Genomic DNA, 288358 nt, shown 5'->3' with positions numbered 1-288358 from the left:
ACTGGGGAGGTAGCCATGTAGTCTCTCTGCCTCTCACCCATTATGTGGCTTTAGCAACTCACTTAACTGCTTAGTCAGTTTCAAAATTTAAAGCCAGTCATCTGGTAAAGGTACTTTGTACATAGAAGGTTTTAAATACCTTTTTATGCAATTCTTAGGAACAATTTCATCAAGAACTCTATCATTTGCAATGTCCTTTCAGCATCACCTAAAGCTGTTGGTATTTAAGTTTACCAGTATCTTCTGGAACATTCTATAATAAGCTGACCTCTGATTCTTGCTGACAAGAAGTTCCCTTCTCTTCCCTGGTAATTTAGCCTCTGCTAATTAAAGATCTCTGTATTTGATCTTTGATTCTTTATCCTTATTTTTGGTCTAATGTCTTCATTTTTTTTTAATGTCTGGGAGATAGAAATGTGTGAGGCAGACAGAGCTAAGGGTCCCACCTCCTTGCCCCAGGAATTCACAAATGAAATAGAGAGTGACCAGTGACTCCATCCAAGCCTGAAAGTATACACAGGAAACTCGAGCCAAGTCCCTGAGGCAAAGGCATGTGATCCACATCCTGATTGGACAGGATGGACACCAGGTGCCCTGGTGTGACTGGCCCCACAGACCCACTTCTTTAAATTCTCTATCCTATGGTCTTTAAGGTCACCTAACTCCCCTCTACTCTTACGTCAATCCCTACAGAACAGCCACCCATCACCAACCCTCCTTGGAATCCCTCTGCTTTCTTTATATTACTTTAATAAATCTTGCTTTTTTGCTCTCACCCTTCGTGTCCATGAATCTCATTCTTTGAATTCACAAGACAAAGAACCAACAGACCCTAGTGTCTCACTTGTCTTTTTTAAGAGCTTTCTTTGTTTAAAAAAAAAAAAAACTATCTGAACACTTTTTGGCATCTTGAAAACAGAATAGAGCTTTTCTCCTTCCTTGATCCTCACTTTTATTATAGTTTTAATAGCCTTCCATTCTGGGGGGAGTCTGTCTCCTCCTCCCTACCACCACCCGATCCATACCCTTTTCCCATACATGGGCCCCATTCTATGAAGATCAGATGATCAGAAAGGACAGATGTTTTGCTTTTACATGTTACACATGCTCTTTTCTTCCCCACAAATCCTATGATTTATACTAGACCATTTCCCTTCTTTAAGTACTTTCCAAGCTGTTATTACTTACAGTGAAATAAGTTTCTACAACTTGAGCCCTCTAAATGGATTCTAAATATTTGGATTCACAGTCATTGTTTATTTCCTCAAACTGTAATATTTTCTTATTAGATGCATGTGAAAATTCTTTCCTCAAGGTGTACTTTACACATATAGGATCCATAAATTTACAAGTACCTATTTGTTTAATTAATAAAAGGCAGTGGGGCATGGGGAGGGGCTGTCCACATTAAAAGGCCAAACCCAGCCTTTACCTGTGGTACATCTTCCATATCCATCTCAGATGAAGATGGCACTAGGGTCTTCTTTCTGCAAAGAGAAGGCCACTTCTGCCTTTACTGTCAAGTGGGGAGGTCAGAAGCTACTCACAAACCCACTTCACAGACAGCCAAAGCAGGCTGCTTTCTAGAGCTCAAAGTAGAGACCCTTCCAGCAAAAGCATGGAGACTCCACAAATGCTGATCTGTTAGCATATTCATGGAGCTCAAATAGGGGTTCCTCTAGAGGAGGCCTTTCCTGATTCCTCCAGAGCATTAGTCCCCTAACTTCTGTGTACCCATAGTATTCACTCATAGTGTGCATAATTAGCTCCTGACCTCCTTGCCAGTGGGAAATTTGTTGAAACCATCTTGGTGTCCTCAGTCAGGAAGGAAGGTGCTTCCAGGAGTCCCCAGTATACACCAATCCAATGAAGGATATTTGGTGTGTGGTTGAGCAGGTAAAAGAATGAGTGAAATGCAAAATCCTGACAACATTTTAAGATCTTTGTTGTTGCTGTTTCTCTCAATCCATTCTGCAAAACAGAATCTACGTTCTCTTTTTTTTTTTTTTTTTTTTTTTTTGTGGGGGTGGGGACGGGGTAGTTACCAGGGATTGAACTCAGGGGCACTTGACCACTGAGCCACATCCCTAGCCTTATTTTGTACTTTATTTAGAGACAGGATCTCACTGAGTTGCTTAGTGCCTCGCTTTTGCTGAGGCTGGCTTTGAACTTGGGATCCTCCTGCCTCAGCCTCCTGAGCAGCTGGGATTACAGGCCCACTTTCTCTTTTGAAGCACATAGGAGACCTCTCATTTCCAGGGTTTTGCTGCCTTCTGCTCGGTACCTGGACCCATCTTGGAATCTAAAAGTTCCCCATGCACATTGCTTGCTCTCAGCAGCCATTGCTTGCTCCCCTCCGAGAGGCAGTGTATGACCTCTCTTCTTTCCTCATTCAGGCCTTGGCCTCCTCCTCCTCTTCCCTCCAGAAGGGTAGGTTGCAGCCCTCTCTCTTCCCCTGACCCTTTTTGGCTTCTTTAACTCTAATTCTTCATCATGTTTTGTTTGTTCCTCATCCATGAAGCTCTCTCTCCATACTTCTGAAGCTCCATCACACGCTATCTTTGGCCAAAGTGCAGAAAGAAAGCTCAGAGCTCAGCGCACCCCGGTTCCCTCTCTTCCCTGAGTGCTGCTGTCCTTGCACTTGACTGTTCTCCTGAGCCACCCACCCCCACACTCCCTGCCCCTTCCACTCCTCAGCAAGCGCCACGTTCCAAGGGCATCCCTTCCCTGAATCATCAAGTCTGGCCTCTTGTCAGCACGCCTGGCTCAGCCTTGGGTGGGGCCCCTTTGATCACCTCTATCTTCTTTCAGACAGGAAGTCAGAGCAGTCTGCTCTCTTCATTTTACAATTGCAGAAAAGATGCACAGAAATGCCAAAAGGTTTTCTGTGGGAGTTACAGACTGAATTGTGTCCCCTACAAAATTCACATGCCAGAGCCCTAACCCTCAATGTGATGGCAGTTGGAGTGAGTCCTCTGGGAAGCCAAGAGGATGAGATCTCGAGAGTAAGGCCCTATGGAAGTCATTTTTTACATAAAAATATATCCCTGGTATTTATAAAGTAATAGTTAATATTCCTTGAGTTCAAAAAAATTTTTAAAAAAATATTCCTTGAGTTCTTACTATGCTAGAGGCTCAGCTGCTCTTCTGAGACTTTTTAATGGCTCAATCCATTTTCCCCTCTGACCTGGGTACTATTATTTTGCCCTGATGAGGACTCTGAGCCCCAAGAGTTGCAACTTGCCTCATATGTACGTAGTTAGAACAGAGCTGATTGGTTGCAGATGGTGAGAAGGAGTGTTCCCTGCCCCTGACCTTCCTTGCCCCTGAGTACCTCTTGAAGGACTTCTGCAGAATCCCAGGATTCCAAATTATATGGTTGAAAACCACTGGAATAAAAGGGCCAGAGTTGGTGCTGGTAAAATGGGGGACACACCTTGCCAAACAATTGGGCCTCTTTCAAATCCCCCATCCAGGGCTTGAATTCATGCCCTAATGCCCCTGCTCTCTACACACACCACAGGCTTACCAGCAGGCAACACATTCTCACAAGCTTAATCCACACGTGTGCACAGCTCTCATACCCACGTGCACACACGCGAACACACCTCTCCTATTAAATGCGAAGACTTTCATCACAATCGTAAACTTCAAAGGCTTGGAACTTGGAACAAAAGGTCTTCCTGCCTTTTAGTGCACTTCATACGCCTCAGGGATCAACATGTTCTCTTGGAGACAATTATTATCTCACCTTTGGTTGTGGGGGCTTAAAGTACAGATGACCCTGTTGAGCCAATTATCAAAGGTAGATGTGGCCCTAGTCCCTCGGTAACATCACCCCATTTAATATTTCAATTTTTTTTTTCAGAATACCAGACATCAAGTTTGATAGGCTGGTGGGGTCAGATCCATGAAACCCCCAGGACCAGCCACTTCTCCCTCTTCTGACCTCGCTTTCTCTGTCCTCACTCCCTTCCCTGATGCTGCTTACCCCACCCCAGCACTGGAGTGGGCACTGAGGGAGCTCCGGGTGAACTCCCTGGGAAAACTCCAACCCCAGCATACGTCATAAGAAACAGCCCTCTCCCAGGAAATTAAGAAAAAAAGAATAGATTGGTACTTACTTGGTGGTTTTTCTATGAGAGTGCTAGTAATTTGCTTTTGTTTGGTGGTGACCAACTGCTCCTGATTTAATGGAACTTTTTGCTCTCAGGAGTTAAGCACAAACTACTCTCATGCCCCTCATGCTGTGCCAGGCACTGACTGAGGAGCTCGGAGCAGCTCAGCAGCTGACCTCAGCAGACAGCAGCTACAAAATGGGACCCTGTGGCACAGGGTGGGGCAGCTGCTTTATTTATTTATTTATTCATTTATCTATTTATTTGGTAATGGAGATTAACCAGGGGCCCTTAACCACTGAGCCACATCCCCAGCCCTTTTTTGTATTTTATTTAGAGACACAGTCTTTCCGAGTTGCTTAGGGCCTCAGAAAAGTTACTGCAGCTGGCTTTGAACTCACGATCTTCCTGTCCCAAACTCCGAGCTGCTACGATTACAGGCATGCGCTACCACACCGGGCTACCCCTAAGGTTTCTTGCACTGTCTCACACATGAGCTTCTGGGGACACCTCACATCAAATACTCACCATTATGTCTTCCATCTTGTTGTCTGTACCATCGTTCTTGCAGCTTAGAATGTGCATTGCAAAGATCCCATATCAACAATATAAGCCATCTACCCCTAAAAATTCAGCTATGCCTTGTCTCTTCTAGATTTATAGAGTGGTCATGATGGAAAGTCACTGGTAAAAATTTTTGATGCTGAACTTAGCAAGACCCTTAGCAACTTAGCATGACCCTGCCTCCAAACAAAAAATAAAAAGGACTGGAGATGTAGCTCAGTGGTAAAGTGCCCCAGTACCCAAGTTTTGACAGGCCACAGATAAGAAGTGAGAAGTCAGCCCAAGACAAGAAAAAGCTAAGGAACTTACTTTAGGATGTGTGGTCAAGAGCCAGAGAGGCTGAGAGATTGTTTCTTAATTCTTCCACTTGCATGGTTTCCAGCTAACCCCTCAGCCACCAGAGAACCCACCCAAACGTAGAGAAAGCTTGAGGTCCTGACAAAGTGCCATCAGCCGTGCCCAGAAGGTGCAACCATCTTCCTGGGACCCTCTTCCCACTTTCCATTCTGAATCCCCCACATTGTCTCTCTGCCTTGTCCCTCCACCGGTTGGACAATCCTCCTAACTTTCAAACTCAACTTTGTGTCTGCATCTCTTTCCTTACTAAGGAGAGAAGCCTCACCTCACCCTAAGTCCTGCCAGCACTTATCACTTCAACTGGGCCTGGCCTCTCCTTAGGGAATCCCTGCCAGAGTCCCTGGGCGAGGACCATAATAACCAGATAGGCAGGCGAAAGTGTCATGTGACTACAGGGTCAGCAGGCAGCAGAGTCCACTCCTCAGAGCAGCACAAATGGAGTGCTGGGGGTGGGGACTTTCTCGCATCCTTGCAGAGAAGTGAAATAGGAGAAGCTGTGAAGACATGTCTACAGATGTGGAGCAACTGTGGCAGCTGCGCCCAGGAACCAACAGAGAGGTCATTTGTCACCATGGAGCCACATGGCAAACTTGAGAACCATAGGGGAAGAAATGACAGACAACACAAAGCAAATAAAATGGCATTTGGGCAAAAGAACATTTGAGGCACTCCAGGGAGTTTTTTGAACAATAACTTCAAGGAAAGATAAGATTCTGATAATCCTTGTCACACAGCTGGAAGCAAAGTTGCACTTTCATGACAAAGTGACCCACATATGCTTTATTCATTCAGCAAATAATAATTGGCATCTGCTGGGCAGAGAGCCTCTTGTACCTCCAGAGGGCTTGAGAAGAAGTCAGAATCAGCCTTGCCTTGTGAGAAACTTAGATGGGAAGAAAAAGATAAAAAAAAAAAAGCAGACAAATGAGCAAGTTAAAGTTAGGAGTGATGAGCTATGAAGGAAATAAAAGAACAAATAAAACAAATGATAGGTAGAGAAGGAGGTTAGGCTCACATGGAGGGAGACATTTAATTTTTGGCTGATGTGACAAGAAGGACCAGCCACTTGAACGTTGGGAGCCAAATGTCCAGGTAGCTGGAGCAGCTCCTACAAAGATGCTAAAGTTGGAATCAGAACGGGAGTGTTCAAGGAGCAGAAAGCAGGCTGGTATCTGGAACATAGTGATGGAGGTTAATGATATTTGACAGCAAAGAAGGAAGGAAAGGATCATGAGAGGTTAAGATGGTCACCCTAGGGAGTTTGGATTTCATTTGAGGTCCAAAGAGATGCCAATATAGGGCTGTGAGCAGGAAATGACATGATGCATTGAATTACAACACAAAAAGGAAACCAGTTGTGAGGCTGTTAACGAGTCCTGCCTCGAGATGATGGTTTGGTACGGTGGGTGCATTGGGACACACTTTCACTGGATATGAAATAGGAATATATATAAAGTACAAAAGGAAGGGAAGAAGTAAGTATGAATCTAGCTAGGATTTAGCTATGAACAGTTGAGTGAATTGTTATTTAAAGGGATAGGAAGATTGGAGGGGAAGCAGATTTGGTGCAGCATGAGGACCAAGAGGTGCTGATGAAATGTGCAGATGGAGATGTTAGCTTGGCAAATGGACGTGAAATGCTTTGGTGAAAGGTGGGCAAAGATAAGCTCTTTCAACAAGTGCATCTTCATACTTTCCTGTGCTGAAAGACTTCTAGGCTGGTCAGTCCCTTTTTCAGACCAAGAGATCAAAGACCAAGTCGGTGATGACCGCAAGAGAACAGGATGGGATGCCCCCTGGGAGTACAGGAAATGGACAATCTAGATTCCAGTCCAAGATGCCAACTTGCTCATTGTCTAGCCATCTATGGAGACAACAGAAATAAGAGTGATTGTTCCAAGTACTCAGTGAATCCATAGCTATTGCATTAGGTGTGAATATGTAAGTTGGAGGGAAAAGATGGACATGTGCATAGGCTGGTAGGTGGCTTTGTCAAGATTACCATGGCAGCTCTCGGTCACTCCTGTTCCACCAGGGTCACAGGAAATAGTATGACATGTGCTCTGTGGATCTTTGGAGGTACAGGTTGTCTCAAGACCCTTTCCGAGAAATTAGGAGTCCAAACTATTTCATAATAACAGCAGTGGTTTGGCTTTTTCCTCTGTGTTGATTTGCACTGAAATCAAAAGCAATGGAGTGTTAACAGCCAGTGCCTTAGCATCAATCAAGGCTCCTTTGCAATGAGTCATTATATTCTGCATGGCCACATTGTCTCATTTAAAAACAAAAAAGCCAGCTTTACTTGAGAATGTAGTAGGAGAAGCAGTAAGACTTCATTTACTACATTTCAACTCTCACATGCACATCTTTAATATTTTGCTGAATACTGAAATACAATATTGCCATGAGAAAAATACTACTGTGATTAATTCCAGGGGTGGCCAGGTAAGCTCTTTTCGTAGAAGTTCACTTTGATTGGAAAGAATAGCTGACAGATGAGCCAGAGTTACTCAGGTGTATTTGAAAGACATTTTCTCAAAAATGGATAAAGTAGGTTTCTCGTTTCAAGGAAAGTAACAGTATTTGTTGTCAATAAAATTGAGCTTACAAATGAAAATTGGGAAAGTTTTTTAATTGCCATTGTGAACTTGAGACCCTTCAACAGTTGAAAAATTTTTAATGGGATTGGTGGTGATATTAATGAATCTGATTCTTTTATATTATGTGTGTAATGATTCAACATCTGGATGATTGGAAGAACCAGTGAACTAATATTTTCCAAGGGACCAGTGCATCATTGCATTAGAAAACCACACACAGGTAAAATATCCTTTCAAAGTGCAGGAGAACACAATGGAGTTTAATGTAGCGGTATGAAAATTTCATTGATATGGTCTCAGATTCCATGTTGCAAGTAACCTTCAAGAAGCCCTCACTTGGTTGTGAGGGGGAAAGGGAAAAAAAAACAAGGGAGAGAATTAAATTACAGCAGATGGGATAGAGAGAGAAGATGGGAGAGGAGGGGAGGGGAGTGGGGATAGTAGAGGATAGGAAAGGTAGCAGAATACAACAGTTACTAATATGGCATTATGTAAAAATGTGGATGTGTAACCGAAGTGATTCTGCAATCTGTATACAGGGTAAAAATGGGAGTTCATAACCCACTTGAATCTAAAGTATGAAATATGATATGTCAAGAGCTATGTAAAGTTTTGAACAACCAATAAAAAAAAAGAAGCCCTCACTTGTCAAATTTTGATGTGGCATCAACGAAGAATGTCTACTTTTTTGAAAAAAGGACCTTTAAACTCCCTTTTCTCTCAACTGCACGTCTGTGTGATGTATATAATCATATACTTCAAAACAAAAATTTGACAAGATTAGGTACAGACATTCATAAGTCTCTATAAAGCCAGACGTCAAAGAGATTTGCAAAACTACTTTTTAGAATGCCACTCCCCTATTCTTCATCTTGGAAATTACAATTTATTTTTTTCCACAAAAATGCTATTCATGTGAACAACTCATAGATTTTAATCTCCATCTTTAGAGTTATAAATATATAATGCATTTAAGTATTTAAACATTTCTCAGTTTTAATTTCAAATGTAGTAAATATTGATACATAGACCCCACACAGACACAAATTCTTTGGAGCCCTCAATAACTTTTAAATATTTAAATGGGTCCTCAGGCCTAAAATATATATATATATATATATATATATATATATATATATATATATATATATATATATATACACACACACATATATTCTGCAGGGAAGGAAATGAGTGTATTGGGTGAGAGGCTGCAGAGAGGGAACTAAGCTGTGACATAGGATACGTTCCCTTTGCCACAGTTTCCCAACTTGGGAGTTGCAACCATTTGGACGGTCCCAAGGTAGCCCTTTGTGAGTCATGTGCACTAAGGGGCTCTGTTTGACATTCTTTATTCAGTTCTTTTTCAGTGTGCCTTTTTGAAAAACACATTTAAGAAAGTCTTGATGTTTTTGGCAACAAAACCATGACCCAGAAACCGATGGCATTTGTTGGCCTCTCAGCTTAGTGGCAGGGGAAGCAAGAAGGAGAGATGAGCATCACCCTGTCCTCGTCCATCACGGGACTCTCTCAGCCATGGGTTTTCCAGTGATGCCAACCCTTGCTTCTCCAGGAGACTGCTGGCCACATGCCAAGTGGTGCCACCTTGCCACCTCCTGCTGCCTTTTTATTATTTTATAGGTTAGTCTCCCCTATTATTGGATAGTTGAGTGATTTAGATTGGAGATATTTAAATATTTTTAAAGAGCATTCAGAATCTAAATTCTAATGCCTGGGCTTCAGGAGGGTTGTATGGTCCTGGCTAAACGTTTGACTGGGTGATGGCAGGCAAGACATGAGCACAGCCTTTGCCTGAGACTCCCACCACAAAAGAAAGGTAGAGCTCCCAGAGTGTTTGATGGGTGATGGCACTACCAGAAACAAAGCCCTGTCAAGAGCCACATCTGTGTAGAGAGTATGGCTTTCAGCTAACAAACAAAAATGGCACATAATTATTATCTCCAAGTCAACTGTTTGTGTTTTTGGTTTTGGTGTTTGTTTGTTTGTTTTTAACTTTCAGCCCCTTTCTTATCAATATGGCAGAGAAATGAAACCTCAGGAATTCCTGGCCAGCACCCCATCCCCATCCCACCAAACATTTTATAGTGGGGAAGGAGAGGACTATTCACTCTGGTCAGCCATCCACAGGAGTGGCTTCTGAGATACCCTTCATTTTCTCATTTCTTCCCATGATGGCCGCATCCTGGGTCATGCTGCCCTGAGGTCCTGCATGCCTCTCTTCTCAAAGAAAAGCTTCTATGGGGTGAGGAAATTCTTTAACCTCCCTGTTTCTCCCAGGACAGATCCTCCTTCCTCCTCCTGCCCCAACCCTTAGGGCCTGGGCTTTGTGGGAAGCTTCAGGTAGGCAGGAAAAGACCTTGGAGGTAACTTCTACGTCCTCCCCACCACAAACTGCTCCAGTCAAGGAAGAACAGAGTTGAATAAAGGAAGAATTGAATAAAGGAAGAATTAGTATCATAAATACTTGAATGCAGAAGGGGTGTCAATTCAGAGAGGAAAAAATTAAAATCCAAGCTATCATCCTGCCATATTCCTTCCTCAGTAGATCTAGGTTCTCATAAATACGATTTCTTTCCCACACAGACCCCAGTCCCCATGTCTACACATCTAGCCCTGGAATAAAGAAAGGGCCAGCTCTATGCTTCCCTCCCTGTTGGGATTTCCTGGATTCCCTTCTCCAGAGGCCCCAGAGATGGCAGCCAAGTCCGTGTGCCTGGTGAACACCCTTCTTGGTCTGTCTGCTCTTAGAGATGCCTGTCTGTCTCTGGCTCCACCAGGACTCAGACAAGCTCTTACTGAAAGCCTCCTCAGGTGTCCATAAATTGAGAATATAGTCCTGAAAGGTCTCCCTGCTCTATCCTCCTGCCCCACCTCATTAGACTGTAACCACACTGTCCATCTTTCTATCTTTTGTCCACACCATGCCCTCCCCTGCTCCAGGGTCACCCTCATGTGCCTTTCTGCAGAGGGGCTATCCTTAACCACAAGGAGGGAGGGGACTCCTGGTGTCTTCTCCGTTATCACCTTTCATTGCCTTCATAGCATTAATCAAAACTCTCTACTGACCTAGCTTGGGTTCCTCTGTCCCTTTGCTTGCTAACTCTCTGTCTCTCAGAACATGGACATCATGAGGGCCAGGCGTGGCTTGCCCTGTTCACACCGTATTTTCAGTTTCCAGAATAGCATGTACGCATAGTAGAAACTCAATATATACCTGTGAATGAATGAGTGAATGGGTTGGAGGAAATCCTTCTCCAATCCTGTCTATTCCAAAGACAAGAAAATACTGCTTTTACACAAAGAAAAAGGCTTTATCCTCTGACAACCCTTCGAGATCTCCAAGGCTCTGGAAACCAAAGACAAGGAAAGGAAGTCCTTATCAGTAATGACGAAGTCTGCTTTTCATCCTGTAAAAACCTTCAGCTGAAGGGGAAAGGGGTGATGGATGTTAATTTTATTGCGTGAAATGCAGAAGATGGGGTGACAGGTGGACGGCTGGGAAAACAAAGGGAAAGAGGAAAATGTACAAAGGCGAAAGCCAGACTAACTTCTCTGCAGGTTGTCCCCCACACCTGGATGGGAGGCATTCTGACTGGTGACTCCTGTGGGCCCTGCTGATGTCAGGGTGGAAAACTGCCTGCCTTTCACACAGGGCTTGGCGTCAGCTCAATTAGCAGGCCAGCCTGATTGCTGCTCCTGGCCTCCTGTCTAAACAGGACTGGGCCTTCAGGCAACCGCAGGGGCGGGGGTGTCTGTGAATGGCAGCCTAATCCCGCCAGGCCAAGGATGGGGGAGGACCATACTGCTTCTTAAGCTCCAGCAATTCAAGCTGAGGCTAGAAAGCCAGACAGGCAGCCGCCCCTCGGGATCTCCACCTGTCCTTCCAGGCTGGGAAGAAGAGCCCAGCCTGCCGCCCGAGCTCAGGAGCCCAGCCACCCCTGCCCTGCCAGCATGGCCAACCAGCTGACCGAGGAGCAAATTGCCGAGTTCAAGGAAGCCTTCTCTCTGTTTGACAAGGACGGGGATGGCTGCATTACCACCCAGGAGCTGGGCACCGTCATGCGGTCCCTGGGCCAGAACCCCACAGAGGCTGAGCTCCAAGGCATGGTGAATGAGATCGACCGGGATGGAAATGGCACGGTGGACTTCCCCGAGTTCCTGGGCATGATGGCCAGGAAGATGAAAGACACGGACAGCGAGGAGGAGATCCGGGAGGCCTTCCGCGTGTTCGACAAGGACGGCAACGGCTATGTCAGCGCAGCCGAGCTGAGGCACGTGATGACCAGACTGGGGGAGAAGCTGAGCGATGAGGAGGTGGAGGAGATGATTCGGGCAGCAGACACGGACGGAGATGGGCAAGTGAACTATGAGGAGTTTGTGCGCATGCTGGTGTCCAAGTGAGGGGCTCCTGGGCTGCCCACCTGGCTGGGCAGAGGCCACCTCTTACTGCAGCAAGAACCTCACTCAGGCCTTAAGCTTGAGTCCCCAGCTTAAGCTCCGTCCCCAGCTTCCTCTGGGCAATGCTGCTTTGGGGAAAAGTGGATTCCATCAACCTTTCTGCACCTCCTTTTCTGCCAACTGCTCACCTGCTCGCACAGCAGGATGCAGAACACCCTCAAGCCAAGCAAAGCATAAAATGCTGCCGCCACTCAGGAGCAGAAGCAGAAAAACCTGCCTCTGCACCAAAGTGAACCAAAGGACCAGTAAATGTTTCCTGACTCTGCCATCTGCCAGGATGGGCCTGGTGACATCTTAGAGCTACCTGTTAGGGCAGGATCCCTAACAGGTGTCCAACACGGGGACCGGGGGGATTATAGCCCTCAGTCCATGCCAGAATTCCTGGAACATCTTGGACAGAAGACTTCATCTGCTGTTGGACTGGGGAGACGTCTTGGCCATGGATTGAAGAGTGGTGACGGGGACTTGGATGACTGAGGCCCAGCCTTCTGAAAAACATCACTGCCCTTCCACAAAAACGGCACTTGCTTGTTCCATTCTGTCTTCGCCAAACTTCTGTGATTCGTCTTTTGAAGCTGGGAGTAAAACTGGGGTCAGTTGTCACATGCTTACAATTCACCTGGAAAGAGGGAAATTTGACTGAAAGGGAGAGGGAAGCTGCAGGCAAATAAATACGATGTCATGTTCCTATTTGGTTTCCTTTTTTCTTCCAGTTGAAATGATCCTTGGTAAGTCCAGGACATAAGCCATAAAATTTGTGCTTTTTTGGAAATGCAATGAATTCCTGTACTGACAGGTGTAGTAAAAAGAGAGAAGCCTAGATATGGTGTATCTTGAATATTTACTCCCCCCACCCACTGCCAAAATGGGGATTGAATCCAGGGGCACTCCACCACTGAGCTATATCCTCAGTTCTTTTAATTTTGGGACAGGGTCTCACTAAGTTGCCCAGGCTGGCCTTGAACTTGTGATCCTCCTGCCCTGGCCTCCAGAGTCATTGGGGTTGCAGGTATGTGATCTTTTGAAAAATACTCACTTTCAATAGAGTGGATAAGTTGGTAGAAATGAGCAGTTAGAAACTCAGGTAGAGCTCCTAGAAGCCTGATGGATCACAGCAGGAAGGAGCTTCTCCTGCCGTCACTGTGGCTGTGGGAAAGCACCCATGGTTAGAAGGCGGCAAGGGGTAGGGTAGGGGTGCTAACTGACACAGGTCTCCAACACACATGGTGGGAAAGCTCTCAAAGAGGTCCATCCTGTCCACACCAGCCCCGCCCAGAAATAGGATCAGATCATCCAGAGATGTCACTTTAGTTCCAAAGGGAGTGGACATCATAAGAGTGGGATCATAAGAAATGATCAATTTTGGATAAGTCCTTTCTCTCCCAAACCTCCCACCTCTCCCCAACTTCACCCCTTCTTCCTTTGTTCAAAATCAAAGAACCTGAATTCTGGCACTGAACAGCTTGAAATTCCAATGCTGGCCTTGCTATCAAAATGTGTGGCTGTGTCCCTCCCCCCCCGCCCCATGATGACAGGCCCCTCATGCAGTCCTTCCTGAACGTGAGGATTTGGTCTGCGTAGTAACCCACAACCAGAGAGCAGCTGCTTCTCTTACAAATGAGGAAGCTGAGACATAAGGAACTAAAAATCAGTGCCATGTCCCACAGCTGGTGAGTAAATGTCAGAGGGAGCTGGGATTTGAATGCAAACCTGTGCCCTGACCACTGTGCTACCCAGCCACTCATGCCTTGGCCTGGGCCTCCACTGTGATGATTGCAAGAATACTTCTCTCTAGCATTTGTGAAGATGAGGATTGGTATTCTTGACATGCAGTAGGTGGTTAATAAATGACAATTACTACCACCATTAATGCTAAGGCCCCTTCCCATATTGGCACTCTCTGAGGCTTATAGTGTTCTTCCAGAGAAATGCAGGATCAGACTCTCTCATGACACTTTGGGGCTTGGTTTCTGAGGATTCACTGGATAGTAGGTTCTCCGGTGAAAACCAGCCCTGGTACAGGTGATTGTAAATCCTCCTGCCAGGGGAACAGAACTTTTAGGCGTGGCCAGCACACTAACCTTCCTGACACCTTCAAGAGTCAGGGCTGGTTGTAGATCTTCTGTAAGAGAGGTAGTAGAGAGCCCAGAGGTCACTGGATAGTGGCTCCCTTGGGGGTGGGACAGCAGAAGAGCCAAGGGAAGGTTTGAATGTGAACTACAGAGCCATCTGCTAAAAGGAACAGGACATCCCCTCTAGGAGCAAGCACAACTCACATCTCAGCATCTTCATCTCCTAAATTCCTACAGTAACTACAGAAACAGAGGTCTCCCATGGTCTCTCTAGCCCCTGTAGAGGACCTGGCTGGAGGTGTGGCTTGAATCCCCTTCTTTCAAGGTATAGCTTAAAGAAGCCCTTCTAAGCATCAGGACCCACTCACTGCCAAAGCTTTGGCTAGAAGGGGATGAGGATATAAAATATAAAGGTGTTTTGTTGTTGTTTCTTTTTCTTTTTTTTTTGGTCTCCCTCCCAACCTCCCTGCAATTTAACTGACATCTGTCTTCTTTTCATGTTTTCATGATCTCATGCACCACCTAAGACCATGCATGCACACGTTTTGCAGGACTCATGATCCTTCCACATGGCTGGGCAGGAGCTAGCAGATGAAATGGAGGGGCCCCGGGGCCTCCACTTGCCCTCAGCTGAGCTAACAGCCCCTGATCCTCCCTGCAGTGGGTCCCTTGGAAGCAGAGTGGTAATAAACGGGCTCACTTCTTTCTTCCATGGAAACTCTGGAGAAGAAAGGCCAAAGCTGGGCCCACTGCAAAGTTGAATGTGGCCCTCCTTCCCTTGGTGTTCATTCTTACATGATTTTAAAACATGGAAGCAGGGCCATCTAGTCATGGTGAGTTCCTCCTGTTCAGGCACATGGCTGGACCCCTCTCTGTACCTGCTGGGATCAGGACAGGAATGCCAGGCCAAGAGGGAGACACAATTGGACTGCTATTTTTTTTTTCCTGGTGCTGGGGATGGAAGCCAGGGCCTGCCAGGCAAGCCTTCTACCACCGAGCGGTACCCCCAATGCCTGGGCTGCTGCTTTTTAATTCTTTCCCCTACCCACCATGAGAAAGGTGATGTCCTAAGGGTCCCTTGCACAGGCCAGTGGGTCCAAAATCCACAGTGTATGTGTGATCTTTTCATGGGGCTGGCAGTGCCAACTCCCTAGCTGGGTGTCAGTCATTCTGACTGAGTTTCCCCCCAGGGCAATGTGTCCCATCACACAACAGCCTCAAGATCCAGGGCCACCTGGGGCACATGTGCCTATCCTCAGCACCTCATGCCCTGACACACGCACACACACACTTTATCTTCTTTTTCTTTCTTCCTCACCCTGGCCTGACCTCCAAAAAATCTGACCTGTCCTCAGATGCCAAGACAGATGTTTTTATTTGTAAAATGGGATCACCATGACTGGGGGTGTTTTCTTGCCTGTTGAGTAAGGGCAGGGGAGTTGCCGGGGGCTGGAGCAGTGGGAAGACAATAAATAGTCACCGATATGCAGGATGCAAGAGAGGAATGCAGCCCTGTGTTTTTCTGGGACTCCAACTTAGTTCCCTAACATTTCCCTTTGCTTTCAGTCATTGAATAATTGAATTTAAACAACCTCCCTCCTTCCCCCAAAAAAGTGCCATCTAACTGCAGCTCTGAAGGGCATTCCATGCATCCTTGGAGGAAGGAATTTATAAATATTACCTCCAGTTTCATGGGGCTCCCTCATAAATCAGGATTCAGGGCTCCTGCCCTCCCAAACTATATAAAGCATGCTTCTGACTCCCACGTTTCCACTTTTAAATCAACCTCAGCCCATCCCCGGAGGCTCCTGTTTTTCCTTACAGATTCCAGGGGCCTGTTCAAAGGCTCCCAGAGCCAGTCAGCTAAAAAATGATCCAAGGTTCCCACTGGAGAAATGTAACATCAAAACTCACATGTGGGCTAAGACTGCAAATGAAGTAGTAGGGAATTTGTGCTGTTTCTCCAAAAGGAAGGAAAGAAGGAAGGAAGGAAGGAAGGAAGGAAGGAAGGAAGGAAGGAAGGAAGGAAGGAAGGAAGTCTCTGAAAAAGGTCTGGGCCCAACCCACATACCAACCTCCCTATCACCTTCATTCTGGTGGCTGTTTCTATAGCAACAGGTCCTTAGATTAGGAGTCTGGCCTGAGCAAGGGAAGACAAGGGAGCTGGGCCTGGAGTCACCATGAAGAAGTCCCCTGAGATCCTCTCACCATTTACAAGGCTGAGTGCTGGGTGCTAGGTGCTAGGTGAGATGGAGCACCTTCCTCAAAGTTCAGGGAAGGTTGAGATAGACCTGGGAATGAGGGTCTCCATAGCCAGAGGATAACAATCAGTGTTTCCTAAACATCCTCTCCAAGTTCTTCCCCTCTTTTGTGCACTCACAACTACCCAGGAAGGGAAATAATCAGGGTACTTGCTACACAGGGAGGAATTCCTGAAGGCTAGCCATAGGTGGGTCCAGATCATTCTGCATGGTGCCCAAGACTGCCCTGCACACCTGGAGGGAGCTTGACTCCAAGGACCAGTCCCAGGAGACCAACCACAGGCAGCCCCACAGCCCATGGGTGAAGCTCACCTCCCATAGTCACCAGCTGGTCTCATCTACAGCCCACTGTGACCTTAAGACTCTGGTCTAAAGGTCTCCCACAAGAGAAGCTGAACCCTCACTGGGGTACACTAACATGGAGTGCTTACTACAAGTTGCATTTGCTCATTTAATACTCAAAACAAGTTCACCTGGCAGCTACCTTTATTAACTCACATTAGAGACAAGTACACCTGGCAGCTACTTTTATTAACTCACATTAGAGAAGAGAAGATTAAGAATTCAGGATTTAAAATAAACCTCCCAAACTCATACATCTAATAGAGTTCCACCCTGCATCTGACCGGCTCCAAAACTCACATCCCTCCCACTGTACCAAAGCAAAGCTCTCAGAGCAAGTAGCCCGAGACTGAGAGTGGCCCATCTAACAGAGGTGGTGAGGGCTGGAAGCCAGGCCTCAACTGAGCCCTGCACAGGGAAGGCCTGGAAGTGGGGAGCAGCTGCCAGAAAGAATGTCTGGGCACACAGGACCTAGAGTAAAGAAGAAACCCAGGAGCCATGAGGACCACTGTTTCAGGGTTCAGGGTGATGGCAGAGCTGGTATTGTCAAGCTGCCCCTCCCTGCAGAGGACAGCTCGTCTCACCAGCCCCCTTGCCCTGGCACAGGAGGTTGGTGCAGATCCCGCAGAACTGGAGAGAACCCTGCAGTGGCCCACATCTTTGTGACAGTAGATCCCAATGTACTCACAGTCCCATGCTGTGGGTCTGTCTGGACAAAGCAGGGTGAAGCCCTTGTCAGTTATTGTTGCCGAGCAGCTGGGATCTGTCTGGGCTTCTCAGTCTCTATAGCAGGACTCTGCCTCTCACCCAAACTTAGACCAGGGGGCCCACATCATGGGCCATTAGAAAGAAATACATCCCCTATCATGGATGAATAATGTCTCCTCAAAGTTCACACTTTGGAATCCTAATTACCAATAGCACAGAATATGATAATAATTGGAGATGATGGTCTTTACAGACATAGTCAAGTTTAAATTAGGTAATTAGAATTCTCCCTAATCCAAAATGACTAGTGTCCTTACAAGATGAGGAAATTTTGGACAAACACACATACAGGAAGACAATGCGAAAATTTGAGAAGATAGCCACCTATAAACCAAGGAGAAGGGCCCGGGACAGAGTCTCCCTCTCAGCCCTCAGAAGGAAACAACCTCCTCCAACACCTTGATCTTGGACTTCCAGACTCTAATCCTATAAAACAACACACTTCTGTGTTTTTAAGACTCCACGTCTGTGGCACTTTGTTAGGACAACTATGCTTCCACTCCAAGGGGAGTTTCAAGGTAGTCATAGCCTGTCTCCTTACTCTGAGGCCCAGGAGGGTAGCTAGGAACTTGTTCCAGAACTGTCCCTTCTCCTAGTCCAGTTCTGATTACAGGAAATCATGCCCTCTAGAGCCAAGTGCAAACAGAAGGAGGAGGGAATGAATCCCTGCTACACAGGGAAGACCTTGTGGCAGTTCTGATGCGACTTCCCAGACTCTGGACTTGCAGTTGGTATTCAAAGCCTGGTCCTGCAGAGGACCAGCTTAGTGCCCATGAGAACACTTGCCCTCTCCCACGCTCAGCACTTCTGAGGAAGCGAAGAGTCATTTGAGTCTGCATAGCAGGGCACAGTGGCACCACGCTTGGCAGCTTGGGCTGTCTTCTTTCTTCCTTATGCAGAATGACAACTCGACATTATTAATACAGAGCCTGAGGGTGGATGAAAATCAGGTCAGGATAAAAATTTAGGCTTGTAGAATCTTGGATTTGAGCAACATTGTAAAAATATGTAGACTTGTAGAATCTTGCATTTGAACAGCTTTGGAAAATGTCACTGACCCAATTTCCCCCAGGATGCAAGGCCTAACAGCAGCAATATCCTTGAGAGATGGCTAATCTACATTTCTTTCAATGTGACCATTGTAAGGAGTTCAAAACTAATTGTAAAAAGGTTGGATACTTCTCATCCTTGGAAAATGTTTCCTTGGATGGATCTGAAGGGTGCCTCCATAGGACATCACACATTGGCCTTTTTCTTCTTCTTTCTACATTCTAGATGGAATCTAGAATGCTGGAAAAGAAAAGCAGCCCCTCTCCCCGTGTTAGTGCCTCAGGAGTTTGCCAATTCCACTGAGGCTCACACTGCTTTCTCTCCTCTCCAGGCTAAGCAGTGTTCATGCCCTCAAGAGTTTCTCAGATGACACGTGCTCGGTCCCTCACTACCCTAGCAGCTCAGCTCTTGACATGTGTCAGCTTTACAAAATCTATTTTGCTGATGGGTCCCAGACCCCAAGCACCGTGTGGCCAACCTTGAAGGCAAAGGGACCTCACCTCTCTGTTGTGAATACAGCACTTGTGAGAATAAAGCTGATGGACAAATATTATTGAATACTGTGTGTGCACACGTGTGCTAGACTTTAGGGGACACGAAGGTGAATAAGACTCACAAGTGTAAGAGGAAGATCGTAGACAATAATTATAAGGCACTGCAAGAAGAATGGAAAATGCCCTGAAGCAGAGGAGGACACTCTGTCATCAGTTTAGCGGGTGAAGGGGGGCAGAGTGGGTACCTAGAAAGACTTTCCATAGAGGTACCCCTCCAGTCATGTCTTGAAAGCACCCAGGCAGATGATGGGGAGGGGAGACACAGGCAAAAACAAGAGTATGTGAAAATTCCCAGAGGCACGAAGAGGCAAAATGTCCTTTGGTTCCTGTTTGGGTGGCCACCTCCCACACATCCCTAGGGATCCAATTCCAAGACTGAATGTTTTAGAAAACCTCTCAGGCTTTCCAATCCCCCCCTGCCCTCACCCCCAGGTTGGAGACCTTCTCCCTGTCCCCATAACCCTCTGAGGCTGCATTTCTGTAACCCCAAGCACTCACCTCATTACCTTACCAGGATATCTCCTCTGCCATCTTCCTCCCCGCAAGCCATGAACTCCCGGAGCTAGTCACCTTCATGACAGAACGCACAGCATAGACCTGGCTTTGAGTCCCTGTTTCAAAACGGGCCTGATGGGATGAGTGGAGCAGCCTAGCGCGTTCTGGCTAGAGGTGTTAGAGATGACAACGGAAAGGTGGGCACGCATGAGGTGATGAAGAGCTTCACAGACATTCTGAGGGCTCTGGGCTCCATACTGGCAATGGAGAGTCATGGGCGACTGTCACATCAGGGGGTTGATTTGGGGGGAAAGAGAAAACATGCTGGCAGCCATTGGAAGAGAAGGTTAGAGACAGAGACTAGTTAGGAGACCTGGATGACAGATAATACAAGAAGAGGCACAGGGCTTAGGATGACGGGGGGTGAACAATGGCAGAAAGAGGGAAATGGATTAAAAATACCAAGAGCTAGAATTTGGCAGGGAATCTGGGGAGGGAGAAAGCCAGAAGGATTTGGGCAGATGGCAAAATGGCCTCTTCCATCTCTGAAAGCAAGATTGAGAAAGAGAAGTTTACAATTTAGTTTGATGGTTAGAGGGCATAGGACCAGATGAGAAATCTGATTTTTAGTCTCATTGGTTTTTAGGTAATAGGACTTGTAAACAGTCAGAAGTCTGAAGTTGAAGCTGGGCTGGGTTGAAGATCTGGGGAGCCATGGGAATGGACGACCCCCGGAGAGCACAGAGCGAGTTCCTCTACTGCTCACCCAGCTTCACAAGCCTCATCTCTGAAGACCTCAAGCTGCCTTTAGGCTCTGCTGTCACTCTCTTGGAATTCTTGATTTTTGAATCAGGGGCCTTGTATTTTCTTTTCAGACACAACCATCCCGCTGACCGTCATAGTCACAGGGCAGGACCTGTCCCAGGGGACACTCAGTTCCACAGACTGACTGTCTCCTTTAGAGCCTTCATCCTCACGCCAGATCTTTGCAGATGGGTGGGCTGGAGTTTGTTTCCACCCAGCCTGTTGATACAACTTTGGCCTTTTCCTTTGTTCGATTTGTTTAATTTTTTTGCCCCCCAGAATTCACCACTGATATCGTCGGATTGCACCCTGAATGAGTGGATGACCACTCTGAGAGAACCCAGAGACCAAATGACACTTCACATCCCACCACCTGCAGCACTGGTCTGCCAGGCTGGGCTCAGCGGTACCTGGTTCCCCCTCACTCTGCCGGTTCTCCATGTTCACAGCAGGCTCAATGTCCCAGAATATTCCCTGAACTCTTCCAGCTGTGACGAGAGACCTAGCTGGGAAACAGGTCCTAACAACCCAGGCTGTACACTCAGCCTGGTGGAGACCCTGAATTCTACCCCCTGCAGCCCCAACTTCCATTCCTATCACCTTCACCAAAGGGTGGATCAGGCAGAAGCTCCTTGAAGGATAGTGACTCTGTTGCTTGGAAAAGAAAATACCTCAAGGTGATTAGATCACTGTCTTTCATTTCAGAAGGGAAGATTAGGGGGAAAAAATGATAGAGTTGTTCTTCTCCAGTAAAATCTAAATGGTCTTAAACAGCAACAACAACAACAAAAACATCTTCAGTTAAAGTTGAGACTAGATATGAGAAAGGATTTCACAATAGCACAGATTTGGAGATGTCTACAGGAAAAAAACAAACTGGAGAACATTTAACCTGCACAAGAGTTATGCCAGGATAAACAAAAAGTACCTTTGCATTTCCTAAAGTCCTCACACAGCCCTCTGCATAGGAAGTTCTCCATATGGAGGCTAATGCTGAGCAAGCAAATGCTTGAACTTATGCATAGAGGCTCCTTTAGAATATTCCAAAAGACACCAGCTGCATTTCCAAGAACTAGGCTATCCAAATAAGAACCCTGGTTCAAACTCCCCTATCTAATTTTAAAAGGAAATTTTCAGTCCATGTATCTGGAATCTTAGTGGCTTTATGCAAAACCCAGTTCTGCACAGTCACAACTTTAAAAATAAGATGGTGTTCCCAGAGGAGACCCAGGGGATAGAGTAAGAGTCTATTTGTAATCCAAAACCTGTGAGGAAACTTTAGTTCTGTGGCCAAATAGAGGTCTCCACTGGAAAGAGAACAAAAACACACAAAGAGGTTTTGCAACAATGAAGCCCTCTGTTTAAGAGGCTGAAGGGACATCAGGAAAGTCCAAAGAACAGTTAAGAAAATTTCTTTAACCTAGAACATAGAAACTTCAACATGGCATATGGGACATGAGGAGCCTGGAATCTGGTCCCTTTCACATTCTCATTTTGCAGGGAAAAAGAGAGTTCCCTCATATGGGATGATGTTTGTGTTTAGAGCCTTTCTTGCTGTAGTGAAGACAAAATTATATTAGTGGTGTTTGGAAAGTGGACAATCACATATTTATGTCAATATGCATTTCATTCATTCACTTCAGTTGTGATTAGGCTTCGATGGGAACTAAATCCTGTTTCAACACCTGGTAATTGTAAGAATTTCCCAGTGTCTGGCTCTATGTATTTCAGAACTCTTTTCTATTCTGCTTCCCTTCTCCCCTGGGGCCTAGTACCCTGGGATGCGTTCACATGACGATAAAACCAGCGTGTCTGGACTCTTGTGCCAGAACACAGAGGGTGGTAGAAATACCCCTGAAGTCATGTCTGTATGAGGACAGCTGGAGATAGTTTGCCCACTAAGTGACTGAGAACAAACAGAGGAAGAGGGAAAGAGCAGCCATCTTACTGATTGCAATTAAAATATATCATTTTGCAAATTTTTAAAAAAAGTATATAACCATATGAACATACCATGGGCTCCTTTAGGGACTTGGAAGGGGTCCCCCAAAAGATACCCTGATGCAGAAGCTCAAGGTAAATTTTCAGCATGGTCAATACATGTCTGGGTGAATGGCTGGATGATGTGAATGTCTACTTCAGGCCTTTTGCAAAGCCTTGATTCGCAATTTTCCCTGCAGAGAAAAAACAGAAGTCTGTCAACTAGATTCCAAGCCCTCGAGGTTGCCTAAGGTATATATCCAAGACTCATAAACATGGGCTTCAATCAGGCTTCTTCATAAACGCCAATAAAAGATGTTGTGATGCCAAATGGTTCTATTTTTAAGTCTGACCTCCTCTCTTTCCCCCAAGGGCCTCCCCCATTTCCCTGACTGTTTGGATTTTTCATGCTGTCTGTTTTCTATTTCTAGTCCTGTCTCCAGTTCTCTTGGAATTCTTATTGATTTCCTTATGTGCTTGACTTTTTAGAGCTGCCCTTTGCCAGGTGTCTTCTTGGCTCTTTCCTTCCTCTCCTTTCTCCTCCTCCCCACCCCCCAGCACCCTTCACCACCATCTCTCCACATCTGGATCTCCCTCCCTTTCTGTGTCTTTCTCCCCTCCTGTCTTCATGTCTTTCTGTTCTTGTCCTCTGATTCTTTCCCTCTTTCCCCAGGGCCTTCCACTTCTTTCCAAATACAACCCAGCCTCCACTCCAGCCTAACATGTTTGCCCCAATTTGCTCATTAATTGTTTAAGAATTTGATCTCGGGGTAGAGCCTCATGCAAGTTGTTTTTCCTTCCAGTGGCACAAAAGCTTTCAAGGACCCTTTTCCCTTTGGGCTTCAGAACAGGGAGCGAGGCCAAAAGAGCAGGAGTTGACCAAGGGCCTCCAGCATCTGTGTTCTCAGGCAGTACCCTCGAGGGGACGGTCCTTGGTACACCCTGGATCTCAGACACAAGAGAAGCCTGAGTCAGTTGTTTGGGGATTCCTCTTAACTCTTGTGTTTTTCTTTAATTCTGTCTGTTTTTGTCTGACTTTCTACAGAAACTCACACCTTGTATGCTTATCACTCAGTTAACAAGTACTACAGACATCTTTGATGAGCTATGAAGGACAAAGAAAAGTCCTTGTCATCAAGAAACAAATTCTCCAGGGTCTATGGAGCCAAAGTCATCACTGCAAACAAGCACAGGACATGTAAATAATAAAATGCAGGATGCTGAATACAAATGTACCAGACGAGTGAAGGAAGAGCACAGGGCAATCAAACACAGCTTTGCAAAAGAGGAGAGAGAGTGAACTTAAAAAGCACAAAGAGGGGAGAGGGCATCTCAAGAAGGATGGCAAGAGCAGAGCCAGACCTCAGGGACTAGCCAGGGCCTCCAAGGAGAGCGAGGAGACATCCTGGCCTGGATGGAGATGGAATTCATGGTATATGCACAGTATAGACAGAGTGGCTGTGAGAGGCACAAAGCCTATCTCACTCTACCTGGGCTGCCATACTCAATACCATGGACATGAATTTTCTCATGGTTCTGTAGGCTGGAGGCTCCAAGATCAAGGTGCCAGTAGGATTTGGTTCCTGGTGAAGCTTCTCTTCCTGGCTTGCTGATGGTCATCTTCCCACCTTGTTCTTATGTGGCAGAGAGACCAGGAAGCTCTCTGGTGTCTCTTCCTGTAAGGACATTAGTCATGTTGGGTTAGAGCTTGTTCCTTATGACTTCTTGTAACCTAACTTACCTCCCTCCCTAAAGCTCTAACTCCAAATAGCAACATAGAGGGGTTGTGGAAAAAATATATGAATTTGGGTAGACATAAACATTCAGTCTATAGCAGAGACTCATCATCTCAAAAAGTTAAGGGGCCACCAGACTCATCCCAGCCTGTACCCAAGAGTAAAGGAAGCTGAGAGAATCTCTTAGGATTACACACGGTTTGCTTAGTCTCTTTGAGTTAGAAGTCCTGGCACCCCAGGTGCTGTGAAGCTTGTCTTCCTGGTAAGAATGCAGAGACCTTCCTGCATCAAGGTCTCCAGAAGCCATACTGTCAGGGATGAGGACTCAGCTGAGTACTGTTTTCTTTTCCATGGAGACCTGGATCAAGTTCATCCTGAACTTACAGACTCCCTGGTATGGTCCAGTTGAAATTATAAATAAAATTCACCTTGTCCAAATGATTCCTTCCTCCCATTTCAGTTTTGATTCTGAACAGTTTTAGAGGAAATGCTTTATTTCCCTGGGGAAATTCAGGGCCTACCATGTGCTTGGCACTGATCAGCTGCAATAATAACTATAATAGCAAAGGACACTGACAAAAATATCATGGAGCTTAGATATGAGTGAGACAATTAGCATAGCAAGTAAATTAGCAAGTACAGCATAAGGTAGATTGATGATAAGATAAAGGAGAAATTAAACCAGGAAAATACTGGAAGCCAAGAATCTCAGTCCACTTTCTGCTGCTATGACAGAATGCCTGAGATTGGGTAATTTATAAACAATAGAAATTTATTTGACTCATGATTGGAGGATAGGAAATACAAGAATGTGGTGCTGGATACTAGTGCTGTATCATAATGCAGAAAAAGAGCAAGCAAGCATGGGCAAGACAAAGAGAGGAAACCAAGCCAAACACATCATTTTTATAAGGATTGTCATGGGATTGTATCCATAACTAACCCTCCATAACTGACCCCTCCATCAATAACAAATCCACATAAGGATTAACAAACTTGCCTGGCCCAGTGGCCCATATCTATAACCCCAGTGGCTCCAGAGGCTGAAGCATGAAGATCACAAGTTCAAAGCCAGCCTCAGCAATGGTGAGGCGCTAAGCAACTCAGTGAGATCCTGTCTCTAAATACAACACAAAATAGGGCTGGGGGTGTGGCTCAGTGGTTGAGTGCCCGAGTTCAATCCTCAATACAAAAAAAAAAAAAAAAAAAAGATTTAACAACCTTAATCCATTCAGGAGGATGAAACCTCCAGGACCTATCACCTTTTAGGGGATAGAGTAAGAGTCTATTTGCCATCACCATGGCAATTCAATTTCAATGTGAGTTTTGGAGGGGACATTCCAACCTAGTAACAAGGAAAGAGAGTGTTTCTTCACAGAAGAGGAAATACAATCGGTCAACAAATATATGAAAAAATGTTCAACATCACCAGCCATTAGAGAAATGCAAATTAAAACTACACTGAGGGCTGGGGTTGTGGCTCAGTGATAGAGCGCTCACCTAGCATGTGTGAGGCCCTGGGTTCGATTCAGCACAACATAAAAATAAGTTAGTAAAAAATAGGTCTTGTGTCCAACTACAACAAAAAAATAAAATATCTTTAAAAAACTACACTGAGAATTCCATCTCACTCCAGTCAGAATGCCAATCAACAGGAATACAAATAACAATAAATGTTGGCCAGGATGTGGGGAAAAGGCACACTCATACATTGCTGGTGGGACTGCAAATTGGTGCAACCACTCTGGAAAGCAGTATGGAGATTCCTCAGAACACTCAGAATGGAACCATCATTTGACCCAGTTATCCCACTCTTCGGTTTATATCCAAAAGACTTAAAATCAGCATACTACTGAGATGCAGCCACATCAATGTTTATGGCAGCTCAACTCACAATAGCTAAGCTATGGAACCAACCTAGGTTCCCTTCAACAGATGAATGGATAAAGAAAATGTAATACATATACACCATATTATTCAACCATAAAGAAGAATGAAATTATGGCATTTGCAGATAAATGATCAAACTAGAGACAATCATGCTAAGTGAAATAAGCCAATCCCAAAAAAACAAAGGCCGAATGTTCTTTCTGATATGCAGATGCTGACTCACAATAGGCACAGGGGTGGGGGGGTGAGTGGGGGTTGTTCACCAGATTGGGAATGGAGGCAATGGAGGGGAGATGGGAATGGGAAAGACAGTAGAATGAATCGGACATGGCTTTCCTATGTTCATAGAATACACAACCAGTGTAATGCCACAGTGTAATACCACAGCCACAAGAATGGGAAGTTATACTCCACGTATGTATGACACGTCAAAGTACATTCTAATGTCATAAATAATTAAAAAGAAAAAATAAATTTTAAAAAAGAAAGAAAAGAGAGTGTTTTCAGAAGGGACCATGATGGGTCTTATAAAAAGAAGACTGAGAATGAGCCACTGGATTTAGTGATATGAAGGTTATTGATGAACTTGACAAGGATAGACAGAGTAGGAGGGGCTAAAGTCTACGGCAGGGAGCCTCCCAGATGGTCCCCATGCCCCCTGCCTCCTGGAATTCACATCCTTTTGTTGTCCCTTCCCACAAGGACCAGAGTTGATCAGTGAAAAACAGAAGGCCACAGAAATGCTAGCGTATAACTTCTGAGATTTGATTGTAAAAGACCATGGCTTCTGTCTTGGGCTCTCAGATCACTTGCTCTAGGAAACATCACCAACCCACAAGTAGCTGACATCTGTCAACAATGGTGTGAGTGAGCCTAGAGGTGGATCCCGGCCCTCAGGTGACACCGGCTCCAGGTAACAGCTTGATGGAAACCTCATGAGAGACCATGAGCTACATTCTCCCAGATAAGTCTCTCTGGTTCCTAAGTCACAGAACAATCACTGCCAGGGGGGGACTGGAGGCAGGTAGTTCCTCCATTGTCTGTTTGATATTCAAGGAGCTGCTCTTTCTGTCCTAACATGGGGATCATGTACCCTACATCGAGTTCTCTCTCTCCCCAGTTTTCTAGTAGGAAAGCTTTTTATGATCTGCCTTTGAGAAAACTCAAGCAGACATGTTCTCCGATTGTATCACCATAATTAAAATCATGATTTCCAAGTCGAGAGCCCATAGATCTGATAAGTGGAACGAAGACCCTTTCTATCACCCCAACATCAGGCTCTGAGCACCTTCAGGAGTGGGTTCCATTGCTTCAGCTTTTATTTCATTCACATGGCTATCAAAATTAGATGAGTGAAACTGATTTGAAAAAAAAATTGATAACAGAATCTGGAGGTTCATGAAGAGAGACCTCTCTGCAGTAAAAACCAAGGTCATTCTCTTTTCTTAAATTTTTAAAGTTTAAACATAATATTTGTACATCCTTGTGGGCTATATCATGGTAATTCAATACATATACACAATCATAATTATCAAATCAGGGTATTAATCATTTCCCTCTCTTCAAACATTGATCATTTTTATGTGTCAGGAATTTCAAACTTTTCTTCTCTAGTCATTTTGAAATACATCATAGGACATTTTAATCAATAGTTGCCCCACTATGCTATAGAAAAACAGAATGAATCCTTCCCCTCTAACTGCATTTCTGTGCCCCTTATTGAACTTCTTTGGTTCCCACCCCTGCCCCTTGTCCTTCCCAGTCTCTAGTGGCCACTAGTCCATTCTATTCTTGTAGAGATCAACTTATTAATTTCACAAATGAATGTGTGCTATCTGTCTTTTTGTGCCTGGCTTGTTTTGCTTAAATTAATGACCTTCAGTTTCTGCAAGTGATAGGATTTCATTTGTGAGAAGAGTTTAAACGAAGGGCCAAGAATTGTAAAGGATACCTATAATACCCAGCTCTCAGGTTAGCTCAATTTTTAAGAGCATTTAAGTTCCCACAAGGTGTCAAGAAGGTGGCAGGAACTTAGCCAATGCCTTGCCAGCTCCAAGGGCACATTCACATCGTGTCCTATCTGGACTAACGCAAGTCCTCCAACACAAGAGGGAAGATAAAAAAATAAATGGGGATATTGTTTAATGGATAGAGTGTTCCTGTTCGGCATAATGAAAAAGTTCTGGAAATGGATAGTGGTGATGGATGTACAACATTGAGAGTGTACTTAATGCCACTTAATTGTACATTTTTTAAATGTACATTTTAATATGGTCATTTTTATGTTATGTGTTTACCATGCTACAATTAAACTAAAACACAATAGAGAAAGTCCTTGAGCCCAAAAGAACTCCCAGTCTTGGTTGGCAAAGAGCAGGTAATAAAAAGATATCATAATTGTATCTTCTAAAATAGCAGAATGCCATTTGTGCATGAATGCTATGTTTTGAATGAATAGTGAACTTTGAGAAAGCTGATATTACACTGAGTCTTGAAGCGTGGATGAGTTCATTAACTGAATAGATTCTGGGATCCTCTGCAATATCCTTAGAAAAGCTTAGGCCATGCTTCTCCTGATCCAGAAGACACCATCCAGAGGAGAGGGTGGATTTGGAAGAGAGTATCATATAAGAGGAAAGAAAGGTCACCTTCTAATCCAAGTGACTGGTTGCTGGTGAAGGAAGGACAGAAGACCCAGAAGGAAGGCTGAAGGTTACCACTAAGAGGGTGGGAGATACTGCAGAAGTTCCCACAGGGCCAGCTTTGCAATGAATGGAGAGTCGCAGACAGGCAAGGAGGAGGACTTTAAAGTTAAGTAACACAGGAGGGAACCCAGTCACCTCGAAACCCTCTGTCCCTCCCTGACACACCAAGCAGGCCCCACTCCCTTCCTGCCATGAGGAAATGGTGGTTGTAAAACCGATAGACTGTTCTTGGGATTCTGATTGCAATCACCCGCTTTGGGGAACAATTACAACTTCATAGGAAGAAGAAGAGTTTCTAGTAAAGTGAAAAACAAACTTCAGAAAATTTTTCTTCCCTTTCAGGAGAAAAGTTTTAACCCTATATCTTTTTTTTTATGGACTCTTTTTAGTTATATATGACAGCAGAATCCATTTTGGTATAATTATACAAGCATGGAATGTATCTTAACCCAATATCTTTATTTTCCTAACCAGAAATTAAATTCCATGTTGCAGTAAGTACTCTTGTGCTAAGGGAACAATAGCACAGACATTTGAAGGAAACTTTGCTGAAAAAATACAAATTTGTTGGGTCCTATTTAAACTCACAGGCTTCCAGAAATACCTGAGGCACAGCAATTGTGGAGAATTCTGTCTACAGGCACAAGATATTTCAGAGTCCTTTTAATTCTATTATCCTTTTGTTTGCTCCTCAGTGAAAGAATCACAGAAGCTTAAAAGTAAATAGTTATAAAGGACCCAAGAGAATTTTTTTAATCCTCCCTCTAATTAAAACACCACCATAATTTGTGCAATCTACTTGAGCATTTGCAAAATGCTTTAATAAATCTTGGCCTTGACTTATTATTTAATATGATAACTGTATAAGATGCACATTATGATTTCCATTTTACAGATTCTAAAAATGAGGCTCAATGAGATTAACTGAGGTAACTGGGTCACTTGATTAGTAAATGATAGCCCAGTTTTTAAGCTCCAATATTATAACACATTATGCACTGTTCTTTTTATTTTGAAAAAAAGTTTCTCATCATGAAAGTTAGAATTTTTAATTTTAGAGAATTCAGAAGTGACAAAATAAAATAAAAGGCTGAAAAAAATAAAGGATAGTTACATCTTGATGTATAGACTTTCAGGATTTTTCTCATGAATATGTATATGCACACATTTTTAAAATAAAATGGAATTACACTATACATAAGTTTTATAATTTATATTTTTAAATGATGACATATTGCATTTTCCCATACTTCAAGATAGATAGATAAGCTATATTCTTGATCACAAACAAACCTCAGCATATTCCAAAGAATTAAAATTTTAGGAAGAATGTCTCCAGTCCCATGGAATCAAACTAGAAATCAATACCAGAAAGATAATAGGAAAATCTCAAGACATTTGTAAATTAAACAGAACACTTCTAAATAATTCATAGTCCAAAGAAGAAATATCAAGATACATTTTTAAAAAATATTGAATCAAATGAAAATAAAACATATTGAAATCTCTGGGATACAGGTAAAGCAGTGCTGAGTGGAAATTTGATAACACCTAATGAATATGCTAGAAAAGCAGAAAAACCTCAAGTCAATAATCTCAGTCCCTACCTCAAGAACCTTTAAAAAAGAGAAGAAATAAAGAGATAATAAAGTGATAAAATCCATGAAGTTGAAAGCAGAAAAATAGAAAAAAAAATACAGAAGAGAATGGTGAGCAAATGCCTTGTTACTTTGTCACAGTAAGCCTACAAGAAGTTGGAGGAGTTGAAACTAAAAACTGGACTGTCCCAAGAAGGCTCAGTGAGTTTCAGAATTTACACCGGAAACTCAGTGAGTGTGTCCCTTCTATTAAAAAAGTCCAGTTGCCTTCTCTTAGCAAGCTGCCTTTCAAATCTATAGATCACAAGTTTATGGAAAAGTCAAAGAATCAATTAAATAAGTTTTTACAGAAGCTACTTTCAGATGAAAGACTGTGTCAGAGCGAAGCACTTTATGCCTTTTTGAGCCCTTCTCCTGACTACCTCAAGGTCATTGATGTGCAGGGGAAAAAAAACTCTTTTTCATTATCCTCATTTTTGGAAAAACTTCCCCGTACGGGCCACCAAATGCCGCAGTCTGGCTGGGCACAATCAGGAGCCACTTGTCAAAAGAAACTAACTTTATTTTAGAACCACACACGACAAACAAAATAGTCTCTCAGGAAAAACCCTCAGAGCCTCAACTGCCACCACCGGCTTTCCCCAAGCCTCTCTCTCCCACACAAGCTTCTCTCCACCTCCCACAATCCTCCTGCTCTTGAGGCCGATTGGCTGGGTCATGTGGGCGGAGCCAAAAAAGTCCCCCAATGAGCAGCTCCGTGGTCTGAAAGGGCAGGGAAACAGTCCAATGAGCATCACCGCAGAGGAGGCAATCAGCTAGATGTTGCTGGGGCCGAGGAGCCAATCAGCTAGATGTTGCTGGGGCCGCTGTGAGCCAATCATCAGCCAGCAGCTGGAAGTTTGCTGGCAGCTGGAAGTTTGCTGGGGCCCCTTTGGCTGTGGCTCTCAACAACAAAAAGCTTCCTTTTTTGTTATATCAATAAAATTGGCAAACTTCTAGCAAGACTGACAAAAGAAAAAAAATAGGGAAAACATAAATTACAAATATCAGGAATAAAATAGGAGCTACTACCACAGACCCAACAGATATCCAAAGAGTAGTAATGGAATGCCACCAGCAATGCTACCCACGTAAATATGACAAGTTAGATGAAATGGATCAATTCCCTGAAAATACAAACTACAACAATTCACCCAATATGAATTAGATCATTTGAGTAGCCCTGTAACTATCAAGAAATTGAATTTGCCATTTTAAAACTCTCCAAAAAAAAAAAAAAGAAAGAAAGAAAGAAATCTCCAGGACTTTGTGATTTCACTGGAGAATCTATCAAACACTTTAAGAGAAGCCAATAGCAATTTTATATAATCTCTTCCAGAAAATAGAACAACAGTAAATACTTACCAAACCAAAAAACATGTATAAAAAAAGAAATAAGACTATTAATCAATATAGTTCATGCATATAGATACAAAATCCCTTTTAAAAATGATAGCAAATAGAATTTAACAATATATGAAAATAATTATACACTATTACTATAGTGGCACCCCATTTCTCTACAGAAATCTTCACCCTGGCTGATTTTAGGACTGTCAGCAAAAGAGACCTACAAAAGAGTTCAATGTAGATATACTTCTTATTTTCGTGTTACTCTGACTTACTTGGCCACTGGCTGGGAAGAAATCAGCACTCCAGGTGCTGGACACCCCCTTACTAGTTTTTCACCAATATGTATGCAGTATAGTACTTTGTAGATATATGTAAACAAGGCCTCTGGCCTTGAGCTGGGGCTTCACAAAGATGTCTACATTTCTAAGATAAGTTACCAACTGGGCTCCATGGTAACAGCTGGCAGGGGGAGGAAAGAAAGGGGAGAAGAAGTTCCCCCTTCTCAAGTGTTGTCCTTGAAGGTTAACTTGCCCAGAATAGTGAAAGAAAAAAACTGCTTTTATGTGAACTTCTACAGACTGTGAACTTCTGAGCCCCTCCCCTCAAGTGCTGGGTATAAAATTCTGAAACCACAGGGTTCAGGAGATTGATTGATTACAGAAAAAGCTGTCCCCTCTGAACTTGGCTGCAGCCAAATAAAACAGTTTCCTGCTATCTTCAGTACCTTGTCTCATCTGTCCCTACAACATTACCAATTGGTATTTGCTCTAGCAATACAAGACTGGTTTAATGGTTAAAAAAAAAAAAAACATGGACATATCCACCATGTTAATAGTTCAAGGAAGAAAATTCATATGAATATATTGATACATACAAAAAGGTCTGACAATATTCAATATCCATTTATGGTTCTCAAAAAATATATATCCAAAAAAAAAACTATCAGGAATAAAAAGGGAATTTCCTCAACTTGAAAAAGAACATTATAGAAAGACCACACCTAAGATTAGAGTTAATGATGAAAAATCAAACCACTGTTATTCAATATAGTAATAAAAGTTCTAATCAGTGTAATAAGCCAAGAAAAGGGAATAAAATACACAAGATCAAAAAGAAATAATAAAACCATCCTTATTTGTAGATGTATGATTGCCTATATACAAAAATCCCATGGAAATGTTATAATGCTCTTAGAACTGATCAGTGAGTTTATACAGGCTACAAGATACAAGCTAAATGTACAAAAGTTCATGTGTGAGCGCACACACACAGTAAACAAATGAACACTGAAATTAAAATACCATTTATAATCACCTAAAAAATGCTTACATTAAAACTAACCCGATACATACAGGACTTGTATGGTGAAAACCACAAAATTACTGATAAAAGATATACCATGTCGATGAACTGGAAGACAACATATTAAAGATGTCAGTTCTTTCCAAATTGACAAACAAGGTTAAAGCAGTTCTTATTAAATCCCCAGTGAGATTTCTATAGATAGAGGATAGGCAAGATTACCTCAAAATTCATATGGGAAAACAGAAGAACTATAATAGCTAACACATTTGAAAAAGAAAAATAATATGGGAGGAAATCAGTGCAGCCAATTTGAAGACTTATTATCTGGAGACACTAGATAATTGTCAATAGAGACAATGTGGTGTTGGTGAACGGAGAGACATATAGATCGATGGAACACAGTAGAGAATAAACCTGCACAAATACATCCATCTGATATTTGACAAAGATACAAAAGCAATTCAATGCAATGAAGACAGCCTTTTCAATAAATGGAACTGTCAGCAATTGAGCATCCATAGAGGGGGAAAAAAAAAACTCAACTTACACATCATATCTTTTAGGATTTTAACTCAAAATGGATCAAAGACTTAAAAATAAAATTTAGGACTATTAAAAATTAAGGAAAAAACATAGGGAAAGTCTTTGGATTTAAGAGGTGGCCCAAAAGATCTTAGACAAGGTACCAAACTTATGAACAATAAAAGGAAAAACTGATAACTTGAACTTCATCCCATGAAAGATCTTATTAAGGAATATAAAGACAACCTCCAAACTGGGAGAAAATATTTGCAAACCATATATTCAACAAAGAATTACTATATTGAATACAGAATATATAAAGAACTCTTAAAATTCAACAGTAAAAAACTTAAAAATCTAATAAGAAAATAGAAAAATCAAAATCAAAAATCCCAAAGGAGACATTTCATGAAAGAGGAAATACAAAAGCACATGAAAATGTATCTAACATCACTATTCATTAGAGAAATGAAAATTAAAACCCCAATGAGATAGCACTATCTATCTCCAGAATAAAAAAAAATGGCAATACCACCAAATGTTGGTGAGCATGCAGAGAAATTGGATCATTCTTACTTGCTATAAAATGATACAGCTACTATGGAAAGAGTTTGTCCATTTCTTTTATTTTAAAAAATACACATGTAACTGTTCTATGGCAAAGCAATTGTACTCCTAGGCATTTACTGCAGAGAAGTAAAAAATTCTATTCCCATAAAAATGGAAAAAATTTAAATCTTTTCATGAATGTTCAGTAACTTCATCTGCAATAGCCCCAAACTGGAAGCAGTCTATATATCCTTCGGTAAACAAATGTGATACATCCATACCACAGAATATTACTCAGCAATAAAAAAGAAATGAACTATAGAAACACCCAACAACTTGATAAATATCCAGAGAATTAGGCTGAGTGAACAAAGCCAATCCCAATAGATTTCATACTACATGACCCCATTTATAATAATTTCTGACAATCCTGAAATGACAAAATTATCGAGACAGAGAACAGATCAGTGATTGTCAGGGGTTGTATAATTCAATGTTTTGCTTTGCTTTGCTTTGTTTTTGGTATATTCACAGTAGTGAGCAGCCTTCACCACAATCTATTTTTAAATATTTCAATTCCCCTTAAATAAGCATCAAGCTCATTAGCACTCAATCTCCATTTTCCACACGCACACCAATTTCCAACCCCCAATCTAAACTAAGGCAAACCAGTTAGACCATGTTTCCTCAAAAGGTGAGTCCCAGGGACAAGACTCACTTCTGCCTGGGTGTGTCCACATTATAAAAGTCTCCCAGTGACATTGCCACATTGATCCTGAAGGGCGAGGTGAGTTTTGTCATGACCCTAATCTAAATTTTCTTTTTATAAATTTACCTTTCCTGGACATTTCCTATAATTGCAATCACAGTATGTGGCCTTTTGTGACTGGCTTCTTTCAAATAGCAGAGTTTTTCAAGGATCCCTTATGTTGTAACATCTATCAATATTTATTCCTTTTTATTGCCAAATAGTATTCCATATACAGATATACCATATCTTATTTATCTATTCAGCAATTAATGAACAGTAGACTGTTTTCACTTTTTGGCGATTATAAGCAGTGCCACTATTAACATTCACGTATGACGTTTTTAGTGCGGATACATGTTTCACTTCTTTGGGCATCCACCCTAGGAGTGGACTGCTGGGTCATGTGCTAACTCGATGTTTAACCTTTCAACCTGATGCCCATTTTGAAGACTCTCCTGGAAGTAAAAAGCACTTCTTCATTCATGGAGGCATCTTTGAGGGTCTTGATCCATATTGCCAAATCACACTCCTGAATATTATTCCAGGTTTTGCTCCCCCCAGCAGTCCAAGAGCATGCCTTCATGGAATAAATCTGGGCTCCAGATGGTCCTAAGTGATCTGACTTCTTTTTGGCCCTGCGAGCTCACGAGGCAGCCCACTCATTTTCCACACAAGGCTTTATACAGGAGCCAGAAGACCTGTCTCTCTTGCCAGACCTGCAACTTGCTGGCCGGGCCACCTTGGGCAGGTTATCATTCTCTGCAAAAGGAAGACAAAACTCACCCTGCCTGCTTCCCTCAGTCCTCCTCCAAGATCAATGTGGCAATGTCACTGGGAGACTTTTGCAATGTGGACACACCCAGGCGGAGATGGGTCTCATCCCAGAGAATCACCTTTTGAGAAACACGGTCTGCCTGGGTTGCCTTAGCATCACCGTCTTTGACAGAACTTGGCCGTCAGGGTCATGGCTCTTTGGTTCAGGTGTATCTACTTTAACAGAGCTTGAGATCAAACAGTCTTTCTAAAGACTGTTTCTTAGGCTAAACACACACACTACCACCAGTGAACACGTTAAGGATGGACAAAGGGGGATGAAGGTTTCTGAGAATCCATACTGCACCAGGAAAGTTTTTGTTATCATTGATGAAAAGTTCTTCTTTCCATTGAAATGGAATCCAACCAGTGGTCTCTACCCTGCCGTCGGGGAGCTAAGCCCGAGCTGAGATTTGTAAGACTCTTTTCACAAGCCCAGCACCATCCCCAGAGGCTCAGGAGGCAGTGGGGCCTGCTTGTGCGCATGCTGAGCCCAAGGGACCAGCGCCTTCTCAGTGTCTGCACCCTGGCCAACATGCCCGTGCCTGGACCTGTGGACATTTGCCAGAGGTTGAAGGGAGATCCTTTTGCTTGTGAGAAGGCAGTAAAGGTCATCAATCATGACCAGAAATAAACCAGTGGCCTGGGATCAGGGCACCGCCTTTCTGCATGTCCATGAGCATCCTTCCTGTGGCAGGGGAACACAATTCCATTAGTCCAAAGCCCCAAGTCACAGCAGCTGCTGTACAGACCAAGCTACCTGCTCCCTCCCTCCCTACGTCGCTGCAGGTGTCCACTGGAGGAGGAGGAATTCTGTTTAACTTCCTCTTACTAATCCCAGGAGGCTTATTGGAGAGATAAATATATTCAATCAAATAAGATCAGCCATTAGGCAATCCTCGCTCCCTGTTTCGGCACTGTGCGTGTATCCTCTTTAATTCCCACAGCAATCTCCCAGACAGGCATCGCACCCATTTTACAGATCAGCAAACCAAGGTCCCTTGAGGTGAAGGGACCTGCTGAGGCTGTAAAGCCAGAAGGAAGCCAGGCCATCTTGGGCAGGCCAGGCCTTGTTGACTTCAAAGCCCGCGTTCTTCTCATTTCACAATGACTCTGGGTATGATCTGGAACCCAGGGCTAACTAGCAAAAAAAAAAAAAAAAGAAGTGTGGCTAGATGGACCCAGTGAGGTCCCTGCCAAGGGATGGGGGCAAAGCACCACCTTCAAGTTCCGATGTAGGGAAGAAGCCAAGTGTTTCTGTTCCCTCCCTCAGAGGCGGGCAGGAGCCCACCCACCTGAGTGTGTGCCTCCTCCGGCCTGGTTGTTTGGATCATCTGTTTTTATTCTGGCTTCTCCCCTTCCCTCTTCCCCTGCAAAGCCCTTTGTGTCATGGATTTTCTCTTCCAGTTCAATTTCAAGAATTGTTTAGGCAAGGAGGGCCTCTCCCTGGGTGTTTGTTTTTGTTGACAGGAAACATTAGTTATGAGTCATTCCAAAGCAGTGTATCAAAGAGCAGGGCAGACGCAGCAGTGGGGGTGCGCTGCAGACCGGGAGGCCCCTGGGGTTGCCTGGGCCTCCCTAGAAGTTTCGAGGTCACTGGCCCCAGGCATCGCTGGGTGGTTTGCGAGGAATAGCATCTAGTCATTGTTAGGCTTTTGGTGTGGGTCAGCAAGGAAAATCCCCAGAGAAGCAGCTCCAGGTCAGACCACAAGCTGAATAAAATTAAGGAACACAAGCTGATGACAAGCCATCGAAATCCTGTCCTAGGAGCTCAGCACACCAGCACCAAAGACACCCCATGATGGACAGTGCCGACCAATGAATGGATTGGCCAGAGCCCTGGGCAGGATGATGTTTCCAATGGGCTAATCCTCTATGGCCTTTTTAACGGCCACAGAATCAGGGCCACCTGCTGCTTTGGACATCCCTAGAGGACATGCAACTCTAAGGACATGCAATTCTAGGGACACCAGCAGCGTCCACCACATACCAACACAAATACTTTCCCACTGTCACTAAAACACTCTATGTGTGTGTGATGACCTTAAGGACTGGCCTTGGTTCTCTCTAGAGTCACCTGTTGTGTGACCTCCTATCTTCTGTTCAACACCATCCTGAAGATGCAACCCAAGCACAAAGAAGCATAAGACATAATTTCTGCCTTCGAAGAGCACAATGAGAACCCAAATACTGACATGCAAAACAGGAAACAGTGCCAGGCTCTGCGCTCTCAGTCGTAAGGTAGTGTGGTGACAACAAAAACAGTTGTGGGGGCTTAGAAGGAGGAGAAAACCTCAGCACTCAAAGTTCCAGGTCAGAGTAATCAGGGAAGGCTCCCTGGAGGTGGTGGGACCTGAGCCAGTCCTTCCACAATGGGTTCAGAGTGGGGCGTGGAATTCTAGGTGGGAGGAGCAGCATGGCCAGGACCAAGTACAGAGCTCAATCCAGGCACGGCAGATGACTCACTGCTGGCTCTTTACCAGCACATTCTAACCAGGAGAGAAAGCAGGATGTCTCCGAGCCCAGAGGAGGTGGGGAAGTTGGCTTCACTAATAGCTCTGGATTTCAAACCCATACAGGTGGAATAGAGAATGCTTCTTAAGTGCTATCCATGTGCCAGCCTCGTGACACAAACTTACTTAGTTCTTGAAACAAATCTGTGGGAATACTGTCATTAAGCCCCATTTTCCTTATGGATAAACTGAGGCTTACCAAGGTTAGGGGACATGCCTTAAATCACACAGCAGAGTGACAGAGACAGGCCTCTGACCTGGGCCTGCTCACCACAGAGCGAGTACCCATTTCACCAGGCTCACTACCTCCCCCAAGCAATTGATGGCTAGCTGACCCCTTGGACCAAGGCCAAATCTAAGCAAAGCAGCACCCCAACCACCACTCACTGAGACTCTACATCTGCCACAAAGCCTTTCCTGATTCTTCCTCACCAGATGGGCTCGTTCTTCCTTGTTCATGGAGCAAATCTACCAATCCTCTCCTGCACCAGGCCCCATGCTAGGCCCTGGAGTCCTGTGAGAAACAGGGCAGAACCTGTCCCCACGGAGCTTATGTCCTGTGCCTGATTCCCAGTTTACTGCTTCTGGCAGGGGCTGCTTCTGGGAGGCTCCAGTTCCCCTGACTTCCCTCCCCGGAGCCCTCTCTCTAGGCCACACCGCCAGCGGTCAGCACGGACCTGGAAAACATTCCCAAGGGCTCTGGCCGCTGAGACTGCTCCCTCTCCTATAGAGGCCTGGGCCAACCCCCGCCACCTATTAGGCAAGTGCCCAACTTCACTGTACCTGGTTAGCAAACACCATTTGATGTGGTCACAGGAGCCAGGGCCACAGAAGCCAAAAGGCTTGAACTTGAATCCCAGATCTGCGGTCCACGGCAGCTTATTTGAGCAATATCTTCATCCCACCCAGCCACAGGCTCCCAGGCCTTAAAGGTTATAGACGTTTCCTCAGATTAGTGCTCAAAGCGCACCATCCCATGGATTCTAAGATACAACATTTTATTTTATTTTATTTCATATTTTTAAATGCCTGAGGTCAAAATGCAGCCAGCAGTTGAAGGGCTCTTCAACATTGGCAATGGTCGCCCAGGTGTTGGGGGTTGGGGGAGATGGAAGGACTGCAAGGGGCACTAGGAACTTTCGGGGACAACAGCCCTGCTCACTGTTTTATTCAGGGATGGTTTCACCTCACTGTGGTTTCACATGTGGACACACTTATGAATATTTAAATTGGGGCAGTTTAATATATGTCAATCATACTCCTAATCAAGCTCTTACAAAATAGAACTCTATCTTCCTAACTCCGATTAACCAATTAGAGTTCCTCACTTGCTTATTAGAATTCTAACTAACTCTAACTTGCTAATTACTCCTTCTTACTAACTTGGCTCTCTCAATCCAAAGGAAAAGTTATCTTTTCAAAATCCTGGTGTGCACCGAGAACCCAGCATGGTGACGAGCACTTGATCATCAAGAGCTGGACGAGCCTGTACCTGTGTCTTTGCCCCCAGAAGGGCCTGGGCAACACGCCACACCTGCATCCTGCCACCAAACAATGCCACAGAGATATTTCACAATCATCCAGCTCTTTTTTGTTCTGTCTGTCCTTACGAGCAGATATGGGCTCGGCCATTTGGCCTGTTTTGAACAGAGGGAGAAAAGCTCATTCCCTGCCGCAGTTTCACCTGAGGCACCCCACGTTCTGACTTTCTGGCTACCTGAGGTGAGCCATGATCCTGGCTGGTGACACCCACTCCATCAGAGCCCCTAGAGATGCCTGACTGAGGACCAGTTCCCCTAACATGTGCCCACAGCCACCCCGCCCAGCCACCCAGCCCAGCCACCAAGAGTGCACAGGTCTCCTGCAGCCAGTGTTCCTGGGAGCAACAGGCTCTTCCTTTTGGGCTCATGTGCTGGTTTATTTCAGCATGGCTGTGCTCAGTTCTGCATACCACGGGCATCAGAACTACAAGTATTAAACGCTGAGGCAAATATCCCCCGCAAAGTCCTCACACCATCATTATTCTGAGGAATGACTGAATACTACTGGATTAACACTAGAAGCAAACTAGGGCTGACGTGTTCTAGCTCACAGGTTACACACTGTACAATTGCGCAGTCACATAGTAAGGGGCCTAGAAAGTCATTATGACCTTAATGGTTAATGGGACAAATAAATCTTGCTACAAATCTCTCTGTACTAGAGACGTAGTATCAGAACAAGCAGAATTGTTCACAGCCAGTGCCAGAGATTATAGATATCACATGACAACAGATAAAGCCAAGCCTGATAGCAAGTGACCTGGTTTTAGGCCCAGCTCAGCCAGTAACCAGGAGTCTGACCTTTGGCAAGAGCCTTAGTAACACCACTCCCAACAATACAAACCACGGGGGAAGTGCTATGGAAACTTAGTACCTATAATTTTATGTTATGCATCACAGTTTTAAAAAATCAGAAACTGGCTAGACTCAAAAGACCACAGAAGCCTCTGGCCAGGCCGTCTTACAGTTCCAACATGAAGGCCAGGATCATGACAGGAGGGTGCCAGAGAAGGAGTGGGTAGAAGAGCACCCAGGGAGGAGGGCAGGGCCTGCCTCACCCCAACACCCCAAGAACAGGGAAGGAAATGCCCGCCCTTCTAACACTTCTGTTATTTTTTCATTCCATCCCAGGTTGGAACAAAGAGCCTTTTGTGAGTTTAATGGGGCCTGACCTGGCAAACTTTCCTGTCTCCTTCTTCTGTGTGCGAGGGGAAGGGAAAAAAAGAGGCAAAAACAAAGACACAGCTTTCTGTCAGGGGTCTGTTACCTTCCTTTGAAAGGCTGGTGGCTCTGGTTTAGACCGTGGCAGGTGAGGACTGAGGAGGGGTCAGGAGGCAGAAGGAAGCGTGGGATGGGAAGGGAAGGAGGCCACACGTGACCCTTCCGTCCAGGAAGACGGGGCACAGTACTGAGCCCTCTACTCCATGAGCTTTCTGAAACCCACCTAAACTCCCTCATCTGTCCTCACTATCCATGGGATAAGGACTGCATCTCATTTTCTGGATCAGGAAATGGAGACAGGCTGAAACCAAAGACTGTGCCCAAACGAGGTCACTCAGGTGACAGGAGCCCCAAAGCTTTTGTCCTTCTATATGCTGTGTCTGCTCTCCCAAGAGCTCCCAGCCACCATCATCCCCTCCCAGTGCCCAGAACCCAGGATCCACCAAGTGGGCAGTGTAAGAGCCATGCCTGGAGTCGTGACCGAGTCCCAGGAGGCAGGGTGTCCTTCCTCAGCACTGAGGACTGGCACAGGTATAGACTCCAAGGTGAGTGCAGAGAAACTCCAAGTGGGCTCAGGGCTCCCATGGTGAGCTCCAGGACCCACTCTGGGGAGCTGAAGAGTGGGTGCCACACCCTCCTCTGCCCCTACCCCACGCAGGCGGGTGTGCACGTGAGCACACCCACGTACGCGTGCACACCTCCCTGCATGCCACAGGAGGTGGGCAGAGAGCTCTATCTCAGGGTGACGCCTCGCCCTGGACAGACTCCCAGTTCACCCAGTGACTAACGAATGACAGGCATAAACTCTGAGGGTGGAGGGGGTGTCAGGGCAAAGGGATGAAGTCATTTAATGCAATTTCCTATCAATGGGTTATCCAGAAATAAGGGAGAGAGAAGAAAGTTCGACCCCATTCGAGGAAGTGGCTTGTGGCTTTCTTCTGTAGGAAAGAATCTTTGGCAGCAGGTGGGTGTCTACTGTCCCATCCTTTCCTGGGCCCTCCAGTCCCATGACCTCCCTACACACCCTCACACATCCACACTCTGGCCCCCCACCACACCTACGCGTGCAAGCACACACACACACACACACACACACACACCAGCACCGTCTCGCTGGCTCCCACACACTGGAGGGATGAACAGCCAGGCTATGGAGACACTTTCATCCTAACCAGCATTTGCTGAGTACCTAGAATGTGCCAGGAGTTACACCCAGCTTTATCCAAGCACACAAGGAATTTCCAGCTAATATCCATAATAACCCTACAAGGTAGGAACTATCAAAAGAAAAACTTTGAGAAGAGTTAAATTCAAGAAAGTTCAATGAAGCACAGAACTGCTGGCAAATCAGGCAGCCCTCAGAACCAGAAGAGGCTCAGAGAGCTCTGGTGGGCAGGAAGTATAGATAGACACAAGATAGACAGAGACACAGAAACCTCTCGACTGGTTACAGCTCGCGGATGCCTTATTTGAACACAGGCAGATCAGTTGCCTCCTGTGTTTGGCTGAAGCTGCAGTGATTGGCTGAGACTCAAGGATTTGTTTCAAAAGTCAGCTCCTGGTGAAACTTGCAATTAATTCAGTACTAAGTTAAGCTGCAGTTCATCACGTAGGTACTCAAAGTATGGACAATTCCTCAGGCCCCACTTCATTTCCCTTAACAGTGCCATTATTCCCATTTTCCACCAAGGAAATCGAGGCTCAGAGCTTGGACAAACCCTCTGAGTTCCAAGAGCCAGACTCCAAACCAGCTCTCTCTAGCTCCAAAGCCCAAGTTCTTCACTACCTGGTACCTTTCAGCGCCCTCTGTGCTCAGGCACCCCTGTTCCCTTCCCTCCACCCAGACTTCTGCTGTGGTCCCTCAGCTTCCCTGAGTCCAGCCAGGGCTGGAGGCCTGAAGACCTGTCTCTCTTGGTTCCCGGTGGCTTCTGATTTTCTGTAGATCTGCAAGGTGATATGGGTTGGAGAGTGGAGAGGGCGTGTGTTTGGCTACATAGCACCACCCCCAAACCTGGGGATGGGTGACCTCACATGGCAAAGGGGACTCTGCAGATGGAATTCAGTGGAAGGATCTTGAGGTGTGGAGATGATACTGGATTATGGGGTGAGCCCAGAGTAATCACAGGATCCTTATAAGAGGGAGGCAGGGGTCAGGATCAGAAGCAGGAATCGGTGAAGGAAGGAGAAATATGAGGAAGGGGCCACAAGCCAACAAATGCAGGTGGCCTCCAGAGCCAAGAAAGGCAAGGAGACAGGTTTTGCTCTGAAGCCCCAGAAGGCACAAGCCCTGCTAACACCTTCTGAACTCCAGACCATAAGAGGATACCTTTGTGTTATTTTAAGCACTAAATTTGGGGTAGTGTTACAGCAGACACAGGAAATGAATCCAGGGGCAACCCAGAACAGCAGGGTTCAATCAGCTGGAGGAGATATTAGGGACTGTGTCAGTCTGCTCAGGCCGTGCCACCTCCGCAGCCCATTGTGCCAGGACAGTGGGATACATTGTTAAGACACCAAAGAAAATACCCAGAGATGGGCAAAAGCTTTGTTGAGAAATGCTGCTGGGGGAGGTCCTGTGGCAACAGGCTGAACGGACCCACCTCCACCCTCACTGTGCTGTACCAAGCAGCACCTCCTCCCCATCATGGTGCCTTGCCTAGTGACAGCCCACTGGATGAGTGACACGTGTCCTTTTCACAGGGCCCTCAGTTCTGTGCCAGGCCCCACTGAGAGGGGGCTTTTTTGTGTTAGGTGGCAGAACAGTGACACCATCGGCAGGTTTGCTTAGTTTGCCTGGTTGCACCAGGCATCCTGAGAAGCCCGTGTCCTCGCTTTTATGCAAAAATCCACTTTCTGCAGCAGCACTGGCTTGCCATGGTTCCCAGGGTGCAAGCAAAAAAACCAGTGTCCTTCAAAATAACATGTATTTGGACATTGCAACCTGAGGTTGCACTCATTGTTCCTTTAACTTGGCTAGTGTTTGGGAACAGAAAGGGGGAATTCAGGGACAGGGTGTTTTGCTATCTCCCTTTCCTTTAAGAACACTACAGACTGCCATAACAAAATGCCCCAGACAGGGTGCTTAAGCAACAGAGATGGATTTTCTCACAGTTCTGGAAGCTGGAAGTCCAAGATCACAGAGCCTCCATGGTGACCCTTGCTTTTCCAGCAGCTTCTAGATCTCCTAGGGCACCAAGTTGGAACCTAAACAACACATCCAAGCTTAGAGAACCAGGGGGACAGGACTTGCAGGGGAAACCGAGGATCCCCTCAGCGAGGACCCTGAAGGTCAAGGGACACAGGCCCCAAGTGAATCTGTCAGGCCTAGGGTAACTCACTTCAATTTTTCTTCCAGGCAGAAGGAAAATTCATCAGACTGGGCCCAGCCCAGGCAGTTAAATAGGGATTCTGATCACAGATCATTTCTGCTAATTAAACAAATATTTTTTCCAGCGCCGTCTTGGTTTCCGCTGTTGCTGTTGGCCCAGGTTGCTGGCTCACTCAGGGTCAGAGCTGTGCCCTGAAAGACCACGTGGATCAGAGGGTGACATGGCAGGGGTGGGGGAGCATTTGAAGTGGCCACAAAGGCAGGTCTTCAAAGAGAGTCACTCTGCGTCCAAACAGAAAGACGGAAGAGGGAAGAAAGCACCAGCACCTCTGGCCCGACAGTCACAACTCTGCACCTAGAGATTGTTGCTCACGCCCACATGTGTGCAACTGCACACTCACACCCAGGGAATGCACAGTCTTTCCCCCTCCTGCCTCCTAAGTCCTCCCCTGTGGACAAGTAAGCACTCTAGCTGCAGAATCAGGATTCCAAATTTGGAGATTTAAGTGCGGTTCTTGTACCCAGGAGGAAGCACGGGGTAAGCCAGAGAATTTACTTGGAGGACAGAGCCAGGCAGTCTGGGCACAAGGTCTCCTTGTGGAACCGATTCTCAATGGTTCTCAATCCCTTTAAGAATGCAGTGATTGCTGGGGCTGCAACTATAGCTCAGTGGTAGAGCACTTGCCTTGCATGTGTGAGGCACTGGGTTTGAGCCTCAGCCCCACATAAAAGTAAATAAATAAAGATGCTGTGTCATCTACAACTAAAGGAAATTAAAAAAAAAAAAAAGAGAATCCAGTGATTGCAAACTCCCCCCTCCCACCCCTCACCCCACAGCAATAACCCAACATCATATTTTGTTAAAAGTCCAGGAAGTCTGTGGGCTCCCTGAAGCCTGCCAGGAGCAGACCCTGGATTCTAGGTTTAGAGCACCATTCTGGAGAAGTCGGGGCATTTGTAATCTCTGAACCACATACAGAATTGTCAAGTTCATGAAGTTTTTCTTCCATCAACACCCCTGCAGACCTCTTTATAGCAAGCATTGGCACCCAGAGCCTCACTGCCATTCTTTCTTCCCTGAGTTGTCCTTTTAAACTTGAGACCCCCTAGCCTTTTTCAGAAAATGCTCTGCATCTGTCTGTCCCTCTTTTTTACATAAGCGGAGCAGCTACCCCAGTATGGACCAGGCTTGGCTGCACAAAGTCCTCCCCTAGGCTCCAGGTCCAGGCCTGCACCAACAATCCTGTGGCCATGAACACCCCTGCTGTCTTGAACCCTAGTCAGCATGAGACATATGGACTGCATCAGTGATTTCCTTCTCTCCTTGGCCAAGTGCCATCCAGCTAGAAACCTCACGTGCCAGGCTAGTCTGTAAAGCAAAGCAGAGCAAAGCAGAGGTGCTCTTATTGAAAAGGGGATGTGTGGTGAGCCGTGTTTGTAGACCACTGCTGCCATTAGAAGATGGCGCTGGTCTCCATTGTGGATCTTGGTAAACAACTCCTTATTAGGAAGAGTTGGCGCGCTGTCCCTCAGCACCCTATGAAAAAACCCCGCGTAGCAGCTTTGGATTGGACTTGAGTAAGCTTTATTAGGCTATGCTTGGGCGCTCGGCGGGGGGTCGCTAGAAGATGATACATGAATCAAGGCCTGAATAAACTGCTGAAAAAAGAATCCTGTGTCGTGTTTTCCCTTGCCGGCGAGGGGTCGCGACAATTGGTGGCCCGGACAGGGAATTATATTCATCGAACCCAGGATCCAGAACTTTCAGCAGTCAGGGTGGTGCACCGGTAAGTTCCCAGGTAAAGTGGGAATCCGCAAGCTAATAGCGGGACGCTCCTCGGTAAAGAAAGAGAGAGCGGGGAAAAAGGACGCTCCCCTGTAAATAAGGAGAGAGCGGGGCTTTTGTACTTTCACTTTCTTTATAGCTCTAAAAACATTATGGGCGCTACCTCTTCAAGCCCAATTTTGTTGGCCCTAGATGGGTTGCTACGTTCAAAAGGACTTAAGGTAAAGCAGAGCACTTTGCAGATGTTTTTGAGAGAAGCTGCCGGGGCCGCGGCCGCGGTCTGGGCATGAGGATGGCGGTGGGCTCAGTCAAGATGCAGCCGCCGTGCGAGAACCCGGCCCTGGCCGCGGCGGTGGCGGCGGCGGACAGCGCTCTGCGCCGCAGTCCTAGCGCCCGCGAGCCGGAGCGCGAGCAGCCGCCGGCGTCGCTGCGGCCACGGCTGAAGGACCTGCCTGCACTGCTGCGGAGCGGGCTCACGCTGCGGAGAAAGCGGAGCGCCGCCGGGGGCCGGGACCGGACGGAGCTGGTGTGGGTTCCAGAACGCCTGACAAGAAGAGTCCCGACAAATACATCTGAGTTAAATATAACCACTTTGGCCATTACTTCCCAGGTGTTAATTCCGTTGTCTCCTTCTAATGAGACCTCTAATGCCACTCATTTTAAGGCTTCTCCTTATTGCACCCCTGAGTATGGCTTCCCTGCTATATTTACACCTTGTCAAGATCACTCTTGGGAGAAACATCAGGTCGCCAAAGGTTTTTCCCTTTCCCCCTCTTTCAAAAGGTACTTGTATAATTCTTCCAACAATAATTCCTCTATAGGAGCGGGTTGGTCCTGGTTTCAATGGTTGATTTCCAATGAAAAGGGGGCCACAGCCGACATCTCCGCTTTGGCTCAATTACGAGGAGTCCAAAGTTGGCTGTTTAATGTTTCTGGCAGTAGTACCCAAGATTCGGTGTGGGGTAGGAGACTCAAAAATATTTCACACAATGCACAATTAAGTAATGCAACGTTACCCTCTGCAGCAGTCTGTCTCCAATCTCCGTTCCTGTTTCTTTTGGCTAATGTTACATCACAGGGGATGCTTAATTGTTCTAATACTACCTGTTACTTGTCTGAGTGTTGGAATGGATCCTGGCCTATGGCAGTGGTTATGAAAATTCCAACTTTTGTCCCGATCCCAGTTACTGCGGATCCAGAGTCATTTCCTATTGTTAAACTGATTAGAGCCCATAGAGATTTTGGAATTATGGCAGCTATAGTGACAGCTGTGGCAGTGTCTGCTGCTGCAACAGTTACAGCTGGAGTAGCCATGGCCAGCCAGGTTCAAACTGCTGCCACTATTAATCAGGTTATTCAACAAACATCCACCATACTTAAATCTCAAAGTAGAATTAATCAACACATTCTATCTGGGATTTTGGCTGCTAATCAAAGGATAGATCTGCTTCAAGCTCAAGTTGAGGAATTGTCAGACCTAGTACATTTGGGTTGTGTTGATCATCGTGCACATCTATGTATAACATCTCTCAGATTTAATGATTCCAGAAATACCTCTCAAATCATCGGACAGTACCTGGCTGGAAACTGGTCCATGGAAGCAGAGAAGTTGATCCAGACCCAACTGACACAAATTGCCATGTTGAACAACACTCGTGTGGACCCTGTGACATTGGGCCAATTTACGAATTGGTTGTCTTCTGCTTTTTCTTTCTTTAAGGAATGGGTGGGAGTAGGCATTTTTGGAGCGATGTGTTGTTTTGGGGTTGTCCTTTGTCTGTGGCTTTTCTGTCGCCTAAGAGCTCGACATAGCCAAGAAAAGGCTATGATCGTCCAGGCTTTTGCAGCCCTAGAGAATGGTATCTCTCCACAAGTTTGGCTTGCGCAACTTAAGCAATAATTTCCTGGGTTTTGGCCATTGCACCCCAAGTTATTTTTGACATTGCACTGGGATTGGCATGCCCTCCTCTTCCTGCTTTCCCAGTTATGGAAGGCCCATGCACTCTGCAGGCCTTGTTGCCATTGCACGCAGGTGGGCTTCCATGCTGGCGCTGCACTTTATGCTTTGGACCCTTCGTTTTCTCAGGGGCTGAGAGATGGTGTTGCCACTTCCAACCTCATAGTCACTGACCGGCTACTTGTAAAATCCCCTTTCTTTTTCACCGTCAGCACGATGCAGGATGCGAGGCAAGGCACTGCACTTGAGTGATCCGATCTCCGGACCTCAAGGGAAGCATGTCCTATTGCATACGGGTTTGGCGTCCACACCCCGTCCCACGAAAAAAGGCGTCGGCTGATATGGTGTCAGATCTAGGGAAGGCGCCTCCTTAGGACTGAGCCATACATTGCAGCCATGTTTGCACAGTGGGATAGGACCTCTACTTTCGCCTGCATTGTTTTTTAAGAGATAAGGGGAAACTGTGGTGAGCCGTGTTTGTAGACCGCTGCCGCCATTAGAAGATGGCGCCGGTCTCCATTGTGGATCTTGGTAAACAACTCCTTATTAGGAAGAGTTGGCGCGCTGTCCCTCAGCACCCTATGAAAAAACCCCGCGTGGCAGCTTTGGATTGGACTTGAGTAAGCTTTATTAGGCTATGCTTGGGCGCTCGGCGGGGGGTCGCTAGAAGATGATACATGAATCAAGGCCTGAATAAACTGCTGAAAAAAGAATCCTGTGTCGTGTTTTCCCTTGCCGGCGAGGGGTCGCGACAGGGATGGGAGAGATCCCACCTGCCCCGAGGTCTCCAGAAGCACAATTTGAAGATGCCAGAGTAAACGATTCCCGCATGCCACATGTACTATGAACCTGGGATTTCTCTGGATCCCTGAATCCAAACAGCCCTCCTCACCAACCTTCACTCATCATACATGAAACCAACACTCATTGATGAGTTATGTATTCCTTCCTTCTGGATCATTTTGTTCTAGGTAATCTAAGAGATTAGACTTGTTTAAAAGTTCAGAGGGTGTTGTGGGGTTAATAAATTAGTTCTACTTTAGAGGGACTTGAATTTGTAAGGGGATCACCTTTATCCAATGGAGAAATGTTCAAATATATTTTGGGGTATTTTTAATTTCAAAAGGACCATGTAATTTCTACAAGCAATTGCTATAATATAGAAAACTATAGAAACACAGGAGGTGAAAAGCGCCCCTTGATTCCCCCTCCAAATGCAAGACTTGAATGACAAGCAGGGGTGGGGGGGGGCGTTGAATGCAGAGGGAGTGCTGGGCGCCTTCAAGCCCTGGACAGGTGGTTGCCTCCTCTCCCGTGCAGACACTGCCATGAATCTTTCCCAGGGCAGCCGAGAAGGAAGAGTTATGTGGACTAACCCCAGCTCCCTGAACAAGTCCAACATTGCACACATCAGGCCTCTCTAGGTCCTGCTGCCCTCTCAAGGTACAGGGAGGTCACAACTGACCTTACAAGGTAGGAGCAAAACAGAAAAAATAAAAGGAAGTAAAAGAAAGGCAGGCAGGCAGGCAGGAAGGAAGGAAGGAAGGAAGGAAGGACTCCTGATTCTAAAATGATGGAACTGAGGCCAGGTTACCCAGGCTGGATAGTAATCATAACTTTCAAATCCCCAGCTCTGAGGTCTCTTGGCCATGGGCAGCAGATTGTCATCCCTTCCCCATGGTTCCAGGGTGGACCAAAGCTTCCAGGATCTTTCCATTTAGTAAGGCTGGCATGGAGCACAGGCCCTGTGGCTGTACACCCTCTGCTGGGACATATATGTTGGTGGGCACCCCCTAGCCTGTGTTGTGAGGTCTCATAATTGGGATGTCCTTTGGCAGAGGGGTCATAACTCTCCCTGCTGCACATGCCCCTGGGCTCCTGCTGGTGCCCAGGCACGGACGCATCCGTTGAAACCCAGGGATTCCTTGCACCCAGTCCTGTACCCTGACATGGCTCCCAATAAAAAAGTCACATCAAAGCAGCCTCCCATGTTATGAGGAACTCAGCGTCTTTCCGGAGGGACATTTTCTCTCTAATGACCAGGACTTCCCTTGGAGTTCAGCTCAGCCAAGCGTTTCATCTTCTCAGTGTGTCCTGTTTTCAGGACCAAGGGAAGCTTTGGGCACATCAGATCTTAGAACTGGGGAACCATCACCAAACAACAGATCAAAGGCAACTTCTTCTGAATGATGAGGGCTGTCCTGCTGCAATTCAGGAGCAAAGTCGGCCTAGCGTCTAGAGGGAAGTCCCAGATTGGAGTGATCTCTCTCTATCCCCCCCCACCCCGAGCTCTTCGGTCCCTTAACTTACTACCCATTCCATCTTTGGCTCTTCGTGAGAAGCTATTGTGCAGTATTTTTTCTCTTAGGAGAGATTCTGAGAATGGACCCTCCAAGGGGAATTCCTTCCCCACCCCCACATTCTGACCACCAGCTAAGCAAGGGCATCCCAAGACACCTATGGAGCTGTCCAGCTGGGGGAGCCTGGCTGGCCTCACTGCTGCATTGGAGGTGACTAGACACGTGAGCCTGGAAGCTGGGTCCTTCAGGGAAGAAGAATAAGAGCAGTGCCTGCCCAGGGTCTTCCAGCCAAATCAGCAGACCCAGCCAGCACAGGTTCCTGTGACATTTCTGCCTTTTGGCTTATCAGGTGGCACAATATCCCATGAGCTGGGGAGCTAGGGGGGTTGCTGTAGAAGGAACCAGGCCCATCTGGAAAGAAAGCAGCTAAAGCAGCAGCCACCAGGAAGCCCATGGCAGAGGGCATCTGCCTATCAGGGATCGATGCAGTGCTGAGGGGTCCATGCATGTGGAGGGGGGTCCGCTAGAGGGGTCCACTCTTGTTTTAGTGTGGTACTGCTGGCTTTCCCTAGGGTGCACACCCTAGGGAAAGCCAGCAGTACCACACCAAAAACAAGAGCACCACTGTCCCCAGGAGCCCTCCCTTTTGTACTGACCCCAGATGTGCCTGGGCTGAAACAGGGGTGTTCCGGCCCAGAAGCTAAGAGGGCAGATGAATGGCTAAACAGAACTGGATGCTGGCCACTCCCATGCTACCTTCTGGAATGCTGGCCCTCCACACAGGCTCCTGCCCACGACTGGGGCCCCAAGCTTCTTCCATTGTGGGAAAATTCCCCCCTTCAGCTACCTGCTTGGATGTGAATAGGACAGAAGTGAAAAGCAAGGCTACTGCCCCACCAGGACCCAAGGATGCTGCCTTTACAGTCTCAGGCTTCCAGGGGACACAGGAAGAACACCCTACATCCTGCAGGCTCCCCTCAAAACCCTTTCTGTGAAGAGTCCCCCACACCCTCGTCAGGGGGACCATGTTGTTTCTGGAGCTCTTCTAGTGACTCAGCTGTTCCCAAGGGATTCGGGCCCAGGCATCTTGAGCCCAAGCACCCTGGGTAGAGTGAATGTCCAGCACGAAGAAAATGCTCCAATTAGTTACCGAATTGAGTTTTAAACAAGGAGCCCTCTTTCCTGGAATAACTCTAAATATTTTTGGCATCATAGAATCATCAGCTATCTATGTATTTTGCAGTTTATAAATGATGAGTCTTCCTGCCTGAAATCCCTGTCTCAGAGATGGGAGAGACTTTGGGGATGCAGCGGTGGGTCCAACTCAAGATTATTGCTTGTTTCTGTGTGTTTGGGTCCCACAGAAATCACAGGTGACACCATCTGTAATGCTTCATTATAGGGGACACTTGTCCGTGCAGCCGTAAATCAGCTTTATGTAGATACCTATTTTTTAAGTGCACAGACTTGCATAGGTCTCCCTCTACACAGAGCATGCCTCAGTGTACTGCTTCAGAAGTTGAGGATAATATGTTATGAAATGTCTTAGTGTTGACCCTCCGTGCCAGGATGCTCCCATCATTGCTGTCTCTGAACTTTTACCTTTCATCAAGAGGCTTGGATATTTTCTTACCCTTCCTCGAAATGCATAGCTCCTCAGGGAGCATGAACTATCTGGGTCGCTGAGGGTTACCTGGATCATGTAAATATTTAATCAAACTGCGCCTCACGGGAATTTCAAGCATGAATGAGGAAACCTCCCTCATAATAAAAATCTCTTATTCCCCTGCTGCCAGCACGCCCTCCCCTAGGCCTCCACATTCTGCCTGTCCTCCCACCACACACAGGCTGTCTGGAGAAGCAGCCAGGAGCCCTCCCAGGGAGGGAGCTGTGAACAAACTGAATGTCTAAATAAAGTCAAGTCTTCTCTGAGCACCTTGCAGTCATCATTCAGAGAACATTTCACACATACCCTCTTGCCCCATATAAAGCTCACCTTCCCTGGTGGCTCAAAAAAGCCACAGGCAGCCAGGAATAATCAGCAGGCACATGTACATAAATAACGTGTCCTTTACTCTGGCTTTTAATTTAACTGTAGTCTTTGATGGAGGCGTGGGGGACAAAGGATATTTATTTAACCAGTGACACATCACCAAAGCAAGCAAGCAGAGCTTCAAGGAGTTAGTCCTTTTTTTTTTTTTTTCCCTAACTAAAATTGCATTCAGTGTTTTTATGAAACTGGTTCAGTTGCTTCAGGCTCTTATCTGAAATAGATTGTTGCCCTCACAGCACTCTTGGCTTTATCTTAGTGTGTGTGACAGGAGAGCTCAGTACAGGGGCTAGAGGAGGGGAGATGGAATCATGGATTGGTACTGTTCAGAGATTCTTTGGAAGCAAGTTGGAAATGATCTTCTAAGAGAGTTGGGCTCCTGGAAAGAACCATATTCTAGTAGACACAGTGGCAAATGCCTGTAATCCCAGCTATTTGAGAGACTAAAGCAGGAGGATTGCAAGTTCAAGGTCAGCTTCAGCAACTTAGTAAGACTCTGTCTCAAAATAAAAACTAAAAAAGGTTAGGGATGGTGCTCAGTGGTAGAGCCCTGGCCTAACATGCATGAGACTCTGGGAAAAGAAAGAAGAGATGGAAGTGGGAGGAAAGGAGTTAAGGGGGGAAGAGAAGAGGAAAAAGAGAAAGACAGTAGAGATTTAATAGGCAGAGAGAAGAATCCTGAAGAGACTCTTTATTCTCTTTAAAAAGAGAATCAGCCCCTATCAGCAACATGCCTGCAATATCTTTGTCTTCTTGCTCCTGAATCTTGAAGAGACTAACCACTAGAAGGGCACAATATCTTTGGCAAACAAGAGTCAAGCATTGCTTGAGCAAGTCAGGTGAACTGAACTGCTTGGAAGGCAGCTGAGTAGGTGGTGGAGGCTGGTACAGGTGCCTACAATGCTGGACTTCACCCAGAGGACAATGTCCCCCCTGCTCCTTGTCATCATCTTGGTGCTACCAGGGATAAATAGAAAACAAAGATAACACAGCATTTACCAAGGGCCCAGCATGGGATAGGCATTGTTTGAAGCACTTTACATGAATTGGTCATTTAATCCTCACAAACACTTTATGAGGAGAGTTTCCTGTTTTACAGATAAGGAAACCAAGGCACAGAAAGGCAAAATGAGCTTTCTAAATTCAAGGAGCTCGAAACAACAGAGGAAAGATCCACACCAAGGCCAGTTGCTCCAGGTCCCCAGTTCTGCCTCTCTGGATGTTTGTCTCACAGGTCTATTTGTGGCTCCAGATGCAGGCTCCGGGCTCCTGACCACAGCCACCACACCTTTGCTCTTGCCTGAACCCTCTTCCTGGTTGGTCTCTACTCCAGGCCCATGTTTACCACAGCCAGCTCTTAGCAAGCTCATCACTTCATCCCTAGTAAGGAAGGTACACCTCAGGAGGACCTAATGTCATTCAGAGACGTCTTATCGGTACTCTGTAATCAGTGAGTCAGCTCCTACCAGCAACATAAAACACAAAGCCTGTACTATCTTTGACCTCTTGCTCCTGAACCCCATGTTGTCCTCCCACCATAGCCACTGCCACTGATGCCCACCCGGAGGGTTACCAAACACCACAGGCTGCCATCTCCCAAGGTTCCCAAAGCCCCTACTTCTGGGGGCCACTTTGTTGTGCAGAGTCTCTCCCTTCCTCACTCTTGGGGTTTCCCAACCCACCCCACCCCCCACAAAACAGTTGCTTAAGCTTCTACCTATAACTCTTTCACCTGGGGCTGAAAACCCACTTTGGGGACCAGTGTAAAATCACCTAACCACCTACTACCCTCCATCTCCACCCTAGGAACCAAGCTACAAAACCTCCTCCCATTGTTCACACCCCCCCCCCCCCGCAAATGCAATTTCCTCATATCAGCAGCCAGAAAGGAGCAGGCAACGGTGTTTGAAATCACAATCTCAAGTTATCCTCAAATTAGGAACCATCGGCCTACAGTTCTTCAACATGAATTGTCAGCTTCTGTATCTCCTCTTCCTCCTTCTTCTCCAACTTTAGTAGACAGAATAAGAGAAACAACTTGCTTAATCTCCTTCCTATCTAGAAATTCTAATAAAATTGAAAGTCACTCCCCAGATCTCTGACCTCCAGAAAGTTATATGGTCCAAATCAGTCCTTGTCCTTCCTCCCAACCAGAAATTCTCTCTAAAGGAATAAGAATGCCCTGAGGAAACAATGTCCCAAACTGTGGGCTGGGGTTGTGGCTCAGTGGTAGAGCACTTGCCTCACATGTACGGGGTTTGATCCTCAGCACCATATAAAAATAAATAAATTAAATAAAGGTATTGTGCCCATCTACAGCTAAAAATATATTTAAAAAAGTGTTGTCTCAATTTGCTTTAAAATAGAATAGAGGGATAAAATAATATCGATAAAATAAAGTTGGTTAAGAATTGATAGTTGTTTATGATGCTGATATACAGTGATGGTACCTCATGGTCTGTGATCATATTCTGTTTCCCTCTTTTTGCTTACTTATTTGTTGTTTTAGTTGTAGATGGACACAATGTCTTTATTTTATTTATTTATGTGCTACTGAGAATCGAACCCAGTACCTCACCCACACGACACCAGCGCTGTACCACTGAGCCACAACCCCAGCTCTCTGTTTCCTTTTATAAGTAGGTAAAACTTTCCAATTAAAAAAAAAAACAGTAGACAAATGAAAAAACTGAAATGTTGGTGGGGGAAAGAAGCCCAATTTCACGGCAATGACACCATGTTGGGTTTCTCTTTTTATTTCATTTTTCCACATAACCTCTGGCACCTTTGTTAACCAAGGATAAGTGAGACTTGGCTCGCAGCATGTTCCTAGTTCAACAAAACCAGACAGAGTTAGAGCTGGAGTCTGTGGGGTTGATTGCAACCCACCAAGCCAGCCGGGGCTGCCACACGGACCTGGCTTTGGCAACACAGCAGCACTTTTGGAAAGTGCTGGACAGACACAGATCGGAGTCTGGGTCTAGACACAGGTCGGAGTGTCTTGGCTCCAGCTGCTTCCAAGTAGGTGAAAAGCTGCCGTTAAGGCCTGCAGTGCATCCCAGAGGAGTGACGTCTTGGAGGTGCCTGCCAAGCAGAGGTGCCAGAAACAATGGATGGCTGGAAGGTGTTAAGATGCAATGTTGAATTCTGGGTTCGAGACGGGGGAAGGAAGCGGTCCATCTCGGTTCTCCACACCGGTCAGACCACAGAGGAGGCCAGCAGCCACCATGTTGGTAAACTGACGTCACCATACCTGTTTTCGACTGACCGCAGCTCATTCAGCCATAGAACAGGTAATTTCAGGCTGCAATTCGCCTGCGGCTTGCAGACAGATTGCTAGGGTTCAGCGCCTGGGTGCTTCTTAGAATCTGATCTTATCGGAGTGAACACCGAGCGCGGGGCAGCCGAGTTCCGGCTCCCGGAACCATCCCGGAACCGCCCTGGCTCAGGGCTGCGGAGCCTGCGGAGGCTGCTTCTTGGACCCTGCTACTATCAGAGCAAACACCAAGCACTAAGCAGCCGAATTCCGGCTCCCGGAACTGAGCCTGCGGGGACTGCTTCTTGGAGCTTACACTTATAGGAGCTTACACCGAGCACAGAGCGGCCGAGTTCCGGCTCCCGGAACTTCCCTGGACAGGGGCTAGGAGCCCGCGGAAACTGCGTCTCGGTCCGGGTCCTGCTGAGGGCCGGTCAGGACTCACCCGTTGCTTGGGTTGCCTGGCAAGGGGAACGAAATGCTGCCATTCGCATAGGATACCAACATGGCAGAGATCTGATGTCAGCAGAAAGCGGTGGAGGAGAGATCTTCATCAATACCAGCGGTGACATAAGCAGTTGGTCTCCTGGTAAGGGGGGTGAGGCTCAGTCACCCGAGTCTCCTCAATTTGTCCTCGAGCCAGAGGGGAGGAGCCGGGCCGCCGCCAGCCCCCGGAGCAGGCCCAGCGGCTCGCCAGCGTGGTGACCGCGTGACCCCAATTGGAGAGGGGGCGGAGCGGAGCCGCCACCCACACCCGCCAGGTGGGCAGACCCACGACCCAGTAGTACATGGGCGTGGTAGGAGGGGCAGGGCAGAGCCGCCGTTCGCGCTTGCAAGGTAAACAGACCTGTGACAGCCTGGCGGGTCAGGCCCAGTGGCCTGCCAGTGTGGTACACACGTCACCCCAACTGGAGTAGGGGCACAGCAGATCCTTCTCCCACGCCCGGATCAGGCCCTGCCGGTGTGGTGGTCACGTGACCCCAATTGGAGTGGGGGCGGAGCGGAACCGCCACCCGTGCCCGCAGGGTGAGCAGACCAGTGATCAACCTGCAGATCAGGCCCAGGGGTCCGCAGGCGTGGTAGGAGGGGCAGGGCAGATCTGCCGCCCGCTCCTTCAAGGTAGGCAGACCTACAACACACCGGCGGATCAGGCCCAGGAGCCTGCCAGCGTGGTACAAACACCACCCTAATTGGAGTAGTGACAGAGCAGAGTCGCCTCCCTTGCCAGGAACAGGCCCAGCGTCCTGCAGGCGGGGTAGTCACGACACCCCAATTGGAGTAGGGGCAGAGCAGAGCCTCCACCCGTGCCCGAAAGGTGGGCAGATCTGCGACCGACCAGCGGGACAGGCCCAGTGGCCTGCCGGTACGACAGACACGTCACCCCATTTGGAGTAGGGGCAGAGTAGAGCTGCCGCCCGCGCCTGCAGGGTAGGCAAACCTGCAACCGACCGGCGGATCAGGCCCGGTGGCCTGCCGGCGTGGTACACTCGTCACCCCAATTGGAGTAGGGGCAGAACAGAGCCGCCGCCAGCTCCCAGAACAGGCCCAGTGACCTGCTGGCATGGTAGCCACAACACCCCAATTGGAATAAGGAGAGAGCAGAGCCGCCGCCCGCACCTGCAGGAAAGATACGCAAGCAGTATGAAAAGACAAGGAAAGAAAGGACCACAAGCAATGCAGGTCAACGCAACTTTAGAAGAGGTAACAGCTGCAGCAGATGGAATGTCAGATAAAGAATTCAGGGTATACATGCTTCAGATGATCTGGAGTATCAAGGAAGACATTAAACAGCAAAATCAGACAATGAAAGATCACTTCGACAACGAATTACGCAAACAAATCCAGGAAGCAAAGGATCAACTATACAGGCAGATAGAGGTTATAAAAAACAAGCAATCAGAAATCCTAGAAATGCAGGAAGCAATAAACCAACTTAAAAACTCAATGGAGAATACTACCAGCAGAGTAGAACACTTAGAAGATAGAACATCAGACAATGAAGACAAAGTATTTCAACTGGAAAAGAACATAGACAGCTCAGCAAGACTGTTAAGAAACCATGAGCAGAACATCCAAGAAATATGGGATAACATTAAGAGACCAAACTTAAGAGTCATTGGGATACAGGAAGGTACAGAGCTCCAAACCAAAGGAATGAGCAGTCTATTCAATGAAATAATACAAGAAAACTTCCCAGACTTGAAGAATGAGGCAGAATCCCAAATCCTAGAAGCCTACAGGACGCCGAATGTGCAAAATCATAAGAGATCCACACCTAGACACATTATAATGAAGATGCCCAACATACAGAATAAGGAGAGAATTTTAAAAGCTACAAGAGAAAGGAAGCAGATTACATTTAGGGGTAAGCCAATCAGGATAACAGCTGATCTTTCAACACAGACTCTGAAAGCTAGAAGATCCTGGAATAACATATTTCAAACACTGAAAGAAAATGGGTTCCAACCAAGAATTGTGTATCCAGCGAAATTAAGCTTCAGGATGGAGGATGAAATTAAAACCTTCCACGATAAACAAAAGTTTAAAGAATTCGCAGCTAGAAAACCATCTCTTCAAAACATCCTCGCCAAAGCATTACAGGAAGAGGAAATGGAAAATAACAATGAAAACCAACAGTGGGAGGTAGGACAGTAAAGGGGGGGGGGAAATAATCAAAGAGGAAAACAAACAATGTTTAGTAACAGAAATAAACAAATATGGCTGGAAGAACAACCCATATCTCAATAATAACCCTAAATGTTAATGGCTTAAACTCACCAATTAAGAGACACAGGCTAGTAGAATGGATCACAAAACAAGACCCAACAATATGCTGCCTACAGGAGACGCATTTGATAGGAAAAGACATACATAGGCTGAAGGTGAAAGGTTGGGAAAAATCATATCACTCATATGGACTTCAGAAACAAGCAGGCGTGTCCATACTCATATCAAATAAAATAGATTTCAAGCCAAAGTTAATCAAAAGAGATAAAGAGGGACACTACATACTGCTTAAGGGAACCATACACCAACAAGACATAACAATCATAAATATTTATGCCCCAAACAATGGTGCAGCTATGTTCGTCAAACAAACTCTTCTCAAGTTCAAGAGTCTAATAGACCACCATACCATTATCATGGGAGACTTCAACACACCTCTCTCGCCACTGGACAGATCTTCCAAACAAAAGTTGAATAAGGAAACTATAGAACTCAATAACACTATTAATAACCTAGACCTAATTGACATATATAGAGTATACCACCCAACATCAAGCAGTTACACTTTTGTCTCAGCAGCACATGGATCCTTCTCAAAAATAGATCATATATTATGTCACAGGGCAACTCTTAGACAATATAAAGGAGTAGAGATAATACCATGCATCTTATCTGATCATAATGGAATGAAACTGAAAATCAACGATAAAAGAAGGAAGGAAAAAGCATACATCAATTGGAGAATGAACAATAGGTTACTGAATGATCAATGGGTTATAGAAGACATCAAGGAGGAAATTAAAAAATTCTTAGAGATAAATGAAAACACAGACACAACATATCGAAATCTATGGGACACATTGAAAGCAGTTCTAAGAGGAAAATTCATTGCTTGGAGTTCATTCCTTAAAAAAAGAAAAAAACCAACAAATAAATGATCTCATACTTCATCTCAAAATCCTAGAAAAAGAAGAGCAAAACAACAGCAAAAGAAGTAGAAGGCAAGAAATAATTAAAATCAGAGCTGAAATTAATGAAATCGAAACAAAAGAAACAATTGAAAAAATTGACAAAACTAAAAGTTGGTTCTTTGAAAAAATAAACAAAATCGACAGACCCTTAGCCATGCTAGCGAAGAGAAGAAGAGAGAGAACTCAAATTACTAGCATACGGGATGAAAAAGGCAATATCACAACAGACACTTCAGAAATACAGAAGATAATCAAAAACTATTTTGAATCCTTATACTCCAATAAATTAGAAGATAGTGAAGGCATAGATAAATTTCTTAAGTCATATGATCTGCCCAGATTGAGTCAGGAGGATATAGAAAACCTAAACAGACCAATATCAATTGAGGAGATAGAAGAAACCATCAAAAGACTACCAACTAAGAAAAGCCCAGGTCCGGATGGGTATACAGCAGAATTTTACAAAACCTTTAAGGAAGAACTAATACCAATACTTTTCAAGCTACTTCAGGAAATAGAAAAGGAGGGAGAACTTCCAAATTCATTCTATGAGGCCAACATCACCCTGATACCTAAACCAGACAAAGACACTTCAAAGAAAGAAAACTACAGACCAATATCTCTAATGAACCTAGATGCAAAAATCCTCAATAAAATTCTGGCCACTCGGATACAAAAACATATCAAAAAAATTGTACACCATGATCAAGTAGGATTCATCCCTGGGATGCAAGGCTGGTTCAATATACGGAAATCAATAAATGTTATTCACCACATCAATAGACTTAAAAATAAGAACCATATGATCATCTCGATAGATGCGGTTTTCCGCATTCGACAAAGTACAGCATCCCTTTATGTTCAAAACTCTAGAAAAACTAGGGATAACAGGAACATACCTCAATATTGTAAAAGCAATCTATGCTAAGCCTCAGGCTTGCATCATTCTGAATGGAGAAAAACTGAAGGCATTCCCTCTAAAATCTGGAACAAGACAGGGATGCCCTCTCTCTCCACTTCTCTTCAACATAGTTCTCGAAACACTGGCCAGAGCAATTAGACAGACGAAAGAAATTAAAGGCATAAAAATAGGAAAAGAAGAACTTAAATTATCACTATTTGCAGATGATATGATTCTATACCTAGCAGACCCAAAAGGCTCTACAAAGAAACTATTAGAGCTAATAAATGAATTCAGCAAAGTGGCAGGATTTAAAATCAACACGCATAAATCAAAGGCATTCCTGTATATCAGCGACAAATCCTCTGAAATGGAAATGAGGACAACCACTCCATTCAAAATATCTTCAAAAAAAATAAAATACTTGGGAATCAACCTAACAAAAGAGGTGAAAGACTTATACAATGAAAACTACAGAACCCTAAAGAGAGAAATAGAAGAAGATCTTAGAAGATGGAAAAATATACCCTGTTCATGGATAGGCAGAACTAACATCATCAAAATGGCGATATTACCAAAAGTTCTCTATAGGTTTAATGCAATGCCAATCAAAATCCCAACGGCATTTCTTGTAGAAATAGAGAAAGCAATCATGAAATTCATATGGAAAAATAAAAGACCCAGAATAGCAAAAACAATGCTAAGCAAGAAGTGTGAATCAGGCGGTATAGCGATACCAGACTTCAAACTATACTACAGAGCAATAGTAACAAAAACAGCATGGTACTGGTACCAAAACAGGCGGGTGGACCAATGGTACAGAATAGAGGACACAGAAACCAATCCACAAAACTACAACTATCTTATATTTGATAAAGGGGCTAAAAGCATGCAATGGAGGAAGGATAGCATCTTCAACAAATGGTGCTGGGAAAACTGGAAATCCATATGCAACAAAATGAAACTAAATCCCTTTCTCTCGCCATGCACAAAAGTGAATTCAAAATGGATCAAGGAGCTTGATATCAAATCAGAGACGCGCCGTCTGATAGAAGAAAAAGTTGGCTACGATCTACAGTCGGTGGGGTCGGGCTCCAAATTCCTCAATAGGACACCCATAGCACAAAAGTTAATAACTAGAATCAACAAATGGGACTTACTCAAACTAAAAAGTTTTTTCTCAGCAAAAGAAACAATAAGAGAGGTAAATAGGGAGCCTACACCCTGGGAACAAATCTTTACTCCTCACACTTCAGATAGAGCCCTAATATCCAGAGTATACAAAGAACTCAAAAAATTAGACAATAAGAGAACAAACAACCCAATCAACAAATGGGCCAAGGACCTGAACAGACACTTCTCAGAGGAGGACATACAGTCAATCAACAAGTACATGAAAAAATGCTCAACATCTCTAGCTGTCAGAGAAATGCAAATCAAAACCACCCTAAGATACCATCTCACTCCAGTAAGATTGGCAGCCATTAGGAAGTCAAACAACAACAAGTGCTGGCGAGGATGTGGGGAAAAGGGTACACTTGTACATTGCTGGTGGGACTGCAGATTGGTGCAGCCAATTTGGAAAGCAGTATGGAGATTTCTTGGAAAGCTGGGAATGGAGCCACCATTTGACCCAGCTATTCCCCTTCTTGGTCTATTCCCTAAAGACCTAAAAAGAGCATGCTACAGGGACACTGCTACATCGATGTTCATAGCAGCACAGTTCACAATAGCAAGACTGTGGAACCAACCTAGATGCCCTTCAATAGATGAATGGATAAAAAAAATGTGGCATTTATACACAAGGGAGTATTACTCTGCATTAAAAAATGACAAAATCATAGAATTTACAGGGAAATGGATGGCATTAGAGCAGATTATGCTAAGTGAAGCTAGCCAATCCCTAAAAAACAAATGCCAAATGTCTTCTTTGATATAAGGAAAGTAACTAAGAACAGAGTAGGGACGAAGAGCAGGAGAAGAAGATTAACATTTAACAGGGATGAGAGGTGGGAGGGAAAGGGAGAGAGAAGGGAAATTGCACGGTAATGGAAGGAGACCCTCAGGGTTATACAGTGGAGGGGGTAGAGAGAGAGGAGGGGAGGGGAGGGGAGAGGTGGGGAGGGGGGAGGGTGGAGGATGGGAAAGGCAGCGGAGCACAACAGACACTAGTATGGCAATTTGTAAATCAATGGATGTGTAACTGATGTGATTCTGCAATCTGTGTATGGGGTGAAGGTGGGAGTTCATAACCCACTTGAATCAAAGTGTGGAATATGATATGTCAAGAAATTTGTAATGTTTTGAACAACCCACAATAAAAAATTAAAAAAAAAAAAGATGCAATGTTGAGAAAACAGTGTCACAGGAATTTTCTCCTGGGCCTTGAACATGTCTGCCCTCAGACAGGAATCCAGAGGGATGTCTGGAGCCATCGTTCTGAAGGCATGTCAGGCGCCCAGGAAAACCAAGGCACCACAATTCTATAGCATTCTGTGGCCCAGGCCTGGTCCCTTGGGACACCCTCAGGAGTCGATAAAGATTGTTTAACTCTGAAGTGCTCGCAGCCAGGTTCCATGTGAGCCAGCTGTTTGGAAGTCTCCTCCCTCTTCCCCTCGGCTGATTCCTTGCACCATCTTTGAGAGGTCCAGCTGTCTGTGGTACAAAGTCTCCCCACCAGGGCCAGAGACAGCCTCCCTCCTGTTGTCACTGGGTAGAGCCCAGCAGGCACCTTTCTTTGGGTTTCTCAGGAGCTCCAGGGACATGGCCTCACTCTGCATTGATACCCATCTGAAGGGCAGGGTCCAGACTGTCCCCTTCCTTCTCTGAAACAAACAGGGTTGGGGAGGGCAGCCAGAAGCTGGCCCATGCCCAGGCTGGGCCCTGCAGGTGCTTTCTCAGCACAGGTGTGGGTATAGCAATTCCATCCACTTCCTCCTTAATCCAGTCCATGGTGGTCTATGCCAGAATCACTGTAATTGCCTCTTTCTAGTCTACAAACCTCCAGCCTTGACACCTCCATTCCCTTCCCACGTGGCAGCCATGTGATCTCTCTAAAATACAGACTCAATTATATTCATCCCCTTTGGCACCTGCCTATGGTCTCCAAAACCCCAGCAGTCAGCAGACTGCCATCCTCACTGCCCACACTCGCCTCTCACCAGGCTGAACAGCCCATAGTTCCTGGAATGACTCTGACCCAGGAGGGCTTCCCAAACCCCAAGGTCCAACTTGGTCCCATTCCTGAGTGGGCGCTTCAATAGCAACTCTCACTGCATGGTCATTACTGGCTTACTTCCCTGTGCACCCCAGCTAAACCTGGAGGTCCTGAACTGTGTTCCGTAGCACTGTGCCTGATACACAGTAGGTACCCGAATGTAGAGAATCATACTCAGTGCAGGTCTTTAAACAATGTTTTGGTGCAGACAATACACTCGGTTGGAAGGGCTGCCCCAAAATGACTTCTTGAGATCCTTCTGTTTTATTTCCTTAAAACACTTGAGTAACCACCACATATTCTCCACTCTCCCAGATCTCTGTCCTTCAGAGACTACCAAGGGCCAAACCCATAAACAAACACTGGATCCTGGACCCTGGAAGGGGGGAGTCCTAGACAAAGTTCACTACGTGCTGGTAATTTCCCATTGAATCTTTTTTTTTTTTTCGTGGTTGTGCTGGGAATCGAACCCAGGGCCTTGTACATGTGAGGCAAGCACTCTACCAACTGAGGTATATCCCCAGCCTGCCGTTGAATCTTTTTTTTTTTTAAAGAGAGAGAGAGAGAGAGAATTTTTTTTTAATATTTATTTTCTAGTTTTTGGCGGACACAACATCTTTGTTTGTATGTGGTGCTAAGGATCGAACCCCGGGCCACACACATGCCAGGCGAGTGCTCTACCGCTTGAGCCACATCCCCAGCCCCTGCCATTGAATCTTAATGAAAGAATATCACACATAGAAGCCTAGAGTTCCCAAAAAAAAGTATGCACTTTGAAGTGGGGCAGATTTGAGTTTAAGCACCATTTTTCTCACTTATTCTTTCTGGTACCACTTTGGTCATCAGTAGAATTCATGTAACAATGTGTTAGAGTAGTTCCTCGCTGCTATAACAAACAATCCCAAACCTCAATGCAAAAAACACATTTCTCTCTTGCACAAAGCTGAATATGATCATTTCCAGTTATGCAGATGGATCTCTTGTGTGGGCTTCTCCAAGCTCAGAGTACATCCTTTTCCAGAGTACCCACACTCTTCCAGCCATGGCTCTGCAGAGCTCCACACCTTGTTGGCCTCTGCCCCTGGATTATATCACTAAACCAGCAGCCATCGAGTGAAGAGAGAGAGAGAGAGGTGTAGATGGTTGTTCAGGGAGATAATAGGGGTAGCCCTGACGTGGTGTGCATCACTCCAGCCCAACCTAATGACCCCCAGCTGGAAATAAGTGGATGCAGGGCAGGAAATGGAGAAAATGTAATGTTCTTAAAAACATGTGGCACCGCTTATGCCACACCTACCTGACAGAGCTGTTAGATGAGACAACACACAAAGGCACCTAACAGCTTCCTGGCCCAAAGCAGATGCTAAATAATGAGGCTTCCTTCTTGTCTTTGCCTTTGGTGATGATTACAGCTGGACAGTTTCTAGAATGATCTCTCTCTCTCTCTCTGTAAATGAGCCTCAGGTCTCTCTCCTCACAAGCACCAGCTAATGAGAATTTTCAGGCATATGAAAATGGTCAGAATCAAAATGGAGTCTCTGTGTCAAATCCTAACAAAACATAAAGAAATCGGGAGAATATGAAGGAGGAGAGCTCAGGTACCATGCATGCCTGATAAGAGGAACTTTCACAAAGATCCTGCCAGAGCCCCAGCCTTGCACAAAGGCCACTGCAGCTTTACACAAAGAATACTTCTGCAAGGACATCTGTCCAGCCACTGCCCATCCGGCCTTGGATTGAAGCCACCCTTGTTATTGATCTATACGGCCAAGGATAGTTGTTCCAAGACAACTGAAGCAATCCTCCTCTTCTTGCCTTTAAAAACAACCCTTTGCCTCAACCTTCTTGGATATCCTCATAGTTTACATATAATGCTTATTACCATTGTGTCGTTACTCCTGACTAAACCCATTCTCTCTGAAGAATCTCTCCCCACTTTTTTAATTATTTAAAGAATCCAGGAATCCACATATTTAAAGAATTCAGGAAGAGGGAGAACAAGTCTTCCATGGATTGACAGGCACTAGCTGGTTGTCAGAGACCCAGGGGAGTTGGAGAGATCACCCTGATTTGCCAGAGCATTGGGAAAGTTCTGCACTTAGCATGACAGACATGTCCCGCTGACTGCCACCATCATGCCTGTGTATCCACAAACATGTTCTGTCCTCTCCAGAAGAAGACTGGCTCAGGATGACTGGACTCCTGGATTTCCTCTTTGCAGATTAAAGAGGCTTCAGGAGGCTTCCTCGGCAGCAAAGCTTCTGTGAGGAGGCATGACTCAGGGCCCAGCAGCCATTCAGACAGGCTTTGTGAGGCAGGTGGGTTGAAACACCTGGGAGGGGACCTGCAGGAACCCAGACACACTTCCGAGTGCTAGACGGGATTGCGAAAATGAGAATGGTGGAGGATTCATGCTCAGCCTCCAGATTATACATCGACCTCAACATCTGCACACACGTGAGCCCCACAAAAGGGAAAGAGTGGGGCTGTTCAGGATGGTCTTGAGGGAACCCCATCCTTGCCTCGGCCTGAAGTTTAGTCTTGTCTGACATATTTTCCTTAAAGCTGATGGGTCTTTTCGTAAGACCCAGGAGTTCCTGGTTTGGCTATGCTTTGAACCCCCCAACCCCTCTCTCTTCTTTATTTGGGAGATCTTTTTGTCAACACTGGTTCTTCTTCTTCTTTTTTTTTATTTGTTCTCATTAGTTAGACATAATGGTAGAATGTACTTTGACACATCATAAATAAATGGAGTACAATTTCTCATTCTTCTGGTTGTACATGATATAGAATCACACCAGTTGTGTAATCATATTGTACACAGGGTAATAATGCTTGATTCATCCTACTATCTTTCCTTTCCCAACACCCCCTCCTCTTCCTTCACTCCCCTCTACCTAATCTAAAGCAATCCATTCTTCCCTAGCCCCCACCCCATGTGAATTAGCATCCACATATCAGAGAAAACATTCAGCCTTTGGTTTTTTGAGTTTGGCTTATTTTGCTTAGCATGATATTCTCCAGCTCCATCCATTTACCAGCAAATGCCATCATTTCACTCTTCTTTAAGGCTGAGTAATATTCCATTGTGTATATATTCCACATTTTCTTTATCCATTCATCTGCTGAAGGACACCTAGTTTTGTTCCACAGTTTAGCAGTTGTGAGTTGAGCTGCTATAACCATTGATGTGGCTGCATCACTGTAGAATGCTGATTTTAAGTCAAGTAGCACCAGAGACTAAGTGCTGAATGCCTACTGATCCCTCGAGCAGTCAGAGGACAAGGACACCATTCTCCCAGCCAAAGATCTTTAGACCTCCCAGTGGCCTCCATTTGCCTCCAGACCCTGCAGTCCCTCTGAGGAGAAGTCAAAGAGGAAGGAAAGCAGGTCATGAGAATCTATCCTTGTTTGGAATTACAGTCTTCTCTTTATTCCTTAAAATTTGGAGAGTGAAGAGGCCCAGACATTCCTAAGCCTAAGAAAGGAGGCAGAACATGAAATGTCTGATCACAAGAATCCAGGAAGAGGGAGAACTAGTCTCCCATGGATGATCTAAGCTTTAGCACATACCCAGGAAAGCCACAAGATGGAAGAGAGCACACACACACATGTGCAGTCACACACACACACACACACACACACACACTTTCAAATCCAACCCAGACAAAATTGTCAAGGCCCCTAATACAAACGTGGTGAATGTTGGGAACATGCCAAACAATTTCTTATCCAGCTTCAAGGCACCATCTCACTTTGACTCACTCTGATGGACACAGTGACCAGCTATGGTTTCTGGCTCATGGCCAATCATTTTAAAGTCATTTTAAATTTCCATCACCTCATCTCCAGCCTCCAAACATTCATATTGGTTTATATGCCCATATCAGCTCTCTCTCCTTTGAAGATTCATATTTCATTTCACACCAAATTTCTCTTTTCTCCTTCTTTATGTTGACTGGCCAATGCCATGGCAACCCTCCCAATCCCAAACTCCCTCTTAGCAATGGGCCCACATGCCACGACTTGTACCCTGCATCCTCTATTAGTCAAATGGCAATGAGCTCAGCTTCCCCTCATGATCAAGGATGAGTATTCCTTCGATTTGTTTCTTTGTAGCTAGGGCAACTCTGTGACTACTGAGCTTTGGGTAGGGCAAAAAGTCCTTCCCTGGGGGAGGAGATAGGTTACTTGTCTTTAGAGACTGGGGGCTTAAGATCCTTGCATAGCAAAAAATCCATAATGCAAGAGCATAAACTCTTTTTTTTTTAACACTATATACTACTTATAACAAAAACTACTTTGAAGATCTTTCTCAGACTCGTGATCACAAGCTACTTCAATAGGTGATTTTTCTCAAAAATAAAGTTAACCATAAATCCATAGAAAACAAGTGTGAATAAAAATCATCTGGCAAACCTTGCACCATCTTACAGGAAGCCTGCACACATACTGGGCATGTTGGACATTTTGAGATATTACTGAAATATTATTACCCCAAAAATTATTCAGAAGACATTGACTTAAATAAATTTGTTATAGTGAGCATCCAGAAATATTTGCCCAGTGCTAAGGGGGAATACTACCCTGTGCACACCTTGAATTCCTTAAGTAACAGCTTTAAAATAATCTGCTAGTTAAGGAATACAATATTATTTTGCACCATGGTGTGCAAGAATAACCCTCCTTTTCCTATTCATGTATGTCTTGTTTTACAATATAGACATTATACATATTTTATTAAAACATGACTATGTTAATGAGCCTAAATAGAAAAGTCATGGCCCCAGAGGGTGGCTCATTAGAGCCCTTGCCCAGCATGACTGAGGCCCTGCATTCAATCCCAGCATCACAAAAATAATTTAAAAAGCACAGAAAAACCATGCCCTTGCTGTGGGTGTAGGAGTTGACATCTCTAAAGGATGAGATCACTCCTGATGTCACTCACCAGGTATAATGAGGTGTCTCTCAGACCCAAAATGATCAGAGGTCCAGGTGATGGCCTCACAGTTGTACACATACGTAAAAATCCATCAAACTGTATAGATTAGTGTGTATTGATGTATTATGTATGGCACGATCCTATAAAATAAATAGGACAGAATAAATAGAATAAAATTTCAGAGTGACAGCTGAAAGTGAACTTTAGAAAGAAGCTGTTTCTCTTAGTTTTGGCCATTGAAACATTAAAATACCTCCCAAATTGTAGAGAGAGGGAAATACTAGGGGCTCTGACAACACACACCTGTGAACTTTGGCCAGCTGTTTAAGGGTTAAGTGTTATATATCTAAGTAAATCGTAAATTCTAATTTATCTTAGACTTTGTAAACAAATTTGTTTTAAGCTTTTTGAATTTTTTGTATTTATTCCCCTTAATTCTCACTTGGTGTTGGACTAAGTACAGCTAATTCTTGTTATTCGTAGTAGTTATGTTATCTAAAGTTGCCAAGAACCCTGGAGGAGCAAATGCTGAACCACTGCTCCTAGGGGAAATACAGAGTGAGGTTCTTGTGAGCCTCTGGTCACATCTCATCAACCACTCCATACAAAACTCATTCCTGGACTAAGTTTATATAATACACACATTTTTTCCATAAGGCACAGGAGACTTATGGCGGAACACTAGACAGCACCTCCGTACTGTGTCCAGGAGCAATGTAAACAGCAAAAGCAATAAAAATTACAAAAAAAATGCAAAAGATGTGGCACAAAATTGACCTTGAAAGGAACACTTCCTTCAGTAAGGGAGGTGAACAAGGGGGCAGGGCATTGTCTTGTTCAACCACAGCTGGGAGGTGAGTATCAAGTGACTCTAACTTTTTGCCACTCTGCACATGTCCATAAATGAGTTTGGAATCACTGCACATATTGATTTTGAGGCCACAAGTAAATTTTAGCAGGTAGGTGAATTGGCAAACACAAAATCTGTGAATACTCAGGATTCACAGATTTCAAAAGTTTCAGTTTAGTTTAGCAGTAGAGAAGAGAGCTAAGGGAAGGAGCTATTGTCTATACCAATGGTTATCAAATTGTACTACCTGTTAGCATCTGGTGGAGAGCTTTATAAACCCTCGTGGGGCAGGATGCCCTACAGACCAGTTAACTCACTTCTGGAGCTGGAAAGCACGCTGTATTTTCTCTTTGAGTTCCAGGAGTGATACAGGGATTAGGCAAGTTTGAAAGTCAATAATCTTTGCTTTGACCAACTGAATAGGCAGAGCCCATTTTGAGTGCTAGGATGTTGTTGACAACAACAATTAGAAGGAGAAAACCCCAAGGGTTTGTTAGATCACCAGGTATGTCTGGTGAGGCTCTGTCTCGACATTGACCATCAGAGTTTCTGTGGGTTAGGAATACAGGAGTGGCCTATCCGGCTCCTCTGGCTAAGTCAAGGTTCCGGATGGAGCTACAGTCCCATCTGAAGACACAGCTGATGCAGGGTCCAATTCCAGGCTCAGCTCCATGGTCCGTGGCAGGATGCAGCTCTTGTAGGCTATGGGGCCCAGCACCCCAGTTCCTCCCTGGCTGTTGGCTAGAAGCTGCCTTCTGTTCTTTGGCATATGGGACCCTGTGTAGTGTAGCCTGCAATGTAGCAGCTGGCTTCTGCCAATGTCAACAAGTGAGAAAATAAGAGAGAATGTCCATGAGGAAAGCCACCATCTCTTTGTCCTCCAAGGTCAGAAGCAACACTCCATCACATCTGCCATGTGCTACGCATTAGAATCAAGTCTTGGGTACAGCCCACACCCTGGGAAAAGGGTTACATGGGCTGTGAACACCAAGAGGTGGGATCACTGGGACATCCCAGGAGCTCTACTACCACCATTTCCTGCCTAGATATTTTCTTTCCAAAGCCAAACCTTGGAATTGCCAGTTTGGTCTTAAAAACATAATTTTCTTTTACCTACACGTCCAAATAAAATACCTATTTGTGAATTATCCACTTCCCAGATTAGAGGTGGATAAATCAATATACCCAAGACTTCTCCTGTTCTTAATTCTTGCCTATTTAGGGATGAAGGCTGCCATACAACTGGGGAGGTATATTGTCCATCAAAAAATTCATATAGCAATCTCAGGACTAAGTATAAATTCTTTGTATTAATTAAAAATTCATAAATTCTCAAGCAGAAGGAATATAAGTGTAAGGACTCTGAGACAGGTTGTTCTTGGCACATTCAGCAAGAGGGCACACATGATGTAATATGTATATTCAAGTAGAATATGTATGGTAGGGAGGGGAGAGAAGGAGACAGTGAAAGGAAAGAACATTCCAGAAGTAAAGAAGGTGTAAGGGCAGACCATACAGGGTCTTGTAGGGTGTGAGTACTAGTAATCTATTTGATGCATAACCAATGGCCCCAAAATTTAGAGCTCAAGACAGAAATATACTGTTTTACTCACACAGTTTCTGTGGCTATGACTGCAGGACTGGTTTTGCTGGGTGATTCTGACTTGGAATCACCTGTGCAGTTGTGGTCAAGCTGTTGACCAGAGCACATTCATTTGTAAGTTTGATTTGGGAGCAGAAATCCACATCTAACATGGCTCACTCAGGCTGCTGGCAAGTCAGCTGCTGCTTAGCAGAAGTTCCGGGTTCCTTGCCATGGAACTCTACAGAACTGCTTGAGGTTCCCAGTGACATGATGGCTCACATCTTCCAGAGAGCAACCATTGGCCTTAGAAGGCATCAAATATAGGTGATCCGTATCAGTGTGGGAGAAGAGCACACAAGAGTGTGAGGGCAGGAAGGGGGATGGATCCCTGGGCACCATCTAGAAGGCTGCTACCCTGCCTTGGATTTTATTCTGAGTGGGATGGATGGAAAGCCATCAGGGGACTCTGAGCAGAAGAGTGATAGGCACATTTTGAAAGACTCACTCTGGCCGCTGGGCAGAGAAGGGACAAAGGTAGAAGCACAGGGGCCCACTGGGAGCTCATCATGGTGGCTCAGACCAGGAGAGTGATGGTGAAGATGAACATAGGTGATCAAATTCAGGATTTATTTTGAATACAGAGGTGACAGAATTTGCTGAAGGACTGGATGTGAGTGGAGATAGAGGGGTCCAGTAATCTAAGATTTCTGGCCAGAGCATCAGGAAGATAGAGTTGCCCATTCCTGAGATGGAGGAAGAGCCAGTCTTCGGGGGTAACATGGAGTTGGACTTGGGGCATGATAACTTTGCCTTGTTTCATCTTCGGGTTCAAGTGGGATCACAGAAAGAGCCCCTGTCTATTTATTCGGCCCTCACATGCTTGAGAAGACCCTCAGCCCCTACAATTGCCACCTGGCTCACTACTACCACAAATACTGGGGGATTCACAGGGAGGTGCTGAGATGAACTCCAAGCAAGTTGGGCATTGCCACCGAAGTATCAAAGTCCTCCGTGGCAAAAGGTAAGCCATTTTTCTATGTAAATAAGTGAGAATCCTTTGATACCTTTCCTCCAGAGTGAGACACCATGGAGAAAATTCCTCTCTTCCCTTTCTTCCTTGGTTTTCTCTGTACAAGAACCTTATGGCTATGGTTTAGGTCTGGAAGGTTCCCCAAAGACCACATGTCAGTGGCCTGTTCACCAGCCTTGGGCACTCATTGCTGGGAGGTGTAGAACCTTCATCAGGTGGGACCTGGGGAGGGAGTTAGGGCACTGTGGGCATACTCTTGAAGGGGATACTGGGAACCCAACACTTTGCTCTCCCATTTTAGCTTCCAGGCCAGCATGGGTGCCTAGACTTCCTCTGCCATGTAACAGAGCCGAGCAACCATGGACTAAATGCTCTGAAATTGTGAGCCAAAAAAAACTTTTCCTCCCTTCAAGTTTACTTTCTCAGGTATTTTGTCACAGCAGCAGAAAGAAAACTAACACACTCACCCTATCAGTCAGGGGCAGCATCCCCTATGCCTCAGAGAGTGCTCAGATTCTATGCAAAAACTCAGAATGAGAACCACCAAAGCTCCTGCTCCTAACCTCCCAATAAGTCTCTTGCTCCCCAACTCAGAAACAGCAATTTTGAAAGCCAACACTTTTTTATATTTCAAGAATTGAATTAGAGTATCCTAGAAGGGCTGGGGTATAGCTCAGTGGCAGAGCGCTTGCCTGGCATGCACAAACCCTGGGTTCCATCCCCCGCACTGCAAAAGAAAAAAAGAGCAAAAAGAGAAGCCATGGGGTGACCCACGATCCAGCTGGCACCTGCTGCAGGTAGAGAACTCACGTCAGCTGAGACCTTGTAAGAGTTTGTGAAGGATCCTCCTTAGAAATGTCTGCCCTAGGTTTGAAAGGGACCTCATTCCCTTGGTCACAAGTGGCCTATAGGCTGCACCTGAATGCTCACTGAGCAGGTGTCCCTGGTCCCAAAGGCAGAGGAGCCCCAGGATGGAGAGGGAAATGTCCATCTTGCAGGAGACAATGGGGTGGAGGGCCAAGTGGATGGAGTCGGTGAGAACAGCTCAGTAGTGGGCAAGAGGAGAGAACTTAAGATTGAGTATCCCTGAGGTGTCTGACCTGATCACCTCTATAGTGGGAAAGAAAGCAAGAAGAAGGAGAGAAGAGAATGGAAAGTGGGAAAGCAAATGGGAAGAAAGAAAGGGATCAAGGAAAGGAGGAGGAAAAGCAAGTGGTCCTCGAGGCGGCTGCTTGTCCCCCAGTTCTCTTCACCTCTGCTTGGAAGAGTCCCAGTCAACATCTGCCACTGGCATCCTGCTCTGAGCACCCCCGCCTGCTCTCCCAGCCCCTCCCCAGCCCAAGCAAGTCTCTCCTGCCTCCTCTGGGTGCCCTCAAGGCAGGAGGAGGACCATTCCCAGGGCTCCTCAGCACTTTCACTTCACGACTTTCTTTACTCTTGCAGCCAAATGTGAAGTAAACAAGAAAGGACTTTTAATCTCTGCTTCACAGAGGAGGAAGTGGAAGCTCTGAGAGGTTAAGTGATTTGCTCAAGGTCACCCAGCTAGTAAGAGGCTGCTGCCAGAGCCTGGCTGCAATCCCAGCTTGTGACCTCAGAAGCAAAAGTGTTTTTCCTCATAGAGTCCTGTCCTCCCAGCCCACCAGCCTCCAGCCACCCTAGGGACGGCCCCAGGTCCTCACGACTTCTACGCTCACCAAGAGTAGCATTTACTGAACCTTGAATATATATATCCAGGGCTTTTTTATTTAATCCATGTAAGAGTGTCATCACAGGTAAGGAAACTGAGACCTGTGAAGGTGAATAACCTTCCTGTGTGTGGAAACGTGAACTCCACATTAGAATGTCACGGTTCAGCTCCAGAGGCCACAACAATTGCATCATTAGGTGCCTCTTTCTAAAAGAGGCCCATCCGAGATGACTTAGAATGGAATCTTCAGAGGGACACCTTGACCCCTCTAACCAGCCTTTAAGAAACACCAGAGTGCTGATTGCTCCCTTTTCTTTGTTCAGAATTTTATACCTTAATGATGGCCCCAAAGGAATGATTTTGAGCTAGTGGCTTGAAGAATTCTGTACACTTAGTAGATACTTGATAACTGTTGGGTGGATAGTTGGAAATTGGTTGTTGGTGATTGAGAGTTAGTGGTTGGGTGGTTGGTGGTTGGTGGTTAGCTGATTGGTTGAATAAATTAAAGAATGATGTACTCTCAGAAGTCCACCTTCCCCCAAATCCATTATCCACCTGACACAGATCGGACATTTGTAACATTGAGGTCTCCAGTTAGAAAACCTGGAGGAAATGTAAATATTTTAACTGGATCACAGAATTATTTACCTGGAAGGTGGGAACTCATACATGAGATAATGAATTATGCAACATTCTTTTCTCCGGTCGTTTTCCCCTTATGACTCCATGGCACCCTTGCAAAGATCAGGCACAAGGTGGATGTTTTGCTGGAGAAGAGGGAAAAAGCTAAGAAAAGGTCTAGAATCAAACTTCTCCAGAAAGAGCCTGTTGGGGTGACAGGATACATCCCCTTCTCCAAGGAGCCGGCTTATTCATCTCTGGACAGTGGCAATCTGCTATGTGGGCTCCTCAGGTCCATTGACATGTCATCAAAGGAGGATTTCTTTTTTTATATATATATTTATTTTTTAGTTCTCGGCGGACACAACATCTTTGCTTGTATGTGGTGCTGAGGATCGAACCCGGGCCGCACGCATGCCAGGTGAGCGCGCTACCGCTTGAGCCACATCCCCAGCCCCCAAAGGAGGATTTCATGGGCAAAGTTTCTCAAAACATTTCACCAGAAGCTACAGCCCAGAAAAATGGATGCTCCTTCCCCAGCTTGGGGTATGCCTCTACAGCAGTCAGTCCAAACCTGGGTTATTCAGGGATTACCTGAGAAGCTCTTACAGAAAGGCTTCTGTGGTGGTGCACACCTATACTACCAGCTACTCGGGAGGCTGAGGCAGGAGGATCGCAAATTTCAGGTCAGCCTAGAAACTTAATGAGACCCTGACTCAACAGAAAATAAAAAGAACTCTGAATGTATCTTGGTGGTAGAGAGCATATGTGAGGCCCTGAGTTCAATCCCCAGTGCCACATAAAAACTTACAGGGACCTCCTGAAAGTTTTGTTAGGGTGGAACTGGGAACAGCTCTTTCTAAAAAACCCACCAGGTAACTCTGAAGATGAACCAGGTTTAGGAATCTCAGTTGAGGGCCTGGGACATTGTTTGAAGGGTTTGGGAGAAAAGTACCCCTGTAGGGCACCAAGAGCTGTTTGGGAAGCCGGGAGAGGAGGGGCCCAACCCAGCACTAAATTCAGAGCGATGAGGGCAGAAAGAGGCCTCATTGCTTTCATATCAAGTTCAGACTTGTCCCCCACCCCCACCGTAGGCCACAGGCAGCACAACACAGCAGGCTGGCCTTGGAGGAAAGGGTGGGTCACCAGCTTTGAAGCCAGCCAGGCGTATTTCCCCCAGTCACCACTGAGTGCCCTGGGCAGGACACAGGGGCACGAGACAGAGCCTGGCGTGCCAGGCTGTTTCCATCACACACGGAGGGGCAGGAAGCACAGGCTTGGAAGGGGCCCAGACCTGTAGGAGGTTTTCAGAGCCTGCTCCCAGCTGGGCTGCAGAACCCACTGGGCACAAGAAGGCCTAAGGGAACTTGGCAGAAGGAAGGCAAAATGTCCCAGGTCTTTAAGCACTAATTCTTCATCCTTGACTTTGTCAATGTCTCTCGCTAGTCATTGACCATTCCAGGGTAGGGTCTCTGCCTTACCTTTTGGAAGGCCCAGTGCCTTGTGTCAAGCCTGTCCACAGTAAGTATGTGATGCGTGTTTGTTAAATTCAACTGACTACTCCTTTTCCAATGACCTCAGCGTCCATCTCCCTTGTTACAGGTTCACTCGTGTTGAGGGGATCCAGCTCATAACCTGCACACAGTACATTCAGAGTTTTCTTGATTTGTTGATCTGCTATGAACGGCTAGAAAACTCTCTTCTTCTGGTTGTTGGTTTGCATCCCATGTGTCCCAATGGACTTTATCACCATCATTGATGCTAGACCCTCTACCATGACCCCTGCCCTCAACCTCCTTCTTCAACTTTTACTGTAATGCAAACTGTAAATACAAACAAGTTAGATTTGAGGTTGTTCTTGCCTCTGTCTGACCTGGAGAAAAGCAATGAGGCATCCCAGTCCTACGCTGTGTGATCTTAGACAAATTGTTCAACCTCTGAGTACTTTATCTCATCTGTGAAAAGGATCTACAAAGTCCACCTTACAGAGCAAGTAGATGGATTAAGGTACTTAAAGTACATGGAACAAAAGCTGTGATTTGTATACATAAGTAACTATTAGGGCTGAGGATATAGCTCTGTGGTAGAGTGCTTGCCTAGTGTTCACGGGGGTCCTTGTTTCAATTCCCAGAACCACTAAAAAAGTAAAATCTTGCAGAACCAACTGTTACTATATTCTCAATTTGGGGATAGCCCAGCCTCAGGCTTTGTGTCTCAAGGCCATGGTCTCTCAAAATTGCAGAGCTTTGACTTTCTCACAGCTGTGGACAGAAGGAGGGGCTGAACTCCAGGGTCCAGGCTCAGAGACTCTCCAGGTCTAGGAACTATGTGTAGAACTCAGCACTGTATAAGTAAAGCTCTACTTATTAATAATGACAGGGTTTAAGCTTTGCTGCATGTTTGTTCACACACTTACCCAAGTGTGTTTACTATCCTTGTTTATTAAGTATGAGTGGTATGGTTTTGGGTGGGGATATATACACTCCAGGCTTGGACACTTGAACAAAGAGCTACTTAGGCCAGGTGCCAGGTCCCCATTACAAAAGCACAGGTCCTTGTCCTTGAGGACCCTGTGTTCCTGAATCACAGCCTTTGTTCTCAGGAACTGGGAGAGGCAGGTCACTGGCCAGCACCATTCCTGAGGTGGCTGAGTTGGAGGGAAGGATCCTTGGAGCCAGATGTATCTGTCCCATAAGTATCTATGGGATCTGCTGTGTGCCGTGTGCTGGTCTAATCTTCTCAGGTGAATGAGAGACAATTTAATTGATACTTTTTTTATCATTTGAAACAAGTCTGTTGACATTTATTAACACAATGTACTGAATATCAACCCTGTTTGGGATTGGCAAGGAGAGGAAGAGGGACTTGCACTGGCTGTGACAAGAACCCCAGTTCTCAAAGCCCCAAGGCGTGCAGATATGGAGAGGACAGCTTCTTCTCCTGACAGCCACTAGGCTGACACACCTCACCACACCTGTTCACACCTTGGGCTCAGACCAGGGATAATGACGGGCAGCTCATACTCTAAAAAAAAAAAAAATTGCAGCCTAATAAGTGCAGTCAGGACAGGGGGTTCAGGGAGGAGCAGGAGGGCACCTATGGATCTTAACAGTGACTCCAATTTAGGTCTTTTTCCCCCTTCATGCTGTAGACTTAGCAAGGGAAGCCAGGAACAGAGCCATTTGATAAATACCATACTTGTATACAGCTAAGGGTTTGAACAATTTTGTTCCTGACTATGGCCAGGAATTCCCAACTTTCTCCTCCCTACTCTCCTCCATCCTGAAATTTGACGTTAGCAGTACAAGGGGTTCCTCAGCTTACAGCCCTCAGCAGCCTCAGCAGCTGAATGTCCATAGGCAGTTGGGGGGAGCAAGGTACCAGGGACCTTCTTAGGAGGCCATAGCCAGGGTTTCCAGTGACCAGTGTCTGTCCAGGCAGTTATGGATGCTCCTGCCCCATCCTGCAGTGGAGCTCTGAGGGTGTCTGGTACCCTCAGGGCATTCCTGGGTTTGGAGGATGACTGGGCATTGGGTTCACCCTCTCTGTCACTGTCATTTCTCACACACAAGTACAAGCACATGTGCAAGCCTGGGAGCAAACAGCCCTCAACTCTGTGTGTTGGGCATCTCTCAAACCCATCAGGATCTCAAAGCCACAAGCTCTGCCCAGCCCTGGCATCAGGAAGGGCCATGCTTTGCTTCTCCCTTAATTGGCTCCCGTGGACCCGAGTTCATTCTCCCAAATTCCAGTCCTCCCTTCTCAGGACAAGCACTGAAACACTTCCTCGTGTCTCTTCTTGGAACCGGCTCACATAGCACTTGCGTGGCTTTTGATACAGAGTCTGATAAGTGGTGTCGTGCCTGCCTGTGTTCAGCATAGAGAATCTAAAGTTCAGAGGGATTAAATACAACGCCAAGGATACACACAGTGACTGGCCACTGAGTCATCCAGTCTCCCTCGTGAAAGTTATTTAAAGCGGCACAGTCCAGGCTCCCAACAGAAATGAGGTGGAGGAGAGAGAAACAGGGGCAGGTGGAAGGTGAGCCAAGAATAAACGGTGCTCTCAGCATAGACCAGCCCCCTAGGTGGAACAGTCACTCCATTTGAGGAGATTCCATTGCATGGCTGGTAATTTCTGGAGCAGGTGTGACAATTCAGCAAGGAGAGGGCTTGTAGGCCAGTGGACTATCTAGGTTTATAAGTCAGCATCATCAAGTATGCCTGGTTGGAAAGATGGGGAAATTAATATGCATATTCAATAGCTCAGACCAAGAAGGAACTGATGCCTAAGAACATAATTTATTGGGAACTTGCCACATGTCGAGATTGATGCTACGAGTTTTCTCTATGTTGTCTTCTAAAATCTTCACAATAGCCCTGAGGCATGTGTTCAGTGATTGGAGGACTACCTCTGGCAGTCAGGCTGGGTTCGTCTGTCAGGGCCTTCAGCCTGGTCATAACAGCAGATCTAGCCTCTGACATACCTCAGGGACTCCCATCACTGGTATATGGCGCTAACTCTGTGCCTGACACATCCAAGAACAGGGACTTCCTGAGGCTGTGCATCCACCAATCATCACCCACACCCAGCCCTGAGGTCTGCCAGAGACAGGCTCTGACTACAGGTAGGTGCCTCCATCCCAGCTGGAGCAGCACAGTGTGATCTAAAGGGAAGAAGATCCAGGCTGACCCCATCTGCTGCACAGCCAGGTGAGCAGGGAGATGCAGGTAGGAGGCTTCCTGAGTCCAGAGACGGGACACCAGGCCTGCCCACCAACTTGACCTCACTCCAAAGACCAGTGATTGTGGGTTTCTCTGAACCAGTCAGGCTTAGCACAAAGGGGAAGGAGGACTCAGGGAAGAGGAAAGTGCAGAGAGGTTTTTGGAGATCACGCCCAGCTAGATAAGAGTCAGAACCCAGAACTTCTGACCACCGGTAATGGCGGCACCTCTCAGCACTTGCACAGAACGCTCTGTGGGGCATGTGTTGTATGACCATTGACTAAACTGAGTGTTATGGGTTAGACCTTAAATGTCCCTTAGAGACCTTGTATAGAAGGCTTGGTCACTAGCCTCTACTGTCACTGGGAGGTGGCAGACCCTTCAGGAGGTGGGACTGTGGGAGGAAGTGAGGTCATTGTGGACATACTCTTGGGACTGCATCCCCTTCCTCTGTCTCTCTTTCTCTGCTTTCCAGACCCCATGAGGTAAACAGCTTTACTCTATCAAATGCTCTCTGCCATGATGTTCTGCCCTGCCACAGGCCCAAAAGGCAACCATGAATTGAAACCATAGAGCCAAATAAGTTTTCCCTTCTTATAAACTGATTATCTCATGTATTTTGTCACAGCGACAGAGAGCTGACTAGCACACATACGTACAAAGAAGGTGACCTTCCCAGGGTCACACCAGCTAGTTGAATCTTCTCATCCCAGTGCCATTGTTTTTACCCACTCCTGCAAAACTTCTACATCCTTGGCACCTGGTTATGATTGATCACATTCTCCGGAATCCAAAGGGCATAGGGCTGTGTGCCCAGCTGCTGGCTCACCAGTCACCTGCTGTTTTATGACCAGTCATAAATGCCCTGTGATTGCAAAGGACACAGGATCCTGGAACCTCAAAGGCAAGTCCACAGATGCACAGTCAACCTGTACTGATGCTCAGACACACCGTTCTGCTATCCACACTTCTCTCATGATGCAGGAGCCCCAGAACCACCTCCTACCTCTGCCCACCCATGCAGCCCTGATGGCCTTCTCCGCCACGTCCTCCTCCAAAAAGCTCCTACACCAGGTGTTGAGACTGGGGAAAACGGACAGGTATATAATTATCAAGAAAAGGAAATGGGTAGATAGCACTCTCCATCACCTGGTTGGTAACAACCTCCCCGGGGAAGGGGAAGGATCACATTTCCAACACAAGCAATCACCCCCCCGGAGGGCTCTCTTCCTGCCCTTTTGGTCACATAGGCAAAATAAGAGGAGGAGGGGCATAAGAATAAAGGAAACCTAAAATCTATAAAAGGAGCAAGACACCCCCACTCCCTCAGGCACCAGCTGTGGACCCCCTCCTCTCCAGAGGAGTCTCTCCCTCTCGTATTCATTCTCTCTCTCACTCTCTCTCTCTCTCTCTCTATCTCTATCTCTCTCTATTTTTCTCTATCTCTCTCTCCCCCCTAGCCTTTAAGCCTTTAAATAAAACTTTTTGCTCTTGCCTTGGTGCTTCTCAATTGTTCATTCTTCAACTCAGAAGAAATGAGGCCCTGATCCTGATTTTGAAGACTGGTGGCATCTCCTCCTGAAGAGTCTTCTCTGACCTCCCTCCCACAAGGCCATCTGGGTTGTGATGGGAGTGTGGCTTGGCTCCAATCTAGTTCACTATGAAATGTAGGTGAGATGCTTCAGTTCTCTGTGCCTCAGTTTCCCTATTTGTGAAGAGGGAGACAAGAGTGTGCGAGAAGCAGGCCACAGCCCAACTGGACTCCCTCTGCTCCTGCGCTGGGTGGCACCTGCTCTCACCTGGCACAGTGGTGTGGTCTGTTCTGCTGTGGGGACCCAGGAGGGCAGGAGCAGGACAGGTCCTCTGTGAGTGAAGCCTCTTTGGTAGACAGATCATTCTTGATTATTTGAACCAAGTGAGGGAGGAAAATATAAATAACCCAAAATAGAAGATATCGTTTCTAATTACACGATCACTCAAGTTAATCACACTGAGAAAAACAGAAAGGGTGCTGACTGCATTCCACAGCTAGAGAGAAGCAATCTTTTTTTCAGTCTTTCCTGGAAGGGTTTATCCTTAGGAGGTTGTTTTTACTCAACTCCCTTGTAAACGTGTGGGGCAGATGATTCACACCCTGATTCCACACAGGATCCCTTAAAGGGAAAGACACCACAGCTTCTCATTGTTCTCTGATTATATTCTGGATTTAACAGAAACCAGCTCCCTGCCCTGGGGAGTGCACTATGGTGACCCCAGAGCAGGAACTGGGCAGAGACTCTGAATCCATAGCAGGCCCTTAACAGATGTTGTGATAGATTCACACTGGGTCACCGGGTCAGCATTTCTCCATCTGCACCTGGTTCCTGAACCAGTCAGCAGATCTGTGAGTCTCACCTGGGGAACAAAGGGGTTCCTGGCCTGCTTGTGGCAGCTGTGGCCCAGTTAGAGGGTACAGCTATCCCTGTCTGCCACTTGCCCGTAGGCCAAGACCTGTTCTACCCAGTGGTTCCTCTGTGCCAGTTCAGGGGTCAGTGTAGACAGGTGGACTCTGCAGCCTGCTCTGGCCCCTCCCCCCCTTGCCTCCCCAGCCCTCAGACCCTCTCTCTCCCACTCCTCTCGGGTTTGTCTCTTTCTCGCTGTCTTCCTCTCAGTCTTTCTGCCCCACTCAGTCTCTCTCCACTCGTCTCTGTCTTGTCCCTCTCCCTTCTTTCTTGTCTGAGGAGGCCACATAGAGCATACTCTGCTCTTGGCCTCCCTCCAGACATGTGGTCTCATTCCCTTCAGTGGGAACGAGGAGGTGCAGTGACGGAGCAGGGGAGAGCAGAGCCCTCGGTTTTCAATGTGCCCATTCGAGTTGTGCACACTTCTGTTGGAGGTTCCTGGGCCTTTTCCAGGGGTTTATTACCCATTTCCTCAGACCCCAGGCCCTGAGCACGCCCACCAGGACCTTGAACTCAGGGGAACAGAACCCACCCATGTCTGTGCCTTAAGGCTTCCCTGTGAGTGTGCACATGCCCAAACTCACATCTAAGTATGCACACACTTGCACACACAGTCACAGGTACACACTGACACACTCATAAAGACATACTCAGACATTCACACACATACACTCAGATATGCACTGACACACTCAGACATGCACATACTCATTGGCACACACATTCACACACTCCGGCATGGCTCACATTCAGACACACTCACATACAAGTGCACATGCAGGCACATACTTACAAACTCACACACTCAGACACACTTACAGACATATGCTGACACACTCAGTCTCTCTCATATCCCTAGGCATGCACTGACATGCTCATGCACTCACAGGTATGCCATGACACGCTCATCCACATACACATGCATATATGCAAACACATACACACTTTGTTCTTCAGCATGTCCATGGAGGTAAAGGGGATATATGTGAACCAAGAAAACCACCCTAAGTGCTAACTATTTAACAAAATGCCCAATTCAATACACATTACAGAAAGTCAGAAATTATAGATGTCTAAACAGTTAAGATCCAAAGCATTTAGTGACCTCGGTGACTCTTTGTCACCCCTCCACTGCCTCAGTCCCCTTGCTTACAATTTGGCACATGCTGGATTTTAAAGCCTCTAATGCTCTGGTTGGGATTTACTCATGAACACACATGAGGACCACCACCCCCACTCCCTCCCCAGGGCTTGCAGAAATACCTGCATGAGACTCTCTGGGGGCCTGGCATGTTGCCTCTGCAGGTAGGACTTGAGGGCCAGACCTGAGGGCCATTGTTTGTTAGGGACCAGTGAAAGTCAGACATGCAGCCATCTCCCCAGCTCACAGGCCTCCCCTTCACCAGATCCTCAAATATTACACCAGCCCGCCTCCATCTAGGGCTTCCTGACTCCAAGAAAGGGTGCAGGCTGGTGGGCAGGTAATAGAAAAAAGCTGCCCCTCCAGGTTAATAGATAAAAGTCTCTGACTCAAAAAAGATCCCGAATTCCCACCACGGTGGGAAAAAGAGAGTTAGAAGATTAGAGTTAGAAGATTAAAGTACAGTCTCCTCCCAAAGCCCATCCGTGTGGGCCAGAGAGACAGGGAGGGACTGCGACTCTCCAGAGACCTGACAGCGTTGCAAAAAAAAAGAGAAGAGGGAGAAACAAGAGACCCTGGTTTCCTTGATCCCTGGAATGGAAATAACATCCAAGTGAGGGAGACATAGCTAAAGGTGACCTTGATGTGTCCATGACAATCCTTGGTTACAAGAAACGAGATCAAGGGAAGTAGTAGAAGAACATGCGGGTCATGACCGTCTGAGGACAACCAGAATCCAGGCTGTGGCTGGGGTAAGTCCCAAAGATATGATGAAAGGTCTCTCTGGAGCATGAAGGTAAGGCGAGTGCTGGGTTCCCATCCCAGAACAGAAACGGGGGGCATGGCCTGGCTCTGGTCACCCTTGACTTATGGTCAGAATTGTACCAGTCTGGGAGAGGCAGGTGCAAAGCTGAGGATCAGCTAGCAGACAAAGGGACACAGAAACCAAGGGTGTCAACTGGATTAGACGTCACATTTTACAGTGTCCCCACAAGGGCAGTAGCTGGCCCATGAGCCCAGGGAGGAAGTACACATGCTGTGACCAGAGCACCCCCACCCCCAACTAAAGCAGCGAGAAGGAGAGAGAGGGCATCTGCCCCAGGGAAGGTGCATTCAAGGACCACAGGTCATCTTCAACACATTTAAGAGAACTTTCCAGAAAGTTTCTGTTTTGGTGACTTTTTTTTTTTTTGGTAACTTTTCATTTTAAGATAATTTCAAAATTACAGAAAAGTTACATGAAGTTAGAAGAATTCCATATACTTTCACCTAAACTCACTAATTGGTTACATTTGCCCATTAGCCTTGTCATTCTCTATATAGGTACCTTCTTCCTTGTGCGTGGAGGAGGGTATGTTTCTCTCTCACAACCACAACACAATTATCAAAATTACAAATTGCATTTTCAAAAATTATGAATTTCAGTATTGATACCATACTATTATCTAACCTATGACCTATATTTAAATTTCTCCCACTATCCCAATAATGTCTCTTAGAGCTACTTTGTTTCTTAGTCCAGGTCCCAACCCAGCTCCATGTATTCCATTTAGCTGTCACGGCTCTTTCTTCCTGTGGCAGATGTAAAACATGGCCTTGAATTCTTCTGCTCTCCTCCAGTTGAGATCTGGGCCTACATCCCTCAATCCGAGTGGATTTGCAGCTGTTTTAAACAATGGAGAAAGTGACACTGCGGCATTGAGGCAAAGAGGTAAAAGGCCATGTGGCTTCCACTTGGCCACTAGAATGCTCACTCAGGAGTCCTAAAGCACCTGGGGACTGTCATGATTTGGGGGAGTCCAAGCAACATGGAGGGGCCACATGTGGGCGTTTGAATTCACCATTCCAGCTGAGCCCAACCTGGGAGTCTTCCCAGCTAAGGCTTCTGGTGCACCCACAAAGGACAGGCTGGGATTTGCCTGCAGCCATTCTAGTCACCCCAAACCATTTAAGTGTCCCTGGCTGAGGTCCCAAAGTTCAGAGCAGACACAAACCATTTCTGAATTCCTAACAAAAGCCATGAGCACAATGAGATACTTTTGCGCCATAGGATTTGGAGGTTGGTGACACAACAGTGTCCAGCTCTTGCAACCAGGAGGTGTGAGGCACCTGGTAGGCTGCACAGGCTGGAGTTCTCCCACCGACTCCTCCTGGAGCTCAGGTTTCTGTGAGCTGATCAGCACAGACAGAGTATCCATAGCATGGCAGGCCAAGGGCACCAGGGGATGACCCCAGGTCTGACAACATTGGAGAGGAGGCAAAGCAGGGTCAACGGGGCCAGCATGAGACACTTGTGACTTCACCAGGGCCCCCCTGACCCAGCCAATTTGTGGGCAGGCTGGCAAAGCTTTGTGAGGATCAGTGCCACACTGCAGTTGAAAGGGTGACCTGAGGTCAGTGAGAACAATAAGGAGATAAACCTGAGAAGGGAAAGGCATCCCCTGGGCTACATTCCCCAAACTTGCCCAAACAAGAGCATCGCTTGGGGTGATTTTTCCAAAACACCAGCGTTTTATTTGCTCTATCTGAGGTGGGAAAAAAATCTGTATTCTAAACACAAGTTTCTGAGTGATTCTCCTGATCAGGATATTTTGAGAAATATAAAGTTAACAAAAAGTATTTTAACTTCAAGGAATCAGGAAAAAAGCCTGCAAATGGGGTGGGAATGAGAAGAAGAGTACCTATAAAAAGCTAGGTCATGGGATGGGGTTGTGGCTCAGTGGTAGAGCACTTGCCTAGCATATATGAGGCACTGGGTTCGATTCTCAGCACCACATATAAATAAATAAAATCAAGGTCCATCAACAACTAAAAAATATATTTTAAAAAAAAGCAAGGTCATGTTTTAAGCCTGTGCTTGGGCAAGTGAGTTATGAGAGTCTAAACCCCACAGAGGATTCCCTATGAGGTTAGACAGCTAGGGTCAGGCACCGCGGGATGGTTGGCACCCTGAGACAGGGCTTCCCTGGACAGGGACAGGGACGGTAAGGGGCACATGGAGAAAAGAAAAGGCTCGGCCCTAAGTCTCAGTCTTTGAAGCAAAAACACCCCCCTCTGGTTCTCCAGAATGTAACAGCAACAGTTATACAATGAGCAACTGGAAAGGAATCCACCACAGGACTCCTCACAAAATCATCACCCAGAGACATGGTCTGAACAGGCCAAAGATACTGCCTTTGCCATTTAGAGGTTGAGGCAGAGGCTGTGGGATAGATCTGCCAATAGCCCATCTTCAGACCATCAGACCCCTCCTCTGGCCTTATTTTCAATTTTACTTATTTTTTTTTTAATTTTTTCAGTCTTTTGATGCTGATACTCTGACATGTGGGAAAGGAGAGGAAAAGGAATCCCCAGCGCAGGATGAGAGAAAGGGAGGGAGAGATTGAAGACAGTCAAGTGTGAGGCGGGAACACACACAAAAAAAGAAAAGGCTCTAAAGGGCCAAGTGGACCCCTGACGAAGCAGACACATAGAAGGCACATACTGGTAGTGCACAGTGGGGTGCTGGATGGGGGCTAGCCAGGCCCCAGAGGGTGGCAAAAGGGATTCACAATTGACATTTGGAACAATCACCCCTGAATAACAACCTTCTCTCACAGCCGACCTCCAGCCCTCCCCTCAACTCCTTGACTCCTGAAGGATCGGTCAAGAGCCTCTAGGCTCTTTTTTGTTATCCTTTTCTGCACCACTGGTTGCCCTGGTGACCACTGCAGCTGGCCCCTGGACTCCCAAAGCAGGCGTTGTAATGGGAATCTCAGGCAGGTTTGTTCTGCTTGGCCGGTTTTGAGGACAATAGGAGGAATGCAGGCCAAACAGCTCTGGTTGCAGAACCTGTCCCCAAGGACACCCACACACATACCAAATAAGGGGAGAGAACAGAATTTGGGAGGAAAGGTGAGGATGGGGACGGGTCAGCTCAGAGCAACGCTGAGGAGGAACCTGGACTATGGAAGTTCCCTATGACAAGCTTGGGGGCCCGGCAGTGGGATGAGCCTGCAGCTGATTAAATCACAGCCCCGGGAGCACTGGATTGCTTCATGCAGTGACCTGAGTGGAAACCTGCTGATCAGATCTGCAGATGCCCCAGAGCTTCAAGGGACAGCGAATGTACTTCAGATGACAAAACCACTGTTCATAAAAAAGACCTCATTAGCGTGGAACTGTGGGCTGACAGCAACCACTGTAAAAAGTGTATTACAGGGAAACTTGGTGGGTGTGACCCCACCGGAACCTAAAGTCCAGAAAGCAGATGCAATTGGAATAATGCATTTGTTGCTTGGTTATCATCTGTACCCCGCTACTTTGTCTAGTGACTAGGAACCCCTTAAGTAAATTGTATAGGTCTCAGAAGCAAAGCTGAGCAGTGCCATTTTTAACTGTTTCCCATATTGTGTTTAAAGCATATGTACTTACATAACTCAGGGCCTGTATACTGTAGTCAAGAGCAAGATTTTCTAGAGCCAAACTATCTGGGTTTGAATCTTAGCTCTATTATTTTATAAGCTCTGTGTCCTTGAGAAAGTTACTTAACCCCTCTGGGTGTGGGTTGCCTGTCTATGCAATGGAGACACTAAGATTACCTCCTTCCTCCGGTTTTGATGAGAAATGAGTTAGTAAAGCACTCACAAGAGGAAGTAAATCCTTGTAGTGGTTGCTACTGGTGTTACTGACTCAGCTGTGTGCTTTCAAAATGTTGCTGAGCAAAATTGAAATCGTCTGGAGTCCTCTAGACTCTGCCTGACAAGTCTCAAAGTCAAATACTCAAAGTCCTCAGTGTCATTAGGCTGTCTGGCCACTTCCCGTGGGGCTATGAGTAAGAAGGACCAGTAGCCCTCTTCCCAGGACAGCCTGAAGCTACAGGCACCATGTTGCTCCTGTGGCCCTTGGAGAGACTTCCTGTGGAGAGGTCGGATCCTCTGCTGGCTGGTCCTCAGGATCTGGTTTTCTGAGGACCTGTGGCTCTGGGGAAGCACGTCTTCCTCCAGCAAATCCTCACCAGCAAAGCTGGAGCCACGGAAACCCGGCACTCTGACTTCCTGCTTAGCTACAGACCCCTTCTTCTTCTCACCAGGGCATATCCCAGGGACGATGGAACATTCTATAAACATCTACTTGTCCAGAGGAGAAAAAGCCTGCTTTAGTTCAAACCCTGGAAGATGTGTTGGTAGAATGTCCAACACATGACCTGGGACTTCTTCCGGCTCTGGGACCTTGGCCAAGTCTTATTTCTAACTTCTCCTTGTCAACACAGTAGCACTGATTTCAGGAGAGACTGGGAGCTTCCCATTCACATGAACTTGTCTGGGAATGGATTGGCACCATGCTTTGCAAGAATGCAGCCATCATCTCTAGGACAGTGGCTCTCAGTCAGGCAAGGTGGGGTCTTTCCAAGCTTTGTACGTTTCAGAATCACATTCTTTCCCATTTGCCTTCCCCGCAAACCTAAAACAGATTGGAAGTAACAGAAACCGTGCATAAAAGACAACACCCACGATGGAAAACTGCCAAACCTCCTCTTAAAACCTAAATGTGGTCTCTTCCTGTTTGTCTTGACCCACATTTTCAATTTTACTTGCGTGTTATTTATTCTGCAAACACTCAAGCATCTGATGCCAGATGCCATTCTACTGCAAACTATGCGTCATTTAATCCTCATAACAGCTCCATACAGTAGGTACTGGTGTTCATCTCCATTTTCAGAGGTGGAAACTGAGGTTCAGTGCATAGTCAGCAAGTAGCCAATCAGCATACAGACCAGGCAGTGAGCACCAGCGTCCATGGTCTCAGCCCACCGCCCACCTGTCACTCTGTTGTCACCCACCTGTCACTCTGTTGTGTACACGGGTATTTTCCAAACAGACTAGAATCCTCTAGAAGGCAGACACCATGTGTCTTCCCGAAAATCCTGAAGGAACCAAGATGCATTGTGATGATGTCAATGGCCTTTAGCTGTCGCAGCAATGCCCAAAACTCACCTCCAAGTTACTGTGTGAAAACCACACTGGGAAGAAGAAGCCAGCTCCTCTCTGCTGGAGCTCCACTTCCTACAACCTGCCCGATGCTCTCAGAGCCATGATCCCCACTCCAGGCCTCAAAGAGGAGCCTGGGCCTGGGCAAGGCACAGTCTCAGGACGCCTGCTCCCCAGGGGGAGGCAGCCTCCCCGCGGTGGTCTGCCTGACCTTCCCGAGACTTGCTCCACCACACCCCTTCCAGCTTCCTGGACTGCAAAACAGCATCTTCGCTTTCATTGTTCTTTGAGGAAATTTGGCAGCAGGCACAGAACAAATTTCTTGCAGGTCCCCAGCTCCGCACATGAAAGACAGGCTGCAGTCTGCAGCTGTCTCCACCCATGCCCCTGTGCCCCGGAGCTCCCCGCCTAAGCCTGCAGATTAGGGAGTAGCCCTGCCTCTTTTGTTAGTGTCCCCACCTGGAGATGCTGAGTTGGAAGGGAGACAACAGCTGGCAGTAGGCTGGCTGGCTCCAGGATGCCATCTCAGCAATCTGCCTGGCCTGAGCACCCCGTGCTGGGGACAGAGGGAAGGGAAGCCAGGAGCACCTCCAAGGGGCTGCAGCCACTGATCTCAGGAACGTCACATGCTTGATGCCACAGAGGCCTCACACAGACCATGTACAATGGGAGGGTGCTCTGGCCTTAATTCCTCTCCTCACTTCTGTCAGGGGATCAGCTTTTAGCACCCCCACTGAGATGGGTTTTGTTTGTTTGTTGTGTGAACTAGGGCAAGTTCTGCTCTGAAGGCAATGGCAGCTAGAACCCTTACTAGGAATTCCTACCTTGCTGGGGCTCCTCCCACCTGCCCTCCAAGGCTGGCAGGTGAGACCCCGAGGCATGATCACACCAGAAAAATGAAGAAGTGACATGCACCATCAGCTAGCGGGCTGCTATGATACCAGCAACTCTGAGTTCCATTTCCCCAGATGTGAAGATTGAACCTCGAGAAATGCCCAGGCAGGCATAGAAATCAAGTTTTACTTAAAGAATAAAAAGAGATTTCTCCTGGGAGGAAGAAAGGGACCGACCCAGAGTTGGTATCCAAAGAAGTGAGGGTGGCCTGCCCCTTTTGTACATGTTAGATTTTCTTGGTTCTCCTGCCCTCCTTCCCCTTATCTTGCCTCTTTCCTCTCCCCATCCTGAGTACATAAAGCTGCCAGGGGATGAACCAAAAGGTCAGAGAAAATGGGCAGAAGAAGGGTCACCCTGGAGGTGCTTCATTAATAGCCTTTTTGCAGGAACTGTTCCCTGTAAACAGGTAACCTTGGTAATGTCAGAGGGTGGGCAGAAGGGCTCTGGAGGTATTAGCATTGCAATCCCTCAAGGCCATCTCTGTCTTCCCAGACCCAAAGCAGCTTTCATCCCCTGAGTGCAGCCCCATCACCGAGCTACACAAACTGCCTGTCCTTTGTTCTTGCTTCTGCTTTCTGGTGTTGGACAGTCTCTGGACCCCCTTCCAGAAACCAGAGGGCATTTTGGAAGTGGAGCAGCCCCTCTCGTTCTCCATGCATCATCCATAGGTATGAGGGTGGATTTTCACAGCGTCCCTGCAACATAGATGGGGTGGGTTTTTATTATGCCCATTACGCTGATGTGGAAACTGTAGTACCTGAGAAGTGACCTCCAGAATGCCATCCTCTCTGTCATCACCAGTACTTTTCACTTCAACACACTGCAATCAAGTAAGATCACCACGCAAAAGGTGAGCAAAATAAGGAGAGTTGCAAGGATTGCAACTCTGGGGGTTGGATTGTCACCCAGTCTCAGTTCTGTCGAGTCTCTCTGGAGTCAGGATAAAAGCAGGAGCTTTGGACAGAACCCTATGGGTACCAGTCCAGTCATCCCCCAACTCCACTCCTAGGAGAACCCACCCTAAACTTAGCACATGTAACTTCCCTCTAGAATATTCTATTACTCCCTGCTGCCTGTTCTGCTACAGACAGAAGTCTATTCCAAGACACTCCAGTCAAAAGCATCTTTCCTTAAGAAAACCAAGGGAGACAGGCTGGGGATGTCACTTAGGGGTAGGGAAGGGCCCTTGCCTAATAAGTGTGAAGTCCTGGGTTTGATTCTTACCATCAGAAAAAGGGGAAGAAAGATGAAAGAAGAGACAGAGAGAAGAAGGAAGGAAGGAAGGAAGGAAGGAAGGAAGGAAAGAAAAGAGAGAGAGGGAGGGAGAGAGAGAGAGAGAGAAAGGTGGGTGAAGAAAACCGAGGTACAGGCAGTATCTATTAGCCCAAGAAGGTGAAGAGGGTAGACTGGGGACCCTCAGGGAGGTGGCTGCTCTGGACAACAAGTGCCTAAAAATAACCATGCACTCCTGACCACTGAGTGACAGCCTCTCCCTGGGCACAGCTGGAACTATGTGGCACAGCACTGGGGGAGCAAGAGCCACGGAGACTAAGTGTCCCCAGAGAGCTTAAGCAAGCTATTTGAAGCCAGTTTATTGGGCAGCCACGATGGCTCATACATGCTTTCTTGGTGACCCTCAGAGGCACTTGGTCCGGGGAGATGACAGAGAAGACAAAGTTGGTTTGGCCAGAGGTAGAAACAAAAGGAGCAGGATGCAGTACAGACATGCAGAAGGCAGAACAGGCAACAGGCAGCATGTCACCAGAGGCCTGCAGCCAGACTGCAGGGCCCATAGCTGGGAGCTACCCTGGCTCTAAGGAGCCTCAGGAAACCTCCTGCCACTTGAGGGCTTGGCTAGAAAGAGGTAGCCTAAGACTGATTGCTGCAGCAGGTGGGCCCAGTCCCCAGGTGGGCAGGTTTTGCCATGCATGCTGGACCGAGATGTGCCTGAGGGAGACTCAGGAGCCAGGGCACTAGCTGTCTTGGAGTACCTGTCCACCCACATCTCTGGCACTGGTGGGTAATTCCCTCCCACTGGCTGAAACCTGTGGCAGTGCCAACTGCCCAGCCCTGCTGTGGGTGTATGCATAGAGGTCCCTTGCCATAGTATTCCATAGAAAACCACCACAATGCCAAGGTCTGGCCGGCTACAGCCTACTATCTCAGCCAGTTCCTGCTGCCCAAGCCCACACCCTGGGATTCTGATCTGCAGCTATCAATGAGTCACTGCCTATGACTCCTGTCTATCCCCAATTCGTTGGTAGAGTTCCAGGCCCCCAGATGTGAGGCTGCCTCTTTTGAGTCCTCTTTCAGCCCCAATTCTATTGCTTTCCTATTGTCCCTAAGCCCCCAGGACCTGCCATATCTGAATAAGAAATGCCTATCAGTGTTCTGTGTTCTGTGTCCCCATGCCTTGAGTTAGCTGTGACAATGATCAGATTCTAACATCTGTTGAGAAACTATTCATGTGCATGCCCCAATGTTTCAAATGTGCAAGACACGGATCTTAACCAGAATGCATTTCCAGTTGGATAGAATACAGACGGTCAGCAACCTACAGTGTTCGGGTTACAATATCTCAGGTTTATGATGGTGTGAAAGTGACCCATTCAGTAAAAATCACACCTCAAATTTTGAATTTGGATCTTTTCCCAGGCTAGTACTCTGCCGTATGATACTCTCCAGTATCATAAAGCTCAGATAAGGCATTGAATCTAAATCCATGGGCAGTGGGTACTATCAGAGCATAAAGTGGGGCTGGGAATAGGGAGAAGGCAGGAATGCCAAGCGGGGTTTTCCAGAGGTCAGTCTGGATGTGGTTCGAGGTAGACCCATAAGACCATGGAGGGAAAGAGTAAAGGCAGGAATCACTTCCTGATCAGGCTATGAGCAAAGAGGCTGCAGAGGAAGAGGGGGTGGACCATGGCTTCCCTGGACTCAGACCAGAAACTCTGGTCAAGCAAAGCATGCTAGTGACCCACATGGCATCTTCCCCCTGCCCCCATGGTACGGAGTTTGAACTCAGGAACCCTCTACCATGGAGCTACATCTCCTTTTTGTTTTTTTTATTTTGAGGCAGTATCTTCCTAAGTTGCCCAGATTGGTCTTGATTTTGTGATCCTCCTGCCTCAGCCTCTCCAAATAGCTAGGATTACAGATGTGCACATCATGCTTGGAGTAAGCCAAACTCTTCATGGAACCCCTTAAAAAGATATCCCACTGACTCAGGAGGCTGAGGCAGGAGGATCTCAAGATTGTGAACAGCCTGGGCAACTTAGCAAGATAACTGTCTCAAAATAAAAAATAAAAATAAAAAGGGCTGGGAATGTAGCTTAATGGTAGAGTGCTTGCCTAGCAAGCGCGAGGTCCTGGGTTTGATTCTAAGCACCACCAAAAAAAAAAAAAAAAAGCAGCAGGGACCAAGGCTCAAACTCCAGCCAAGGAGAGGCTTGTGGGGAGTACTGTCCCATCTCACTACCCAGTTCCTATGCACAGGACAGGGCAGGGCTGGGATACTGCCTCAGACCCTGAGGGGCACTGAAGCCCCCTCAGGAGGTAGGAAAAGAAACCCTTCACCTCCACCAGTGGCAGGCCCCAGTCCCCAGCCTTCCACATCTATGGAAACAGGAAGCTCCCCTTCCTGCCTTTGTAGAGCTCCGTCTGCTTTCCTGTGTGGAAGGGGGTCGCTATCCCTCTGTTGCAACCTATCCAGGCCTTTTTGATGGGAGTCACATCTTTTATTTAAATTTTAATTTAATGCTATACTGAGCTCAATGAGGCTTCCCCCTGCTTTCTGGGATTTTTCTACCATTCTCACCATCTGGGTGCCCTAAGCTCTCCACAGCTGCCCCCCCCCCCCGTCTCCAAAATGCGCTTCCTGTCTCAGCCTTCCCTGGGCTACTTATCAACTATTTTGTGACTTTCCTTAAACTCTTATCCACAACTTCTTTCTTCCCAAAAATGTAATGCAGCTACAGAGAGGTAGAGCATATGGGCACCACAGAGAAGGCAGAATATCAGCTGTCCCTCTCCTGGAGGGACACCGGGTGGGGGGCTGCCAAGGCCACAGAAGGGCTAGGAAACCCTCCAAACTGGTAGAGCAGGTCCCATCCACAGGATTAGGACTGATATTTCTTGTCACAGCTTTCGGGGTCTCTCCAGTGTACCCCTCCCCCACCTTTATTTTTCCCTGCATGTCAGCCTGCCCTGATGGTGACAAGTCTCTCTCACCCTCATATGTGGCAAACTTCTAATGTGAAGCTTGAGGCCCTTGACCCACAGATTCTCTGAATTTAGTCATGATGCTCTCCATGCAGTTCAAACACAACTGAACTAGGCAAATATTTCTGTTTACTGTTCACGAAGCACCAAGCTAGGCAACTAGAACTAACTCCAAAGGAAGAGGACATGGTTATCCATCTCATGGGATCTGCTTGAAGATTCGGAGGGCATGGTTGACAAACAGGCCAGAAACCTCAATGCTCTGGGTTGTCCTGATGGGTGACAGAGAGGCTTGAAGCCTGAATATGGAATGTGCTCTTCTGACCCCACAGCCATCAGGGTCACAGGCTGAGCTCCCAGAGGGGCTGCCACACCTGTCCCTGTATTTCAAGGGGCCTAAAGGCAGCTTCCCAGGCCCAGACTCAGGGGACTTTCAAGGGGAAGATGGCTTTCCCTGTCCATGTGGCTCTGAGAGCCGGCCTCCCACCATGAAATGCTCTAAGCCGGAGGTCTGCTCGGCCAGCATGGGGGTAGCAGGCGTAGCTAAAGGCTTCCTGGGAACAATGGACTGGGCCAGCTTTCACCTGTTGTTCTCTTCCTGACAGCTGTGGGAGATGAATGAGCCCGAGTGGGGCCAGCAGCTAAAGGAAGGCTGGCTCCAGCCCCCCAAGCTCGGTCCAAGTGGCCTCAGTGCACGCACCAGGGCAAACCTGTCTTGAAGATGCGGTGGAGACTCAGATTGGCCTGAATGTAAGGATTCAAGGCCTCCAAACCTCAGGACTCATCACCCCTGGCATTCACGTGGACTGAACGGTTTTGCCTTCTACCCTGTGTCTCCACAGACAGAGGGAAACCCTACACTGTATAGATGTGGTCGTGTGGCTGGGATCAGGATCTGTTCTGGGAGCCCCCTCCAAGCCACACCTGCAACAACTGCTCCTCCACCAACCAGGAGCAAATGGGAACAGGTGACCCATGACCAGGTGACCCCTGGCAGCCATGGTTTCATGCCCTTTCCCTGCATGTTTGCCTGCTCACGGGGATATTATCCCTGATGCTCAGAAATCTTTTCCCCCATCACATTTGGCAAACTTCACCCCAGATGATTTGAAACCCTGGCCTTATAGATTCTTAGAATTTCCAATCCCAGTGGAGTCGCTGGGGTTTTTAAAACCAAATAGCATGGAGCTATTTGTCTGGTTGCATTTATTTCTCAAACTTACTATATGCGAAGCACCAAGTGAGGCCATTAGAAATAAAGGGACGATGTTATATCATCATCCCCTCACATGGCTTGCTTGAAGATTTGGAAGAGTGTGGCTGACAACTGGACCATTAACAAGAAGAGGACAGCACAAGGAAAAGCATAGCTCAGCACCTACCATGTGCAGGGAGGAGTCATGGGAGCCACAGACCAGGAAAGTCTGCATGTTCTAAAGGATGACAGTGGAATTCTATACAAGGTATTGATATCAATACCAGAATTCAAAAATCATCTTGCTTTTGGAAAGGGAGCATATAGAACTGTCCAAATCACAACAAAAAGGAAGGAAAAGGGGAGTCACTAACCATCATCCAAGAGCATTTTCTGAGTCTGTTGGTATTTCACCTGGGGCAGGAGAAAACTGAGAAACTCTCCCAGCTCTGTCATTCCTAATTTACCAGTTAGATGTGATCATGAATTTTTTTCAAATTATCTGAATGGTAAATGCTCATGGTAGGAAACTTAGCAAGTACAAATACACAAGAAAAAGAAAACATAAATCATGTGTATTTTCATCCACGATGACATGCATTCTTTCATTTTTTTATACATATATTTTTGTTAAATTGTAACATGTTGAATGAGAGCATTGGTTTGGGGTATATTTATATTACTTCATGCAATTGCCACACGTGTACAATGACTGCTTAGACTGGAAAGAGCACATTATTTGTACACTTTTGAATTATTCCTAACCTGGATCTTTGTATGAAGAAAGCTAAGCCCCCCATCTATGGTCTCTTCATTCCTCAACACAATTGTCCACCTTACTAACCCGATTTCACCTTCATTTTCCAACACCGCACGCCTCTGACACATGCTCGTTAGTGGCACACAGGTGCGCATGTATAATATTCCTTAAAACTTCACTACCTCTTATTTAGCCTCTTTGGTTCACTGACTGTCTAAAGAGTCTATTCCTCATGATCAGAGAAGGGTACAAAAATTTCCTGTTCTCGCAGAACTGGCTGTGACCTCAGGGAATGGTTGCTCTTGGAAGAAGCAGTCCATAGATTAAAAACAACCATAGAACACATAAAATTAATATGTTCCCGGTTGTGCACAGAACTGGAGAGAGACAGAGATAAGCTAGTCCCTTCACCACCACCACCACCTTTACCTAACAGATGAGGAAAGTGGTTCTAGAATCAGACTTATCTAAAAGCCTCATCCTGTTTGGATTGGAGTTCTCCTGTGCTCTTAGTAGTTTGTGTGCCTTCTGATTTGGGTACACACTGTTCAGACACAGTGTCAGTTCACAGTAAATCACTGGCTCATGCTTTCTTTCTTCAAAAGGCAAAAACCACCCAGAGAAAGTGACAGGAACTTTCCTAACCCCAAAGGGTTAAGAGGGGGCTGGTGATGTCAGTCTAAGCACACCGCTGCTTGGACAGGAAAAGAACTCAGGACTGTTTTTCTTTTCTGAAAGCCAATCCCAGTGGAGTCGCTGGGGTTTTTAAAACTAAATGTCTTTACAGCTTGAAATGAATAACTGCATGACCTCAGCCGTCACGCACGCAGCCCCTGCTGTTATACCTTGAGCCTGACTGCACTCAGGGCGTCCCGTAAATAACCCACGTCTGTGCCGCACATGTGGGGACGGGCTGCCCTCAGAAATGGTTTCAGTTGGGAGGCCCAGAAACTCTGTCTCTGTGAACGCGGCAGTCATCTGGTAGCGATTTCCCTGTCCCCATTAAAGCCAGACACTGAATCCATTTGCATCATTGCAGACCACCAGAAGGAATTCATTTTTATTGCTTGGATGTGGGTCTCTGAGCCCCATCTCTTAGAGGAGCCCTTTATGTTGCCAATGGATGAGTGTGAAATGAAATGATGACAATCTTGTTGCTGCAAAAGTTCGCAGACTGAAATCCTGCATTCGATGTAAGAATGGGGGGGGAGGAACAACACAGATTCTAGGCTATAGAGACAAACTGACCCCCTCAGAATAGGAATACCCAAATTCCTATTTGGGTAAATCATTGCATTAAAGTGCAAGACTTGGTTTTAAAAACACAGCAAATCTTTGATTTGGAATATTCAGGCTACATTCAAACTTAACTCTGCAATTGAGACCTGGAATTCAATCCTGAGTTGTTGTTGTTGTTGCTGTTGTTGTTATTGTTGTTTTGCCAAAGTTACAAAAACAAATATGATGTTGTTGTTATTATTAGTAATAGCACATAAAAAATTTAGAGGTTATTAACTAACTTCGTGGAGACATTTATAAAACCAGCCATTGTCCCAGCCAGACAGGAGGACTGGATTCTGACCTAGTCCCTCCCTGAATTTGCTCCAGGACTTTTGCTGTATCATGTAGATAGAGCCTCAGTTTCCCCTTCTGTCAGATGAAGAGTTTAGATTATGTGCATTTCCATGAATCTCTAGGTACCTCTAGGAAGGGCAGAAATAGAATCATCAGAATATAACGTCATGTGTGACTCACTGGATTAGAGTGGTGAAGGGTGCAGAATGGACACTCTGAGAGCATTCTAGGAGTATTTTGGTAAGAAAGGCCTGGGCCTTCCCCCAGTATGCAGATGAATACAACCATAAATGTAATATCAAGAATCTCTGAGCATAGGAATGAATTTGGGCTCTGAACTACAAATGGCTGTGTTATGGAGACTGCTAAGGAGCTATATTGTGATGCTGTGGGTGCAACAAGAACTTCTAACTTTTCAAGATAGAAAAGCCAGAAAAGCAGCAGCAGAAAAGCCAGGACTGTTTATACTGCAGAAGCAGGGAGCCCTGGACAGACAAGGAAAACAGCCTTTTCCTGCAGGGGACTCACAGAATGGGCTCTTCTTGGCCAGAACACACCCCATTTCCCACCCCTTGAGGAGGCTACGGTCCATGACAGTTCCGTCAAGCCTGGACAAAAAAAAAAAAAAAACGAAAGTTTGCAACCAGAACTCTGCAAATTGCTTTCTTGCTCTTTTTTGCTTTCCGTGATTGATGGATGTACTTGTAAGGAAGTTCAGCCTGATAAGTCATTTCCTACTCCAAAAGAATTTGACTCACCTCTAATTCACCTCCTATGAGTCTACTCAGGACCAGACAACCCTGGTTTTTTTCTGAGTTCTAATATATCATGGTTTGTTTTTTTTTAACTCAAGCCCCCACAAGTAGTGTGGCCTGTGCAGGAAGCCCAGGCTGGGACTGTACCCTAATCCTATTTCTCTGCAACAAATCCAGCTCATCTCCCATTTCCGCTCCAGGGAACAGTAGGATAAAGCTGCCCAGACCCTCAGGACCCTGGGGCCCACATGTCTTCTAGACTATCCCCCAAATCTTCAAAGCCTTGGAGAAAAGCAAAAATAAGCTCCTGTAATGTTTTCTTCTTTTTTTCTGCTGGGTGCCTGTGTGTATAGAGGAACACGCACACTCACACACACAAATTCACAGGCACACTCACAGGCAAGCACATATGGAGCATGTGCTGTGAGTAGTATCCAAGCATTAGCAGATCCATCAGGGTGGGCAGAGGGAGTGATGGATAGAATGAGCCTGCAGCTTTGGGAAAGACAGCTCTGCCCCACAAGCCCAGCTACATTAGGAGAGAAAGTGGCAATTGTACCTGTGTCCTATAGAAAATGCTCTCAGACTGCACAGGGAGGAACTAGCTCTGCTTGGCAGGCTGCTCAACTTCTTACCCACTATTCTGTGAGCCATTACTGACTATCCACAAGGTGTGCCCACCATGGTCTATGTGCCCCACAGAGATGGCCCAGAGCAGGCCCAGATGACATCATCCGCCTACCAGGTAAGTGCTTCCCAAAGAGTATCAAGTCCTAGACAAGCAAGGACAGGTGATGGCTAATGTCATGGAAAACTCCTGAGGCAGCAGGTGAGTCACTGAAGGAGAATCAGAGGAGCTGGGGAAGAGGGGCTACTTGCCATCCTTGGGGGAAGGGGGTTCTGGGCAGAGGCTGAACAGCTTCATCAGGTCCATGTCGGTGGCAGCTCAGAGCCGTGCCAAAGCTTGGCCTAGGGACTCCTTCCAAAACCCTGCTAATGCTGAGGTCGGTGAGGATGCATCCCACCAACTGAGCCTGCTGAGGAACAGCCTAGGAGTGGACTGTCTGAATAAAATGCATGATGGGTTCTAAGAAAGAAGAGTGGCTAAGGAAGAGAGAGGACCTGGAGGATGCTCTCACCACTGCACTTCAGCTTGAGAGAGAGACCTGGGCAGCCATTGAAGCAGCTGCCCTTGTCCTGGGGCACATGGAAATGTGAACTCTAGAGATGTTTCTCTTCCTGAAGTCTCCCCTTTCCTTTCCCTTCCAATTTTGTGCCTCAATATTCCCAAGTAAAAAAAGCAACAACAAAAAATACCAACATTTATTGGGTTCTTATATACATACCAGACATATTTATTATGTATCTATTTAATCTCAAAGAAGACCTGAGGCAGGGTAGGAAGTAGTAAGAGCCTGCTCATTTTTCTGACTTTTGTTACCTAGAACTCTAAGCCCCTGGGAGAATTGGGGAGGTAGAACGGGCAGACACAGCATCTCAAAGACACTAGTTGGGGAGAAGGCTCCACTCCTGAGAAACACATATGTTATTTGTGTTTAAATTTCCAGCGTAACATCTGGTAGTTATTCAATGAATGTTTGGAGAATGAAAGTTTGAACCAGAACAAAAAGGTGTTGTAAGTGAGGCAGACAGAGATATTCAATAGATCAACACTTCTCAAAGTGGGGTACAGGGGCCACTGAAGCGTCGCAGATCCTTTTATAATAATCCTCTGACTATAAGTTGCTTCTTTCATTCTCATTCTCTCATAGTGACGTTTCCAGATGCCATGTGATTTTGTAACTGACTGAATATGGAAGGAGTAGGACAACCTCATTGTCTTCTCTTAAAAAGATTTGTAAAATGTAAAATAATGACATTTTTCATTGTTCTGTTTGTGTATGTTTGTGTGTATGTGTGTGTTTGAAAATATAGTTAACACACAGTGGTTTATGTATTTTTAAATGTATTAATATATGCATTTTAATTTTTTCTCAGCTTTAAAATGTTTAATACAGTGTATTTTGACAGATATGATCCATGTAAACAAGAGCTGTTGGGGATTATCAATAAATTTTCAAAGTACAAATCGGTCATGAGACCACCAGGTTTGAGAGTCACTGAAACAGACAAAGACCAACAAGAAAGGGTAGGAAAGAAGGGAGAACAAATTTGCAAGTGGCTCTTTGACCTTGAGCAAGCCATTCGACAACTCCTTGGTGTCATCTCCGAATGAAGATGCTGGCCAGATGTGCTCCAAGGTCCCTCATCTTTAAGTCTCTCACTCCTGGTTCTTTCCCCAGCAGAGGCAGACACTAAGTAAGTCAGAGACCCTCACTGAAACCCTGGCTCCCTGAGTACACCAGGGGAATGCCACAGGAAGGGTCCCGTCTAAAAATAACTGCCCTAAGACCCGGGGTCAGAGGGCTCCTCCCTGAGTTAGGAGGAGAGAGATGATGTCAGTGCCAGGAACGGGCAGCATTCCTGGGCTGCTCAGGTCTGTGGCTGACTGCTCAGGAATTCAAGATCCTTTTAGTCCTCCAGAAATGTCACCACTAATCTCCGCCTGAGCCCAGAGCCTGTGCATGTGTGTGTGTGTGTGTGTGTGTGCACACGCTTGCGCACACGCTCCATCGCATTCAAGAAAGTAATCCGATCTAGGTGCTGACGTCTTTTCGGGGAAAACTTGCATTGAAACAAAGTTCAGAGCCTTATTTTTCAGAAAGCCACAGGCCCTGTTTTTTCCTCAGTAAGCAAAAGTGCTAGGGAGAGGGTGGGGTTGGACGTCCTGGAGGTGATGGTAACCTGCCCTCCTCCAGCCCCCCTTGCCCTGTCCTCAGCTATTGCTGAAGCCACGCTCCCTTGTGGGGTTCTTGGAGGACTACTCTGAAACACTGTTATAAATACCCAATAATAAACAAACATGAGTTATTTCTGAAACGTGCCCAGGAATAGCCAACTGCCCAAATAGTCAAGGTTGTTCTTCAGATCCTGGGAAAGATAGAAATGTGGGTATGGTTTATTTTTCCATTGCCCAAAAAAAGAATCATTGGTCATATATGTCTAATTTTAGTGTTCTGTTACCACTTTTTTAATCTTATCATTTTGGGGAATGAGAGAAGAGGGAGGAGGGAGAGAGATTGGGAAAGAGATAGGGTCAGGGGACAGAAAATGAAGAAAAGAGCAAATAGGGAAGGAAGAGTCCATAATTCCACTCCAGCACTTGGGATGACATTCAGAAGAACAAGATAGTCTGGGCCATAATGTTCCCTGTTAGTCTGAATTATAAAGACCCAAGATGGCGGGTAAGCCATAGAGGAATGCTATAAACTTTCAAATCCCAAAAGAATCAGACTACAAATGGAAATACAAATAGCTGAGATTAAAAAAAAGAAGAGCCATAGTAAATACTGGAGCTGACTTTGTGCATCAGAAAGTGTTCTCATCTACAGGAAAAGAGCAATGCCCACACAATCCCCATTTTTTCCCTTGACTGTTAAGACTCAACATGTTCAGCAGATTTACTGGGGCATTGCCAAGAAAATATTTTCAGTACTGGGTGAGCAAGTTGATACTGGCAAAGTAGGCCTTGTTCTTGGGAAAGGCTGGGGTGAAACACAACTGTGCCCTCCATATCTCAGGGGACACAATCCTACGCAGCTGAAATTCCTCCTGGCCAGGTTCTCCCTTATAAGAAGAGGACCCAAGAGTCCTAACACTGGCCAGACATTCCACCATCTTCCTAAGAAGTTGGAGCTGGAATCCTTAAAGCAGTCTCAGGATCAATCGAATCCCCTTCTTTGCTTGTAATTTACTCTCTAGACTCCACCTTCATCCAACCTGGACCATATCTGGCTATCTCCCTAGCTGCAGTTGGCTTCTGGCACTTTGTGGGTTTGACTTTGCTTTTGGCCCTCCTGGTCTCAGCTCTCCCCAAAGGATCTCATTGGACATAAGCTTCTTCCTTTCTCTATACACTCTGCTAAACCAACCCTAGGCAAACAAGCTCTTAACAGAACTCCTTGCTCCTGAAGGATTGGGGTCACATATCAGTATTCTGCTTTAAGCCCCAAACATGTTATTCCTGTTCTATCCTCCACACAGATCTAACATCTAGGGGTTGACCCTCCTGATGAAGTGTTCACAGGGAGCTCATTCACCTTCCTGGGTGTTCTTTGCATTCTGAAAAAGAAAAAAAATAGTCTCAATGAAGCAAGAAAACATTTCAAGTCTTACCTAAGGCCTTCCTCTGGAGCTGCTCCCATAAATGACACAACCCTGAGCAGCAGCTACCCCAAAACCTAACTCCCTGAGACTGCAGGTCACAAAGCCTCCATGAGAGCTTGAAATGTATGTCCTGACAGGTTGGAATTTATAATAGATTGTGAGACAATGATGAGCTTGACTTCCAAAATGAAGTAACTGGCACTTGGTAGAAAAGAAAGAAAGAGACCAGATGCTCTCATATGATTATTCTTGGACCAAGGATACACTTGCAAGAGGTCTCAGAGAACTGAGGAAAGAGTCTGTGGTTATAGAGCAAAGTGAAAACAACTGGTCCAGAAAAATCTCAGACTATGACCTCTGTTTATGAGCCTCTTCGCCACGATACTGCAGCCATCTGAATCCCCAGCAAGCCATGCAGAGAAAATGTTTTTGTAACACACTCACCTTCTCTTCAACCTAAGCTTAGGGAATGAGTTTGGGATAAAAGAAACAGCCTCTTCCTAGGACTTGTTAATATGATTTGTGCCATTTGTGTTTAAAAACCACTCCACTTAATATTATCTACACACACTGTGTGTACTGTTTCCCTACTGGCAATTATATGGCTATATCTAGGAGTGGAATAAATCAAGTTTAACACAGACAGTACTTCAGAATATAAGGCAAAGAGTTCACATTGTTTAGGTCTCATGGAAGGATGAGTTTGGGATGTAGACCAGATTTTAAAAAGTCCTTAAATACTGAAATTTGAAAATACTTTCTATGATAAAGTGAGATGATTTGTCTCCCTTAATTTTGTAGAGAGAATTTTTTTTTCAAAAACTAAGCCTGTTGTGCTTCAGGGGTTTGCTTCTATTATGCCTAGAATTCAAAAGAAAAGACAGAGGTGAATGGGCAGGAAAACACACCTGTGATTGTTACCTGTGCCACTCTGCCAGATGTGCATGACAGCCTCCTGAAGGCAAGGTGCAAAGAGAGGCTTTGAGTTGGATCATAATTGTAGCTTCAAATTGGGCGACTAAATTTAATTACCAAGAGTGACCAGAAAGCTGTGGAATCTGCTCAAGTTCTTGTTGGAGGGGAAGAGGGTAGGAGAGCTACCACTGGGAGCACTTGCTGAAATGTTTCAATGCACAGGTCCCATCATTTGTGAAACGGTTGAAGACTGAGGTGTTCATTAGCGTGTCCATGTTTCTGGGTAAGACCTGGAATGTGGGGCTAACACTGAGGCCCAAGGAGAGAATCAGTATGGGATTCGAGAAATGCTCCTCACGCAGCTTGATTCCCAGACCTCAGTTGAAAATACCCCATTCGTTTCCAGAACAGGCATCTGCCACACTGAGTACCATTCCTCATAAAACCTAATAAGCAATACATATCTCCATCTAAAAATAAAATCCAGCTTCAAAACAAGCCTACAAGGTTATATACAGCACAGGGGGCAAGGGAAATGGAAAGATTGAGCTCCTGCTCTCTAAAACAAAAACAAAAACTCTTGCCAACCAGCGAGCATGGACCTTGTGGAGCAGCCCTATAAAGATCTTCATTGTGCTCTTACTGTCTCTTCTGTGGATCACAATTTTCCCCCAACATAGACCCTGATGATTCCCAGATGCCTCCAGAAAACCTTACTGGCTGTGTTAATATTGTCTTTTAGCTTCTTCTCTCAAATCCCAGCCCACTTGCTTACAGCACTGAGACTTGGGGAGATCCACACCTGTGCAAACCAGCTCCTGTATACAACATTTGTACTCAGAACTGCTTTAGCAGAAGTTGATGAGGTTGCTCTAAGAATCTTAATGAGGCCTAATGGCCTCTCTGGCTTCAGACTGCTTCAACAAATGAGAATCTGTCACATCATAGCAAAGAAAGCCAAGAGTTAGGGAGGGATGGTGTTGTCTGAGTTGCTTTCAGGACTTTAAAGTAAATAATGCATATGATTGGAGCCATAAATTCTTTTTTTTAATATTTATTTTTTAGTTTTCGGGGGACACAACATCTTTGTTTGTATGTGGTGCTGAGGATCGAACCCGAGCTGCACGCATGCCAGGCGAGCGCGCTACCGCTTGAGCCACATCCCCAGCCCCCACAAAATACCTTTATTTATTTTTATGTGGTGTTGAGGATTGAACCCAGGGCCTCACATGTGCTAGGCAAGCACTTTACCACTGAGCCACAAACCCAGCCCGCCATAAATTCTTTAAAGCATCAAGTGTATCCACTTACATGATGTATTTGAAATGACAAGCCTAGGACTTGAGATCAGAAGACAAAAGTCTCCTTCAAATTCCATCACTTTCCAGAGTTCATTTTGGGGGTCAGTCTTGTCCCCTCCCTGAGCCTCCATCTCCCTCCATATAAACTCAAAGGAGGGAATGGGGACCTCTAAGTTCCCTTCTGGTTCTGCCAATGTCCAGTTGGTCTTCCTGGGTAAATCCCACTCCAGTCTAACTTTTAGCAATGGTGTCTTCTAGTGCCCAGTGACAGAGCCCTGTGGGTCCTCACTTCACCACTGCTTCAGTGGCTCCCACTGCCATGGCCCAGGTGTGTGCATGAGTTCCTCTGCTTATGCAGCCTGCCTCCTAATAAATGTCCCCCCACACCTGTAGGCCAGGGTGCAGCACTAACAAGGGGCCTAGTTACAGGCTGTAGCATCTTTTCTTCACTAGATGTTGGGAGTTTTGCAACACAGGAAAGGGGGTTGGGCTGAACGTAGACTGCAGTGAGGTGCTGTTTGTCATTTCCAACCCAGGCATGCAAAGAATGAAGAGTCCACACATCATCACAAACTGGGCAGGTAGAGGTTTTCTGAGACTGGGCTCTGAGGAAAATCACCTGTCAGTTTGGTCCTCAGGGGTAAGGCTGGTATAAAGAAGCTTTTCTCATGTTTTCCATGGGGAAACTGAGGCAGGAAGGTACTTTTTGACCCTTCTATGGTCACGTGAGCTAGATTTAATATGTATGCAGAAGGAAAATATCCAGCCCTGCAGGAGGAGGGGCAGAGGTATGCACAAGCAATGGTGAGCCATTCCATCCTGCAGGTAGGCACTGGACACCACAGGGGCCCCAGGATAGGCGAGAAACTGGGCCTGCACCTGCTCTCTTTCCCATATACCTGTTGTACATTTGGACCCAAATCTAACTATGAAAGAGGGAGTCTTTCTAGAACTGCTGTCTCTTCATTTTCAAAGAAAAAGTAACTTTCAGGGAAGCCCTCCCTCTCAACCCAACTATTTCTCAAACCCACTTCTTCCCTTGTTGAGCCAGAACTTTCATCCTCAGAAGATCAGCTTTTGGGGGTTAGGCAGGAGGTAGGGTATTAGCCCCCCATGGTGAGATCTTTCACAAAAACAGAGTGCTATGGGAAGGCTATGTGTGCTGGCACCACAAATGTAGCCATTGTGGTAAATGAACCATAAATCCGGCAAGGTCGAAAGGGAGAAAGATCTCTCTGGGTCTTAGATCATTTTCAGTTTTCTTAAGCGTGTCTTTTGTTTGGTTTAGTTTGGCTGAATGCGGTGGGACATCAGAGTAGCAAGTGGGGAGAGCTACAGGAAAGGGAATGTGAGAAATCGCCCCTCCTCCAAGAGCAGCAGGAATACAGACGCAGAGGAACACAGTCCTGTATTTCCCTATGAACACCCAATGGGCCATGCAGGCGAATATCACCAGCATTCACATATTGGCAATACTGCTTGGGTCCTTCAATGGCAAGTTTAACTAAGAAGGTCTTGTCCTCTAGAAGGTATTCTGAAATCTGTGAAATGAACTCTCCCCAACATGAGACATGCTACTTACTGTAAACCCACTGAAATGTATTGGGTAACTGAAAGCAAGAAGCATCACACTAAAATTGCTGAGAGCCACAGCCGAGTCGGAATGGCCCCTGGCATTTTGCCAATAGTATTGATTGACAGGAGAGGCATTACTATCTGCCTTGGCCGCTACTTTGCAGTTCTCACGCTACTTTGGAGTTCTCGTGGGGATTCCCAGGGATTCCCGGAGAGTTCCCATTGGTTGGGGAAGTGCAGGAGGAGGGATTTCCGGAGGATATTTCCGGCTGCTGCATTTCGCCTAGCCGTCTCCATGCAAAATTCCTCATTGGCAACCTTCCATAACAAATATTGTCCTCCATTTAGCACAGATTTACACATGCTAGCCCAATCTGCTGGCATCATGTCCAAGTTGGTAATGGATTCGACCATGCTTACAGTGAAGGGTGCTTGAGGACCATAGGTTGTTACAGCCTCCTTTAACTGCTTCACTGTTTTGAAATCTAAAGCACGGTGAATTCGCTGCCCTCCTGCCTGCTCAAGTCAGGGCATGCTAATCTTTGAGGTCCTGTCTCAGGATCCTATCTATCAACTACGGGGGTTGAGGGCCACTCAGCTGTCTCCATAGGTGGAGCTGTTGGTTGAATTATGCCCTCTGGTGATAGAACAGTGTTAGTAGCAGCCTCCTGTTGTAGCTTTTTCCCTAATAGCTGTTTCTCCTCTTAGCTTTCTTCCTTTAAATTTTCTTCCTCTGTCTGACTAGCTTGAGAGACCTTCTCTTTTGCTTGATCTAAAATGTCTTTCTCCATGGTCTGAACCTCTAACAATTTACTTAACACTCTTTCAGTTTGTTTTTTACTAATTTCTAATCTACTATAAAGATAACGCAACCCAATAAGATAACACAAAACAAAACCGAAACAGAATGAAACAAAAACAGAACAAAAAATCATTGTATCAATTTTCCTATTTTCTTGACATGTGCATTTGTGGTCTATTTCTATCTCTTCCTCAGGGGCGAACAACTTCAAACCTTGAGCCAACCATTTTTCCCAGTTTGCCTGAGAAAGTTCTAGGGATAGGCAGCTTGAAACAAAAACAAAACAAGAACACATTGTTTTTTGAAATGGTCACCCATTCTCTCGCCTTCCCTTAGGGGTGAGCAATTTCACTTACCTCCGAGCTTCAGGCATTCCCCGTACGGGTCGCCAAATGCCGCAGTCTGGCTGGGCACAAACCATGAGCCTCTGAAGCAGGAACAAACTTTATTTTTGAACTCCACCAATACACTTCACACACGCTCCCGGGGGATTCTCCCGAATCCCACGCAGCTCGTCCAGGAACCAGCAGCCGGAAATATCCTCCGGAAATCCCTCCTCCTGCACTTCCCCAACCAATGGGAACTCTCCTGTCAATCAATACTATTGGCAAAATGCCAGGGGCCATTCCAACTCGGCTGTGGCTCTCAGCATAAAATAATGTTTGACAGATGAGGAAATTGAGACCCAGAAAGAGGACCCCTAACACAAATCTCCTCCACTACAACTCAGGTGACCCGCCCTTCCCAGTCTCCTTGCATCATTCCTGCCCTCTGAAAAGGGCCTAGTTGGGGCAATACATGACCTGATCACTCAAACATTAGCCCAGGATTTAAGAGACTAGACAAATGAAAAATACCAATCACCAGGTCACCAGGTTTGATTAGTCTGCTCTAAGATCCATGGAAGTGAACTGAGATTAGAGTGAAAAATGTCTCAGAGCTCAATGGGGGAGCTGGGAAGGGGGCCCTCCCTTTCCAGGAGATGCAGTACATACTATCTGCCACTCAGAACTCCTCTCTCCCATTTGCAGCAAAATGGATAGAATTGGAGAGATTATGTTAAATGAAATAAGCCAGTCACAGGAAGACAAGAACCACATGTAATGCTAAATAAATAAATAAATGTCAACCTGAAAGTAGAATAATGAGTACTAGGGATAGGATAGGGGCCAGGGATTGTGGTAAGGGAAGATGGAAGAAGGTTAGATTTGACTGATGCACACTGTATATAAATAGGAACTATCACACTGGACCCCATATGTACAGTTAATATGAATTAACAAAGCATATTACAGAAAAGAAAGAGAGAGAAAAGGGGGGAGAAAATAATTTCTCTGTCCCTTTCTGTGGCCAGTGAGTCACCCAGGTCCCTGCCTCATATCCAGGGCTGCTGGAGTGCCTGATCCTTTCACATTCCTGACCTGGAAAGTTCCACTTATTGAACTATGTGATCACAAAGGCGCTGTTAGAGCCGTAAGGCAGATGGGAGGGGCTGCTTATCTCATCGCTGTCAACACACAGTTGTTTAGTCACTAAGCACTTGCAAGCACAGGTTCAACAGCCATGACCAACAGCAGTCACCAAGGTGTCCTCAGAGTTGTAGGGGGAGAGTACAGGATCAGGAAGTGTGAGGCAAGCCCTTGTTTGGCAGTTCAGGACTTTGAAGCCAAGGAGAAGAAAGTGAGGAGGTCCCAGAGGGCTTTCTGGCACTGTTTAATATTTAAAAGGTATGAGGGACTGAGAGACTTGGGACACTGAGTCATATCTCAGCTTCCTCTCTTTTTCTCCCTTCTGGGAACCTGTGCACGCTGCTCGGTTGTTTTCATTCACCTTTGGACAGGTGAGAGAAGAAATGTGGCAGGACTGGTGCATTCTTTTTAAAAATGAGAAAACCAAAACCCAGAAAAGAAAAGCAGGCCCCTCTCCATACTTAGGGGCAGAGCTGAGCAGAGTCCAACCTCCCCTGCTGGACCTCCACTTACTGCCTACCTGGGGGGCAGCATGGTTTTGCCCGACTCTGCGCGCTCCTCACCACCTGAGTGACGGTTAGTCTGGCTGGCCATTCCCCATCCAGGACAGGCTCCAACAGTGGAACAAGTCCTAGGTTTGCATTCAGACCTTGAGCTGCATCTCCTAAATTTGTTAATCCTTCACTATATTTTCACCAGGCTACTTTTAGGACCTAAAGAAGCACTCCCTGAATGATCTCCAAGAACCCACCCATCTCTGATGGATCTAGGTTAAATAACAGAGCTTCTTTCTTTTGGTTTGTATACTTGGGGAAATTATTTGTATAAGAACTCAAAATGTGCAAGCTATGGGGAAATGTTTGCATTCAATCAATGTACAGATGTGGGCATAGAAGGATGCTAATGTCCCTGAGGGCAGGTACCACATCTGCCTTGTTCCTTTCTATATCCCAGAACCTGGTCCAGGTCTGCACATCATGGTGAGAGTGCACAGAATATTTCTTAAGTGAATGATTGTTCTGTATATGGATAGAACCAACTGAACAGCCAAACATATTCACTGAACCCCTAAGTTCTTCGTCTTGTTCACAGCCCCTAAGGCATATGGTTAATTGGAATATTTTTGTAGACTTTGGTAGTCTTCATTTCTGCTCATCAATGCTAAAGTCACTAGGGAACCAGGATCCATTTTCAGTCTCTTTAGCACCAGAATAGGGACTAAGCCCATTGACAAGCCTCCTCTGCACCTCATCTTAACCCTTCAGGCACCCCCAGGCTCTGCAGGACCCCAGCACCAAGTGAAGGGTGAACACATCAGCCCTGTGTCACCAGGTCTATTGTTGGTGTGCCTGGCCTGTACATTCTTGTGTACATGTGGTACTGTGGTACATGTCTAATACAAGTTCCCGGAAGGCAGCAGCTCTACCATGGAGAATGAATGGTCTGCTTCTCTGTGCCAGCTTTGCCAGCGTGAAGGCTTATGCAGAGCTCAGTCTCTCAGCCAAGGGAGAGAAAGCAAAAGTCTGAAGGCCCCATCTTCCTCCCTCAGCCTCAACTTCTGACAACTGAGAAGAGACTCCTGTTGTCTCTCTGGGTAATTCCCTCTGTCTTGGCCTTCTTAAGTAAATCTAGGAAAGACTCCAAAAAGGAAATCTATCAGGTTTCCAAATAGCTTCAGAAAGATGAGAACAAAGAACAGTCTACCTTCACCAACCAAATTGCCAACCCCCTCCCACTTCCATGTCTCTACCCTGCACGCCCTCTATGGGCAACTTCTCTGTCCCTCCTTCTCTCCCTCTATTATTTCTTGTCCCTCATTTATTCTTCACTCAACATTTGAGAACTTAGTTTGTGCTCAATTTTATGCTAGTCCCTGAGTATACAGAGATGACTATGCCACATCCCAGCCCTTGAGGTAAACACTGAAGCCCAGTAGGAGGAAAAACTTGCCTTCAAGTCACACTGAAAGGTGGTAGGAATAGGAAAGAGAAGTTGGGTGGAGAAACCAAGTCTACGTCTATTTCTTTTTGCACATCAACAGTCTGAAGAGTTGGACAGTCCCATAAATCTGGGTTGCTTTGGGGTTTACTTGGAAACATGAAAGCACAGTGGGGTAAGAGGCATCAGTGGTCCCAAACAATTCTGCTGTACTAAAATGATGCTTGTGGCTCCTTTTCCTGCCTAGTCCTTCCCAACCCTTGGACACATACCACCAGTCACCCAGAAACAACTCTCTCAGCCTCACATCTCAAGCTCAGAGATGGCCCCCACATGGCCAGCCCTTCTTGAGATTGCTCCTTGTGGGCCTGGAAAAATCTGACACTTTCTGCAGAAGCTTAGAAGGAATGAGGTTGAGTTCCGGAGATGCTACTCAGTCTAAGTTAGTTCTGGTACTAACAAGCCTCCTCCTTGTTAAAGCCCACAAACCAAAAGATCTCAAGAGGTGACATTTACAGTCAGGAAGCAGAAAGAAGGTTTGTACTCACAATCTCCTTGAATCTGGAAGTTTTTTCATTAGCCAAGTGGGACTTTCTCCTCAACTCTCAAGGTCTGTGTCCTCCTAAAAATTTTGGTTTTTTCCTCTTATGGAAGAGAGAATCAATAAAGGAAGGTGTGTTAAGTCAGTTTTTCATCACTATAACAAATGCCCGAGATAATTACCTTATAAAGAGAAAAGGTTTATTTTGACCCATAGTCTTAGAGGTTCCAATCCATATTCAGTTGACCTGGTTGTTTGGGGCTCGCATTGAGGCAGCACATCATGGTGGGAGCATATTGAAGAGCAAATTTTCCCACTTCGAAGCCAGAAAGCATAAGAAAGAGGAAGGCTGGGGTTCCACAACCACCTTCAAAGACACACCCCGAATCACCTAAAGACCTCCCACTAGGCCCCACTTCTTAAAGATTCTACCACTTCCTACTAGTGCCACACTGGAGACCAAGCCTTTAAAATATGGGCTTTGGGGAGATATTCATAATCTAAACTATAGCATGAGGACTTGAATTTTATTCACTTAAGGTCCTGGGGCCCAACGTCCAAACATGTGAGGAACCTAGCAAGCTGAGGGATAGGCAGATCCCTTAGCCTTGCTGATGAGGAAATACAATGCAAACAAGTGCACAACTCATGGAGTCTTGGGAAACTATGCTTATAAGAGGGGCCAGCAGCTTATGGATTGTGTTTACAGGTCCCACAGAACTGTGGTGGAGGTCTGCAGGATGGACAGCTCCCAGAAGGGCAGTACCTGGTCATTCAGAGTCCCCGCACCTGGAAAAGTTCTTCTCCATACTGAGCCCCATAGGAGACTGACCCTCCAGGTCTCTACTTCTCCTTCTTGCAGACAGTAAAACAACTCATGCATGTTCACAAGGATGAGTGGAATGCCCCAGTCCAGGCTGTGACCATGGGGCTGCTTCTGCCCTTGTCCTATTCCAGATGAACCCCAGCTTCTGTGAAGGATTGGAGGCTGCAGATGAGAGACATGCTGCTTTGCCAGTCTGAGTACTTAGATGGACATCGCTGGGGACAAGAGAAGGCTATAGGTCACGTCTATGCCAAGGGCATGAGACACTCTACTCTCAGGCAAACAAAAGCCTCCACTGGTCTTTCTTCGGAAGCCTTGCTTATCATAGGGAAATTCATCAACTTCAAAGCTGCTGCTTATGTTGTAGGGGGAAGGGAGGGAGCTCATGGCCATTTAACTAAACTTTGGGACCACTTTATGGAAGGTTTTTCAGGAAATGGAGGTCATCCAGGAAGCAGGATCCTGGCTGTGTTTGGCTCTACCTACTGGCCTTGGCAGTCATGGAACAATCCAGAAATCCACATACCCGACCCACCCTAAGCTCAGTATTTTGGTTCAGTGTGTTTTGTACCATCTCATCACTAACCCTGTGGTTTTCAAATGCCTCCTCCCTGACTCTGTTCCACTAGGTTTCTCTCTCCCCAGAGGAGTTTGCTGCCCAAAGCCAAAATAAATACTGGGAATTGGAACAGAGGAGGACTTTTCCAAGGGAGTGTCTGCTGCACCTTTTTCTCTGCAGTCCGCACCCCTTCCCCACCTGCACTTTAGCTGCGAGCCCCGGCTAGTGCTGGAGTTTCACAGATCTCAGATTTCATAGCCAAAGCTAAGATTCAACTAATTTTCTCCTATGGCCACCCAATGCAAGTACACAGTCTTCATAAAGTTAACAGATATTTACCACTCTGAAATTCGAAAGGCACCCCATTTAACAATTGGTTTTCATTCTTCTTGGTTGTGATGTTTCAGCTATTTCTTCCTTTTCTTTCATCTTTAGCATGAATATTTATTTTGTTTTCGAGACTACTTAATAAGGTAGGTTCCAACAAGCATTTGGTCATTTATTCTCATGTCGTTCAGTGACCACAATTAGCCGGTTCTATCCAGACTCTACCCTTAAATCACACATAGGGGGCTTAGTTAGGCCTGTTTTCACTCAAAAAACATGAATGTATATGCTAAAAAGCCTTCGGTTCCCAAACAAGTCATTTTGTATTGATGTGGGAAGACTTTGAAGCCTAGTCCAAAGTTTATGAAGAAGTGATCCCAAAGGAGGAATGATAAAAAGCTACCTGATAACACGCAGCATTCCTCAAATGGGCTTTCATAGACACAGCACTAGAGTAAAACTCATTAAATAATAATTAATTCGGCCAGGTGTGTGGTGTCTGCCTGTAAGCTCAGGCTGAGGCAGAACATGGCAAGTTTGAGGCCTACCTGGGAAACTTAGATCCTGGTTCAAAATGAAAGATAAAAGAGCTGGAAATGCAGCTCACCTGCCTAGCATGTGAAGCTCTGGGTTCAATCCCCAGTACTGCTAAAAACAAAATAAGAATAAACTCTATGCCAGTCCTGTGCTAAACAGGTTTATATATTATTTTATTTAGTTCTCCCAACAGCTCTAGTAATTTTTTTTTCTTTCTGTGCTGGGGATTGAACCCAGGTCTTTGCTCATGCTAGTCAAGCACTCAGCCACTAAGCTACACCTCTACACCTCCAGCTCTAAAATATTTTTAAACTCATTTCAAATCAATACATAGGAAGGCACAGGGTGACTCAAGGGCACAGTCCAGTCCGGCTAGACTGCCTAGAATTGAGGCTGGGGCTCTTAACCACTGGGGTCCTGGCTTCTGATTCTGATTCCCTTGGTCATATACTCAGCAGCTGGGATGAATTACTTTTCTCCTAGCTAGGGGTGTAGCTCAGTGGTAGAGATGTGCTTAGAATGCACAAGGCCCTGGGTTCAAATCTTGACATTAAATTAATTCATAATTACTTTTCTCCCATGAGTTCTACCTCTTTATTTTGCAGGAGGCTTTGTTATCAACCATGCACTCAAAGAATGACAATGGCCTGCGCCTGATAAGGTGCTTGGGCAGCAAATAGGAAGCAGCCCCCAGATTGTCATGAAGATTAAATGAGATGATGTGTCTAGATCAGTCAGTCCAGTGCCTGGCATATAGTTGGCATCCATTAATGGGAGCTGGCTAGTAACAACAGCTCTTCCAAACCTTCCTGGACAAACCATGGCTGCCAAACTCTCTTCTTCTACACCAACTCCATGACCCTCCTCTAGCACTTGTTCTGAGTGCAAGTCTGTGTCCCACTTGCTGATAAAGTCCAGCTCCGACACGCCCTGTACCCATAGGTGTCTAGCCAAGTGCTCAAGGCATAGAAAAGACTCAGAAACACTGGCAGGTCAGCCCTGGCCCCCAGGTACCAAATGAAATAATTCCTTTTGAACAGCTAGTTCCCTAGCCCCAGTCACTTTTGTCCTCAGGGATCCAAGTATTTTTACAAACCCCTGAAGCTTGAGGAGACTCAGCCCTCATCAGACGTCAGGGGGACTTTCTCGTCCCTCCACTGCCAGTGAGCCAACTTCAGAGCCAAGCTTGAAATCAGAAAATGGAGGAAAGTCGGTGAAGTTTGCATTTTCTTTGAGCTTAAGACTGGGCAGAGACCCCTGGCCTCCAGTCCCACTGGGACGTTGGGGGAGTAATGAGATCATGTCTGCAGAGGCCCCCAGGCCCTTGGAAGAAGATCCCTCTGTAATTTCTTGGAAAAGCCTTCTCCTTCCAGCCATTTCTGCTCACACCGTCTTACTTTTCCTGTCTGGCTGCAGCCACCACCAGCAGCCCGGGGAGCTTGCCAAATTTCCATTGACTCTCTCTCTCTCTCTCTCTCGTCTTCTCAGGCTGTTGGGTTTCTCCCCTCGGGATCAGATGAAGGTCTGCTCACATGAGCAGAATTTAAAATTGTGTGGTCCCCACCAATCATTTAATCCTTCAGAAAACTGTCATAAAGGATGTCTAGGGACTTGGGGGAGGATACCTGTTTTGTTTTGTTTTGTTATTTTATGCATTCCCTCACTCCGTCTGGATATAAGGATCCAGGGAGGGGGAAGGCAGCCTTCCTTTCTAGGGAATGTACTATGGGGGAGTACAGTATCTCAGACTCTGAGGATCCTTTGTCTGCCTCCAGCTTAGAAGGTTTTCTTTTCCTGGCTTCTCAGTGTACTCAGGTGGCTGTGGGTAGGGAACCCCAGAGGCTTCCTAAACAACTCTACCCCACATTTGATGGTCCTGGACTCCAGTTCCATCTCTCCTGTTGATTTTCTTAGTAATGGATGATAAATCCCTTCTCATCTCTGGTTTCAATCTCTGATCTGTAAGATGGTCACCCGTGCCCAGCATTCCACAATTTCCAATAGAAATGGAAAATGTTTCTGAAGGGTCACTTCCCTAAAGAGCCACTGGGGCAGGTAGATGAGGATGGCTGTGTACACCGAGAGAGCAGCGAAGGACTGCTGGGGGGGCAGCAATAGAACAGGAGGAGTGGCTGAGGGTGAGCGAAGCCAGGGAAGACTGGCTTCCCCATGGCAGATACCAGAAGGAACGGGAAAGGTGGGCAGGGCCTTTGACTCTGTATGAAGGAATTTCAGGTTTACCCTGAGGATGAAGAACTTTTATCAAGGTATTGACAGAATATGGCAAAAACAGAGGCAGGAAGACTCTGTCAGCTCATCCTACAGAGATCATAGAGGTCATAGATTCAGAGCAAGTAGAAGACCCAGAGAAACCCAGCAACTCCAAAACCATCAAGCAAGCTAGTACCCTAAACCAGGCACTGGGGCACACACCTATAATCCCAGTGACTCAGGAGGCTGAGGCAGGAAGATCTCAAGTTCAAGGCCAACCTAGACAACATAGCAAGACACTATCTTAGGGAGAAAAAAAAAATTATCTTTTATTTTTTGGAAGTAGGAAGTACAACTATCCCCACGTTCCTGATGAGGAAGCAGAGCCTCAGAAAGGCTCATCTGGGATGGCGACTGACTTCTCAAATATGGAGGTCAGTTCTTACTGAGCCTTAATAAGCAGCTAGTGTTAGAAAGAAGGACACGAGCTGGGCATGGTGGCCCACGCCTGAAATCCCAGTGGTTCAGGAGGCTGGGTTAGGAGGATCCCAAGTTCCAAGCCAGCCTCAGCAACTTAGTGAGACCCTAAGCAACTTAGCAAGACTATGTCTCAAAATAAAAAGGGCTGGATATCTGACTCAGTGGTTAAGCACCCTTGACTTCAATTCCCTGGAACCAAAAACAAAGAAAAAGAAAAGAGAACAAGAAATGCCTGCAGCCACTGCCTGAGCCCTTCGAGCAGCTGTCCGGGGCCAGTGCACTGGGTGGGTGGACTGTGACGGGCAGCTGACTGGGCAAATGCCGTGGAGGCAGAGCCCTGGCTGGTTCTGTGAAACCACAAGCCTGCACTTTTTGCCACACATTTTGGGAGCTTTAGCATTTCCTCTTTAGAGAAAGGACACCCAGCACTCCAGGCCAAGGCAGGCGGGTAATCAGTAACAGCTGCGGCCTCTGCTGGCCAAGGATCAAGGCTCCAGCCCTGCACTTGGCCCTGTGGTTTTGTAGCCTGGCGGATCTTCCAGGTCCCCATGCACAGAGCCCCATTCTGTTTCAAGCCAGCTGTCTGAAACAGCCCACCTGTCAATCTCCAGAATGAAACTGGAACAGCGTAGGTCCCTATTCAATGCTGAAATGACGGATAAGCCAGTGAATGAATGAATGAATGGGTAGGGAGTGAATGGATGAATGAATATGTGAATCCACCCCTTCTCCTGTTAAAGGTAGTCTCTGGACAACTTCTGTCTGAACCTAATGGACTTTGCAACACTGTGTTAAGAAGGGACTTCTCAGTTTAAAAGAAAGGACTGCTCAGTTTCAGTACCCAGCCCCAACTCTCACAGATTATGGCAACACAGAGCTGGCTATCGGCCAGACCTCTCCTCCTGCAGGATCGCTCACCCTCCTGCCCACCGCAGGGTCAGCCTCCACATCGTGGGGAGTAATCATGTCTCCAAGCCCCAGCACAGGCCCAAGGCCACTGCTGCTCAACACTGCAGAGGAGTAAGAGGAAATCCCATTCAGAAGGAAGCAGGAGACTTGGGTTAGGGAGCCTGGGCCCCACGCTTTGGGACCTGGGAGTAAATAGCTAAACTGCATAGGCCCTGAGCAGAACATGTGGAAGGAGTTAACAGGAAAAAAACCCTGCCAGGCCCTCATCAGAAAGGTTGAGGTTGTCTGGAGGTGAGGAAGGGGTGGTGGGAACAGGGGACTAAAGGCCCGCCTGCCCTCAGCCAGGAGGACGCAGCCTGTTCCTCCAGATACATTTCCTCCCCTTGGAGGGCTCCGTGTGGGAAGCACCAGCCAGAGGCAAAACGTTCAGCCCTGCTCCACCAGGACATCCCCTCCCTTGTCCTTGTCCCATTCCCATGCCCCTCACACAGCCCCTTTCTCCTAGGACAGGGAAGACCCCACTGAAGCAGAGCCCCACAACCCAGGCATCCACGCTCTTGACATCATTGCTGTAAGTGGTTTGGAAGTGAATCCACTTCTGGGTTTGTTCTGAGGCCAAGATGCATGTTTTTAGTTTTTTGCCTTTTTCCTTCTCTGTGAACTTGTTGTGACTGGGTTTGGGGCCTGCAGGGGGGAAGGAGATTGGGCAGGCTGTCGGGAAAGTGGTTCTGTCCCCTTGAGGGGGCTTCAGCTTGCAGGGAGGCCTTGGACAGGATCCCTTAGCCTCATGAACAGGGATGCTGGGGTGGCCCCCAGGCCACAGAGTCCCAGGAGCAGCAAAAGGAAGGCAGAAGGAGCCACCGAGAAGGCAGGTTAGGGTCAGGGTTGATGAGCGAGTGAAACAGAGAAGAGAGAGCTGGAGGAGAGAGGGTCCTGGAGGAGACTCTGGTCTCCCCTTGTGTCCTGGACTGTGCTGAGCTCAGACAGCATGTCATCCACCTTGAGCCAATAGTTTCTCATTTGCTTGGAATAACACAGAGTCAGAGTTTAGCTTCTGACCTCTAGAGCCCACCAGGACAAAAGAAATGCCAGGAGCCCCTGAGATGCCCTGTGCTTGGTGACACCTGCTACCCCCTCCTGGAGGTGACAGCAGGAGCAGGCGGGGCACGTGTGGCCAGGGTTACAGAGGGGCACTGGGTGCACCAACAGCATTCCACAGTGACCGCAGCCTAGGAAATGCCAAAGACACCACCTCAGACTAAACAGAAGATAGGAAAACACTGGTTCCGAAAAATTGCTATTTTTACATCTCCCTTCAGAATTTCAGAGTACCAAGATACAATCTAAAAAAAAAAAAAGAAGAAAGAAAGAGGTAATCAAAAGGATACAGAGTGGGGGGTGGAGGAAAAACACACTAATGAAAATGGTTCATTCCTTCAACACATTTCTACAGCATTATTTCCCCCTGGGTGGCTAAAAGATGCAGGTTCCACCCCACCCCAGACCTACAGAACCACTCCAGCATGGGGTGGGGTGGGGTGGGAGGACCCAGAACTCCACAGCAGCACCCTGCTGACTCTGCACCACTGTTTAGGGGCCAGATGTCAAGGCACTGAGAGGTCTAAATGCGACAGAATCCACAGCAGCGTTCTAGACGCACTATAAATAAGCCACTAATCACAACTGCTGGTTGCAGTGGCGTCTGAACAAAGCCACCTGAGAGTTATTGTCGGGTGACTACAAGTGCTGGAGTGAATGAGTGGAATTTGTTCCAGGGTTGGGGGGGGGGGGAATCTGTTCTCCTGCTTTTTTTTTTTTTTTTTTTACTCAAACTCAGCAGCTCCTCCAGGCTTGGCAGCAGGAAGGTGGAAGGGTCTAGTCTCCAGACTCTGAAGTCACCTAACAGCCTGTGCCCAGTCTCCATCTCCTGCAACAGTGCCATGGAGTCACAAGAGTTATTGAGGGTTGAGGGAGCAGAGGCCTTGTAGACACAGGCTCGGGGTCAGCCCAGGTCTAGGCAGCACCAGAGCTGACCTGGCCCCCACAGGAGTCCCTTCCACAGGCCAGGCTGGTGTCCCAGCGCCACCGTGTGGACAAACATCTAAACAACAGGCTGCGTGCAAATCGGGCCTGGGCTGCCTACCAGCTTGACCCCTACCTACACCTTACATCATCGCAGGGTCACAGTCAGCAACATTAAGGAAGCCTGTACATCAACGAATTAAGACTATAAATTGGTACCTATCTAGAGGCTGGAAAATGCTTTGGGATGAGCCTTTGGCTCATTCATAAAAACCAAAGACACAGAAAACCCTGGGTTTAAAGGAGCTTGTTGGCAACACTTAAAAGCTAGCTTTATTAAGGTACAGGGGTGCAGTGGGATAGGAGGAATAATTCCTAATGTTCTATAGCACAGTGGGATAACTACTGTTGAGAACATGTAATTGAATAATTTTCCCTATTTACTCAATTAACAAGGTAATTGAATAATTAAGAAATTACTTCTTGAATTGAGTAATATAAATAGAGGTTATGAAAGCAAAGGGACCAGGTCCCACTGTGTCATAGGGGTCCCTCAAAGAGCTGTGCCTCCAGAAAGTTCTTATTAAAGTAAAAAATCCATTTTCAGAGATAAGGAGCACAATGAGCCATTCTTCTTTGTTTTGTGGGCTTTTCCCTTCTCTGAGAACAGATCCTGAGGGGTTATGTCCAGGCCACCACCAGGATGGCGAAGTCACAGGAGAACAGTTGAGAGAAGGAGATCCATGCAAAGCCTCCCCACAATGCAGAAGCTGTGAGAAAGTGGGTCAGGTACAGGGGTCCTCCAGCTGTACCTGCTCTGCCTTAGAATGGAAAAAGTTTCAGCTCTTAGACCTTCCTGTGTGCAAATCAGGGAAGAGAGCAGCACTTTCTCAATAGGGCGAGGTGAGAAGGTGTGACACAGTGGGCACTCCAGAGTGGGTACCATATTAACTGCACACACATACACACACACTTGTGCATGCACACACAATTTATACCTACACTTGTCTTGTCTTTGCTGTTGTCTCTCAGGTAGACAGTGGCAGGAGAAGCCACTGCTGTGAGGACAACACTGTGGAGGTGCCAGGGGCTGTAGAAGGCCATGCTTCTGACATAAATGTCATCCATCTGTCCCTAGCTTTGCTGACTCTGGCTGTGGCCTGGTTCTGTAGCCTTTCCAACCCTCCCTCCAGGATCTCTGCATCAGAAATCCCAGGCCTCTCTGCCCAGGTGTCCTGGTTGTCCCAAATCTGAACCAGCTCAGGACAGTTATTAATTCACCCATCTACTCAGCACAGTCACTGAAATTCACATTCCAGGCTTGAAACTGCAAAAATATTTACCCACTAACCGCAGAAGCTCCTGACCAAGCACTGACCATTGGACCCCTTGGCATCTCCATGGGTTCCCTCTGCTGCCCGGACCAGGGTCTCCCCGATGGCTGCATTAGGGCTCAATGTCCACCTGGAAAATGAAAGAGAAAAAATTGCTGAGATGCACAGAGCCAGGTACAGTCAGAAGATCGAGGGGGACCAGCACACAGCGGGGGCAGCCAGGGACCCCGGGAACCACTGTTTATCCTGCCCCTCATTCAGCAAACAATTACAGAGCTTGTTCTCCCAGCCAGGCCATGTGCTAGGCACAGGATGATGGGAAGCAGGACCTGGTCCCTATCCTCAAAGCACTCCCAGTATGGAGAACCTTACAGACACAAAAATAATTAGAATCAAGTATGAGATGAATTATAGAATTGAAAATCAAGTGCTTTGGGTAAAGTTGTAAGCCCAGGAAGAATTCACACCTTTGAGGAAGAACCTTGGAGGAAAGGTTCACAGGGTGGGAAATGAGCTGAGTCCTGAAAGATCAAGAGGATTTTCCTCTTCATCCGAGTCTGAAATATTTTTCAAAATGAGATAGAGATGGGCAGTGAACACCTGGACATGTTTCATACCCACAATCCACCCTGTTATGTTAATGTGATTGTCTGAGAATAGTGTTCAGATTACACTGGAATTTAAAATGTTCAGTCCCATGACCGGGGATATAGCTCAGTTGGTAGAGTGCTCACTTCACATGCACAAGGCCCTGGGTTCAATCTCCAGCACTGCAAAAAAACAATAAATTAAATAAAATGTTCAGTCCCCAAACTCATAAATATCAGAATCCACAGACAAATCTGCTCCCATTAGGACTTCTGGGCATGGTCTTAGCTAGTGAGTTCCAGATGCCATTACAAGGTACCATAGACTATGTGGCTAAAATAACAGGTGTTCACTTTCTCACAATTCTGAAGTCTGAAAGTCCAAGATCAGGACATCAGATCCTATCTCATCAGGACCTGCCTTTATGACCACATTTAACCTGTCTCATCAAAGACCCTACCTCCAAATGCAGTCACATAGGGAGTCAGAGCTCCAAAGGGTGAATTGTGTAGAGACACAGTTCACACCATAAAAAACATGCCCAGAAACGTGTTTTTTAAAAAAATGCCAAGTTGAAAAGAGAGAACATCAGTAAGGAAAGAGCTGATCAGGAAGAGGCCATGTCCAAGACGGGCTGCCAAGATGGGTGATACCGGAAACCCAGAGCACCATCCAGGCACAACCAAACCCAAGGAGAGGCCTGGAGGGTGCAGGTCCCTCTTTTCCTTATCAGTTCTCCTTCACTATCATGCTGAATTGTCCTCTCTGGGGGTGGACAGGAGTTATGGGAAAGAACAGAGAGAGACCATCGGGCTGTGTCCCTGAAGGACTCAGCTCTTTGGGTCTGGGGGCTTACGGACTTCCTGTTGCACCTTGTGCCCCACAGCGCTGGGGGTGGGTATCTGCAGGGTGTCAGCTCTGATTTGGAAAAAGTAAAGCCTGGGCTCAGAGAAGTCCTGCCTTCTCAGTAAGCACTTACACATGAAACGGATTAGAGTGGGTGATCAAGAGGCATCTTAGAAATGACTCCCCTAGAAGCCGGGCACAATGGTGCACACATGCAATCTCAGCAGCTCAGGAGGCTGGGAACACACCACTAGCCCAGGTGAATGTCCTGGTTTCCGAAAGGACCAGATGTCCTACTTTGGGCAAAAGGACCTCTTGAAAAAAAGAGCATACCACCAAGGACTCACTCCAGGTTATTGCCAGAAGGGAGAGGAACTGTCTCCACCCTGCCACTCTTTGGGAATCAATGGCTTCCCCATGTGGAGGGGTGTTCCATCCTGGCGTTCACAGTGACATGCCGAGGCCCTGGCTGCAGAGACCGTTAGCCAGTGAAACTTTTTCTGCAAGTTAAATTTTTCTTCTGCTTCTCAGTGTTTTTCCGTGTGGAAAATGGAACAGCTCTTACTGCCACTGCTCAGGGGCAGAACTTTACAAGAGCCTTGAATGGTTTGGAAATAAGACAACAACACAATTCAAGGTGGCTTGTCCTCAAGGATTCATAGATACGAGAGATTTATCCAAGGTCTTTAGATCTCTCCCATTCATCAATCATTTACTTCAGTGTTCTGAACATCACGAGGAAAATGATTCACACCTGGCAAGAGGTAACCATCGGTCATCCGGGGACACAAAGTGCAAATGATTATAGTGTTTGTTTTCCAGGGCTCCAATGCTTGGCTGCAGCTAGAAGTCTAGCAAGGGGCAATAGAGAGAAACACAATAAGATTCTTTGCAGCCAAGATCTGCAAAGCCCATTTCCAGGGACTCCAGCTCAGGAAACCTAGTTTCGAGCAATTTCTCTAGGAAGCAAAAAGGAAGGAGCACAGTCCACAATGGAAAAGGGACCTCTGCTGAGGCCTGACATAAGCCTAATTCTCTTAGATTCCCGCAGAGGGCTCCTTAGAACACTAAACTTCAAAGGCCATCAATTTAAATGAGTCTAGAAACTAAAATGAGAGAAGATGGTGCACAGGAAAATGCAGTAGATTAGAAAAGTGGTTCTCAAAGTGTGGCTCCTCCTGGCACCCCACCTGCACCTCCTGGAACTTACAAGAAATGCAAACTCTTAGGCACCCTCTGAGACTTAATCATTGGGAACTGTGGGGGTGGGGCCCAGCAATCTAGTTTAACAAGCCCTCCAGGTTACGCTGATAATTGGTTTAAGAACCAATTAAATGTTTCTTTTTCTTTCTTTTCTTTTTTCTTTCTTTTTTTTTTTTTTTGGTACCAGAGATTAAACTCAGGAGCACTGGGCCATCGAGCCACATCCTCTGACCTATTTTGTATTTTATTTAGAGACAGGGTCTCACTGAGTTGCTTAGCGCCTCTATTTTGATAAGGCTGGCTTTGAACTCCATCCTCCCATCACAGGCTCTCAAGCCACTGGGATTACGTGAGTGCGCCATGGAACCCAGCAGTTAAATGTTTCCTGAAGGCAAAGAGTACCTTGTTGTAGGCTGGACTGGGTATCCAAATATCACTTGTAATACTTGTTTCTGTGAAGAAATGTGTTCTGAACAGGATGTGGTGACTCATGCCTGTAGTCCCAGCAGCTCAGGTGGCTGAGGCAGGAGGATTGTGAGTTCAAAGCCAGCCTCAGCAAAAGCGAGGTGCTAACCAATTCAGTGAGCCCTGTCTCTAAATAAAATACAAAATAGGACTGGGGATGTGTCTCAGTGGCCCAGTGCTGCTGAGTTCCACCCCCAGTACCCCCCACAAAATGTGTCGTAGTTCACAAATGGCACCTTCCCATTGTGCCCTTGTGTGACACAGGGCTAGGCAGTTTTCTGGTACCTCCTTTATAAGAGCATGGATCCCATTCACAAAACCACTTCATCACCTCTTCCCTCCCAAAGTCCTGGCTTCCTAATACCCTTGTGCTAGGGGTGAGGGTTTCAACCTATAAGAGCATCACCCCTACCCTGCACATCCCTGGAGGCAGTATCTATTCCGGGCCCCACTCCCTCAGAAACAGACTGGGAGATCCTTCAGGGCCGAGAGCTGTTTTATGTTTTCATATCCTTAGTGCCCAGCAAGGAACCTAAAATACAACAATGACCAAAAAGAAAACAAAAGGAGGGTGAGGAGGAATGGGAAGGAAAGGAGACAGAGGAGCGGAGCGATACCCATTCCCTCTTGTCCCTCTTGGCCTCTGTCCCAAGCACAGCGGAATGAGCTAGCTTCAAAGTTCGATTAACACTGAGAAGCAGAGGGAATTGTCTTTGTCAAGAGCTTGGCATACAGACTGGTAAATGAAGGGCACATCTTGGCTCAGAGTCAGGGACAAACTCCCCCCCAGCTTCAAAATCTCTCTTCACAAGAACCACACACCTGGAAACCATCTGCAGGGAAATCAACTGTTATTTAAGCAAATAAACGTGTGTGTGTGTGTGTGTGTGTGTGTGAGAGAGAGAGAGAGAGAGAGAGAGAGAGAGAGAGAGAATCTTTTTTTTTTTTTAAGAGAGAGAGAATCTTTCATGAATCTTTTCTCCCTTTATTATTGTTTGGAGACATTAGGCTTTTACTAAGCACCCTGTTTAGATTGGGCCAACTTAAGACATACTTTCATTCAAATTGCCAGAGATCACAGGACTTTCCTGCCAACATAACTAAGGCCTAGTCATCAAAGACATGTGGTACTATAGTGGAGAAAAGAGAAAAGGCAAAGGCCCCAAGATCTGGAAATGTTTTCTAGGCCACTGCAGAGACAGTGAGCCGAGCAGAGGTGGGGGCATCATTCGGAGCCTGTCTGCACCCTGTGTGGGGCTGCCTGCAGCTCAGCTGCTCCCAACATGAGTGAGCTGGGGAGCTTTGTTCTCTGAGCCAGTTATACACTCACTTTGGTGAATAAAGGAACTCCCCGCTTAGGAGGGAAGTGTGTTGCCCCTGGAAAGAAAGCACAAGCAGTCTTCTAACAAAATAAGGGGCAAAAGTGGACATTCTTTTTGTCCTAAGTGACTTCCAAGCTCTCTGCAGACTCATCTAGAAGTATATTTGAGATAATGCAGGTAGCTTTTCTGTAGTCCAGGAAGAGGTCAGACTTCCTCCCCAGCAGACCACAAGCAACCCAGGGATGGACAACTGTGGCTGGGATCCCATGAAGCCCCTCCCACTCTCTGCCTCAAGCCTTTCACCTGCAGAGGGCAGGTAGTGCCCAGCCCAGCACTGACTAGAGACAGATGGTGCAGCTGCAGGGTGGACCCTTATTTGGAGGTAATTTTTGATCTCTCCAAAGGGTAGGTTGTGAAACTGGAGCTTTTGTCCAGAGCCCCATCTAGAAGGTTCCTCATCACCTGGAGGCCAAGGAAGCTAAGTCAGAGCAGATGAGGCTGATTGGGGAACAAGACTTCATGCATCACTCTTCTTCAGACAAGCTGAGGGTCAGTGTGCGAGCCATGGGGCATGACCGAGGGGTTTAAAGGCCTCATTTGTCTGAGAAGGGGAGATCCAAAAAGAGACGGTGGAATAGATCTTACAACCCAAACCACAAACTCCCAGCCAATAGGAAGCTGAGGGGATTTTTAAAGCAGGATCCAGTTTATAAAAGTCACACAAATATCTGCCTCTCTCTCTCTCTCTCTCTCTCTCTCTAATAAAAGAAAGATATTTTACCCCTTCTTGCTCCTCCACAATTCAATTTTTATGAAAAAAATTAAATACCCAAACACATGATAACAGCTGTTTCTATTCAGTACCCAACATGAACAAATAGCAGCATTCTACCATTTTATTTCCTATCATTTTTTTATTTATTTATTTATAAAAGAGAGAGAGAGAGAGAGAGAGAGAGAGAGAGAGAGAGAGAGAGAGAATATCTCTTTTTTGTAGATGGACACAACACAATTCCTTTATTTTTATGTGGTGCTGAGAATCTAACCTGGGTCCTGCCCATGCTAGGCGAGCGCTCTACCACTGAGCCACAATCCCAGCCCTCCAATCATTTTTTAAGACAGGAATATTGAGGAGTTAAGTTTCCCTTTGTTCTTATGCATAGGGATATGTCTGTCCATTCTGATTTCCCAGAGCCAGGACCAGGACGCCAGGGTGTGGTTTCCATATGTGTGCCTCATATGCATGTATTAGATGCTTGGGCTCTTCCAAATTTAAATTTATGCAAATGGTTCATACTGTAGATAGATGTGTGGCAACTTTTTTCATCCCCCATTATATTTTTTTTAGATTTGTTTACATTAAAACATGTAATTCTAATTCATCTTAAATGTTCCAGGATGTAGACATTATACAAGTACCTTCTACAGCTTAGTCCCCACTGAACACCATCTTTCACCACGACAAATATAGCTGCAGTACAAATCCTTGTGCACATCTCCTTGTGATGTCATTAAGGTATATTTATATCAGAGTAGAGCTCCTGGGGACCTGGGCTAGGCACACTTTTAACCTGTACCATCCAATCACTCTCCAAAATAGATGTTCCAATTTATTCCCCATTAATAGTTCCTAATTGTCCATAAGGTACATCAACATTTGAAAACTGTCAGATCGTTCAACATTTTTTTCAAGGTGATGGTATATGGCATCATTTTGTTGAATTAAATATTCATTAATTTACATTTCGTGTGAATGGACATTTGAAAATTCCGCTTTCATAAATCCTCTGTTCATCTTCTTATCTCAATTTCTTTCTATTGGGTTGTTAATGTTTTTCTTACCAGTTTTTAAAAAGATCTTTTTATGTTTTAATTACAATTATTTGTCATTTGTATTGCAAATGTCTTCTCCAAATCAGTCAACTGCACATTGAGTTTCAAAATACAAACTGTAAGATTTTCTGACACTAGCATCCCTGAAAACCGTAGGATCTACAAACATCAACAAAACCTCAGAAGTCATATTCATATAATTTTTACACTTGAGGAACACTTTATAAAGTGTTTTCAAAGTATCATTTAATCATCTAAATTCAGCCTCACAAAAACCTACGTGGCTAGCGGGGGCTTATTTCCTCACCTGTGGGGAGAAGGGATTGGTCAGTGGTTGGTCAAGATCCTTTTAATGATCTATGTCTGACCTGTTATTCCAATTTGGCAGCTGGGACAACCCAGGCCCAAAGGAGTAAGAAAACTTTCTTCCATCACAGCCCTGTATAAGGGTGGAGAAGCTAAACCTTAGTCATCTGGCTACTTAGGGAATGAACCATCTTCACCCACACAGGAGGAAGCCTATCCAGTGTTTCTGCCCCCCCCAAAAAAGGGTCACATGAACACAAGGCACTTTATTCAACCTCTTTTATTGAGCATTAAGCTTATGGGCACCTGATTCTATTAAGATGTATACCATCTGGAGATGTTACCAGATTTCATTGCTAAAGGGAAGTTTCTATTAGAAATGAAAGAGGCAGAACCCAATGATTTTTTAAAAATTATTATTGTTATTACATGCAGAAACATTGATTTGTTCAGAACAATTTCCCAGCATAAGACAAAGCTCCACCATAACAACAGCTAAAACCCCTCTCGGAAACACCTCAGGCAGCCAGCCTGAGATGCTTCACCAGCTCTGTGGCCCCACCCAAGAAACCATGTGGGCAGATGGTCTGGTGGCACCATTGGCCTCACTGTGGCCAGCTCAGTCTCCTTCTATTCCACACTGTGGATGGGAGGCCCAGGCCAGCCTGGAAGTGTCTGATGGCCACCCTGCCCCCCCATTTCCGGGCATGCTGGCTTCAGAATAGGCATAGCCCACATGAGCATTTCCAAGTGCTGCTTCCTGTTTCCCTAGAAACCAAATATGTCTAATTATGCAAAATCTCCGAGTTCAACTCCCTGTCGTACATGTTCTTTTTAATTAAGACAGAGAATGTCGTCAGCCACGCAAATGTTATCTGAATATACTACTTAATATTTCACCTCGTGGCCTAAAAAACTAGAAGAACTGGTTTCTATTACTATATTACTGTCTTTTCCTGCCTTGCCCCATGAGTCTCATTCCTATCCAGTTCACAGCCCTGGACCAGTCTTACAGGTGACAGAGGTTGCATGAGCATCTGCAAGATGAATGAGTAAATGGGTACTGGTACTCATCAGGGGAGGCCACTGTCTCCTGCCAATTTTACAGCTTTAAGGAGTCAGTGAGAAAGGGTGGGTGAAGAATTCATTTGGCAACTGTAGAAACAGATGAAAAACAGTTCCTACAGAGTCTCCTAACAGCCCTTTTCACTGGGAATCACCAGCCATGAGAACGTGCACGAAGGGTCTTCCCATCATCTATTGTTTTTATGGCTCATTGACAAATCCTTAGTGTTGCAGCCCATACCTCCTATAAAGGCTCTTCATCCTACATAAACTTCTTAAAAGAGTTGAGACTTAACATTAAAGACAAACTTCCTAAGAAACACTGCTAGTTATGGGGAATTCAAAACTTGAGCCTTTCCCCCACTATGACCGCATGAAGCCCCTGAGAGGTGGGTACACCTGGGTGCAGGTAGGCCTTGGAAAGTGCCAACTGCTGCCCCCAAAAGAATATCTAGGTGGCAAGATGTCACCAGAGTGGTCATCACAGACCACAAGATCAGGTGCCTGGGACTTGGAGCTTCTATGGCATGCCACCCAGACACATGAAAATCAACAGCAGTGCCCCGAGTCCCCGGTCCTGCCTGGCCTCCCCTGTCTGTGCTCCTTGAGTCACTTATCCTGAGAGAGCCTTTGAGAGAAGGTGGGTAAAAAGAGGAAAATTGGACACTTGGGCCCACACAGAGGGACAGCACCAATTCCAGAGGACCAGAACAGGGTCATATCCACAATTATGACCTGAGACAGGCCTTTCCAAGGCCTTGGAAATCTTCTCTAGGATTTGAGAGAGAAGACCAAACAGGACAGCTGAAAGGGACTCGAAGAATGTTGTTCAGTCCTACAGCAATCACGGTGTTTCAGACAAGCAGGCAGAACCCTCTCCAGTCTGGGACTGGGCACAGCAAGGGCAGCAGTCCAGGACAGTGGCCAGCCCACCCCAGGCCACACTCCTGCAGCTCAGTTGTAGCAGAGATAATCGATGAGCCTGGGAGGGATGTTCAACTTGGCTATTTTCTCCAGTCCTCGAACACCGGTGGCCTTCCTTAAGCTTACCCTGCAGAGTTGTGACAAGGTCAGAGGTGTCTCTGGAAAAGGGAATGAGGAAGTATATGAGGTTAGTTTCAGCAAGGAGCCTAACGTCCTTCAACCTAAAAGACACTAGGGCAGAATTGGAAAAGCCTCCCTGTCCCCTGGAATTAGAAAATGCCTGCATGCCTCCTCAGCAGAGTTACCAGAGAGGATGGCCAAGGAAAGAAGACCAGGAAACAGAACGCAGGGCCACTGGGGTTTCATTTGTGGTTTAGGGGCTTTGAGCAGGGGGTTTGTTTTTGTTTTTCTGAACCACTGTGAACATTCTCCACACAGATTTGTCAGCAAGAACTAATTGGTAGCTTTAGTCCCATTTGTCAAATAGCCAGACAAATGACGCACAGCTTTAGGGTTTATTCTAGAGCAAGTGCTAATGGCTGGCAGCACTGCTCCAGGCTCCAGGCCCCAGGCCCTCTTTCCCTGGTGATGCCATGGGCCACAAAAAACCTGGGAAGAACTGGTGTGCCTGCACAAAACAGCTCCTGCTGATGGAGTACTCTAATGACATCCCAGAGGCAAAGAACAGGAGCTCAGGACTAACTACTAAGTTCTAAATGGGAGCTCAGGGAGAACTGTTAGACTAGCCTAAGGCCAAGGGTAGAGGTAAGGGTGCCTGTAGGTGGGACTCACTTTCATAGTACTCAAAGCACTTGGCTGGAGCACTGCTGCTCCAAGTGTAGTCCGAAGGCTTCTTCCCACGGTTGTCCCGGGCATAGATGTTGCCTCCAAACTGGATGAGCATCTCAATGAGGTCCACGTTCTTCACCTTGGCGGCATGGTGAAGGGCCGTCTCATGAAGTTTTGCTGCATTCACATTGGCTCCTGGAGGTCCAGAGCAGAGAAAATGTCAAAGGAGAGAACTTGAAGCCAAGAGAAAACTAGCTGGTAACGTGGCACCACGTGCAAAGCAATCCCCACCCAGAAAGCAAAATCAAGGCAGACTCCACCATGGCTCTTTGAGGATGTTTTTCAAACTCCAAGGGTAAAATTACTTTTTTCTCCCTATGAAAAGGCAACAATAATAAATAAAAATAACTGGAAATAGAACCAAAAAGAAGAAAAAACAAGAGGCTTCCTTGTGAGTCAACTGTCAGTTCTGACGCAGTATGCTCTCAGAAGGCCACAGATATCTGGAATCTCAGCTGAGCCACCAAGTATTCCTGTGTCCTGAAGAAGACACAGTGCTCCCTCCTGCCGTGGATAACATCAGGCTCAAGAAAACCTGGTTGAATGAAAGAATAGATATTCCGTAAATATAAATATCCTTTTACTAAATAGGAGGAACAAAGGAAAATTTGGTAAAGGACCTAAAAGCTTAACTGTTAGTTAAGCTTTGTCTGCCTCATCTTTCTGGGTTTATTCAAAAAGATGCCAAGAATATCTCATGCAGCATTTTTCAATGCATTAAGAAATAAAGATTAGGATAATGAATTTGTGTAGAAATATTATTTTTAGGGCAAAGCCATTATTCCTGGGACCTCAGAATTTGTTTGGAAGAAAATACCAACTTCTTTGAAGTATGCTCCTAAGTTAGAAAAGAAGTTATAAGAAAAAGGAGACAAAAGTATTTTAAAGAGACTGGGTGCGATGGCACACACCTGTAATCCCAGCAGCTCGGGGGGCTACTGCCCCCGTCCAACGCGGGCAGCTGAACTACAGTATGAATTTGGAGTGACGCAAAATAAAATGCAGACACGAAATACCTTTACACAAGCTTCAAGACAGCTTTCCCTGGCTGGGAATGGAACCACCATTTGACCCAGCTATTCCCTTCTAGGTCTATTCCCTAAAGACCTAAAAAGAGCATGCTACAGGGACATTGCTACATCGATGTTCATAGCAGCACAATTCACAATAGCAAGACTGTGGAACCAACCTAGATGCCCTTCAATAGACGAATGGATAAAAAAAAATGTGGCATTTATACACAATGGAGTATTACTCTGCGTTAAAAAATGACAAAATCATAGAATTTGCAGGGAAATGGATGGCATTAGAGCAGATTATGCTAAGTGAAGCTAGCCAATCCCTAAAAAACAAATGCCAAATGTCTTCTTTGATATAAGGAGAGTAACTAAGAACAGAGTAGGGACGAAGAGCATGAGAAGAAGATAAACATTAAACTGGGATGAGAGGTGGGAGGGAAAGGGAGAGAGAAGGGAAATTGCATGGAAATGGAAGGAGACCCTCAGGGTTATACAAAATTTCATACAAGAGGAAGTGAGGGGAAAGGGGAAAATAATACAAGGGGGAGAAATGAATGACAGTAGAGGGGGTAGAGAGAGAAGAGGGGAGGGGAGGGGAGGGGAGGGGGATAGTAGAGGATAGGAAAGGCAGCAGAATACAACAGACACTAGTATGGCAATATGTAAATCAATGGATGTGTAACTGATGTGATTCTGCAATCTGTATATGGGGTAAAAATGGGAGTTCATAACCCACTTGAATCAAAGTGTGAAATATGATATGTCAAGAACTATGTAATGTTTTGAACAACCAACAATAAAAAAATTTAAAAAAAGAAAAAAAGACAGCTTTCCCTAGCTGCCGGCCTCAAGCTCCCCAAAAAGAAGAACAAGAGAAGGTCACAAGAGGCTGCTGAGAGGGCAATCATGTTCCGAAGTGGGCTTTGATTTGGGGGGGATGCTATTTCTTAGAAAATTCTATCCAAAAAAGGCAGAAGGGGTAGGATTACAAGGGAACAGGTGAGTGTAACTCAACCCAGCAGGTTTGCCTACACCTGGAGCCAGGCCGTGCTACCTGAGCTGGGACAATGCCCAAATCACTATGAAATGCAGTCATTGGTCAGGGCCCCCTGCGTGAGGACTTGATGGTGTGTACATTCAGGGCAGCTTCCCACAGGAGGCTGAGGCAGCAGGATCACGAGTTCAACACCAACCTCAGCAATTTATCGAGGCTCTAAGCAACTCAGAAAAATCCTGTCTCTAAATAAAATATTTTTAAAAAGGTTGGGGATATGGCTCACTGGCTAAGCAACCATGGGTTCAATCCCTGGTACCAATATATATATATTTGGTGTGTGTGTGTGTGTGTGTGTGTATCCCAGCATCAATAAGTAATCCCTCTAAGTGACAGATTCAAGCCACAATCATAAAATTATAAAATATGGCAGCAGTATGCCACCACTTAGCAATAACCTCAGAGGGTCAAGAGCACAGGAAATAAGCAGGTGTACAGCTATTCCAGTTGTTACTGCTCAAAGAGTATTGAAACATCCTGCTTTCTGGTTTAAAATATTTTTAACATCCTAATGAAATGTAAGAATTGTGTTCATGCTGCTAAGAATACAGCAAGCACTCCAGTGGGATAGAACAAGAGATGAACATTCTTCCCATTTACCACAGCCAAAATTCAGAGCTCAGGTCAGGAAAAATATCCCTCAGTCAGGAAAAAGGCTAGACTAGTGAATTTTTCCTCCCCAGCATTAGGGATTGAACCCAGGGCCTCATACTTTTTAGGCAAGCCCTCTACTAATAAGCTACATTCCCAGCTCCCCACCCCCACCCCATCTTTTTTTTCCACTTTATTCTGAGATACTTTCTTACTAATTGTCCAGGCTGCCCTCCAACTCATAATCCTCCTCCCTCAACCTCCCAAGCAGCTGGAATTCAGGCATGCAGCACTACACCTGGTTCAGACGACCTACATACTTAGTTTGGCAAAAATGAATTGCAAAAAGTATATTAAAAAAGCAAAAATTAAAGAAAGATTTCCCCCCTATATCCAACCACTATGTCACATTAGGGATTTTCTTCCAATGCTTGTTTATAAGAATAAATACCCTGTACAATCATAACTCAAATGTAAATTTTAATGCTAAATGCACACTATAATGTCCCCAGTATAAGGTCCACAGTATCTAAAGTGCAGATAGCTTCTCTCCTGTTATTAATTCTGTCAATATTCTTGCCAGCTGGGAAGGAAAGCAATTGTCTCTATTTAACAACAGAGAAAGAGGCACAAGAGAAGCAAAACTATACTCCCAAGGTCAGAGAGGAAATTGAGGCTGGAAAGAACCTAAAAATAGTCCCTGCCTGCCATGCTATTTGCCACAGTGACTCCATAGATGAGGCCCAGGTGAAGATTCTTCCAAAGCAGCCTTCCCAAGATATACATTGGAGTTTTATTGTTGTTGTTGTTGTTTGGTTTTTGGTTTTTTGCACTGGGGATTTAACCCAGGGGCACTTAACCATTGAGCCACATCCTCACCCCTTCTTACTTTTTATTTTGAGACAGTATCTCACTAAGTTGCTTAGGGCTTTACTAAGTTGCTGATGCTGCCCTCAAACTTGTGATCATCCTGCCTCAGCCTCCCAATTCACTGGGATTACAGCTGGGCGCACCATACTCAGCACAATGGGATCTTTCACCTGGCATCATGTGATTGGGTGTTAGAGGAAGAAAGATGAATACATGAGGAAGGAAGCTGGAAGCCTCAGTGGCAGTTAAAAACACCAGCACAGATGTGCACACAGCGATGTAGAATGGGTCTTGAAAACAGAGTGCTGGATGGAAAAAGAGACATATATAGCCCCATAGCATTTATGTCCATCAAAGATAAGTACTGCAACTGATAATGTGTATCCTACAAAAACACAAAGAGCGAAAACATATGTGGATACTCATGGAGGGGCAGGGACCGAGGAAAGAAAGGAGAGAGGCAGAGAGGAAGGGAAGGAGAGGTTCGGAACAAAGCGGCTCTATGCGGCACAATGATGATAGCATGCTTTGAACTAAGTAGTATGAGACAGAGACAGAGAACAGGGATGCCGGCAAAACAACCGGTTTCATGTGGGCAACTCTCAGCGTCATGCTTCAGAGAAAGGGGTTATTAGCAAAGTTCTGACTTCAAAGCGAAATAGGATCAAAGTGGATTCAGAGTAAGAAACACAGCCAGCAAAGTGAAGGGACTAACACTTTGCATAATTAGCAAAGTGAAGAGACTAACACACCCTAGCATGCCATGAGCCAGCACAATTCTGGAACATAAGCACAAATAGCTCAATGCATGCTTTCTGAAACAATAAACAGAGGGAAAAAATAATGATGAGGACTGGCTGAGAAGGTAGAAACGAACAGTCCTCCTTCAGCAACTTCCAACTGCTTCCAGCAGAGTTAAATATTTACTGGCAGTGCTTAGATAAAAAAATGACATCACCAAAATAACTGGACTTTCACCCTCACCATTCCTCCTCCTTTGCATATAGAATCTAGTTGGTTGCACTGCTTAATGGAGAACAAAAAGTGTATCTGTCTCGGTATCCACCCAGTGCGACGTGGCAGCTCCACAGCTCAGCTTGCTCAGGGTGATGCTGAAATCACCATGGAAGTGCTGCATGTTCATCTAGAGGCTTGGAACATGGCTTCCTTAGATGTTTCAGAGAAAACCAACCCCGACAGTTCAGAATCATACTTTAAGACGATGCAATTTTGAGTATGTAGCGGTATGCTACTGCTTCTTTCTACTTTTCTGTGAGTTCAAAATGTTCCACAATGAAAAACTAGTTTTTGAGGGAAAAAAAATAATGATCCATTTGATCCAAGAAAAGCTGTTAAAGGAGATCAGAATGGCCACAGGGGATCACACACAGAGTTGACAGTGTGAGCATCATCAAGCATTGAGCTAGCACTGAACACCGCAGAGGCTTACCCAAACCCTGGTCATCTGCAATTTCCCAGGAATATGGAAACTCCCTTTAAAAACTACAGGGTAAGGGCCGGGATGTAGCTCAGTTGGTAAAGTGCTTGCCCCCCATGCACAAGGCCCTGGGTTCCCCAGCATCAAAAAAAAAACAAAAAAACTGGGTAACCTTTTTTAAGGCTATAGTGGACATTATGGTTGTCCCCTCTTCCTTTCCAACTCTCCTCCACTGTGGCCACTTGGCAACGTGCAGTGGGGGTACTGGGGTGGAATGAGAGGACCCACCTAACCTCAGCTGCAGGTGTGAGCGCTCACTAGTTTTATCATCTACCCCTACCACAGTAATTAGTTCAAATGATCAATTAGATTTTGGACAAGTTGGGGACAAAGCCAATTAAATTTTGGACAAGTTGGGGACAAAGGGATCAGTTTGGGTTTGGACACAGGATCCAGTTTGGGGCAATGAAAGCTAGGGGAGGATGCCAGAGACATCTGGAAAGGAGACTTCTCAGTCTTCTGACAAAGCTACCAGAGCTTTAAGAAGTACAGCTACCAGAGCTTTAAGAAGTACAGATTTTAAGCCTGAATCTACTATAGCCACCTGACCACTACCCCAGGCTATAACTAACACATCGGGAAACAGAATTGCAAAACTCAAAGAAATGGAGGTCTTAGTGACAATGTTGAACCATCAAGTCAAAGTGACCCTAGACCTGTTCTGCTTCTCATCTTTTAAGTCCCCTGAACCAAGAAGTACACTTTATCGATTATCCAGTTGTTCCTTGTTTTCTGATTACAGCCAGCCTTCCCTATCCATAGGTTCTACATTCATGGATTCAACCAACCAAGAATCAAAAATATTCAGAAAAAAACGATTGTATCTGTACTGAACATGTACAGACTTTTCCCCACCTTCAAAAAAGAGTGAGCCTTTTCAGACATGTTGGCAATGGTTTGGATTGCAAATGCTCCATTCTCCTAAGACTGCAGACTCCACGTCCCATTATTCCCCTGTCTCTTTTGGATTCAGACAACAATGCCATCAGGCAGCGACTGTGCATGATTGCCTGTGTCCTCTAAAAATAGTGTTTTGCATTTGTTGAGCACCAACCACACACCAAGCACTGTGGAGACATGATTAAGACTCCTCCCATTAACCCTGCAAAAATAGGTTTTGTTTTTCTAGTTTTATAGAAACTGAGGTCAAGTTCTCCCTGGCAAGTATGAGAGCCAGCTTCAAACACTGATCTGCTGCCCAGCTTTTGCCAGACATAGCACGGGTAAGCCATTCATGCAGGTAAATACTAGCTCAGGTAAGTCACCCACGTAGGTAAATACCAGCTCAGGTGATTAACTACGTACATACCTGCATTGAGAAGCACTTTGACACAGTCCAGGTGCTCCCGTGCACAGGCAACGTGCAGAGGGGTCCCAAAATGGCAATCGTGCGCTTCCAGATTGGCCCCGACGTCAATAAGAAGCCTCACACATTCAGAACTCCCTTGTAATAAATGGAAAAGAATGGAAACATCCATGAGTATGTGCTTTGGAAATAATAAGCATGGCAAACATCAACTGGAACAGATGGCCCTGTGGCTGTGGGCATCTCAGTCCTGCCTCCTGGCTGAACTCACTCAGCCTTTGCCTGTTGAGAGCCACAGTTTAGTCGGAATGACGCCTGGCATTTTTCGAGAGGGAATGGTTGAAAGGTGACCCTGCTCCAGGGCAGCTCCGGGATTAGGATGGATCATGCTGGGAATTGGAGCCCAGTGGAGGGAGTGTGTTCCCGGGAAGTATGTGTAGAGTGCCGGTGAAAGTTCCGGAATAAAGAGTTGCTGTTTGAACCTACAAGGCTTTGTGGCGGCTCGGTTATTTGTGCCCAGCCAGACTTCGGCATTTGCCACTATGTAGGTAGCCCTGCTTCTTTCTGGCTCCTCTTTCTGTCTCCGATGCAGGTTTGGATCAAGATTCAGGGCCCTCTGCTATCCTCTCTTGGCACATCTGCCCCAGACTGCATCTTCACTTTTCATATAATTACCTCTCCACTGTTGGTAGCTACCCAGTTTCCACCTCCAGCCCTGAAACCCAACACCACAGCTACAACTGTGCTGGCCAGGCTCACCTGTATGCTGTGACCACCACACAGTCCTGTCTCTCCTTCTCAGGGGTCCTGCTCCTGGCCAATCTCTTTCAGCCCGCAGCATGGCTCCTAGCTCAAACTTGAGCCATATTTGACTCCATGCACTCTCTGTCCCACCAAGTCCTATTGATTCTTCCCCAAAACCTTTTAAATAAATCCATCCCTTGCCACATTCCTACTCTAGGTTGTAAACGCTTTGCACTGGATCAGCTTTGCACTGGATCATTTCGATGGCCCCTAACTCATCAACTCACCACTCATGCATGCCTCATGCAGCGGGGACGCTGTGTACAATGGGGGATTGACCTTCGCCCCATAGGACAGCAAGAGCTTCACACACTCAATGCTTCCAGAGGCACAGGCATCACAGAGAGGGGTGCTGCCATCGATGTTTCGAGCATCCACCTCAGGGGGAATTAGAAACAAGTGTCAGAGGGCACAGCAAACACTTGCAACTTCTTTCTCATCTTGATGTGCACTCACCTTTGCAAAGACATGTCTTAGAAGCTGGTGTGCAATTATGTACCAAGGCATCAGCCAAACAAAGAAGTTCAAAGAGAAAGAGATGCTGTTGGGGGAGGGAGTGCCCATCAGCATCCCAAGTACAGAAGTCCTCCCACTGGAGGTTCTTTTCTCCTGGGGCAGGAGAGACCTCTGCCTCACGGCTATCTCAAATAACTAATAAGCACAAAGCAGGAAAGTAGAGGGTGAGGCTGCCAGCTGGGGGAGGCAGGATATAAAAATGGGTTTTAACTGAAACCTCCACTAAAAGGAGGCCCAAGACTGCTTAACATGCCTCCTCTAGGGTGAAAATCATGGGCCAGCAAAAGGCAACTCCCTAAATTGGCAAATTCTAGTTATAATTTGTCCAAATTCAGCTTCTATGTGGGAATATGCTGAAACTCGTCCCATTGCAAGCTTCTGGAAAAAGTAGATGGTACACTGCCTTCACTTCTTCCCCACCCTGGCACTCTGAGACCAGAGCCCTGCATTCCTTATAAGTCACTCAGTGGGGGAGGGGAAGAGGGCCTGCCAGCTCCCCAGAGCCAGCGGCTAAACAGCCAGGAATTCTGCCAACTGGAAACCGCTGGCGCCTTCAAAGCCATGGGGTGAGTACTTACACTAGGGAAGGCACCAAATCAGAATTTTGGTTTTGTTTCTTTTTTTCCTTCCCTCTACCTCTAGAGAGCCAGCCTCTCTAATCCAGAACCCTGCTCTGAACCCAGGCCCCAACCCTCTCCCAGAGCAGAGAACCCCCACCAATAAATTTTGCTAAAACATCTCAGAGCATAATCACTTCCTGGCACTCTATCCACAGTGCGCAGCACACTTGCTGTGCTTTCCTCCTCCCGAACTTCCAAGCACACCTTGTCCGGTCTTCCCGCCTTTCCTTCCCAGCCTCCCTCAAGATGTCCTGTGTATCCCCGCTTTCCCATCACAGAAGGCAAATCCCAAGTCATGACTTTCCCTCCCTCCAGAGGTCTCCCTAGTCGGTTGCATCCATTCCCGCGGCTGCAGCCCAGAGCCACTCACCTGGGCTCCAGCTGCCAGCAGTAGCTGCACGCACTGCGCCTGGCCCTGCAGACTGGCCGCGTGCAGGGGCGTGATGGAGTCCACCGTGACCTGGTTAACGCAGGCGCCGCTTTCGATCAGCTGCTGCAGCTGCAGGCTTTCGCCCCGCTGGGCTGCCTCGTGCACTGGGGTGCGCTCCACCCAGAAACCTGGAAAGGAAATGAAGCTAGCGCTAAGACCCTGACACTAAACATACAAAGGACCCGGGGGCCCTGAGACCCCAGGCAGGATACCTGATCACATAATTGGTCTCCCCGCACTCCTGTTAAAATTCTTGAGCGATCCCCCCTGCCTGGAGGGTGGAGTCTAAACTCCTTGACAGGGCATATAAGGAAGTCTGTGGACCTCGCCCATCCTTGTGCTTGTGATCCCATCTCCCAGATCCCATCTTCCTGGGGTACAGCCCAGGTGGCATGCATAGCTCCTGCCTTACGTCCATTCAGCAGCACATCAAGATGGAATTAGCACCCTCTGCTACCACATTCAAAGACAAATAAGATGCAGCAATGGGTAGTGCACAGTCAGGAGCAAAGAAAATGTAGAAACAATCCAAAGCATGGTCACCATGATAGTGGAAGAACCTTTCAAGTAAGGAGAACTCAGAAATAGACTCTCCCAAGTTCCCAGGGACAGGCAGGGGAAGCATCACAGGGGAGGGGAAGCTGTGGTTATCCAGATCAAGTTTTGTTTATCCATCTTTGTGTTCCTAGCACCTGGCATGGCCTATGTCTCAAAGAAGATGTCCATGTCCGCAGGCTTGGTGAATGACTGCATGAGCGAATGAATGAATGAATGAATGAATGAATCTAACTAAATTACTAAAATGAATTATTAAGTAGACATTTTAAATGAAATTTTAGCTTTTAAAAGAAAATCTAAATTTTATTTCTTTAGAGGAAATGCAACCATTGGTAACTATACTTTCTAGCAAATAATCTTCAGCTGCAGGGGTCTTAGTGGCAACAATTGAAAACAGATAAGAAGCAGCAGGCATGATAAGAAAACAAAAAGGAAAGAAAAACAGAGAGAAAAGGAAAAAAAAGAAATTTCTCTCTATTAAAGGGCATAGTCAACAAAGTGAAAAGGCAACCCATGAAATGGATAAAATATCTGCAAATCACATATCTGATAAGGGGTTAAAACCCAGAATATATAAATAACTTCTGCAACTGAACAACCAAAAAGCAAATAATCCATCTGAAAAATGGGCAAAGGATTTGAAGAGATATTTATCCAAAGAAGAAGTAAAAATGTTCAACAAGCATATGAAAATATTCATTAAAGAAATGCAAATCAAAAATCACAATGAGGGGGCTGGGGATGTGGCTCAAGCGGTAGCGCGCTCGCCTAGCATGCATGCGGCCCGGGTTTGATCCTCAGCACCACATACAAACAAAGATGTTGTGTCCTCCGAAAACTAAAAAATAAATATTAAAATTCTCTCTCTCTCTTTAAAACAAATAAAATAAAAAATAAATAAACCACAATGAGATATGTTCTCATACCCATTAGGATGACTATATCAAAAACAAAAATCAAAGCTAAGAAAAAAAAATTTTTTTTGGCAAGGATGTAGAGAAACTGGAACCCGGTGTGCCATTGGTGGGAATGCAAAAATGATATAACCTCTGTGAAAAATGGTTGACAATTCTCCAAAAAGTTAAACACAGAATACCATGAGGTCCAGCAATTACACTTCCTGGTATATACTCAAAAGAACTGAAAGCAGAGACCTGAGATACTGGCACATCCGTGTTTATATCACCATCATTCACAGTAGTTAAAATATAGATATAACCTCAGTGTCCATCAAAAGATGAATGGACATGCAAAATGTGGCGTGTACATACAATGGAATATTATTCAACTTCACAAAGGAAATTCTGACACATGCTACAACATGGATAAATCTTGAAGGCATTCAGTGAAATAAACCAGTCATAAAAAGACAGATGCTGTATGTTTTCACTTGCACAAGGTCTCTAAAGTCAAAATTAAAGAGAAAGTAGAATGATGGAAGATTAGTGTTCAAAGGGTCATCGAGTCAGTTTTATAAGATGAAAAGAGTTCTGAATGGGGGGTGGTGACTGTAAGGGTAAAAGAAATTGAAGTTAAAGTGTAAAAGTTAAAGGGTAAAAGACCGGGCATTGTGAAGTTTCTAAGCTGCAAGGCCTGAGTTAAAATGTAAAGAAAGGACTGGGTATTGTTAAGTTCCTATGCTACATGCAAAACCTGAAATTCCTGTAGCTGTTAAGACAATACTCGAACTGCCCAGTAAATATTTCCCCTGACTGCTTGGTTGTTTAATAACCCAGGACCCTGTGCGATCTTGCACGTAGGCATCGCAGGGCCTGGACCAATCAGTTTGAATGTGTACCCTGCTTTAGAACTGACCTATCACCCCCGCCTGACCTGTTCCCACCAATGAATGAACTAATCATGTCTCAGAATTATTGTTTGATTTTCCCTCGGTGTATGATGATTTGTTAAAGGAGACTGTGATGTATGTAAAATCCCCGCCCTCCCAAAGAAAGTGTACTTAAGCAGTGCTCAGCCCCTGCTCCGGGCTCTGGGCTGTTCTCCCTTCTTGAGTGAGCACGGAGCCCCAGCATGCTGGAATCTCAATAAACCCCACTTGCTGTTGCATGAGTCGCGGTCCCTTGGTGGTCTCTTCCTCCAACGCTTTGCTGGACCTTACAGTGACGATTATACAATATCCATCCGTCTGTGTTTATGGCACGGAATTGTATACTTAAAAATGGCTATAATAGTAAATTTTATGTCTTATATTCTTTACTACTATTAATTTTAAAAAATTTAAGAGTAGCAAAAAGATGAAGGAGGACCTAGGGCATAGTGAGAGCAGTCGCCTACTGATGGCTGTCTGCAGGAGATAGCTCTACAATGGGAGTAGGAGGGGGTGCTTGCTGCCTGGGGTGACACCCCCAAGCCACTGGATGGCCCTTCTAGGGCTGCAATGCAAGGGGGAGGGAGCAACTCCCTTCATGAAGACCAGCAGCCAGCAATGCAGAGATGACATCCCAGGGACAGCCCTGGGACAAGATAACCTTAAATCTATCCCTGAAGAGTAAGCACAAGAAATGTGGTTAACTAGCAGACTGACTGGCCAGGCCTGACCACAGCCTGGAGTCTGGACCCTGGTGTGACAGGATATTCCCTCCTCTCAGCACTATCTCCCTCAGGGAGTGACACCTTGGAAACCTGAGACCCTGCACTGTTCAGGCAAGTTCTCTCTAGGGCTAGATTCCCCCCCTAAATCCCTCTCGGTCACAGGCTCCCTCTCACCCCTCTCTGTCTAACACAGCTAAATCACAAGTTGGTCATGTGGGCCCTGCTCACAATCCTCCAGTGGCTTCTTTCTCCAGCGTAGGACCTGCTTGCTGCTGTGACACAATCCTGGCAGTTTCCCTCCCAGCCCTACTCTTCTCCAACTGAGACAGAAATTTGGGGATAAAGGAAGATACTGAGTCTCAACTGAAGTGCCCATTGAAATGCAGGAAACACCTAGGAACCATTGAGATGCAGAAAGCACCCAGGAACAATGGCAACCCGCCAGCACTTGCCCACTGCCTGTGCCCCACCTTGCCCTCCAACAAGAGGGCTGTGCACAAGTACAGGAAAAACTAGCTAAGAATTGTGTCACTCCACCTTGGCTTCACCTCTAGTCGAGACCCCAGCAACTGTCCCACTCTAAATATTGAGACCCCCACACCAACTTTCTACCTCAAGTGTGTATTTCTTGCTTTACCCCAAAGGTGTTTCTCTTGAGATAGCCCCCCTTCCCCCTTGAATACTCCATCTACTTGCCTAAATAAACATCAATCTGTGCCTTTGACTGGCATGTGCTGAAATTCTTTGCCATCAAAGAACTCCGCTTGTCCAGAGCCACATTCCCCCTTCACTCCCGGAATTCCACGGATCCTTCTTAGGAAGCTTGTCCTCTCTGGTGACACAATGTCTCTGAAGTCCTTCAGGTTCAGAGTGTCAAACAGTCTCAGGGGGCTGGGGATGTGGCTCAAGCGGTAGCGCGCTCGCCTGGCATGCGGCCCGGGTTCGATCCTCAGCACCACATACAAACAAAGATGTTGTGTCTGCCGAGAACTAAAAAATAAATATTAAAAATTCTCTCTCTCTCTCTCTCTCTCTCTCTGTCTCTCTCCCTCAGTCTCAGGCCTCTGTGTGTGCTGTTCTTCCACTGCCTGGATTGCCCTCCCTCAGTCCCCCAGGCCCCAGGTCCACCTTCTTTCCAGTCAAGTGACTAAATTCCTTCTCTACCACTAAGGCCCAGAGGAATGTCTGCACTTTCAAGAAGCCTCAGAGCAGCGTGTGGCTCACCCACCCCTGCCCTTCATCTCTGTACAAATAGCTAATTCCTTCCCTTCCTGACCTAAGGCAGTCCTTGGGCACCTTGGAGACAGGACCATGGCAGATTGGTGTCCAGCTCCAGCATAGACCTGACACACAAGAATCTGAATGAATAAATATTCCCTAGAAGCATCTTTTACTTGCTGAGCTGAGCTTTTTATCCCTGCAGCTAGTTCTATCCCTGCTCAGCCAAACTACAACTTCCAGCCCCTTACAAGTCTACCCACTACCAGACAATGACCTGAGACAACAGGGTTGTACTTGCAGACTCTGGCCAGCCAGCCATACTAAGGAACTGGATCGTCAATTAAAGAAGAGTTTGTGTTATAACAGGAGAGAGGCTGTAGCCAGGGCAGCCTGTGATCCAGCGCCGACTGCTGGATTCCAGCTCATTCCTGCCTCTCTCCTCCATTTCAGTTCAGAATCACAGTGATGCTTACATTGTTCCTCATGCTCACCTGTTGCTTGTAGCCCCACCCCCACCCCCACCCCCAAAGAATGGTTAAGCAAAAACCTTTGCCTTGAACCTAGAAAGTTCCACGAATGTTGTCTACATATCTACTGCCAGATAACTGCTTAAATCCTCACATCTCAGAGTCAGGCCCAGGACCAAGCCTGACCCTCCAGATTGAAAAGCCCTAGCTGAGGACATCAGGCTGCTCAGTCTGCCCTTGGGGAGCTGATGGGTACAGTGACCAGCCCCACTGGTGAGTTCAGATCAGTCTCTTTCACTAACAACTGGCCCTGTGACCTTGGGCAACCTATTCTTCTCTCAAAACCTCTGTCTCATCCCTTATAAAATGGAAATATTAATGCCCAGCTCACAGGGTGGCCAAGACTGAATGGACTAACACCTGGACATTATTTTATACAGTGCCTAGCTAACTGAAAACACTCAGCAAGTGACAGGTGCTGCGATTATTGAGGAATCCTTATTATCATTATTACTATTCCTGAGTCCTGCTTGGAGCTTGTGTGCCAGCTCTCTGTCTTTGTTCCATAACAAGCCCCATCTTGTACTGAGTCCCAGTAACTCAATCCTTGTTGCAGTCCCCAGCGGGCAACTGACTGAGTCCCTGACCAGTTTACCTGCTCAGTTCCCACCTGCTCAGTTTCCGGGTCCCCTGAGGTTTTGCTGGGGCCAGCTCCCCAAATCCCACTGCTAAATAACTAGGAATTCTGCTGACCAGACAGCCAGGGTATGAGTATTTATACCAGGAAAAAGAGCAAATCAGAGTTTTATTTCTGCTTCTTTTTCTTCGCCCATCCACACAGAGAGCCAGTTTGCCGGCACCTTGTTTAGTCATTCTGGAGCACAGAGTCCTACTCTTTGAGCCCAGTCAGTAACTACTCAGCCCAGGCCAGGTCTACCCTTCCAGAAAGAGCCCTACAAGCAAATTCTCCAGAGATCATCTTCCATACTGTTCTGTCTGTGCCCACTCTGGTGGACCTAACTTGACCATGATCATGACCCAAGTCACTCTTCTCCCAGCTCAGCCTCTCCACGATCAAGAGACCCAAGGACACCTTCAACAGAAAGCTGATCCAGCACTATGGTTTTGAATTGTTTTCAAATATCCAAGATGCACTGTTAAATGTTGTACAGGCTGGGAATCTTGTTCAAAATAAGTCACTAAAGGAAATCTGGGGTCCCGGCAAAAGAACAGTCATTTCAGAATTGAACACAATAAGAAGGTTCTAGTATAAGCCTCTCCCCCAAAACATTCTTGAAATAAAGAGGGCTCTCCCACATGCCCCATCAATAAATGTAGTTAGATATAGTTAGATGGGAGTGGCCCCCCAAATGCTGGGAAACCACCACAGAAGCACCATGATTGAGCACCAGAAGCTGCAGGGGATGGCTTTCTGAAGGGTCTCAGTTGGCTCATCTTTAGCTCTCAGAGAGAAGTCTGGTATGCTGCAGACATCTAAGTGCTGCAGTGCTGCAGATATCTAAGATTTGTGCACATAACGACAACTGTTAGGGGTTGGGGATGTAGCTCAGTTGGTAGAGTGTTTGCCTAGCATGCACAGGCCCTGGGTTCAATCCTCAGCACCACCAAAAACTGTTATAGCTAAGAGGACCTCTGACATCTTTTAGGACTGATACTCCCAGGAAAGGACTGCAAGCACACCACATGCTCCCCAAACTGCAGTACAATAACCATAAAGGAATATAAGTGCAGGTGGGGAGACCAGCCTCTCTGTCCTCATGGATTTAGCTCTGGGCACTTATGGGTTTATCCTCTCTCCCCAGAGCTCAAGGATGACAATACCTACATGGCAGAATCATTGTGGTAACTAAAGACAATATGTGTGCTGAGAAGTAGGTGCTTAATAGTGTTGATCGTCATCACCAAACTTTAATCATGCAGTCTGCATTTAAACTTTAACAGACCAGAAATTAGCAGGCACCTTGATTTCCAAGGGGGGATTGAACCTAGGGTGCTCTACCACTGGGTTACATCCCCAGTCTTTTTTATTTTCTATTTTGAGACAAGATCTTGCTAAGTTGCCCAGGCTGGACTTGAACTTGTGAATTTCCTGCCTCAACCTCCTGAGTAACTGGGATTACAAGTATGCACCCAGCTGTCTTTTGTTGCTTTTAGAGATATTTTTTCAACCGTGTCTTTTAAAGTGTTTTAATTATGATTCCTAAAATATTCTTTGTCAGTAGACTTAAGATCAAATGACCTACAGTATGGTTTTAAGATGTGTTTGATGAGGTTGAAAATATTAAATATTTTTCCCTTCTTGGAGAAAACAGTCAAAACTGAATAAGAGTGGGAAAAAGAAAGTGAAACACAGTAAGTGAAAGTGAAAGGCAAAGAGAAAGGAAGTAAAAATAGCTTGCCTAATGAATAAAAGCCAGGAGGAAGGAAAGAAGTTCTCTGCTTAATGAAAAAGGAGCCTTCTACAATGACCTTGAGGAAAATGCACCTTATTAGACACGTTCATCTCCAAACCTCCCTCCCCTCTCCTCCTCACTCACCCATCCAGCAGCCTGCTACCTCCACTTCCCTTGCCTTTGGCCACCCCAAGACACTTATGACCAAATTCGGGAGAGGTTCCCTGTCCCCTGGTTCCCAAGGCCTAGCAAGGCACAATGAGCCTGGGCTTTGCCTCAGAAAGACCCGAGCTCTGGTCCTAAAGGGAAGCTATTCATTTTAAATCCACTAAGCCTCAGTTTTCTTTTGACTGGGGATATAGTTTCACAGGACCATTTTATGAAGAAAATAAGATAATGGTTTACATTATTTTGCCCATGAGAGTGCTCAGTGTTTGTAACGTACTATTATTTCCTTTGATACTTTTGTTGGCCCTAAATAAGTTTTTCTGGTTGCTTGTTAACAAGTTTTCTTTGAATTCCTATTTTAGAATAAACTTCCTGCTCAGGAGTGGGGTTGTCACTCAGTGGATGAGCCCTTGCCTCCCACATGTGAGGCACTGGGTTTGATCCTCAGCACCACACAAAAATAAAGATATTGTGTCCATGTATAACTAAAAAATACTAAAAAGAAAAAAAAAAAAGAATAAACTTCCTGCTCAAAGTGCCTCTCTCCTCCTTAGAAAATGCCCTGGATTTCTGCCTTATTGAATTCTTTTTTCTCCCTGCCCCCCACCCCCAGAAGTAAAGAATGTTAGAATTAGATCCCCCAAAATCTCATTCCATTGAGGGTAAAAGAGAAGGCATAAATCCACATAAGCAAAGAAAAATCAAGCAAGTTGGGAGACAAAAGCTGTGGGGTGAATTTGAGAAAATTTGGGGAATTGGACAGCAGACACGTGTCAATACCTAAATTCTTTGTGCTTATTGAAAGGCCATAGTGTAAGACTGTAATCAATACCTCTGTGAGATGTTATATTAAAAATATATACCCCCCCAAAAAAAATTTGCAACAACCAGGCACTGTGGCACAGACCCATAATCCCAGCAGTTTAGGAGGCTGAGGCAGGAGAATCACAAGTTCAAGGCCTGCCTCAGGAACTTAGGGAGATCCTGTCTGAAAATTAATAAAAAGGACTTGGTATGTGACTCAGTGGTAAATCACCCCTGGATTCAATCCTAACAAACAAAAATAAAGTAAATAAAATTATATAATAATAAATTCCTCTATTATGTATAATGCACCCATAAAAAATTTGTTAAAAATGAAAAATCTAAATGTTTGGTTAGAGTACACCACAGATCAGAGAATTTGAGGTCACAATGCTAAAGTGGGTTAAAGCTCCTATGGTGCCCTCCACCTCCACTGGGACAGCAATATTGTTTTGTATCCAACACATTCAACTTACTCCTTGGGGTTGGTCATTAAAAAGTCAGCAAAACGTGTTTTTAGAGAAATATACTGAATTAAAATATGACAATGTCAAAAACATCCATGAGCCCAGGGGGTTAGAAATCAGTTAACTAAGAACATACCTTTCTTCTATTGATAAATCCTTTAACTATGCAGAAAACATGCTTGAAGTGCCACCATACTATTTTGAATCCTCTACCATAACAAAATAAAATGTGTATTTAAATAGGCTTTGCAAGGAAGGAGAGGAGAAAAGGAGGAGTACTGGAAACTGAATTATATTCCATGCTTTTATAATTTTGTCTAAATGAATTCAAATGTTATGTATAATTAAAAAGAACCATGGCATAAAAATAAACAAATAAATAAGCTTCAGTTGTTAGCTGTTCATTGCATATTCAATTGAACCAATCAAACACAGATCACACTGTCAGAGTCAAAGTCTTAAACCTGCCTGCAATCAAATGCCAAGTAAAAACAGAAGTTTTATTAAATGCCTTAACCATTTTGAAGGGGGTTGTTTGGCAAAATCAAATAATATCTGTGCCTTGCTATCTCTGCAATTTCTTTTTCAAATAAATTTACCCTTATGACTTTCAGCTTTCATTTGCATTAGTTTTTACAGCGTAAAAGTATTTTGAGGCATTTTAAGGGTTTGTTTTTTTTTGGGGGGGGGGGGTTGTTTTTTGGTTTTTTTTTTTTTTTTTTTTTTGTCTTTTCTTTTCAGGCTTCAAAGTACTTTCTGCGTTCATTTCATTTGCCATAATACTACTTCATTAAAAAAAAAAAAAAAAAAAGGTTTCCTTCCCCTTAACAATGTCCCTTTTCGTCTCATCCATTTGAGTCTTGAGGGACCCAAATGACAGCGTGTAGAACTGATACTCGCTTTATCACCGCGTGTGCTACAGGGTCCCTCATTCTGGAGTCAATTCCCTGCCACAGCCGGCCGCGTCCATAGGATGCTTGTGACAGTGCACCACGGTCTCACAGGGGGCTGGGAGGCGTTGAGGCTCATACCAGGGCCACCAACCAAGAGACCCGATGGACACGTACCAAGTTCTTCCCCTCAAGTGTACAACGACACCCCACCACCACCATCACACACCCCGCACCTTCCCCAACGTGCGCAGGGCTCCGGTGGGTTTGGGGTTCTGAAACCAAACCTCACACTTGGTGCGTCACACGATGACCAGCCCTGCAGTGCGCTACTTGGGTGAAGGTGCCGGACACAGAGCCGAGTCTGAGATGCTCGAGATCACCAGGATCCTGTTCTATCCGCGGCCCACCCACCAAACGCCCCTGACCACCAACTCCGAACAGAGCATGTCACCCATCTCCGGAACGAATGCCATCAGATGCGCCTCTTAGGTCCCCTCTTAACAGCTGCTCCCACGGTCCCCGCTCTTTCGCCAGCAGGCGATTTCCTCCCCGCGCCCGTGTCCTCCGACCCACCCTGCTCATACCCACGTCGCCCAGGAAGCAGCTGTCAGCAGCCCGCGGCTCCATGCGGCTCTCTGGCTGGGTTCCGGCACCTCGCGGCCCCGCGACTGCGGGCGCTGGGATCTGATCGGGGACCTGCCCGGCTGCGCCGGGCCACTGGGCGGAGCCAGCCTCGGAGCCGGGCGGTCAGCTGCCGGAGGTGGCAGCGCGCCGGGAGTTGTAGTTCCTGCTGTGTTGATGCGATTCCCCGGACGGTGGCTACCGCCTGGTGCCAACCCTGAGTCCCCCTTCGCTAAGTGCCCCCGCTCTTTGCCAAACAACTGAGAAGGTGTATACTTGCATGTAGGAAACATATCAGTGTGCAAAACACGCGTTTCCGTGTAAACGTTTGCCTGTGTGGAAATGTGTCCATGTGCAAACCGTGTGAGTGTACACGTGCAAAGCATGATCTGCGTGTTTACTTGCAAAACACGAATGTTTGCAAAACATGCTTGTCGCGCAAAACGAGTGTCCATGTGAAAAATGTGTCCAGCTGTCAAAACTCACCCCGAGGCTTTGCACTGATCGCGTTCGGTTCACTTTCAGGAAACTCTTCCCTTCAGAACTCTTCCCTAGCTCTTCTTTCTTTCTTTTGTGTTAGCGCAAAAAGACTGGGAGGATCGCAGACTTCACAAAGCAGCTCAGCGCTTTATTCAGAACAACGTTTCACACAGGAGAAGGGGACGCAAGGACGAAATGACGCCATGGTGGGACCCACTTTCCTGGTGGAAAAGGAGCCCCCGAACAAAGAAAGGGCCTGGGCTTAGATAGGTTATTCTCAGAGGTGGTCTAGTGAGCATATCAATTTTCTTTGGGCACCCAAGAATTTGGAGTTAGTTCTATCTATGAGTGAAGGAGTCAGTGCTTAGGAATTTAGGGTTTGTTTTACCGGGGGAAATGGGAGGGACTCTAGAGTCAGTAGTCAGTTTCTGGAATTTATTGTACTGGACCTGATGGAGGCCCTGAGGTCAGTGATTGGTATCTGAAAAGAATTTGTTCACAGGAGGGTAATGCTTCAGCCTCTTCCCAGAGACTGTCTTTCCAGGTTTGATGGACATCTCTTCATCAGGGTTTGTTTTATCACTGGGGAAAAAAATGTATTGGGGAAGGATCAATGCTCTCAATGTATAGCTTTCCTTCTCACTCCCCTTTCCCCAGGTCTCACTACTTTGGGGTTTGTCATTTTCCATATCTAATATTTTATATTTTGAGATTTCAAATCATTCAAGTCTTCTTCTTCTTTTTTTTTTTTGGACCAGGGATTGAACTCAGGGGCACCCAACCCCTGAGACACATCCCCACCCATTTTTTAGTTTTTATTTTGAGACAGGGACAGGGTCTCATTAAATTGCTCAGGAGCTGACTTTGAACTCGTGATCATCCTGCTTCAGTCTCTCCAGCCACTGGGATTACAGGCATATATGCCACTGCCCCTGGTTTCAAGTGCATTTTTAAAAGCAAGTTTTCCCTTAAGAACAGGTTTGAATCCAGTATTCCCCTAAGAGTCTTAGCAGATGGAACCTGGGACACAGCCTGGCAGAATCTGTTTCTGGATTGATTCCAAGTCAACATTTGAGTTAATGAGGTTTTTGGTTTGGGTTTCGTTTTTTAAGCAAAGCAGCTTCAGAAGTTTAGAAGGTTTAACCTTGCCAAAGTTGATTGCAGCCTCATGGTCAGATTCACTCACCCTGACCTGTACGAAACCTAAACTATGTATTTATTTATTTATTTATTTATTTTAAACATGGGGTGCATTACCACTGAGTTACATCCCAGCCCTTTTTTTTTTTTGAGACAGGGTCTTCATTAATGAAGGTTTGCTTTCAGTTTCACTTTCTTACTCAGAACTTTATCAACATTCCAACCTTATGTCACAATCTAGTCTGCAGGAATCCTGACTGCCTTTCCATCCAACTAATCCATCCCTCTATTTTTATTATATGGAGTTGATCGGCTCTGATGAACAGGAGCTACTGTTTACTCTAAGCAACTTGGTAAGACACATGTATGATGCAGGGTAAAGCCACAGAAATTCTCCCTGTCCCCTGAGGGTGATGTCATGACAACCCCTCCAAAGTGAAAGGAAAATACCTGACTCCTCCAACCACTAAGAAAGCAACACAACTCTGAATAAGCTTTCTTGTTTTTTGATGCAACATATTGTTTATTTTAAACGTGTTTATTTTCTAATATCAGCAGCAACTGGCTCTCATTGAATCTCTATCATCAGCTTCTCAAAGTGCTGGACCAGGTATGTGTAAAGTTCTGTGGTAAGGCGCCACCTTCTTCTGTTGGTTACCCATGTCAATGAAGTTGAAGATTAAATGGATAAAGCCATAAATTTCCCTCTAACCACTGCTTTTGCTGTGTATTAATTAACTTTTACATCACTGTGATAAGATACCTGAGAAAAATAATTTAAAAGAGCTTAAAGGAGAAAAGATCCGCCTTGGTTCACAGTTTCAGAGGCTTTAGCCATGGTTGCTTGGCCCACTTGCTTTTCTGTCTGCAGCAAGGCAGAAGTTCATTGTGGCAGAAGCCTGTGGTGGCAGGGGAAAGCCACTCAACTTATGGCAACCTGGAAAGAGAGAGAGAAAGAGGGAGGGGTCAGGGACAAAATATACTCTTCAATAGCATCCCCCCCCACCTCCTCCAACTAGGCCCTACCACCTAACTTTCCACTACCGCACAATAGCCTATTAAGCTATGAATTCATAAGTAGATTAATCCATTCATGAGGTCAGAGCCCTAATGACCCAATCACCTCCCCAAGACCCCACCTCTGAACACTGCTGCACTGGAACCAAGTCTTTTAACACATGAGCTTTTGGGGACATTTAAGATTCAAACCATAACCAGCTACATACCACAAATTTGATATGTTATGATCTCATTCAGTATCAAATATTTTCTAATGCCTCCTGTGATCTCTTCTTTGATCTCTGGCTTATTTAGATGTGTATAGTTTAATTTCCACATACTAGAATTTTCAGATACGTCTTCATTGCTGATAGAATACAAAATATATCTATAGTATATTCTATATTATTTTAATACTTTTAAATTTACTAATGTTTATATTATGATACAGCATATCATCTAGCTTACCTCACCAAATGTTCCATATACACACAATAGAATATTTATTTATTTGGCAGTCATTGAGTGAATTTTTTTGGTTTGGTTTGGTTTGGTATTGGGGATTGAATACAGGGGTGCTTTACCATTGAGCTACATTCTCAGACCAGCCCCTCATCCTTTTCAAAAACTTCTTGAGACAGTCTTGTTAAGTTGCTGAGGGTTAAATTGCCGTAGCTGGCCTTCAACTTGGTGATCTTCTACCTCAGTCTCCAGAGTCTCTGGGATGATAGGAATGTGCCACTGCACCCAGCCAGGTGAAGTTCTTACAAACTTCTTAGATCATATTGTTTGAGAGTGTTCAAGTCTTTCAAAATTCTTGCTGATTTCCTATTTTCTTCTACCACTTCCTGAGAGAGTAGGGTCCATTTCCAGATTAATGTAGATTTGTCTTTTTCTTTTACAGTTATCCAAGTTTAGCTTATGTTTCCTGAATTTGTTTTTATTCATTCAAAGTATTTTCTAAGTTCTCTTGTGATTTCTTCTTTGATTCATTGGATATTTAGGCATGTGAGTTTAATTTCCATGTATTTGTATATTTCACAAATTTATTTCTATTACTGGTTTCTAGTTTGATTTCACTGTAGTTGAAGAAAATATTTTTTATGACCCAGAAACTCAGGAAGCTAAGGAAGGAGAATCAGAAGTTAAAGCCAATTTAATGAGATTCTGTATCAAAATAAAAAGGGCTGGGGATGTAGCTCAGAAGTAGAGTGCCCCTATGTTCAATTCCGAATACTGTTTTAAAAAAAAAACACTTTGTACATTTAATCCTTTTTAATTTATCAAATTTTGTTTTATAACATAGCATATGATCTGTCCTGAAGAATATTTCATGTGTACTTGAAAAGAGATTAGGATATTCTCAGTTCTTTCTTGGCTTGTGCACAACCTACACACACACACACACACACACACACAGGCTTCTAAGTCCTCAAGAATATATTGAAGTTTTGCATATCTCTCTATGAAGGTCTCATTCGTTAGGTTTTCCTCATAAGCTATTGGCCAGTCTCTCATTTGCTCCAGTTGGTATCACTGTCTCAAATGGCTGCACAAACACCTACAATGATACGCTCCGAAAATCTCTTGAGTATTTCTCACTATCAAGCTCTCTGATCAAATAAATAGAGTCTTTCCAGAGGGCTTCCAGACAGGTGAGATAATGAGAGATCTCCAGACAGGACTTTCTGGGGAAACTCCAAATCTCTACTGTCCATAAGGCTGCTGGTTCTCACAGCTACCATGATTCTGAGGCAGTTATTTTTCCAGAATACTAAAGAGCTTAGGACAGGGAAATGCGAATAGGGCAACTTAAAATGCCATGACATTTACTATTCTAATGTGATTTGAATATTTCTCTTAAATAAATACTCCTCTGGATATTATAAGCCTTCAATTACATTCTAGAGTCTGAAGAAAAATGTTTTACTGACTTTTACCAATGTTCTTATTGCTCAATGAAGGACCTGATTTTTGGAGGTCTTTACTCAGCCATTGTGGAAGTGAGTATCTAAGCATTTTACCTTATTTTATTTTGGGTTCTGGAGATTCAGCCCAGAGGTGCTTTATCACTGAGCTATATCTGCAGACCACCCACCCCCCTTTTTAAATTTTTATGTTAAGACAGGGTATCATTAAGTTGCCTTGGGCCTGCAAAATTGCTGAGGCTGGCCTTGAACTTGATACTCTTGCTTTAGCCTCCCAAGTCACTGAGATTATAGGCAGGCACCATTATGCCCAGTCGCCTTGAATTATTTCTGATGAGAAGTTACCTGCAACCATTATTATTTCCCCCAAATTCAATCACTCTTTTTCCCCTATTACTGCTTTTAAGATATTCTCTTTATCTAGAAAGTTATGGAACACTTACAAATTCATTTCAGGAAACCAGTATCACCCTCATACCTGAAAGGAAAGCCAGGAACCGGGAAATGGGCGGGAGAGAAATGAAAGACAGACCAAGCAGAGATACACGGAGAGTTTTGGGTACTGGAGATTAAACCCAGAGGTGCTTTACCTCTGAGCTACATCTGCAGATAAGTGCTGCAGTCTGGCTGGGCACAAATCACCAAGCCGCCACACAGCCTTGTAGGTTCAAACAGCAACCTTTATTCCTGAACTCTCACAGGCCCTCTACACACACTTCCCGGGAACACACTGCCTCCACCGGGCTCCGCGCGCCAATTCTCTCAGAACCCGGCGAGAACTCAACGGGAACTCCAAAGTAGCCGGGCGCCCGAGGCAACAAGATCCACCCTAATCCCGAGCCCCCCTAATCCTGGAGCAGGGTCACTTTTTAACCATTCCCTCTGGCAAAAATGCCAGGCGTCATTCTGACTAAACTGTGGCTCTCAACAGACAAGTGAACAAAATTGCTGGGGCTGGATTTGAACTTGTGATCCTCCTGCCTCAGCCTCCCAAGCTGTGCACCACTGCAAGCACCAAGCCAGAAATAACATTTTAAGAAACTCTTTGCTGGGCTTAGGTCATGGCTTGGTGGTAGAGCTTGCCTAGCATGTGAGAGGCACAGGGTTTGATTCTCAGCACCACGTATAAATAAAGATCCAATGACAATTAAAAGAAATTTTAAAAAAGAAAAGAAAAGAAACTCTTTGCAGCTGGATGCACAGTGTAGGGTAGCGCCCTCTGTAATCCCAGTGCCTCCAGTAGGCTGCAGCCCAAATTCAAGGCCTCAGCAATCTACCAAGGCCCTAAGCAGCTTAGTGAGACTTGTTTGGGAAAAAAAAAAAAAGATCTGGGGACGTGGCTTGGTGGTTAAGCACCCCAGGTACCAAAAAAGAAACCAAAACCCTTTGCCACATGACAGGCCTTGGACTGAGAAATTAGAGTATATACATGATTATGTTGGATCTGCACATTAATCCTATTGACATAGGTTGGAAGAAATAAGGATAGGTATCATGATTTCTAACAGAGAAGGGAAAAGAAACTAACTATAAATCTAAAAATCATGGTCCATGTTCCCAGCTCCTCCTTCTCTCTCTGCTTCCTGGCTACCTTGAGGTAAGCAGATCCTGCACCATGTCCTTCTGCCAATATGTTCTAACTCATTTCAGGCCAGAAGCAATAGAGCCCAGCCTTCTATGGACTGAAACCATGAGCCCAAATAAATCTTTCCTTTTTTGTTTTTCTTGAGTATTTTGTCAGATTAATGAAAAGCTAACTAATGGACTAGGGTTACTGAATCTTTAGCCTCACCCAGTATTTACCCTATGATTAGAGTTGGCAAATTTTTCTGTATAAAGTTTGGTAGTAAATATTATATACTTTTTGGGCCAACTACTGCTTCAGCATTAAACTCTGCTTTTGTAGTGTAAAAGCAGCTATATGTAATAAACAAGAAGGTGTGGCTAAGTTTCATTAAGACTTTGTAAAAATAAGCGCTGAGTAGTATTTGGTCTGTGTGCATAGTTTGCCAAGCCCTGCTTTATGACAATTACTATGATCTTTGGACATTATTTATACTATCAATGTCTTTAGTTCATCTTTAGCACTTAAAATTTTGTTCTTTTACTATTTTAGCATGTGCCTAATTGGCTAAAATTTCTCTTTTTTAATACATAAAATTCAGTTTTAGTGTTCTTATATTGGTTTGATGGTCTTAGAGTCACTAATGTCAAAGATAAAACAAGGTACTGTCCTTCATCTAATTTCTGCTAAGTAAGAAAGACCAACTTCTGGGCCCTGATTCTTATCTAGTTAAAAATAACTTCAAATGAGGGGACCATCACTTATATTTTTAATAAGTTTCATGGTATGCTGGTTGAGTTCTCTGAAAAGTAGATGCTGAAATGAGTTAGGGTTGGAAGTTCAAAAGTTTTGTTGGGAAGAATGCCAATTTGGTTCCTAAAAAAAGCAGATATAAAGAATAGGGCAAATGTATAAGAGATTTATTAAGGAAAATTATCATGAAGTACAAATTAGGAGGGTACTTGGTTAAGCAGGAATAACCTAGAGGTGAAGATAATAGCCTAACACCTGTAAAAAGAAGAGTAGTAAAGAAGGTTTAAATATAGGGAGTCTTATATTGCAACTTTGTTTTGGCCAGTCTGATACAGAGGTCCTAAGCAAAGGTTTTCCTTTGGAGGAATAGGCCAGCACAAGTACTCTCCTGACTCTCAGTTGCTGCCTAGAACATCCTGGAGGAAGGGTGAATGCCTTAGTTGACCCAAGGCAGAAGCGGGCAGTGACTATGATCCAAGAGCAGATTTATTTTTTCTTTTTAAATTTTTTATTTGTTCTTTTTAGTTATACATGACAGTAGAATATACTTTGACATGTTATACATACATGGAATATAACTTCCCATTCTTGTGGTTGTACATGATGTGGCATTACACTGGTCATGTACTCATATATGAACATAGGAGAGTTATGTCTGATTCATTCTACTGTCTTTCCTATTCCCGTCCTCCCTCCTTTCCCTTCATTCCCCTTTGGTCTAATACAAAGTACTTCTATTCTTCCCTCCCTCCTGATTGTGTTTTAGTATCCACATATCAGAAAGAATTTGACCTTTGTTTTTTGGGGATTGGCTTATTTCACTTAGCATGATAGTCTTCAGTTCCATTCATTTATCAGCAAATGTCATAATTGCATTCTTCTTTAAGCCTGAGTAGTAGTCCATTGTGTATAAGTACCACATGGATACTACTTTATCCACACATCTGTTGAAGGGCACCTAGGTTGGTTCTATAGTTTAGCTGTTGTGAATTGAGCTGTTATAAACATTGATGTGGCCACCTCACTATAGTATGCTGATTTTAAGTCCTTTTAGTATATGCCAAAAAGTGCAATAACTGGGTCAAACAGTGGTTCCATTCCGACTTTTCTCCGTACTACTTTCCAGAGTGGTTGCACCTATTTGCAGTCCCACCAGTATGAGTGAACATTTTTCCCCACATCCTTGCCAATATTTATTGTTACTTGTATTCTTGATATTTGGCATTTGACTAGAATAACATGAAATCTCAGTGTAGTTTTAATTTGCATTTCTCTAATTGCTAGAGATGTTGAACATTTTTTTCAAGTATTTGTTGACTGATTATATTCTTCTGTGAAGTGTCCGTTCAGTTCCTTTGCCCCTTTATTGATTGGATTATTTTCTTGGTGTTAAGTTTTTTGAGTTCTTTATATATCCTGGAGATTAATTCTCTATTAGAGGTGCAGGTGGCTTGAGATAAGTCTGGCATTGGGAACTCCTTGTGGCACCCCCCCAGGGACTGACCGCCTGATGCAGGTGAACTTACCCCTCAAGCTCTGCCAAAGATCCCACACTGCACCTGAGATGAGTGTGACCTGCCAAGATGTCAATCAACCTGCTGACAGCAAGACATCATGAAGCAAGACTCTGCCCTTGAAACCTTATCCTTGCTTTGATGTACCCAGCTTAAATAAATCACTGGAGCAATCTTTTCCCTTTGTCTAACTCTATCAGGACTAGATCTATCAGGGGCTTTGCATTATGTAAATATATTTCTGAGTATTTGTGTTTTGTTACTTATTATCTGAGATTGTAAGGTTTAGGGTGGCTTGGATTCCCCATGGGCAGAAAAGAACCCTGCAAAGAGATACTGGTCATTGTTCCCCCCGAAAGGTGGCAAAGATTTTTCTCTCATTTGTAGGCTCTCTCTTCATGTTCTTGTTTCCTTTGCTATGAAGAAACTTTTTAGTTTGATACCACTTATTCTTTTTTTTTTTAGTTGGACACAATATCTTTATTTTATTTATTTTTACGTGGTGCTGAGGATCAAACCCAGGGTCTTGCACGTGCTAGGTGAATGCTCTACCACTGAGCCACACCCCAGCCCCCATTTATTGATTCTTGATTTTACTTTGTGTGTTTTAGGAGTCTTGAGGAATTTGTTTCCTTAGCGGACATGATCTAGAGCAGATTTTCTTGAAGATCCCTTGCATCACACAGATCCACTTCTCTACACATACTTAGGGAGAAATTCACCCATGGCCTTTAAGGGCAGAATTTTTAAAAAGAAGATTGAAGGTACAAATAAGAGCTTCTATCTCTAAAGTTAGTTTTAAGACCTCAAATGTCCCTCATCCTCTTCTCCACTGCGTAGTTTTAATTCCCCTCACTCTCAGCTATCACCTCATTAGATCTTGTTTCTTACCTAGTAATATGACTCAAGCCTTGATTTTTGAGGAGTCTTAACACATAGTAAACACACATTTCTAAGGTTGGAATTGCTGCATATGTCAGTTCAGTTACAGTGGGGCAAGGGAGTATCAAGACACACATAGATGTACACCTTGGTTATACAGGCCTTCCTTCCCGTACACAAAACAGCTCTAGTTCCTCCTCCTTATGGGCAGAAATTATTATTGTCATAAAGGTGGTTCTCTTCTCAATTAACATTCCCTGGTCACAAAAGTCCAAAGTATTCTGTCAGCATCCTTAGGTTGCAATTTAAAGGGTAAATACCAAGTCTCCTGACAAGAGTGCTTCTTTGAAGACCAGAATCTCCAGCCTAGTAAAGCCTAGAGTTGTGAGGATAGGAAGCACAAAATCTCCCAATGGGTCATTGGAAGTGACAATAATTGGGGCCACTTTTTCTTCCATCTCAACCCTTGACTTTTCTCTCTTCCATTCTGGCCTTTTCTGGTTGCAGAGGTATAGCAGAGCCCTCATTATCTGCCCATCTATTTTGCCCCTAGGACTATCATGCACTATTTGTCTTCTCTGCAACTCCCTTAAGGTTAAACTCCCTTGGCTGCCTCTCTACTTTGTCAGTCACTAGAGTAATTGTGACACCTGGCTTCCGTTACCACCTGCCTCTATTACCTCAGACCCCATCAGACTTATGGATATTAATGAGCAGCTCTGTGACCACCTCTCTTACTGTTAGCACTGAACTACAGAGTCATCACATTTCCCAGGATACTACTGGTGAACTCTTCAATAGTTAGGCCACCACTTTATGCCATGGACAACCCTGAACCTCACATTTCATTTGGAATGTGCTCCTCCTTGCCATCTGGACAGTGAGTGAACCAATCCTCAAATCCTATACAATCTCCTTTCTTCTTAGACCTTTCTTAGATTTGCCTGTATCAGTTCTGGTTCTCTAAAAAAAGAGATAGAAGTGACTTAGTAGGGGAAAATATCTGCAAAGAACAAAGGAAGAGGGAGCAAGCATGAAATGATGAGAAAAATCTTCAGATTGTGGATCAGACCTGATGTCCACATTTCCATTGTGAATGGAAATGGGTGAGAGAAAATTGCATAGTAAGTCTCAGGCTACTGCAAAGTTCTGAGAAAGTCTCAAGTAGACTGATGTAGAACTCTGAGCAAAGGTTCTGCATGAGAAGAGGCCTGCTCTGAGCAAGAATGTCCCAATAGTAGCACACAACCATGCTCAGTCATAGGCTGGGAACAGCCTGAGGAAAGGATGGTCTCAGCATGAAGTTGTGGTAGACTCAACTGAGTGGCAGTTGGTGTCATCTGTGTTTTCCACAGCAGGTTCTCATGAAGGAGATCAGAGAGGGGCATCTCCATGGCCACCACAGGATGTAAAGCCTATGAAAGAAGGGGGAGAAAATAAAACTGAACAGGAAGAGATCTGCAAGGCAATAGGATCTCTGCAACAAATTAGGGGAACCCCACTTTGTGGAAGAAATGGATAGCCCCCCGCCCCAAGCCACCACCTTATTCAATCATCAGTAAGAGACTGCCCCCAAGAAGAGCATGATTTCTGTTCAAGAACTGAGGCAACTTCTGAAGGAGCTAATGGCTGGGACATCAGTTAACTATAGTCCTTGCACCTGGACAGCAAGTTCTTCAAGGGGGCCCGAGCATTCTATTCCCAACTGGTAGGAGTGATTCTGAAACTCACTACAGTCCACAGACAGTCAAGAACCACCACTTTTAGGCCACCTACTTACCCACTAGCCTTGCCATTAATTTCAATAATAAGTAATAATTACATGTAGGTCATATTTTTGTTATTGAGGTCATTTTTTTTTGGTGGTTGTACTTTGCTTATTTTGTGTTATCTACTTATGTTCTTGTAGACATTTCTCTGCATTTGACCAAGTGGTTGTTCTTTCCTTTCAATACTATTCTTTCCTTCCTCCACATTACTGTAGTGTAACACAATATCTAAGTTAACTTTGAGGAGGGAAATTTTATTTGGGGTTCTTGGTTTCAGAGATCCCAGTCCACAGTCAGCCAAGTCATTGCTCTGGGCCAAGAGTGAGGCAGGACATCACAGCCAAAGGGTGCAATAGAGGAAAGCAACTCACCTCGTAGTGGCCAGGAAGCAGAGAAAGAGAAGTGGGTGAGGAGCCAGAGGAAACAAGCACTCTTCCAGGGAATGTGACCCCCCACCTCCAACCATATCCTACCTGCCTACAGTTACCACTCAGTCCATTAAATTACTATGGACTCATTCAATTATAGCTCTTACAATTCATATCATTTCACCCCCAATGTTCCTGCATTAACAAAGGAGCTTTTAAGAGGGGATATCTTATATTCAAACAACAATACTAAGTTTTGTAATTTGGGCAATGGGTTACTCTTAAAAGAGGTATTATTCATTTCCTTCTTATTATTTACTAAAAATGACTTATCCAGCTGGGTGCAGTGGTGCACACCTGTAATCTCAGCGACTGCAGGATCCAAGGCAGGTGGATTGCAAGTTTGAGGCCAACCTAAGCAACTTAGCAAAGCCCTAAGCAACTTAGTGAGACCTTGTCTCAAAATTTAAATTAAAAAAAAGGGGGGGTGGTGGCTGGGGATGTGACTCAGTGGTTAAGCACCCTGGGATTTAGTCTCCAGCAACACCTCTCAAATTACTTAATCCATTTTACTCTACTTCCATTTTCATACTTACACATCTTTTGTACCTCATCTCCTAATATAGCTCTGTGTTGGTATGTGTCTGTTTTGTTATAGAATTTGAAGTTATATTTTATATATACAGAGAAAAAGTCAGCAAATATCGACTCCATGGAAAACAAAAAATTACATAAAAATTGTTTTATTACTTAAGTGTGAATAAAGTTAATATAACTATATTGGGAAAATTGACGAAGGCAAATATATATTTTCAGGGTATTGTCTTAAATACCTCAGTCCTCATTAATTTTATGGAATTTTTATCTAAAATTGAGAAATTGAGTTGCAAAATAAATCATTTTTTTAAAGTATCATTTTCAATTACTTTTTCACTACTTTTTTCAGGAGTGGCGGTGCTGTTCTAGAGTACACCAGAATGAGCTTTGAATTTACATTAGTTTAATTCAAGTGACATACAAAAAGGCAAATCTGTACAGCTCTGTTCTCTTTTCCTTCTTTACTGTGCTATCGTCATACATATTTGTATAAATATATTAACTATTAATGTTACAAAAACAATATATTGTCATAACTATTATTTTACCATCAGTGTTGCTAACCTTAGCCAAATCAAATATAGCTTTGTTCTCACCTACTTCCTTTATTTTGTTACTGGCAAATATTTTACACATATGTAGTTCATTTCCCTGTGAAGCCCAACATTAAGTTATATACATATTATTTTATACGACTGATTTTAAAATCAATTTTATGAAGAAAGAAAGGAGAATATGTATGTTCATGTCTTCATCATTTCATAATCAACTTTATTGGTGCTCTTTGTTTTTCACATGAATTCATATCATTTTCAACCTGAAGAACGTCCTTCAGTATTTCTTTTGTTAAGGCAGGTCTTCTAGCCACATATTTAGTTACTGTTTCTGTTGGGACAATCTTTAATTCTCCTTCATTTTGAAACATAGCTTTGTGGAATATAGGACCCTTGATTGACAGTTTTTTCTCTTGAGCCTTTGGAATATGTCATCCCACTAGCTAGAAGCTTCTGTTGTTACTGCTGCTAAGGTAGCTATTAATCTTATTGGAATTCCCTTGTAAGTTACGACTCATTTTTCTTTTGCTGCTTCCATATTTTTTTTTTTTGTACCAGGATTGAACGCACTAATTAACCACGGAGTCACATTCCCAGCCCTTTTTTGTATTTTATTTAGAGACAGGGTCTCATTGAGTTGCTTAGGGCCTTGCCAAATTGCTGAAGCTGGCTTTGAACTCTCAATCCTCCTGCCTCAGCCTCCCCAGCCATTGGGATTACAGGCATGTGCCACTGGATCCAGTTTATTTTTGTTTTTGATTTTCAACATTTTTATTATGAGTTCTCTGTTTGTGAGTGTTTACCCTGTCTGAAGGTTGTTGAGCTTTCTGGGTGTGTAGGTTGTTTTTTTAATAAATTAAGGAAGTTTTCAACCTTTTTTTCCCTTATCTTCTTTTTGGTATTACTATTATTCCATATTTCTCTGAGGCTTCGTTCACTTTTCTTAATTATTTTTTTATCTGTTATCCAGCTTATATAATCTTTATTGATGTATGCTCAAGTTCACTAGTTCTTTCTTCAAACAGTTCAAATCAACTGTTCAATCCCCTAGTATTCTTTTTTTTAATTTTTAGATTTGTTCTAATTAGTTACAGTGGAATGCATTTTGACACATTGTACAATTTCTCCTTCCTCGGACTGTACATGGTTCAGAGTCACACTGATAGTGTAATCATACATGTATATAGGGTGACAATGTCCATCTCATTTCAACATCCTTTCCATCCCCACACTTCCTCCCCTCCCCTCACTCTCCCCTGCACAATCCAAAGTTCCTTCATTATTATATTATGAAGTCCATGTTTTCCATTAGGTTTTGAATTTTTCTCCTTAGTAATTGTTCTATTTGATGCAACAGTTATCGTATATCTTCCTTTACTTATATTAATCATGTTTTTCTTTAGTTTGGTGAGCATATTTATGTTTACTTTAGTCCTTTTCTGTTAAATCTGGCAACTGGTCACATTTATAGGTACTTTCTATTGGTTAGCTTTCCCCCAGTGTAGGAGCTAATAGTTTCTTGTTTCTTTGCATGCATCATAATTCCTGATTGGAAACTGGGGACTTTAATAAATTGTGTGTGTACTACCCCACACACATAGTGTTAATTTTCTGATGTCACTCCTTAGGGAGACAATCACCCAAGTATGACAGTAGAAGTGGGAGGCACTCTTCCTCTGAAAATAGGTATCATCTATAGCTCTACATCTATTAAAATTAAAATCTGTATTTAAAAACCTTCCTAGAGCCAGGAGCTGTGGCACACACTTGCAAACCCAGCAGTTCAGAAGGGTGAGGCAGGAGGATCGTAGGTTCCAAGCCAAGTCTCTGCAACTTAGTGGGACACTGTCTCAGAAAATAAAAAGGGCTGGAGATGTGACTCAGTGGTTAAGTGCCCCTGGGTTCAATCGCTGGTACAAAACAAAAACAAAAACAAAACAAAAAACATCTTTCCTATAAAGAAAAATAAAAGCCCTGATGGTTTTGCTGATTAATTCTAGAAATGCTACTAATTCAAAGTACTTTGGAAACTCATTGCATGAAATCAGAGTTATCTTGATACCCAAGTCAAAGATATTATAGGAAAAACAATACACATTTCAATAGCCTCATGAACATAAGAGCCAGAGTCCTTAACAAAATATTAGTAATTCATTTCCAGTAATATTATAAAGAGGATAATGTATTCTGACTAAATTAGGTTTGTCCCAGGAACTCAATGTGGAAAACCAATCAATGTACAGTTCACCACATTAATGAGCTATATAAAATGGGATATATATCCAATTATAAAACACATGATAATCACATACATATATTATATCATCTTGATACAAAGAAAGCATTTGACAAAATTCAACAACCATTTATGAAAACTAGGAATAAAAGGGAAATTTCTAATTTAAGAAAAGGGTGTACAAAATATCAAAACTAACATTATAAATGCTTTTCTTTTAGATGAGGGTCAAAGCAAGGATGTTTGATCCTACTTGCATTAGAAGAGCTTAAATAATGTAAGAAGGGGAAAAAACCTAGACTGGAAAAAAAGAAATGAAGCCAGTTTCATTTGCAGAAAATATATGTCTTAAAAGAGTTTGTCTTAAAAGAGTTTTCATTCGAAAACACACAATAGCTACTAGATATATTAAATGAGTTTAGCAAGTTGTAAGATACAAGATTAACACTGGAAAATCCATTGTGTTTATATATACTAACATCAAATTTAGGGGGCTGGGTTTTGGGCTCAGTGCTAGTTTTTTTTTAATATTTATTTATTTTTTTTTAGTTTTCTGCGGACACAACATCTTTGTATGTGGTACTGAGGATCGAACCTGGGCCGCACGCATGCCAGGCGAGCACGCTACGGCTTGAGCCACATCCCCAGCCCAGATATTTTTATTTTTTGAAACAGGGTCTCACTAAGTTGCTTAGGGCCTAAATTGCTGAGGATGGCCTCAAACTTGCAATCCTCCTGCCTCAGCATCCCAAATTGCTGGGATCAGAGGTGTGCCACACCACATCCAATTCCACATAGCTTTCTTCTGGAGACCTGGGTTGAAGGGGCAACAGCTACATGAGGCCTGTTTTTCTCATGTGAATCACCTGGGGATAAGAGCAGAGGCCAACTACACAAATGCACTTAACACTTTCATGTAATGTCTGCTAATATTCTATCATCCAAAGAACTCACCTAACCAAGGCCAATATCAATGAGGAAAAGAATTTGGCCAATAGTGTGTGTTTGAGGGAAAATATTTGCAAAAACAAAAATCCAAATAATCATGTTTAGCATTCCATTAGTAGGTGAATGCCCAACAGAAATAAGTGCACATGTGCTTTAAAAGATATAAATAAGAATGTTCAATATCAGCATTATTTAAAATATTCAAGAATGGAAACAATCTAAATGTCCATCACAGTGCCATGAGTAAAGAAAATGTGCTACACCCGTAAACACAGCCGTGAAAAATATAAGAACAGAAACACATAAAAATCTAATGAGTCTCATACACATTCAGAAAACTATTCAATTTGTGTTGATTTCAAATCACCAGCAAATACACGATAAAGTTTAAGGAGTCATATTAGATGGCATTTTTTTTTTTTAAGTAAGGAAGAGATCATCAGGTGGAGTCAGAGTAGTGATTAGATTTGGTGGTAGGACAGAGTGGTATCTTGGCCCATTTTCTGTTGCTTTAACAGAATACAACACACTTGAGTCAGTTAAAAACAGGAGAAGCTTATTCTGCTTATGGTTCTGGATGCTGGAAAATCAAAGACTGAGGGGCTGCATCTGGTGAAGCCCTTTATGTTATTACACGGGGGAAGGGACAAGTGGGCACATAGGGAGTGAGAGACCACAGCAGGCATCAGGAACCCATGACTATGATAACTAAACCTCTCCTGCAAAAATCCATACACAAGAAGAATACTAATAAACTTTAAAAAGTTCCACCTCTTCTGCAGGCATGGCACCCACACCTGTAATTCCAGCAGTTTGGGAGGTTGAGTCAGGAGATCCCGGGTTCAAAGCTGCCTTAGCAAAAGTGAGGTGCTAAGCAACTCAATGACAACCTGTCTCTAAATAATATACAAAATAGGGCTGGGGATGTAGCTCTAAGTGGTTGAGTGCCCCTAAGTTCAATCCCTGCTACCCCCAACCCCCCCCCCCCAAAAAAAAAAGTTCTACCTCTTAGTAGTATTGCAATGGCAATTAAATTTCACTAATTCTCAAAGGGAATATTCAAATATTGATTGGGAAACACCAGGGGGAGGGAGCTTCCAGAATATTGGCAAAGTTCCATTTCTTGACTTGGGTGGGGTTTCATGAATATTTGCTTTAAGATAAATCATGAAGCTATACATTCTGGTTCTTTGCATTTTTAATATAATTTCATTCTTTATCTTCTTCAATTAACAAGCTTAATTTCACTTCTCAGAGCCTTTACACTTGCTGTGCCTTCAGGTGTGAAAGCTCTACTTTCAGATCTTCTTAGGATTCACCTGGCCATCTTCATCTTTGATTTTTGAATGGCCCTTTTTCATTGAGACCTGTAGTTCTTCTTCTGCTCTGGCCTCCGTCTTCCAACTCCATCCACCAGCATTGCCAGTTTGTCTTCACGGCATGTATTATAGGAAATTCTACTTTGTTATGGTGTAGGTTTATCTGTTTTTCACCCATCTCTAAATTCGATTATGGCTGCAGGGTCTTTGTCCAGCTTGTTCATGGTTGTTAATTCCAGTGTCTAATGCAGCACCTGGTCACAATAAACAGAGAACTATCCCAAGTGATTAAATCTTTGTATTCCCAAAATGTGTCAATATACTTGGCTCAACAGCACTTAATTTCTCTCAGTGAGGTTTATCTTGGGTAAGGATAGCCCTGAATTAACGTTATTTAAGGTCACCTTAGCTCTCTCCCTATAGATTATGGAGAGCTGTTCTAGGGAACCAGCGCAGAGACCGCGTGTTACATGGATAAGGGCGAGACTTTGGGAAATGTTTTAAGTGGCAGGAGGATCAGGCAGCAAGGAAGGCGAGGTGTAGGCGAACTTCACTGGGCCACTGCTAGTCTCCAGTCGCTTCCCGCCAGCCTCTTCCGCATCCGGCCGGGAGCCAGTCTCGCGAGATGCGAACTCGGCCGTACTAGCCTGAGACTCGCGCCTGCGCAGAGACCAGAAGCGAGCGCCGCGTGGACGCCAATGGCGGCTCGCGCCTGCGTCCTGGTTTCGCCCCATGATTGGTTCCCGTCTTCCAGGGGACCGGCAGTTCAGTTTTCACTTTCTCTCTTTTTCCGCACCCCTCCTCTTTTTCCTTGAGCCACAAGGTTTTACTTCCGGTCGCTGGAGCCCGGCCGTGAGAAAGTCGACGCGGTCCTTCAGGCGGCGGGCGTCCCTGGGCAGGTTGTCGGCTGTGACTCTGAGGGGAGACCCAGGGCGCGGGGCCGGGCGCGACGTGGGGAGCGCGGCGCTCTTCTGACGAGGCGCTGTTTGCGCGAGGGCCGGAGACGGCGCCTGGTTCCGTGCACACTTGCAGGCCAGCTGGCTGCCAGGCCGGGGAAGGAGGAGCGGAGGTGCTGGAAAAGCATGGGAAGAAAAGTGCGCAGTGATCTCAAGTCCTCGGGGGAAGCGGCCGCACCAAGGACAGGTAAACCCTTTTCAGTCTGGGGCGTCCTGGTCGCTCACCTCCGCAGACACCCGGAGAAGAACCGGTCCCGAGGGTGAGCGCACCGCCAGCTGCAGGGCGTGTGCGCCGCGGCCGGGGGCTGCGTCCCCGGGGTTCTGCGATGATGGGCGGCGGGCGCGTTCCTGCCACCTGTTTGCCTTGCGGCGGGTGGGAGGGTTCGGCATTGCTCCGCGTCCTTTCTGCTTGGCCACCTTCCCATGACTGTCCAACCTATGGCCAGTCCCAGTTTCGCCAGCACACACATCTTAACCTTGGCACAGGTCCGTGCAGGGCTTCTAAATTGGTTTCTCCCCCTTTTCAGGCAGAAAGTCTGAAACGGTTTAAACATTTCGTTTGGGTTCGCCTTTCAGAAGGCAGCTGCATCCTCACGAGTAGGACAGTAAGTTCTTGGCTGAAGTGGCCCTCCTTGGGTCTGGACTGCCAGGAAATCGTTTCCTAAGGGTTCGTTATGAAGCCTGCTACTGCAGTTTCTTTCTTCAGAGACCATGGCAGTACGTGACCTCTTTAAAAAAAAAAAAAAAAAAGGGTGCCCATAGGGAAAGTCACTTAAGAACTAGCTGGAATAATGCATAAGGAATGTTCTAAAAGTTGGTCCTTGCAACCCAGCAGTTGGTCTGAAGGCGGCACTAACCAGCACTTTCTGGGAGAACGTGATTGATGAACTTCAAAATTTGAGTCTCAGAATTCTCAAGTTTTTCTTAATTACCACTTGTCTTTTTGAAATTCATGTTTAAACCAGTTTTACCTTTCTTTTTTCTTCCCGTAAGGTAAAATTAGAATGGTAGGGGTTATGAAAATGTGTCTTAAACTTAAGTATTGTGCAAGTACACGATACTACTTTTAATAGCGTTAGTGATTTGAGGCTCCACAGTGTTCCCCTGAGAAAGCATTGTAAAGGGAGGAGTGTATGTGAGAGATAGTCAATATGGTAGAATCTGAGGCTGGTGTAATTCTATCTGGGAGGTTTATAACAAAGCAAATTAACAGTGTAAGAATACTCTTCTCTTGACAACCTGCCTTGTAGAAATGGATAACTGTATATCATATCTCCAATACATCAATAACTAACCAGGCCAGAAAAAATAAAAGGTGACTTAAGTATCCACAATTATTTTAAGGAAGGCACACACAGCATTTGAAATATATTTTCAGGATATTTACCCAAATGTAATTAATGCTCTTTAAAAAGGATATAAATTATGAGCATATCCTGTAACCTAGACATATTTGCTTAAATGAATTAAAATCCACAGAGTACCTAAAATCTTGCCTGAGAATATTTGTTAGATAAATATAGTATGATATAGTTAGTATAATTAGACATTGCATGTATTTTGTTTCTCTGTTAGTGGACATTTATTTTCAAGATTTCTTTGTAACAATGCTGCAGTAATTGGTTTTGGTTGTTTTGATGCTATTATAAACATGCCTCAAGTGATCAGATAGTGTTATAGAGTCCTTATCAGAATGATTTCAAATAATTGTACCCTTTTGAGTTCTCAAAACATGTATTAATCTTCCTGCTAGCTGGCAGTGGATGGTAAAAGTATTTTCTAAATATTTTACCCATTTAATAATTGAAAGAAAATTCTATTTAATTTTTATCTTCTTTGATGAATAAGAAAGTCAAATATTTTTGGCCAGGCCAAAATATCATTTGTGTATGTATTTATTGGGTTTGAACTCTCTTCTTTGAACCATGTACTGTTTTAGTTATTATAGCTTTACAATATATTTTGGTGTTTTCTTTTGAAAAAGCTTTGGGTTCTTTTACATTTTTCTTCCAGATTAAATTTAGAGCCATCTCTTCAAGTTCTATAGAAAATCTTCTTTGGGATGTTGTTTGAGATTGCATTGAATTTTATAGATTAATTTGAGAAGAGACATTCTTTTGAGTTTTTCCTTCTAGGATAATAGGTATGTCTGTTTCTTCTTTAAAAAAAATTTGTTTTGTGTGAAAAATGCTATTAAACATACAGTTTAAAAAAGTACATATCTATATGTTGCTTAATAGAAAACCACAGGTATCTTAGAAACATTTTGTGTCTGTTCTAGGAGGAAATAATTCCTTGCTCCATCACCATGATTATTATCAATTTTATGTTAATTATTCCCTTGTCTTTATTTACAGTTTTATCATGTATATTTTCTTAACATGTTGTTTACTTTCACTTGCTTTTGAACTTTATTTAAATAAAACCATAGTATATGTTCTGTCAGTTATTTTTTATCAAACATTGTTTCTGAAATTCATCCATGTTGAAGCATGTGCCTGTAGTTGAGCAATTCACAAACTTTTGGTCTCAGTATTCCTTTATACTTTAAAACACTATTGAGGATCTGAAAGATCTTTTATTTATTTGGGTAGTATCTGTTGGTAGTTACTACACTAGATGTTAGAACTGACCAATTTAAAATGTATGTATTTGTACCTTTAAAAAATAAGCCCATTACATCCAATATAGATAACATTTTAATGACAACAACCCACCTCCAATATTAGCAATGAATGGCACTGCTTTATATTTTTGCAAATAATTTTAATGTCTCCTAGAATTCTACTTCACATTTTCACATTGAGTCTACTGCAATGTATAGAGAAAAAAGAATAGAGAAAAAGTGGTTGGAAAAGGGAGAGATACTTGAATATCATTTTGAGGTAGTTATGTTCTTTTTGATATTATTTATGTCATTAACAGTTTCTTAAAGGATAGCATCAATGTAGAATGTGGAACAATATTAGTAAACTTCCCTTGCTCTGTGACATTAACATCCATTGGTCTGTATTACACTTTTAGGAAAAATATGCTTTTTCTCCTACTCATTTGTCATTTGGAAAATATTGCCTCACTGAATTTTGCGGCTCTTCTGGTTGACAACACATACCATTGTATAGTATTTGATACAATCACGTATATTAGCATTATCATCATTTTGGGAACCCCTGTTGTAGTTCATTCATTTGCAATGAAATATAATTTGTTGATAAGAATAGTTTGAGGGCTGGGGTTATAGCTTAGCGGTGGAGACCTTGTTTCGCACATGTGGGGCACTAGGTTCAATCCTTAACACCACATAAAAAATAAATAAATAAATAAACAAACAAATAAATAAATTTTTAAAAAAGAATATAGTCTGTATTTATCCATGTTGGTTATTTCCATCATTAAACTGTTATAATTAGTGCTGATGGCTCAAAATGCATATATACAATACTTTTACTCTGGCCCATTAGTAGTGGAATTGCTAGGTCCATTGGAAGACTGTTGGACTTTCTTAGATGCTATGTAACATTTCCAAAATGATGGGGTTTGTTTTTTTTTCTTACATACATGACAATAGTGGAATGCATTATAATCATAATTATCCATTCATAGCACAATTTTTTGTAACCAAAATGGTGGTTTTGATTTATCATCCAGCAGTAGTGAATGAAACCTACCTTTCTCCACATATGGCTTTGTCCAATTTATTGATTTTTGCCAGTGTGGTGGAAGTGAAATAGTACATTGTTTTTACAAACTATTTCCCTGCTTACTTAAACAAATTGAAAATCTTTTCATGTGTTTTTAGTCAACCATATGTTTTCTTTATTTAGTCATGTTTATCCCATTATTTCTTTAGGGTACTTATTTCGTCATACATTAGCTTGTAGGCATTTTTAAAAGTATGTTGGCAAATGTACAAATTGATATATTCTTCCTGTTGCTATCCCATGTTTTTTCTTAATATATTTGGAAAACCTCCATAAATAAGAATATAGAAAACATTATATAGCACAGGAAAACAATTTTCCATTCTGTGGCTGTACCAGCTTTTTTTTTTTTTTTTTTTAAATCAGGGTACTTAACCACTAAGCTACATCCCCAGCTTTTTTTGAGAAAAGATCTCACTAAGTTGCTTTCGGCCTTGCTAAGTTGCTGAGACTGGCTTTTAACTTGTTATTCTCCTGCCTCAGTTTCCAGAGCCACTAGGATTACAGGCATGTGCCACTGGGCCTGGCTGTACCAGTATTTTTTTGTTTTAGCTAGTCTGTAATAAATGGATTATTGAGTTATATCTAGTATTTTGCTGTTTGTTGGAGTGTAATGTATTTTAATATGCTTCAGAAACTAGTCTTGATAATTAAGTGAGTTGCCAAGTACCTTTTCTCTGGTTTTTTTTTTTTTTTTTTTTTTTTAGTAAGCAAGTTCTTAATAAGTTGAATTTATCAATATTTTTTCTTGTAAAGGTTCTCTTCTATATTTTCTTCAAAACCTCTTAGAGATTATTTCACATTTATATACTTGGAATTGTTATTTGTGAACATTGTTGGGTATAGATACAATTTTACTTTATTCTCATGTAGATAACCAATTGTGGAATTTGCCATTGAACTCACTTGAGCCTAAAGTATTGTTGGTGGCAGATGTTTAAATAATAATTCAATTTTTTTAGTGGTTATCAGATTACTCAGTTTTTTTTTTAAATTATGTCAAGTGTAGTAAATCAACTTTTCTAGGACTTTTGTCTATTTTGTTCAGATTTTAGTACATATCATCAGGGTTGTTGTAAGTGCCAAACTTACAACAGTGCCATCTTACAGTAGTATGATAACTTTAATTCTTATACCAAGGAGTGGTATAGCTGGGTTATATAGTGGTCATACATTTAATGTCTAAAAAACATGTAATACCTGTTTTTTTTTTTTTTTTTTAAACCACTGAGCTACACCCTCAGCCCTTTATCTTTTATTTTGAGATAAGGTCTTCCTAAGTTGCTGAGGCTGACCTTGAATTTGCCACAGCCTCCAGAGCCTCTGGGATTACAGGCATGCACCTCCATGGCCAACTCTTTATTTATTTATTTTAAAAATACCTTTATTTTATTTATTTATTTTTATGTAGTGCTGAAGATCAAATCCAGGGCTTGCGTGTGCTAGGCAAGTGCTCTACTACTGAGCCACAACCCCAGCCCCCATGCGCTTTTAAATTTTTTATATTAATTATTTATGATGCTACTCTCCATTTGTTTTCCGTTTTCTTTTTTCTTCTTTTGGTACAGGGGATTTAACCCAAGGGGCCTCACCACTGAGTCACATCCCTAGCCCTTTTAATTATTCATTCATTTGGGTGCCAGGAATTGAACTTGGGCACTCTACCACCTAGCTACATCCCCAGTCCTATTTTGTATTTTATTTAGCAATAGGGTCTCACTGAGTTGCTTAGGGCCTCAATAAGTTGCTGAGACTGGCTTTGAACTCAAAATCCTCCTGTTTTGGCCTCCTCAGCTGCTGAGGTTACAGGTATGTGCCACTGTGCCTAGCTCCTTTTATTTTTTGAGACACAATCTTACTAAGTTGCTTAGGGCCTTGCTAAGCCCATTTCTTTTTGTTCATTTTGCCTGTAGTTTATTTTCAATGATCCATATGGTTTTTATTTTAATTTTTTTTTTAGTTGTAGATGGACACAATACCTTTATTTTATTTATTTATTTTTATGTGGTGCTGAGGATAGAACCCAGTGCCTCACACATGTTAGGCAAGCATTGTAGAATGCTACAACCCCAGTCTCTGAGCCATATGTTTTATGTTCATTTTTCATTTATTAAATTATTTTGCCGTAACTATAGGTTTTTTTTGTTTTGTTTTTTGGTATCGGGGATTGAACTTTGGTACTGGGGATTGAACTCAACCACTGAGCCACATCCCCAGTCCTATTTTGTATTTTATTTAGAGACAGGGTCTCATTGAGTTGTTTAATGCTTCACTTTTGCTGAGGGTGACTTTGAACTTATCCTCCTATCTCGGCCTCCCAAGCAGCTGGGATTATAGGCATGTGCCACCACGCCTGGCTTAGATTTTTATATAATTGTGTATTTTAGATAAGTCTCTTTTAAGGAATTGAAATTTTTTTAAATGCAGTTCTAAAATATCTTTAGGTAGGACATTATGGCCTATTTGCATTTAATGCAGTGGCTCTTATTTTGTATTTTATTTGCTCTATTCTATATTTCTTGTCTCTCGTTTTTATTCATATTGATATAATATATTTTATCATTCCTTTTTTGTCTACTAACTTGAAAATTATATTTCATATTTTTCCTAGAAATATGCATCCTTGACTTTACAAAGTCTAAAGTTAACTGAAATCTTTATCTTTCTTAGAGCTTAACTTCATTCAACCTCTTTATGATTTATGTCACTTTTATTCTGTATTTGAATTATTATTTCTATATTTTTTATTTGTGCATTATAGTTATACATAATGGCAGGATTTGTTGTTACACATTTATGCATGCATACAATGTAACAATACAATTAAGCCAGTGTCATTTCTCAGTATTTCTCCCTCCTTTCCCTTCTCCCTCCTCTGCCCGTTTCTTCTATTCTAATCATTTCCCTTTGATTCTCATGAGCCCCACCCCACTTATACACATACTTCCTTCTTTTCCTTTTCTCTCTCTAGCTTTTACATGCAAGAGAAAACATGTGACCCTTGATCTTCTGAGTTTGGCTTACTTTGCTTAACATAATGGTCTCAAGTTTCATTCACATTTTTGGAAATGACAATTGTATTTTTTCCTTTATGGCTGAATAAAAGTCCATTGGAGATGTGCCCCATTTTTGTTTATTCATTCATTCATTCATTCTTTGATGAACACTTCTGTTAATTCCATAGTTTGGCTATTATGAATTGTGCTGCTATAAACATAGGTATGCATGTGTTGCTATAGGATAAATACCAGGGAATGTGTAGCTGGGTCATTTGGTGGTTACATTCCTAGTCTTTTTGTGTGTGTGTGTGTGTGTGTGTACCCAGGATTGAACTCAGGGCACCCAACCACTGAGCCACATCCCCAGCCCCCCAACCTTTGTATTTTATTTAGAAACAGGGTCTCACCGAATTGCTTAGTGCCTCCGTTCCTGAGTGTGGCTTGGAACCCGCAATCCTCCTGCCTCAGCCTCCTGATCCACTGAGATTAGAGCCCTGTGCCACCTCGCCCAGCATCATTCCTAGTCTTTTGAGGAAACTCCATACTGATTTCCATAGTGGTTGTACTAATTTACAATCCTGTCGAGTGTAAAAGTGTTCCTTTTTCTCCACATCCTCTCCAACGTTCATTATTGTTTTATTCTTGATGGCTGCTGCCATTTGAGTGGAAGAAGGTGAAATCTCAGTGTAGTTTTGATTTGCATTTTCCTAATTGCTAATGATGTTGAATATTTTTTCATGTATTTGTTGTACACTTGTATTTCTTCTTTTGATAAGTCCCTGTTTAGTTCCTTCACCCACTTATTAATTGGGTTTGGTCTTAAGTTTTTTTGAGTTTTTTTTTTTTTAATATATTCTGGATGTTAATCCTAGGAGCTAGCAAACATTTTCTCTCATTCTGAAAGTACTCTCTTAACATTCTTAATTGTTTTGCTGTGCGTAACCTTTTTTTTTTTTTTCCCCCCCCTGGTACCAGGGATTGAACTCAGGGCCTCTCAACCACTGAGCCACATCCCTAACCCTGTTTTGTGTTTTATGTAGAGACAGGGACTCACCGAGTTGCTTAGTGCCTTGCTGTTTCTGAGGCTGGCCTTGAACTTGCAATCCTCCTATCTAAGCCTCCCTAGCTGCTGGGATTACAGGCATGGGTCACCACACCTGGCCAGAAACTTTTAAATTTGATGCCATCCCATTTATTAACTCTTGGCATTACTTCTTGAGCTTTATGAGCCTATTAAGAAAGTTGTGCCTGTATGTTGGAATGTTGACCAAACACTCTTCTTCTAGGAGTTGCATAGTTTCTGATCTAATTCCTCCATCTTTGGTGCATTTTGAGTTTTGTGTAGGGTGAAATATAAGGGTCTAGTCTCATTTTATTATGTGTGGATAACCAGTTTCATATTTGAAGTCTTTTAAAAAATTATATCCAGATAGATGGCAACCTACATTAGTTTTTTGTTGTAAGACAATACTTGAGAAAAACAACTTAAAAGTTGGAAAGATTTATTTTGGTACATGTTTTTGGAGGAGTCAGTAAATGGTTGGTTGGCCCTATTGCTGTGGCTCTGTGGTAAGGCAGAACATCATGGCAAGTGAATGTGGTGGAGCATGGCTACTCACCTCATGGCAGCCAGGAGGAAAGGGTTGGAGACAAGATATAGTTCCCAAGGACATACCCCTAAGTACATGTTTTCTCCAACTGGATTCTACCTCTTACACTTTCTTCCACCTACTAATAGTCCTTTCAGCCATGAATCCCTCAGTGGATTAACCTATTCAAGAGGTCAGAGTTGTAATGATCCAGTCTGTTCCCAAGGCCCACCTCTGACATTTGTTGCATTGGGGAGCAAGCCTTCAGCACATGAGCCTTTGGGAGACTTTCCAGATCTAGACCATAAGCAGAATCTGCATTTTAGAATTGCATTTTATAGCCAGTGCTTATTTATATTTCCCACATTTTTACTACTTTCTCCATTATTAATTGCTTCTTTTCTTTTATTCTCTCTGGAACTGTTTTCTTTTTGCCTTCCTTCTGTATATCCTGCGGCAGAAAGGCTTTCGTTGAAGGTCTGTTGATGATGAACTCTCTGTTTTTGTTCACCTTTTATTTCACTGTCAATCTTGAAAAATGTGTTTGCTGAATATGGAAGTTTAGGTGTGAGGCTCTTCTTTCAGAATGCTGGAGATTTCATTCTTGTCTTTGGCTTCTAATATTGCTGTAAAGTTACCTCTTGTCAGTTTCTTTTTTGTGGACTGCTGTTGATATTTTTCTTTTTGTCTTTACCTTTCTGCCATTTTGCTCACCGATGTCTGTCTGTCTTATGCCAACACCATTTAGAAGTTTGATTTATTTAATATAGACCAAAATAAGTTTCATACTAATTAAAGGGTAAGCATTTTTAAGTGAAAGTATACTCTAAAAACTGACATAAAATACAATTTAATATTAAGGTTTTTTAAAAAATATTTTTTTAGTTGTTGATGGACCTTTATTTTATTTATTTATATGTGGTGCTGAGACTCGAAACCAGTGCCTCACACATACTAGGCAAGTGCTTTATACTGAGCTACAATCCCAGCCCCTAATTAAGGTTCTTTTTTCTTTTCCTTTTTTTTTTCCCCTAATTAAGGTTTTAATGGAAAGAAGGAAGTGACTTCTAAACCCAGAAACTATAGAGAAAATAATATAAACATTGATGGATTTGACATCTGTTTAGTGTTGTTATAATCCATCTCTTTATTGTAATTATTAATGCATATTAATTGTACAGATTAATGGGTTTCAGTGTGACATGCATATTTCTGTACTTATTTTGTTTAAGCTTTTGTTTGGCTTCTTAAGCATGTAAATTGGAAGTAATTTTTAAATGGTTATAGGCCACTAATAAATCTTAAAAGTGTGAATTTCCATTGTGTATTGTGTTTATCTCATTGCATTAAGATAAATGTTTTATTGCCTACATAGTAAATATTTTTCTTACATATACAGGGAAAAGATTTGTAAAATACCAAAGGCAGTTTGCACCAATGTGTTTGAAAACTATATAAATTTCATCTACCAATATTGTTCTAAATGGAAGAAACATCTGAATAAACCAATAATGATGAAAAAAAAACAAGAGACTAGTCATAGCTCTACTCCCTCTTATAACCTCTTTGTTCCAAATATTTTTTTCTTTTTTCCATAATTATAATTGCTAAAATATTACATATTTCATTACTAGTTTTTTCAAAGAACCAGATTTTGCTTGCATTGATTTATTAGATTGGATTTTTATTTTTAAATTGGCTTCTTTTTTAAAAATTATTGCTTTTCTCATAAAAAATGTGTCTGGAGTATACTTTCTGTTTTTCCCTAGTTAGATTTAATAACTTTTAATTGGAGAATTCAATCTCTTGCTAATAATCTATTTTCTGTACTTGGCTTGGTGAAAATAGACCCCATTTAGAACCTTTGTACACCTGCTTCCTCATTAGAAGGAATATTTAAGACCAATTCCTGAGGCCTCTTTTGTTCAGTTGAGGCACCTCCTTCATCCCTGTGGAAATCTCCTACTTCTTTATGCCCAGGACTTTTGGGGATGGGATATAATAGTCTAGAGAATCCCAAAGTGGTCTTAATGTAACTGTTACTGAGAGAAATTTTTTCTTAGGATCTTTTTGTAAGAGGGATAGTCCACTCAACTATATCTTATTAAAGGTTTATAGTTTAATATTGAAGCACAAATTCATAAACCTAGTTTGATATGGAAAAAGAACAATGACCATTTAACTTTATATAGAAGTCAAAAAGGTCACTGTACAAGCTTTGGAATGATTCTAATAAAATTACATAATCTCCCATATAAAAAGTGTGGAGTTTGAAGAATTGTTTGACCTTTTTATACAAGCATATCAAGGAAAAAAAATTTTTTTTCAGTACTGGGGAATGAACCAGTATATATGAATGAACCAGCCACCCAGCTATATTCCCAGCCCTTTTTATTTTATTTTGAGACAGGGTCTCACTAAATTGCCCAGGTTGGCCTAGAACTTGTTATCCTCCTTGCTATGGCCTCCCAACTAGCTGGCGTTACAGGCATGTGCCTCTGTACCCAGCAAGAATAAATTATTATCGTGTGTGAGTGTGGTGCTAAAGATTGAACCCAGAGCTTCAAATGCGCTAGGAAAATACTCTGCCACTGAGCTACAGCCCCAGCCCCAAGAGTAAAATTTTTGATAGGTATAAGATTATAGCCATCAGTCTGATAATCAAACTTTTTAGAGTATTTTGAATTTTGAGAATGTTAAAACATTCAAAAAATGTTTTAATTAAACCCTAGGGTAGGAAAACTGCAATTAAATGAAAAAGTCAAGAGTACATAGATAAAATTCATTTTACTCAATGAATATTATCTGAATTTTTTTTTTTAAAGCAGTTTCTTTCCACCAGTTAAACTAAAATACCCTAAGTAAATGTGCTATTTTAAATAGCACATAATTGCTGGGCTGGAGGTTGAGGCAATGTTGTATACAACACAATTATGGTAATGATATTTGCTCTACTAATTGATTACATCTAGGAAATGTATATAGACTTCTTGGTTACTTAGTTTAAGCACAATGTTAATGACTAGGAAGTGAAGACATCCTTAGATCAAGGCCAAGTACTTCACTTTCCACACCCATTGTATTTTATTTTTGGTGTGTTTGTTAGGGCTGCATAGTTTAGTGGAAGGGAGGAGCTCCCATCCCTAATTTCAGATGCTGTTAACATCTATCTCTTAAGGATGCGTGAAGCATTCAAAATCATATTCAATGGAGTTTTTTTTTGTTTTGTTTTTTAAATAAAACCCGTGAGACCATATGCAGCAAGGCTGTATAAACCGACAGTGGAACAGTGATTTTGAGGTCACTGTACTGAAAAGAACACAGACTTCAGAATCAACCCTGGATTTGCTGGGTGCCTGCAGGCAGGACACTCAGGAAAGCTGGACCCTGGAATGCTCTCTGTAAAACCTCAAGGAAACTGCCCTCCCAGAGCGGCCCTAGGGATACCCGAGAAGTTTAGGGCTGACACCAGCCTGTGGCCCCCACGCGAGACAGGGACTTGCGCTGGAGGCGGGCAGGGGCATTGACTTTTAAAAGGCGCGGGTCATGGCCTCACCTTCGGTGTGGCTGTCCTGCCTGGCACACTGGCCTGGGTGGGCGGGAGGGGCCGCCGCCTCAGCTGCAGGGCAAGTTGCTGACTTACCGTGGCCTGCGTGGAGGCTTGTCCTAAGGCCTGGGTGCGAGGGAGCCAGAGTTCATCTTCAGGAGAGGGTAGCCAGTGAAGCCTGGGCAGGGCCACACGGGAGGCAGGTCTCCGCTGCCCAGACGCCGCCCAGACGAGGTTTGGTAGCTAGGGTTTGTTTGGGAGTTGAAGGTGTGTAAAGTGCCTCTACTGCTGGTCCTCACTGGGTGGTGCGGTGGTGGTAGGCTACAAGGAGGACCGCATAGTGTGTATGTAGACCTCCCTCCGGTAGTTATGGCCTCCCAAGTGGACTTTGCACTTCAAATAATAGCAAGACGTACCTCAGAGTTTAATCTGCTATGTTAAATCTTGACTTCAGAAAATATTTAGATTTTTTTTTTGTACGTGGGAGAATTTCTTAAATGAATTTTAAAATTACTATCAAATCGTGCATTTCTCATTTAAAGCTTTTTTAATATAATTGCTTTGTATGAGTCTGTTTTTTTAACTTTGTGAGAAGTACTATTTCTGTTTACTTTTTTGTCATTTATGGAAGTTGTACCTTGCTGCTACTTAAGAGCTGTGCTCACAAAATGAAAATAGCCTTATTTCTCACAAATTATATTTATGTTTATGTTTATTTAAAATCTTAGGTAATACTTAAGCTATAAAAATAAAGCAATAAAGGACTTGGCCCACCCAAAGATAACTTTGTATTTTATTATCTGCAGTGGTGGTACTAAGGGACTTCGGTGAACAAGACGCAGTATTTGTCTTCTTGGATGTTACATTGTAGAGGGGAAGATAGATTGATTAAAAAAATTGCATGTTATAATGAGTGCATTAAACAAAATACTTACTTTAGTTGGGGTGATCATAGTAAGTCAGGGGAATGTGTGACAAGGTGAGGTATGAGAAATAAGCAGGAACCAATTTATACTTGCCCATGGCAGGAAGCACATGTGTTCTGAGGGCAGTGAGAGGCAGAGGGTTTTGTTTTGGTACCAGAGAGTGAACCCCAGGGGTGCTTAACCACTAAGCTATATCCCCAGCACTCTTTATTTTTTATTTTGAGACAGGGTCTTTAGGTTGGCCTTAAACTTGTGATCCTTTTGCCTTACCTTCCAGAGTTGCTGGGATTACAGGGGCCTCGCTAGGCAAATGGTTTTAAGTAGAGAAATAATGTGATCTGGGAAACTAGCTGATTAATTCGTTAAATATTTATTGAATCCTTATTGTGTACCAGGCACTGTTCCAAGTACTGAGAATACAGCATTGAAAAGGGACAACAGCCTGTATTTTTGAACCTAATAATCTAGTGGTGGGAAGATAGTCAGATAAAAATATCTGTTATTGATGTGTGTTACGCAGAAGGTGACCATTATTATAATTGTGGTATGTGTTAAAAGGGTTGGTATAGGTACACAATGCTTCTCTTTTGTAATCTGCTTTTCTTTCCACTGAAAAATTTATTGTAGGACATTTTTCTGTGTTATTAAGTAAGCAGATTTCTAAGATTAGTAGAAATTAATATACACAAAAAATGCTGTGCAGCAATAAAACTTTACATATGAAAAAGCTTCTGCTGGGAAATAATTGTATATTAATTTCTTTTTGACCTGGCAGCTTGTAGCTCTTCTCCTTCATTTCACACTGCAATAGCTCTTTTGTGGTTTTTACTTAGTTTTAAGTATGGTTAGTTAAGTTTATTGATTTACTATTTAGTGAACCATTTCTCTTATTCCTAGAATTTTTTTTAAAAAATATTTTTTTAGTTGTAGTTGACACAATATCTTTTTATGTGGTGCTGAGGATCAAACCCAGTGCCTCAAAAATGCGAGGCGGGCACTCCACCATTGAGCTATAGCCCCAGCCCTCTTAGAATGTTTTGTCAGTCAGGTTTTAGCATTAGAATTTGACTGCTTTGTGAAAAGAATTGAGAAGCTTTATTTCCAAATTCTAGAACAGATTATTTATCATAAACATTATTCTTGCATTCACTTAACAAATACATATTTATTAAATATCCATTATGTGCTAGCATTAAACTAAATACTACATAATCCATGGCAAACAAAACACATGATTTCTGTTGTCACAGGCTTTCACTTGTAAGGAAGAAGACATTAGTTGTTTATGTATATATTAATCAGCTTTTCATCATAGTGACCAAAATACCTGACAAGAACAACTTAGAGGGCGAAAGTTTATTTTGGGCTCGGGGTTTCAGACATTCAGTCCCTGGTCTGCAGATTCTTGCTCAGGGCCTGAGGTGATGCAGAATATCATGGTGAAAGGGCGTGGGTTAGGAAGGCTGTCAGCTCTTAGCAGCTGGAAACCGAAAGAGGAAAGGAGAGAAAGAAATTGTATGAGTGTGTACCAGAAGCTGGGGACAAAATATGACCCAAGGGCATACCCCTATTGATCTGCTTCCTTCAGCCATGCCCCACTTGCTCACAGTTACCATCCAGTAGTACATTCAGATTACTGACCCATCAAATGACTTAGTCCATGATGAGTTTACAGCTCTCATAAAAATCTAATCATCTCACCTCTGAGCATTACTGTATTATCTAACACATGAGCTTTTCAGGGACATTAAAGATCCAAACATAACATTATAAATTATAATAATAAATATTATAATAAATTATAATATTATGAAAAAGGCAATGTACTTTGAGAGAATATCATCAAAGATTTACTTTAGATTAATTATACTTTTTGTTGTAGTTTTTTATTACATATGCAATACATTTTAATTCATTTAAAGTTAATTATATATCTGCTAAAGATATGGTATGTAACTAGGCCAATGGTAGATACATAAGAAAATAAAATTGAAATAAAATTATATAAGTTGAAATATAAAATGATGACAAAATAATAATTAGCATAGTAGATGGTTATGTATGTTTATGCATATTTATTTGAATATGTTCAATTGAGGATTGAACATACTAGGAAAGAACATACTGAGCTATATTCCTAGGCTCCTATATTTTTTAATTCAAAAAATTAAAAGACTTAGGTTAAGTAGGCACTTCTGTTTTGACATGTCCAATTATATACCCCTTTGGAAATCTTTCTCTGATTATAGTAAAAGAATGAATATATAAATGCACATAAATTCAAGAGGGAGAGCAAGGAAAAAGTATGTGAATTCAATAGTTGCTAAACTAGGAAGGAGCTGGGCAAATATGATTTGAAGAATTAGAGACTAGAAAGACTAAACAGAGGTATGCCAACAAGAAGCAAGCTGATTCTCGCCATGTAATCTTTTGGAAAAGGCTCAACTGGAGGCACAAAATACTTTTCAAGGCAGGAATACAGGGGTGGAAATAGAAGAATTGGTTCTTGGTCTGAAGTAACATCGATGACCTAGTTCTCTTTCTCCACTGCCATACACCCAGAAGGTTGAAAAGCTGAAGTGGAGGTGAAGCATATAAATGGCACTTAGGAATAAGTAAAAATCTCCATGCCGAACAGTGAAAATCTGCAACTGTCTTTTGCTAAGTGGCTCCCAGAACTAATAGTCAAGCTTATGTGCCCCTAAATAAAATATTAAAGGATTATTTTCTGGGGAAACTGACTAGCCCACGGCAAAATATTTAATAGCTGTGGACTGTAGAAATCATCTGATTCAACAGGTAGGTTCCCCCATCAGATCACCTTGAGGTAAGAGATGATGATGGACAAGAAACACTGTCAAGCACCACAACTTTCAGGCAGCTTTTAATGTCTCACACCTAAACAGAAATGTACAGCCAAGATTTACCAGTCCTTCAATAAAAGTTTCTAACTAAAGAGGTCAAATAGGAAATAAACAAGTAGAAAAGAAAAAGAGTTTGATAGAAATAGTTTTACTGACGGGAACCAAAGAAACTTCAACAAAATATAGTATCTTTAGAAGAGATTACACTTATGAAAGATGAAGAGGTTCTGATTTTAAAAGAAATTATTCAGAAAACGAGAAATTAGAAGAAAAAAATTTTTTAAAAGTTTAGTTTGAGATTTTAGATAATAAGGTTGTTCTATCACCCCAGAAAGTTTTCTTGTGCTTACCCACTTGCATCAGTTTTATATCCCTGTCCTTGCCATAGGCAACCACTGGTACCATTTTTTAAAAAAATTTTTTTAGTTGTTGATTGACCTTTATTTACTTAATTACATGTGGTGCTGGGAATTGAACCCAGTGCCTCACACATGCTAGGCAAGTATTCTACCACTGAGCCACAACCTCAGTCCCCACTGGTACCATTTTTATTTCTATAGATTAATTTTACAGGTTTTAGAACTTTGTATAAATGGAATTCTGTATAAATGGAATTCTATAGTGTATAGTCTTTGTGTCTGAATTCTTTTGCTCAGTATAATGTTTCTGAGACTCATGCTTTATCAGAAGTTTTTTTCTTTATTGCTTAATAGTGTTATGTTATATGAATATACCATAGTTTATCCACAAAAAGGACTGCAAATGAAGTTCAGCACAACATCATACCTAGTAGTCCAAAACTGAAAAACTGCTGTTCCATTTGTTCCTTGTTGCCAATGTTTGATATTTTCATTCTTTTTAATTTTGGTCATTTCAACAAAAACCATTTTGTTGTGGTTTTAATTAGCACTTCTTGGGGCTATGGATGTGGTTCAAGCGGTAGCGTGCTCGCCTGGCATGTGTGCGGCCCGGGTTCGATCCTCAGCACCACATACAAACAAAGATGTTGTGTCCGCCGAAAAACTAAAAAATATTAAAAATTAAAAAAAATTAATTAGCACTTCTCTGATAATTAGTTTCTTAATTATGTCTTTTGAAGATCAGAAGGTTTTAAAATTTATTTAGATCTTGTGTATTCATTTTTCTTCTGTGGTCACTAATTTTGTGTCCTATGAAAACTTTTTGTATCTAACAATAGAGATTTTTTTTTTCTGGTAGAGGCTTTATAGTTTTCTCATTTATGTATGCATGTATGATCTATTTCTAGTTTAAATTTTGTGGTTCAATGTTGCTAAAAATCAGTATCCAGATTCTCTTCTGTGTTCTATTGGTCTGTATCTTTACACTTATACCACATTATCTTGTATTATCTTGACTATCTACTTTGTAGTAGTAATTCTTGAAATTAGGTAGCTTTTTGTTCTTTTACAAAATTGTCTTGGCTATTCTGAATCCTTTGAATTCTTACACAAGTTTTGGAATTGGATCATTACTTTCTGCAGATTGTTTTATGTTGAATCTATAGGTCATTTTTGTATCCTTCAGAAAAGTTATAAAGCTAAGCTGTAGTATCATAACATACAAGCATGGGTTGAAGCTGGAGGATATAGTGCTCCATGAAGGATGCTTCCAAGAAAAAAGTAACTGCTCAGATCAGACCAAAAAAACCCTTCATCCATCTCTCTAAGGGGCTATCTTTAGTTCTCTGGGAAATTTACACATTGAAATAATGACCGATGACTGATATTTAAACAGAGGCCATTTTAAATTCAGAAAAATAAAACATGGTGTAAGAGAGTAACTTGACTACCCAGAATGACTCAGCCATGATTGATGATACACACTTAAGTAGTGAAACTTTGAATACTGATATAACAAAACAGGGATTGACAATGAGGAGATGGGATAGAAGCATAGGGAATTTTGTAGGTGGGGAATATGTTTTTCATTAACAGATATCTAGAATGTATACATGTGTTTAACTGGGAGACAAAGTTTTGCCAGAAGATAAAGCTGAAGTTCAAAGTGGTTGGCAAATGATGTTGGAATATAACAAACACCCAACAAATGGTAACAGTCATTTTTTTAAAGATTTTTTAAATTTATTATGATTAGATATACATGACAGTAGAATGCACTTATACACTTTAATATATCATACATAAATGGGGGATAACTTCTCATTTTCTGATTGTACATGTATTAGAATTACATAGGTCAGGCAGTCATGTATGTACATAAGGTAATAATGTCTGTTTCATTCTACTATTCTTCTTATCCCTATATCTCCTCCCCTCCCTTCACTCCCTTCTACCTTATCTAAAGTAACTCAATTCTTCCTTAACACCTGTACCCCCAATACACACATTGTGAATTAGCATCAGAGAAAACATTTGGGCTTTGGTTTTTTTGGGATTGGCTTATTTCACTTAGCATGATATTCTCCATCTCCATCCATTTACCGGCAAATGTCATAATTTCTTTTTCTTTTTTTTTTAATTTTAATTTAAATTTTTTTAGTCATACATGACAGCAGAATGTATTTTGACATATAATACATACATGGAATGTACATACATCAATCATATTGTCTATTTTATTCTGCTGCCCTTCCTATCCCCCCTACTCTTCCCCTCCTCTCCCATCCTTTCTCTCTATCCAATCTAATGTGACACACTTTTTTTTTTTCTCATTACAACATCATAAATGTATTCTGTATAACAATGAGGTTCTCCTTCCAACTTCCATTAACTCCCCTTCTCCCTATTTTTCCCTCCCACCTCTCTTCCCTATTTAATGGTAGTCGTCTTTTCATGCTCTTCCTCCCTATCCCATTTTGAATCACCCCTCTTATATCAGAGAAGACATTCGGCATTTGTTTTTTAGGTATTGGCTAACTTCACGTAGCATAATCTGCTCTAATGCCATCCATTTGCCTGCAAATGCCATGATCTTGTTATTTTTTAGTGTTGAGTAATATTCCATTGTGTATAAATGCCACATTTTTTTAATCCATTCATCTATTAAAGGGCATCTAGGTTGGTTCCACAGTCTAGCTATTGTGAATTGTGCTGCTATAAACATTGATGTGGCTGTGTCCCTGTAATATGCTCTTTTTAGGTCTTTTGGTCCGAGAAGGGGAATAGCTGGGTCAAATGGTGGTTCCATTCCCAGCTTTCCAAGGAATCTCCATACTGCTTTCCAAATTGGCTGCACCAATTTGCAGTCCCACCAGCAACGTATGAGTGTACCTCCCCCCCCCATCCTCGCCAGCACTTATTGTTGTTTGACTTCATAATGGATGCCATTCTTAGTGGAGTGAGATGGTATCTTAGAGAAGTTTTAATTTGCATTTCTCTGATTGCTAGAGATGGTGAGCATTTTTTCATGTATTTGTTGATTGATTGTATATCCTCTTCTGAGAAGTTTCTGTTCAAGTCCTTGGCCCATTTGTTGATTGGGTTATTTGCTTTTTTGTTGTTTAACTTTTTGAGTTCTTTGTATACTCTAGAGATTAGAGCTCTATCTGATGTTTGAGGGGTAAAAATTTGTTCCCAGGATGTAGGCTCCCTATTCAACTCGCATATTATTTCTCTTGCTGAGAAAAAACTTTTTAGTTTGAATTCGTCCCATTTGTTGATTCTTGGTTTAACTCTTGTGCTATAGGTGTCTTATTAAGAAATTTGGGGCCTGCCCTCACGTGATGAAGATTAGGGCCAACTTTATCTTCTGTTAGACGCAAAGTCTCTGGTCTGATTCCTAGCTCCTTGATCCATTTTGAGTTGACTTTTGTGCATGGTGAGAGAAAGGGATTCAATTTCATTTTGTTGCATATGGATTTCCAGTTCTCCCAGCACCGTTTGTTGAAGATGCTATCCTTTCTCCATTGCATGGTTTTAGCACATTTGTCTAATATAAGGTAGTTGTAATTTTGTGGATTTGTCTCTGTGTCCTCTATTTTGTACCAGTGGTCTACCAGCCTATTTTGGTGCCAGTACCATACTGTTTTTGTTACTATTGCTCTATAGTATAGTTTAAAATCTGGTATTGCGATACCACCAATTTCATTCTTCCTGCTTAGAATTACTTTAACTCTTCTGGGTCTCTTGTTTTTCCAGATGAATTTCATGATTGCTTTTTCTATTTCTGCAAGGAATGTCATTGGGATTTTGATGGGAATTGCATTGAATCTGTAAAGTGCTTTTGGTAGTATGGCCATCTTAATAATATTAATTCTACCAATCCATGAGCAAGGTAAATCCTTCCATCTTCTAAGGTCTTCTTCTATTTCTTTCTTCAGGGTTCTGTAGTTTTCATTGTATAGCTCTTTCACCTCTTTTGTTAAGTTGATTCCCAGGTATTTTATTTATTTATTTATTTTTTGAGGATATTGTGAATGGAGTAGTTGTCCTCATTTCCATTTCAGAGAATTTGTCACTGATATACAGGAATGCCTTTGGTTTATTCTATTGATTTTATATCCTGCCACTTTGCTGAATTCATTTACTAGTTCTAGAAGTTTCTTGGTTGAATTTCTTGGGTCTGCTAGGTATAGGATCATGTCATCGGCAAATAGTGCTAATTTAAGTTCTTCTTTTCCTATATTTATGTCTTTAATTTCTTTCGTCTGTCTAATTGCTCTGGCTAGTGTTTCAAGAACTGTGATGAATAGAAGTGGTGAGAGAGGGCATCCCTGTCTTGTTCCAGATTTTAAAGAGAATGCCTTCAATTTTTCTTCATTTAGAATGATGCTGGCCTGAGGCTTAGCATATTTAGCTTTTACCATTTTGAGGTAATTTCCTGTTATCCCTAATTTTTCTAGAGTTTTGAACATAAAGGGATGCTGTATTTTGTCGAATGCTTTTTCAGCATCTATCGATGATCATATGGTTCTTATCTTTAAGTCTATTGATGTGGTGAATTACATTTATTGATTTCCGTATATTGAACCAGCCTTGCATCCCAGGGATGAATCCCACTTGATCATGGTGCACGATCTTTTTGATATATTTTTGTATCCGATTTGACAGAGTTTTATTGAGGATTTTTGCATCTAAATTCATTAGGGATATTGGTGTGAAGTTTTCTTTCTTTGAAGTGTCTTTATCTGGCTTTGGAATCAGGGTGATGTTGGCCTCATAGAATGAATTTGGAAGTGCTCCCTCTTTTTCTATCTCCTGAAATAGATTGTAGAGAATTGGTATTAGTTCTTCTTTAAAGTTCTTGTAAACTCTGCTGTATATCCGTCCGGTCCTGGGCTTTTCTTGGTTGGTAGTCTTTTGATGGCTTCTTCTATTTCCTCACTTGATATTGGTCTATTTAGGTTATTTATATCATCCTGACTCAATCTGGGTAGCTCATATGCCTTAAGGAATTTATTGATGCCTTCACTATCCTCTATTTTATTAGAGTATAGGGTTTCAAAAAAATTTCTAATTATCTTCTGTATTTCTGAATTGTCTGTTGTGATGTTGCCTTTTTCATCCCGTAAGCTAGTAATTTGGGTTCTCTCTCTTCTTCTCTTTGTTAGCGTGGCTAGTGGTCTATCAGTCTTATTTATTTTTTCAAAGAACTAAAAGTTTTTAGTTTTGTCAATTTTTTCGATTGTTTCTTTTGTTTTGATTTCATTGATTTCAGCTCTGATTTTAATTATTTCTTGCCTTCTACTGTATTTGCTGCTGATTTGTTCTTCTTTTTCTAAGGCTTCGAGGTGTAGTATGAGGTCATTTATTTGTTGGCTTTTCCTTCTTTTAAGGAATGAACTCCATGAAATGAATTTTCCTCTTAGTACTGCTTTCATAGTGTCCCAGAGATTTCGATATGTTGTGTCTGAGTTTTCATTTACCTCTAAGAATTTTTTAATTTCCTCTTTGATGTCTTCTGTAACCCTTTGTTCATTCAGTAGCATATTGTTTATTCTCCATGTGATGTAGGATTTTTTCTTTCTTATTTTATTATTGATTTCCAATTTCATTCCATTATGATCAGATAAAATGCATGGTAGTATCTGCCACAGTCTGGCTGGGCACAAATCACGAGCCACTGAAGCAGGAACAACCTTTATTTTTAAACTGCAGGAAAACACTTCACACAGCTCCCAGGGAATCCTCCTGAACCCCACGAGGCTTGTCCAGGAACCCCCAGCCGGAAATATCTCTCCCGGAAATCCCTCCTCCTGCACTTCCCCAGCCAATGGGAACTCTCGGGGAATCCCCGGAAATCCCCACGAGAACTCCAAAATAGTGCGAGAACTCAAAAGTTGCGGCAGAGGCGGATAGTAATGCCTCGCCTGTCAATCAATACTGTTGGCAAAATGCCAGGGGCCATACAGACTCGGCCGTGGCTCTCAGCAAGTATCTCTACTCCTTTGTAATTGCTAAGATTTGCCCTGTGACATAATATATGGTCTATTTTTAAGAAGGATCCATGTGCTGCTGAGAAGAAAGTGTATCCGCTTGATGTTGGGTGATATATTCTGTATATATCAATTAAGTCTTAAGTTATTAATTGTATTATTGAGCTCTGTGGTTTCTTTATTCAACTTTTGTTTGGAAGATCTGTCCAGTGGTAAGAGAGGTGTGTTAAAATCTCCCATGATTATTGTGTTGTGGTCTATTTGACTCTTGAACTTGAGAAAAGTTTGTTTGATGAACGTAGCTGCACCATTGTTTGGGGCATATATATTAATGATCGTTAAGTCTTGTTGGTGTATGGTTCCCTTGAGCAGTATGTAGTGTCCTTGTTTATCCCTTTCGATTAACTTTGGCTTGAAGTCTATTTTATTTGATACAAGTATGGACACCCCTGCTTGCTTCCGAGGTCCATATGAGTGGTATGATTTTTCCCAACCTTTCACCTTCAGTCTGTGTATGTCTTTTCCTATCAGATGAGTCTCCTGTAGGCAGCATATTGTTGGATCTTTTTTTTTAATCCAGTCTACTAGCCTATGTCTTTTGATTGGTGCATTTAAGCCATTAACATTTAGGGTTACTATTGAGATATGGCTTGTACTTCCAGCCATATTTGATTATTTATGTGACATAACATGATTTGTTTTTCCTCTTAGATTAGTTTTTCCTCTACTGTACTACCTCCCGCTGTTGGTTTTCATTGTTATTTTTCATTTTCTCTTCCTGTAATGTTTTGCCAAGGGTGTTTTGAAGAGCTGGTTTTCTAGCTGCAAATTCTTTTAACTTTTGTTTATCGTGGAAGATTTTTATTTCATCTTCAATCCTGAAGCTTAATTTTGCTGGATACATGATTCTTGGTTGGAACCCTTTTTCTTTCAGCGTTTGAAATATGTTGTTCCAGGATCTTCTAGCTTTCAGAGTCTGTGTTGAAAGATCAGCTGTTATCCTGATTGGTTTACCCCTAAATGTAGTCTGCTTCCTCTCTCTTGTGGCTTTTAAGATTCTCTCCTTATTCTGTATGTTGGGCATTTTCATTATTATTATCTTGATGTGGATCTCTCATGATTTTGTACATTCGGCGTCCTGTAGGCTTCTAGTATTTGGATTTCTTTTTCATTCTTTAAGACTGGGAAGTTTTCTAGTAGTATTTCATTGAATAGATTGCTCATTCCTTTGGTTTGGACCTCTATACCCTCTTGTATCCCAATAACTCTGAAGTTTTGGTTTTTTTATGTTATCCCATAATTCTTGGATGTTCTGCTCATGATTTCTTAACATTCTCGCTGAGCTGTCTATGTTCTTTTCAAGTTGAAAAACTTTGTCTTCGTTGTCTGATGTTCTATTTTCTAAGTGTTCTACTCTGCTGATAATACTCTCATTTGAGTTTTTAATTTGGTTTATTGTTTCCTGCATTTCCAGGATTTCTGTTTGTTTTTTTTTAAATATCCTCTATCTCCCTATAGAGTTGATCTTTTGCTTCTTGGATTTGTTTATGTAATTCATTGTCGAAGTGATCTTTCATTGTCTGAATTTGCTGAATATAGTCTTCCTTGAGACTCAGATCATCTGAAGCATGTATATCCTGAACTCCTTATCTGACATTCCATCAGCTGCAGATATTACCTCATCTAATGTTGAATTGACCTGCATTGTTTGTGGTCCTTTCTTTCCTTGTCTTTTCATACTGCTCATGTTCCTTTCTAGCTTTGTGAAACTGTTGTGTTAATGGTTTTTCCCTTATATATTTATATTGTTTTTGTATAGCTCCAAAATCCCTCTTTTGTGGAGAAAGACAATGTTAACAGTTCCCAGTATCAGCAGTACATCATCAAAGCATAAGTTTTCATTATTAATACATTTATAGTTAGATTCTAAGTCTACAGATATTGGTTTCAATTATTATTTAAAAATATAGTCATTAGTTTCATAGAAGGCATACCATATCTGGATCAGCCGCAGAACCTTGCTGGTAGCCACGCCCCCTTTGATGGGTTTTAAGGGTTGATGGGCTTCCTACGGACTAGCACGCAGGGCGGGGCCGGGCTTCCTCCTCCGGTCAGGCTTGGCGCCGGGCTTCGGTAACTGTCATTATCATTAATAACAGTAGCTTCCTTGCTGATAAAATACTTAATAGGATATGATTCTGTTTATATCAACAAATAAAAAATAATAAGTTACCTAGTGCCTGTGTGTAATGTTTCTAGCATAACAAACCTTTGTTAGTAGGGCAGTTTATAGAGTCATAGTGGTAGAATGGAAAGGAGCCTTGGAAAGGTCATGACAATTAATGAGGCCTTAGAGAATATAAATAACTTTTTAAAAATCCATCAGTTAAGTGTGCTCCAGCCACAAATGAAAATTGTATAAACAGTAATGTTTCAAAAAGTCCAAAGATAGAGCAACTCCAGATAGTTGATTCAGGGGCTTAAGGATTTCATCAAGGATCTAGGTTATTATCTGTTGACTTATATCCTCAGTGTGTTAGCTTATCAGTCCTGACTTGGTTGAAAGAGATTCAGGGCAACACATCTTGAAATAAGGTTCTGAGACTACATGGTGGAAGCTGGGAGAACATGCATCTTTTCCTCTTGCCCTTTTGTAAGAAAGCTTCCCCAGAATTCTGTCTGTGGATGTTCATTTACATCCCATTGTCTAGCATTGAGTTACTGGTTTATTCCTAAAACAGTCTGTAGCTAAAGGGAGTAGAATTACCACAATGAGTTTAATTAAACTTTTTTCAATCTTCTCGTAAAACACAGGATCCACCCATACCTTAGAAATATTATTGTCTTGGGGAAGGGAAGGAAAAAAGGGCATGATCGTTGGAAAGTCAGCCAACAATAATTTTCACACCACGGTCCAGATACAATTAGAGGTAAGCCCCACACTAGAATCCTAGTCTCTTCATTTCCGGTTTAATTTTCCTCTCTTGACATAAGCAATTTATCCTTATTTGCTTAATTGATTTCATCAATATACCTATTTCTAAAACATCTCCCATATATTCACACAATTCTACTAATCATCTTTTTGGGAAAAAAGATACGTTGTACATGCTACTCTTTTTGTAAAGTGTATTGAAATCCTCAACTAATAATTGTTTAGAACACAATACTATGAAGCCTTTGGTAAAAACTGAAACCCTTATATCTCCTTGCTCTTTTTTTTTCCCTCCTCTCTTCTTACCCTCATTAGTCATATGAAGCTCATCCATCCCCTTTTTGGCTTATCACTTAAATAGCTCATATTTCAAGTATTAATGACTTCTATGAGACCTTTCTGACTTATCTCCGCCTCCATGAGATTATTGATTGTATACCACTATGCATTCACTATATTATGTTCTAGAGACTCCTACGCATTTACAATACTGATCTCTTTGCATCATGTGTCTTTTGTAGTCTGAGCTCTTTTAACCTGTTTATTTACAATGGACCATTTCTCTGTCTTGATAAATAAAAGATATATCATAGTACTGGATACATAATACCATTAATAGTTTTGTTTAACAAATTCACTGATTTGGGGGGGGGAATGATTTTTTCCATTGTGTTCTACTTGACTTTGATATTTTGTAAATTTGCTCACACTGTTTCTACTATCTAAAAAACATCTCTCTCTCTCTCTCTCTTTTAATGTGTTGCTGGGGATTGAACCCAATGCCTCATAGGTGCTAAGCAAGCGATAGAGTGCTTAGTTCTACCACTGAGCTACAACCCCAGCCCTGCTTTTGTTATTTTTAATAAAATAAAGATGTGGTTCTGTGATCTGCTTTTCATTTTAAAAGTTTTTTCCCCCCCAGTGAGGCGAAAGTGATTCCTGTAAGCACAGGAATCTATTTCTGTGTACAAATTTTTCATTAAAAGTTAGTCTCTTGGAGGAAAATTATTTCAAACTATGCTACTGTTTTATAGTGCAAATTTATAGAAGCACTACTCAAAGGAAGTAAAATTAACCATAGACTTATTCCTCTTGCAAATTAGATGCTTGTTTAACATTTGTTTATATCATAGAGTCATTCACTTTATGAATTGTTTTATTTTTCATTTAGCATTTATGACATGAACAAAGAACAGGACTGCCTCAAGAATTCTGGAGATATATGTGATATAAAGGAACTAAGACCATCCTCCCAACTACATTCTCTCTTAGAGAAGATCGAGACAGGGTTCTTATCAGAAAAGAGTGTGTATTAATCTAAGTGCTGTAAATTATTACTTACCAATTCAAAGTAGAATTATAAACGGTGGAAGTAATACATGCTCGTGTAAGAAAAACCTAAATTGGAATAATATGTATTAGGTAAAAAATTTAATTTCCTCTTTTGTCCCCTTCCCAGTTTCAGTAACTATTAATTTAACCAGTATCAACAGTTTGGTTTCCCATCCTTCTATATTTTTTTCCATATACTTTCAAATACCTAATTTTGCTTACGTATTTTTTTCTTTTTTGCCAAAATGACAGGTAACATATGTTGTTTCTCTGTAGTATATAATAGATATCTTTTTGTTCTTAATAGTTGCAGAGCGGGGATGCTGGGGTTGTGGCTCAGTGGTAGAGTGCTTTCCTAGCACACATGAAGCCCTGGGTTCAATCCTCAGCACCACATAAAACTGAAATAAAGATATTGTGTCCACTTACAACTAAAAAATAAATATTAAAAAAAATAGTTGCAGAGTATTCTCTGTTGATGGTACTTTAGGGTATCTTCATTTTTTTTTTTTTTTTTTTTTTTTCCACTAGGGATGCTTATTTAAGGAATGCTTTGTGTGTGTGTGTGTGTGTGTGTGTGTGTGTGTGTGTGTCCTGCCCACTTATCCCAGTATTTCTTAGAAATATATTCCTGCACATTGCATGTTGTTTTTTTTTTTTTAAGATTCTGCCAAATTGAACTAAAAATATACTTATTTTAAACCATCTATCTTTTAGAATCTTAAAGGTAAAGATATAATATATTTTAAGATTAAATGATTAAGGAATGGACTGTTCCCTTCAATTATCAAATGGCTTACTTAGAATAGGTAAGGTTTACAGGCATCATTATTATCAACAGATGTAGGTTATTGTCCTTCTATGGGGAGATATGGTCATGGAGAGATGTATAAGCTAGTTTTTGTTAGAATCACTGTGACATATAATTTGTCATTAGTTTTATCTCATCATTGGCTTTCAGACCAAATTTTCTTTTTCTCCCTTTCCCCTCCTCTCTTATGGTACTAGAGTTCACACCCAGGGCCTCGTGCATGCTAGGCAAGTATTCTACCACTGAGCTACAATCCCCAGACCAAAAGTTATATAAAGTGTGCTATGATATAGCACACAGGTAGTTGGTTTATTATTTTCTCATCCCTGTTATTAGAAGTTAGAGGTGTCCAAAATCAAAATTAAAGGTTGAGCATACACATAACAGAAATGTGCCAAAAGCCAGGTACAACAGGAAAATTCACTTCCCAGAACCATTGTGATTGAACTAAACTCACTTTCTTTGTGTGCACTTTATTGTCACTTAAACCCGCCCAATACTTTGAATATTTTAAACACAGGCACTTTTCGGTTACTTTCTTAAATGTTATTTTAGGTTTCTTTGTAGAAAAGCCCCCTCTTCATTTACTTAATACTGTAATTTTCAATGTTTGAATAAAGCATGAATGTGGCTCAGCAAAAATGAGGCCATTCATTTACGAAGTGTTCATGTTGTTCAGTGCAATAGACTCAAGTGAAAATATGTTGTGTGAGCAAAAGCATCAATAATTTTTTTGGATAAAGTTCTTATTTATAAAGCAGGAAACTTTTGCTCTTTGGAGAGTATAATTGAGGTCATTTTTATGAAATTATGAAAGATTCAAGATTAGCTATGATTTTCCAACATTCTTTTCCTTCTACTAACCATAAAATTATTACTTATTATCAATATGATGCTGTTCAGATAATGCTGGCCTAAAGGGGAAAGCAATTTTAACTGTAAATAGTTTTAGAAATAAAAATATATAAGCACAAAATAAATCATTTTATACTTGTTCTTCCTTATTTGTTTCAAATCTTAGCTTTACTCAAGGCTTCATTGAGAACAGTATTCCTTATACTGATGTGAAATATAGTGTTCTCTGGCCACTATATGTATTAAAAAGCTAAGTAAATTTGTTTTTAAAATTTGCACTACCTCTTGGTTTTCACTGTATTATGGTGCATTATGATGCTTAAAAATGGGAATGTATATGGTATTCCATACTTCCCAAACTTTATATCTCCCTATTAATGTCTTGTAGAATTTGGAGATGTAGATAATCAGAACCTTTATTTCTGAAGCTACTTTTTTTTTTTCTTTTTCACTGTAAACAACTGTTTCACACCTATTTATCCTCGGTGAATATACAAAAAACTGTTACTTTAACTATTATCTTTGATGTTTGGTTATTTTTTTTTTTTTTTGAGATGGGGTTTCTGGTTGGCTTCAAACTCCTGGACTCAAGCTATCTTCCTCAGCCTTCCAAGTAGCTGCAGAGCCATGAATCCTAGCTTAGAATATCCTCATGTTTTACAGCACTGGTATTGAAGAAGAAAGTGATTGAGCAAAAGTAAAGCTTAGAATGGATGGCTATAGATCAGATGTGCTAACTTCTGAAAATTCTTAAATGTTTCATCCCTTTTTTCTTTCATTCTATTTACAGCTTTCATTTTGAAACTATAGAGAGATTATTTAAAAAGGATTTTTTAAATAACTTGAAGCATTGGGACAGTTTAGTTGAAATTAAATTTACCGAAATGTTTTCATTTCCTTCGTAGTATGGTTTTAGTTAATACGTAACAATTTACGTATTTTGTTTGTAAGTTAATTTTAATTAGGATGCTTCTCTAACATATGAAATTGGCAGTTTTTTCTTTAAGAGGTGGGAAGCCATTTTAATATATTTATTCATACTATTTGACCAAAACTTCTGGTGCAGTATAAATCATTCTTATTTATAAAGAAGTTTGTAAGTCCCGGGATTTTGATAAAGAGAATAAAAAGAATACAAACAGAAGAGAGTAAACAGTGCAAATGGTTAAGCTAAGTTTTTGCTGAAATGAAAAAATCCAAAACACACAGGATCATCAAGGAAATTACTGGATTCAGGTAGTAATTCTCAATTAGGAAACATGCTTCTCAGGGGAGGAGTATATCACAATCTCTGGGGATAGCGCATGGGTATGTTTTTTTAAAAAAAACCTTAAAAAATAGTTTTATTTTGTAAAATGAAAAAAAAATTATAGTCCATGGGAATTAATATTCTATAGATGACTCTTTGCTGATGGGGAGATACCAGAGACAGATGATTAATATTGTTTGAGTTGGCAATAATTGACCCCTTAAAAAGGATTCTAACAGACTTAGGAATTTGATGAGAGGATGGGAAGAGTGGGTTTATCAGAATGTGACATGGGTAAAAGGAATAAAAACCTAAAGGGTTAGAAACATTGACCTAAGCAGTTGTTGATTGCCATCTTGACCCTACCAGTACATCTGCTTTTGGCCAACTGTATTTACAATGTAGTGCTCAACTTTAGACCAGAAGGTGTAAGGGGTCTGAAAGGTCATATCTGAGCGCCTGTATTAAAGTAATTTAGCCTCAGTTGTAATTTATTTATGCTGTTTTCCTCACATGAATGGTCTTTTAAAAATTCATTAAGACAGTACAGATACAGTACCTATACTGCAGTACATCATTAATTTATTACTTATACAGGAAAGAAATAGGTAACATTGAGTGATATTCATTATGCCCCTCTTAATCCCATCCTTTCATTATCTTAAACAGTGACATTATTTTTATTTGTGTTTTACAGTTTTTGAGACCGTGTCCTTGAGTTCAGACTCTCTTTTCCAGAGGGCAATTTCAGTTCTCCGTACTTCTTACTTGGACTCTGCATCTGAGCATGGTTTTCAGTACAGTCAAGTGACTTTGGTGAAAAATGACATTTTCTTAAACGAGGTGAGGTACTTGGTGTACACTATGTGAGTTTCATTTAGATTTAAAAGAAATAGACTCATTTTTGGTATTTGAGGCTCATACTTCTTGGCTATCATTTTTCAGATGAGGTGAAAGAGCTTTGGAAATATTCACTTAGAAAACATTATATTTTAGGGAATAGAAAAAGAATGTATTCAATTAATTTTTCAGCTGAAGGAGTTCAGATGACATTTAAAGAATTTATTTGCAAGCAAAAATAGCATATTTATTGCATTTGGTTATTCTCTTTTTAACAGTACAAAACCTTTTATCAACAAAAACAAGCAAATAACTATACTCAGGAAGAACTTCAAGAAACTTACGGGTTTCTTCTATTTGAAACTGAAAATCAGGTAAGAGATTGTCAGATGACCAGTTAATTGGTATTTTTTTGTTATTTAGTTAAGTGGCAGTATAAATGATAAAGAAAGCTGACATGATATTTTTTAAACAACTTTTTATAGTTTCTCTTTAGTTTTATCTTAAATTTGTTTGTAAACTATGGTAAAAATTGAATTAATTCGGATTAAATGCCCTTTAGTGGAGTGAATAGGCATTTCTCTATTATGAATAGTTGTTTACCAGATACTTTCTTTAGAGGCTTTTCAAGTTAAAATTACATGATTTTGAGGATAAGATGAATACTTTTAGGGTACCAGTTAATTAGAGTTGTTTCGTGCCTGTCTTTGAAGATTGAATATCTGTGTTTTTTTTTTTTTTTTCTTTTTTCTGTACCTAAATTGTGGGATTGAACAAACTTCATAGGATATGTCTCCAAAGATGTGTATGGCTAGTAGTACTATCATCCAAAAGTAATACAAAAGTAATTCCTAGGTTGGGCTAATGTTTTATAAAGAATAGGGGCAGATTTAATCTCTTTTAACTTAGTCATCTAAATCCAAATAAGTTGTGCTATGGGTTTACACTAAATAAAGACATTTTGAATTTAGTGGATTTAAAGCTGTAATTGGGGGGGGGGGGACACCTTCAAGGGAGTACTTAATTGTGACCTTGTTTAATTTGGTTTTGCTGGTGATATTTTTGTTAAATGTCACCAATATAAAGTTTTAAGGAAAACTTTGGACCATTAATCAAAATACAGTTGCTGGACGTGAGCTTACTTTGTGCCATGAATGCATGCAGTGAACAGATTCTGCACTTATTTTAAAGCTTATAGATTATATAACACTATTTCATTGCCTCTCCCAAGACTAATAATAAGCAAAAGTAGTATTTTTTTTGTTTAAAGGCCAAATTGGTATGTCAGCGTGGACTGTGTGTTGGTAGCAGTGCTATTACCACTCTTGGTGATCCAGCCAAAGGTAAGTCTGTAAGGAAAAAACAATCTCTTTTACAAAAGGAAGTGAGTTTTGTTTAAATTCCATACTGGGTTTTTGTTCTGTTGTTTTTGTTTTTGTTTTTATTTTGTGGTATTTGGGATTGAACCTAGGGCTAGGAAAGTATTCTACTACTGAGCTGCATCTCCACCCAAGATTAGTTAATTTTATAAAATGCTTTTATTATTATTTTTAAGTGATCACTATTTTATTTTGAAAGAGAATTTGATCTAAAGTACATGAATTTCCTGTGGGTTTACACTTTATCTGAACATTGAATTAATGAGAATTGGTAAGAAAGTATAAGAGTTACAGAATCATAGTAATAGTAAAACACTTATATTAAAAACCAGTTTCATTAATGTCAAACCAGTTATAATCTTTAGAAATAAGAACTTTAAGCATAAAAAAAAGGTTGTGTTTTTTTTTGTTTTGTTTTTTAGTACCAAAGATTAGCATGGGAGGATCCCTTCTAAACTATCATAATGGCAATAAGAATGGAGAATAGATAGAACTGACCAAACTTGGCAACTATGGAATGTTAGTAGTAAGAGAGAAGAATTCAAGTATAAAGTTTTAAACGTATACTATAGCGATATTACAGGTAGAAAGGAATCACAGAAGGAGAGAAGCAGATTGGTAGGGAAGCTGATGAGTTAAGAGAGATAAGTAATGGTTAAGAACATAATTAACACTGAATTTTTTTTTGGTCTTCAGTTTTCTTATTTGGAAAATAGATTAAATTACTTTATAGAGTTGTCGTGAGGATTAAATGAGACTGTATAAAGTACTTAGCCCAAGAGTTTATACCTAGTTTTCTCAGTAAATGAACAGTATTTTAGTGAGTTAAATTTGAGAGATAATGAGATTTCATAAGTGTTTCTAAAACATAGTTTGCAAGTGGTAAAAAATATTTGGGAAGGGATCAGAATCAGATTTGGCGGTAGGGTATTAGTTGAAGCCAAGATTTTACTTAGGATAGTATAGAAAGAATAGATGGCCCACAACAGAACTTTTGGATCATTAATGGGACCAGGGTGTGGGGAGATAAGAAAACCCATAGAATGAGGAAGGATTAAGAGCAGCCAATTGGGTGGAGAATTGGCAAGTAGAACTTCACACAAGAAGTATCTCAAGGGAGAGGGGGGTGTTTTGCAGGGTTAAGTGCTATAAGATGTCAAGATACCAGGACTAAGAAGGATTATTGGGCTTTATGGTTGGTTTTTTGCTGACCATCCCCTTTTAATACTTGAATTGAGATATAATTCACATACTGTAAAACTCACCCATTTAGAAAGTGTACCATTCAGTGTGGTTGTGCTTTTTTAGTCTATTCACCATCATTAATTTTAGACCCATTTTTGTCACCCAAAAAAGAAATCCCATGTCAATGAACAGTGACTTCCCTTTCTCCACTATCACCAGCTGTAGGCAACCACTAGTCTACTTTCTGCCTCTATAGATTTGCCTCTATGACATGCATATAAATAGAATCGCATATTATGTGATCTTTTATGAGTAACTTCATTTACTTAGTATACTGGTTTAGAGGTTTATCTGTATTATAGCCTGTCTCTCTTCACGTTTTATTTTGGGTGGGGTGCTGAGGATTGAACTCAGGGGCACTCAACCACTGAGCCATATCCCCTGCCCTATTTTGTATTTTATTTAGACACAGGATTTCTAATTCGCACCTCGCCATTGCTGACACTGGGTTTTGAACTTGCTGTCCTCTTGTCAGCCTCTTGAGCCACTGGGATTGTAGGCACGTGCCGCCAAGTCCGGCTGTACTTCATTTTTTTTTTATGGTCTAATTTATTATATGTTTATATACCACAGTTTTCTTTATTCATCAGTGGATGGGCATTGGTGTTGTGTTCACTTTTTAGCTATTATGCTGTGACTACTCTGTGCTATTAATTATTAATGTATTTTATTAATTATTGTATAAGTTTGTGTGTAGACATTATGTTTTCATTTCTTTTGCATATATAACTAGCAGTATAATCACTAGTTCACATAATGACTGTAAAACAAAATGATTAACATTCAACTTATATCTTCTAAAGGATATTGTAAGGGTGATAAATTTAGAACCCCAGGAACATTACTTAAAACCTTTTTTCTTTTCCCCTATTTTTTAACCTCATTTTTTTCATTACAAAAGTTCTAACATATAGAAAAGTTAGAGAACCCAAGGCTAACAGACAACATTTTGCATTATATGATTTGCTTCATTTACATTCTTTTCTGAAGAATTTGAAAGTAAATTACAATAAGCACCTAAGCTTCCATCTCAAAAAATATGAAATTTTTCTTGCATTACTACAGTCACATGATTTTATTGCCGCTGCTTGAGAGGCTGGCTTCAGTAGACAGGTAAAAGTAAAAGATGGATTATTCTGACAGGAACCCATCCTTCTGAACACATGTGGGGCTTGATAATAGAATAACACTACTGCCTTCATAAATTTCATAGTTTCTGGCTCATATAGAACTGGATAATTATATGTTTAATAGTAATATGTTCTACTAATACAATGTTTCATAGTCTTAGGAAGTATATTAATCTTTAATTTTCTTGAGAATCTGTGGTCTTTGTGTCTGTGCCCAGGCCTACCCTTCTCCCTTGAGGGACTTATTCATAACTGGAAGCCAAGATTCTGATTATAGATTGGTTTTTGTCACTATATCTTAAGCTTTCTCACCCATTGTGTTTTGTATTTCAAAAAAGATGCCTCAGTTGAGTAATATCTCTGAAGTCTGTCCTTTCTCCTTATTTTCACTGCTACTGTTGGGATCCTTCTCTTTCAGCTGTTACTGGAGCTTTCTAATTGTTGTTCTATTCTTTCCTCTTTACTGGCAGTCTGCTTCTTAAAACCTTTAGTGGTTCTCTGTTGCTGGACCCAGAGTACCTACTGCATTTGGGGCTATATTTTTTTGGCAAACAATAAATATAACCTTTGCTTTGATAGAATTTGCAGGCTAGCAAAACAAGCTTCTTTGAAGGCTGGAACCTTACTTTATTTACTTTTTTGTCACTGCTCTCTAGCACAGAACCTACCACATAGACTCTCAGTATTATTACATAAGGGTGCTTATTGATATTTTTTCATAAAGAATAACTTTGAGAGTCAGATTACCATAATACCATAGGCCTTTTGTTTGAGTGATTGCACAGAAATCCCAAAAGAAGACATTTAGGATTTTTCCAAAAAATGTGATACTTTTATCCCTTTTTAGTTATTATACCAAACTAGAAAATTGGTTGTCAAACACACATTCTTAACTTTAAGGTTTTGAAATATAGTGATTCTTAAAAAAAGGTGTAAGCAATATCAACATAGCATTTTAAAAATGGACTTTTATCCGTTCTTTTTGTAGTATTATTTAAAAACAGTCCTAGGTGTGAATTGTATCTGTATAAATAGTCTGTTAAAGTATAAATTAATCTGTTTTACTTTTATAGGTGTATACATTTCCAAATACTCAGACTGTCTTCATCCAAGACCATGGTATCATGGGAGATCTGGTTATGTTGTAATTTTTAATCTAATTAAGGTAAAGACCCAGATGTGCTTTTATATAATTTTCTTTTAAAAACTGAAGGTTATCTACTTAAGATATACTTTGTCTTACCTAGGGCCTTGTGCATGCAAGTCAAGCATTCTACCAACTGAGCTATAAACTCAGCCCCTTATGATAATATTCTTTGTAGAGCATTAACTAAAGGTAGTAATTGTCTAAGACAAGTTATTCAAACTCAGTAAAACTAATTTTTCTTTTCTTTGAAAACAAATTTTTGTTCATTTAATATATCATCTGAACATATTTAAGAAAAGAAACTTCAAAATAATAATTTTTAAAAAATTGTTTAGTGAAAAGTCTTTCATCCCTATTAAGCAGAACTCCTTTTTAAATATGGAATAAAACAAATAGCTGCTTATAAAATAATATGATTACAGTTATGGAAAATGAATTTAAACAACATTTGTTGTCTGATTTGAATTGTCAAAATAAGAAGTCTTCGTTTTCTTTATTTTTAAGACATTCAAAGGCTGTTCACAGCTTCATATGGCACCTTTGTACTAATGTCACAAATCTTAAAGTCCTAAGTAGTTCAGTTTAAGTGAGACACTCAATTAGTATTTTCATCCAAATGGCAGGAAATTTGATTTTCGATAAGGTTGGAGTTTTTTAAATTTTATTTTTACTGGGCTGGGGATGTGGCTCAAGCGGTAGCGCGCTCACCTGGCATGCGTGCGGCCTGGGTTCAATCCTCAGCACCACATACAAACAAAGATGTTGTGTCTGCTGAAAACTAAAAAATAAATATTAAAAAATTCTCTCTCTCTCCCTTTCTCTCTCTCTTTCTCACACTCTCTCTTTAAAAAAAAAATTAGTTTTACTGACTTTTTTAAAAATATTTTTTTTAGTTGTAAATGGACACAATATCTTTACTTTTGTTTATTTGTTTTTATGTGTTGCTGAGGATAGAACCCAGGACCTCAAGCATGTGATGCAAGCACTCTACCACTGAGCTACAACCCCAGCCCAGTTTTACTGACTTTTTAAAGAGTGTAAACTCTTCATATTTTGAAGTTTGTTCCCCCAAGAACTACAGGGAAAATAACACTGACATGATGTACTGTCCTTGCTTGTCTTAAACTTCATTCTGCTCTGTGACAAGTGTTGTAGTTCTGGCAGAAAGTAGGTCTGTTAACGCAGATAATAAGCATTTTGGTTTTGATCATGTAGGTTGGTTTGTTGCCAGTGTCTGCTCCCCTGTCTGGCTAGAGATTGCTGTTTAATATTTGCCTAGGTGCTCTCAGTCCTTATTTTATTTCAGAAAAGCAAAAAATGCTCAGTGCCATAGATGTTTCATGGGAAAAGGTAGAGGTTGCGGTTACTGAGTAGTAGTATTTACCTTTTTTGGCCTCTTAGTGTATTGTCTTTGGTGGGTCCTATAAGTGAAGAGGCAGGACTTCAAGAATCAATAAACAAAATCTTCTGTAAAAAATGTAGTTCCAACCAGATGTGGAGGAACAGTTAAGGAAGCTGAGGCAGGCAGGTTGAGAGTTCAGAGCAAGCCTCAGCAATTTAAGTGAGAACCTAAACAACTCAGAGAGACCCTGCCTCTAAAAGTAAAAATTGTCTATAATCTCATATCTCACATTGGTATATATGGTATATATTTCCCCCCATACATATTGATTTCTTAACTCATAAAAAGTTTATGGTTTGTATATTTGCATGCTAATTCTTTTAAAACTTAACATATTATGAACATTTTTTTCTTATGTCATTATATTATTCAATATTTTATTAGTGTTCATTCAGGTTTTAAATACTTGTAATTCATCATATGATAACTTTGACTTTGATCCTTGTTGAAGAAAAGTCTATAATGGGAAATACTGTTGGCTGTTTGGTGATCAAGGCTAACTGCCTTACACTTTGCCTAAGCACTTTATACATATTTGCTTGTTGCTGACTTTTGGGCCCTGGCATAATTTACAATTATTAATACTTTGGTTTGGAAATTCATCTTTTGAAATTTCAAATTTTGTTATATTTTCTGTTGTTACTACTAAATAGCCATTCACAGAGTATATCATGAAAGATGGTGGGTAGGGTTGGGGATGTAGCTCAATGGTAGAACACTTTCCTGGTACATGTTAGGTACTGGGTTTGATCCTCAGCACTACATGTAGATAAAGATACTGTGCCCATCTTAGACTAAAAAAATACCTTAAAAAAATATGGTGGACTGTGTAGTTTTTCCTCTTAAATGGTTCTTTTTTTTTTTTTTAATTTTGAGAATGGGTCTCACTAAGTTTGATGATGCTTGCCTCAAACTTATAATCCTCCTGTCCTCAGCCTCCTGAGTCAATGGAATTACAGGTGTGCATTACTGCCTGGCAAAGAAGATTTTTTTTGGTTCTCTTAAGTTTGGAGTTATTCATGTATTTCTTTGATATTGGGATAAAAGCTGTGAGTATTTGCCTCTGAAAGATAACCAAACACATAAGATTTTTAAATATAGTTTTAAAGGGTTTGTAATAATTAAAACTATTATTGGCCTTAATATCATTGTTTTGTTTTGTTTTTGTAGTTGTAGATGGACAGAATACCTTTATTTTATTTGTTTTTATTTTTATGTGGTGCCAAGGATCAAACCCAGTGCCTCACACATGCAAGGCAAGCGTTCTGCCACTGAGCTACAGCCCCAGCCCAAGATCATTTTTTTTAAAGAAGATAATTCTTAACTATAGTTACTGGTGGTGTAAACACAACCACTTCCTTGTTAGGCTTATGAATTCTAGAGTAAATATTTTTGCTATTTGAAGACATCTGATTAGTCTTAATATTTTCATTCCAGGGAAAAGTCAAGTTTGTGTCTGAGAATTATACAACTAACTACACTAGGCCATCTTTTGGCTATGATTGCCACGTGGCGGCAGATACAAACAAAGTTTCTCACAAGACAAGTCATTTTCGTGCCTTTGAGCTGAGTCAGGTAGAGTCACCTGTGAATAAATAATACGTAAAGTATATTTCTGAATCTAATGTGCTAAATTTCAGAGCTGGGTGAAAAAGAGGTAAATTTGATATTTATGTAATTCCGTAGCACTGATAATATATGTTTTTATTTTTTCAGTATTACCTCTATGAACTTTCAGGCGACACTGTTATTAAGAGACCGAGACAGATCTGTCCTTATGTAATTGTAGCTTTTCAGTACAGGGAGCCTAAAAAGATGGCAGCACCAGCTCATAACAGCATGTAAGTAATTATGTGCGTACTTTGTTTTACTGGGATTTACTACTTTTGCCTCTAATAAGAATGCTTTTTTTTCTTTTTTAGAGTTGAACTCAGTAAAAATGGTAAGAAATTATTTTATTAGTCTTTCAGTTTTTTGTTTTTAGTAAATGTTTTATTCATAAATAATCCAGTTTCCTTTTTTATTCTCATTTCTTAAAGTTCTCTCTCCATGGAAAGGGAGATTAATTATTCAAGGTTGTGTGCTGTGTGATATAACTCTTTGGTCTACTTACGGTACAATAATTCCAACACAGCTGTAAGTATTGTATTTTGTTTCCTTCCTAAATGCTTATATGAAGTTTTATAGGGTTTTTTTTTTTTTTTTCTCCCTACTGCTGGCTTTCAAACCCAGAACCCTGCCCATGCTAAGCAAGCACACTCCACCCCTGAGCAACACTCCTAACCCTAATTTTTTAATTTTAAATTTTTAAAAAAATTCTCATCTGAGGTCTTGCTGGTTGGCATTGGTGTGAATTGCAACAATTATACTTGCTTTTAGATTAGGGTATATTTGAGTAGGTATATAGAGCACAAGGATATGACACAGGAGACCTAAATTCTAATCTAGTGATGGGAAAATGATCTCTCAGAATAAATTACTTTATGTTAGAGATTTGACTTTTCCCCAAAGTGAATCAGATTTGCCTTAATAAATACAAGATTATAGCCACTCAATCCTGTCACTAAGTCTTTATTAAGATTTGCAGTATCTGCTAGGTGTGGTGGCACACACCTGTAATCCCTGGGGCTTGGGAGTCTGTGGCAGGAGGATCACAAGTTTAAAGCCAGGCTCAGCAATTTAGCAAGGCTCTAAGCAACTTAGCAAAATAGAAAAAGAAAAGGAAAAGACTAGGATGTTACGCACTCCCGGATTCAATCGCTGGTACCAAAAAAAAAAAAAAAAAAAACCATAAGCAGTATCTGAGTTTCTAGTTTTTACATGATTCTCTGAGGGGTAAAAGTGTTAGATAAAGTAGCTGTTACATTTATTTTCATTATAATGAATTATCATAATTAATACTTTCTCTAGGCAAACTGTAAAGTATATCTTATGAAATATTTTCTTTTACCAATTCTTTGTACTCAAAATTATTGAAATATAGACATAGTTGAATTGAAATGAATGGTGAAAACTGGTATGGTATTGATTCATTTTCTTTCTGTTGGCCTTATGAAGAGGCAGAGAGGTATTATAAATCATAAAATAAAATAAGAATTTTTTGAATAAATGAGAAAGAAGGAAAAATTATTCCTCAAAATAGAGCACAACTACCAAATGTACAAAAAAATGTTGAAGTATATAATCAAGTGGATGCTAAAAACAGTAGATGAACGATTGATATTTGCATATCCCTTTAACTTGCTTATTAATCACAAAAGCGCAGGAAACTGACAAATCCCATCTTAACTAAGGGTCAAGTTAATGTAACTATTAATGGAATAGATGTCAGTGCTTTCTGGTATAATGCACAGAGAATGACATTGTATCCCTTCTGTCTGTGGTATTGCTGCTAATATAATCAGGAGGAAGCATTTGACCTACCTAGATACACAGGCATTCTACAAAATGATCTGTGTTCTTTAAAATATCTGGTTTTTGAAAAGAAAGACTAAGATAAAACGAGACCAAAGAGATATGATAACAAAATGCATTGACATCCTGTATAGGAAATTGCTTACTTTTGCTGCAAAAGATCTTACTGAGACTTTGACAAAAGTTGAGGAGAAGGGGTGGGTTAAGTAATAATACTGTAACATTGTGAATTTCTTGATTTTACTGATTGGTTTGTCATTGTGTCAGAAAATTTCCTTTTTGAAGAAGTATTTGGGTAAAAAGACATCACATTTGCATTTTATTTTCAAAAGAATCAGAATTAATATTATATAGAAAGGAAGAATGATAAAGTAAATATGGTATGCTGGTGACATTTAGGAAATCTGAAGTGTATGGAAGAATTCTTTGTACCATTTTTGCACAGTTTAAGTTAGTCTAAACCTTTCAAAAGTTAGTTTTGAAAAAGGAAAAAGTAGTTGGGAAGTGATTCAAAAAATCTGCATATGTAAGAGTTTTCAACTCTTAAATAGCATGATTTTTTAAATTCTCAATTTGCAGTATATATAATTTGTTGAAACATCAGGATATTTTGGTTATATAAAAATTGCATGTATTCAGAAAATGTGAACCAATTTGCACATTTGGGTCATTTGTTGAAAATCTGTACTTTTTATACATATGCATATTATTTAACATAGATTTTATCACTATAAGAACTTTTGTGGTCATTATATTTTTGTTTGCATTTATGTTAGAAAACCAAAAATTATGGAACTATATATAATTTCAATATTTATTGCATTGCTTGATATCCTTGTTTTTTAGACCACAGGAACTTGATTTTAAGTATGTAATGAAAGTGTCTTCTTTGAAAAAACGACTACCAGAAGCTGCCTTTAAAAAACAGAACTACTTGGAGCACAAAGGTCTGTTGAATGTAATGGCACACTGCATGTCCTGGGCTTTTGTTCCTGTTATTTCCAGTTTTCTCTTGTAGTTCATGTGTGCACATACACACAAACCTTTCTTCTATTAATCTTAAGAGATTCTTTAAGAGTTTTTTGAGAAAGTTCTAGATTTGCCATATTCGTCAGTTCCTTGGAATTCATCCAGAAAATGTTAAAGGTAGTTTATCTAAGATAATAAGACTAGCTTTTAGAATATTGAGAGAATTAAGCAGATATTAAAAATAACTAGAAACTCATAGACATTTCCTATCAAAGATAGCAGAGTTTTTGTTGCTGATTTTATTTATATCCTTTAAAATGAAAAATAAAAATGTGAGAAGAAAAAATTTTGGTCACTTAGATTAATCTTTGGAATATTGATGTTTATTTTATTTATATAGTATTTATCTTATTAATCCTATAGCAGTGCCAATGTAAATGAGCATTGTTTTAAAATAATTATTTCAATAACTTTTCGTTTTATAACTAAGAACACCACTAAGTGATAAAAATTTATCAAGATAGTCCTAGTTTCTTTCATTTTTGTGACTTACAAAATGAATGAATGAACTATTAAAAAAACATAAGGAATGTTGTCTTTCTGATTTCCTTTACAGTCTTTTGTCAAGATTTGTGCTTTGAATTGTATGAAGTGGAACTGTCAAACAAACAAGGGGAAAGGATAGATAAACTAACAGAGTACATTAAAAATAAACAGTTGGTAAGAGTCAGTCATTTAAAATGTACTTATTTCACCTTAATTGAGAAATTGATATCTACATATTAGTTGGCTATGCCTATATTGAAGTTTTTTAATTTGCAAAAAGAATTTTCAGTGTGTGGTATTTATTTATTTATTTGGCTAATGGGAATTGAACCCAGGTTTGCTTTACCATTGAGCTCCATTCCTATTCTTTTTAAATTTTTTCTTTTATTTTGAGACAGGGTCTCACTAAGTTGCTGAGGGCCTCATTAAGTTACCCAGACTGGCCTCCAACTTATGATCTTCCTGCCTCAACCTCCAGAGTCACTGGGATTACAGGCATACACCATGCCCAGTCTATGGACATATAATATTCATTGACTAATACGTTTTTATCCCCCTTGTACCTCAATTTATGTTGATGTCTCAGTAGTTGTTGTTTTCTTGTTTTTTGTTTGTTTGTTTGTTTGTTTTTAATATTTTATGAACATTGGATTTTATCTTTGTTAGGGGTACATTTTTGAAAATGGAAAAGAACTATTAACTTTATGATTTGTGATAATTAATAACTTTTCGATAATTTCGCCTACTACACGAGTGTTGTTTATCTTTAGGATGTTATTAAAAGGATTCTTTCATTGTATAGTTTTTTAAATTTCATGATTCTACAATAATTGTCATGTGAATCAGTGGGCTACTTGGTAACTTTGCCTTCAGTGGTTTGAAATGGCAACTATCCCAGTGGGGGAAGAGTGAAAAAAGCTTTTTCTGATTGACCTGTTATATAGTTAAGCGCTATTATAAACTAACCCTTGCTGTTATAGTTATTATTTTTAGAACATGGTCATGATTTTTTTGGCTAAGAAACTGGCAGTTTCTAAAATTGGGCTCTAAATTCTGTGATTCCTGGAAACATTAACATTTCAAAAATTTTTAAATTCTTTTGAGCTCAGAATACACTGTGTGGTAGAAGAGAAGAGTTATTAAAGATTTTTTTTTTTTTTTTTTTTAATGTGTGTGTGTGTTTTCAGGCAATCATCAAATGCTTAGAAGACCGGAGATTTTTTATTTTACTTACATCATCAGCCTTAATACCAGAACCAAGTAAGGACACATGTTTTTTTGGAAGAAATATTTTTCAGCGTACTTAACTTTTGTTATATAAGATTGGCAACCTAACTTTTCTTCTTCTGATTCTCATTCTGTATAGATTTGGGAGGTGAGCAGATAGGTCTACATGGGTTATATTTGTTCCATTCACACCTGTCAACAGGTAAGGACACAGTGGTATTCAGTTCACTTGGTCTGTTGTGTGTTTCCCAGTCCTCATCTAACTTGACCTCTCAGTAGCATATGAACTGTTAAATGCTGTTTCTTCTTAAATAATTCTCATCCCTTAATTTTCCTAGTTGATCCCAGACCTCCTTTGCAGGCTTATCGTTTCCTCTGAGCTTCAGAGACATATCTCACAATATCCACTGATATTTCCACCTTGATATCTCCAAGGTACTTCAAATTCAGAATGTCTAAAATTGAATTTGTTTGTTATTGAACAACAGTAGCTAGGAGATTGTTTTGCCATAGCCTATCCAATAGGAGGACTCAGGGTCTTCATGGATACTCTTCTCACTGTTTGGACTATTGTACTCCATATTTGGCTTATGCATTCTCAGAGTGACATTGAATGCCCAAAGGACCAAAATTTGATTCCTGTGGTGAAAAAATATTACTTATATATTATGAAAAGAGATACGCAGTGTATCTTTGGTATTATTCTTTATGGCAATTAGGGGAAAAGGCTAAGGTGGCTCCTGGGGAGGATAATGAGCAAAAACCTTAAGGAACACTGATCTAGCTTATTCATATATGTCAAGTTATAGTTTCGGTATCAGTTTTTTTATAACCTCACTATGCTTATCATTAATATAATTTAAATATTTACTTGTGTATTTCAATACCTTACCCTTCTTGTAACTCTTTTTTTCTTCATTGTGCTAAGAATGTAACTTAGGGCCTCATGAATGCTAAACACATTATCTACCACTGAGCTATATCCCCAGCCTGTTGCCTGCCTTTTTTATATTCTACTATCTTTAAGGTCTACTGATGCCAGAAACCTCAAAAATAATAAATATCTCCTGAACAAATAAATAAAAGTGAATCTTTTTTTTTTTTGTCAACATGAAGAAATTCTCACTTGTTTCATAAATGTGTGGGGTTTTATTTGGTTTGTGGAACTAGGGAGCTACCCAGAGTCTTATACATGGTAGCTAAGTACTGTACCACTGAGCTTCATCACCTGCCCTACACTGTATGTTTCTTAAACATCTTTTTAAAAATATTTTTATTAGTTGTCGATGGACCTTTATTTACTTATTTATATGTGGTGCTGAGAATCGAACCCCATGCCTCATACATGCTAGGCAAGCGCTCTACTACTGAGCCACAACCCCAGCCCAACACTGTGTGTTTTTTAAACAAAAAATTATGTCTTGAACTTATAAAGCTACAACCATTACAGAAAAGTTTTTAAAGGTTTTGTTACTGTTGCTTGTTTTATTTTTAAAATATGTTTGGTGGTGTTTGAGACAGGATCTTGCTATGCTGCCCAAACTGATCTTGAATTCATTGGTTCAGGTCATTTTTCTACCTCAGCTTTCCAAGTATCTGGGACTTATATGTGTGTGTCACCATGCCTGGCTTAAGTTGATTTTTTTTAAATCAATTTATTTTTAGTTGTAGTTGGACACAGTACCTTTATTTTATTTATTTATATGTGGTGCTGAGGATTGAACCCAGGGCCTCGCATGTGATAGGCGAGCGCCCTACCATTGGGCTACAACCCCTTAGTTGATTTATTTTTAAATTATAAACTTGGATAAGATCCATTACTACTTATACCCAGGAACAGCACAAGAATTTTGTTTGAATACTTATTGGGGTTTTGTGTTTCATGTGCTACTCAGGCTCATGAAGACTTTAAAAAAAAAATACTAAACCGTCATTCAGAAGTAAAACTTAAGCTATTTGTTTTAAATTGAATAATATTAGTCAGGCATGGTGGCTCATACCTACAATCCCAGTGACTTTGAGGGGCTGAAACAGTAGGATCACAAGTTCAAGGCTGGCCTCAGCAATTTAGTGAGGCCCTAAGCAACTTAAAAAGAGATCCTGTCTCAAAATAAAAAAGAATTAGGGATGTAGCGCAGTGGTAAAGCACCCCCAGGTTAAATCTTCCGGGGTGGGGGAAGAGTAATATATTGCCTAGCTAACTTCTCTTTTATAGATTTTTAAAAAATATTTTCTTAGTTATAGATGGACACGACATCTTTATTTATTTATTTTTATGTGGTACTGAGGATAGAACCCAGTGCCTCATACAGGCAAGGCAAGTGCTCTACAGGCCTCACCCTCTTTCATGGATTTTTTGATACTCTATGACAAATCATATTAGGTTCTGCCTTTCCAAATTCCATCTTGAAATAATGAAGTTGCCTTTAAAATGATACTTTATTGCAAACTGTGTACTTATAAATGCATAAGGGCTTTTTATTTTTTCTTAATTCATTACTCATTTAAAATGATGAAAGGAATTTTTGTTTTAATATATAGCCACATTTTCCTGTTTATTCTTATTTACCCTTTTTTTCCTTTTCCTAATACTTATTATGTTACTATATTTAACTAGGACTAACTTGGGGTTAGTAATTCTTTGGGTACCTTTTCTTTAAAAAGATGGTATAATTCCTGTTTGCAGCTTCTGGCTACTGGTAGTCTTTGTATATATAGATTTATATTACTAGTGACTGAAATTTTCTAATATTATAATAAGCAGTTCATAGAGGATCTGGCCTTTCCTTTTTCTCACTACTTCTTTTTAAGTTATCCATTTGCTAAAAAATTAACAGAGTGGAACAAGAAAAAGAGGTGAAACACAGGTAATTGGTTTAGTTAATTTTTAAAATTTTTGTTTCATTTGATCAGAAAGGTGATGAAATTAGCAACTGTTTTTTCATTGAGATTTGGGGATTATTTAAATCCTTTACTTCTTTCAGTGCATCTGATTTGCATTATATAACTTCTATAAAGATTTTGATGTGAGTTATATAAGGTACATATAAAATAAGGTACATATATTTTAAAGAAAGAAAATGAGAATTAAAAAGCAGGAAAGCAAATCTGCCCACTGTAATGGCCAGAGCTACTGCTATGAAGGACCATCTGAGCTCCTTCTGAACTGCTTGTCAAGTGAAATGGAGCTGGAGGCACGGCTTAGCTTATTCATTCTAACCTAGCAATTATATGTCAAGTGATTCTTTTTCAGTTCAGTGTGTGCATTTAATATCAAATATATGGACATACTTATTCATGAAGTATATCTGTAAGTCTTTTAAAATTGCTATTTAGGCTGTCATTTGAAACATAGCATATTTAACCATTTCATCTAAATATTTTTTTTCCTTGCATGTTTTATTTAAAGAGAAAAAACAATTTCAGGTTTTTAATATATGACATACATTTTAGGGGTAAAAGATTTGAAAGTTGAAGATGACATCTCACTGAAAGTGATACCTGTTTTACCTGCACTTAATTATGCCCTGCTGGAAGCAAAGAAATCACTTCCTGAAGAAGGAACCTGTCCAAGCACATTAGTAAAACACAATTTTCAAGAACTGTACAAGGCAGATAAAAGCCCTTCATTGACGGTTGCTCGGGATGGAATGAAAAAGACTGCATTCTTTGGGAAATCGTCCAATGGTTTTGACTTGGTTCCTCCACCTGATAAGTGCCCATTAGAGTTTTTAACTCAGTTGAGGTCTTATTTTTCAGATCCTAGTGGTTACACTTTGGAAGTTTCTGCTGCTTTGGATTTGTTAGCAGAGCGTCCTCAGTCTCCTTGTATTTCAGATGGAATTTGTGATGCTGGATTTTCTTTAGTTATGACTCCAGATCCTGAATTTCTTGACTCAGAGGTGGAAGTAAGGAAAGAAACTGAAACAGAAAAGAATTCTGAGGAAATATCGACAGCAAAAAAGGGAGTGGTGGTTCCACTGAATCCAGCATCAAATTTGAGAGTGCAGCCAAAGAGAAAAGCCAGCATGCCACTCCTGGTGCAGAATAAAAGGGTTAATTTGTGTCGCCCTCTTCCCAAAAGAACTGCAACCGGAACAGACAGTGGATCGCACTCTCCAACAACCCTTAAGTTAGTTAAAGGACAGTTTCCTCAGAAAAGAAAAAGAGGTAAGCATGACTTATGTGGATTATTACTAGTTAGTTGTATTCGAACACTGTTTCTGTCAGGATTTGGTGGTTTGCAGCTTGGCAGTGGGTTAGAAGTTTGTTAGAAACACCAACATATCTCCCCAGGTATTTTGCAGGCATGCTAAGCTTGAAAAGCAGTGACCTAGATTACCCCTGCAAACCCAAGAAATGGGAGAAACTGAGGTACCTCAAAAGTTTTGGTTTCACTTGTGTTTCAGTGGATTACTGAATGCAGTTTGAGAAAAGTGGCATTGAGTAATACATACAAACAAAATATCATCCCTGAGATGGTACCTCAAAAGCTTATGTTTCAGTTGTGTTTCACTTGGGCCAGCTTTCTCATCCTTTGTGTGTATCAGAATATTGTAAATGATCACCTGGGTCTTAGGACTGACCACCTAAAACAAATAAACAGTGATTTAGAAACACTTACATTGAAAAAGTTCCATAAGCAGTTTGGATGCCCCGAAAAACTGAGTGACAGAGTCTAGAACCATTTACTCTATTGACAAATATACTTTGGCTAGCTCAGGACAGCAAACCATATGACTTTGGCATAGAATAATCTCAAATTATGTACAGTATGCATTCTCTAAAAGTATAGGATACTATACTTAGCAAAAGGGTCAACACACTTTACCCAAGAAGCAAGAGTCATACCTGTATCAATCATCTGGCTCTTCTCACTCAACTTTGACAGTGTTGAGCAATCATGACAGAGACTAATTGGCCTTCAAAGCTGAAAATAATGTGCTTTCTGGCCTTTCACAGAAACTAAGTTTTCCAGCCCTATCTATACTATTTTGAATTAGAAAATGCTGATGCCTAAAGAAATGCTGATGCCTGCAGGATTTAGGGATCTCCAAGATTCTGAATAAAGCCTTACCCTATGGTTTAATAAATAATAATTTCTGGCCTATTATGGTTTTCTGGTTTGAGAAATGGTGTGGGTAGTATATGTGTATTGAAGAGGGTGCTGGAAAGTATTGCAATATGAAGTATTGAATCCTTTTTTACAACGGTTTTCAAAATATATCCCAGGCCAACCATATTGTTTCTGTTCTATGTAAACTAATCTACTTCAAGATATTAAACAATCTGTAATTCAATATTCATTCTTACTGTTTCTCAAACAGTTTGTTTTATAGTCTACCCACAAATTCATACATGACTGAAACAATAATTTCAAAAATTTTGGTTTACTGTATATAATACATTTACTGTATATAATACAATCTGATGATTTCTATTTCATTGAGTTTATTTTACAACCTACCAGTGGATTACTGAGTGCAATCTGAGAAACATGGCATTGAGTAATCCATACAAACAAAATGCCATCCCTGAGAATCACCTTGTTTCGTTTTTCTTTTTCTTTCCTCAGGACCTGGGTTTGTGAGAGACCTTCCCTTCCTGACTGTGCCAATGTTAGAAACTTTCCCCCTATATCTTGGTTATCTAATTTTTCTTTCTTTCTTTCTTTTTTTTTTTTTTTAAATTAAATCTTAACCAATTTCCTGCTTTATATTTATTTTGCCTGTGTGCTGAAGCTTTTAGAAAATAACTGGAATGGAATGAGAGAAGTCTTACTCTTGGAAAAGACTGATGAGCTGCTTCATTTCCTATGATAGTTTAATAGGGAAAAATAATTAGACCCTGGGAAATGTAGAGATTATTCTGAAAGCTGTCTTTAAAGTACTGGTTCTCTAATTCCAGAAGAATAAAATGAATCTCTATTTTGTCCTTATAATTCACTAATGCCATCATAGTTTATTATGCTGTTTAATACTGTTTATTGTTTTCAGTGAGAAATGCTATTTTCTGTATATTATAACTTTAAAATTCTTGACAACGTTCATTTCTGATAATTTTATATATCTTTGTGGCTAAACTTTCTGGTGGAAACAACTAGATTTATGAAAAATCCATGGGGAAAATGGAGTATTTATTAACATGTTTTTAACTCTTAAAAAGTTTGAAACTTTTATTGTGTAATGTTTAGGTGGGCAGTATTTTCCCTCCCCACCTAATTTCCCATCTTAAGCTATTTTCTTAATTTCATGCAAAAAGCAAACAGCATCGTACAAGACAGATTTTTGTTTTTATTTGTTTTGTAAATAGATTTGTAGAAAATTAGGTGCAGATTTTTGTCAGTCTTCCCCTATATTTTCTTAAAAGTTTATTTTCAGATGGTATTAAAATTTAGATTTGGGCTGGGGTTGTGGCTCAGCGGTAGAGCACTCGCCTAGCACATGTGAGGCCTTGGGTTTGATCCTCAGCACCACATAAAAATAAATAAAATAACAACTACACAAAAAATAAGTTTAAAAAAATTAAAAATTTAGATGTTTAGAAGCAGTAAAGTAAAATATATAGTGTGGTTCTTTATAATCATACTACAGAGATTGTACATTCATAATTTTAACCATTTCACCTTATAAGAGCTGTGTTGTTTTCTGTTTAAATATAATTATCCATTTCCTGGGATTGTGAATTAACATATTCTTATCTGTCACATCAGTCAAAAAAGTTTGTACACATTTAAAAAAAAATTTGTTCCTTATTTTTGTAAAGTTATTGGGCTGTATTTTTCTTCTTTACCTAATAGGGTTATAAACAGACACTTCATTTATGTATGTATATGTATATATTTATGTATTTATTTCCAGGAATTTGAACCCAGGACTTGCTAAGTTTTACCACTGAGCCATATCCGCAGCCCTTTTTTCGTTTTTTATTTTGAGACAGGGTTTCTCTAACTTGCAATCATCCTGCCTCAGCTTCCCAAGTCACTTTTTTAATGTGAAAACTTTTAGCTCCTTTTTTTAAAAAAAAAAAAAAAATCTTAATGATACCCCAAAATATAGTTTATTCCCCATTAGTAAAGTTATGCCCCCAAATTAAAGAAATAAAGGGAAAAGCTATGCTGATAAATATCTGGGGCCCCATCCCTTAAAAAATGGTGTCTTTTCTATATAAGGTGCGGAAGTGCTGACTGCACAGTTTGTACAGAAAACCAAATTGGATAGGAAAAACCAAGAAGCTTCTATTTCTAAAGATGTTCCAGTGGCAACGAATGCTAAAAGGGCAAGGAAACAAGAAAAATCTCCAGTCAAAACTGTTGCAAGGGCTAAGCCACCTATGAAGAAATCTCCACAAAAACAGAGGGTAAATGTAGTAAAAGGCAATCAGAATCCCAGAATCAGAAAGCAGCCACAACCTGGTAAGAACCATTCTTCCTGCAAATGTAAACCCTACAATACAGATCTCATAGAGATTGCAACATAATATATTGAAATAATATTAGCAGTTGAAATTTATCAGTAATTTGTTTTATATTCTGACACTGACATAAATAACTTAGTTTCTTGTTGTAAATACACTAGAAAAGGGCAATATTTAAATCACAAAATAGACCCTACTTTTTAATTTGCATAAAGTCTTACATAAATTGTTTGTAAGCTGTTAAAGTATAAATGGCCTTATTCATGACTAAATGCATAAGCAAGTAGTATCTAGCAGTATTTGACTGAATCATCAGCAGTTATAAAAAGTAGAATATTATAAGTTTGTCTAAAGGAATTTTAAACAGATTGCTCAAACCTGTCAGTAATCCAGAATCCTGTATTTGGTTTAAAAGACATTAATTTAATTTTAAAAGTTATTTTAATTTGCTAACTTTAAATGGATAGTAAAGTTTAATTACGTGAAGAAAACCGGACTGCTCTGCTTAGTATTTGTTAGACATAACCTCTTAACTGTAGAAAGTGTTGTTTTTAACCTCAGACTTTACCTCTTTGCAACTGAACACACGCCTCCTCTACTCCTGGGTTTGCTTTCCTTCTTGACTTTGCTATGTATGGTATGCATCCCCTCTACCAAACTGCAGTGTTGACACTTCCATGACCCTTTACCTTTGGTATTGAGTCCTGTTGTAGTATATGTGTTGTTGTGTTTAACAAAGAGATTGAATTCTTCATATCTTGATATTCCAGTTAGTTTTTTAAATCTGATTCCCCTTATTCTGTTTTCTCCCTTATCACTAGATTTTTATGTGTCTCGCAGATAGTGGGAATTCAGAGAAAGTGTTGTTTTGTTGGGGGCGATGAAATTATAGGTCAACTTATTTGTTTTTAAGTTCCTTTATTGTTTTATGACTGAAATTTTTTAAAAAACTCATCACACCATTTGAAAATGATCCAGTTTTGACTTCCATACCAAATTTGAACCTTTGTGCTTGTTTCTGAAGGGAATTCATGGTGTGGTCCTACCATATGCATCCATATTTACTCCAGCTGTTTCTTGACATGTCCCTCCCCTCTTAGTCATCCATACCTCTCTGTGTGCAGCATAGGTGTTTTTTACTCTTGTGCACTTTCCCCAGTGCCCCACGTTTTACACTACTGAGTTATACCTTCACAAAGAGAAGATTCCTTACACTCTCTCACTAATCTCTTTCCTTTCCTGTTGGAGTCTCTTGTTTGTTTGCAGTAGTGGGGATTGAACTCTGGGCCTCACACATGGTAGGCAATCATCCTCTCTCTCCAGCTCTTTTTAAATTTTAAATTTTATTTTGAAACTGGATCTTACTAAATTGCCTCAGTCTCCTGAGCAGCTGAAATTACAGGTATACACCACCATGTCCAGTTTCTGTTGGGTTTTAGGAATTTAATTTATCTTATTTTCTATTAAATTAGTTGTGGTCCTATTGTTCCAATTAGTTTGTAAACATTAATAATGTATTTTTCCTAGCACTTTCTTGAATTCTTTGTACTGAATTGGCTTTTAGATATATATTGACAAATTGAAAAGAATTATTCAGTAGGATGATGGCAGAAAATTAAGCCCAGAAAATTGAGTTTTCAGAATATATGTTTAGTGGGGCACAGTGGCACATGCCTTTGTAATCCCAATGACTCATGAGGCTGAGACAGGAGGATTGAAAGTTGAAGGGCCAGCCTCAGGAACTTAGCAAGACCCTTACTTGAAGTAAAAATAAAAAGGGCTAGGGATGTGGTTAAGTGATAAAGCTGGTACCACACAGGTTCAATCACCAATACCACCTCGATGCCCCCACAAAAAAGAATGGATGTTCAAAAATAGGCCCACTCTATTGCAGATGTTTATGGATTATGCAGCAACATGCCAAATTAAAGTTTTTAGGTTACTACCTTTTAAATTAGTCTCTTTTCTTTTCATTTCTTAATCACCTGTACTGATCTATTTTACTTTTTGTACTTGAAATAATCAAGAGTTTAAGAAGGCAGATAGGATATGGCCTTGCTGACCTCAATTTGAAAATTATTGATGTTAAGTTTTTAAACTGAGACTAATGATTTTCTGTCCTTTTAAAAGTTTGTGATAGTTTCTTATTCACTGAATTTATTTAGCATTGTCTTTTCTTATCTGTTTGTCTTAGAGGTATATTATGATGTTTTATTTTTAATGAAGAACCTGTACTAGGTCAATAATTAAGTGAATTTACATGATACTGTATTTATTTAACTGTATTCTTTTGACTTCAACACAAGTATTCTTCGTGTTAGGCTTAACTAATATATTCTGTATAAGAGATAGACAAGTGTATGGAAGCCATCGTGTTAAAATAGAATGAAATTCATTCTGTTCTATTAGCAGTAAATGCACCATATCATAAAATAAATTGCAAGTTTTAATATACCTGTGGGGATGAACAAGACAGTTCTGCTTTAAGCTCAAAACCCCCCCTTGGGTTTTGCTATTTTAAATAAAAACTGGTTAGTAATTGATTGATTTCACCTTTCCCCTACATATTTCCTCATTCTAATTGATGACATTATAAGCTGTAGTTTTCTTCTCTTTAAATGTATTAGTTATTGGCTTTTGAAGTTATGTTATCAATTGTTTTCAGAAGTACTACAGTTAATTATAAGCACAGTTGGCTTTTCTGTTCATTCATTTACCTGCACCAGGGAATCATTGCCTGGAATAGTTGTGAACTTTATCCTTCAGAACAACATGTAAAAGAATGATTAAGTAGTGGCCTGAAAATGCATAAACAAACCACTCTAAATTGTAAATTTTATGATTAAGGGGAAATGGAGAGATTTCATTATCTACAGAAAGAAAAATTTTCAGTATATTTGCTTTTTTTTTTTGCAGATAAAGGGATAATGTGTTCATGACTGAAAGTATAAGAAATGATAAAATTAATTGGTGATTCTGAATACTCTGCCTTCGTTGATTTATTTTATTCATATTATGACTTTTCTAATTTTATATTCATATTACATTTTATAATTAAAGATAATATAGTTTAAAATCATCGCTGTTGTGAACTTAGGTGGCTTCTTTAATAAACCACTTATTAAGGGAAATGGTTTCTGAGAAAGTGTATTATCTGACCTTAACACACATTTCATACTTCCACATTCTTACATCCTCATTAGATTGTAAGCCCCCTGAGGGCAAGGACTGAAAGTTTTCTTTTTCTTCTTCGTATATTTCTTGATGTAAGCAGTACATCTTGTGTGTTATTTAATACATGCATTTTGGAGTGATGATTTTTTTTAAAAATTAAATGTTCTTTAAATTTTGTTCCATTGAGCAACACATTAAAATAGATCTGAGGATTGAAAGAGACCTCAGTCTGATAGCAAACTTTTAATATGCAATCTGTATAATATAGTTTTTCTTGGATATGTTGGCTTAACCATTAGTACCATTAATTTTCATTAAAACATAGTAATATGCGACAGAATTCTATGAAAAGGAAATGTTATATGTGTCCCCCCTTTTTTTTTTTTTCCTTTTATGCTGAAGCTAAGGGAGAAACTGCTTTTCAGCTTCAATCAAAAATTTCATCAGATGGCCAAAAAGATGGAATTAGTATAAATACAGATCAACCAGAAAGCACCACAGTGGCTCATAAAGATCTTCCTGAAAACTCCATTATGAACTATGACTCCCAGGCCCTAAATATGTTAGCTGATCTTGCATTAAGTTCTGCTACCTCTTGTACCCCATCTTGTGAGCCTAGAATTCTTCCCTGCTCCTCTGAATTGCCACAGAATGATGTTTTACTCTCTAAAGAAAATTCATTGCATGGTACCTCGGACCATGAATATCATAGGGGCATTAAAAGTCAAAAAGGTGTACTGTTATCCAAACTGTCCTCTGATAGAAAGAGTAACTCAGGGTCAGACTTAACTGTTAGCCAGGAAGACGAGTGCTTGGTACCTTGTCAGGCCCCTGAGGAAGCCCAGTCAGCATCCCCTGAGGATACAGTAAAATCTTCAGATGCAAGCCAAAACTCGCTTGTTGCTGTGGAACATTCATATGCCCTGCTCCTTGTGGAACATTCAAAGAAACATCTACAGCCGAGAGGGTTACCAGGCCCTGCTTTTGCCAAGAATGGGACAAAAGGTCCTGATGCTGGAACTCCAGTGGGAAAAGTCATGCCTTTTCGGCATCTACAGAATACTTCCCCTCTACAAAAGGTTTCTGAGGATTCATTGATAAAGTGCAAAAATCAATTTGTATCTTCCCACCTAAAAGATTTTTATTGCTCCCATAGTGTGCTTAGCTGTGATGGCTCCTTTAAAGTCACTTTCAAATGTGAAACAGAATATTCATTCAACTTAGATAGCAAATATACTAACAATCCACTGGAGAAAACTGTTATAAGAGCATTGCATGGGTAAGTGTGAATGAAACTTGAAAAAAATGATTGTAACTTTTCTGTTGAGTTACACAAGATATTTGTGCCAGTCTTTGCAAAGAGAAAGAAATGTGTTTAAAACCAGTTATTTGGTAATAATACCAAGCAGATTTGTTTACTGAGTTTAGAGTAACAGGCAGGCTTTGCCTGTATTGGTGATTACATGGAGAGTATTTAAAAATACCTTTAGCCCCATAAATGGCTTTCCATTTTGCAGTACTCCATCACCACTTGTAGTCTTTGAGTTATTATAGGTTTTTAGATGAGACCTTTATGTAAAACAGTATAAGACATAGAAATCATGCTTTTTAGGCTAAATTCCAGAAGAGACATTTTTAAAATTGTTAAGTATTAAAAATTACTTCTTACAAATAATCAGATTGATATAAATGAGTGATTTTTACATAGGTTTGTTCTAGAAATCTTAAGAAGGTTTCAACGGAATAATAACAGAATGGTTAGATTTTAGACTAGTAGGCTTGCATCTAAGTTCTTTCCATTTATTACCTCCTGTGACCCTAAGCAAGTTTTGTGCTTCTAGACAGTGCTTACAATCTTTATTGTGTATGTAGCTCATTTACAGATCTCACTTTGGGGTGAGGCCTGAGAGGTGGCATTTCTAATAGATTTGCAAGTGATGTCATTGAAGGATGACAGTGTGTGGGTAACACTTGTAAGCATGGGTTTAGCAGTAGCTACCTACTGAGGTTGTTACACATATTGGGCTTTTGCACAGTGACTGGGCCATCATGATAAATGGTAACAAATATACTAACATCGCTGTTAGAAGCATTAGGTGTAATGTTTTCTTTCAGTTCACATGTGACTAAATGGACTTTGCATGTATCAGACTTCTTTCCTTACCCATGTTTGTGTATACTTAGGAAACTAGGAATTAGCTATGTTTGGATCAGAGTTCTGCCACACAATGTTGTGATTTGAAAAAACTCACTTAAATGTTCTCACTTCCCTTCTCTTTAAAATGGGTTAGATTTAAATTAGAGTAGATTTCAAAGGGGTTTGTTAAATCAACTTCATATTTACTCATTCTTTCATATCTGTAATTTTTAAAATAAAAACAAACAAAACCATAGTTCTTATGGAGGCACTTGTTTATGATAAGTAAATCAAATAACAATTTCAGTTATTTTTTGTGTGTTCTTTTAAATCTCAGGCCCTGGAACACTAATTTGCCTGATAATGTGGAAGAAGTGAAGCTTTTACTTCACATGTGGGTAGCTCTGTTTTACAGTAATCAGAACAAAGTCAGACGATCATCCCGAAAAGTGGTAGAGCACAGCAACCCAGCAAAGTATGTGTCCATAAATAGCACTTTAGAATCTTTTGAACTCAGTGAAATTGAGGAGTCCTCCAGTGTGGAAAGATGTTCTGTAGAACCTATGTTGGAGTCGAATGAAACATCCAGAGGTCATGCTACAGAAATGTTCTTCCCTGGCCCTAACTGCTTGCTTCCTTTGATTAAACCACCACCTGCCAGAGGTTTGGAACTCAGTGTACAGAATGAACAGAAAGAAACTTTTGCAAGAGAGTGTCATACAGACACCTCAGAAAGCCAGAATTTCATCTATTCCTGTAATAATGAGGTAAGAAAAACTGAATATTACTAATGTTGGCATTATTTTTGAAGTAATTTCCTCCATTTTTTGCTTGCTAATACTTGTCTTATCTAGATATTAAGAATGATACGTTAGTAATAAACATTAGAAATGCTTTGTTAAACCTTAAACTAGACTTGATTATATCAGAATTAATTTTGAAGATAAATAATTTAATAGTAAAATATTAGCTAGGCCTGTGAGAGGAAAACCATTGCAGTTGATTTCTAAGAATGGAAAACAAACTTTCTTTTGTACCATTGTTTTCAGCTGATGCTCAGCCAGATTCTAACTGGAACCAGTCAAAAAGTTGTAACAAAATTCTGACTAAATAGATTGACAAAATACCCAGATTTGTTCTGGAATAATTTTGCATGGGTTTGGGCAGCACTTAGGAGGCAGGCAGTGTTTCTGTATCTGAGGTTACTGAACACTTGCAGGTCCATGGTAAACCTCAGAGGATGAATATCTTTAAATCATCGTCATTATCATCATCATCAGAGTTAAGGTTTCTGGAGCACTGTGTGCCAGATAGTATTTCACTGACATTAACTCAGTTAACCGGTCTCAGAACAAACCAGTGCGGTAAAGACAATGATTAATCCAACATCCTGTAGATAAAGGAAACTTAAGACATAGAGAAGTAAGAAAATTGCCTCAAGTTGCATAGTAAATTGTCAAGCCAAGATTCTATTCCAGACAACCTACAAATTACATGGGTATATTTATGTGTGTGTGCGCGTGTGTGTGTGTGTTAGGTATGTGTGTGCTTTCTTTCTGAAGATGTGGTTTAGGAATTTTTATCTGATTCTTATTACCTTATGAGAAAATATTTTCAGTTAGGTGAAATTCTTTTACTACCTATATACACACTAATTTCATATATAGTACTTTTTTCATATTTTAATTATACATGACAGTAGAATGTATTTATGTACTTTGATATACATAGATGGGATATAATTTCTCATTTTCTTTTTTTTTAGTGTACATGTTGCAGAATCATATTGATCATGGAGTCACATATATACATGCAGTAGTAATGTTTGTTTCATTCTACTGTCTTTCCTAACCCCACATCCCCTCCCCTTCCCTCCCATCACTTCCCTCTATGTAATCTAAGGTAATGCTATTTTTCCCTAGTGCCCCCTCTCCCACTTATTGTGAATTAGCATCTGCATGTTAGAGAAAACATTTGGCCTTTGGTTTTTTGGGATTGGCTTATTTCGCTTAGCATGATATTCTCCAACTCCAACCATTTACTGGCAAATGCCATAATTTTACTCTTCTTTAAAGCTAAGTAATATTCCATTGAGTATATGTACCACATTTTCTTTATCCATTCATCAATTGAGAGACACTTAGGTTGGCTCCGTAGTCTAGCTATTGTGAATTGAGCTGCTGTAAACATTGATGTGGCTGCGTCACTATAGTATGCTGATTTTAAGACCTTTGGATGTAAATCAGGATTGGAATAGCTAGGTCAAGTGGTGATTCCTTCCATTCCCAGTTTTGTGAGGAATCTCCATACTGCTTTCCATAGTGGTTGTACCAATTTGCAGTCCCATCAGCAATGTATAAGTGTACCTTTTTCCCCACATCCTTGCCAACATTTATTGTTGCCTGTATTCTTGATGATTGCTATTCTGACAGGAGTGAGATGAAATCTTAGAGTAGTTTTGATTTGCATTTCTCTAATTGTTAGAGATGTTGAACACTTTTTCATACATTTGTTGATCGATTGTATTTCTTCTTCTGTGAAGTGTCTGTTCACTTCCTTAGCCCATTTATTGATTGGGTTATTTGGTTTTTTTGGTGTTAAGTTTTTTGAGTTTTTTTTAATATCCTAGAGATTAATGCTTTTCGGGGGTGCATGTGGTAAACATTTTCTCCCAAATCTGTAGGCTCTCTCTTCACTTTATTAATTGTTTCCTTTGCTGAGAAGAAGCTTTTTAATTTGAATCCATCCCATTTATTAATTCTTGGTTTTACTTCTTGCGCTTTAAGAGTCTTGTTAAGGAAGTCAGATCCTAGGCTGACATGGTGAAGATTTGGGCCTGTTTTTTCTTCTATTAGGCGCAGGGTTTCTGTTCTAGTGCCTAAGTCTTTAATCCACTATGAAATGATTTTTGCGCAGGGTAAGAGATAGAGTTTTAATTTCATTTTGCTACATATGGATTTCCAGTTTTGCCAGCACCATTGTTGAATAGGCTATCTTTTCTCCAGTGAATGTTTTAGGCACCTTTGTCTGGTATGACATAACCATATTCATGTGGGTTTGTCTCTATTTGTCTATTCTATACTTTTTACTATGATCTCTAATATCTACAGGTTGCACATATCCTTTATCCAAAATGATTGGGCCAGAGTATTTCAGATTTGACAGAATTTCAGACTTTGGAATATGTGCAGACTTTACTGGTTGAACATCTCTAATCTGAAAACCCCAAATCTGAAATAGTCTAAAAATCCAAAACTTTTTGAGTGTCATAACAGTATTCAAAGTTTTAGATTTCAGAACATTCTAGACTAAGGATGCTTAGGCTCTCCTTGCAGAAGTTTTTTTTTCTTCTTCTTCTTTTTTTTGGGGGGTCATCTTGTTGGATATTGTGGCTGCACCAGTAAAGGACACTTGTGTTATGCCACTCCATCCTCATAAGTGGGTACAGTGGGATGTGAAATGTATTGTAGCACAGTAGGTACTAGAAACCAATAGTATATTGCTTTTATTCATCTAAAGAGCACTTTAAATCATCATACTTTATTGTAGAGACATTATATACTTATAGTCATATATTCATGTGTGTGTGTGTGTGTGTGTGTGTGTGTGTGTTTTGAAACACGGTTCCTGACTCCAAACATATATGTGCCAAGACATGGTAGGCAATCAGTGAGCATAATGGTCCAAACGTTTCAGAGGTATGGTAAATTACGTAAATCAGTCCCTTTTACCATATACTAGGTAAGACTATTCTGGAGGCTTTCAACAGAACAAAACAATGTCTTTATGGAGTAATAAGAATTGTCTTGACGTAGTTCTGCAAATATTTTACCCAAGTTGTTCTTTCTATGGTTTAAATCATTCCCTTTAGTTTATAAATGCAAACAACATTGATAAATTCCCTGTTGCTCTGTGGAATAAGAGGTATTAAAGTGAGAATTATCCTCAGGTTTAAGCAAAGAAGATATCTCAGGGGTGAGGGACCTTTATTTACCAGAATCAGTTATTTGGAGTATGGGGGATAATAATTAATTTACTCTGTCTCATGTGAAAGTTCCAAATGAAGTTGTATTTACAGTCTAATTTAAAACTGATAAGAAAAGTTATTCTTAGCTTTCAAAGTTACCTTTTGCTAGGTACAGTGGATTACTCCTATAATCCCAACAGTTGGAGAGGCTGATGCAGGAGGATCACAATTTTAAGGCAAGGCCCCCCAAAAGAGCAAAGTCCTATCTCAAAATTTTAAAGACATCTATTTAGGGGGAAAAAAAAAATAGGCTGGGAATGTAGCTCAGTGGTAGAGCACTTTCCTAGTATGCTTAAAAGCCCTGGGTTCAGTGATCAGTACATGAAAAATTTTTAAAAAGTTATTTTTTAATATCTCATTAAGAGCAAAATTGAGTGCTTTTTCTTTAGTGCTATATTTCTGAGTTGAGTGATGCTGTTTGGCAAACAGGATGGTCTAGCTACTTTTCCTCCAAATGGGTCATTTTATTTTATTTATTTATTTTTAATATATATATTTTAGTTGTAGTTGGACACAATACCTCTGTTTCGTTTGTTTATTTTTATGTGGTGCTGAGGATCGAACCCAGGGCCCTGCACATGCAAGGCAAGCGCTCTACCACTGAGCCACAACCCCAGCCCCAAAAGGGTTATTTTTAAAAAATAATAAAGCTGGGTGTTGTGATGCACACCTGTAATCCCAGTGGCTTGTGAGGCTGAGGCAGGAGGATCACAAGTTCAAAGCCAGCCTCAGCAACTTAAGGAGACCCTAAAGCAACTTAGTAAAACTCTGTCTCTAAATAAATTATAAAAAAGGGCTGGGGATGTGCTCAGTGGTTAAGTGTATCTCGGTTCAATCCCTGGTGCCAAAAATAATAATTAAAAGGCTATACAATTAAAGTTTTAGAGTTCTCATCTCTGTATACTTCTTTGGGGGGTATCAGGGGTTGAACTCAGGAACACTTAACCACTGAGCCACATCCCCAGCCCTATTTCATATTTCATTTAGCGACAGGGTCTCACTAAGTTGCTTTAGTGCCTCGCCATTGCTGAGGCTTGCTTTGAACTCGCAATCCTGCTATCTCAGCCTCCCGAGTTGCTGGGATTATAGGCGTGTGCCACCATACCCAACTATATATACTTTTAAAGAAAAAAAATTCTTCTCTGGGGGGTGGAGCTCAGTGAAAAAGAAAAAATAAAAACAACCCACATTTGATGGTATTTTAAGCTTAAGATCTAAAAAGAGATGGATTTTCTTGATCATTACCCTGTGGTAATCTTATATGTTAGAAAATTCAAAATAACAGACACAAACTAAAGAAAATTGGTCCTTGACTTTTCTATTCTAAACATATGTAATTGTGTTTTTTAAAAAATCTATTTGAGGGCTAGGTTGTGGCTCAGCCAGAGTATTCGCCTCGCATGTGCGAGGCCCTGGGTTCAATCCTCAGCACCACATAAAAATAAATAAAATAAAGGTATTGTGTCCAACTACAACTAAAGAATAAATATTTTTTACAAATCTGTTTGATATTTATTTATGTATTTACTTTAATTTTTGTCATTTCAGGTAATTGGAGAGAAAGCCAAACAAGAATCATCAGATCTAGAGACTTCTAATCTTGTGCTTTCTGGTATTGAAAGTATTGAAACTAATGGATCTTCTATTTCTGGTGAAGAAAAAACCTTTCAGTTACATGATAATACTAGAGTGGCTTCTTATAATGATACAGTTACACAAGCCACATTCACCACAACTTACAGTGGGGCCAATAGTCATTCGATAGTATGTCAAAAGTCTGCATACGACACCCTTGAAAACAAAGTTGATGTAGGTCATGCATCAATGCAGACAAAAACGGGTACTTTACAGGACCTTACCCAGCATAGCAGCCCCATAAACAATGAATGTCAGTCTTCCTTGGAAAGGATGGATGATAATATGGGGTATGTGATGATTAATCTGGAACCAGTTACTCCCACTTTTGAAAAAAATGCCTGTGTACCAATATATTCAGAAGTAAATAGACCTGATAAACCCACAGCCTTTGATACAGAGCTGATGAAACAAGTGTCTCCTCCTGCAAGTCCTAGACATCCCATATCTGCATTGGAAAAAGTACAAACACAAGGTCTTAGGGATATTCCATCTCTTGCAGTGTCAGGACAGAAAGCCACTAACCACTTTTGTGCCTCCTCAGTTAATAGAGAGACACTTGCTCAAGAACTGTGTTCATTACAGAAAGAGAAGCCTCTTCCAGTCTCATCATCACCATCCAATAAAGCATCAATAATGGAAACATTAGCATTAATCAAAAGTTCTAGTTATACATTACCCAGTGAAGAAATGAAAGGCTCTCAAGATTGCAGTTTGCAGACTCAACGTGTCTTTAGCATATCTTCAGAAGAGATTATAGAGCCATCCCAGGTTGAAGTAGTCTCGTCATCAGCCTCAGCCACCTTGGGAAAAGGGTGTTCCCTTAACTGTATTACACCAAGAATTACTATGTCAGATAGCTCTTTAGAAATAAGGAAGAATGACAAGAGTAATCTAAATCATGAAAATACAAATGTGGAATCATTTACTTCGGTATTTGCCCAACAAATTAGCCCATCTATGGGTAGGGAAGAGACCAGTCTGGAATTGTCAGAGGAAGATTCTGATATTGACCTTACTCTGACAATATCATCACCTACAAGTCCCAAAGAAGAAATGGCAACTGTTGAAATAGAGCAACTTCAGAAGACCCCAGTGTCAAATTTAGAACTTCAGGATACAGCTGAAGAAATAGTTGAGCCAGAAGAAGTAACCCTTGTGGAAAACAGAGAAATTAGTTCAGCTAATTATATGTCAGTGTGTCCTGTGGTATCAGAAGAACCACTAGAAAATAAGGAAAGAAAAAGTGATAGTTTACAGCCGGTTACTTTAATACTTTCTAAAGAAAATTGCACCCTTGAGATTGCAGAGGAAATTAACGTTACTTCTGATTTCCCCTTTGATTCTCTAATTGAAGAAGTGTCACCACCTTCTAGTCCCGATCCCCCAGTACCAACCAAAGAAACACAACCTTCTCAGGATGTGTCTCCATGTAGTTTAGAAGTTCATGGTATCCAGTGTGAGAAAAGTAACAAATTGTCCCAGATTGGTTCAGGAGATTTAGCTGTAACAGAAAAAGAAAATTCTTTTGTTAGTCCTAACCATCCAGTGGGACAAAGTGACTTGACTCAGGTACAACAAACTCAGCTTTCTGCTGAAATGCCTATGTTAACCAATAATCCAGGAAGAAAAGGTAGACCAATCCTTCCTGGTAAAGTAACTGAGGGAACTGTCCCAAATGAGCATAATGAGGATTTCTCTTTCTCAGAAAAGGTGCAGTGCTGTGATGCAGCTTTAGCCAAGTCTGCCTCAGCTGCCAGATACAGAGGTAACTTCAAGCCTTCTGTCGAAAAACTGGTAAAATCAGGAAATCCACTGCAGCCAATTAGTATAGAGAACAGAAATTTGGACCTAAAACATCTTGCCTTAGAGTCCAGTGAACCTCCATTTAGTCCTAAAAAGATTGTTGAAAATAAGTCTTTGGCTGACAGATTGATTTCTACAACTGCTCTAAGTGGAATAGTAAATGTGTCATTAAAACAAAAGACCAACCCTAAAAGCATTACAAAAAATCTTTTTGACAGTGATTTGGAAACAGATGCTGGAGGGTACATGCAGGTAAAGTCCATGGACTCTGCCTCCATTGATAGAGCTGCTGTTACACAGACATACATGCCCCCAGAGAGCCCAAAGCTTGGTTCTTCCTCAGATAGCACTACATTCACCCATTGTACACAACCAGGAAGTGTGGAGCCAGGGTTTCAAACACAGGAAATATCAGTAGTCAAAATGGCTTATTTACTTAAAAATAGTGAGACTAAAGCTGAGTCACGTGAAGAAAGTACAGATCTAGGTACTATCAGCCTTCAGTCTAACTCTACATCTTCAACGAAAGGTGAACAAAAAATCCACATGTCGCAGGATACGGCAACATGTGAGATAAAGGAGCTGTTGAATGGTGGATTTTTTCCTATGTATGCTGGTTCAAACCAGAATGCAGCAGACAACAGTGAAAGTATCAGTAAAGAGACTTCCGCTTCCTCTGACTCTCTTGTTTGTGGAATTTCTAAAGAGCATATTGACAGTAAGATCACTAGTGAGGAATACAGGGCTGAGACTGATTTTGAAACTCAGGTTGGAGAGAGAGAGATGAAGGTGAATTCAGACATGCATTACGAACCACTTTCTGGAGACTCTGATCAAGACTTTCTTGATGACTGTAGAAATCCCAAATTAGACATGGAAGATTCATGCACTTTGAGAAGTAGTCACACTAGCAAAAAAGAGGATGTTGCAAAAAATAGTTATGGATCTTCCATGAACTCAGACAGTAGTGATAATGAAGCTTGGAGTTATAATAGAGTTCCAGAGCTGGAGACTAGCATTCCTTCAAGAAGCAGGTCCATTGGATTAAAGCAAGAAGATAAGTGTGTGCCATGTTATGTCCAAATTCGAGATCTCCATGGTATCCCCCGGACCTATGCTAACTTTACTATAACAAAAGAATTCAAAGATACATCTAGAACTTTGCATAGCCTGAAGAGGCAATCAAGTTTTGCTGCAAACTGCAGCCTGCTCAGCTCCTGGACAAGCACTTGGCAAGTGGCAGATGACCTCACCCAAAACACATCAGATCTGGAATATCTGCGTTTTGCACATAAAATTAAACAAATAGTAAAGAAAAAGGGGGATTCTCAGAAGCCTGCCTCTTCCCCCAACATCTTTCCAAAGGAGTCACCTACCCAAACCATGGTTGGAACTTCACCTTTGACAAAAATATCCAAGGCCCCAGTTCTGCATCCTGCATCCAAGAGCAGAAGCCCCATTTTGGTAACAATTATGCATCCAGATGCCAGACAGCCGAGTCAGCACAGAAGAGGCCACACACCCAACCATATGGACAGCACTTACTCCTTTTGGAAGGAGAGATGTAGTCACAACAGAAATCTTACGAATTCTCGAAAGAATCAGAGTGTTTCATTTCACCTCAACAAACTGAAATATAATAGCACTTTGAAAGAATCTCGGAATGATATTTCACTTATTCTCAATGAATATGCTGAATTCAATAAGGTGATGATGAATAGCAACCAAGTTGTTTTACAGGATAAAGAGTTAAATATGGCTTCCGGAGAAACCATGTCCCAAGACATGTATCCATCTTTTCCAAGACAGTCAGCCTCCTACGAAGACATGATTACAGACTTGTGTGCCAGCTTGCATGTCAAACTAAAAAGCGTTATGAAAGAAGCTTGTAAGAGTCCCTTCCTGTTCTACCTTGTTGAAACGGAAGAAAAATCATTCTTTTTAAGAACAAAGGTAAAGTTGTCAGCTTATTCTTAACACATTGTGTTATTGATTGCCTTCTAATTTTAGTTTATTTTAGAACTAGTGTTCAAAATAATGTTTTGGTTTCAAAGAGAAATCATGGTATGAGGTGGTTTTTTTTTTTAGGTTTCATAGCTTAGTCTTTATCTGAAAACTAAATGTTTTTCTACAAGAATATTTGATGATTTGTATGATATTAAAAAATTGGTGCAAAGACTAATTTTCACATGTTACCAGTGTACACAAACCCATGTTTAAATGTATATACAAACATTTCCAATGATAAAATATGGGTTTTTCAGAAATTATTACCTGTGTTTCCATACTCTTAATAGTATGGATCATTGACAAAAACTTCTTTTGGTTTAGGATGTCTTTTTTTTTAAATATTTTCTTAGTTGTAGATGGACACAATTTCCTTCCTCCCTCCCTCCCTCCTCTGAGGATCGAACCCAGGGCCTGTGAGGCAAGCACTCTACCACTGAGCTACATCCCCAGCCCCACAGGATATCTTTTTAAATTTGATCATAAGGATACCTGTAACTACATAGTCCTTTAATTTAAGTAATATAATGGTAAAATTCTGACTTGGAAGGAGCCAGAATCTGTCTTGATTACCATTAAGTTTTTCATTTTATTCTTTCAGAACTTATTATCTCTCTTCAAACTGACATATTGACACCATTTATTTTTTAAACAATTTCAAAAGTTTACATGAAGATTATAGAAATAGTACTCTTCACCTAAATACTGCAGTATTAATATTTCTGAACCATTTGAAAATGGCATACAGTGTTCTGTTACCCCTTGATATTTAATTTATATATCGGAGTACAGGGTATTCTTCTGTATAATCACAGTACGACCCTAAAACTTGGGAAGTTAGCCATCTATTCCACAGACCCATTGTAGGATCACAGGTGTATGCTTGTGTCTTTAATCTGAAACAGTTCCTGTCTTGTTCTTTATCTTTTATGGCCTTGGCTTTAAAGACTTTAAAGCTAGTTATTTGATAGAATTTCCTCTGATTGCATTTATTTGTTGTGTCCACATGATTTAAGCATTTAAGACAAGAAAATCCAAATCCAATATTGTGATCTTCTCAGTGCATTGTATTAGAAAGCAGTTTGTGCCTTTACTAATGTAATAGCTTTCCTACATAGTTAAAATGATCTGTCACATTTCTCTGTTGTACAGTTAACTAGGCAGATTGTAATAATAAGCATTGACACTTTGTAAATAATTCACTTTCTCATCATACCTTCACCCACCCCATTTAACATCCATTGATGATTCTTGCCTGAATCAGTTACTACTCTGATGGTTGCTTACCACCTGGTGGTATTCTAATTCTGTCATTCCTTCTACATGTATTAGTTGGCATTCTGCATAGTAGACCTTTTCCTTCTTTCCCATTTGTTTGTTCATTCATTTGCTTTCATATATCAATGTGGCCTATTGGACCACTTTATACTAAAAGGATTACTGTCTGTTCCTTCATTATTTTATTAATTTATTTTTAAATATTTATTTTTTAGTTGTAGTTGGACACAATACCTTTATTTTATTTATTTGCTTTTTTTAAGTGGTGCTGAGGATCAAACCCAGGGCCTTGAACATGCTAGGTGAGCACTCTACCACTGAGCCACAATCCCAGCCTCTCCTTCATTATTTTAGTACTCAGGCCCACCAATGGGAGTTCCCATAAGCTGGTTTCTGTGTCCTCTTGATAAGTCTTCAGTAATTATTTGTGCACTTTCTTACTTTGTGGTGCAGCCTTATGTTCCAGGTTTGTCTTATGTTTACTCTGCCCCAGCATTGAAGTCAGCAGTTTCTCTAAGGAGCCAGAGTCATTTTTAGTGAAGTACTGTGTTTAGAACTAAGGCCATTGAGTGTCACTTCTTCTAGGACCTCTTAGCACAGAGAGCCAGGAAATTTTATATATGTACACACAGATATGTATTTGCATCTCTGCATAAAAAGCAAAAATGAGTTCTTGCTTTTGTTCCAATCCTGCAACACTGTTTGTGCTAGCCTTTCATATTTGGTGTTCCCCTTGTCTTGACTTCTTGACATACTGTCATTCCCACTGTCCCCTTTGTATCAGACCCTTGCTTGTGGCACTGGCCAGAGCTGGGCCCCAAACTTACCAGCTGTTCCCCTACCCACCAACCCTTGTAACAGAAAATTGCTTTCAGATGGCAGCAGTCCTATTCAGTATGTACAGTCCCAGCATTTGTTGGTGAGAGTGGGAAGTGTTGTCTTTTTTGTTAAGATCCTTACAATGTAACAGGACAAGAAAAATACCGATAAAAGAACCATGCAAATTGATAAAAGGCTATGGCAAACACAGTGATGCTGGTGCTTTGCCCATGTTTTCAGGATGAAGGGCCTGGTTGGGGAGGTCTTTTCTAAGGAATTGATGCAGAGCATTGAGCTGAGCAGACCACTGCACCATGTGAGAGGTAGACATTAAATGTATTGGTTCTAAATGCTCGGCTAGAACTGTCTCTGATTTAACCATGTCATCACTTCCTGTGATTTTTAACTATAGAGTATCTGCTACATGGTAAATCCATGTGTATTGAATCACTAAGGAACTCTTTTTTAAAAAATATTTTTTAGTTTTTATAGTTGTACACAATAGTTTTATTTATTTTTATTAGGTGCTGAGGATTGAACCCAGTGCCCCACATGTGCTAGGTGAGTGCTCTACCGCTGAGCCACAACTCCAGCCCCCACTAAGGAATTCTTAACTCACTCACTCCCCACCCCCCCACCCCTTTGCGACATCTGAGGATGTTCAGATAAGCACAGTGGCCTCTTTTTGAGCTGCATAAATGTTTTTTATTTGCCCTGCTAGTCTCAGGTGCCAAGTTGGTAAATAGATACATGAGGCCCTGGAGGAGAAACCACAAAGCTCAGGAGCTGGCATTCTGGCCAGAGAGGACAGATTCAAAGGTCTCAGTGCTTTAGTGGAGAAGTGTGTGGGCACTGGGGAGCCAGAGAAAGAGAGGGGCTGATCAGCACAGTTGGTATCTAAAGTTTACTGTGATGGAATGTGTTTGGATACTTGAGAAGGGGCCATGTGAGGAAAGGCCTCACTCAGTCACTTTAACACGTTTAGACTATCCTGTGGCCACTGAAAAAATATTTTAAAAAGATGAATAAGCAGCACATTACCTTTTTGAGAGATCTCTTCAGCAGATGGAGATTGGGAAAAATCGCAGGTAACAGGGCTAACTTGAACACATTGTTGTGCGAGTCACATTTATTTTTCTGTAAATTGGCACCTATATTTAAATTTTGTCATTTAAATGTCAAATTATTTAAATTTTTTTTCCAAATTTGTGGAATCTGTTTTTTAGCATAACTGTTTTCTTTCTTCCTTCCCCCCTGCCAAGGATCCTTCTGTTCTCAAAGGTTCTTAATGGCTGCTGGATTTGATTTTGTTGTGTCCCCCACCCACTTGTCTGTTCCAAGTTCCTTCCCATTTTGGGTAGGCAGTGTAATTGAAAAGATAAAATACTGAATGACCCTCAGCCTTTCTGAAGGTGTTTTGTCTTCAAAGCAATCTGGAAATACCCAGACAGACATGTACTGAATGGGGAATCAGTTGAGTTGACATCATGACCATGTATCTGTTTTTGTCACAGTGAGCAAAATATTTATCTTCTCAAAAGCAACAAAGCAGTCATCTTAGTTTTCACTTCCTTTTCAGGGCAGGTGATACTGATTTTTATGCCAAAGGCAGATCTTACTAATACATTTTATTTATAGGAGGAGTACTTCTAGATGACATGCCTTCTATAATGCATACATTGTTTCATGATTGGCCATTGTTGATTCTGTTATCAAGTAATAAATTTCTTGCAAAGTAAAAATCCTCAAATGGATACATGCTAAAATAAACTTGAATAATGTACTATCAAGAAGAAGATGTTATTAAAGCTCAGAATATATCCTGAATAATTCTGTTGTGGGCAATCCTGAAGCATTAATTTCTGTTTATATGTAAAAGGAGGATTTGCAAGGAACTTTATTATTATTGAAATTAGAGTGCATGACAGAAGAGCCCAGAATGCTACATGAATTATTTCAGTGAAAATGTATTCCTTCTAATTGTTAATTAGTAAATAAAGGACAAAATTTATACTTATTTCAGTAGGTTTTTGTTTTAAAAAAAAATTGTGTCCATTTTGAGTGGCGATATTTCGGTTGTTTTGGGACCCAAGGCCAAAAGGTCCATGTTACACTCTAGTTTTTTTTTTCTTCTTCTTCTTCTTTTGGTACCAGGGATTGAACTCGGGGGTACTCAAATCACTGAGCCACATCCCCAGCCCCATTTTGTGTTTTATTTAGAAACAGGGTCTCACTGAGTTGCTTAGCACCTGGCTTTTACTGAGGCTGGCTTTGAACTCAGGATCCTCCTGTCTCAGCCTCCCAAGCCGCTGGGATTACAGGTGTGCCACCACTGTGCTTCCACTCAAGTTACACTCTATTTTTAAAGAGGAAGTATCAAATGATTGTCATAAGTGTTTTGGATATAACAAGGATGTACAGTGGAAACCCCAAATCCTTCAGATAGAAATTGATCAAGTCAGGAGGGAATACAGGGTTGAGGTTCCTTGATAACACACATTTTACCTTACCTTACCCAGTGTAGCTATTCTTTGTGATAACAATCACAGCTGTGCCTCACAATCACTTGCAGTTTAAACTGTATCACCCATCACATTCAAAGATGTAGATCCAAGGGACCACTGACTCTGAATCAGTTCCAATTAGTGTTAAAGGAATGCACAGGTTTTGTTTTCCAAGTTTAACATGTTTTGACTAGAGGTGGCACTTAATCTGGTATCCCCAAGATATCTTACTCCCTTGAAGAAACTTATGTAGATTTAAAAACATCCATTTTTTGATACTTCATGGACAATAAAAGATTACAAATTACTTTACCTTTGAAATAAATTTCTAAATCCAGTTGTGGTGATAAGAGTTATTTCTTCTATATATATAAAAGCTTATTTAACAGTAAGATCAATTGCTCTTTCTGTTCCTTTGTTAAGATATAATTTAGCAAAAGGATGTGCTTTTTATGGCTTTATTTGTTCATTTTAGATATTGATGGCTTATTTTTATAAACTATAAGATAGTTCTGTGCAAGTATCCTTTTTTTATATTTATTTTTTTAGTTTTATTTTCATGTGCTGAGGATCGAACTCAGTGCCTCGTGCATGTTAGGCGAGTGCACTACCACTTGAGCCACATCCCCAGCCCACAAGTATCCTTTTTTTTTTTTTTTAAATGTTTTTAGTTGTACTTGGACACAATACTTTTTGTTTATTTTTATGTGGTGCTGAGGATCGAACCCAGGGCCTCACATGTGCTAAGCGAGCACTCTACCACTGAGCTACAACACCAGCCCCAACAAGTATCCTTTTTTAATGGCTGTTTGTAAATCTTTCAGAACATTCTGAGGAAAGGAGGCCATACAGAAATTGAACCTCAGCATTTCTGTCAGGCTTTTCACAGAGAGAATGATAAGCTAATAATCATCATCAGAAACGAAGATTTATCATCACATTTGCATCAGGTAGGTTTGGAATCTTTCTTTTATGAAGAGGTGAATTGAGATAAATCTATATCACTTGATGTCTAAAAATAAATCTTGCTTTTAAAGGACTTGGAAATATTTTCTGTCATAAATATCTGTTATATTTACCTTCTAGTTGACAAAAATGTGATTGCTTATTCTCAGAAGATCCAGCTTATGGACATAGCTAGGTGCATAATCCTGCTTGTCAGTAGGCAGTGACATTAGCCTGGCAATACTGAAACCTGTCTGTGAGCTGGAGACAAGACTGAATTTATGTGATCTGCTGATTACTTCACAGGTTCTCAAAGCCTCAGATATACCTTCCCTCAAGAACAATTATTTCCCCCAACCCTTGAGACCTCTTTATTTAACTAACTTTAAGAGTTAGCTACTGATGACGAGCTTAGAAACAGTCCTTCGTGCACAACTGGGTTACCAGTCAATAGTCCAAATGTATTTTCACCTGTTCCTGGACCTTGAAACCCTTGGATAGGAAAATGTGCCTAGTGTGCCTCTCTTCACAGGGCCCTTTTCTGTCCAACAGATTCCTTTTCTGCTGAAACTGAAGCATTTCCCCAGTGTCATCTTTGCTGGAATAGACAGCCCTGAAGATGTTGTTAACGACACCTATCAAGAGCTGTTTCGCACAGGAGGCTTCGTGATATCAGATGACAAAATATTAGAACATTTAACATTAGGTTGGTCTTTTATTTTCCTTCCTTTGAAATCTAGTCAAGTCAAGTCCATTTCTCCTCACCTAGTGACCCAAATAATATCATAGCAAAAATTATCAACTAAAGAATTTCATTTGCCACCTTTTGAGGGTTTTTAGTTCCTGTCAAATACTATACTAAGCACTTTTTATATAGTAATTCTCATGGTAGTGCTCTTAACCTGTTTTTACCTAATATCTTTATCACCAAACCTGCTTCTGAGATCCTTCTTGATATGGCCAAACTCCCATTTATACAAATTTAAGATTTTTGTATTTAACTCCTTCACTTGCCAAATCAAGTCTGCTCTATAATAATACTTTTTGCTTAGAATCAGCCCTGTTCTCCATTTCTGATGGTTGTCACAGAAAGCTAAAAAATAATTACTTATTAAGTCATATTTTGTAATCATCTCCTTGAACTTTCCTACAGAGTTTACGTCTCTCATGGCACACACTTTTATGTGTAATCCAAACCTGACTCATCTTCTCATTAGAATTCAATGTGGATACTACTTCTGGATGAGATTAATTATCTGCTGAAGCATGAATTCTGCCTGGAAACTGGGGTTAAAACTATTGGTAGATTTTTGTGTTTATGAAACTCGACCTGCCTTGTTCCTACAGCACAGGACTCCTCCTGTTCTATTGTGTGGCTTGTCCAGTCAAGCTTTTAATTGCAGACCACCATGCCCTTGTCTCTACACAGTTCTTTCATGCTGTAGTATACATAGGTGGTGAAGGGGCAATAGTTGTGCCTTTGTGAGAGTGGATGCTGCCCAACCACTTCAGTGGTAATGGTGGTTATATACCCAACCACGGATCTAATTTTTTACTTATGATCTCTCGCCACACTTATTCTACAGTTCAACTGAAGGATATTGTCAAAATTCTGGAAAAACTAAATGGAAATGGAAGATGGAAATGGTTACTTCACTACAGAGAAAATAAAAAGCTAAAGGAAGACATAAGGTAAGTACTTTCAGGTGGGCATAGAAATGCCCTTGTGCTCTGTGTGCTCTAGTGTCCCTCCAAGCATTGCAGCCAGATGAGTTGCTACTTTGATCATGGTTTTTTAATGTCTAGCTGATGCATTTTGTTTTTGTAGCAAGACATCCAATAATGGAAGCTGTAGACAGTATCCAGCCATGCACTTCTCTAGGTTAATAGAAGTCATAAAAGCTCTATAGTTTGATTCTGGCTCAACTACCATAAATTATAAAAATAATTATTTGTGGGTTAGATATTTACTCATAGAAAACTTTGATTCCATGGCTAAAGAGTTCTGAGGCCTATGGGCGTTCCTACCTATCCAAGGTATATGCCTCCCAGTTCTTCTGAGACAGGAAGAAGAGTGGGCTGGGAAGCAGAGTAGAAAAGTGTTGATTGGACAAATATTGTTAATTGTTGAAGATGTCAAGCACTGGTAGGTGCTTTACATCCATTGTCTCCTTGAAATTTCACCTAGAAAGTAGGAAAACTAGTCCAAGGTCAAGAAGTCATCAGGTTTGAAGTGGGACTTCAACCCCAGAATGTTGTGCTCCAAAGTGAGTTTATTTACCTCTTTTACCATACTGCTTTCTCCAACAAAGTAGGAGCAAGCATAACAAATTGTATGAGGTATGGAATCTTTAAAAGAAGGAAGAAATAATAAATTTCAGGAAAGGTTTTCCCTTGACAGAGGAGCTACCAAAGCAGATAGAGTTCTGAGGTCTGAGCAATCCAGAGGGAATGGAACCAGGTTCAGAGAATCTTGATCACCAGTTTCAAGGGAAATTTTAAACTTCAATCATTAAACTAGAGAAGTGCATTAAAGCTCTTAAGAGCCATATCATACCTGTAAGTTAAAGAGGAAGAAAACAGGTAGGAATAGGATTTTAAGAGAGAGATGTAAGAAAACTACATAGTTTTAACAAAGTTAATGGTTATAGAATAGATATTTTAGATATACATAGATATGAAAAATTGTGCTCTATATGTGTAATAAGGATTGTAAGGCATGTTGTCGTGTATTTAAAAAAAATAGACATTTTAAGAGATCTGTTAGCAAACAAATATTTAATGCAGGCAGAAAGGCCCACTACAAATCAATGAAAGACTTGCTCTAGGCCACACAATTTGAAGTGGCAGTAGATAAATGTACAATGTCTCTCTGGCATGGAATGAGGCCCAAATTTATAATCTTGTGTTTACAAGAGTCATTACAATAGTAATGTTTTAAGGCAGCTCGCAGGACAGTGACTTCTAGGAGGCCAAGTTGTGTCATAAAAAAGAACATTTGAGAAGCAAAGAGCTAGATCTCTCATGAGTTTGAGTTATAACACCTAGTTAAAACAAAGGGCAATAAGAAAAAGTCCTAGGAGTGAAACAGTTGAAAATAAGTAAATAAGTGGTCACAAACTTATACTGAATCTTAATTTAGTGGTTAACATTCCTATGTATTTTCCAGAATGGATTCAATTGCACATAAAAAGAATTTAATATTGAAATCATATCAGAGTACAAATATCATCGAATTGCTTCACTATCACCACTGTGACTCTCGATCTCCAACAAAAGCAGAAATTTTGAAATGTTTGATAAACTTGCAAATTCAGCATGTTGAGGCCAGATTTGCTGTCTACCTAACAGGTAAGTTCACATGCTAAGTTTTAATTTCCATTACTTAATGCCAAAATAGGTTGGCTCTAAGAAATGTCCTTCCCAGTAGTGTATAAATAAGATAAAGGTAGATAAAACTTCCACCTCGACAGCCAGGAACAAACTTGTAGTACGATGTGTTCTGACAAATGCACATAAGGCCAGAAGCGGGGGTATGGTTCAAGTTTATTTAAAAGCTGCAGGAGTTGTCACTGTTGTCAGTGTTCCTTCTTCCACTCCCATGGATGCAGCTTATCTTTTTCTTAATATTGAGCCAGACATTTTTCCCTTTTTTTCCAACCTTGTACATAGATGTTATTGAGAACTTGTACATGAGATTTTTGACTTTTTAGAGTTCTCCTATTTGATGTTTCTCACTATTTTTTTTTCTTCACAGATAAGCCTACTGTCTCAAAAGAAGCCTTTGAAAATAGTGGAATCCTTGTTACAGATGTAAATAATTTTATTGAAAATATACAAAAAGTAGCAGCTCCATTTAGGAGTAGCTATTGGTAAGAACACTTTTTGTGTAACTTCCCATGTAAGTTGGAGTTGTTGGCAGCAGACACTGACTGTTTATGAGGCACAGTTCAAAAACTGCTCTTTACAGTATATTATCATGTGATAAAAGTATTTAGGAGTGGAATTGCTTTTGTTTCCCTAATTATCACTAATGATATAGCCAGTGTTCTTTGAATTACTCAAATGATGTCCATTGTCACTTGTGTTAACCTGGGTTATCAAAAGAGAAGACAGTGTAACTTTAAGATGCATAAGAATTTGCCCAATTAGATATAACAACCGATTTATAAAATGTTTGGTCACTTGTTCTATCATCAATTTTGTGTTCATATAGGTGATGCACCTGCACCTGCCTAGACATGGAGGATGCCAACAACAAATTAGTATTTTCCCATTTTTTTTTTTAACTTTGAAACACACATGCACAGTTTGTCATAATTGAAAAAAATCGATGTTCTACACCTTAGAATGTTTTCCTTCTTTCTTTTTCGTATATTTTGCTTAAACATCTGACTTCACAGTGGCACAAGAGTTGCTATTAGCCTTGGGTTGCAGTGTTGAATATTGTTTTAAATTATTTTCATTTTCAACATAATGCCTTCAAAGCTATTGAGCTTAAAATGTAAACAAATTCACGTTTACATAGTTGGAGCAAAAATGTCTATTTTAACAAATAGCTTTGTTTTTGCATGTTAATGTCAGAGAGGCACATGAAATGTATGTTGTGGTGTTCCAAAGGTTTTACTACCCTTGTTTTAAAAAAAAAAAATGTAATCTTAAATGGTTTTATTTGCTGTTATACAAGCAACACTACACAAAGTTAACACATTTTGTCCTGAATGGTACAGATTTATAAACTGTTGTTTTTTCACTTATTCAGTTTTTGTAAATACTGCACTATAAAATCAACTCCTGAGGAAGAATAATCATTTATTTATGATATTAGAAATAATTTCTATAGTAATCTTTAAAACACAAAGCCAAGCAACATTTGTAAGATACATAGTATCTATTTGGAACAAAGGTTTTTATAACTAATTTGTTTCATTTTCTAATAAAGACAACTAAAAAATATTCTGTTTCTGCAGTGCTTTTATACCAAAAATTAAAACTTGTATGGGACAGGAATAATTAGCTTCCAGAGGAATCCTATCACACAGTTCCTTATCTGTAAGGGACCATAACTATATTGGGTACAATGCATTACTATGAAATTACAAAAGGAAAGTAACATTTATTAAGCACCCACTACTTGACATATGCTATCTGCCTGGCACACTACCTTACAGGTTACACCTCACACATTTCTCTCCCCTTGCTCAGAACACCCATGAAGCCATTCTGCTATTTCCACGCTACCTTTCCTATAATTTGTAATACTTAACAAAAATAGTATCTCTCATAAACTTTGAGCTCCCCCAGAGAATGCACTTTCATCATCTCTGTGTTCCACTGGTTCCTTTTCATCTATCACTAATCCAGCTGGTGCCTTTCCTGCATGAAATTCACAATTTTAGATTATGAAGGGAAAGGCTTGCTGGAACTACAGATCAACAATGATTCTCAACTAGAAGCATCTGAAAATGTCTGGAAGAGGCACTTTCAGTGGCTGTTGTAGGGCAGGTGCTGTTGGCAGCTGCAATAAAAAGTGATCTGGCTCAGCTGGAAGTTGAGAGACTCTGAGCTAAGTCATCACATGGACGTCTGAGTAACACCCTAACTTGCTTTACCAGATCATCCACTTCCGTCTCTTTCACTTAAATAGCAGCATATACATTGAGGCTTATCATTATGAAGGAGAAAGCCAGCTCTATCATTTAAGAGTACATAAAAAGTACTAATCTGCCAGACATGGTAACACATTGCCTGTAATCCCAGCAACTTGAGGGGGCTGAGGCAGGAAGTTCAAGTCTAGCCTGGGCAACTTAATAAAGACTTGGGGTGTTTTGGGGAGCAGGGATGACATGGACTACAGTTCCTACTCCACCTGGCAGATTTCACTTATTAAAACTGCTGATGGGCTGGGGTTGTGGCTCAGTGGTAGAGTGCTTGCCTAGCATATGTGAGGCAATGGGTTTGATTTTTGGCACCACAAGTAAAATTTACAAAACTGCTGCCATAAGCAATATTATTAAAGGTAAAAACATATTTTTCTGGAACAAGTACTATTTTTTAAAACAAGTACTTAAACCATTACAAAAATTACCAAAGAATCTAGTCATTTTGTCAGAAATAAAATAAGAGGTATACTCACAGCGAAGCCAGAGGATAGGCTGCTCTGATGCATCCAGATCAGAAGCTACACCATGGTCCCAGCCCAGCATCACTCCTGGCTCTCCTGAAGGCAAGGCAGTAGCTGTGTTGTGGCCCTCACAATTAGGACACAAACAGACTGATACAGAGGGCAGTGGATTCCAGAGTTTGGCTTTATTTTGCAGTACAGAAATCATTTGGAGCCATTTTGGAACAGACATCATTGAAGAGAGGCTCTGTCAAATCAATACTGCATTGCAGCTTGGTCCATTGAAGAAGCCACACCTGGGATACAAAAGATGCTTCCACATTTTACCTGCTTTTTAATGATAGGTTCTTTTCCCCTTCTTTCATCAATTTTACTAGGTTAAAACACCACATATTGGCTTCCTCCAAACGAATGGAGTTTGGTTAGAAGTTTATGCCCACATAAACCAAACTTTTGACTATGGTATTTGGGCCCTGCCATAATACTTAACACACAAGGTAGTTATAGGGAATATTCAATTTAGAATCTCCTTAATGACAAGATGGCACACAAACTATGAATCCAGCTCTTGAGCAGCAGAAGCACATAAATGCAAAGTCTACCCTGATTAAAAGATACAAATGCTGTACCAAGTTTTCTGTATTGATATCACAATGTTTAAAACTGCTCCTTCACTAGAAAAAAAAGCCAGTCCAGTTAAATTGAACAGAATGTGGTAACTGGCCAATTCTGAATAGCCACTCCATGAAAAAAAGTTAATACATGATATTAGAAAGATGAAGGGGAAGAGTATTTACTGGTACAATGCTCTTCAATCTCTCCATTCTGATTACAAAAGCAGGCCTTACAATTTTGATTTCATACAATATGCATTATTTGTCAAATTTTATATTTGTCCTAATTAGGTATTAACATGTACTGCTGTTAGTCTTCCCCATAGATGTCATTTTTCTTGCGCTTCATTTCTTCAAAATCAAACTCAGATCCTGTCATCCTCTTATAGATGTCTTTAATGTCATCACAGGTTGTCTCAAAGTGAGTTGTGGCATCATATGCACGGGAAATAAAGATCTGGAAATAAAAATTACAAATATTTATAAGTATTTAGGGGATGTTCCAGTAAAGCCTAAAAATATTCTTTTCAGATTTCCACACTCACCTGGCTCTCTCTTCCCAAATCTTTTGGTACAAGAAGGTCACTGATGCTGACAAATCTGAAGGGAAAAAATAGATAAGTAGGCAAGTTAGTTGGTCCCACACTCAAGTCATTGTTTTGCCTGAATTTTTAAGTACCAAAGGGAAGACTGGTAGAGATGAGACATTTCAAGATTGCCACACAGCAGCCAGAGTCTGCCTGTGTTCTCGTGCTCACCTTACCATAGCACCAAAATCAAGCCTCAGTTTGGATGGTAGCTGACAGAACACAACACTCACTTTTGTTCAATTGGTTCCAAGAGCTCCAAAGCTGGTCTGATTTCTTTTTCAGGTTCCTTGGTTTCCACAGTTGTACTAACAATGGCAATGTACTTTCCTTGCGCTGCCACATTGTGTGCAGAGGAGATCATGCAAACATAGATATCTAGAAATAAACAATAGCAGCTAGAGAACTGAGATGGATAAACCTGGGACATGAGTGCCCTACAGGTTTTACTATATTTCATTCAGTTACTGCTCTTCTAAGCTTAAGTTCTATGTGAAAGCAAACTGGGTCATGGTGGATATGCAAATATTTAATAACCGAATTTCTTTTAACCTACTAGGGATTAAGGATTGATGTGGCTGTGAACTGTTAACTTGGAAATAAAATTCCTTTCTGGCTCTGTCATAGCACTGTATTATCTACTCTGCATTTTTTTTTTGTTGTTGTTGTTTTCCACTCTGTATCCTGCACATTTGGAAATGTTTTGAATAGCTAAGAAAGGATTTATTAAATATCAATTTCCTCCTTTATTAAAAATCGCAAATCAGTATAAACTATTTTTAAGTTGGCAATAATAAATAATTTCTGATCTTGATGTGTATACCACTATTCAAAGTAACTATATTCTCAGAAAATTATTGGGCTCCTTTTTTGTACATTTTCACAGACCCTGTTAGGGAACAATAAGATTGTCAAGTCCCTTTGTTCTAGTGATAATGTTCTGCAATGTGATTTACTTACTGGGGATTGAACCCAGGGGTACTTAACCACTGAGCCACATCTCCAGCCCTTTTTATTTTGAAACAGGGTCTCACTAAGTTCCTCAGGTCCTCACTAAATTGCTGAGACTGGCCTGGAACTTGCAATCCTCCAGTCCAAGCCTTCCAGTCACAGGGATTACAGGTATGTACCACCACACCTAGTTGCAATGTGATTTCTTAAAGGGAAAAAAAGAAAAAAATCATAATACAGATATCTCTTAATTATTTAGATAAATAAGATGTAGGGCTACTAAATCAAAAGATGGGAACACCAAATAGTTGATAACAACTGGTTAAAGCAAACAAATCAAAAACTGCACTTTCAAAGCCAAGTCCTGATCTAAATCACAGACTGAATGGTTTTCTAGCACATTGCTAAAATGAAATGTAAGAAGTTCACAAATGATGACACAGCTCAAAAATATAGTGGATTCAATTGAACTTGTCAGCATAAACCTCCACAGTCACTCATGTTAGAGCCAGGAGATTGTGAGAATTCACCTAGTCAATCCATTCATTCTAGAGGAAGAAACTGAGGTCAGAAGTGATGGATACAAGTCCAAAGCAGGGCTTCTAGTTTACTTCAACACAATGCTGCAGGATCCCTAGAATCTAAAAGGATCACATTATGTTTCCTACATGTAAACTAAAGTCTCTCGGTACAACACATAAAGTTAGGAATTTAGGATGACACAAAGCAATCCAACAGCTGCAGGTCTTCAAAACTCACCAGACTTTCGATTGACTTGGTTCTGTGGAATAATGATCTGACAGGAGTTGGCATCGTTGGTGTTCTTGATGGGGTGGCTGAGGATACATATAACTCTGATGACCTGGCCCACTTTTTCTACCCGATCTTTTACATAGCTGGGGTCACAGATGAGCTGCTTACAGCGAGCAATCTATAACAAGACATTTTTAAAGATCTTATAAAAATATAAATACATGGGAAATCCCATGTTCATGGATTAGAAGACAATGTTGTTGTGGTAACTAAATCCAACCTAAAATTCATGCTGAATCATAAGGAACAGCCAAAACAATCTTGAAAAAGATCAAGATGGGACTCATTAAACAACTAGGTAGTAAACACAGTGGTACTAGCATAAAGATTGACAAAGACAAGTGAGATAGGAAAGAGAGCCCAGAAATAAACCATCACAGTTACAAACGATTTTTGACAAAGATGCCATGGCCAATCCGTAGGAATAGGACAATCTTTTCAATAACCAGTTAATGCAAAAGAATGAAGATGGACCCTTAACACCATATACAAAAATTAAAATGGATCAACGGCCTAAAATAATGAAAACTCCCGGAAGAAAATGTAGGGCAATAGCTCCATGGTATTAAATTTGTGATTTCTTACACATGAAAGACACAGGAAATAAAAGAAATAGACAAGTCTTCATGAAAAAATTTATTTTTTGTACCTCAAGAAGAAAACAGTATAAAAGAGCAACCCACAGAATGGGAGAAATGTACATGAATATATCTGATAAGAGATTAATATCCAGAATATATCAAGAATTCCTAAAACAATTAAAAAAAAACTGTCCTATTCAAAAATGAGCAAAGGATTTGAAAGGACAGTTCCCCAAAGAAAACAAATGCCTATTATTAATAAGTGTAAAGACACTAAACATCACTAATCATCAGCAAAGTGCAAATTAAAATTACAATGAGATACCACCTCCTACCCATTAGAATGGCTATTATCAAAATACTATGTTGGCATAGATGTGGAGAAACTACACCACTGAAGGGAATATAAAATGGCACTACCACCATCAAAACAGTATGGCTGTTTCTTAAATATATATATATATATATATATATATATATATATTATGATCAGAGATTTAAATTCTGGATATACACCCAAAAGAAGTGAAAAACAGGGTTTTGAAGAGAAAATCTGTATACCAACATTCACGATAGTATTAATCACAACAGCTAAAATGTGGAAACCACCCAAGTGTCCACTGATTAGTGACATGTGGTTTACACATACAGTGGAATATCCTTAATAAGAAAGGAAATTCTGACATATGCTACAACTTGGGTTAAACTTAAAGACAGTAGTGCTAAGTGAAATAAGCTACTCACAAAAAATATAAATACTGTTTATATCAGATATTTAAAAGTAGCCAAAATCATAGAGACGGAATGGGATGACGGAGTTGAGGGTTACTGTTCAATGCTACAGAGTTTCAGATGAAAAGACTACGAGAGATGCGTAGTGGTGATGGCTGTAAAATATTATGAATGTATTTAAAACCACAGAACTGTACACTTAAAATAGCAAGGATGATAAATTTCATGTATTATGTAATTTTACCCCAACTTTTTAAACTGGGAGGCAAGGAAGCACGATTTTTTAATGTAATATTCAGTGTTTATAGTGTTATAAATAGTATCCTGGGCTGGAGATGTAACTCAGTGGTAAAGTGCTTGTCTAGCATATGCAAAACCTGAGATTGAATTCCGGCTCCACAAAAACCCCAAACCAATACATTAATATAATTTTCCCTTGAATAGAATTTCTTATATCCATGAACTAATTAATATAAAAGTTAATCATAGATAACTAGTAAAATAGCTTTTCCAACAATCCCTATAAATTCTTTTTGGACAATTGCATAGTGGTCAGAAGTATCAGTTTTGTACATAATGGTTGTCATACTTGCATGTCCTGGCAAAAAAATAAAAGAAATATGACTAGCATTATAAATAGACCAAAATCATAATCTTAAGACTGCATTATAAGCAAGACTTTAGCTCCAAGAGTAATGTATTATAACCCTTCTCTTTCATGGCAAAGCCCTGAGGTTTCCTTAAAAAAGGGAGCTTTCTGCTGTGTGCAGCAGAGTGACATCAAAGAAAAACCTGCAAGAGAAAGAAACAACCTAAAGCAATCAGATTAAGACATTTATCCGTATCTCCCAAACAATAATTGTGCTGAAAGCACAGGTAGTTATGACAGATCGCTAACAATAAAAGTTCAGGTAACCAACTAGTAAAAGGAGATTATTTGGTGTTTAGCCCAGGAGATACCACCAGGAATAGCAAAATAATTTTTAAACTTAACTTTTTGAGTTTGTCTTGTGTTTGGCTCCATTTGTAAGGATTGATAGTTCATGACTTTTTTCCCCTTAAAGGTTTTCCAAAAAAAACAGAAAACATCTACCTTACATGGTCAGTGAACCCATTTATAAATATAGTACACACGATGAGATCTGAATGATATTTGTCCTACCTTAAAATATTTGGCCATTTCATCATTTTAGGAGTTAATAAAAGAATGGCAGTCAAAGCACTAGTAAACAAAATATCATCCTTCAGTTTCCTATGTCATCCTACAGTTTCCTATACATATTCCATCTTCTTATAAGAACATATAAAAAAGATTAGAGACTACCAAGACAATCAAGATAAAAGATTATAAAGAAGTAGCCTGGAAAATATAAAACCATGTAGACTAGACATCTCGGAAGATAGGAGGGACAAAGCTAACATTTCCCAACGTATATCCTTAGGTGTGTTACAACTAAGCACTGTGGGCATAGGACACCAATTCCAGCGCAGCCATTCAGTCAGCTGTGTCTTTTATTTATATGTACCCAGAAGCATTAAGCCCTGTCTCTTAGGATCATTGTGAGATATACATCATATTAAAGAAAAATCTTGCCTCGTGCTTTGCTATTAGGCTCTTTTATTTTCCTAAGCCAGGCCTATATTTTCTCTCCATTATTCACTGTCTTCTCATTCTGGCTACTAAAATCTTATCTCAAATCTTCATTTCCCATGCAATCTAAACAAGAAAAAATAGACCACCTCCAGGAGGTCTCTACATTCCCACCTAGCTCAATGTTTAAATGTTTAAGATAAAGCTTACATTTTTAGAATTTTAGACATAATATGTCAGGCAGTAACTTAGAATGCATTCTCTACTGCAAGAGCTGTTAACAATGATAATAACTGAGTGAAATGAAAGAAATATTAAGTAGTATAGTAATAAAAGGAAGAAGTAATACTTTATTTTTAATGTGTGGTTGGCAGGCCAGGAATATTATGACCAGAGAGAGCTTTTAAGAAAAAGCAGAGTCCCCTCAAACCTTCTGAATTAGAATAGACATTATAACCAGCTTCCAGTGATCTACCTACAATTCAGATTTATAAAAGTACTCAGAACTCCACCTGTGGAGATCGCCAACTCCACAATTTGTGGATAAGTACCAGTCCACACCATTTAAGTATGGAATACTTAAATATGTTAACTGTTAAGTATGTAGAATTACCATCCATAATGCGGACATTTTGGTCTTAAGTAACAACTGACACCCTAGAAAGGGTGGTTGTTTTTAAAATAAGACAAAGAAACTACATTAGTCCTTAGCTATGATAAAACCAACTTTCACACAGAATATCATGTAGTCTGAAATCTAGCATCGATGTCCATAGTAAAATAGGTACTTAGTAGATAATACATTTTCTTCACAAGAACACAGTATTTTTAAAATTGTAAAAGTTACTTACCTCTCCTTCGGACTTTACGCCAACCACTTTTCCATTGTGCACAATGATTTCTTCAATTGGTTTATTCAACATGTAAGTACCTCCATAAATAGCACTCAGCCTAGAAAGTTTTTAAAAATCTCAATTATAATAAATGTTTCAATTGCTCAAGTTTCCCTCCTTAGATCTATATGAATTATAGGCAATATATTTGCTCAATTCCCATCTAAAAGGATATTAGCTTGATTTACTACAGTATGAATTATAGAACAAGAAGTGCAAATTTGTTTTACAGTTGAATACTGAGGGGGGAAAAAAAAGGCACTGACCAGCAACAGGAAGAACTTATATATATATATATAGGAGTCTTCTCCTCCTGATTATTAAAAACTAAACACTATCAGAAAATGATGAGCAGACTTGACAGGAATCAATTGGCTGATATCTTGTGTGGTTTATACTGCTTTCCCCAAAGGAACTACTTTCCTAGTCTTTTAACTTGGGGCAGCTATAACAGAAACAGGAAGGCTGCAGCCTTACTGATCTGAAGTACTATGAGACTTTGAAGTGCCACAAGAGATAAAAATCATGGAGGGGGGGAACTCTACAAAAGTAAGAGCCACAAAGGAAGGAGCCAACAAATCTGTGATAAAAATCTCTTCAAATCTTAACTAATTCAAGAAATGTTTTCCTTCTATTCCTCCTCACTCCACAAGTACCAGGATCAAACAGGGCTTCATGCACGCTAGGCAAGCGTTCTGCCACTGAGCGACACCTCCAGCACTTCTGTTCATCTTTTTTGCACTCCACCAACTGAGCTACATCCCCAGCCCCTTGTTCATCTCTTTAAAATGATTATTTAATTCAAAATAATTAACACTGTATTATGGGGCTTAGAGATGTAAAATATAAACAAAGAAAAATGGTAAATAAAAGTGATAGTGTTGCAAAGTTCTTCTCTTTTACATAATGTGGTACAATATTAACTCTAAATATAAACTGTAATAAATAAATAAAAGATTACAATTTGTAGGGTGAGCAATAAAAGAGGTGAAGACAAAAACCCATTAGAAGAATTAAGATGCAATACTAGAAAATATCTGATTAATCCAAAAATCAGGAGCAGGAAACAGCAGGGGTTGATGGGTAGCAAAAACCATAGACCTAACCCCAACTGTATGGATTATTATGTTAAATGTAAATGGACTAAATTCTCCAATTAAAAAGCTAACATTGTCACAATGGACCAAAAAAAAAAAAAAAAAAGATTCAACTATATGCTGATGCTGTCTTCAAGAACAGTGTTGATACAGGATGTAGCTAGCTCAGTGGTAGAGTGCTTGCCTAGCATAAGCAAGGCGCTGGGATCAATCTCCAGCACCACACAAAAGAAGAAAACTGATAGAACTAGAAAAAGACATATTTCAATTCTAGCAGTTCTCTTTCTCTTTTAGGTACCAGGGAATTCAGCCTGAAGCACTTTAACACTGAGTTATATATCCCCAGCCCTTTCTATTTTTTATTTAGAGACAGGGTACAGCTATATTGCTTAGAGCCTCACTAAGCTGCTGAGGTTGGCTTTGAATTTGCAAACCTCCTGCCTCAGCTTCATGAGTTGCTAGGATTACAGTATGCTCCATGACACCAGGCTACCAGTTCTTAATACTCCACCAACAAATGCAGAGTACACATTCTTTTTTTTTTCAGAGCATATTGATCACTAAGATTACAGATTCAACCATAAAATATGTCTCAATTTCAAGGACTGAAATTGTATTAAGTTTGTTCTCTGAACATAATAAAATTAGACACTAATAACAATAAGATATTTAGGAAAAAACTCCAAATGTTTATAAATAATTATTCTTCCAAACAACTCAAGATTAAAAGGAGGGGGTGGCAAACGATAGAGGTACCAAGGATGGATAACACAGATTCAGAGGAAAATTAAACTTTTAACTTATGTTACATGTGCAAAATGTAATAACAGCCATGTGTTTCAACCATAAAAGTCAAAAAAAGGGGGAGAGGGCTGGGATTGTAGCTCAGTGGTAGAATGCTTGTCTCACAAGCATGAGGCCCTAGGTTTGATCCTCAGCACCACATAAAAATAAATATAAATAAAATAATATATAAAAATAAAATAAATATAAATAAATAAAATATAAATAATAAATAATTTATATTATTATATTTATATATTATATTTATAATTAAATAAATAAAATAAATATAAATAAAGATATTGTGTCCATCTACAACTTAAAAAAAAAAGCGGGGAGAGAAGAAATTTTTAAAAAGCAATTGATCAAGACAGAAAGCTACAGAGAAAATTAATGAAGCTAACAGTTTGGTTTTTTTAAAAAGATAAATGATATTAAATCCTAGCAGAAGAGAGAAAATATAAATTATAAATCACAGGAATGAAAGAGGAAACATCACTAATGATCTTACATACATCAAAAGGGTTAGCACAACTTTTTACAGTAAATTCAAAAACTTAAATGAAATGGTCAAATTCCTTGAAAAGCACAAATGAAAACTACAATAAGAAATAGCATATTTGAATAGCCTATTTTTATGTGGGGCTGAGGATCAAACCCAGTGCCTTGTAACATGCTAGGCAAATGCTCTGCCACTGAGCTAGAGCGCCAGCCCAAATAGCCTAATTTCTATTAAAAGAAAATTAATAATCAAAAGCCTTGTTACAAAGAAAGTTCCAGGCTCAGATGGTTTCATTGATCAAGTCTATGAAACATTGAGGAAAAACCCATAGCAATCTTCACAAACTTTCAGAAAACAAAGGAGGAGGAAACTTTTCCAAACATTTTATGGACTACCAAACCTTATACAAATAAGAACACTACAAGCTTTTAAGACAATATCATTTACAGAAACACACAATTCAATCATCTGTTATCTGCATTAGTTGCAAATGCACACACAATGAACAAATTAAATCCAACAATAAACAAGAAAATACATCATGAATATGGAGCTTATTATCCCAGGAATGCAAGGGGTTTTTTTTTAACATTAAAAAATAAATTTGTAGGGCTGAGGATATAGCTCAGTTGGCAGAGTAATTACCTGGCATGCACAAGGCTTCAGGTTCAATCCCCAACACCACCAAATAAATAAATAAATATGTAATTCAATATTTTAACATACAAAAGAAAAGCTGCATAATTAACTCAATGTCAATACCTTTTCATAATAAAAACTCTCAGCCAACCATGAATAAAAAGGAATTTAATCTGATAAAATCATCTATCAAAAAAATACAGAAAACATTTAACAATATTGTATTTAACACAACATCCCTAACCCAAGGAACAAGACAAGAATGTCCATTTTTAGCACCTTAACACTGTCCTTGAAGTCCCAGCCACTGCAATAAAGGCAAGGGGAAGAGGAGACACGTCAAGATTGTTAAGAGGAGAATTTAAACTCTAAACTCACATAACACAATTGTGTACATGAAAATTTTAAGAAACCTATATCAGTAGAATAAGTGAATTGGTTTAATAAACCAGTCATAAGACATAAATATAAAAAATTAAATTTTATTTCTATGTATTAGCAGCAAATAACTTAAAAATAAATAGAAAAACTCACTATGATGATGAATATTTCCCTCAAATCTATAGACTTAACTCAATTCAATCAAAATCACAGCAAATATTTTTTTCTGGGGAGAGAGAAGCTGATTCTAAAATGTATATGGAAACGCAAAGAATCTTAATAGATGAAACAAATTTTGAAAAAGAACACAGTTGGACTTACATTACCTGACTGCAAAATTTACTACAAAACTATATCAAGACAGTGTGGTAAAAGCATAAGGAAAAAAAACCACAAAATCACTGGAAGAAAACTGGATCCCAAAGTAGACCCATATACATGGCCAAATTATTTCCCCACAAAGATACCAAGACTACCTGGGAAAGAAAATCTTTTCAATAAATGCTGCTAAAATACTAAATATAGGTATAGTAAAGATGAACCTCAAGCCCTACCTCATTCCACACACCAACATTTTTTCAAGATTAATGACAGACTTAAATGCAAAAATAAAACTTTTAGAAAGAGACAAAAGTATCTTTGTGTCCTCAGGGAAAGCAAAGATTTCTTAGGAGACAAAAGGCTTTAAACATAAAAAGATAATTTTGATATATGGCACTTTATCAAAATGTAAAAATTACAAAAGACAAGACAGAGACTAAGAAACTGACAAAAGACTTGGCACCAGAATACATCAAGATCTACAAATCAAAAATTTAAAAAGACAACCCAAATCTAAAAATCTGCAAAGACCTGAACAGTCACAGAACAAAATTATACAAATGGCCATGAAAAAGTAGTCAACTTTATTTCTCAGGAAATACAAATTAAAACCATATGATATGACATTTTATACTCATTGGGTGGTTAAAATTAAAATGACTGACAGGGCTAAGGATGTAGCTCAGTGGTAGAGTGCTTACCTAGCATACCTGAGGCTCTAGGTTCAATCCTCAGGGCAACCAAAATATTTAAACATGTTAAGCAAAAAGTAAAAGCCATAGCCAGGCACAGTGATGCCCTTCTGTAATCCCAGAGGTTCAGAAGGCTGAGGCAGGAGGATCACAAGTTCAAAGCCAGCCTCAGCAAAAGTGAGGCCCTAAGCAACTCAGTGAGATCCCCTCTCTAAATGAAATACAAAATAGGACTGGGGATGTGGCTCAGTGGTCAAGTGCCCCTAAGTTCAATCCCCCTTACACCCCCCCCAAAAAAACAACGCAAAAGCCAGAGACAAACGAATGCACGCTGTATTGTTCCCTAGATAAGAACTTCAACAACAGGCAAAATAATCTGGTGGTAGAAATCAAGAATGTAATGCAGGGGAGAGAGGATGTATTGTTTACAAAACAAGGAAGATTTCTGGGATAAGGAAAATATTTTATATTTTGATTTGGGTTGTGGTTATACAGGGTCAATACATTTGTCAAATTTTTTCTTTTTTTTTTTAACCAAAGATGTTTCATTGTACATAAATTTCACTTTAATAAAAATAAAAGGACTGGGGACAAGGCTCATAGGAAGAGCACTTACAAACATGTATATTACACTCTCAACACCATGGAAAAAAAAGGAAAACTACAGAGACATACCTTGTCTCATTGGTAACACCAAAGCTCACATGCCTATTTGAGATAAAGTTCAGGATCAGTGAAGTATCAGCTAATCAGTTAAAAATGGGCTCTTACCTTGCAAATCCTTGTGGCAATTCTCCAAGGCCATAAAGTGGATAAAGGTATGGGCTTTTGCCATATCTTGCCAAAGACTCACTGTAAAGTTTAATTCTATTAATGGTTTCACAACATGGTTGATCTAAATAGCTAGAAAGAAAATGAATATTAGAAAAGGGTTTTAGTTTTCTTAGTTGCTCAATTTAAAAATCTTTTATTGAAGAGATTTTAATCTATTGCCTTCCTAATTCATTTAAAAGGTTCCAACATTAATTTGAACCAAGAGCCTCTTCTTTCATAGTGTAACATAGCTATATGTTCTGTTAGAATTTCCAATTTGGAGAACTGGGAAATTCAATTCAGTCAGCATTCCAAGAAAAATACAAATCTTAAAAAACAAAAAACTTACTCATCAGTTCTGTAAAGTGCAAGAGCATGACCGGTAAAATCTATAACATCTTGGCCCAAATCAAATCTCTTATACACATCTCTCATTGTGGTTTTCTTAGGATCGATACCCTCAAAAGTTCTAGGATCTTTTTCATCAAAGTTGGCAACATACACTAGGAATTTTCTGAAGCGACGTTTTTCAAATAGTCCCATTAAACCTAAAAAAGAATTTTTTAAAAAGTATACACTCACAATAGGACACTGAGAGATAAAAAAAAAAAAAAGAGAGAGTATGAGAGGAAAATTTAAACATGAATGTCATTAACTTAGCCCCTCTAAGACAAAATGTAAATTAAGATATGAGAAATTTGGATAACATCACCTCCAATTTCACAACACTTTAAAATAAAACCCACACAATTAATATAGATTAGTTATAAAGTCTTTAAGTTTACCCCCAGTTATAAGTAATTACAGTCAGTACTTAAATATGAATTATGTCTCTTTTTTTAAACTTTTTAAAAAAATATTTATTTTTTAGTTGTAGTTGAACACAGTACCTTTATTTCACTTATTTATTTTTATGTGGTGCTGAGGATCGAACACATGGTCTCGCACATGTAAGGCAAGCGCTCTATCACTGAGCCACAACCTCAGCCCCTGAATTATGTCTCTTATTAGATACAAAAAAAGTAAGTCTTTGAAAAAAATATGATCTATGAAGGGAACAATATCAAAGTTCTTCCTTTGATAACCAATCAACACTTAACCAACTACCTAAAATGCTGAATGCTCTTCCTTTTCCTCTTCTGAATGCTAAGACATATTCTGGCATCTAACAGAGAAAGAAATGTGGATGTTGATTGCCCTGTTGGTCACTTACCTTAGAGAAACACTAGATAATCCATTCACTGCTTTTTATACTAAAAGGTGAACAGACAGCTATAAACTACCACTTTATAGACCCTCAGCTTTTCCTACTAGCAGCATGCAGCTACAAGAAAGACAATGAAAAAGAACCTTCTCCCCTCCCTAACCATACAGAATGTTAAAGATCACTAATGTACTCTCTTCTGCCTAGAACAGTGTCTAGCACATAATAAGACATTCACTAAATATTTGTCGGGGCTGGGGATGTGGCTCAAGTGGTAGCGCGCTCGCCTGGCATGCGTGCGGGCCCGGGTTCGATCCTCAGCACCACATACAAACAAAGATGTTGTGTCCGCCAAAAACTAAAATAAATAAATAAATATTAAAAAAAAAAAAAAGACATTCACTAAATATTTGTTGACTGGGTGGATTGATGTCTGAAATTTCTTTCTACTATATAATCTAATTATACTGAAAAGATAAAATGAAAGTACTTACTAGATGCCAGGGCTTCTGCTTCAGTGGAAGGAACCTTGTAGATTTTTCCTCCCTTATAAACAAAGCTCCCTTCAGTCACTTTGAAATCTAGATAGCGAGTGACCTCTGTGTAAAGTAGCATCTTAACCAGCTGACCTAGAAAAGTCATAGAATTCAAACTTTCACTTAAATCTTGCTGCCACTAAAAATTAACAGAAATAAACGCACATTTACTAATACTAATGGCTTCCCAATTTCTTCCTAACATTGTCCAATAGCTCTTACAAAACAAATCTTCAAAGCCATATTTTAAATGGTAAACCAGGGCACATACCTACTGCATAGTTAGAAGTTTCTTTTCTAACGTTATGACTTCAGCGTTAATAATTCTTATGCACTTGCTTTGCCAAGGGTAAAAGATATTAGAGGCATGAGATTTAGAATTGCAGTAATACTGCAAATGGATTTAAGCTGCTTAACAGTTTCTATCATATTTCAAAGAAACAACTCCCAAAATATTTCAGTTTCCAAGTCAATTTATATTTATTAAAGTGAACATCAACACCAGATATAGAAAGAGTCAGGCATGCAAGTAAAAATATTACCTTCCTATAAGCCTAAAAATTCTTATGTAAAAAATAGCAAACTTGTGAGACCAAAATTATTTTAAAGCTGATTTGAAGATACACACACTAGGGTTGTCAAAAAGATCAATTTTTTTTTTCTTTTTTGAGAGCAAGAAATAAAGTATTGTGAGACTTACACAACCGGATATTAAAATATAATTATAGTTGTACAGATATTACTATACAATTATATTAGCTGGTTCCCAAATTGGGGGAAAATAATATGTAGATACCACATGTAAAAATGTAATGTGTTAAGAAATTAATGTTTGGTAAAATTTAAAATCAAAATAGAAAAAAAAAAAAGAGAATGGTATTGAAGGACAAGTGGTTGGCCATTTTGAATAATAAACTTCAATCTCTACTTGTTTGTGTATGACGGGGTGCGTGTGCGTGTGTGTGTGTGTTCCCAGGGACTGAACCCAGGGCCTCATACATGCTGGAGAAACACTCTACCACTGAGCTACATACACATTCAATCTCTACTTTTCAATCAATAGGACAACAAAGCAGATATATTTCATACAATAGATGAAAATATTTATAAAAATTTATGACAAAAAAATGAAATTGTCAAATCATTAAAACAACCAGTAGTATTCTAATAACTTGAGACAAGATGGAAAGAAAATTTCAAAAATAAACCATCCTGAAAATAAAAACCAATGAAATGAAAAAAGCTCAACCAATATGACATGAAAAAAGCCTTGAGTATAGAAAAAATTTTAATGATTATTAGGCAAATTGCATAACTTCAAAACAATAATCTTAGTTATAAAGAGCTCTTTCACATCAATAAGGAAAAACAAAAAGCTCAATGGAAAAATGTACCAGCACAAGGCTGGCCAATTTACTAAATAGGAAAGTTAGACAATAATATGTAAACCTCATTCTATCCTCTAAAAAAAAAATAGATATTTTTAAAGTTCAGATTTACCTCTCAATGACAAAATATCAACCAAAATAAATAATATTAAGGGTCGATAAGATACTAGGAAATGGGTAGGATAATATCACTGGTAAAAATAAAATGTGGCAATAAAAAGGAAAAGACTTTTTAAAAAGATCATTATGTTTGTCCCCATAATAACAATTCTGAGTATAAAACGGGGTTTGTCGCGTGTGCATGCATGTTCATAACATACTGGCTAAAAAAAAAATGTTAATTGGTACCAGAACCACTATGTCATACAACAGAATATTAACTAAAATCTAGATGGTGAGATTATAATTAGGTAAATTTGCTTTTCATTCTACTTAACTGCTTCCTAGTTTAAATATTACTTAAGCAAAATTTTTAGAGTTTACCCCAAAATAATTTAGCAAATTTTAGAGAAAATTCAAATAAGATCTCTTTCTATTAAAACAAACAATGTAATAGAAACAAAAGAATAAAAGGAAAGGGTAGCACATACTTTATTCATAAAACATAGACTTTGATAACCAAGAACTTAGTTTTCCAATGTCACCTCAAGTACTAATAACACAGTAATTTAAAAAGATATTTCATGCCTCTATGATGAGAGAAAATTAATATGAAAAATAATTTTACAAGCCTACACAAGAAAAACATTAAGATGACTCAGTTTTTAAAGGACCAGTTATCTAAAATTGTCCACAAAGCATAGAGAGGGAAGTCAGTTACAAATGTTTACGATTCTGGTATGTACTACACCACATCCTAATTGTACCAATGTTTATAGCTATGTCAAATGCTTCCAATTTTATTTTACAAAACTTACATTTACAAAATGCTTACAAAATTTTGGCATGTATCTTGCTACATCTTAACTTTGTTTCTCTAGGGCTGAGGCTGGGGCTCAGCAGTAGCACATTTGCCTGGCATGTGTGAGGCACTGGGTTTTATTCTCAGCACCATATATAAATAAATAAATAATATATTTTTTTAAAAAAAGGTCTATCAACAACTAAAAATATATTTGGAAAAAAAAAAAACACAAAAAACTTTGTTTCTCTACAGCCATTTACTAATAAGCCACACACACTTCTCTCCATTCTTAACTTACTGACTCGAGACACCTCTAATGGACCATATCATTAACCATACTATTGCCATTCAACAAAATCCAGTTCCTCACACACAAATAATATTCTCTCTTTGAGAGGTAGTTTCTACCTCCAAATATTTCCAGTATACTTTCATAAATTAAGTTAGAATTCTTTACCATTAGCCATAAGAAACTTGGGAATTAAGTCAACATTCCAGTCTCTTCCTCTCCCCATTGATGTTGGTGGTGGTCCTGGTAATTTAAATCTTTTGTATAACTAAAAGCAAAACAAAAAGTAACAAAATTTAATTTTCCATTATTTTATATAATACTTTTGATTTATGTGGTTTTGGTATAATAATAAAATACTACTACAATAAGGCAAGGTAGGAGGGCATTTCATATTTTATCAGATAAAATGTTTATCAAGGTCCCAATACATACATAAATAAGACAGATTGATCAACTTGTGAATGCTAAAATAAACAAAATATTACATAAGTTTTTAATTTGTTTTTTTAGTAGCAGTAAAACAAAACAGGAAACTATTTGTTAGTGACACTAGTAGTTTTGTAGGTACATTTCTTATTGGTAGAACTCATTCTTCCCCCACATAAAAAGCTAACAAAAGATTTATGAAGCTGCTTAGTAGTCTTTTTGTTTTGTTTTTCAAACCACAATTAACTAAAGGTTCAAGCATTGCATTTTTTTTGTTTCTTCTTATTCTCATCTTCATTCAAAAGTTTTCTCACTTCTTTTTTCTTTTGAGAAGATTAGGCTAGTTTGTAAGAAATTGTTGTTGATTACATTACACTGCATCATATTAGGGGCCATGTAATGTCTAGTTACCCCACCCTAACTTTGCTTCTGTAGTTATATTAGGAGTTAAAAATAAATTTTGGATCCTTCAAACTAGAAAAGATAATTAAAACTAATTCTAGTTAACATAGCTTTTTAAGTTTCATTAAGGTATAACTGATATATAAAAAAGGCACACCCTTAACGTATATATTCTGATGAATCTGGAGAATAGTATATGGCTATGAACACCATCGAAAAGTATCAAATATATCCATCACTCCCCAAAACTTCTTTGTGTTCTTTTTTTTCTGGGGGTTTTGGTTTGGGGTGTTTAGCAGTAGGAACAGCTAACTTATAACTTCTGAGTAGAAACTTTGATAAAAGGAAGCCTGCAGTTTAAAATTTGAGAATATTATTTCAATTTCATGAATCTTACTGATAACATAAAACAAAGTTGGTAGATACATAATAAAAATTCAAGTCTCTGAATATATTCACCATAAGAAAAAAATTTTTAAAAGAAAAAGGAGAAAGAAGAAAATGTGTTAAACTTATTAAAGATCAGCTAATAAATGTGCTCAGTGTGGAAGGAATGGTGACAGCAAATCCCTCCACAGACTGTATACAAAGAAGAAATTTGGTGGCCATCACCTGAACCAAGAGGTCCAAGTTATAAGCATCATTAATGGTGGATATATGCGGATGTTCAACAAGCCCCACACAGAGAAATTTATAAGTGAGTTTAGTATAACACACTTAGTGCTTCATGTGCAGCTGGGGATGTAGCTCAGTGGTAAGGAGTTTGCCTCGCATGTTCAAGGCCTAGGGTCTGATCCTTAGCACTAGGAAAACAAATTTTTTTTTATATATGTTTCAAGTGGCCTTATCCTAAAAAAGGAGAAAATAAGACTACTAAAGCAACGGGAACTAAGCTTAGAATTGTACAACACAGGTTCACAACCAAACCCTGAGATTTTAACCACACAGAGACTATTTTGTAGCCTGAAAAATGAGGATAAAAATATGCCTTTGAGGAGGCAGATGGGAGAAGAAGGCGTGCCAAGTAGCTTGGAGAAAAGTTGTGGATAGGGGCGGGTGGAACAACGCGAAAGGCAGAAAGAGCTACGCGTAGCCGGGCCCAGGCTCCGCGATGGCCGATCCAGGTCCTGTCTATTCTCTGCTCGCCATCCTCCTCGCTTTCCTCCTCGCCAGCGCCTACCTGATCGTTAAAGAGTTGCATGCTGAGAATTTGAAAAATGAAGATGATGTAGATACTGGACTATTAGGATTCTGGACTCTACTTATAATATCCCTAATTGCTGGAGTCTCCTGTTGCAGCTTTTCTTGGAAAGTTACATTTTGATTCTTTTGAACCAGGAATGTTTCCTCCTACTCCTCTTTCACCTGCCAGGTTCAAGAAACTGACCGGACATTCTTTCCACATGGGCTATAGCATGGCAATTTTGAATGGCATTGTAGCTGCTCTTACTGTGGCATGGTGCCTCATGTGAAACCACACTGGAACGATATTTTGGCAAAATTGTGATTATTTTGTAATAACAGAAAAAAAAAAAAAAAAGAAAGAAAACATTGCCTGCTCAGAATACTAAGAAGTCATTATATGGTTCAGATACATATCATAATCGTCATCATCATGAAGGACCTTTTAAAACGTCATTCTGGAGTCTAGGCATTAAAAATATCTTGAGTATTAAGTTTCGAGTACTTTTTAAAAAGTATAAGATTCTTACCTCATTCTTTTACTTTTGTTTGTGTGTTTCTTATAAAATATAGAAAACATTTTAATGGAAATCAAACTTGGACACTTGAATACAGGATAATGCCTACCTTTCCATGTATATATACTACAATTTTGCTAAGAAATACTGATTAATTGAGATAGAAATATTTCTTTCTTACATATTACATTACGAAAACAAACTGCCTACTTTCCTGACATTTTATAGAAGCTACTTTTAAATAAAAATATTTAGTTTTTGATATTCATATAATAGAAGGTGCATTTATATCTTTTATGAGGCATAGTTCCTTATGTTTTTTTAACATATTTTCCTACTACATTTTGAATCTACTTTTTTTTTTTAATTATTGCATCTAGACAACTTTAAATTTTATTTCTTGGCTTGTGCAAAACTAATACCTGCCATTTATACTAAATATTTTTGTCTGAAACTAATAAGCACATTGATGTAAGTTTAAAATTAAGTAAATTTATTTGTAAAAAAAAAATTACTGAAAAGATAAATTATTTCAGTCATTAAACTATTAAGAATTCGAGACTATTCATTGTTTCTATTTTCCAACATTTTACATATTTATCTTGTTGTAAATATGGTTACTTCATCAGAACTTATTTTGTTTTTAATAAATGAAAACCTGAATTTTTTGTATGTAGAAATACTTGAATTAGTATATTTTTTAATCTCAAAAATTTAGTTACCAAAGTAGAAAGGCTATGTGTGTGTGATAAAACTATATTTTATATATAGAAAAAAAATATATGCCTTTGAGTGACTGAGAGAATAAATAAGACCAAGTGGAAAGCATTGGCATTGTGCTTGGTATGTTAGGCCCCCTGCTGTCAATCTTCCTAGTCTATATTCTGTTAGCTTTGAGAGATAATAGACACTAGATGGCAACAAAAGGTCACAATTAAAACTTCTACAGCTCCCAAAAAGAAGCTCCTACAAAATTATGTGCTCAAGACTTTCTACTCAGTAAATTAAAATAAATAAATAAATAAAACCATCTCTCAGGATTAAAATGAAGATTTATTAGGAAAACACTCAAAATACAAAAGGCATGTTTATTTTTATTAACACTTACATCTTCCAGTGGTGTTATAGATGCACTCTCTCCTCCATAATATGGGTTTCGATCCATATGAAGAACCTTCTTTCCATTCACTGACATTATACCAGACAGAATACATTCCTACAGGGAAAACATAAGTATCTTTAAAAGAAGGCAAATCCCACAACATATTTAAAACCTTCAAAAGTCAGTCATTAAGAAATTAAGAATTCTCTTAGTTAAAAAAAGAATTCTCAAGCTGGGATAGCTCAATTGGTAGAGTGCTTGCCTCGCATGCACAAGGCCCTGGGTTCAATCCTTGGCACCGCGGGGTGGGGGGAATCCTGGTTATATTTATGCAACATGACATATTCTATGAAGAAAACTCTGAAGTAACCAAGATTCAAAGTGTGCTCTTGGATCCCAGTGGGTCCCAAGATAAAACTATTTTCATAATAACACCAAGAACATTGAGTCACTTTTAAAAAACTAGGTTTGCATTTTGCACTGATGATGCAAACTCGATGGTGGATAAAACAAAGACAGAGGCTCTAAACTAGCAGTCATTACATTCTTCTCTAACAGGCACTTGCTTAAGAGATACCTTTAATGAAGCATGGAAATTAACTATTAAAATGCATACCCTTTAATATGTCTTTTTATCTTCTGTATAATAAAATGGGAAATACACATTTTAAATTACTTACACCTCAGGATTAAGTAAGCTGAGCTAGCTACTTTTTTCACAGATCATCATTTTGATTTTAAAAACCAACTGACTGACAAACTATGATTAATTAGGCTTAGGTATTTGTCAGGCATTTTCTCAAAAATGAATATAAAGGAAAGTAACTGACATTATTTGTTGCCAATAACAAGTTAAAACTGTGAATGATAATTAGAATTTTTGAAAACCTGGGCATGTATGTCAGGTCCCTAATACTGACTTTTAAATGACATTTCAGTAACAGTATTAACAAATATGATTTTTTTAAATTGGAAAATGAAATGTGTTAACATTGGAAAGATTTGCGTATTTTCCAAATGACATAGGAAAAATGTTATAAAATCATGCAGGAGAAAAAAGGGAATTCACAGTGCAAACTTTACCAATGGATTTTAATGTATCAGAATATCAAACCATTCCTGGGCATAGTGGCACACGCCTGTAATCCCAGCGGTTCGGGAGGCTAAGGCAGGAGGATGGCAAGTTCAAAGCCAGCCTCAGGAAAAGCCAGGTGCTTAGCAACTCAGTAAGACCCTGTTTCTAAATAAAACACAACATAGGGCTGGGATGTGACTTAGGGGTCGAGTGTCCCAGAGTTTAATCCCCAGTACCACATACAAAAAAAAGAATATCAAACCATTGATGAGTTGTTGGGTTATTATTGCAATTCATCTTTTCAAAAATTGATGCTAGTGTTTTCATGTACGTAAAAGAATTTCAACAAGAATCTGAAAGACTATATTATTATAATCCTTTCTGGATCCAACTACACTTTTGTGTGGTCTCATTATTTTCATAAATTTCAGATAGACAATTATCACAACAGACTGAACACAGGAGTTTTTATAAAGTCAGACATTAAAGAGATCTGCAGAAAATATAAGACAATAATGATCTCATAAATCTTGATTTTGAAAAATAGTTACATTTAATAAAATTGTCAAGCATGTTAACATGTAATGGATTTATTACTGGTTTTTAAAGTAGATTAATTTTTTTATTTCTGTTGATGTCTAATATGACAGAAACAATCCTTATAAACAAGTTTTTTATGATCTTCAATTTTAAGAGTGGAAACAGAATCTACACCAAAATGTTTGAGAAATAGAGCCCTAAGGAAGAAGCATCCAGGATAAAAGCATCCAAGATAAAGGATAACCATTAATAAACTGACAACAGAATTCCATATACCAGAATTTTGTGGATCAGTGATTAATTTTTTAAGAAGACAAAGGAAATTCCACATATATTTATAAATTTTAGAATTTCTCAAGTTTGCCCAAAATACTCTATATGGCAGAGAAGTATAATCTCATTCCCCAAATAATCTATTTGACTTTGAAATATTTATTTTTTAACTCATACAATTTTCAATTTTCCTCTATAATGTATGTATTCATTTGATATTTCTTAAATGATTAAAACTATCAGATTCATTTTTAGTATACAAGTATGCATAGTTTTTTGACTCAAGAAACAAAACATTATGTTCTGAAAGTCACTCATGCCGTTTCACTCATAACCACCATCATCACTCTTATGGCTTCTAACAGCAACAATTTGTTCTGTTTTTGAACTCCATATAAAAGGAATCATGTGGTATTTATTTGATCTGGCATCTTTTATTCAACATTATGTTTAAAAGATTCATTCATGTTTTGTGTGAGGTCTAATTTGTTTATTCACATTGCCACAAAGCAGGGATCCCTAAGGTACATGATCCAAATTCAGCATGCAGACTACTGTTTTTAAATATAGGTTTATTGGTAAATATCCATGCCCCATTTATGTATATATTATGCAGTTATTTTCACACTTCCCTAGTTCAGTAATTGTGATAGAGATCATATGGCCCGAAAAACCTAAAATATTTACTGTTCTACACCAGTTCAGAAGGAATATGTAATCCTGCAAGCAAAGAATATTAAAGTGTAGATCCTGATTTGGGGCACGTCCTAAGCAGATCCTGAAGCTTCTGAAAGTTCAGTTGATCTATGGACCATACATACACTGGGTAACAAAGCTGTAAAAGTTTCCCCTGAATGGACATACCACATTTTCCTTATCCTTTCTACTATTGGTCCACAGTTGGAAGTATCCAGTTTTTGACTATTACAAACAATGCTCTATGAACACTCTAACATGACTTTCAAGTATACATTTCTGTAGCTAGCTATCAAGGAGAGCAAATACTGTGAATCAGCTTTCCAAAATAGTTGTATAATTTATGCTTTTGAGAGCATTATATGAAAAATGTCCTTGGAGTTTCAAATCCTTGCCCAAAACTTGATGTTGTCTTTAATTTTAGCCCATTCTCATTAAGATGAATTTCTTATTAATTAATGAAGTTCAGTACTTTTGTATTTGATGAAGACTAGATATCTTTTTTTAATAAGTTTCCTTTCAAGTTTTTTACTCACTTTTTATAGGCTTCCTGTCATTTTCTTATTGCCTTATGAAAGTGCTTTAAATATTCTGTTAAGTCCTTCCTTGGTTCATGGAACACAAAGATTTTCTTCCATTTTGTGGCTTGGTTTTCATTTTCTTAATGATATCTTGGTAAACAGAACTGAAAGTATTTTACAACTACAAAAATCAGCCCTAATATCATCTAAAACAGCTAACTTGCTAAATAAAGTACTAACATATATAGTTCAATATAATATGTGAAAGTAAAATAATATGTATATCTTGAAAGTAGGTTCTTAAAAAAATTAAAAAACAAAACAAAACAGGAAGACCCCTCATATTCCCAGCTAACAAAGTAGACTCAGGGTTAAACTTTTGAAGAGAAAAATCACAGCAAACAACTTTTGAATGTTGCGTAGCTTCCACATATAACTTTTCGGGGACCTACTGGATTTAAAGCAATCACTGAAAGCTGAGAACTAAAATAAAGGGGCCCAATAATTGAATGATGCAGCAGAATCAAAGAGCTGACAGTAACTACCTTCAAAGTTATCACCTGGAACAAATACAACAAAAGTTAACTGAAGCTAATAAAAAATCTGCAAGTCCATTGATTCTTCTAAACCAATAATAAAAGATTATTTCTACATTGCTAAAAGGATATATTATATAGTACAATATAGACCCTATCTCTATAAATATGGCTGGGGATGTAGTTCTGTGGTTAAATGTCCCTGTATCCAATCCCCAGTATGGGGAAAGGGGGTGGGGGTCAAAGTTCCTACAGAGCTTACTAGGTCTTAATGGCTTCATTTGGTTATAGCTTAAGACAATAATTAATCCTCGTGATGTGAATTAGTTATAAAGTAAATTAATAATATTCTTTAGTTTGTTAAAGAAGTTTTGATATCATTTAGAAAGTTTTTTACCCAAAAGCTATAGTTCTTTAAAGGGATAACTCACAATTCCTTATATATAGAACACTCATTTTTTTCCCCAAGACAGAATAAAGACTTTAGTTTTTAACCAAATCATTTTAGGTTTTCTTTACTATCAATATAGGTTTTAGGTTTTCTTTACTATCAATATCTGTGGATTAAATGAAACTAATGGATGTTATCTGACAGCAGGCTCATATTTTACAGTTTTATACCATTTGTAACATTATTGTACAACAGTCCTAAGACTCCTTATAGTATAACTTTTAAATTTTGGAAATGTGTTAAATTTTTTAATTCAATATGCATGTTGTAGCAAATCTATTGTTTGTAAAAACAATAAATAAAATGGAAAAAATTGTGAATTAATATGAGCTAATTAGACTTAACTGATATAAACAATGCCACTAAAGCAATATAAAAATCTCCAACAGTTCTTCACACTTATTTACAAGTAAAAGTTTCTGACAGTCAAAGTACAGACACAAGGGAACATCATATAATATGTAGTATCCATACCTGACAACATATGCCTTTATTAGGGTCTTAAATCTTAGGCACTAAATATTTAGAAGCCAAAAATTAAGGAAATAAATTGCATGTTAACTCTAGATACTCAAAGTTAATTTGGAACTGAAGGTTTTTAACTTTGGAGTTCTCCTCATTGAACTGCCAGTCATCTGAGTCCTAGTATCACTAAAACTCAGAATCCCCCTGTTGTGACTACTCCTACCAATGATGGTAACAATGTGATTGCCCTGAATTGATATAATTCTCAAAAGAACATCTCACAAAATAATGTAGGAAACTAACAGGAGATTAAAGAGTTATCATCCATAGCTATAAAATGACAACCAAAAATGGTAAGTATGTATCCACCATTCATCAAAAAGTTCACAGTCCAAATGCAAATTTAAATGAAGTATATTATCTTGTTTGTTATCCTATAAGACTGTGTATCATCTTTGATACAAAGTGATGCTTCTGAACTAGGCAGGTGGAAACCTGCATGATGATGGATTTGTACTCACTTGTCTATGTTCAACTAACCTGAATCATGAGTAAATTTGAAAGATTAGCAATAATCATAGAAAAAAAAGAGTGGAACTAACTGGTTCTTACAACACACTGGCAGCAACAGTACACATTCCAACGGCCAAAATCCACCACAAACTACTAAATTCAGCTTGAGATCCCAATTAGGTACTTAAAAAAACAAAAACAAAAACCTGTAGAGGGTAGGCCTATTCATTTAGGCATCCAACATTCTTCCCAACTTAGCATCAAAAAAGAAATTCAACCAAATTTCCCACATTTAAACAACCAAATGACTTTCTGGAGAAGTAACTGCATCTGTTTGGTACTATTTCCTAGACTGTCACAAGTCTATTTCTGGACTGGTCAAATATAATAAAATATTAAGAAATGAGTGTTCAACAATCATCATAAATTACTATAAACAGAAAGATAACTTTTTCCTTTAAAAAAATTAGCCAAATAAAACGTCAAAAGTTTTCTCTTACCTAGAGAAATCAAAAATAGTTATTTTATAAAGTGTTATCTTTATAAAAATTAATTTGATCCTAAAAAAACATATTTCAACAAACTTGAAGAAGTGATTTATATTAAATGACTCAGGCATTTGAAGTCCGGCTATAAGGAATTCACAAGATTTACAGTGTTCATCTGGATCAGTATTCATAATGAAGTAGCCTTGTCAAAATTTCAGCTGATAGTTAAATGTTTCTGTCTACAAATTGGAATTCTTCTGCAAGAACAGTCCTTCTTTTCTTTTAAAAAGCAACAGAAAAGGTACTAGATACAAAACCTGCCTGCATTATTTGCAAAATATTATCTAAAGATCTCTAAGCAGACAGATGCACAGAAAAATAAACCTACTATGGTATTAGATATGCTTTGCATTTGTGTTTTAGTAATTCACTCTTCATGTTATTGATTTATCTTCTAACTCCCTGAAGGGAGTTGAGTAGTAGAAAGATCTTGGCCTCTAGCAATCCATCACCCATCAGTTTCTTAATACAAAGCATTCAGAAGAGACAGTGGAGGCAGGAAGCAAACCAAATAAAAGGGAAAGATGCAGGTGCAAAAGCATCTAACATCCAAGTTTTGAGAAAACTAACTTCCAATTCTACTGATGCTCAGTAAGTGGGTTAACAAAGTGCTTTAAAGGAATCAACTTACTGGGAGGAAGAGGGACTTAAAAAAGAAAGAAAAGCTAATTTCTGCATTTTCTTCAAAAACTTAAAACTCTAGCAATTAGAAAGAAGTAACTATTCGATGACTTGTCACGAAACCTCCCTGGTTTGGCGGCCAAGACTGAGTAGCAGTGGCTGCAGACTAAATAGGAAACGCCACTGCGAGCGGTTTACACCCTCCCCCCTCTGCCTAGTGCTTCTCCGCTTCCAATCGGGATAGGTCACAGACCCAAAAGGGAAGTGGAGGAGCAGCGGCACCCCAGGGCAAGGTTTTTTCCCTTTCCTCTTCATTCCTGCAGAAGGGTGAAGCTTCTTCTCACCTGCTTTTATTCGGCCGTTATTACCCGACTGACTAGCTCCACAGATGCACCGCCTGGGTTTCCATTTCCTGCTGTTTTGCTGCAAATTTGGAGAATGCCCGCTTCCTTCAAACCTGTTCATTTCCACTAGCCACGTCCCCCTCCCCGAAAACCAAAGCCGACGACGAAAAGACAGCCCTCGAGGGGACTCAGGCCGGCAGGTCTCGGACGCTGGGCCGTCTTGTGCCCGGGGGGTGCATCCACCGCCACCCGGGTGGCCGGCTGGGAAGGGAGTCGCGGCCAGGCCGGGAGACCGGGCGAGGGGACGCCCCCACAGGCCCGCACATCGCGGGCCGCCCCGCACCCTCCGCCCGCAGCTCACCGTCAGGCCGGTGCCCAGCACGATCACGTCGTACTCCTCATTCATGGCGGGGCAGGGCGAGGATCGAGGATCCGGGAACAGAGAAAGCGCAGAGGCTCTGCGACCACCCTAAGAAGGAGGTAAGGTGTTCAAGCCGTTTGGGGCCCGAGGGAAAGGGAAGAGCGGAGGGGAGGTAAAATGGAGCTGACCGGGAGGCGAGGCCGACCGCCACCTCAGACGGGAAGAGCTGAGCTGGGCAGGACGGGGAGGGAGGGCCGAGAGGAGAGGGCGCGGCGGGCGGTGACCGAGCCTCCGCAGACGGGGCGGGGCCTGCCGAGAGGCCGCGAGAGCCGCCAGTCACGCGCTCCCCGTCCTCTCATTGGCTACGTCCCTGTCGTTCGCCCAACCTTCTTCTTTCCTCGCCAGTCGCGAGAGGAGGGCGGGATGTCGCCATTTTGGCTTCCCGTTCCCCGCCTGTCCTCTGCCACCGTGGTTTGGGCGGCGGCGCGCTGGCCCGGAGTTGAGTTGCGCGAGAGAAGTGGGACCCTGACTGTGGTGCGTTTGTCACTTTCATGACTCCCGCGGCTTGGGCAAGAGCTCGCTAAATCCAAGGGCCAAAGCCAGGCCGCTGCCCTTGGACTTTGAGCTTGAGCCGTTAGGTGCATGTGTGGCCACGTGGGTGCGGAACTCCCATCTGGGACGCCTCTTGGGGGCTGCCAGCTTCGGTCGCACGCTGCAGCTTGGCGCCTGCTCCTGTCCACATGGCAGAGAAGAACAGCACTTCGTGCCCCGTGCTGTTCTTATGGGTTCTGGGAAGTAAATTTGACTTAAACTGGTTTCCATGCTGGAGAAAATTTGGCCCCAAGTAGCCTCCAAAATGAGTGACCGGCACCCTAGCTTGATGTGCACACAGGTCGTAACCTAACTTAAGAGTATACCCTGGTAACCAAGCAACTGAGCCTCAGCCAGTCTCGGGCTGAAGGCTGCCAAATTGCGCCCTAATTAGGCAAGTGCTGAATTGCACTACTCGAGTAATCTTTGTACATTTCCTGTTTTTCTGGTTATAAATACAGTTCACCACGTTGTAGGTGCGGGGCATTCTGAACCATTATTGGCTTGATGCACTGCCTAGTTCCATGTATTTGTTGTTTAAATAAGCTTTTAAAGTTAATTCATCTTGGTTTTTTGTTTAACAAATTGGCATAGTTAGTAGGGTCCAAAGTAGAACTTACATTGTTTCCCAGAAGCATCAAGCCTCTGCACGAACTACCCACAACCGCACTTTGGGCCTGCTGATGTCTTAAAGCATCTAAAGGCCCTGGGTTAAGTTTCTTGGATCTCATGCTTCCACTCATTTCGGGTTTTCAGCTCTACAAGTTTATCTGAGCAAACTTTGTTATTCTTTTCTCTTTCTCCCCTCACCCTACTTTCTTCCCACCCCACTTTCCTGAATTGGATTCAGTTAAGACGCCTCAGTTGTTTTTTAACAGACAAAATATGAATTGGGTTTCAAGTCAAATTGGACTTAACACTTTTAACTGGAATAGATCCAGTTAAGGGACTCAGATAGATTGTTTTTTGTTTATTTGCTTATTTTGGGTTTTGTTTATTTCTCCAATTATTTATAGGTTCTTCACAATTAAAGAATTGTAAAACTCCACTTTCTGGGACTCCCATCTAGATTCATGTATTAAAATTATGGGCCCAGAACGTGTGCATTTTGGGGATATTGGATTACTCTAACTTTAAACAACTTAGAAAAGCAGTGGCACTGGTTTTAATTTGGAGAGAATTACAAGTCATATGAAAAACAGATTTTTTTTTTTTTAAATCCTGCTAAAAGCCAGCTACCTAGGCTCACACCTGTAATCCCAGTAGCTCAGCAGGCTGAGACAGGAGCATTGTGAGTTTAAAGCCAGCCTCAGCAAAGGAAGGTGCTAAGCAACTCAGTGAGACCCTATCTCTAAATAAAATACAAAATAGTGCTGGAGATGTGGCTTAGTGATTGGGTGCAGTGAGTTCAATCCCAACACCAAAACAAAACAAAAAAAACTGCTAAAACAGGACAGTACTTGCCTAGCATGTACAAGACATTGAGTTCAATTACCAGCACTGAAAAGAAAAAAAAAAAACTGATAAAACAATAGAGTATATTTTTTTAATTCTTGTGTAGACACATCTAGAAAACCTAATGCATCAGAAATTGCTTCCTTTTTTTTTTGAAAAAGCAGTTAAGGGGCTGGGAATGTGGCTCAAGCGGTAGCGCGCTCGCCTGGCATGCGTGCGGCCCGGGTTCAATCCTCAGCACCACATACAAACAAAGATGTCGTGTCTGCCAATAACTAAAAAATAAATATTAAAAAAAATTCTCTCTTTCTCCCTCTCTCTCTCTCTCACTCTCTCTTTTTAAAAAAAAAAAAAGTTAAGGGTTGGGCATTGGGGCTCAGTGGTGGAGCACGTGCTTCACATGTGTGAAGCCCTGGGTTCAATCCTCAGCACTACATAAAAATAAATAAAGGTAAAAAGAAAGGTAAATAAAGAAAAAGAAAAAAAGGAGTTAAGCTTTAAGCAACAAACTAAGGGCATGATGAAAGAGGTCTGTACTTTAATAACTGAACTAAAACCCTGACTCTTCTCTCTGTCTTTATCTAAATACTCTTGATTCCACTAACCCTTTATCCAGTTGCCTTTTTTCTCTGAAGATAGAAAGACAAATGCTAAATAGAGTGATGCCTTCTGACCAACCAAGGTTACCTGCCATCTCTTCTGCCCCATGTTCTGAGACAGAACTTAGAGCCAGCATAAGAGAATCCAAATCTAACAGAAATTCCTCAAAAAAATTTTCCAGAACTTTAGAATTCTCATAGGAACTTAAAATCTGAGACTCCCTGACCTCTACCAACTTATGCATATGACATTGGGACCTGGGGAAGCTTGAAATGGATGACAAAAACAGAATGGAAGGAGGATATTAATAACCCTTTCAAAACTTGTTCAAGGTGGGACAAAGGAAAGGTAGGAAAAATTGTTGACTTTTAGATTGGGTCTCTGAGGTGTTTTTTTTTGTTTTTTGTTTTTTTTGAAGAAGAAGAAGATTAATTCGTCCACTATATAATCCTGCAGGCAAGAGAAGGAAGAACCAGTGCAGATTACAGAGCTCACTTAGAATCACAGTGAAGCATCTGGACTCAAAATATATCAAAGACCATTTCCTGCCATAACTAAAATGCCAGAAAAACCAGGCAGCCATAAACCCTGTCGGGAGAGAATGGACTGTTACAACTATGACTTTCCAGTTATTTTTCCAGCAATTTCTACAGGGAACAGGGACCAAAGGATCTGTAATTGGTCCAGTAGAAGACTTCAGAAGGAAAGCAAAGGACTTTAGGGATCTGGTATGGCATGGGAGACTCACTGAAATAACCCTTGGGATTATCTTTGTGCTTCTTAACCAATGTACTACATGCCAACTTGACAGCTGCAGAAGTCAAAAGGTGATCTGCCTGCATCATGTCTGAGATGAGCACCACCACAATTACTTTATCCCCCAAGAAACTGCAGAGGATAGAACAGAAATAACACAAATTGAAGTTGTAGCAATTTGCAAGTTTGAATATGATGTACTATTTGGTGTAGCAATTGGTTCTTCTGCAAAAATAAGAAGCAGTGTCAAACAAGTCCAGAAGAGATTTAACGCATTTGTGACATCTATTGAAAATCAGATCTTAAGGATTCTGCCAGTTTATTAATTGGTATGTGTTCCATCCTATTACCAGTTGGCTCAGCAATCAATCATGAGTTAGCTAATTTGTATATGGAATAGTAAATAAAAGTTTCACCTAAGAAGTAGTTAATTGAGCATACATGGATGGTTTCCATTTATATCCAAGCAACTACATGTAACACTATCTGACATAAACAATTCATGAATAGTACAGTTTTACTTCATCCTGTTGCCAATGAAATTTCTGCTTTCTTGAAGGCTTCAGAAAATGTCAAAAACAAATTGGAGGGCTGGGGTTGTGGCTCAGAAGTAGAGTGCTCGCCTACCATGCGTGAGGCACTGGGTTCAATCCTTAGGACCACATAAAAATAAAATAAAGACATTGTGTCAACCTATAATTAAAAATAAATATTTTTTAAAAAATGGATTCTGTTTGGAGCAATTCAATATTCTTCAGTTCTAGAATTATCTCTTCAAAAGCTCCCCAACCTCTCTACTGCTACGGACAACTGGATGAAAAAGCACACTCCATCTTATAATGCTTTTGTTCCTCCTGAGAGGATACTAGGAGCAAGTTTAAGAGTCTCTGTACTTTCATTGCTTCTGGTCAGAGGATCACTTATATAAGTGATCAACATGGTTTGAGTCCAAATGATTAAAAAATACTGGTGGAATAATTGTCTTATAATTGCCAAAATTATTTATAATCAATTTTTGGTTTGCCAAACCCATAATCTTGGGAAGACAACAAAAACTTCCACCACCTAATGGACCCTTCAAACATTTACAGATGGACTTAATTCAGTTGACACCCTCAGTGAGTGTTATAGTCAGCTTTTTTGCAGTTGTGACTAAAACAACTGGACCAGAACAACTCTAGAGGAGGAGAAGTTTATATGGGGCTCACGGTTTCAGAGATCTCAGTCCATAGATAACTGACTCCATTGCTCTGGGTTCAAAGTGAGGCAGCACATCATGGGGGAAAGGCTCAGTGGAGAAAAGCAGCTTAAGTCAAGGTAGGTGTGGGAAGTGGCCACGGGGAACATGCACCATTCCAGTGTATGCACCCAAAGAGCCATCTTCTCCAGTCATGCCCTGTCTGCCTGTAGTTGCCCCCCCACTCCAGGTGGTTCATTCAATCTAGGATAAACAGCTCTCAATTTAATTTCATCTCTGAATATTCCTGCGGAAACAGGAGCTTTGGGGAGACACCTCATCAAAACCATAACGTGAACACAATGATATTTTAAAATTGAAATTTAGTAAAGTCAGCCAATTGTATTGCCTTGGCCAAAGGTGTTACCCCTGGCTTTAATAGCAGTCATAACCACTTCCAACTGAAAAATGTAGATTGCCCTTTTATGAAATAGTTACTGGAAAATCCATACCCAATTTGTTAATAAAGCCTCAGGACTTGGGGTTGTGGCTCAATGGTATGGTGCTTGCCTAACATGCATAAGGTACTGAGTTCGATCCCTGGAACCACATAAAAATTTTCTTAAAAATTTAAAGTATTATGTCCATCTACAACTAAACAATATTTTAAAAAAATAAATAATAAAGCCTCAAACATCTACTACTGTCCTAAATAAGTGCTGTAAGCCTTTAATGCCAGAGTGTATTTTCATCCAAGAATAGAAGTTGTTTGTGGCCTACCAAGTAATGGTAACCAGATCTTTCGCAATCTGCAACCTAGAGACTGCATCTTCTACAAGTGACATCAGAGAAAGATTGCTCTTCATTGGAAAATACTCTACCAAGTTGTCATTACTCACACTGTCCCATAGTTTCAAGGCCTTGAATGTTGGTTCTACATCTCACAACTCAAAAGGATCTCTCCTGACACATGCAACTGTACACCTGTTGCAGCCTTTAAAATAAAACCAGGGAATTTTTTTTTTTTTTTTGAGAATTGTGGCATTATATGACATAACTTTCCCAAGATACAGAAAATTTGTCACCATGTAGGCCTTTTCTCCTGTTTTCTGCCATTCTAACCCCTTCCCTTTCCACACAGGGAATTCCACAGAATAGTAATCTTTGGATGGCTTTAATGTAGCAAAACTATGATCTTGCAAGAAACCAGAGTGATTGTTGATTCCGTGGGTTCCTGCCAAAAAAAAAAAATCAGAAAACTAATCTCTTAATGCCAGTTCCTCTTCATATTACAAACAAGAAATGGGAAAGGAAGAAACTCCCAAAGAATAGAATGTTATCCTTGGAATTTTAAATATTACTACTTTGCAGGGCGTGGTGGCGTACACCTGTAATGCCAGCGGCCAGGGAGGCTGAGGCAGAAGGCTCAGAGTTTAAGCCAGCCTCAGCAAAAGTGAGGCACTAAGCAACTTGGCGAGAACCTGCCTCTAAATAAAATACAAAATAGGACTTGGGGATGTGACTCAGTGGTTGAGTGCCCCTGAGTTCAATCCCAGTACCAAAAAAATAAAAATAAATATCACCTTTTTTTTCTTTTCAACGCTTGTGAAAAGAAGTATTGCAACCTTTCTGGTCAATAACCTGATTGTTATTGGGTATAGAAAAACTGTCTGGTTGATGCCTGTACGAAGTATTTTGTGCTTCCAAACAATATTTGAGACTTGGAAACTACCTAAGTAGGTATGAATGATTGCTTATATCATGCCCAGGAGAGGAAAGCTTCTCAGCTTATGACAGAATTAAGAAGTACAGGGTGGGAGGAGGGGTTGGGGAGAGGGAACATGCACTCTTCCAGGGCATGCCCTCAGTGACCCATCCCTACCTGCCTATAGTTACTACCCAGCCATTCAAACTAGGATGGACTAATTGAGTTACATCTCTCATGATCTAATCATTTCACCTCATGGGAGCTTTAGAGGGATGCCTCATCCAAACCATGATATTCAACCCTACCCACAAAAAGCTCTTGTCCATCTCACAATGCAAAATGCATTTAGTTCATCTCCAAGAGTCTCACAGTCTTAATAATTTCAGCATTGTCATAAATCCAAATCCAAAATCTCATCTGAGGCTCAAGACAAACTCAACTGTGAGCCCAAATCAAAGATAACTTACATGTATCCAACATATGCTACAGAGTAAACATTTCCATTTCAAAAAGGGAGAGATGGGGGCATAGAAAGAAGGGTTGAACCAAGGCAACACCAAAATCCAACTGGGTAAACAAGTCCTGTAGCTCCATGTACAGCATTTAGGATACTTGTCTGTGAGATGTTTTTTTGATTTTGTTTTGGTACTGGAGATTATATACCCAGCCTTTTTTTTTTTTTTTTTTGAGATAGGGTCTAACTAAGTTGCTTAGAGCCTCACTAAGTTGCTTAGAGCCTCGCTAAATTGCTTAGGCTGACCTCAAATTTGCAGTTCTCCTTGCAGCCTCCTGAATTGCTGGGATTACAGGCATGCACCACCATTCCCAGCAAGATGTTATTTTCGAAGGGCTTGGGCAGCTCCAATCCTTGGGTCTTGTCAGTTGTAGCATACATTCCTCTCTTTTACCCTGGTTCTCTCTGCACCCAGCAGCTTTCCTCGGCAGACAGTCCAAGTTACTAGCATCTCTTAATTCCTGAGGTCTCCATTCTAGATCTGGCTTCACCTTTACAGTTTAACACACTGTTTTCTTAGGGGCATCCTTCAGGGAGTTTGACCTTGTGACACTTCACCTGGATTTCAAGGCCTTCCTTTGAAATTTCAGTGGAAGCCTCTATGACCCCTTAACTTGAGCATTCCTTAACTTTAGCACCAGGTGGATAATGCCAAGGTCTACTGCCAGCTCACACACTACCTGGGCTGCCTGGAATCATAGCTGCAGTGGCCTTTGAGTGCCTGCATGACTCAGAATGATGGAACAGCTCCTAGGTACCCCATGCAATCAGGGCACCCCTATGATATTGTCCTAAAGGAATTTTCTGTACCATGGAAACTGCAATGGGTGTACTTTTGGAAATTCCTGAGATAGGTCTCTTTCCTATTGTCTCTGTGTGAAGTACTTAGAATCTCTTGAGGTGCTATAATTTCTTCAACAAGCACATCTTCCTCAGCCACAGCTTTACATGCATTCTTTCATCCAAACTGCAAGTTTTTAAAATTTTTTAGCCCTAGTAACTGAACAGGCACTTCACAGAAAAAGAAATATGAATGGTCAATAAATATATGGAAAAAAGTTCAACATCTCTAGCAATTTGAGAAATGCAAATTAAAATTATACCAAGATTCCATCTCACTCCAGTCGGAATGGCCAATTATCAGAATACAAGTAACAATAAATGTTGATGAGGATGTGGGGGGTGGGGAGTACTCTCATATATTGCTGGAGGGACTGAAAATTGTTGCAACTACTCTGGAAAACAATATGGAGATTCCTTAGAAAATTTGGAATGGAACCATTATTTGACACAGTTATCCCACTCCTTGGTATATACCCAAAAGACTTAAAAGCAGCATACTATAGTGATGTGACCACATCAATGTTTATATAGCAGCTCAATTCACAATAGCTAAGCTATAAAACCAACCTAGGTGCCCATCAGCATACAAATGGATAAAGAAAATGTGGAATATATGCACAATGGAATACTACTCAGCCTAAAAAAGAATGACTTCGTGACATTTGCTGGCAAGTGGATGGATCTGGAGACTATTATGCTGTGAAATAAGCTAATACCCAAAACCCAAATGTCAAATGTTCTCTCTGATATGCGGATGCTGACACACAATAAGGGTGGGGGAGGGAAAAATAGAAATTCATTGGATTAGACCCAGAGGAATGAAGGGAAGAGAGGGGGATAGAATAGGAAAGATGGTAGAATGAATCTGACATAACTTTCCTATGTTCATATATGAATACACCACCGTGAAACTTCACATCATCTACAAGCACAAAAATGGGATCCTAATTAAAATAAGTTATACTCCATGTATGTATAATATATCTAAATGCACTTGGGGCTGGGGTTGTAGCTCAGTGGTAGTGCACTTGCCTAGCATGCATGAGGCACTGGGTTCAATTCTCAGCACCACATACAAATAAATAAAATAAAGGTCCATCAACAACTAAAAAAAAATTTTTAAATGCACTCTATTGTCATATGTATCTAAAAATAACAAGAAAAAAATTTTGCCCTGTTTTCTGCTCGAGTCTCAAAGTAAACCCGGCTCAAAGCTGCCAACAATATCCATGCCGACTGAATGTTGTGCTACCTTGAAATTTTCTCCACCAGATTAGTCCGTCATCTTTAAATTCAGCCTCATACAAAGTCTCAAGACATAGGCAAAAATGTAGTCAAGTTCTTTGCTACAATACAACATAAGTGTCTTTTAGTTCAATTCCCAATAGAATCCTCATTTTTCTTTGAAACCTCATGAGCATGGTCTGCATTCCTATCAGTAGTATTCTTCTGAGCTCCCACCAAAATTGTCTGTTAAGTTCTGCTTACAACATTCTAAAATTTTTAGAATTTTACAGCTTGCATCTCTTACTTTTTTTCCCTAAAGACTTATTTATTTATTGGTTAGACATAATACCTTTTTTTAAAATTTATTTTAATGTGGTGCTGAGGATCGAACCCAGGGCCTCACACATGCTAGGCAAGCACTCTACCGTTGAGCCACAACCCCAGCCCTCTCTTAACTTTTCAAAATTTCTCCTACAGACCAGCTTCAAATGCTTCCAGACCTATATGTTCAAGTTAGTCAAAGAAATAACCTCATTCTCAGTACCAATTTCTGTTTTAGCCAGCTTTTGTGTCAGTCTTACCAAAATACTTGATAAGAACAAGTTAGAGGAGGGAAATTTTATTTGGGGCTCATAGTTTCAGAGGTCTCAATCCATAGACAGCCAATTCCATTGCTCTGGTTCCAAGGTGAGGCAGTGCCTCACGTGGGGAGGGCCCAGCAAAGGAAAGCTTCTCATAGTGGAGTCAGGAAGGAGGAGGGTGTGGGAAAGGACCACAAGGAACATGCCCCCTTCTGGGGCATGCCCCATGACCCCTTCCTCCAGCCATATACCACCCTTCTGTAGTACCACTAGTCAGTCCATTCAAACTAGGATGGACTGATTAGGTTACAGCTCTCACAATCTTATCATCTCTCTTCTGAATATTCCTGCAGAAACAGGAGCTTTGGGGGGATACCTCATATACAAACCATAACACTCTGTTTCTCAATTTCCATCATACTTCAAAAACTCTAATCAGTGGGCCACAGATACTTGAATTTTTAATTGTTTGCTATTGATCAGTTGATTGATGGAGACTTCTCTTGCAGTTTCTTGGCACTCTTTGTGCTCACCTAAAGTGTTAAATGCCCATACATAGCTGTTGTTTTCACATTGATCTCATTATAGTTAGAATAATAATATAAGACATATGAGTCATCTACTACTGTAAAGTTATGGACACAATACTGAAATCAAACAGATTGATTATGATGATTGAAGAAACTGGTGTTATGGCCCATGCCCATCATTTTTGTCAATCTCTCAAGGATAAGATGATGACCACAGAGAGGTGGGAGAATTGTAAATTGAAATAAATTTAACCTAAACCTAGCTCTCTACTTGAGCAATAAGATTTGATCCAAAGTATCCTCCATATTTAATAGCCTACTACTATCTTCCTTAATAAACCTTTAACCTAAGAATAGGTTGTTGTAATCTTTAACTTAAGAATGTACCCTGCTAACCAAGGAACTGAGCTTCAGTCAATCTCAGGTTGAAGACTGTCAAATTATATGCCCCAATAAGACAAACAACAAACCGAACCAATCAGGTAATCTTTGTGCATCATTTTCTGGTTTTCTGGTTATAGATACAACTCAGTACCTTATACGTAAGGGCATTCAGAACCATATTTGATACAGAGTCCTGCCCTATTTCTTGCTCAAGTCAACTTTGTTAAATTTGACTCATCTCAGTTTTATCTGTAATAGTGCATGCCCAAATGGGTAACTTAGGAAGGTTGGGAGGAGCAGGGAAAGGCTTTTTTTAAAAAGTCACACTTAGCATAAATAAACTGGAAGGTCAGATTTGACTTGGAAGCAGATATTCACCAACTGGAAACTATAATTTAAATCAGCTATAAAAATGGCAACTGACCAGTACACAAAATGGTTTAAGCCATGAGCACAGAAGAAACACTTCCCTTTTTGCCTTCCTCATCTCTCCCCACACCCCTTTTTCTAGAATAATTATTGAAATTTCCAGCTTTGGTGAGGAGACAGTTAGTAACAGATGTTTTCAACTCAGAAGCAGACTCTGCAGAGGCCTTCTAGACAGTGATTTTCCTACACGCATTGACAGTTGGAAAAATCAGTGTTTTCATCATGTGATAGGTCTGCATACCCAGCAGCCAGTAAAAAATTGGTATTGCCTTCAAAATTTACTTTTAAATATAGCTGGATAAGAGCTATTCAAGGCAAATCTTAGTAGAACTTCATTCATCACACTTAAATAATTCTGATTGAAGAAAGAATATAACCATTTTTTATATTCTTCACCCCATAGAAGGATGTTATATTGGCCAATGGACCTTGTAGAGGGATGGGAAATAAGAAAGTCACTTAAATTTACATACAACCTTAAGTGGATTTTTATATATTTGTGACCAAATTAAATTTCTTAAGACAAATGCCAAGTTCAAATCCTACAAGACTACTAAATCTGGTTATGTAACAATTGGTGAAACAATTTTCAATTGACTAAATAGATGACGCCTTAGGAAGATACTGGTAGCTTCAAGTTATCAGAAGTCATGATACCTATATTATTCTATGGGACAGGGAAGGGTGCTAGAGATTGAACCCAGAGCCTCCTGCATTCTAGGCAAGTGCTCTAACACTAAGCTATACCCCCAACCACTTTTTATTTTGAGAAAATTTCTCACGAAGTTGCTAAAACTAGCCTCTAACTCACGGTCCTCCTTCCTTAACCTTTCAAGTAGCTGAAATTACAGGCATGTGTCATCACTTTTGAAATTATATGAAATATCCATTTTTTAAAACTACCAGTAACACTAAAGAGCCTTCTTCACATTTTGCCATCATCCTCTGAATGTTAAAAAGACTTTTTTTAAGCATATCAGCTGAATTGTGGTACCTTGCTTAATTGAAGGTTATTCATGAATATTCAGACATAGTTATTGAGAAATTTAAAGGCACCAAGATAAGAGAACTGGATTTAGGGCAAACAAGGATGCCTTACACTAAACTTTAGTTTTGTTGGCAGTCCAGGTCCTATGGCCCAGCTGAACAACAAAAAGTAAAATTAAAAAGTGGACTAATCTTTAGCAGAGTCCCTAAAAAGTCTTGTACCTCTTCTTGTATCTTCCATTCCTACCTATTCCAGTTGCCAAGGAACTTGTCAGACAACAAACTATTTATGGTGAAGTGGCATGAAAGTTACTAATTGGTTCAGTGGATTGCAAGACCACAGATGTTCTTAGTTCCTGCTAGAGTGAAACCTCAGGTTTAGGGGAAGTAGATTGATCTGCAGAGAAAAGTAGAAAACACCATCAATCTCAAAAAAGATTTCAAATATTTACACAAAGCAGAAATACATGGGAATCTTATTTGTATTTGGGCACTTGAGGATAATTGGTAATCTGTTTCTACTAAGCCTCCATCTGCACTTTACAAAGAGATTGAATGTAAGGAAAGAGAAAATTAGAGTGAGCCTTTGTCCAGGCCACTTTCCTTTCTCCTGGACACTACAACAGTTTCTCGTCAGTTTTTTCCACCTCTCTTCTTACCCTATCAGTTTGGTCCGTTATCTTCTTAAAACATGAATCAGATTATATCCAGGTTTCTGCAAGTTGTTTTTATTTAGAATAAAAACACAAATTCCTCAATGTGGACTGCACAGGATTATTTACTCTGTATCTCTCTCCAACTTTGTATTGTATGCATGTGTTTCTTAATCATGAATCTATAAGCACACAAGTCTTTCAGTTCCTTGGGTGGTTAAAAATTTTCTGACCAAACTTTTAACAGTCCAAGGGCCTTTGTACTCTGGTTGGTCCCATGGCTACCAACCCTGTTTCTCTTCCCACAGCCAGCTCTTTCCACTTCCCTCAACCACTTTGTTAGTATCCTGCTTATTTATCTATTTGCTTTTTCAAATTGATAATTATTTTTTTCACTTGTCTTTTGCCTGCCAGTTAGAATGTAAAAACACCATAAAGGCAGAGATATCATCATCCCTCACATTTATGCCCATGACTCTCAGAAAATGCTGAGCATTTGGTAGAGGATACGTAAATACTTGATGAATGAATTAGAGACCTGGAAATTGAGCCCTACATTAACAGGGGCTAAATGTGGTAGAGTTCGTACCAGTTCCTCCTGATACTTTTGAGAAGGGTAGCTTCTTTTTTTTTTTTAAAGAAGATACAGTACTGTTTTTTTTAATTTTATTTTTTAGTTGTAGTTGGACACGATGCCTTTATTTTATTTATTTATTTTTATGTGGTGCTGAGGATTGAACCCAGGACCTTGCACACATTAGGTGAGCACTCTACCACTGAGCCACAACTCCAGCCCCAGAGGATATAGTACTATTTTAAGAGGTATTAGAGATAGGGATTTATAAAATACAAATCTGTTTAAAACCAGATTGCTAATGCCATAGAGAAAACTCACATTACACTAGAGAAAAATTTTAATGAAGTTCCAAAATATGTATTTCCTACTATGATGCATCATTTGTCCATACCCATTCTCCCCAAAACTGTTCATATATATGCTCCTCGTCTCCATCTCAGCAGTAACTGATTAATTTCAATCTCTGCCAAAGCCAAAATTCTAGATACCATCCTTGATGCTGCCTTCTCCTATGTCTATTTTGGTTTTCCATTGTTGTATGACAAAATGCCCCCAAATTTAGAGGCTTAAAAAAAGAGTGGTGGCTTAAGACACAATGTATTATCATCTCTTAGATTTGTGGGTCAGATTGGCCAGCTAGGTGGAAATTGCTTGGACCTATCATGCAGTTTTGGTCTGACTGGGGCTATATACAGTTCTTTGGAGGCTCCACTGGATTTGACATCCAAGATGGCACACCTAACATTGCTGATCATTGACACTGTCTGTCAGTTAGGAATTAAGCTGGGACTGTCAACTAGAGCAACTGCCTATGTATGGCCTTTCTTCCATTTGGCTGGCACTTCTCAAAATATGGTGATTGTGTTTCAAGAGCACACATTCCAAGAAATAAAAAATGGAAGATGCCCGTCTCTTAGGTAAGGTCTGGGTCCAGAAACTGATATAGGGTCACTTCTGCCATATTTGCCAGTGATCTACAGAGCATACTCAAATTCAGGAGAAGCTGTAGAACAAATCTCTCAGCAGAAAGAGTATCAATGAATTTATAGTATTTTTAAATATGTCACAGTACCCCATTAAGGTCTAACTATTCCATCTCATAAAAATCTTTCCAGTCCCTTCTCTTCAACCTCACTGCCATTATTCTAGTATAAACCACTAAAGTCTTTCCTGAGGTATGACAACAGCTTCCTAATTGGATACCTGGCCTTCATTCAGTTCAGACTCAACCCTGTTATAGTCCAAGTGATCTTTATTAAAATCAAAATTGATCATACTACGTCTTTAAAGTATTCCATGAGTCTCCATTACTCTTAGACAAGTCCAAATGCCTGATCATTTGCTGACATGAGCTTGCAGGATCTATTGAACCAAATTTCTCCCCACAACTCTCTTTTACCTCTCATCTTGTTTTCTAATTTCAGTTGCTATATTATTGTAAAATACAAAGCTACTTGATAAGAAGCTACTCTAGGCAATTTAAGCAGAGGCAATATAATATAGGGAATTGGTTTCAGAACTGTTAAAACATAGGGGCTAGGGATATAGCTCAGCTGGCATGCACAAGGCCCTGGGTTCAATCCCCAGCACCCCCCCCACACACACACACACAAACAAAACTGTTAAAAAATAGCTGGAGGGACAAAAAAGATAAGTTTGCCCAGTGACTCAGAACTGCATGAACACTTGACAATGGTGTCACCCATTGACCATTTGCTGCTGAAATTAATGAATTCAAAAGCATACACTACTCCATTACTGCCTCTGTCACTGAAACTTGATGTGACCACTGCCACAACTGCCAGTGGAACCAAGTAGCCCCTGCTCACTGGCCGCTGCGGTCACCACAAGTGGAAATACTACCAAAGTGAGGGACTATGGCTTCTCCCTTCCTCCTGTCTACAGTCTTCCACACATGCTTTCCATTGGCAGAATCCAGCCATAAGCTGGATCTGGTAAATGTGACTTGCTGGTTTTCAGCTTGCTGCAATGCAAAGAGAAGCAGGAATAGAGCTGAGAGCCAACAGACAAGCTACTAGCACAACTACAGCAAACATTCTTGTGTTCCAGGGACTCACCATGCTGATTCCCTTCTGGACATGCTTTTCTCTCTGTCTGGAACTTTCATACACATACCCTAACTTCCTGTTTGGCCCTGCTTGTCCTACTTGCTTGACGGCTCAGTGCTGATGTCTCACCTTGCAGTGATAGTTCCTTAATTTTCCTATCTGAGTAAGATTCTTCTATTCTGGGTTCCCATAATACCCTCTATTATCCTTCTCTTAGCACTTGTCATCCTAGATTGTAATTGTTTACTGCTTTGTACTCTTTCTACATTTTGTACTTCTCAGGGGTAGAACTCTACATTATTCAGATTTCCCCCTCACTGTCTAGTTCATAGTAGGCATGCTATGATAAACACAGGGGTTTCTAACCTGGGAATAATTATATTGCCTCTAAATGGCCTATGAACTCACAGAACTATATGTAAAATATAGTGTGTATATGCATTTTACAGAAAGAAAATCCATTATATTAAAGGTCAATGACCCCTAAATGATTAAGAAACCATACATATGAACAAAAGAAAGAGTTCACAATATTCCTGAGACTTAAAGAAAAAGATAGCTTCCAGAAAGAAACTAAATATCAAAAAGACCGTTTCCAGTGACTTGTAAGGATCACAATTTTTATTGAATTCCTGTATAAAGGAAAATGAAATTAGCACCCAGCCTCATAATATAATTGCAAATAGAAAATAATATGCATAGTAGAAATCATTTGCAAGTATGTTATTAGTAGCAGCTCTACAGGGTGCTTTGTACAGAGACCAGATGGCAGTGGGTGGGGCTTGTGCATAGTGGCAGAGCTGGTCATCCAGGTGTCCTGATTCCCAGAAAGTCTGATAAGCACTGCATAAGCATGTTCTACATCCATTTGCCCTTTGAAAAACTTCCACTTGCTCTAGCACCTAACTATAGAGAAGATATAGGGGGAAATAGCATTCATATCATGGAAATGTAATGCAATTCACTATCATTTTATTTTTTGTATTATCCCAAAGACAAGAATAATCCCAATATAGCCTAATGTTTCTTAGATCACTTAAAATCATTCACTTGAAAATTTCTTATATTAACTAAAATTATTTTTGCTGCAAGTAATGAAAATCACGTTTTACATATAAAAGAAAGTTTACTAGAAAGATAAAGGAACAAAAATGTAGTTGAGTTCTGGAAGGAATTAGAAAACTGTGTCTCTAAGTTCAGCCTCTCTCTGTGTAACTTCTTAATTATTTTCCTTCTCTGTGGTTGACTTTTCTTCCCTTACACATGGAGAGTAGATGAAGGCTGGTGGTTTCCATCAGCTGAGTTTACATTATCTCTGTTCATTTCTCAGACCTACAGTAGAGTTTCTCAACCTCACAAAAATTAGGGCAGATGGCTCTTTGCTGTGGGGCTGTCCTGCGCAGTGTTGGAGGTTCAGCGACATCCCTGAACTCCACCCACTGGATGTCAGGGGTGACATCCCACCCACCCCACAAACCTGTGGAAATCAAAATGTCTCCAGGTATTGCCAGTGTCCCTGCTTGATTGAAAACCACTGAACTAGATTATCTTGGCTTTTACAATTCAATATCAAAAATCCAGAAGGGAGAGTCCAGTTGGCTAACCCGTCTTGGGCCCTGTATCCAGTTGATCCAGTTAACAGAGCCAGGGCACAGAACATGTGGCAAAAATAGGATTACCAGGAATTCCCTCCTGTGGAAGTTTGGGCACTTCCCAGAAAAGAGGGGTGGACAAACCTTCCATGACATGACAACTGCAATTCTTTGATCCTAAACATGAAGTTTTTTACCCTAACTCTACACACCTGGACACTTGGGTGGTTTAGGGGAAATGTTTACAGAGATATATTTAGAGATTCTCTATATATACCTTTAAAATGACTTTAACCCAAACTTTTTACTTTAAAATAAAGGACTTTGGGCTGGGGATGTGGCTCAAGTGGTAGCGCGCTCGCCTGGCATGCGTGCGGCCCGGGTTCGATCCTCAGCACCACATACAAACAAAGATGTTGTGTCCGCCGAGAACTAAAAAGTAAATATTAAAATTCTCTCTCTCTCTCAAAATAAATAAATAAATAAATAAATAAATAAAGGGCTTTAAAGGTATAAAAATTTATTAAGAGGGGTACTAGGGATTGAACTCAGAGCCTTGTTTATGGTTGGTAGGCAAGTTCTCACCCACTAAGCTACACCCAGCCCTAAAAATATATTATTTATTTATTTATTTCAGAAGTACTTGTTATATCTGCTCTTAACCAGGTGTTGGCTAGACCTTGGTGGCTAGGAAGATTGAGTCCTTTACAGAGGTTACATTTCAGTTCCAGATTGATTTAAGGATTGGAGTAGAATATCTACCATATGTTCTACTTTGAATTAACACTTTTATATTTTTAGGGTCATTTCTTCTTTCATTATCTAATTACTTTTTATTTAAAAGTTTTTAAATCGATCCACTTCTTTATACCACTGTGGTAACTGCTTATCAGAACTGAATGTTTGTCCTGGTGTTTTTATCAGCAATTCATGAACAAATGGTCCTGATTTACTGGAATAGTCACAATTTTGAACACTGAATCTTCCTTGCCCCAGGCTCATTCTTGACTGCTACTAGAAATAAATAACAAAGTCTTAGAAATGATTTTTTGTCTTTTCCCAGATAACAGAAAAATAAATTGTAATAGCCAGAAAATAAGGATTCACTCTGCAGTGAAGGCTATGTAGATGACCTTGTTAAGTTGAAAATAAGCTAAGTTTACAGAAACTGATCTCTCCCTATCTCCCAAAACAGTGTGCTGCTCTTCCCTTCCTGCCTAAACCACACCAGGATCTCCAGCATATTCTGTGAGACAATAAAGCCTCAAGATGCTGTTCAAAGAAAGTATTTCAAAATTATACAAATTTGAGAAATGCTGCACATTACACCCTTCTTGGGGATAGTTGCAATGCCAATTGACATGTTAAAGGCTCTGAAAAGTTTTCATAGCTGTTTTGGAAAGAAAACGGTAGTATTTCATTAACTAAGTTTATGTAAATCTTATGTCCCCACATTCTATTCCTAGGTATATCCAAAAGAAAATTTCCTGGTATGTAAAATGTACTAAAATGTTCAGATGGTAATATATGGTAGCAAAGAGCTACTTACTTGTCCTTCCTAAAAAAAAAAAGGAGAAATAAAATGTGATGCACAATGACACTTCTTGCAGCTATCAGAAGGGTTAAATAAACTACAATGTAGCAATGTGGAGAAAGCTGAAAAATGGTGAGACAAATGAGAATCAAAATGAGATTTATATCACACTACGGTTATTGTAGAAACACATACTTGTTATACATTGTTCAATATATACTTATGTTTAAATACAGAATAAGGTTGAATCATAAAGGTGAAAACAATGACAAAACCCAACTTAACAAGATATCTCACAGATCGAACACATGCCTTTTTCTTTTTTCTTTTTCAGGTACTGGGGATTGAACCCATGGGCACCTTACCACTGAGCTACATCCCCAGCCCTTTTTGTTGTTGTTGTTGTTCTGTAACAGGGTCTTACTAAGTTGCTTAGAGCCTCGATAAATTGCTGAGGCTGGCCTAAACTATCAATCCTCCTGCCTCAGCCTCCCAAGTCACTGGGATTGTAGGCCTGTGCCACTTGCACCCGCCTGCCTTTTCTTGATTCTTATAAGAAATGGCACTATAAAACACTTTTGCAAATATATTAATCCATAAGTTTAAAGGAAATAGAAAAGAAGATTCAGCAGTTGAAAGAAGTTAGTAGAATATTGAAAGATAAAAAGCAGTGTAGGGGCTGTAGTTCAGTGTCAGAGTGCTTGCCTAGCATGTGTGAGGCACTGGGTTCAATCCTTAGCATCACATAAAAATAAACAAATAAAATAAAGACATTCTGTTTGTTAAAAAAAAAAGATAAAAAGCAGATGG

At 41.2% G+C, this 288358-nt stretch overlaps 4 protein-coding genes, 2 long non-coding RNA genes, 1 other non-coding gene and 1 pseudogene across 10 annotated transcripts; 5 read left to right on the top strand and 3 right to left on the bottom strand.

Moving 5' to 3' along the window:
- Positions 1-11450: 11450 nt before the first annotated feature.
- Calml3 (calmodulin like 3) lies at positions 11451-12825 on the top strand. The gene has a single exon (XM_046442419.2). It carries the CDS (start codon positions 11612-11614, stop codon positions 12059-12061), a length of 450 nt encoding a protein of 149 aa, XP_046298375.1. The 5' UTR covers positions 11451-11611; the 3' UTR covers positions 12062-12825.
- A 6826-nt stretch (positions 12826-19651) lies between these two features.
- Positions 19652-88754, bottom strand: LOC124091381 (uncharacterized). Its single transcript, XR_006851345.2, has 4 exons — positions 88471-88754; positions 23935-24120; positions 22478-22638; positions 19652-20205 (listed from the first exon to the last, which is right to left on the bottom strand). It is a non-coding gene; the product is annotated as an uncharacterized LOC124091381 (long non-coding RNA).
- A 37908-nt stretch (positions 88755-126662) lies between these two features.
- Positions 126663-148232, bottom strand: Asb13 (ankyrin repeat and SOCS box containing 13). Its single transcript, XM_046442406.2, has 6 exons — positions 148076-148232; positions 137887-138074; positions 136608-136758; positions 135580-135714; positions 129182-129373; positions 126663-128547 (listed from the first exon to the last, which is right to left on the bottom strand). Exons 1-6 carry the CDS (start codon positions 148116-148118, stop codon positions 128420-128422), a joined length of 837 nt encoding a protein of 278 aa, XP_046298362.1. The 5' UTR covers positions 148119-148232; the 3' UTR covers positions 126663-128419.
- Trnaa-agc (transfer RNA alanine (anticodon AGC)) lies at positions 144302-144373 on the top strand. The gene has a single exon. It is a non-coding gene; the product is annotated as a tRNA-Ala (tRNA).
- Positions 148233-165849: 17617 nt separating the features above from the next.
- Tasor2 (transcription activation suppressor family member 2) lies at positions 165850-241285 on the top strand. 4 transcript variants are annotated; one of them, XM_046442402.1, is made up of 27 exons: positions 165850-166306; positions 168133-168262; positions 190915-191030; positions 192207-192340; positions 195980-196125; positions 196401-196496; positions 197393-197465; positions 200950-201041; positions 203863-204000; positions 204142-204266; positions 204348-204367; positions 204465-204561; positions 206686-206786; positions 207425-207528; positions 208542-208614; positions 208721-208783; positions 212035-212751; positions 215753-215995; positions 219574-220450; positions 221646-222075; positions 226884-230729; positions 236209-236334; positions 236882-237035; positions 237916-238021; positions 239499-239680; positions 240087-240201; positions 240546-241285. In XM_046442402.1, the coding sequence occupies exons 4-27, from the start codon at positions 192217-192219 to the stop codon at positions 240547-240549; spliced, it is 8052 nt and encodes a 2683-aa protein (XP_046298358.1). In that variant the 5' UTR covers positions 165850-166306; positions 168133-168262; positions 190915-191030; positions 192207-192216; the 3' UTR covers positions 240550-241285. The 4 variants fall into 4 exon arrangements, with proteins under 4 accessions (XP_046298358.1, XP_046298357.1, XP_046298360.1 ...); XM_046442401.1 differs by having other exon boundaries at positions 240087-241285; XM_046442404.1 differs by lacking the exon at positions 215753-215995 and having other exon boundaries at positions 240087-241285.
- A 1334-nt stretch (positions 241286-242619) lies between these two features.
- Gdi2 (GDP dissociation inhibitor 2) lies at positions 242620-269593 on the bottom strand. Its single transcript, XM_046442405.2, has 11 exons — positions 269342-269593; positions 262404-262511; positions 258933-259032; positions 256142-256276; positions 254793-254991; positions 254402-254533; positions 249174-249273; positions 245365-245536; positions 243888-244032; positions 243613-243667; positions 242620-243524 (listed from the first exon to the last, which is right to left on the bottom strand). The coding sequence occupies exons 1-11, from the start codon at positions 269384-269386 to the stop codon at positions 243378-243380; spliced, it is 1338 nt and encodes a 445-aa protein (XP_046298361.1). The 5' UTR covers positions 269387-269593; the 3' UTR covers positions 242620-243377.
- On the top strand, positions 260253-261123 carry LOC124091361 (ADP-ribosylation factor-like protein 6-interacting protein 6; annotated as a pseudogene).
- A 35-nt stretch (positions 269594-269628) lies between the features above and the next one.
- LOC131424119 (uncharacterized) lies at positions 269629-273471 on the top strand. The gene is made up of 2 exons (XR_009226635.1): positions 269629-269875; positions 272406-273471. It is a non-coding gene; the product is annotated as an uncharacterized LOC131424119 (long non-coding RNA).
- Positions 273472-288358: the final 14887 nt, after the last annotated feature.

This window comes from Marmota monax, unplaced genomic scaffold (assembly GCF_021218885.2).
Source record: "Marmota monax isolate L192 unplaced genomic scaffold, Marmota_monax_Labrador192_F-V1.1 WCK01_AAM20220418_F8-fsc00072, whole genome shotgun sequence".
In the NCBI taxonomy this organism is placed as follows: domain Eukaryota; kingdom Metazoa; phylum Chordata; class Mammalia; order Rodentia; family Sciuridae; genus Marmota; species Marmota monax.
This window is presented reverse-complemented; position numbering and strand designations above follow the sequence as displayed.

Bases quoted from the DNA above. Each gene is read 5' to 3' on its own strand.
- Calml3 (XM_046442419.2), top strand. From the start codon at position 11,612: ATGGCCAACCAGCTGACCGAGGAGCAAATTGCCGAGTTCAAGGAAGCC.
- Asb13 (XM_046442406.2), bottom strand. From the start codon at position 148,118: ATGGAGCCGCGGGCTGCTGACAGCTGCTTCCTGGGCGACGTGG. The intron at 136,759-137,886 runs GTGAGTGGCTCT...ATTCCCCCTGAG, and splicing joins TGCTGGCAGCTGGAGCCCAG to GTGGATGCTCGAAACATCGA. The intron at 128,548-129,181 runs GTGAGTCCCACC...TCCCTTTTCCAG, and splicing joins GTGCTTTGAGTACTATGAAA to AGACACCTCTGACCTTGTCA.
- Tasor2 (XM_046442402.1), top strand. From the start codon at position 192,217: ATGAACAAAGAACAGGACTGCCTCAAGAATTCTGGAGATATATGTGAT. The intron at 196,497-197,392 runs GTAAGAGATTGT...TTTTGTTTAAAG, and splicing joins TATTTGAAACTGAAAATCAG to GCCAAATTGGTATGTCAGCG. The intron at 239,681-240,086 runs GTAAGTTCACAT...TTTTCTTCACAG, and splicing joins ATTTGCTGTCTACCTAACAG to ATAAGCCTACTGTCTCAAAA.
- Gdi2 (XM_046442405.2), bottom strand. From the start codon at position 269,386: ATGAATGAGGAGTACGACGTGATCGTGCTGGGCACCGGCCTGACG. The intron at 262,512-269,341 runs GTGAGCTGCGGG...TTTTCCCTGTAG, and splicing joins TGCTGGGCACCGGCCTGACG to GAATGTATTCTGTCTGGTAT. The intron at 256,277-258,932 runs GTAAAGAATTCT...TGACTTTTCTAG, and splicing joins CAAGTTTCTTATGGCTAATG to GTCAGCTGGTTAAGATGCTA.